Below are 288,358 nucleotides of genomic sequence, written 5' to 3'. Positions count from 1 at the left end.
GCTCAGTGGGGCCCCCCGAGCCGCACTCTCACCCAAAGCAACGGGCAGAATGGAACGGATTCCTTCCAACATATGTTTTTGCCAGATAAGTAAACAGTGTGTGTTGGAGAGAAGAAAAAAACGTAAAGGAAAGACGAAGAGGGGGAAAAAAGCATTTGCAATTTAATGACATTACAGCTCTCAGCTGAGGGGGCTGGCGTGCTGCGAGGCGAAAAGCAAAGGAAGAAGAACGGAGACAGGGCGGCAGGGACAGAGAAAAGAACAAAGTTCATCTTTCAGCCTTTCTGCATTTTTTATATTTTATCAGGGATATACGACCTTTCCCTTGTTTTCCTTTTTCTTTGGCTGGTTTTACGCTTTTCGTTGCCCACTTGTACCCCTATCTTATTTCGGGTTTACCTTTTCTTCGTTTTTTTGCAGTTTTTGTCTCCGTTGCACAGCACTCTTTTTGTTCTGACCTTTCCCTAAGCTAGTGGAATATTCTCAGAGAAAGCCTGACACGTGTGTCCAACTGTGAGGAGCATAAGAGGCATGAAAAACAAGCATTTACAAGTGGGGCCGGTACGTAACATGTAGGAAAATAAAAAACTTACCTCCGGGAGTTCTGCGTCCTCACAGTGAGAGCCGTCCGGCTGGTGTGACGAAGGATGCTGAAGAAAAAAGAAAAAAACCCGCCCACCGACGCATGACGTGGGCAAAAAGCAAAATATTCTATGGAACGCCCTCGAATCTGCTCGGGTAATGAGTGACGCATCTCTGTTCCAATGGCTAGCCTCCATTTATGGAGCTAGCCAATGGAACAGAGAGGCGGGACAAAGCCCCATACTGGTAAACCAAAGTTTTCGCCTGCGCGAACGCTGCTGCGCAGCGGATCGCCAGGCGAAACCTAAAAATGGTAAGCAATCATTATCACTTAAAGTAACCTCATATATATAAAGGATCAGTCTCTTGCGTAATAAGTATCCATCATGGTCCTACATTTCCCTCAATTCATCATACCAGTTTTTTAAAGTGGATAATATTTAAAAGTTCTGAGGGTACCAAAATCTGTGATATTTCAATACGTTGCATATGAAAGAGTTCATCACGTTTTGAAAATGTTGCGTGCACTATTTGGTTTTTATAATCCCCATCACTGCCAACAATGCTTAAGCGTATCGCATTGTAGTGCAGTCTCTGGCATCTGCAGGAGATGAAAAACATGCCTCTACCACACGCCCTTGTCAGCCTTTACCTTTACTTCCCTGGAAAATCCTCATTTGTCTTAGGAGGGCGAGTAATGCTCCCATAATTTAGATACACACACAGTTCTCTATCGAGCGTATGCATTTTCTTTGGATTTTGGGACACTCCATACCCGCACCGCTCTACGCCATCCTGTCAAGGTTGGAGGCTCCCTTTAAAGAGATCTGTGGGTGAAATGAGGGCTAGTGGATAAACTGTGGCTCTTAGATGTCCAATGCTGCACGAGGGCTGCAATGAATAAATTAATGTGTGCATACCCTTTGCCGACAGGCACGGGTAGCCCCCTGAAGCCTGTTTGTGATAGGTTGTGGAGATTTCAATTATTTCCCAGAATGAGTGAATACGGGTCATAAACTTGCTTTGTTTAAGTCCATTCCCTTTGTGCACACCGCCCAAGCAGATAGCTTTGCATTCATGATTGAATTTGCACCTTTGCTCAGGGATTGGTAACTGATCAATGTGTAGCAACAGCAATTGCTAAACTGATACATCCCACTGTGGCACGTACATTGGATGGGTGACCCTATCATGCCATCTCCTATTTGTGCTTTGGAAAGGGTGACAAACCCAAACCCTTTAATTAAATTCAAAATAAGTTTTTACTTTGCCATTGCAAAGCTTTCTGTTTTGTGATTCACAGACTTTGCGAGACCAAAACTGTTTTGTGTATGAGACAGTAAGTTATTTATCTCTTAACTCCCTTTCATACTCAATCATCTTGTGGTCCATCGAGCTTAGTCCACCTACCAAACGTAGAGTCCCTCTGTACTTTATAGAGCACATGGTCCATCACTGATTTTGGCCAGATGGATTTGGGGGGACTCAGCTAGAGTTGTAGTAAGCCTCACATTTTACTCTACGTCATTCGTGTAGGCAACATCTTCAAAATTACACAAAACTATGTCCAGAAAATGAGGGCAGAATTACTTTGTAAAAAGACCAAAGAATATAATTATTTTCCCCACTCCAAACTAATTATTTTGTCAAAACGTTTACCAATAAGGGGGCAGGATAGAAAACAGAGACAACGTAACAATTTACTTATTAAAAGGCGATACAAAATTCAAACAATTTCATCAAATTCATTATAATATGGGTATTCACTTGTCTGAATTAGGTTATGTAATCAATAATATGGATGAAGCAGAGAACTACTCAATAAAAAATAAGGCTGGGCAACAGGCTACAATAACAACATAAAACATAAAACTGGCAAAAACAAGCAAATAACGAAAGCAACATCACATATGAAGTGATGGTGACAACAATGGTGACAGCATTTTGGTTGTTGGTGTCACCCAATTTGTCTCCCACATACATTCTGTATATGTTTCAGTCCTTGGGAGAACCTCCGCCTGGGCCTTCATATCATCGATACATTATACAAATATTGTGATATCACTTTCTTGATGCCAATACTGTTCATCGTCACATCAACATCATCTAGTTGATACTAAGATAAACCCATGGGTCACAACCTGTAAGTCTGGCAATGAGTGGCTTAATTCCTGCTTCACATAAATAATTTACAGGTGCAGCCACCGCCCTTATTGTCTCTCTAAGAGTCCATAGCCATTGGAATTTATAAAATAATAAATTTCCTTCTTTTGGCACAACCTTACTTCTGTTGAAATTGAAGTCTTTCAGCAACATAGGTCCACATTTGGTGCCAGGGTGGTGGGACCATGATTAGATCATTTTGTGCCCAAAGAGTCAATACACCTTTGACGCCATCTAATCATTCAAAAAAAAAAAGAGGGATGGACACAGAGCTTCCACAGATTTTAGCTACTTATAAGTTGGCCTATCTGTTTCAATGATACTCTTAATACAACAGGGACCTCCTTTTTGTAGAAGCACATTGGTTCTTCAATTCATCCACTTTGCCAAACCCCAAATCTAACGCTATGCCATTATATTGGTGGTGCTTGCATCTGTGGTTATAATATGAGATCTGTTGGCGTGTCATTCATGGCTAAGCATTGCCCTTACCTTCAATTGCAGTGGAATAATATGTGATTGCCATAGTATAATATGTGGCTTGGCAGTTACGGGTGGAGATTAGCCTAATAGGGTAGGATTACTTTGTAGTGACCTCGGGTTCCAAGGAAAACTAGTATTGGCTAAGCCAATGGGCATTGCCTATTGGCTTTGCCCATTTGCCACCCCCCCCCCCCCCAAATCTAAAGCTATGCCATTATATTGTGGTGTTTTCATCTGTGGGTATAATATGAGATCTTTTGGCGTTTCATGCATGGCTAAGCATCGCCCTTACCCCCAATTGTAGTGGACTAGTGTGTGATTGAAAGGCTTATTGGCTTTGACAATGCTTGTTTGCATTGCTACTCCTGTGCATTTTATCTTTCATTCTCACTTTACTGTTCTAAAATGATTGTGAGCCATGTTGGAACTGAAAAGTAAAAAAAAACAAAATTGCCACCAGTGCTTGACTAAGAATGAATGCACATGAGTTATGATGCATGCGCACTCATACAGTTGCAGAGCGGCCATAGGATAATGGTATAAGCATTCCAAGATGGCCACCGTGTAAGAAAGTTGTCATTTATTGCACATTGGTGTACTACCTTGGCATAATGTCCACCATTATCTAATGGCAGTAATTTCTTGTAGATTGTGGGCATTTATGGCACAATAATAGTTTGTGACAGTATGGTGGTGATTATTGTGGGCATTCATTTCACAATGGTTGTAATTCTTGACCTATTGTCAACATGCATGTAATGGTGGTGAAGCACTGTGGGAAGACATGGTATGATGGTCCAATTCCCTGCTTCATTTCTTTGGAGCCATGCAAGTAAACATCTGTATATTGTCAATGATTACCAAACCTTCATTCCAAAACCATGGACAGACACATCTTTGCTTCTTCTAGATTTATTTTATCCAGAGCTTCCTGCATCTTTCTTTTGACAAGAATCTTATTGCCATCACTGCCCTAATTTCATCAAGGCTGTGTCATGGAAATACAATTATTGAAGTGTGGCAAATCATTCTATCTGTGCAATGTGATAAAAGTTAATCTGCTTATCTACCGAGTATACATTGCACCTAAACAAAACCATGTATAGTTAATCCGTAGCATGCAAAAAATCTCTCCTAAACTGCAGTGTTCTGTCATCAAACATAATGTGTGCACAATTAGCAGGGGCAGATCTGCTCTGACCTCGGAAGTACATTGAGCACACTGTTGAGGCAAATTACTAGCACTTGTTTGAATTGTCATTAACACAGATTGAGGCCTTTTCAGTAATTGACCTTATTCAGCTCCCATCAAAGGACAAGTCGTCAGTTTCAGCATTTTCGATTTAATACAGTCCATTAATTTTAATCAACTCCCTACTGCTGCTGTCATGATTGGTATTTGAAGAGCACCATGATTTTGAAAATGCTATTTATTTTTGATGTAATGTGTCATTTAGCCAATACCTCGCTCCCTTTAGCATATAGTGCTGCCCACAACATTGCTGATGGGTTGCTCGGTATTGATATCATGTCTTACACATCCACACGTCACACACCCTCTACCGCTTGCAACCACGAAGCTGTTTCATTCGCCAGTCTACCTGAAGAAGGACAGGTAAAGAAAAACAGCCAATGAGCGCTCTTCATACTGCCCAAAACACAACTGATAAATTAGCTTCTTCACAACCAAAAACATTTTGGAAAACATTGTGCCACCCAACACATTTTACAACACCATTGTCTAAATCTTTTGGCAGAAAAGTCACAGGGTCATGGGAATTTTTGAGAGAGAATTAATGAAATAAAATGGTTCAAAGTTCTGCACGGTCACCAGAAAGTAATATTTCTCTTAGCAGGAAATCGTGAATGTCCTTAGCAGGAAGTCATGTATGTCCTTATATGAATTGTGTGCCTGAGATAAAACGATGGCTGGACAGCAGGTACAAATATTTCTGCCTACCAGAAGCTGCACCTGTCCTCGTCTGTGTGTCCCACTGCAGGAAAAGCACAATGAACATTCCACTGTAGGGATACATGACACCAGTTTCCAGTGCAGTGCTAGGACCTAATGCACTTACAGTTCCAGTAGCAGGCACTGAGGATGTCACATGCATTCGGGCTTCTCCCACGTTGTCAGTGGTGCGGTTTCAAGTTATCATCTTTGTTGTCATAGACCGATTGTTGACCATAAAGTGAGCAGAGTTGGTTTTGGGTCAGCCCTTTTCCCATGATTGGATGATTTTGGTGTCTATCTTATTTCCCCGCTCCATGTTTAATGGCTTTCCCCCATAATCTTGTGTTAGCCCCATTCTTCTAGCACAGTTTCTTTACCACCAGTTTGATAGGCTAATTTACATCCTTTCACTGATGATCTGAGGAAACTTCTTTTTTTTTTTTTTTCAAGACTCTTCCTCCCCCTTCCCCTCCCCCCTGCCTTCAGCTCCCTACCTGCTACCCCACTTTGCCTCAACCTCTTGGCTTTGCTATTGTTTATTTTCCACAGATGGCTGTTGCACTTGTACTTACATTCATTGTAGCGCTCTGAGTGAGGCCGGAAAGGTCAATGTTGTGGATATATTTATATGCAAGACTTAGACGAGTAAGATATTGATGGAAGTGTGTAGTTTTCATTGTGTGCCTCCAGTCTTGGAGTATGCATCGGGATGCATCTATGGACCTGGGTACTCTGAACAGAGTTTGTAAGCCTGGTAGTATTATGGCAGGGTTGGAAGGAGAGTATTGCCGTACTCAAGCCGGCTGCGTACATGGCTCTGGATACGTTTCTTGGCCAAGTAGAAAGCCATATGTGCACGGAAGCAGCGGAAGGGAAACACAGTCACCAGCGCCACTGAAGGTTGAGTAGGTGGAGAGGAACACAGCTTATGCAGTATTTCCAAAATGGTCTAAACATCTCCTCTTTTACCTTTGACTTTTGTCCTTCTCAGTCTAAGCATGTAGCTCATATCTCCTGATTTGAGTAAACTACACTGTTTCTGTCTCGCACTCTTTCCTTCCTCTCTGCCTTCTGCTCACTACCACCTCCCTCTCTGCACTTTTTAGTTTTGCAATTGTTTAATTTGAATTTTCCTTGTACTTGAACTCACAATCTATGATGTGCACTGAGTGGGGCAGGGAGGGTGAAGGTGGTAGATATATTTAAAACCAAGAGAAAGAGGTGTGAGCTTTGTGCCATCAGGCTTGGTGTGTGCACCAGGGTGTAACTATTGGTCTGGGTGGTTGAGACAGATTTGGAGGGCATACACTCTGACGTGGGTGGGCTACACCGTTCAGTCCAGGCATTGTCAGCCACAGTCACGTCAGCCCTCCAACAGGCACATGCTCCCATTGCAGCTCAGGTGCCTGTGATGACCAGCCATTCAGTGGCCACATCAGATGACAGTGGCCACTTGGCACCTACATCACCAAAAAAAGATACAACACTAGGAGCACACGTCAGACCTAAACAAAACAATGCCGTCCACAGACTCCATCCCCAAAGAAGAGCAGGGCCCCCCGATATGCACAGACAAGGGAAAGTCACAGAAGAGCAATGTCAGAAGATCATTGTGGCAGACATCAGGCTCATATGCTGCAGAGGCATCACCAGAAATTGACTCTCCTATGCCCACAGAGGATGTGTGGCATGTCATGGGTACACCTGGGGGGAGCACAGGGACACAACCACCCACCACATCAACCCCAAAACAAAGTACATCGAGGAAGGTGGAGGAGAGCCCTTTTGTGACCAGCCCAGTCATTGAGGCAGAGGAGAGCCCTGTTGTGACCAGCCCAGTCATTGAGGCAGAGGAGAGCCCTATTGTGACCAGCTCAGTGATTAAGGCGAAGGAGGGCAGTGTTGTGTCCAGCACAGTGATTAAGGGAAAGGAGGGCAGTGTTGTGTCCAGCCCAGTGATTAAGGGAAAGGAGGCCAGTGTTGTGTCCAGGCCAATGATCAAGGGAAAGGAGGCCAGTGTTGTGTCCAGGCCAGTGATTAAGGCAAAGGAGGGCAGTGTTGTGACCAGGCCAGTGATTCAGGATAAGGAAGGCAGTGTTCTGACCAGCCCTGGCAAGAAGGGACAGGAGGGCACTGTAGACAACACCCCTGGGGGGAGTGGGAAGGTGGGCACTGTAGGGGGTACACCTTACAGGGAGGGTAAGGTGGTCCGGAGGCATAGCCAGGCCAAGCGTTCTGCAGGATCAAGCACATCACCAGAGGGAGTGCCAGTGTCTGCCCCTGATGTGGGACGGTTGGTGTGTGTGCCTATTATGTCACCACCACTTCCCATCAACCCCAACACCGGGAAGCCATTGCATGTTCCCAAAAAGTGGAAGGGCACCCCTCCAAACTTCCCCACCCACACTATGTCAGGGGTGTGCATGACTCCACCTCCTCGTGCCACTGTGCCCACTGGTCCACACAGCCCTACACCTTGCAGGCCCTCTGTGATTACCACTTCACATGGGCCTCTGTCACCCCAGCCAAGTGGGCCTGCTGTCCACAAAACACAGCCAGGTCCCAGTCCGCATGACAGCCAGGAGTGAGTTGTCAACACACTCATGCGCCCGTGCCCCACACAAGTGTGCTAGTGAAGACCATTGTTTGCAACCTGTGTGTGTTGCTGGCCCTGTTGGTCTGCTGTGCTGTACTCTCCCCTGTGCAGCCTCTCATGTACTTGCTGTGTCACCTGCCATGGACTCTGGGCCTGTTGCTCTGCTGTGCTGTACTCTCCCCTGCCATGGACTCTGGACCTGTTGCTCTGCTGTGCTGTACTCTCCCCTGTGCAGCCACTCATGTACTTGCTGTGTCACCTGCCATGGACTCTGGCCCTGTTGCTCTACTGTGCTGAACTCTCCCCTGTGCAGCCTCTCATGTACTTGCTGTGTGACCTGTCATGGACTCTGGCCCTGTTGGTCTGCTGTGCTGTACTCTCCCCTGTGCAACCTCTTATGTACTTGCTGTGTCACCTACCATGAACTCTGGGCCTGTTGCTCTGCTGTGCTGTACTCTCCCCTGCCATGGACTCCGGCCTTCCGGTTTGTGTTTCACCTGTGCATAGTCTCTATCATTTATACATGATTTTGTGGAATGCTGTTGTCTATTAATGTTGTATTGCTACATATGTGCAATATGTGAATAAATACAGTTACTTTTGGTGTGTGTTTTATCAGTCTCCTTGCTGATTATAGTCCTTTTCTTGTTTGCATTTGCTTGACTGTGTACCATGCTCTATTTTCAGTTCAACATTGCAAGGCTCTTTGCAGCCATCTGATTTGTAGACAGGGGTGACAGGGTCTTCAGTCCATTCTGGCCCTACTGATGTTGTACTCTGTGATGGATATCTTACAGGCCATGCAGTTATCTTGTTGGTGATTTGCTATTGTTGCATACACTGTTCACAGGTCATGTTGGGGGACACTGGCAGCACAGGGTTTGCTGCTGTTCAGAGGTTTTGTAGCTGGCTGTGATGTCATGAGGTATGTATGTGTTTTCCTTTCTGTATGCCCAGGCGTGTATGTGTATGGTCATCTTGTGTTGGCCCTTAGTCCTGGTGGCATGGCTTACATGACATGTGTGGTGTTGGGTGTAGCAGAGGTGTGCAGTGTGAAGGATGTAAGTTTGTAGTGTATGTATGTGTGCCCCTGTATAGTGTGAGACACACATGTGTTAACCAGGAGTTGTATGCCTGTTGTTTGTTTTGTCTTGCCCTGTGTGGATGATTGTATGCAATTGTGTGGTAGTGGGGAGTGCACTGGTGCTGTGTGTTCCTTGTCAGCCAATCCTGCAGTGCCTGTGTCCCTGGTTGTGTGTTGTGTGTTGCAGTGTGTGTGTATTGTGCTTGTTGTTACAGTGCTTGTTGATGTGCGTGGGGGTGCACGGGATAAGCACCTGGCCTGTGACTAGCTCGGGTGGGGTGCAGTGTGGTTAGGGGTGGTGTGTCCCTGTGATGTTTGTGCCCTGCCCATGCCTTGGTGTGACCCTGCCTTCTACATGGTGCGCATGTGTTGACCGCGGCGGTGACGTGACCGTGACGTTGCTGCTGGTTGGCGGACGTTGTGTGTTCCGGATGCTGTGGGGTGCCTTGTTGTGAGGTGGGTGATGTGTGGGTGCCGATGTGGATGTGTTGTGCCCCCCAGCAGGATGCCTGCGTGGTGCTTGGGCCCTGTGTCAGCATGTGTGTTGTGTGGTGCATATGTGTAGTGGCGTACCTGCGGCGAAGTCCGCGGCAGCCCGTCTGGCGATAGTGTTGCAGCAGGTACATGACCGGATGCATGTGGAGGGCTGGGTCCATGGGATTCATGTCGGGTCTCGGCGTTCGTGCTCTGCTGTCGACTTTCCGCCTGCTTCAGCTGTGCGGTGTCTCCGCTGTGGTGCGTCTGCTTGTTTGGGCCATCCTAATTTGTCGAGCGGGGCGGACGTCATCGGGCGCGGCGGAGGGTCTCGATTGGCTCCCGCTGCCGCGGTGGCGGGCGCACTTTGATGGCGGTGCGCGGCGCTCCGCGGCAGATGGGAAATGACCTGTGTTTACCTATCCTAATGTTCCGGACGTGAGTTCCGCTGCTCGTGGGCGGTAAATGCTGTGTTTCCGCCCCACCACCACTGCGGTGGTGCCACCGCCTGTCATCCTAATGGACCCCTAAAAGTTCTCTCTCAATAACAGCATACTTCCTTTCAGTTTCAGAGAGAGTTCAGGAAGCAAACGCTGCACACCACTCCGCTTTAGCACACCTTTGACTCAACACAGCACCAAGCTATATAAACTTGCATCAACAGTAATCACGCACAATTGGTAAGACAAAAAGATTTAAGAGTAGGAGCCTCTACAATCTCCCTCTTAATCAGTTGGAAAGCAGACTCTTGTCTTTCAGACCAGCTAAAATCAGAAGTTTTCCTCGACAACTCCCTGAGGGGTTCCATCTTAGTAGCAAAATTAGGTATAAACTTGCTGTAGTATTCGCAAATACCTGCAAAAGACAACAGTTTTTCTTTATTGCCAGGTGATGGAGCCTTGACAATAAAGTCAACCAGGGATTTGTTAGGCGTAACACCATTACCTGACTGAGAATGGCCAAGATAATCAACAGATTCACATAAAAATGTGCATTTTCCAGCCTTGAGTGTTAATCCAACATTTTGTAGCCTATCACATACAACCTTGTTATGACTTAAATGATCTTCATTGTTCTTGGAGAAATTTAGAATGTTTTCTTAAAAGCATTTGACAAAATACTCAGATCTTTGAATATATGGTACATAGCTCCCTGAAACACTAAGGCTGCATTGGCCAAACCAACAGGCATCTGATTGAACTGGAATAAACCATGTGGTGTTAACAAGGCAGTGAATCTTCTAGAATCTTCCGTAAACTCAATCTGATGATACGCCAAATGGAGATCCAGAATGGAAAAAATCTGAGCCCCATCTATCATGCATAACATCTCATTGATGTTTGGAAGAGCATGATAACCAATATTCAAGTTAGAATTGAGCACTCTTAAGTCCACACAGAATCTCAATCTTTTGTCAGGTTTACAGGTAAAATAATGGGGGAAACCCATTCTGATGACTCAACTTCTTCAATGATACCTACTTGAACCATCTCAGCTAACATGTTCTTCAACTCTTCTCTTACAATAATGGGCACACCTCTGAGAATTTTGTGCTGACGTAGACAGCACAAAATTTAACACAAAAACCGCTCTTTGAAGCTATTAGTAGATGATTCTCTGTAAGAATGTGAACGAACGTTTATGACAACTGATCGAAAAAACTGACCTTCCTTGCCGATATGCATTGCATATAACACGTGTTGAACTAGGGATTAGTATTCGATATTCGAACCTTTTTTGTTTTGTGTTAAATTTTGTGCTGTCTACGTCGTGTACGTTTAAGACACATAAAGTTTCTAGTTACAAATAGGAAAGCCGATCGACAAAGCAGCTCGTCTTAAGTCCTTTGTCTCTGTTTACTCTTGACAACTAGACAGCTGAAATCGATGTAGGACTCGCGCATTCACTATAGTTTCCGACCGGTGAGCTAGGTGACGGTTAACCTCTCAGAAAGAGAACATCAAAATGTCGAACGGTAAGCTGACCCAAGGAATTCCTAGATAATATATAGTGACCGGTCAGGGTGAGAAAGGCAGCGGTAACAGCCTTCATTTCTCTGTTCCAATAGCATCGTGAACGGAAACAGCAGCGAGATCGAATCTCCTATATCTAGACTCGCAGATAAAGGACATTGTTTTCCTTTTTAAACCGCTTCATTAACAAAATACAATAGACAGCGTATTGATGGAAGTTATCTGTTCCATTTAGGTCTCCTTCACGTATGCGAGACTTTTACGATATGCAGGTGAGCCCTGAAATTCTAATTCCAAAAACGCATATGTGCCACTTGTTGTTTTCAGGCTATATGAGTTCCTAAAAAATTCATTTTTCCTCCATCCATAGATTCAATACTGATTAACCGACAGGTAACACATTCTTTCATTTTCTCAGAAACACACTGTAGGACAGGTATCTTGTAGATAAACTTTACATGACCGTTTATATTTGGTTTTTCAGAAATCTGTCAAAAAGGTAAAACAAACTTTACACAGGCTTCGTATTAGTCCACATTATTTAGGTAAGCACCAGTCGAAAATACTCTACAGGGTTAAATGTTAAGTATTTTGAGAAACAGATGAGTAATATTCTCCTTGTTTGTATCTTCCTTTTTTTTCAGACCCCCGACGAAGGGGCATAAAGCCCCGAAATGCATTGGGTTTTTTTCTTTTGTATACCTGTGTTTTGAAAAATTGTTGTTTTTGTTGCTATGTAATGCTATTTGTTATGAACCTTGTTACTGATCTTGCAAATGACATTCAGGATGAATAATATGCGAATGTAATATATTTGCGGTCTTGAGATATTGATTAAAATAAACAGAATGGTATAAAGGATAAATATAGCATTTGTTGTTGTGCGTACCAGAGTCCTAGTGATTCACAGCACTAGGCCATATACATTGTTACTATACCAGTGGGCAGGCACTAATCTGGTACAGCACACGTATCGCCAGAAGAAATTTAAACACACGTATAAACCACGAGTGCAGCACCCTTCTTTATTCATTGTAAAACAATAGGCAAAACATTAGCAACAGGCTATACAGTGTAAAAAAAACCACAGTTGTGCCTATCACCATAATGACAGGCAAAGAACCAATAGAAGAAACACAGCAATGCCCAAATATGTGATATTAAATACAGGGTAAAGTACCTGAGGTGTCCGTGTCACCATTGTAACAAGCAAAATGAAGGGTGTGCGTGTCACCATCGTAGTACACTACACTGTAGGAATGATAATGACAAGGCTGAAGGTGTGGGTATCACGGTCATGATATAACTGATGAAACACGCTGCAATCCGAGGTGTGCGTGTCACCGTTGTAACACACAACATTAGGGGTGAGCGTGTCACCGTCTTGATACTCTTCAAATCAAAAGTGATCAAATCAGCGCTGGAGGTGTGCGTGTCACCGTTACGAGACACACTAATGCCAAATGAAAGTCGCGCCAAGCGAACAGCAAACTGAATCGCCAAGCAGTAAACAATTACATGACACAGCAGCAGTAAATATAAAGTTATGGTGCACCGTTTCTATGGAGAGGAACACCAAACAATTGGCCACCGTACGTAGCTTGCGCACGGATCTTTAAGGAAAGTTGGGCAGACATAGAACCGAGCAGAGAAAATCAGATATGACGCATGACCACATACGTCACATTACAGGCGGAGGCTCGGAGGAGTGAAGATCAGCAGTCAGAACATAGACCAGTGCAGAAACAAGTCAATGAAGACCAAGAATAGTCCAAAAATGTCTAAAAACGGGTCAGAATCTTGCAGAAAGGTGTGATTTTCAGGAACCCTCAGAAAACAGCACCACCATGGAAACCAGACCACAGGATCTTCTTAAACTGCCCAAATCTCTTGTCACTGAGGGTGCAGAAGACAGCACTGCACCTGTGCTGTGAAAGGAACGTAGCAGGGTGTCTTCTCCACAAATCGTCGCCACTTGTAAAGACAAGGAGGACCGGCAGGTAAGTGGTTTTAAAGTATTTATTTAGCAGCAGTACAGTACATCTGAACAAATCAGCAGGTAGTGGATAACTGCCACAAACAAAACAAAGAACATGGAAGAGGAGGGAGAGCAGGCACGCTCTATACGTTCTGTGTATAACACGTGAAAGCGGCACCCTGATGAATCCAGGATGTAACAAGGTGTAAGAATGAGAGAGAGCAAATTTGAATGGGAGGTGGAAACTGGAAGATATTAATTTAATGGAGCTGCAGGTAAGAGGGAAAACTAAGAGGGCCAGATATTTTGGTGAGAGAGTGAGAGGTACAAATAGTGAAAGTATGCCTGCTGATATGCTATGGTAGAGACACAAATGAGAGGCAGAGTATATATCAGAGATACTCAAAGTACGTCCTCGGGCCGCATGCGGCCCTCTTGACCTTTACATGTGGCCCCCTGGGCAGCAACAGCACTGGGCTGCTGTTTACTTGACTCAGCACTAATATAAAAAAAATGTTAACTATACAGCAAGCACTCATTTAGAGGTTAATTGCAGTTAATTGCCGTTAGGGAAAGTTAGTAACTAGACCCTTAACTTTAGTAACACCATCATTTTAAAGACAGCAAATGTGTACGAATTCAATAGTCTTTTCAAAATTCAAAAAGTGTATTTAATTGACTTGTAAAACTATCAAATCAAATTATAGTAGTGCATTCAGAAGTATTTTTCTTAAAGTGATGTTTTTCAAACATGAATTTAGAAACATTCATGCTTAACCCTCCACCCTGACAACAATTTGATTAGTGATTAAATCCAAGCACAGGAGATGGTTTTGCATCCTGAAGTCATGTATTTCGAGTTTCTCTTATATGTGATAATGAAGAAAAAGGAGGAAAATTGAAACAAAACATTAGCCCAGGGTCACACAATATGGTCAAGTGGAGAAGTTGCGATTCATCTCTGGTTTTCTGGTTTCACATTGCGCATTTGAGTTCAGCCACTAAATTTACATTCTTTGGTTCCCCTCCACTGACTTTACAACCCCACTGGCATCAGTGGGGCCTTTAGTCACACCAAAGACCAAACTTTGCAGCCCCCAGGAAAATGTTTTTGAGTACCCATGGTCTATACGTCACTGGTAGAGTCTGAAGCGAGAAATGAAAGAAAGATACAAAGTGCATTTAAAATATACTTTGGAAATGGGAAACACTTTTAAGAGCAAAAATCACATTTCCGAAGAAACAAATGCTACCTCTACAATCACTTTTCGTACGACTTCAGCATGAATGTGGAAACACATCTAAGAGCACAAATCACATTAAGGAGGAAAACACATCTAGGTGTAAAATCACATTTTGGTAAGCAACCAGCATTGGTGCAGCATCAACAGAAGCGTGGAAACACTTTTAAAAGATTTAAACCTCCTCCATTTCAGTGAATGTATGTTTCATTTCACTGCCCATGCAATGCAATGGGAAGCAATCTAATTACCAATACCTAATGGTGAAGCTGAAATACCCCGCTGACCTGATCTGAAAACGTGCATAACACTTTCTTCAAGCAATGACTCAAGGGGTTGACACAAATCAACCAGTAGCTGATGAGACATCTTTTCTATTCTTAATGAATTAACCAACCTTGACAATGTTCGGCCCAGTTTGCCCCCGACCCAGGTTCTCTGCAATTCACTGAACGTTTTTTTTACAGAGAAAATCACGGCCATCAGAGCCAGTATTCCACAAATCTCAAGTCCTCTCCTTTCTGTTCCAAGCCCCAACACTATCGACTTACTCAGCAGTTTCCCCCCCATCACCCCAGAATTATTCCAGGAATTACTGGTAAGAGTAAAATCTGACGTCCCATCTGACAGATGTCCTCCTTATATCTTGAAAGACTGCCTATCAGTTATTCTGGCTCCCGCCTGTACCCTTCTAAACAACTCTTTGGCCACTGGACTTGTCCCCCTTGCATTCAAAGAAGCTATTGTAATACCCCTCCTGAAGAAATCGGGTGCAGACCGACCTGCAATGCAAATTATCGTCCAATCTCCCTTCTTCCCTTCCTTGCAAAGGTGTTGGAGGCTCATATCGCCAACTGCCTGTCCAGCTTCATAGAGACATCAAACTGCCTTGATCCACATCAGGCGGGCTTTCGTCCAGTCCATTCAACAGAGGCGGTGGTAGTGGCAGTAATGGACACCCTTAGGGACTGCGCAGACAATCGCATTCCACAGGCTCTAGAGCTCCTGGATTTGTCAGCCGCATTTGACACGGTCGACCACACCATTTTGATCGACCGTGTCTCTCAGGCTGGCATCCGGGGCACGGCAGCCGGCTGGCTGAAGTCCTTTCTAGCAGACCGTTCCCAGGCAGTGCACCTGGGTAACTTAGCGGGCACCAAGCAAGCCATCACATGTGGTGTACCCCAGGGCTCGTCCCTGTCACCCCACCTGTTTAACCTCTATATCTTCCCTTTAATCCAAGCTCTTATAGACAAACAGGTAACAGTGCTGAACTACGCGGACAACTTACAGCTCCTATTCACAATTGACAACTCAGACACGTCCATCTCCTTCTTCCAATCAACAATGAGGTTCATCCAAGCTTGGATGAACCAAAATCATTTGAAATTGAACCAAGGAAAAACCTAGCTGGTCCTGACTGGGGACAGCGCTAAATACTGGGGCCCACATTATTGGCCAACAGAAATGGGTCAAGCTCCGATCCCTTCATCTTCGGCAAAGACGCTTGGCATCACCCTAAACAGCGACCTCTCTCTTAAAACGCAAGTAGGCCAGGTGGTCTCCAAGTGCCTCTTTCAAATGAGAAAAATCCTGAAGGTTTGCCGCCTTTTGACTCACGAAGCCCTGATACAGGTGGTGATCGCAACTGTGAACTCTCACATAGACTATGCTAACTCGATATATCTGGGCCTCCCCCAGTTCCTTCTGAAACAACTTCAGATGGTGCAGAATCAGGCAGCAAGACTGATTTTGAACCAGCCTAGATGGCATTCTGCCACCCCCCTTCTGAAAACACTTCACTGGCTCCCGGTCGCCCAACGTTGTACCTTCAAAGTCAGTTGCATGATCTTTAAAGCGCTCCATTGCAAAAGCCCTACTTTCATTACAAAACACATTATAAAGTATGCCCCGTCCCGCAGCCTTCGCTCGGCCCAACAATGTCTTTTACAAACTCCTTCCTTTAAACGTAAACACTCGGGCGGCTGCAGATTTGGCACTTTGGCACCTCGTCTGTGGAATGCCCTCCCCCTTGAGATCCGGCTATGCCCCAACCTCATATCATTCTGGAAATCCCTAAAGACCTGGCTTTACCAACAAGCATACTACTAATTCCGCAGGCTTCCAACTCTGACTGTTCTCTGTCTCTATAGCGCCAGGAAACCAACCGGTGTGAGTGCGCTATACAAACCATTGTTAACATAACATAACATGGGAGCTGACCCAAACAATCGAAGGCTGAAAGGGTCTGATCTAAACCCGTTCACTCTGAATGTTTTTTTTTTTTTTTAGTTCAAAATGATTTTATTGAGTTTTAGCAGAGAAAAAACACAGAGATACATACAGAAAAAATACAAGTTATATCAAGCGAGTAAGAACAATCATAAATAAGTAGTCACAAATAAATTACAACGCAAAGTACAATCGTCAATCAAAGGATAACTAAAAACAGGAGTGAAAGGAAGGAAGGGGAGGGAAGAAGGGAAAGGGGAAATATACATTTCATAGCATAATAAATTAGATAAATAGAGTTACCAATAAAAATGTAAAAAAATTGTATAATAATTAATAAATAAAATAGTAACAGTGGAAGAACATGAATCATAACTTTACATATGAATCAATAGGAGACCAAAAAGATTGAAAATGCATAGAATTATGATGAACATCTTGTAATGATAATTGAGCACCTCTTCTTGTAAAGATAATCCAAGACCACCAAGCATGAACTGAGAGAGAAGTGGCATCCTTCCAACAAAAAGTAATTGATTTTAACGCAGCCGAAACCAAAAAATTAAATAAATTTGCTTCAGCATCTTCAAGAGGATTAATCAAAACAAATGATTTACATATTAACAATTAATAAGAAAGCAAATCAGAAATAGGCAAAATTTTCAATATTACATTCCAAACTTCAGACCAAAATTTCATAATAATAGGACAATCAAATAACATGTGACGTAAAGATCCAGGATGTAAATTACAATGCCAACATAGGTTTGATGGTAATATTTTTAGCTTGGAATAAACGTAGTGGTGTCCAGAAAGAATTAAACATAATGTAAGCATTGGTTTGATAAAGTGAAACTGGTAACCATCCAGAAATACTATTAGTCCAAATTAATGACCATGAGTCAGTTGGTAGGGAAATGGAAAGTTCAGTATTCCAAAAAGTGGAAATTATATCAACGTTGGAGCCTAATGAAAAGGTACGTTTCTTATAAAATACATTAACTTCTTTAGAAGATACAGAAACATTATTGATGTAAATTAAAAAATCAGCTGAGGATATGGATGGAATACCAGTTGGAAAGGAATCTAAAATGGAATTACACAAAAATTGATATTTCAACAAATCGGATTTTGGTAGATTGAATTTTAATTGGAGTTGAGCAAATGAAATAAATGCACCATCTGAGAAAATATCCTTAAGATAGAAAATGCCCTTGTCAATACATGAAGAACAAAAAGAGACATTTCTATTTAATTTTATTAAAGCGCTATGCCATAATGACAAATGCACCGTAGAAAGTAAAGGAGAGGCAAAATTAGAGTCCAAATCAGTAAAAATTAATCTTGATGATTTGATTATGGACAAGGAATGTACAACCTTAGAGGTATGAGACATAGTTAACAAGGAGGGCAATGGAAAAGGCTTTGCAAGGGAGTTTTCAATATGAAACCAGATAGGAGGATTAACAATAGGCGAAATATTAAACCATAATGAGCTCTGTTTTAAGATGAAAGCCTTATGGTATAGATAAAAATCCGGTAGGGCAAAACCAACTTGGCATTTAGGAATCTTCAATTTTTTATAAGCAATATGAGGAGGTTTATTATTCCAAAGAAATTTAGATAATAGTTTATCAGTATCTTTATAAAATTTGAGTGGGAATTGAGTGGGTATCATTGCAAGAGAATAAAATATTTTCGGGGCAATATTCATTTTAATAGATTCCATTCTCCCCCACCAGGAAAGATGAAGGGAAGACCATTTGGAAGTTTTTTGTTTAATATAATCAAGTATAAAATCACAATTTAATTTCAAGGTAGCATGCAAGGATGATGAAAATAATATACCAAGGTATTTCAACTTGCTTTCTTGCCAAACAATATCAGGTGAAGGTAACATATCGGGAGTACAAAGCATATTTAAAGGAAAAAAAATCAGTTTTAGTAACATTTAATTTATATCCTTATACAGCTGAATATTTGGAAATAATATCAAGCAATAATGGTACAGACGAAGTAGGATTGCTAATAAATAATAACACATCATCAGCATATGCTAAAGTTTTAACAGTAACATCTTTGATGGTGATACCCTGAATATCTTCGCACGTCATTAAGAGAAACAATTGTAATATTATGAATGTTAGCCATTAAGATATAGAAAGAAGGAAAGAAAGGAATCAGAACAAGAAGAGTGAATAAATAGCCAAGTTAAAGGAGTAACTCTATATAGAAATATGAAAGGGAAAAACGAAAAAGAGAGAAGAATGAACAAACAAGAAACATGAATAGAAAGAAGGAAAAGCACACCCGTTCCTCAAGCATGGCCAGTAACCGTTGAAGCCCATGAATAAATATTATGCAAAGATGTGACAAGTGAAGTCAGATGAGACCAAGTCAAGTATTAGGATCTTGAGTATCCATGGATGGAGGAGCTTTCTGGTCAAGAAAAAGCCGAAGATCTTCAGGACGTTGAAAAGACTTGGAGACATTGTCTTTCCACACACTCATCGTAGATGGATCAAAAAGACCATCTTTGAAACCAAGGCTCCTCAGCTGTGGACGAAGGGAAGAAAACTCTCTACGAATAGCCACAGTTTCTTTAGCAAAATCCTGGTGAATAAAGATTTTGGTTCCATTCACTAACAGTGATGGAATTTCTCTCACAGCTTTTCGAATGAGAACCAAATGATGATGACGCAGTACCTTGAATATCATTTGCCTGGGCTTTGTATGTCGAGGATTCCGATGTGACGGGACTCTCTGGGTTTTGTCAATCTCAAATTTTTCTGAAAATGTAATATTCGAAAGACCAGGTAGAAGAGATTCTAGATATAGTCGGCAATTTTTCCCTTCAACATCTTCAGGCAAATTAAAAATACGAAGATTATATTGCCTATTGCGATTTTCCATGTCCAGCAGTTGAGTATGCATTGGAACAATTCTGGCCATTAAAGGTGTGAAAGCGTCCAGCTTATTTTTGTTATCCTGAATTTTAATGACATTATCTGAAACCTTCATTGAAATAGAAGCCATATCTTTATGGACATTTTTGACTTCTGAGGCAGTAGTGTCAGTATTCAGACGCAATGCTTTAAGTTCCTCCAAAATTAGCGTAAGAGAAGGTTCTGAGGATTCCACTACCTTAGATTTGGTTGGAGGAGGAGAAACCTGCTGCTTCCTTTTATTAGTAGTTGAATTTTTGGAATCCACTCTGAGGTGAAAAAATATTAACTAATACGTAGGAATAATAAAGTGAAGAAAAACCACCTCAAAATGTGAGAAAAATGACGTAAATAGTGACAAAAAACACCAAAAATCTCTTCAAAACTACAGGTGCAGCACCTAAATTGGACTGTAGGCGTGGCTAGGCCCAAGCCAGGCTCTGTCATAAATATTACTCCACCCCCAGGTACTCAAAGCCGGCAGTACCTGCAAGTGAAGCTGGGAGCAGGAACCATGGAGCCAGAAAAAGCACTTCTGCCGAAGGAATTCATTCAAAAACCGCTCCAGAGGTAAGGAATAGCATGTGGAGGCAAGCGCCGCTATTTTCGCCGACTTTTTGACACGAAAATCGTCGTCAAAGGAAATTTCGGGCCGTAGTATTCACGAAGCTCCGGTGGCAGCGGCCATCTTGGTTGACGCGCTCGCGCGTCTCCCCACTCTGAATGTTTTTGATGCTGATGGGAGAAGCTCTGCAGACAGCGGATGCAGTCTCAAGATAGACCTAAAAACTGTGTGCTTCTGAGCAGATTGATAATCCATGTTCTCCTATCAATAAAGTATGATAAGAGACTTCATTTCAGAGTGGAGAATAGTGTTCATCTGACCTCAGATGTCTTACTGACAATAACAGGATGGATTTAATGACACTCCAATTGGGTACTGCTGGGGAAAAACAAGCAACACATAGAGAACTGGAATATTCCCTCTTAGAGCCTCATTATAAGCGCTCCATTAGTAACTGCCTTAATACTGTCTCGACAAAAGCCAGTATTACTAGGTGTAGTATTTAGTAGGGGCGGCATTGCCCCACATTCCAGTTTCAGCATCTTGGAATCGGGGATAATGTAGTAATATAGCATAATTATTCACAAACCTGTAAAAAGCTCGCTTTCCAGCTTGTAAATGCGATTAAACTAAATCTGATAAAGAGAAAAGGCTGGAATGACTGGCTTTTCAAAGTGGAAAGGAATTATGTTCAGAGCCAACTATTTTTCCTGTGCACAAAAAGAGACATGGCTCGCAGCTGCTTCTGTGTGCTTTTGCTTGCCGAGATTTTCCTCGTCCTCTCACTGCCTGCTGCCTGTTGCTCCGAGAAGCCAAGGAGACAGGCTCTTTAATTTCTACACGTCGGAGGCTGCTTGATAGGGGCTGGGACTGCGAGACCCAGGGTTCAGCGCGTGGAGACCTGAGCGCACCTGGAGTCTCTTCCCGCCCCTGCTCCGCCTCAGCTGGACGCCTGCTCTACTCTGATTGGCTAAACAGCACTACTACCGCTCGCGGCCCCCGCTTCGCGGGTGCCGCTCGCAGCTGCTTCTGTGTGCTTTTGCTTGCCGAAATTTTCCTCGTCCTCTCACTGCCTGCTGCCTGTTGCTCCGAGAAGCCAAGGAGACAGGCTCTTTAATTTCTACACGTCGGAGGCTGCTTGACAGGGGCTGGGACTGCGAGACCCAGGGTTCAGCGCGTGTAGACCTGAGCGCACCTGGAGTCTCTTCCCGCCCCTGCTCCGCCTCAGCTGGACGCCTGCTCTACTCTGATTGGCTAAACAGCACTACTACAGCTCGCGGCCCCCGCTTCGCGGGTGCCGCTCGCAGCTGCTTCTGTGTGCTTTTGCTTGCCGAGATTTTCCTCGTCCTCTCACTGCCTGCTGCCTGTTGCTCCGAGAAGCCAAGGAGACAGGCTCTTTAATTTCTACACGTCGGAGGCTGCTTGACAGGGGCTGGGACTGCGAGACCCAGGGTTCAGCGCGTGGAGACCTGAGCGCACCTGGAGTCTCTTCCCGCCCCTGCTCCGCCTCAGCTGGACGCCTGCTCTACTCTGATTGGCTAAACAGCACTACTACAGCTCGCGGCCCCCGCTTCGCGGGAGCCGCTCGCAGCTGCTTCTGTGTGCTTTTGCTTGCCGAGATTTTCCTCGTCCTCTCACTGCCTGCTGCCTGTTGCTCCGAGAAGCCAAGGAGACAGGCTCTTTAATTTCTACACGTCGGAGGCTGCTTGACAGGGGCTGGGACTGCGAGACCCAGGGTTCAGCGCGTGGAGACCTGAGCGCACCTGGAGTCTCTTCCCGCCCCCTGCTCCTCCTATTTACGACACACCCTCCACGCTAAGCGGGACGCGTGCGGAACGCCGGGCGAAGCCCGGGCAAAGGGCGGGCCGTCTGTGGCCGTCCGGGGACGACCGAGGACGGGACGGACCAACCTATTAACATCTACGCCCTAAAAAACTTATAGTGATCATCGCAGAGTCATTTCATCGAAGAAAGGCAACAATCTTCCCTCTCTCCTTCTCTTGCGATATAAGTGGCACGGTCTCCTTACAAATGGGTCTAAAGAAATTACGCTCGCGAACAATCTTTATGAAACGTATGGGAACAGAGGAAGCTGTTAGAAAATCCACTGATAAAGGAATAAAAGCTGGCCGCAACAGCCTGACCCCAGCAATCAGTGAATACTTCTCGTCTTTACCAGCAAAAAAGAAACCGGAAAAAACAATGTCTGCCACTAAAAATAAAACACCAGGGAGTCTGGACGATCGATCTTGTTTATCGGCATCCCCCCACCTGTCTCATAATGTTAGCGATATTGTGTTTAATAACAAGTCTACCTATACAACAAGAGAACAACAACTTGAAAACTCCAATTCTAGTGCAGTGAAATCATCAACGCCTATAAAAAACCACGAGGGTGTACACAAAACAGAAGACCTGAGTATTCTTAATTTTACAGCAGAACAAAAAAGTCTGAACTCCGATATACTCTTGATAAAGGGCAATGGGAGCCCTCAAACACTAAAAGACTTATGTATATCCAACCAAAAAGTAGGAGAAAACAGTCCAGAGCTAAAGTCAGCAAATACAGACACAAAAAAACCTTCCATACATGAACAAGATTCCTTTTTGGATCCCTTTTTAATAGAAGACAATAATCTTGAAAAATCCTCTATTCCCTTATCCAAGGCTTTCTTTACACTACAAGAAATTCTCGAATCAGTTCTCTCCTTTTTAGGTAACATCCTTGAAAACTCTGACCAAACTCTGGATGTCCAGATTGGTATTCTGAAGTTTTTAGTAGAAGAGAAAAGAAAAAAGGAGTCCTCCAAAAACATAGAAGGAAAACTAGAGGATACCAACCGACGACAAGAAAATGATAACAAGCAAAGCAATTGTCACTCTTCTACTCAGACATCAGATGATGATTTTAAATCAATTGACAATAGGAAAAAAAAGGAATATTTTAATGAATCCACTTTATACTCCTTGAAACGTCTGTTTAGAGAAAACCCCCCTAAAAAGCAAAAACAATTCCCGATTTTCAACAAAAAAATGGGAACGGAAAGATTCGACAAAGACTCTGTAAAAGAAGTCGAGGAATCAAATGTAGAAATTAAATCTGAAACATCTTCAGGAGAAACGACACCAAACCCAACTAAGGATGTTACGCTGAAGGGAAAAAATAAAAGGAAACCTATGAGAAGGATTCATAAAAAGCAAGCACGTAAATTGAAATTTCAAAAAATTATAATACCACAAAAAGAACTACAGGAGAAAAACGACGAGAAAAGTACGCCATGTAGGAGTAAAAAAGAGGAATCCCCCAAAGGAACGAGTATTGATAGAAAGAAATCCTTGAACCCAAAGGCGGATGTATATCTCCCATTAAACACAGCTATTACGACAACATATGAAAAGGCTGATAAAACTCTTTCTGAAAAGGAAAATGACTGCAGGAATGACACACAATCTAAGGTACTTCAATTTGAAGAACTATTTCCCACTGACAATATCCCTCTTAATAGAAGCAGGATCCTTCACCTTTTACAGAATATAATGACTCTTCAATCTATGACAAGCAGTGACATCGACCTAGTATCATTCCCAAAGCGAGGTCAAAGTAAAATCGCAATAGTCTCGTTTTGGTCTCCAGTTATACCAAGTATTATCTTGAAGGAAAAAGAGACAATATACCGATTCGGTTATGATGTCTTAGTGAAAGCTGAGCTTAAAGGAAACAAAAAATACCCAACTTTCAATAACAATACGCAATTCTCTTCTACACTGCACTCGAACGAGGGACAAAGATCCTCGGGGACTTCAAGATATCCAGAGGGTATACAAAATAGAGACATAGAACAGGGAGAAGAGATACTGAAAATTCGAGTAAAAAAAGGGGAAAGGGAAGTGTGGCATATGGAACCAAAGGAAAATTTGGCTGAAAATAAAATGGAGAACTCATGGACCTGGCTCCCAGGGATTTTAAACTATAACAAAGGTTCTAACCAACTAAAGTACCCTGTTTAACCAAGGTCTAAAGGTCACAACGTGGAATATCGCTGGTAGAACAATGAAAAAAATGAAGGAAGTCCTTAGTAACCAGCCCGACATACTGACCCTACAAGAAACCTGGGCAACAGAGCCCTTTTCACAAAAAGGTTATTATGTGTATAGCATATGTGCAAAAGCCTCAAACCGGGGCCACGCCAAAGGGGGATTGGCTATTTTATTGAGAGAGGATCATCTGTGGGCACAAGAGATAGTGGAAACTAATAGTGAGAACGTGCAATGTATGAAACTGTCTCTGAAAGCCTACAACTTGACCACAACTAAAATAATGTTGCTTTTCAATGTATACGCCCCTCCAGGAAAAAAGCACGACACCTTATATGACGAGACCTTGCAAATTATTATACAAATAATTGAAGCCCATACGTTTTCACCCTATATAATTACGGGAGATTTCAATGGGAAAATTTCCAATGCAGAAATAAAAAAATGGGGAAAAATTCTGGAAGAAGAAAGCCTGGAACCTTTAATCCCTCAATTCCCCAACGACATTCGATCTAATAAAAGAGGGAAAACACTGTTAACAACACTACTCTCCATAAATGGAACAATCCTCAACGGGAATGTGGAAGGCGATATCCCGGCATCGTATACAAGACAGGGAAACGGGAGACCATCTCTAATAGATTATATCATTTGTGGCAAAGACCAGCTTGAAACTATGTCCTATCTATGCTCCAATTTTTCTACAGAGAGCGATCATGCCGTCATGCAACTTAGAACCAGTTGGTCGGTTCCGTCCGCAGAAGAAGGTCTAATGACCCTCGATAGAAAGTAAACTCTGGTAAACAGCGATCAGAGACGTATCTTTTGGAATCCTACCTCTTTGAGTAAAATGACAAATCTGGTCGATCACCAACAGTTCTTAAGGAATCTATACTCCGAAGATCCTATAGAAAATTTCGAGACCATGCTCATCGAACTTAAGAAGGTATTAATTGAAATGAATCTTCAAAGAACTAATACTATCCCAAAAAGAAAAAATAATAACAAAACAGGGAATTCATTAATAAAGAAAACCCTAAACAAATTGATACGTGCGCAATACTTACACCCCTCTCCTACTAAAAAGAAAGAAATAAACAAATTGAAAAACCAACTCAGAAGAGAAAAAACAAGTGAGAGAAAAACCTTTCAAGATCGTAACTGGGTCGAATTACAAATCGCTGCCAAAGAACCAAACCAAAGAACTTATTGGTCCATAATAGCAAAAATATCAGGGACAAAAAAGAAATTACAAGCAGTACCTGTTCCTCCGAAAGAGTGGGAAATTTACTTGGCAGAACTTTACAAAAAAAACGTGGACAAACTACAAGCAAATAGTCCAGATAAAGCAAAGGAAAAAGCTATGGGAAAAATAATCCCGAAAACAACAACCATAATGGTTGAAACACACATTCGGAGGGCAAGAAGCTCAGGAGCATTTGGTCCCGACCAAATTCCTATAAAGGCCCTGCAGACAAATTCTAGGGAATGGAGCCTTCTACTAACCCCACTTTTCAACTATATTTTCTCCACTGGACAAGTTCCCAAGTCATGGCAAGGGAGCACAATTATCCCTATTTACAAAAAAGGTTGCAAAACGGTAGCAGGAAACTACCGCCAAATAGCCCTGATGGACGCTACCGGGAAAATCTTCGCAGCAGAGGTACTACTGCAATTAAAAAACTGGGCCTTCTCGATGGGTCTGATACCCATGTTCCAGGCAGGCTTCAGACCCAAACATTCTGTTACGGACAACATAGCAATTATCCAATTTTTTCTGGACAAATACGTCACACGAAGAAAACAGACGGTCTACATGGCTTTCATAGATTACTCGACCGCATTCGATCGAGTGGATCGCCCCACACTGTGGAAAAAATTGAGGAGTTTGGGAATCAACGATTACTTGCTACAGGCAATAATAAGTCTCCATACAACTACATGGTGTCGAGTCCAAATGGGGGGCGAAAAAGGATTAACGAAAATAATATACACCGAAAACGGCCTTAAACAGGGTTGTCTACTTGCTCCCATGTTGTTTTCGTTATATCTCAACGATCTGCCAAATCAATTACAAAAGGGCTCTAGCCTGCCCCCAAAAATCAACCAACAAAAAGTTCATTTGTTGCTTTATGCGGACGATATAGTCCTATTCGATCTTACACCATTTGGCCTGCAAAACTCTTTGGATATCTTGTTCAAATATTCAAATGATAACTTTTTAATCCCGAACGTAAGAAAAACCAAAGTTGTAGCCTTTTCTGGGAGGAAGAAAAGTGTCAAATATAATTGGAGGCTAGGTGAAGAAAAGGTCGATGAAGAAAAAGAATATATTTACCTTGGCAGGGTTCTTTCTAAGAATCTAACAAATACAAAGCACATCGAAAAGTTAACGAAAAAATCTGATTTACACGCAGGAGCACTATCAAGACTATACAACGCCACGGGGAGCAGGCATTTTTCCTCATTAATAAAAATATATAAAGTTAAAATACCAACGGTCTTGTCTTATGCCACAGAATATATTCCCATTCAACAATGGGGCTTCATGGACCGTCAGGAGGGAAAAATCTTGAAAAAGATAATGAAGGTCCCAACTGCTACTCCAGTTCAGGTCCTACGGCTGGAATTCGGAATTACTAGCGCTTTTGCCACTGCTGTGGCAAACATAATTAGATGGGCCTACCATCTCCTTCATGCTACGGAGGGAACTATTAGATTCCTGTTACAAAAAGAGACTTTTGGCATAGATGTAGTTAAACAAACTTTCTTAGTGAACATGTCTGCGGCGTTCCAAATGGCTGAAATCTCTACAGAAATCTTGCAGACTTGGTCCGTGTCACAACTAAAACTTTTTCTCAAATGCTTTACACCTAGGTTGAGTTATGATTTGGACTATGCTCACAGCTATAGGCTAAAAATATTCAAGCCATTCACTACACTTATAGAGTATAAACATATACAGCCATACATCTCTTTTTGTCTTTCTCATAGTGCAAGGAGGGTAATTTTCATGTATCGAGCTGGGATTTTACCTGTACAAACTTATAAAGCAAAATGGTTACCTGGAGATCTCTCCCACTTATGTTTGTTATGTCAAGGGGGTGAGCAGACTGTGGAGCACCTACTGTTCATTTGCCCCAACTCTAAAGTGGTAGCAGCTCGCGCTCATTATATTTCACCGATATACAGATCCTGTAGGCTAACAAAGGAAAAAGAAATATTAGCAGCGGTCAGAAATCCCCCGAACAAATTTGTATGTTACAATCTGTACAAATTTTTTAAATCTATGTTAGTTTTATATTAAATTGCGATGTACCTAACTTATGTAAAGTTCACCTTTTATCTTATGTTATATTTGTGGTCCTCGGTTGAGTACCTACACAAATAAAATCTTTTTGACTTTTTTTTTGAGACATGGCAAATGCAAATGCACATTTCTGCAAGACTGAGGCACGCAACCATACACCTACTAAAGAAAAACTCGGGGTCCATTTTTTCAGGGTGCTTATTACTTCTTTCAGTGTTGCACACGCAGTACAATCAAATCGTCTAGCGACACCAAAGAAGTATAAACTATTTACTGTGGTGTATATAAGGCACACTGTGTATCCGATCAAACTAGATGTGAAGTCACTAACAAAGATCTTGCTGCAATGATGCAAATGTTATGGGACACCTTGAGACATGGGGTGATGCATAAAAGTATATGTAAACAAGAGAGAGAGCATGGGAATCTATTCACACAAAGAGTGCGAATGGAGAATACTCCTGGTCCCCTGGACTAAGTATCAATAAACAAGAGAGGAGTAACACCTAGAAAAGAAACAATCAAAAGGTGGTCTGGATGGATAGATGATGAAGCAAAAGAAGAAAGACAGGAGTCCTTGTTAGGTTATAATAAACCCCTCACTCACAACCTAGTGGTGACATGCTTCATCATCGGGGCCACCCCGAAGGCCGAGTGCCAACAGGGTGTGCTACAACACCTGGAATGCAGTGGAGAAGGTTCTTGTGAGTGGTGCAGGAAAAAATGCTAAAAAATGTCCTGGTATGTCTGTGAAAAATGAAATTTATTTTAAGACTACTGGACATTAATAAAATGTGTGGTGATACAATTACAGTAAGTTATGGCTGTGTGTATCAATGTGCAAGGTCTACATGTTTCAACCCGTATTAAGGAAATTACCGGGTTTTCTTCAGGACCGTAGGAAAATGGGTGGTCAAGGTTCACTAACACCCTGCCAGTCCAAGATTCCTATTGTTGGAACCTACATACAAAAAATCTGTAGCAGGATCTAGTTTCACTCCCACAATGGGTGAGAAAAAAGGGATAAAAACTCCTGTTGAGGGGTCTTATGGCTTCACGGGGTTGAGGGAGGTAGGGACTCTGGTGGGTACATGTTAGTAATCCAGAAATCGTCAAGCCATTAGCCTAAAAACCTCTCCCGGGCGCTTCCCATTGTGGGAGTGAAACTAGATCCTACTACAGAAAACCCGTTAATTTCCTTAATACGGGTTGAAACATGTATGTCCAGACAAACCAGGACATTTTTTAACATTTTTTCCTGCACCACTCACAAGAACCTGCTCCACTGCATTTCAGGTGTTGTAGCACACCCTGTTGGCACTCGCCTTCGGGGTGGCCCCGATGATGAAGCATGTCACAACTAGGTGGTGAGTGAGGGGTTTATTACAACCTAACAAGGACTCCTGTCTTTCTTCTTTTGCTTCATCATCTATCCATCCAGACCACCTTTTGATTGTTTATTTTCTAGGTGTTACTCCTCTCTTGTTTATTGGTGATGCATAAAAGCCCTTTGGGAACCACTGCTAGTGGTGGGCGCCAAGGAAGATTCTAGGAGGCAGATTGACTTGTTTGGCGCAACACAGCAAGTCAACTGGAGAGTGCAAGAATGCTCCACAGGTACTGATATGGTGTATTACTGACATCCCTCTGCTCTGGTGTACTTGTGGCTGGCAAGCACCAATGCAGGACCCTTGCACCTTGAGATACAGACAGGATTTTTTTTGTGAAGGAAGGTGTCACTTCCCAACACCCTCGCTCCACCTTCTCAGGGAAGAGTAATGCATGGCAGCAACTTTCGCTGACTTGCGCTTCCCCTACCACGGTTGGTACTTCCCCACAGTTACGCCAGAGTGTACCATAGGATGTTGGAACCTTGTTATGTGAAAAGGAGCCTGCAGTAGAACGTTGGGAGCACAGGCGGTGAGAGGACAGGAACGGAGATTGTAGAGTGGACAGAGGAGACTAATAAATGCTGGAACTTAGGGGCCCAATAGCATGTCGAGCGGATCTCCACCGCCCGCATGGCGGTGGCGATCTGCCCAACATTTGTGCCCGCCCGCATGCCAATTCCCCCTGCCAAATTACTATGGCGGGGGGACCCCGACGGACGGAAAGACCGTCTGCCAGTTTTCCGATGGTAGGCAATCTGCCCGATTGCCTACCGGGTGGAAAAGCTGTTAATATGGTGGCAGTTATGCAGGCAGTTATGCAGGCAGGGACATGCCTTTCCATGGTGGCAACGCCGCCAAGGATAGGCATGCGGTCTTCGACATTGGGGGTCCATAGCGGGCCCCCTGGGATTCTGGGGGGTGCACATGGTACCCCCCTGCATTTCAATGTACAACGTGGCAGGCATCGCGCGGTGCCCGTCATGTTGTGCATTGAAAGGCACAACTTGCTTTTGTGGCATTGCGGCGGGCGGTGCTTTCAGCCCGCCGCAAAGTTACAAATGCGGGATGCACCCGCCAGTGTGGTGGGCACATCCTAATTGTAGGTGCAGAACCACCACAAGCATTGCGGGCGGTCCCATTTCCCTGGGGTATGGCGGGCGGACAAAGTCCGCCCGCCATACTAATGACCCCCTTAGTTGTTTGGAGTTTCTCCTTTTTAACAAAGCGTTTGAGAGTTTCGTCGATGGTGGTATAGCTTGAGTCGTCCTGATACAAAAAGTTAAAGGTTCTTGTCAGCTAATGTTGGAGAAAAATAAACCTCATTTTAAATGTGTGTCTGTCATGTTTGCTACTCACAAGAGACAAAGGCGAGGAGAGCGGGCTTTAACATTCCGTAAAGTGCATGACGGATGGTGAATTACAAAAACTGGGGCAGGTTTATCAAACTTTCATGCAGTGCAACGCAGCAAGCCACCTTGCTGTGCTGTGCTGTGCTGTGCTGTGCTGCGTGAAAGGGCAGCAATATGCCATATTTAACATTATACGGTGCATTCCTGTCCTGTCCTAGCACTGGTGCATTTGGTGCCAATGGAGCAGGGCAGGGGCGCAGAGTTTGCCCAATCCTAAGTGCGCAATGACTGATTGGTCGGCCCTTTCAGGCTGCCCAAACCAGTCATGTGCACTTTCAGTGTTCTCCATGTGGAAAATGTCCACACCTCCAGCCCATGGCTGAGCACCGTGTCACGGCATCCAGACCTATCACAATGCAGCGTTGTGATTGGTCTAGGGGAGGAAGCCTGGCTGCCTGTGTCCTGTCGGAGGCAGGTGAGCAGGAACAGAGAAGACATGGGACCCGGCCTCAAGGTAAGTTATTTTTAAATTTTTTATTATGCTCCCTCCCATGCGACCCCCCCACAACTGCCCCCGCCCCCACATGCGAGCCTTGCGGGCCGCAACTGTCTGTAATACGCCTCGTTCTTGGCATCAGAAGTTAGTTTGGGCTGCACAGTAAAACACAGACTTGTCCCACACTGCTGATGCCCACAAATGACTGTTGCGCGCCATTACTTTAAATCTAGTACATCATTGAAACAGAAGACAGGCTACATATCTCTGCAGCAGGAGCACACCACTCACAGTACATTGATTACAAATTAGTTAATTCCAAAAGGAAATTATGCACAATGAATTGTGGCATAAATCTACAAATTCTGCATGCATTACTGCCACTGAACTAAAAGATATATTCATAATTTTCTGGCTCATGACTTTGGTAGGCTGATTTAGCTGCTGATCAATGCGGATGCATCTGAAAAAAGCAGGAAAATATACTGCGGAGTAAATCTGCCAAGAGCAACTTCAACGCAATCAGATTGCTTCGCTGCTGTGATACATTCATTTGATTTGAATACGCCCTTCTTCTGCATCAGTTTTAAACGACTTTGAGTTATTTTCCTAATTTATGCATTTTATTTTGATGGACTGGACGTCAGCTTTTTAGACAAGCATTGGCAAAGCCAATACGTCTGCCTTGCATTTGAGTCCTGGTTAAAACATTTGAAAAGTTCTACAGTGAAAACAACAAAACAAAGACAAGCTTTAGAAAATACGTTTGGTCGAGCATTTGCCGGCAAACTTTTAGCAACTCTTATTTGGCATTGGTTAAAGGCAAAAATGTTGTTTTGGTCTAAAAAAAACACAAATAGAACTCTGTGGCACTGAATGGAACTACATTGTGGGTAAATGTGCTGCTTTTGAAAGGGGGACTGCTAGGCTTGGTACTCTTTGAAGGGTCACACCAAACTGTGTGCCTTCACCCACCTGTTTTGATGTAAATGATCGATTCGTGTGGGAATGTTAGGTGCAGTGCGACTTAAAATTGACCGCTGAGAGAAAACATTTTTTATTAATATCTCTCAGAGGTCAAACCTAAAAACAGTGCAAAATGACAGTTTTCAACAAAAAACTGTTTAAATGTGAAGGGTCAACATGTTTCAACATAAGCAGACACATTTTAGACTATGCCTTCTTCAGGACCACAGAAATGTTGCTACTGCACAAAGTTATAAATATAAATGAATAAATACACGAATGAAAGGTCGGAACCAATACAATCATATCACCTGTAAACAGGGCTGTTTTACAATTCCTTTGTAAATAGCGGACTTTTGATCGTTTCTGCAAAAGAGTAAAGTACAACATTCTACAAAGTAAAGGTTGGTACAATATCAAAAAGGACTCAAGGTTTCAAAAACTTAAAGTGCCATATATGCTGAAAAATTAGATCATTGTCTCTAATTATGTCATTTCTTCAATGCATAAAATGCACACTTACCCATATTACATGAGGATAAGACCTTACCTGGCCACGGCCTAGGAAAAAGGAGGCACCGCTCTGCGAAAAAACGTGGGGAAAGAACAACATGTTCACTTTATGTTTTTGAATATATCCCATCAGTGCCACTGTTTCACCTACTGTGGGCACCCTCTTGGTACGATTGGCCTTGAAATGGCAGGAATTATCACCAGTATGCCACGGATGACCTTAAAGTGTGAGGAATTACCACCAATATGCCAGGGCCAGCATGTACCTTAAGGAGTGCACCCTCCTGCTATGAATGGCTCCAAAACATCAAGAACCACTACCAATAAATATGGCATGGGACTCCCCACACCCTTATAAATTAATACCCATATGGCGGGCTGGAACGAAACCTAAGGCGTGCTATGAATGGATCCAAAACAAAAGTCAATATTTCATCAGAGGTGTCACTATCATTACATGGATGTCTCTAAAAAACTAGGAATGACCACCAGTATTCCCCATTGGCCCCAAAATGCTAGGACTAACCACCCTTAAGCCAGTGTTAGTGCTGCATGCAGAGAAGGGATGTCTCACCCCCTGCACCCTGCCCCCAGGCGTACTTCCGCTACCTTGTGGTGGTTGGTAGCACTTTACAAAAATCATAAATAAAGTAAATAAAATAAACTGCTCTTCCAGTTCCTATCTATGTCTGTAGTGATGATGGTGTAGATCAGCATGGTGAGTCTACCTTTATCACCAGATAGACAAACCTTGTCTGAAGGTTTGGACCTAAGAGCGGAGACACGCTGTATCAATCAATCAATGAGTCAATCAATTAGGGGTTTGTAAAGCACGCGACTCACCCATGAGGGTCCCAAGGCGCTGGGGGGCAGGGGGTGCAGCTCCGGATCAGTCAAAGAGCCAGGTCTTGAGGCCCTTCCTGAAGGTGTGCAGAGTCTAATGTTGACTGGGAGCTCGTTCCAGGTTTTTGCTGCCACGTAGGAGAAGGCTATTCTGCCTGTCCTGGTTCTGGGGATGTGTCGGGTCTCTGCCAGGGCGAGGTCGGCGGAGCGGAGGTTCCTTGCGGGTACGTGGAAGGAGACTCTTTCATTGAGGTATTTGGGTCTGATGTTGTGGAGGGATTTGTTGGCATGGGTGAGTAGCTTGAAAGTCACTTTCTTCTCGATGGGGAGTCAGTGGAGGTCTCGTAGGTGCCGGGTCATGTGCTTGTGTTGTGGGGTTCCAAGTACGAGTTTGGCTACAGTGTTCTGTATGGTATGGAGCTTGCGTAGCAGGGTTTTGTTGATTCCCGCATAGAGCGCGTTGCCGTAGTCCAATCTGCTGGTTATGAATGTGTGGGTGACGGTCTATCAGTGTTCGGGGGATCCACTTGAAAGTCTTATGGAGGATGCGGACGGATTTGAAACAGGTGGAGGCAACGGCGTTGATCTGATGGGTCAAGATGAGGGAGAAGTCTAGAATGATGCCAAGGTACCTGGCATTGTCCGTCGGGGTGGGTGGGTTTCCAACGGCAGGGGCCCACCAGGAGCTGTCCCATGCAGTGGGGGAGGGTCCCCGAGGACAAGGACCTCAGTCTTCTCCGGGCCCGATTCACAGAACTAACTTAAGACAAAATCCTAAACTTACTACCATTTTGGTATTCACAGAAGGCACTTACTCATTTTGGTATTCACAGAAGGCACTGACTCATCAATGAGTGAGTGCCTTCTGCGAATACCAAAATGAGTAAGTGCCTTCTGTGAATGTCAAAATGGTAGTAAGTTTAGGATTTTGTCATATGTTAGTTCTGTGAATCGGGGCCACTGTGTTCAGTTTTAGGCAGCTGTTGCTCATCCAGGCTGTGACATCTTTCATTCCTTCTTGGAAGCTGAGTCTGGTGTCTTCGGGGTCCTTGGTTAGGTAGAGGATGAGCTGGGTGTCGTCGGCGTAAGATTTTATGCTGAGCCCATGCTGTCTGACGATGGTGGCGAGGGGGGCCATGTAGATGTTGAAGAGCGTGGGGCTGAGTGAGGATCCCTGGGGTACTCTGCAGTTGATCTCAGTAGGTTCGGAGAGGAAGGGGGGAGTCTTCTCCTTTGGGTTCTGCATGAGAGAAAGGAGCAGATCTAGTCAAGTGCGGTTCCCTGTATACTGGAGTCATGGAGTCTGGCTTCAGGGGCCAATAGGATCCTTGCAGTGTTGAAGGCAGCGAAGAGGTCTAGTAGGATGAGGGCCGCAGTGTGGCCCTGGTCGAGTAGCATGCGGATGTCATGGGTGGCAGCAAGGAGGGTGGTCTCGGTGCGGTGGTTGCTACAAAATCTGGACTGGGAAGGGTTGAGGATGGGGTTCTCCTCGATAAAGGTAGTCAGTTGGGTGTTGATGAATCTCTTGTTGACTTTGGTGCGAAGGGGAGGAGAGAGATGGGCCAGTAGTTTTTCAGGTCTGTCAGGTCGGCCGAGGGTTTCTTGAGGAAAGGCTTGACTTCTGTCCGCTTCCAGTTGTCAGGGAAGATGCCGGAAGCGAGGAAGACCTTGATGGTCCGGCCTAGTTCGGGTGCTATGGTGGCAGCGGCTCTGTGGTAGATGTGCGGTGGGCAGGGGTCCGTGGGGGCTCCTGAGTGAGTGTTCTTCATGGGTGTGGTGGTGTCTTCAGAAGTGGCGGGTTTTCATTTGGTGATGGTTGGCTCGTTGGTGGTGGTGGAGAGGGGGCGGTGTACGAAGTCTGTTAGCTGAAGTTGTCGTAGAGAGCCTTGATTTTCAGGTGTAAGTATGAGCTTGTTGCAGATGTCCTGAGAAGGAGTGATAGAAGGAGTGATGTCCGTGGCTTCGCTGGGGGGTTTGGTGAACTGCTGTATGACGTTAAAGAGTTCTTTTGAGTTGTTTGCTTTGGAATGGATTTTGTTCTTGAAAAAGGTTGGCTTAGTGACTCTTATGCGCTGGTGGTATTCCTTCATGGCGTTTCTGTAGTTCTTCTGGTCTTCAGTGGTTTTCCTGCTCCACCAGAGTTTCTTGAGGCACCTGCAAGCTCGTCTGGCTTCTTGGAGGTCGGTGGTGAACCAGGCGGCCTTCAGGGGACGTTGTTTTACGGGGTGGCGGAGGGGGTAAGCTTGTCAGCCCAGCTGGCGATCCAGAGGTGTAGCTCTCTGGCTGCAGAGTTGGCGTGGGACATGGCGAGGGAGGGTCATGGAGGAGGGTGGTGTTGAAGTTTTCCTCTGTGATATTGCATCAGTTACTCCAGGCTGGTTTGGGTGCAGTGGTGTTGGTGAAAGTGAAGTGTACGCAGTGGTGGTCTGTCCAGAAGGGCTGCAAGGTGTGGCTGAAGTGGATGTTAGTTCCTCCTGTGAAGATGGGCTCAAGGGTGTGTCGGCTCTGTGGGTGGGGGTGGTGACAAGCTATTCAGTCCGAGGTTGGCGAGGTTGTCAAGGAGGGTGGTGGAGTCGGGGTCGCTGTGGTTATCGAGGTGGACATTCAAGTCTGTGATGATAATGTAGTCCGTGTAGGCGATGGTGTGGGGTGCGGCGTGGTCAGCAATGGTGGTTGCGGAAGAGGCTCAGGGTCCGGTTAGTCTGTAAACGAGGGTCCCGTGCAGCATGGTCCTGGGGCTGGTTTGGATCTGAAAGTGGAGGTGTTCTGTGTTGGAGAGGGGGTCGCTTATGCTGGAGGTGAAGAGTCAAAGGGAGCTCTTGTGTATGATGGCGAGTCCTCCTCCTGGGCGGAAGGGGCGGTCCTTTCTTTGGATCTTGTATGCATCGGGGATGGCGGTAGCGATGTCAGGGGCGGAGGTGGCGTTGGTCCAGGTTTCCACGAAGAACGCGACGTCAGGCAAGAGGCTGTCGAGCAGGTCCCAGATATCCGTGGCGTGTCTGTGGAGGGAGCGTACGTTGAGGAGGATGCATGTCAGGGCTTCGGTAGTGCGGGCATCCGGCGGCGGTTTTGCGGTCGGGGGAGGCTGTTGATGGTGAAGGATATTCAGCAGTGTTGGCAGGAGAACTGGATGTGTGTGGTGGTCAGTGCTGATATCTGGCAGTGGTTGTTTCTCCCGGGGTTGAGTGCGAGGAGGGTGGTGGCTGTGTAGCGGTGAGAGGTTGTCAGCCAATAAAACTAATTTTGCAGCGCGCCCTGCATCACATTTTGTGATGCAGGGCGCGCTACGAAATTTGTTTTATTAATTAAATTGTTTACTTACCTTCAATTATCCATACTCCGGTTTTTAGCACCCCCCACCCTGCGCCTCCCCCACCCCGCCTCTCCGCCCCACCGAAACTCCCTCCACGGGCCGTGGCTGGTGGTTGTAGATCCAGGGTCCTGGGGACTGGTCGTGGTCGGGTCACGGACGGGCGCAGATGGACTTGCCTTTGTGCGCTAGCGGCGCGACCATGCAGCAGCCGCCATTAAGTAAAGGATGAGGGCAGGACGAGAGGAAGGGAGGCGAGAGTGGGGACTGAGCAAGGGACGGGCCGCATGGGCAGCAGCGGCGGGAAGCCGGAGGAGCAGAGGAGCGAAACAAACTATTAAGATTTAGATTAAATAAATGAGGGCAAGAAGGGTGAAGCTGTAAAAATGAAAATGAAAATAATGAGGGCAAAAAGGGTGCAGCTGTAAGAATTAAAATGAAAAGAATGAGGGCAAGAAGGGTGCACCTAGGGTTGAAATAAGATAAATGAGGGTGAGAGGGTGCAGCTCCTGGCAGGAGTCTGGACGGTCTGCTGGCGCGAACCCTCACCAGGAGGAGAGCTCGGCGCTTAGGCGACAGAGAAACGGGGCTTCCGGGCATCAAGATGACACAGACAGGCTGTAGAGAATAGTAGGTGGTTAGAGGTGTAGGGCTTTTTATAGGCAGTGAAATCACTTCACTATTGGTGTCTCTGGTTTTTATTGTAGTGTGCAGCAGGGCCCGCTCCTCCCTTTAAGCAGAGGAGCATCGCCCCACACGCCCCAGAGATGAAAAATAAAACGGTAATAAACTTTATTTATTACTGTTTTCTTTTTCAGCAACCTATCCCGAACTAAGTGTAAAGATGGGGCAGGGCTAGCGCTGCCAAGGGGCAGAAGCAGGGAGCTGTGCCCTTTGAAATGCGCAGTGTCTTTGGCCATCTGTCTTGGGACAGCCAGTTAGACATGCACATTTTAAAGTTCTCTAACCTAGCGGGCCTTCAGTGCTCTTAGGAGTGCTGGGAGAGCCTGCTCTATCCAATCCTGGTGCTGCTTTTATGCTATGAAAGCAGTGCCAGGATTGGGTAGTGCAGTTTCCTAGATCAAGAGCTTCCTGGAAGACACCAACAGGAGGAGGACTTCAAGCTGTTGAGGTAAGTGAATTTATGTTATACTTTTTTTGTGTGCAACCCCGTCAATTTACAGTTTTACAGGGTGATGACAGAAGTGCTGTTTCTTTATCGGTGTAGTTGGGTGTAGTGATTCAGTCAGTGATTCAAACCCAAAACACGTATTCCTGACACTATCATTAGCCTTGACAACTCATGTTCCACTAGTTATTCATATTCACTCTCACAGCATTACCACAGACCTTATCGATAACAAAAGGTTTGGAGAACTTGGCACTACCCTTGGTGGTGTGCACAGATAGCTTAATACGAATCCTGTCACCAACAAGAAACTGTTGAGTAACAACCTTTTTCCTGGAGTCGAAATCAAGTTTCTGTTTGGACTGGGCACACGTATCATTAGCCCTAACTACCTCATCCACATTACTCAAGGAATTTAACTTCACCCACCGTGACATCCCAACCAGGACAAACTTTAGAACAAGGTTTTCTCCCACGTAACAATTCATAAGGAGACACCTTGGTTGAGGTATGGGGTGTGGTACGATAGAACCACAACATGGATCTGACCGCATTTGGGACATGGCAACGTTGAGCAATAGCCCATTGAACACAATTATTTAGGACCCTGTTCATGCGCTCCACTAAACCGTTCGTTTGAGGGAGATAAAGGGAGCTCCTCAAATGATTGATCCCACTCTGGCACAAGAAAGAGTTAAACTTCTGGCTCATAAATTGAACGCCGTTATCGCTCACAATTGTGGAAGGAAAACCCTTCCGTAGAAAAATATCCTTTAAAAAGTCAATAACATTTTGGAATTAGGCTCACCAACAAAACAAACTTCCGGCCATTTAGAGTAGTAGTCAACGGCAACCATGGCAAACCTTGAAGAGGAAGGGAGCAAATAAAATGGGCCAACCAAATCAATACCTATCTTCTCCCAGGGTCTGTCAGGAAGGAGAATAGGTTGCAAAGGAGGAGAACGTACCTTCAAACACTTCTCAGCACTTGAACAAACAACACACTCTTCAACAACAGTATCAATGTCCCGATCCATTTGGGGCCACCAGAAATGCTCCCTGACCCTCCTCTTAGTTAAAGTTTTCCCAAGATGACCCACGTACGCACCTTTAACAATTTTGTTTCTGAGGTCGCAAGGAGGGATCAACCTATCACCACGCATCAGTAACCCTCCTTCAATAGAGAGTTCGTTGGAGACTTTCACAAAGGTTTGCAAAGAGACATGTGCATTTTTCTCTCTAGGCCAACTCTCTTTCACACATCTCACAACCTCATTAAGAAGAACGTCTTTTGACAGATGTTCCCTCCATTCAGCTTCACTAACAGAAAACATGTCATCCAAACCAACTGAAGCAACAAAACAATCCTCCTCATCGTAATCCTCCTCAAAATCATCCTCACAATCAGCTTCGATGGGATTTCTCAAAAAATAATCAGCTCTTGTGAACTTGCTACCAGGGATATAGGTTACCTCAAAGTCGTACTGGAGAAGTTTGGTTGAAAGTCTAGCTATTCTTGGTGAATGCTCTTTCACTCTAACACCAGAAAGAATGGAAACCAAAGGACTGTGATCAGTCCTTAACCGGAAATGCTTTCCCGAGATATAAGGGTTGAACTTCCTTATCACCCACCAGCATGCCAAAAGTTCCTTCTCAATAACAGCAAAGTTGGACTCTGAACCACGAAGAACTCTAGAAGCATAACCCAGGGTTTGTTCCACACCACCTACCTCCTGAGTCAGAACAGCACCCAAACCTAACCCACTTGCATCCACAGTAATCGTACACACGGCATTGGGATTGAAAGCCTTCAAAACTTTGGAACCCACCAATTGTTGTTTAATCCAGGTAAAAACTGCCTCACAGCAAACATCCCAAGCAAAAGGAACATCTCTTTTGAGCATATTCGACAAGGGCTGTACCTTAGTGGCATAGTCCGGTATAAAACGAGAATAAAATTTGCATAAGCCAATAAACAATTTCAACCCACTTTTATCCTTAGGAGGTGAACTGTCAACTATAGCTTTCACTAACCCAGGCCTTGGCTCCACTCCATTTTCTGACAACACATGGCCAAGATATTCCACCTTTCGTGCCCTGAACACACACTTTTCTTTCTTCAAAACCACACCAGCATTACACAACGCTTCCAACACCCTCCTCAAAATCTCATCATGCACATCACAAGTGACTCGGTGAATCAACACATCATCCTGGAAGATGACAACTCCAATGATCCCTTTCAATATATTGGACATGATTCTCTGGAAGACCGCTGCCGCAGAGGCCAACCCAAATGGCATGCGGCAGTACTGGAAAGAGCCAACAGGGGACACAAAGGCAGTGAAATGTCGTGAAGCGGGATCTAAAATAATCTGGTGGTACGCAGGTGCTAAATCCAGTTTGCTAAACCCATCAATGAGTGACAACATGTCAGGGATTTTTGGGAGAGGAAAAGAATCTATCCAAATGTTCTTATTCAGACTGCGTAAGTCCACACAGAAGCGAAGCTCGCCATTCTTCTTTTTAGCGACGACTAAAGGAGAAAGCCAAAGGGAGGATTCAATGGGTTCAATTATCCCTTTCCTACAAAGACCATTCAATTCCGTTTCCAGTTGTTCTCTCACACTGAACGGGACATTCCTCAATCTATGCTTAACAGGGATGGCTTTGTCTTTTACCCTAATGGTGTGTTTGAACCCCTTCACCTCCCCTAAGTTATTGCTTAAAACTGTGGGAAAATCCTCAACTAACCTGCTGCCAAAATCATCACCTTGCACTACAGAAATGGGGTCTTTTGTGCAGAAAAAATCATCAGCTTGGACAACAGAGAGGGGGTATTTTGTGCCAGGACGGAGAACCATTTTAAACAAACCCTGATGGAACCATCCGAGAATGTTTAGCCCTTTGATGGAAACATACATTTTACCAAAAATCTTCCTCCCTCTAAACTCAAGAGAATCTTCAAAGTACCCCTTTAGTTCTATCCTCCTACCCTCATAATTTACAGGAGATCTGTCGGGTGGAAAAAGTTTACGGTCAACCCACACCTCCTCAAAAAGTTCCTGAGCCAACATAGTTATTCTTGCTCCTGAGTCTACTAACAAACAAACAACCTTATCACCAATGCCAATATCAGTGTAAGGGTCAACACACTCAACCTCCGAATCAGCCTCACCGTTCCCAACAATCGCAACCATATCTCTTAAATCATCTTGAATGCTAGAGGTGTCATCTTGGTTGTAGTCGGAAACATAGGCGACAGAAGAAGAATTACTCGAATTGCTCCACTGTTTGTTAAACTGTACTTGAGACACATTTCGCTTAACATTGTGGCAAACCTTAGCGAAATGGCCCAATCTTCCACACAACCTGCAGGTGACATTCCTAGCCGGACACAGGCGTCCAGACCTGTAATGCGGAAAATTCCCACATTTAAAACAAATGTTGCTTTGTTTGAAAAACTTATTATCTGTACGACCCCCTGAATTTACTTTTGCCTCTTGCACTTTCACAACATTAACAGTATCTTCTTTAGTGATGGAAGAAGAACACTTTCCATCAAGCTCCTTAACAGAAAGTTTGGAAAACTCAATACTTTTAGCCACACGTACAGTTTCTTCAAGTGAGGGATTACCCAAAGAGAGTAATTTCTGTTGGATACCTTTGTCTGCACACTTACAAATGTATTGATCTCTGATCATCTGATCTCTAAAATTGTCGAATTCACACTCTGCACTGAGTATTCTCAGTGCAGAAATGAAATCTTCAACCTTTTCTCCTTGTCTCTGTTCACGTTTATAGAATTTGTGTCTGACTACAACCAAACTAGGTTGAATGTCAAAACGTAATTGTAACAATTTGACTGTTTCTGAATAATCATCTAAATCCTCTTCTTCAGGAGGACGAACCAAAGGAGGTAAATGTTTGAAGATTGAACGACCTTCGAACCCAAGACTATTTAATAAAAGGTACTTTTTCCTCTCTGCTCTGTACCTAGAAGCCCCTATAGCTCCCAGATACGTAGTAAATGCATCAAACCACTTTTTCCAAACAATAGGTGGTTCACCTGGAAGATCAAGGAAAGGGGGTGGAGGTGAAACTGCTTGTAAACTCATATTTCAAAGAAGAGTAACAAGCAATAAGTTACTATGAGTTAAAGATACAATATCTAACATTAACACACTGTGAAAATAAACATTCACTATCACAAAGTTTTCAATGCCAAAAATAAATAGTTAATAATAAAAATAAATAAATGAATAAACCCTTTGTGTATCCTTGACACACTTGATGTACCGTAGCTGTCACTGTGAAGACAAAGTCAGAGTTTTTTAAAAAGAGCAAGATTAGTTACAGGGTGTGCGTGTCACCGCGAAGAGACAAGAAAAAGAAAAAAAAATTTCAGGAGACACGCTTGTTGAAACGGCAATATGTTCCGGTACCGTAATCTTTAAAGCAGCAACATGTTCCGATTTCGTAATCCCTTTGAAGACTGTCCCTCGATAATATGTTCTCTCAACACTGTCTCTCTCACCCGATGATGCGTTATTGATGTGGAGTTCTTGCTCAAAATGGATACACACGTAACGTTGCGTTGCAAGGGGACTGGTGCGTTTCAGAAGCACAAAATGGCATCCATGTATTAAATTGTGCGTGGCGTTGCAAGAGAAGACGTTGCGTTCCATTCGCAGTAATTACGTCAAAGCGTCAAAGCGATGGCCCACTTGAATTTGACTAGTGCGTTAACTGCGTACATAAACCGTACGTCACACCAACTGGGATCGTAACAACGAAAGCTAACTGCCGCCGTAATTTTAAGAAAGAAAAATACCTTTAAAGTTCATATTCGCCGTAATCGCTGAAATGTTCCTGCACGTTTAGAGGAAACAGCTGGGAATTACGAGGTACTTCTTCACGTTCAGTTGCAGCCACGTTAATTCTTCTCAGAGCGCATACACAAAAGCGTGGGTAGCAAACAACTGTTGATCGTCGCCACGTTTTTCTGTAGTGATTCAGTCGTACTCGGTTAAGAGGTTTAGAGTAGGTTTAATCACATCGGGTGCTGCGCAGCAGCTTAGCTCACAACCACAGGAAAAGCCAGTCACATCTATTTGAACAGCATTCGAAATGGAACATAGAATGGAAACACATAGAGAGGATTCCAAAAAGACTGGAGCAAAACATTACATTGGGCTCCTTCTGGAAGGCTACAAATTCCAGAGGTTTCCACGAGCACGCCTGGTATTCTGTGCCAATTCCATACATGTATAGATCGTCTACCCAAGGTAGGAGTAAACCCAAGGGAGTAAATTGTTGGCATTTCTTATCCAGGCTTTGCGAATCTATCCGTTTGTGCCAACTCACAAGTGATATAATTTCTGTCCCTGTGTGGCTATTCTTCTCTGTTGTCATTCACCAGGAGAGCCTTTATTAGCATGTGAACATTCTGTATCACGTCATGCATCACCAGCGATTCTAAAATGGAAGAAGCGATCGCTTCCTGATAAGAAGCTGAACAACCTCTACAAATCTGTAACACGCCTTGTGGTTGGCATCAGAGGTTAGTTTGGGCTGCACAGTAAAACACAGACTTGTCCCACACTGCTGATGCTCACAAATGACTGTTGCGCGCCATTACTTCAAATCTAGTGCATCATTGAAACAGAAGACAGGCTACATATCTCGGCAGCAGGAGCACACCACTCACAGTACATTGATTACAAATTAGTTAATTCAGAAAGGAAATTATGCACAATGAATTGTGGCATAAATCTACAAATCCGCATGCATTACTGACACTGAACTTAAAGATATATTCATTATTTTCTGCCTCATGACTTTGGTGGGCTGATTTAGCTGCTGATCAATGCATCTGAAAAAAACACAGGAAAATATACTGCAGAGTAAATCTGCCAACAGCAACTTCAACGTAATCAGATGGCTCCGCTGCTTTGCTGTTCTCATTTGATTTGAATACGTCCTTCTTCTGCATCGGTTTCAAACGACTTTGAGTTATTTTCCTAATTAGTTAATTTTATGTTAACAGAAAGGATGGAAAGTCTGCTTATTTTTACAAGCATTGGCAACGCCAACACGCCTGACTTCCATTTTAGTCCTGGCTAAAATATAAACAAAAAAAAAACATGCATTAAAAAGCCAATAGGTCAAACATTGGCCTCCAGCTTTTTAGACACTCTTGTTTGGCACTGGCTAAAGGCAAACATTTTGTTTTAGTCTCAAAAAAGTAGAAAATGCCATAGAACTCGCTAGCACTGAAGGGAACTAATTTGTGTGTGAATGTGCTCCTTTTGAAAGGGTGATTGTTGGACTTGGCCCTCTCTGCAGGGTCACCCTGAAACGTTTTGCCTTCCCCTACCTGTTGTTTTCTGAACCTGTTTTTTTGCGTTTTAGGACTTTGTACATTATACCACTGCTAACCAGTGCTAAAGTGATTGTGCCCTCTCCAACAGCCAATTGGCACATTTAATTTACTTGTAAGTCCCTTTTAAAGTGGTATTACATGCTCCCATGGCCTGTGAATCAATGCTACTAGTCGCTAGTGGGCCTGCACCACTTAGTGTGCCACCCACTTAAGCAGCCCTTTTAAACATCCCTCAGGCCTGCATTGCAGCCTGCCATTGCAACATGTGTGTGCAGTTATAAACTGCTATTTCATACTGCCAAAATTACCCTAAACCTCCATTTTATATACCTATAGATCACCCCTAGTGTAGGCCCTAGGCAGGCCAAAGGGCAAGGTGCAGTGTATTAAAAAAGTTGGACATACAATTTTAAGTTTTACGTGCTCTGATAGTGAAACAATTCCTAAATTCTTTTGTCACTACGGTGAGGCCTCCCGTACCTATAGGATAACATTGGGTTACCTCATTACATTTAATTAGTAATAAATTTTAATTGGGAGTGGGTAAGAAAATTGAGTTTGGTCTCTAAAGATTTGCAATTTGAAACCGAGGATGTGGCCTAATGGCTAGGGCGGTCAACCTCAGATCTGGGGAACTGGGTTCGAGTCTCAGCAATGACGCTCAACGTCTTGTGATTCTGGGCAAATCACTTAATCTCATTGTGCTAACATAAAAAGGAATATGTCCTTATGTAACACAAACATTGCTCTTATAAAGCGTTCTGATACAGAATGCTGGACAATGCAAACATTCATCCCCAGTCACAAGGATCCCCAGTTTGGTCCCAGCTATATGCAATTCAGTCTTGAACCTGTTCCTTATGGGAACAGTTCAGCCCGAGCTGCCAAGCCAGGTCCTCCCTGGACTGTAAACAAGCATCCTGGGACCGGTTACAGGACATCATCCTTCATCAGCCAGGCTAGCTTGAATCCAGTGGTGTAGTGAGCACGGGACCTACGTCTGGGCATACCTTTCCCACTTAGGGTGACACATGGAAAAAGAACCAATTTATGGACGGAATGCTGGATAATGCAAACATTCACCCCCAGTCACAATGTTCTGGGTTAATCCATCATTCTTTTGCTCACCACACCACCCCAGTTGGGACCCAGCCATACACAAATCAGCCTTGACCCTGTTCCTTGTGGGAACAGTCCAGCCTGAACTGCCAAGCCAGGTCCTCCCTGGACAGGAAACAAGCATCCTGGGATTGGTTTCAGGACATCACCTTCATCAGCCAGGCTAGTTTGAATCCAGTGCTGTAGTGAGCACTGGACCCACGTCTGGGCATACCCTTCCCACTTAGGGTGACATATGCAAAAGAAACAATTGATGGACGGAAAGCTGGCATTTTCTTGTCCTAACCATCGGGTGCCGACAGTCTGTACCGTGGTTCGCATGACTATGTGGCAGTCAGTCTTTGTGTATTACTCCCAAACTATAAGACAAAGAGGGAATAGGTGTTGACAGAATGGGAATCTCTGGCTTGATTAGGGGGCAGAGCTGTCACCTACCGCATTTGCGCATCACAAAGAATCTGCCTCAGCAGACTTACAAAGGGTCTCACACTAGTCTTTTGTGCCCCAGACAAGTTGGGGCCAGAGCAGGGAGGCAAGAAATTCCAGTCACCCCTGTAGGGAGAGTAATCAACGAGCTTCTCCTACTTCAAAGTGGACAATAAGTATAAATCGTGGACCCTCAGAACCATCTCTTCAGTACACATCAGAACCTGTGGATGACTCAGAAAAATAACTGCTCTGCTGCAAGAAATAATGCTACTGAGCTGCCCTGCTACTCTGCGCCTGAGTGAGAAGGACTGGACATTCATCTTGAATTCAGGACCACCGGAGTAACTTCAAGAGATAGTTGGCTGGCCTCCTGATCAAAGCCTCAGGGACAGAACAGCTCCAACCACCGTGCACCCTGCACCTGGAGTCTGCCTGCTGTTTGGTCCTGCCCCAAGTGGTTTCACCCAGGTCCTGGACCTTTGAAAGTGGGACTCAAGGTGAACTACCAGCCCAGCATTGGTCCTAGCAAATCCAATGCAGTGTGATGCATTGCCCTGCAGCTCATCGGAACCGACGCTGTGTGATGCATCTCGACAAAGGATCATGCATGTCAGTCCCACAGCTCCTCAAAACCACTGCTGCGTGACACCTCTCAACACAAGACCTTGCATCGCAACCCAATGGTACCTCAGACCGGTTGCTGCGTGATGTATGCTCAAAGAAGAACCTCGCAACGCTCTGCAACCAGGATTTAAGGTACTTTTTTCAGCAGGTCTAACTTGGTACCTCTATCCGGCCAACGTTTCATTGCGGTCGGCCTGAACTTGCAACTTTGTCTACGGCGCGACCAAATGACCACAGTTGGCCTTATCTTTACCTAAAACTTTAAATTGTTGTATGTCCGATTCTACTGTTTGTATGTTTGTAATTTTTGTGTCAAATAATCTATTACATTTTACTCTATTTTTCTAAATTGGCATGGGAATTTTATTGTGTTGTGTATTCACTTAATCACTGTTTGAAGTGCTGCATAAATACTTTCCACATTACCTCTAAGTTAATCCTGACTGCTTTTGTGCCAAGCTACCAGAGGTTTAAGCAAAGGTTACTTTTGAGTTTGCTTGTGTTTCATCCTTACAAGAATTATAGTTGATGCTTTCATCCCCTCAACCACTGCTTCAATTTCCTACAGATGCAAAAACCACAGGTGATTGACAGAATGCAGAACTATGTCATACATTCACCTCAGTACAGAGATCTGGGCCTAAATCCATCGTTTTTTTGCACTCCACACCACCCCAGTTCAGACACGGTCATATGCAAATCAGTCTGACCCTGTGCCTCATGGGAACAGTCCAGCCCGAACTGCCAAGCCATGCCTTCCCTGGACCGGAAACAAGCTTCCGATGACCAGTTTCTGGCATTCCAGCCTTCTTCAGCCCGGCTTTCTTGAATCCAGTGGTGTGGGGTGCATGGGACTCACGTCTGAGCATACCCATCCCACTCGGGGTGACAAATGCAAAAACCACAGGTAATGGACAGAATGCAGAACAATGTCATACATTCACCCCAGTACAGAGATCTGGCCCTTGGGGCACAGGGTCAAGACTGATTTGCATATGGCTGGGGTCATACTGGAATGGCATAGTGAGCAAAAAAACGATGGATTTAGGCCCAGATCTCTGTACAGATCTCAATGTATGACATTGTTATGCATTCTGTCCATCACCTGTATCTTTTGCATTTGTCACCCCGAGCGAGACGGGTATGCTCAGACGTGAGTCCCGTGCTCTCCATGCCACTGGAATCAAGCTATCCAGGATGATGTGGGCTGAAAGGACGAAACCGGTCCTTGGATGCTCGTTTCCAGTCCAGGGAGGTCCTGGCTTGGCAGTTCGGGCTGGACTGTTCCCATGGGGCACAGGGTCAAGACTGATTTGCATATGGCTGGGTTCATACTGGATTGGCATGGTGAGCAAAAAAACTATGGATTTAGGCCCAGATCTCTGTACTGGGGTGAATGGATGACATTGTTCTGCATTCTGTCCATCACCTGTTGTTTTTTGCATTTGTCACCCCGAGTGAGACGGGTATGCTCAGACGTGAGTCCCGTGCTCTCCATGCCACTGGAATCAAGCTATCCAGGCTGATGAGGGCTGAAAGCCCAAAACCGGTCCTTGGATGCTTGTTTCCAGTCCAGGGAGGACCTGGCTTGGCAGTTCGGGCTGGACTGTTCCCATGGGGCACAGGGTCAAGACTGATTTGCATATGGCTGGGTTCATACTGGAATGGCATGGTGAGCAAAAAAACTATGGATTTAGGCCCAGATCTCTGTACTGGGGTGAATGTATGACATTGTTCTGCATTCTGTCCATCACCTGTTGTTTTTTGCATTTGTCACCCCGAGTGAGATGGGTATGCTCAGACGTGAGTACCGTGCTCTCCATGCCACTGGAATCAAGCTATCCAGGCTGATGAGGGCTGAAAGCCCAAAACTAGGTATGGGCGGAAAATCCGTTTCGCTCGCGGATTTTGCGGATTTTCGGGAAATCCGCAATCCGCGAGATTCGCGAATCTCCCGCAAAATCCGCAAATCCGCGAGCAGCGGATTTTGCTCGCACTGCTCGCACTGTTCGCGTGAGTTCGCGGCTTCCCAGTACAACTTCGCGCCCCGCGAATAAGTGCTAAATTGCAGAAATACGATCTTAGCAAAACTGAAACTACTTGCCAGGTTCAAAAGTTCAGGCTCATCATTAGTAGCCATTTCCTGTAGTGCTTCCTGAGGGGCCCCTCCAGAGTTCAGTTGCCAGTTGCAACTATTATGTGACCCTGCTCTGAACCTCAGAATAGTTACACATATGCCACAAAGGTCCTGAATTACAGCTAAGGGAGACAAGCAGGAGCCAGGCTGGAAGTTAAAATCCATTAATGAGCCCCTAATTCATTATTGTCAGTTGGGGCAGGGCAGGTGTTGTAACTAATTTTGCAACAATGAAAGCACTTAGCAAGTGCAAAAGATCACTAATCAGGGAGCACTAAGGAAGCAGGTGCCAGCTAAAAAAATATTCTGTGACACATTAATCAGCCCCAAATTAATTCAGGTCACTTGAGGCAGGGAAGGTGTGCTTTGCTTTGCCGAAAATAATGTACACTGGACAACCAGAGGGTGTGGTGATGAAACAGAGGGTGGCATGGGTGGGCCAGAGGGTGGCATGAGTAGTCAGAGAGTGGCAGTGGTGACAGAGAGTGGCAGTGATGAAGAAGAGTGTCCCAAACAGGCTGGACACGTAGAAACAACAAGTTCGCAAAACTTGCGACCCGACAGGTAAGTTCGCAAATTGCGAAATTGTAAAAACCCTCGCGAACTGGCAGAAACACGGGCGAACACAAAAAAAAAAAAATCCGCAAATTCGCGGGAATTCGCGGATTTTGCGGATTGCGAATTCGCAAATCCGCAAAATTCGCGAACGCGAGATCCGCAAAATTCGCCCATGCTTACCCAAAACCGGTCCTTGCATGCTTGTTTCCAGTCCAGGGAGGACCTGGCTTGGCAGTTCGGGCTGGACTGTTCCCGTGGGGCACAGGGTCAAGACGGATTTGCATATGGCTGGATTCATACTGGAATGGCATGGTGGGCAAAAAAACGATGGAATTAGGCCCAGATCTCTGTACTGGGGTGAATGTATGACATTGTTCTGCATTCTGTCCATCACCTATTGTTTTTTGCATTTGTCACCCCGAGTGCGATGGGTATGCTCAGACGTGAGTCCCGTGCTCTCCATGCCACTGGAATCAAGCTATCCAGGCTGATGAGGGCTGGAAGCCCGAAACCGGTCCTTGGATGCTTGTTTCCAGTCCAGGGAGGACCTGGCTTGGTAAATCGGGCTGGACTGTTCCCATGGGGCACAGGGTCAAGACTGATTTGCATATGGCTGGGTTCATACTGGAATGGCATGGTGAGCAAAAATACGATGGATTTAGGCCCGGATCTCTGTACTGGGGTGAATGTATGACATTGTTCTGCCTTCTGCCCATCTCATGTTGTTTTTTTCAATTTCCTACAGCGACAAGCTAAAGTAAGCAAAAAAGTGTTGATGGAATGCATGAATTAATCTGAGCCACTGATAATTACTTGGGTCACATCCTAATTGATTATTATTTTGAGCACCATGCAACCTTAGTTTGGACCCAGCCATGTGCAAATCAGTCTATTCTATCTCCAGTGGGAAGATTCCAGCCTGACTTACCAGGCAAAGTCCTCCCTGAAGAAACAACAAGGGGAGTGAAGAGGTTATGCTCCCAGGATCAATGGAGGTGGATATTCCCTCCCGTAGACAATATCTCGAAAACATAAAGATCGACCCTCAGATAGATGTTGGGCCGTGTCCTCCCAGACCCTGTGCCTCATGGGAACAGTCCAGCCCGAACTGCCAAGCCATGCCTTCCCTGGACTGGAAACAAGCTTCTGAGGACCGGTTTCTGGCATTCCAGCCTTCTTCAGCCCGGCTTTCTTGAATCCAGTGGTGTGGGGTGCATGGGACTCACGTCTGAGCATACCCATCCCACTCGGGGTGACAAATGCAAAAACCACAGGTGATGGACAGAATGCAGAACAATGTCATACATTCACCCCAGTACAGAGATCTGGCCCTTGGGGCACAGGGTCAAGACTGATTTGCATATGGCTGGGTTCATACTGGAATGGCATAGTGAGCAAAAAAACGATGGATTTAGGCCCAGATCTCTGTACAGAATTTGCAGAATTTCACAGTTTGCGATCGCAAAATCGTAGTGTGCAATGTAGGTAAGAAAAATCTTACTTGCAAAATAAGGAATCACAAAATGTGTGATTCCCTATTTTGCGCATGCATTTAGAGAATTGCAATTTGCGAATCCCTAAAGGCTATTCTTGTAGCCATCGCAAATTGCCATTGCAACTTCAAGTTGGTGGTAATTTGCGATTTCCTAGAAAAATGCACTATTTCGCAATTTTCAAAGTGCCTTGTGGCTCACATACATGTCCTTAGGGCATGTGTGTGCACCACATGTGCACACATGCACATTGCACATTTCAGGGGTGCAACAGGGTGTCCCTTTGGTACCCTGCTATCCTAGAAATTGCATGCGCAATCTGCGAGTACCTATTGGGTACTCGCAAATTGTGCATGCAATTCCCAATTATTCCAATTTGTGAGTCGCAATTAAGGAATGGGTAGGAATCGCAAAAGATTAGCAGATTCCTACATACATTGCATTTTGCGAGTCTGTAATAGCGAATTGGTAAAATGTGTTATTATAGACTCGCAAAATCATACATCTGGCCCCATGTCACCCTAGTTAATGACACAGCCACATGCAAATCACTCTTAACCCTGCTCCAAAGGGAATAGTCCAGCCTGAACTGCTCGGCTATGTCCTCCCTGAACAGGAAAACAAGCAACCCATTTTGCCCTCTTACAAGGAATGTGCTGTCCCCTGGGCAGTCGTGAGCTCACGCAGCCACCAGGGCAGTGCATACAATGAAATATGAAGCAGCTGCTTTAAAGTCGCTCCATGTTTCTCCGTCTGCACTTTGTAGAGGGGAGAGATATCCATTTGCAGGTAGGTGGTGCAGTGAATGACTTCACCAACCTGCCATGGGAGGGATGTCTGGGGTGCTACATGGGACCCTCTTCTCCCTCTATTGGGCTGCCTTTAGGCGGCACACTGATAGTGCAGCACCTTCTAGTGGCGCACTGCGAATGAGCCTCCTTAGGGCCTGTTTGTGTCTGCACCTGTGTCTTTAATACGTCATGGGTGCACAGTCAAAGGGATTCTCTCATTTGCATGGGGCCATGTCCCCATGCAAATGAGGAACACATTCTCATGATAACAGTGGTGCTGCAAGTGCACCAGCACTATCGATATTGCACAATAGTTTGCGGCCCCTTCTGTAATAACATTGTGCCACAGATTCATGCTAAGTGAGTGGACACATCCTTTGCACCTCAGGAGCACAATACGGCCCCAGGTCTTTACGGAAAGAGAACACAAGCACTTTTAGACAGAGTTTGGCCTACTCTGACCTCATCTGTGAGGTATACCTTTAAATTTCTTTCATTTTATTAACATGTTTCTTCCAAGTAGTTTCTTGTTCCTGTGTTTTAACTGTGAACCTCCTTGAAAACCGGGTAGAAATACAATTAAAAAAACGCAGATCTAATAGCCTCAGGCAACATATAGCACAATGCTAATCAGACTTTACAGGCTCATACAGTGTATCGTCAGTGGTACTGATTACCTCACAACTCTTGGCTTTAGATATATGATTGGAAATGCAATATTATTCCCATTAATGATTTTTCAGTTTATAAAACACACATATTTTCTAACAAATTCACACTTTTTTATTTTGAACAATAAACTTGATTTCCCAAACAAAAGCTTATCAATTTCATGAAAAATATCATAGAGCAGGACAAAATGTAAATTACATTGCAAAGCTGATAATATTCCAGAATATTTACATTATGCAAAATTCACAAATGTCCATCTTATTGCAAGCGTCATAGGATAGAGGGCCACATGTACGAAAGTTTGAAATTGCAAGTTCCAAATTGCAATTTCATGCTAATCGCAATTTGGAAATTGCAATTTAAAAAGTTTGAAACTCTTATGAGTTTCTTGTGTGATTTCTAGTGGATTGCAAATATCAATAAATCAATTAGGGTTTGTAAAGGGTGGCTACTCACCCGTGAGGATCTCAAGGCACTGTGGGGTGGTGGGGGCGCAGCAGATCACACTAAGTTCATCCAAAGAGCTAGGCCTTGAGATAACCTCTCTCGCACAATTTGGATGTCAATTTGGCTGAGTGATTTTGAAAGTCCTCTTTAAATGTGCATTTCCAGCTCAACCGCAAGGATTGCGTTTCTAGACGTGGAAGTCTTCCCTTCTGAAGGGAAATTGGCTACGACCCTATACAGCAAGCCCACTGATAGAAACAAGTCGCTCATGTTTTCAAGTAACCATCCTAGGAACCTCAAAGAGAACCTCCCATATGGGCAGTTCCTGCGAGTCCGTAGGAACTGCACATTTAAAGAGGACTTTCAAAATCACTCAGCCAAATTGACATCCAAATTGTGCGAGAGAGGTTATCCTAAGAAACTCGTGAAGAGCTGTATGAGGAGAGCACAATGGACACCGCGTGAGACCACCCTAGAACGCAAGATTAAACCTGAATTAAAAAGACAGGTTTGTGTTACGACATATTGCCCCAATGCCAACCATCTGAAGAAAGTCATAAAACAGAACTGGCATTTAGTGAAAGATTTGGATAATAGCCTAGTAGACATCCCCTTATTTGCCTTCAAAAAGGAAAATAACATTGCGAACTATTTAGTTCGGGCTGCCATGCCAACATCTAAACCTGCTACGTTGCGCCAAATGATGGGGATGCCCCCCATCCTTGGACATCACAAATGTGGCACATGCCTCTGTTGTGAATCCTCGATTGAGGGCTCACTGTTTCAGCATAACGGAATTTTCTGGAAACATGAATCGTTCAGTAACTGCAAGAGCAAGTTTGTTGTCTACGGTATCATATGCCCTTGTCGCCTACTGTACATAGGCAAAACCAATCAAGAGATCCGGCAACGGATCTCTCAACATAAATCGAGAATCAAAAGGAGGGTTGAAAATGCCCCTTTGGTGCTCCACTGGACGCGGATGCAACACTCTGTAAGTGACCTGAAATGGACTGTAATTTCCAAAGTGGAAAAAAATCCACGAGGTGGCGATCAGAACCTTGCCTTGTCAAAACGAGAAGCTCTTTTAATAGTGAAATTCGACACTGCGGTGTCAGGCTTGAATGAATTAAGTGAGATATTCAAGTTATAAGCATTCTCATCCTGACCCTCAATGCTTGCTGAATCCGTGCATATTATAAACCTTTGCAAGTTACCATGGACCACCCACTCCGGCCCTGGTTTTCCTTTTCTCTTTTTCAAAACCGGCCAGGATACTTGGTGGGCGTGGACTCATCAATGACCTATATATAAGGGCGTTTGTATGGCAGCTCATTCTGCTAAGGCGCTCCTGCCTGAGTGTAACCGCTTTGTTTCGCTGTCGCCCAAGTTCCTTGATTGAAGCTTCTAAAGTGAGTATTCCTATAATGCTTGCCCCGCGTTAGCAGCCCGCTACAGTCTATGGTTGTATAACTAATTTCTATTCTCCTGCTTTTGTTGCAGTAACTAATTACCCACCCGCAGCGTGCATTGCAGCGTTGACGGTAAAAACCCCCTTCTTCTTTTTTTAAAAACCGCATTCTCTAAACCTGTTACAAACGGTCCGCTGACAATTTGTCATGTTATATCACTGCAGGACCTTCGAACTGTTTGAACGTTGCTAGCCGCGTTTGGCGGACTACGCCCTTCGTTACTAAATCACGGTAAGCCGCTGCGCGTTCTCTAACCTGCACGCAATTAACGGCCAGCAAGATTAAGAATCATACTGACAAGCGCCTTGTTAACTTTTTCATAGGTACTTCAAAGTCTAGTGTCGGTCAAATCATATTGCCACACTGCGCGTTCACCCTTTTTGGTAAGATATTCAAGCAGTCGTTTTCTATCACGCTAAAAGTTTGAGGCAACCGCATGCAACTGAAAACCGTGCTCACTCCTGTTTTGTAGGTCTCGGACTTAATTCTACTTCCACTCTAATGGCGACAGCGACCTAAAATATAGGCTCTAGAATATTAGGTAAGGCCATTTGCTGCCATTCCATTTCCTTCTTGTGCAGTAGCTGCAAGAAACCTGCCCTAATGTCTTGCATGTCCACAACCCTTTAGGTATCACCATTGTCCCTCCAAGCGATCACCGCCTCTGGTAAAGCATCGTCTGTGTGTATCTCAGCAGGTAATATTAAAAGTTCTTGTCCCAGCTCGCCATCTCATAGCCACCTTTATTAAAGTCCTGTATGTAATCTAGGTCTGCTTCGGTCATTTTCAGGTACAAAAAATCCCCCAGCCTTGATGCTGTGAAAAGTTATATTTGGATGTACTTTCACCTTTTCTTGGTAAGCTGTGTAGGAAGGGGTGTTAACGGAGTCTAGATTCTGATGTTGATCCTTTAAATGCACATTTGGTAAAACTTCTTTCCCAATACTTTTTTTCTCACAATTTTTCTTTTCTTTCTTTAGAATCAAAGGCCCTGATGAGAATCCTCTTAGACCAGCAGGATTCGAAACGCGTAGGCCCATCACCACCCTTAAGTCTGCTTGGGTGATAAGTTCATTTGAATTGCTTCGCTGCTTATCACCCGTTGTTGTATATTACCGTGTTCATTTTTTCGCTTTACCCCACCAAAAACTGTGATTATTTGAATTTTCATTAGGAATGTACTGTTTATGTAAATAATTTTTAGTCAAACTTTTCGAAATACTCTGCAGACTGTGGCCTGTTCCAGCATCTTTGTGTTCGTTTGTTCACTGTAAATATTGTTCACTGTAATATATTACCTCTTATTCTCCCCATTGTCCCTGAATGGTTGAATGTTGTGTGCTTGTGATATGTCTGATATAATGAAAGATTTTCTCTCCCCTTATTTTTGTACCTAGCATGTAATATTGTTTACTTTTGAACCAACTGTTTTTTGATAACATTGAGCAAATAATAAAAGCTACTAAGCAGCTCCAAGCCTTGAATCTTACTTCAGGTTTAGTGTTTTAATAATTGTTAATTATTCATTTGTATCAGTACTGGCATCCTCATTTTGTTGTTCTAGATACCGGCTCAGCCATACTGATTAGAGCCATCCCTTTGTAGTTTTCTGAAGGTGTTTCAAAGCAGGTGGAGTGTGTTGAAGCAGGCCGAGGACACGGTGTTAATCTGGCGGCCCATTGTGAGCGAGGAGTAGAATATGATGCTGAGGTTTCATGCGTGGTTCCTGGGGGTAGGATGACTTCCAAGAGCAAAGGGCCACAAGGAGTCATTCCAAGCAGAGGGAGAGGCTCTCAGGATGAGGACTTCTGTCTTGCCGAGTTGAGCTTCAGGCAGCTGTCCTTCAACCCGGCTGCAATGGCTTTTATTCTTTTGTGGAAGTTATTCCTGACGACATTGGATGATTTAGTGAGGGCGTGGATTAACTGGGTGTTGTTGGCGTAGGAGATGATGTTGAGCCCGTGGTTCATGAGGATGGATGTGAGACGTTGTAGTGGGTGGGGCTGAGGGAGGAGCCCTGGGGTGCTCCACAGTGCATCTCTGTTGGTTTTGAGAGGTATGGTGGGAGTATAACCTGTTGTGTTCTGCCTATGAGGAAGGAGCAGATCCAGTTGGGGGCCTTGTCTTGGATGCCAGCAGTGTGGAGTCTTGTGGATAGGTTGTGGTATGAGATGGTGTTGAAGGCTGCAGAGAGGTCAAGTGGGACGAGGGCCACAGTTTTACTTTGGTCGAGGAGGGAGAAGGGGTCGTCGGTGGTGGCAAGGAGGGTGGTCTTGTTGCTATGATTGCTTCAGGATCTGGATTGGGAGATGTCCAGGACGTGGTTGGTTTCGATAACGTCGGTGGGCTGGGTTTTGATGGCTTTTTCAATGACTGACTGGGAAGGGGAGCAGGGAGATGGGCCTGAAGTTCTTGAGGTCTGTGGGTCCGCAGAGGGTTTCTTCAGGAGGAGGTTGATCTCGGCGTGTTTTCAGTCATCGGGGAAGGTGGTGTTTCAAGAGAGTAGTTGATGGTTCGGCATAGATCAGGTGTGATGGATGAGCAGCTGTGTGGAAGATGTGGTGTGGGCAAGGTTTCAAAGGTGCTCCAGAGAGAATGCTTTTTATGGTATTTATGGTAAGTGGGGACCAGCTGTGCAGAGTCAGTCAGGGGGTTCGGTTGTGGTGGTTGCTGGGGTGGTGGAGTGGTCCTCGGTGTCGAAGTTGTCATAGATAGTCTTGATCTGTGGTAGAAGAAGGTGCTGAGTCTGTTGCAGAGGTCTTATGGGTAGGACGTCTGGTACCTCGCTGTGGGGCTTGGTGATCTCCTTGATGATGCTGAAGAGTTCTTTGCTATTGTGTGCGTTGTTGGTGATTTTGTCTTTGGGCCTTCTTCCTTGTGGTTTTGATGGGGCAGTGATGTGGGGTGGTGGATGCTTCGAAGGCGGCGTGGGCTTCCGGGGTTTTGTTGTTACTCCATGTCTTCTAGAGCCTTCTACAACTGCATCTGGACTCTTGTAGCGAGGGTGAACCAGGTTGCTTTCTCGACTTGTTGTTTGCCAGTGGCTTTCTTGAGTGTGCAAGGGTGTCGGCGCAGTTTGTGATATATTGGTGGAGGTTGCATGCTGTGGTGTTGATGTCTGAGGATGTCATTGGTGATGTGTTGTTGAGGAAGGTGGTGAGTTGATCTCATTTACTCTGTTTCAGCTTCTGCGGGGTAAAGGATGGGCATGCTAGTGTGCGGTTAGTTTTTTGAAAGAAAGTGGATGGAGTAGTGGTCGGTCCAGAGGAGTTTGGTAGTGTGGCTGTAGGAGATGCTGTTTCCTGTGGTGAAGACGGGGCCGAGTGTGTGTCTTGCTGTGTGCATGGGAGAAGTGACTAGCTATTTAAGTCCTTCTTTGGCAATGTTCTAAAGGATGGAGGAGGTGTTTGGATTGTTTTGCTTGTCCAGGTGGAAGTTGTGGTCTCTGAGTAGGATGTAGTCGGTGGATGCGAGGGAATGGGGTGCAATGAGGTCGACAATGGGGTCCGTGAAGAGGTGCAGGGACCGGGTGATTGGTAGACAAGGTTGCAGCTGAGGTTGGTTTTCGGATTGGGCTGGATCTGGAAGTAGAGGTGTTCTATGTGAGTAATTGGTTCATCTGAGTAGGTGGTCAGGCGGAGGGAGTTTTTGTGGACAATGGTGATGGCTCCCTCTGGCCGGATGGGATGGTCCTTGTAGATGATCTTGTAGCAGTCGGGGATGGCAGTGGCAATGTCCGGCGTTAAGCTGGAGTTCCTACAGGTTTCTGTCAGTAAGAGGATGTTGGGCAGGGAGGCATAGAGGAGGTCCCAGATTTATGTGGTGTGTTTGTGGAGGGCTTGTACGTTGAGGAGGATTCACTTGAGATGCTTGGGTGCAGTGTGGATCGGTAGGTTGAATGTGAGGTGGCAGTGAATGCAGGAAAGCGGGCCATGGGTGTTGGTTGGCATTAAGAGCTGCCAGTTGTTGTTGCGTCTGGGGTTGAGATCTTGGAGGATGCTGGAGCCTTAGTGGTGCTGGGTTGGAGGACCAGGGTCTCTGGTCCTTGGCACATTGGTTGCCAGTGATGCACCTGCTGTGCGCAGCAGATGAGGACGCCATTAGGTGATGTGAGGAGGGAGGGCTGGTCAACTGGGAGGTGGGATTCAGGGAGAGGGAAAAACAGGAAAAACTATGTGCTAGAGGGGGGGGAGGGGCTGCAGGGGCTGCAGGGGTCAGCCATGGTGGGAAACGGGAAAGCGCTGAAGGGCAGCAAGAGTAAAGAGGCAAAAGGGAAAAAAAGAGAAAAAGTCTGTATACACTGTTGGTTGTGAGGGTGCATGTGGAGCAATAGTGACAGTCTGTTGCTGATACCTTTTCAAAGGCACTCTGACTCCTTGGCTAGGAATCCTCCAAAGACAAAAGGTGAACCGGCGAAGAGTCTTCCTCAGATGCTACAGCACTTCCATCTGCCCAATGGTGGAGCAATTTCCAACATCTTTCTCTCACCAGGATTCCCCTCTCACAAGAGTCCCCTGATGTCCTCATTACCGGGCTTCCACGGGACTGTGGGGACAACGCCGTGTCGTTCCAACGCCATACTATAGGCCCATGGAGCAATCGCTATGAGTCCCACCTTCAAGTCACTCACTCTGTCTCATGGGTAGTTGTTTTCAGGTTGTTATCTTGACTCTGATGCACCGGCATTGACAGGACAGTCTTTAGGGTAACCAGACTCCAAACAAGATCTTCGTGCTTCCTGGTACCAGCTGGGGAGATGCTGCAGACGCATCTCTCGTGTTGGTATTCCTCTCTCATTGGTAATCCCTGAAGCCCTTGCCCCAGGTTTGCCACGTTCCGGTGTGCATTGCTCAGATCCTCTTTTAGGCCCCACAAAAGAGGTCACTCAGGACTTCCAAACAGAACCACAACCCAGTCTCATGTGCAACCCCAAAGGTGGATGTTTCAAATGGTCCAGCTTGCTCTCTTCTGCAGGCTTCAGGTTCACTTGAACTAGCCGAAAATTTCTGTGTGGCCAGCCTGTCAAAGTGCCAAAGATGTCTCACTGACCTCTGGGTGTTTCATAAGGTGCAGTGCTTCTAGATATTCACAGCTCCTGAGATGTCCTTGGGGATGCCCTTGATTGCAATGACACTGACAGTCATATTCTGTACTTCGCAGTGTGCCAGATGTCTACTATACACTCTTCTATTTTTTCAGACATTAGTGCTATGGCCTTGTGCCACACTTCTTCCTTTCACCTTCATCTTCTCCACAACACGGTCTGATGACATCTTGTCTTACTCTTCTTTCTTTTGACCAGGCCTCTCCATGTGACGTGCACTTCACATGGGCCTCTCTGGCCATGTCCTACCCCTAGGATTGAGCCTTCTCCTCGTCCTCTGACCAGACCTCTCGTTGTGACCTTCTTCTTTTCATGACCTCTTGCAACAGGTCTTCTTGAGCCTCTCACAGGCCTTACCTTCATCGACCTCTCACATGTCTCTTCTTCGACCTCTCACAGGTCTCTTCTTTAACCTCTCACAGGTCTTTCCGTCGACCTTTCAAGGTCCCCTCTTCACTTGAGAATGCACTTCTTGCACCTCAAGGCTACATCGTTGTGGCAATCTTCTACCTCCAATCAGGCAGACTGGGCACGGTCTGTCACACCATGTAACAACATGGGCCCTCTTCCTCGCAGGGTTATCACTCTCGGGCTCCAGCACGTATAGTAAGCTTCTCTGGTGTGGTCTTTGGAGCACCTCTGACTTTGCGCCCTCTGTTCGTCTCTTGAGGGGGCTCCTTCAGCTGACGCCTTGCACACCCTGTTCCTCCTCTTGTAGTGGCATACTTTGGCCATTGCGGGCACAGTCTGCGCTCTTCTCCTGAATGCGTTGGCAGTACACAACCACAGGGTGCGCTGATTGCCCAACTTTTCCTCCTGAAGGCTGTTCACTCGTCTGGGGCCTCTTTGCTCTGGCCAATACTCTTCCAGGCTTCTCCGGTGCAACCAGTCTGTGGCTGTGCTTACAAGGATTTATGTCACTTCCCTGTTCAAACTGCCTGGCAGTCCTCTTTGCCAGATACTGTTGGGGGGCCATTAGTCCATACACAGTCTCATCTCTGCCCATAACCGTCTCATCACTTGGGGTGGCATATGGAACACTCTTGCCCACTATATTTGTCAGTACATCTCCTCTTGATGCAGGACTTCCCTCACTAGATTTAAACTTTTTATTCCTTGCAGTGACCACCTATGGTCATTAGGAGACACTGCAATATCATTCAGTCCTCCACAGCCATTCATTGTCCCTGCAATACACTGTACCCCTTGCGTCCTCCAGGTAGCAATGTGACTACCTCTCTTTCTAGGCCAGAGACTCACTTCCTCCATATGCAGGCATCGTAGGACTGGAGATACCAGATGCTGCTCTATTCTCCTAGCAATGTCTTCTTCCACAGGCAGGGTCCTCGCGCTGCACCATGCTTTGCAGTGGCCCATCCGCTTACCTCCAGTACCTCAGCAGACGTGTAAGCCCGCAGCGTGGCGCTTCTCCACACTTCAGCCAGCATCCTCATTTTTCGAGCCTTTTCTTTGTCATTACTGTTCTTCAAGGCACCTCTCACCCACATCAGCGGTTCTGGACAGGCCGCACCACTCTCTCAGCCAGAGAGGAAAACCATCCTCCTCACACTTTCTCTTACTTCCCAGTGGTGTCCCTACACAGGAAGCAGAGTCACGCTCAGCGGGCTGGGGGGTACCGATCCGGGCCTCCTGCTTTGAGGAATTTCTGCTTGCTACCTCCGCTCGCCAGGCTACCGAAACTTGCATGTATCTTGCGGTGCCAATCGACCAGGTGAGTCTTCCTTCTCACCATGCACTGTCAGCAGTTAATATATGTGTGATGTGCCCCGTGGCTCTCTTCTCACCAGGGCTGGTCTTTTGCAGCACCGGCCTGTAACGGGCAGGTCCCTCCTACATGATGCATACAACGACGCTTCACTCCCCATTCTTCACCACCTCTTCCGGGCATAGGAACAGCCATGCCTTTCCTCCAGGCCGGCTGCATCATCATTACCGGCCGAGTGCTGAGCCACTCAACAGCAGCCACCGGTTTTTACTGGCCACATCGCTTTCTATTACCCATGTGGGGAAACGTCTTTTGGCAACACGCAGCATGAGATCTCCCGCAGGGCAGCGGCACCTCCTTCCCTTTTTGTGGGTTTCTCCATCCCAGGGGTACTCCAGTCCTTGTATGTGTGGCAAGGGTGGGGAGGGTACTACTCTCACATACAGCCATATTTCCCTTTGCCTCAACGCCATGCTCCCAGCACTTGCGGCCTCACCCCACCATGCTGATATCGGCTGGCAGGCTTGCTTGTAGGCGTCACTGCAGGAACTTTCCCTGGGTTCTCAACACTTTCTGGGTCTTGGGGGCACATTCGCCTGCACATGCTGCCTGTACTTTGTAGTGCTACACAAATAAATGATGGATGGAATGCTGAATGAATCATACATTCGCCCCCAGTCAAGAGATCTGGGTTAAATCCATCGTTCTTTTGCTCACCATGCCACCCCAGTTTAGACCCAGCCATATGCAAAACAGTCTTGACCCTGTGCCTTATTGGGAACACTCCAGACAGAACTGCCAAGCCCGGTCCTCCCTGGTTCGGAAACAAGTATCCTGGGACCGGTTCCAGGGTATGTCACCCTTTAGCAGCCAGGCTAGCTTAAATCCAGTGGCACATTGAGAAAGGACCCAACGCTGGGCATACCCATCCCACATAGAGCGAAAAGTGCTACGCAAAAAATGATGGACGGAATGCTGAAAGAATCATACATTCACCCCCAGTCAAGCGATCTGGGTAAATCCATTGTTCTTTTGCTCACCATGCCACCCCAGTTTAGACCCAGCCATATGCAAATCAGTCTTGACCCTGTGCCTCATGGGAACAGTCCAGACTGAACTGCCAAGCCAGGTCCTCCCTGGACCAGAAACAAGCATCCTAGGACTGGTTACATGGTAGGTAATCCTTCATCAGCCACGCTAGCTTGAATACAGTGGCACAGTGAGCAAGAGACCCACGTCTGGGCATACCCATCCCACATAGGGTGAAAAGTGCTACGCAAACAAATGATGGACAGAATGCTGAATGAATCATACATTCACCCCCAGTCAAGAGATCTGGGTTAAATCCATCGTTCTTTTGCTCACCATGTCACCCCAGTTTAGACCCAACCATATTCAAATCAGTCTTGACCATGTGCCTCATGGGAACAGACCAGAATGAACTGCCAAGCCAGGTCCTCCCTGGACCAGAAACAAGCATCCTGGTACCAGTTTCAGGTTATGTCACCCTTCATCAACCAGGATAGCTTGAATCCAGTGGCACAGTGAGCAAGAGACCCACGTCTGGGCATACCCATCCCACATAGGGCAAAAAGTGCTACGCAAACAAATGATGGAGGGATTGCTGAATGAATCATATATTCACCCAGAGTCAAGCGATCTGGGTAAATCCATTGTTCTTTTGCTCACTATGCTACCCCAGTTTAGACCTAGCCATATGCAAATCAGTCTTGACCCTGTGCCTCATGGGAACAGTCCAGACCGAACTGCCAAGCCAGGTCCTCCCTGGACCGGAAACAAGCATCTAAGGAACGGTTTCAGGGTATGTCACCCTTCAGCAGCCAGGCTAGCTTGAACCCAGTGGCACAGTGAGCAAGAGACCCACGTCTGAGCATACCAATCCAGCATAGGGCGAAAAGTGCTACACAAACAAATGATCGACGGAATGCTGAATGAATCATACAGTCACCCCCAGTCAAGAGATCTGGTTTAAATCCATTTTTCTTTTGCTCACCATGCCACCCCAGTTTAGACCCAGCCATATGCAAATCAGTCTTAACCCTGTGTCTCATGGGAACAATCCAGACCGAAATGCCAAGCCAGGTCCTCCCTGGACCGGAAACAAGCATCCTGGCACCGGTTTATGCAACCCTTCATCAAGCAGGCTAGCTTGAATCCAGTAGCACAGTGAGCAAGGGACCCACATCTGGGCATACCCATCCCACATAGGGCGTAAGTTGCTATGCAAAGAAATGATGGACGGAATGCTGAATGAATCATACATTCACCCCCAGTCAAGCGATCTGGGTTAAATCCATTGTTCTTTTGCTCACCATGCCACCCCAGTTTAGACACACCCATATGCAAATCAGTCTTGACCCTGTGCCTCATGGGAACAGTCCAGACTGAACTGCCAAGCCAGGTCCTCTCTGGACCGGAATCAAGCATCCTGGGACTGGTTTCAGGGTATGTCACCCTTCATCATCCAGGCTAGCTTGAATCCAGTGGCACAGTGAGCAAGGGACCCACGTCTGGGCATACCCATTCCACATAGGGCGAAAAGTGCTACGTAAACAAATGATGGACGGAATGCTGAATTTAGTTCCGGCTGGACTTTTCCCATTTGACTCAGGGTCAAGACTGATTTGCATATTGCCGGGTCCAACATGGAATGGCATGTTGAGCAAAAAATCAATGTATTTAGGCCCAAATGTCTAAGCTGGGGTGAATGCATACTGGGGAGATGGTGGAGCCTCACCAAGATGGTCGCTCGGAGCTGATGCTCCGAAGTGAACCATCTTACCAGCTTCCTGAGTGGCTTTCCGATGCACCGTTGTCCCATCCAGAACAGCTTTTCCGAAACCGGAATGCAGGCTGTTCACCTGAAACCTGAATTTGCCTATCTCCGTTCTTGCATCCCGGAGATCTGAGCCCCAATATCCCTGCCAGTCACCTTGCCTTGATGGCACCTGGAGAGCTGGGAGACCGAACCTTCAGCCTGTGGCCTCAGCTAGACGGGCCGGGCACCAGTAACACCAGGGGGCTGATTCCAGCATAACAGAAGGCCGTCATGGAGACTAGCTTGGCCTCTACTTGCCTACTTGCGGGGGTCTGGGCAACCATTGACGGGTCCACCACGCTCGTCTCGGCCGCACGGGAGCCCCTGACCGCCATAGTGAGACGGGGTCTCTCTCCACTTCAGTTCTGCGGTGCGGACGGCAGTGCTCAAGAGACCAGGAGCGCCAACACCCACTTCAAAGGAAAGCAAATCGAATCCAGCGGAGACCTCGCTGGCAACAGGAAAGGCGGTGAGCGCGGGGCGGGAGTACGGAGAGGAGAGACCCGGCAGGCCAGTTCAAAATCAAGCCCCCCGGCGTGAGCCTTGAGCGAGGCCTCACTGAGGAGTTAGCGCCCCTCCCCACCGCCCTCTCTACACGCCCTCGAGGGAAACAACAGGGCACAAATCAGGCATAAATAAGGCCGTACGGTCATAATAATAAGGGCACAATAATGCAGACACAGGAGGTCCGAAGACCTTTAGAGCGGAAGATTGACACCGGGTGACTCGGTGCTGGAACTTGCCTGACCCCAAGATGGCGGCCTCACCACATAGTAACTAAAATCGAAAGCTCTTTGCACATAGAGTGGGACCCATGTACAATCCTTCATTTTCTTCCTTGCCTAACCCAATCAAGCCCTTTCACCTCTCCAACCTCAGTCCTGCCTTCAGTTGCCTGTCCTTAATATGGCGGACTTACCTGCAATTGTCCACTACCAAATTGGCCTCCACCCACCCCTTACTCTCTACACAGGACTGCAGTAAAGAGAGAAGCCCCTCCAACCCACCCCTGCTGACGGGCATCATCGAAGTGGTGAGCCTTGGGGCACATGCGACATTCCATATTGGGGCCCGAACACGATCATTAGGAGCACACAGGGCCTGGTCCCTAGCTGGGGTTTAATCCACTGAGGGAAGAATAGCTTGTGCCACCCCCCCCCCCCGTCTTGCCGGAAGGGGGTTTCTAGGACACTGCCTGTACGACCAATCAGCCACCATGACCAAGACAGCTGCGTGGACGGATGGACAGAGGAGAGCTTGGAAGATGCTTGGCTGAAGAGGGGACCGCAGCATCCAAAAAAGGCTACCTATCCCCAAAGCCCAGAGTTGTTAAATGTCTCTCCCTCCCCCCTCTGCGTATTCTGCAGTTTCTGCCTTTTCCTTGTCTCCTTTCTTTCCATTTTTCTGACCGATGCCCGTTGGAGCTTCCTAGAAAGCTATAGAGGAGACTGACCTTGTATTATCTCCATGGCAGTCACCTACCCACACGGTCTTTGGGATGACCTTCCCTTTATCTCCTTTCTGTTTTCCCCCTCGTCCTCTCCCCTCTCACTCCACCTCTCCCCTTTCCCTTTCTATTTGTCTCTCCGGACTTTGGACACAGTTCTTCCTCGTCTCCCTGCTATGGCTCCTTCCTCCCCTCCTTTTCCTATAAATTCTCTCAACCTCATTGTTTGTTTACTGTAGCTTTCTTCGCCATTGTCACTGATGTAATTTGTAACACATTTTTCCTCTGATACCTACGGGTCTAGCCAGCGCTTTATAATCCTTTTGATCTATCTTATAATGCAACATCCCCCAGGTTATGTGATCCAATACCTCCGGGTCTAGATAGCACTATATAACCTTCGCAAATCAATTAAACTAAAAACAGTTTTTTCATGAACGCTGAGACCTGAGCAACATGGCTGATGACCAGTGGAGCTGCTTGGAAGCTAACGAGGAGTCTGGCCCTGGTTTTCCCCCTTGCCCGTCACCTACTCAGCAGGACATTGGGCATTGTTCCTCCTTATCTCCCCGCTATTACTCCTTCCTCCCATTGTTTGTTCACTGTAAATACTACGCTACTGTAACTGATTTGTAACACAATCTTCCTCTGCTATAGCGCTCTGATACATACGGGTCTAGCCAGCGCTTCATAATCCTTTTGATGTACCTATAATGCAACGTTCCCCTGGTTATGCGCTCTGATACCTCCGGGTCTAGATAGCGCTATATAACCTTCGCATATCAAATAAACGAAAAATTGGCTTTTCCTGAACGTTGAGACCTGAGCAACATGGCTGATGACCAGTGGAGCTGCTTGACAGCTAATGAGGAGTCTGGCCCTGGTTTTCCCCCTTGACCGTCACCTACACAGCCGGACATTGGACATTGTTCCTCCTCGTCTCCCCGATATTACTCCTTCCTCCCCTCCCTCCTTCGAATTACTGTAACATTGTTTATGTGTACTGTTCCTTACTATGCTTTTGTATCTGATGTAACTTGTAACGCAACAATCCTAAATGTAAAGCGCTCTGATTCCCTCTTGGGTCAAGTTCGCGCTATATAAAACTTTATAAATAAATATATAAATAATATAATGTATGACATTGTTCTGCATTCTGTCCATCAATTGTTCTTTTTGCATATGTCACCCCGAGTGGGACGGGTATGCCCAGACAAGGGTCCCGTCCTCTCTATGCCACTGGAGTTAAGCTATCCTGGCTGATGAGACCGATCAGCCAGGTCCTAGGATGCTTGTTTCCAGTCCAGGGAGGACCTGGCCTGGCAGTTCGGGCTGGACTGTTCCCATTGGGCGCAGGGTCAAGATTGATTTACATATTGCTGGGTCCAAACTGGAATGGCATGGTGAGCAAAAAAACGATGGATTTAGTCCCAGATCTCCGTACTGGGGTGAATGTATGACATTGTTCTGCATTCTGTCCATCAATTGTTCTTTTTGCATTTGTACTTTGTAGGACTGCCTTTTCTCTTGCAGCCGGTCCTTCATTCGCGGTGTCAGTGGGCAGCGTGCAGGCTCTTCTATCATGGTGCCTGCCACCACATTTATGTGGATTTCCTACCTTGCAAGAGGGCTCACTTCATACCCGGTAATCCACTACTGAGCTCCAGGGAAACTGCTGCCACTCAGCAGCCGCACATGGGGCTGATCACTGTTCCCCTTTCCCATGGTCGTAATGCTGGCAGCCGGTGTGGGGGTGCTTTAGGTTCCCAGGAACCACCTCTCCCCCACTAGTAACTGCTAGGCGCCTGTTGGCTCACACGCAGGCCCATCCCACTTTTCGCCAACCAATGTAAAGGTTGGAGGCCATGGGCCCCCATACACAGATAATGACCTGACAGACACAATGGTATCGTATCTAGAACTGGCCCATGGCACGTGCACCGGGCTCCTTTTTTTTGGCAAGTTCACATGTCCTGTGACACCTGTGATGGATGAGTGTGGGGTGAGTGTGGAAGCTAGCCCTCCAGGAGTGACTGGTGGAAACACATTACTGTTAAACACTAGAATGTGACCAGCTGGTCACTACAAAGGGGTCCCTTGGGTACACTTTCCCATTTGCGAATGGGCTACCATCAATTTGAAATTGGTGGTAAAATGCAAATGTTTTGCAATCGCATTTCGGTTGCAAAACATTCACAAATACTACTGTGATTCGGTATTTGGAAGGGACGCCCTCTACACACCTCTCTCTTATACCGAATTGTAAAACCCAAATTGGGATTGTGAAACAAGTTACCGGATAACAATTTGGGCTTTGTACATCCCAAAATGCATTCTGTGAATCTGGCCTTTGCTACAGGAAAATTGCTTTGTATATGTGGCCCGTAGTGTACTTATAATAAGTAGGATGGGATGGATATCCATCATGTTTGTGACAGGCTAACTCATCCACCAAACTTTATATCTGGCATAAGTTTGCTTCAAAGTTTGCATAACACACTTTTGTGAAATTGTTCCCCAAGAGAAATTGTTGGGTGCTGAAAATGTTTTGCTAGAATAATAAGTAGGATGGGATGGATATCCGTCATGTTTGTGACAGGGTAACCCATCCAACAAACTTTATATCAGGCATAAGTTTGCTGCAGAGTTTGCATAACACACTTTTGTGAAATTGTTCCTCAAGGGAGATTGGTTGGTGCTGAAAATATTTTGCTAGAAGATGACTTCTTCATGACCAGTCTCCTGCTGGTGCACTCACTGACACCAGAGACTGGACCACAATTTTAAGAAAGTACAAAAGTCATTTTATCTCATTTTGATTCAAGGATTTTCCAATATATAGTTTCATAAAAATACAAAATCAATCAGAGTCAACAAAGGATTACAATAAATCATTAAATGCCCACCCTACATACTCCTGCACTTCTTCAATCAAACGTACAACAAACGCACATATTTCATATCATCATACATCCTCAATAGTCAAACATACCCAAACATTCCTCAATCATCCAAGGTTCATCATATTTCCAAGGTCAGATTTCGCGGAAGAAGCCAGTCAGGAAAAAAGACATTATCAGGAGCAGTCAGGCACCTAACCATGGATGACCAACAATCATCACCCTCGACAAAATCACAACATCGCCACTAGGAGCGCCTGGATGACTCGTCCACCAAAGAATATGATGAATGCTACTTCATTTCATTCACCAGTGACCTAAAAAAGCGACGGAGGCCACAACCCAAGTGTCAAATTCAAATAGATGGATCACCAGTGACAGGAGTAATCGACACCGGTGCCACCATAAATGTAATGGGAATACAACACTACAAGGCCCTCAACCCTAAACCACAGCTGAGACCGTCCACAGTATGGATACTCACGTATGGAAGCCACAAACCGCTACCTCTGCGGGGCAAAATGCATCGACAAGGAGGCTGACCTACTAGTTGAAAGCCACACGGCAGAAGACCTCAATCTCATCGCATTCGCCAATGCCGTGAAGACCGTGCAGGTTGAAGACATCTTGCAATGGTTCCCCTCCCTATTCAAAGGCCTAGGAACAATCAAGAGAGCTCCTGTGAATCTTCACATAGATAAAGCTGTCCAACCAGTCGCCCTGCGACATAGGAGGATTCCCTTTCACCTGCAGGCAGCAGTGGAACAATAACTAACCCTGCTAGAACAACAAGGGGTAATTGAAAAGGTGACCGGTCCAACACCGTGGGTGTCCCCTATAGTAATAGCTGAAAAGCCTCGACAGCCCTGAAAGATACGAATCTGTATTGACATGCGCATGCCAAAAAAAGCAATAAAGAGGGAAAGACACATAACACCCACCGTGGATGACATCCTAGCTGACTTGAACGGAGCCGAATGGTTTTCTAAATTGGATTTAAACGCTGGGTATCACCAACTAAGACTGGCCAAAGAGAGTAGATACATCACTACCTTTTCAACTCACCTGGGCCTAAGGAGGTACAAGAGACTCAACTTTGGAATATCTTCGGCTGCCGAAATATTCCAAAACACCATCAAGGAAATATTATCTGGCCTGCAAGGTGTGCTAAATGTCAGTGATGACATACTGATACATGCCAAAACCAGCGAAGAACATCATCGCCGATTAAGGGCCACCCTCAAATCACTAGCCGAACATGGAGTTACCCTGCACAAAGACAAATGCAAGTTCTTCCAGAAATCAATAGAGTTTTTCGGATACGTATTTGACGCCGAAGGAGTCAAAGTGGATCCCCGGAAATCCCAGGCAATAAGACATGCGCCTGCGCCCACAACAGCTTCCGACGTAAGAAGCTTCCTTGGCATGACTCAATACTGCGCAAGATTCATCCCAAGTCCTACTACCATCGCTGAGCCACTGCGCAACTTAACAAAGAAGGACAATCCCTGGAAATGGACCCGAGAAGAAGAGGAAGCATTCAAGAAAGTGAAGGAAGCCCTGCCTGATGGAACTATGATGGCCTACTTTGACACAGCAAAACACACAGAAATCCTGGTAGACGCCAACCCGGTCGGGCTGAGGGCGCTACTGGCACAAGAAGCCGAACCTGAAGTGTGGGTCCCACTCGCGTTTGCCAGCAAAGCCCTCACACCAACAGAGGCATGATACTCCCAGATAGAAAGGGAAGCGTTAGCGGTCAAATGGGCGTGTAATCATTTCCATCTGTACATCACGGGATGCCCGATTCGGATGGTGACGGACCATTAACCACTAGTACCTCTGTTCAAGGACACTGCACCCCATCCACGACCGAGGATCGAGCTCTGGGCAATCGAAGTTCAGCCATATCAGATGGACCTTGTATACAGGCCCGGAGCCAAGAATCTCGCTGACTTTTTATCTCTCCACCCGCCAACGGGAGAGGTGACCGGAGAAGAACAGGACACGCGAACTGAAGATTTTGTGAATATGATTTCCCAATGGGCCTGCCCACAAGCAATGTCGGCGGCTACCATAACGGCCCAATATGCCAATGATGCAGTTATTCAGCATGGGAAGGATTCCTCCACAACACCCAGGACTGGAGCGAGGCAGAACGACTCCGCCTAGGAAAGTGTTGGAGAGTACACAATGAACTCAGCATCGCCGAGAACGGGCTAATACTGAGAGGGTCGATCAACAAAGGGAGAGACAGGGTTCAAGGGCACTCTTAGTCCCCAATCAATAGATACAAAAACAAAGGAAGAGTGTCCGTCAGTAAGGCGTGAGTGTGATCGAGATAGCACGTATTAATATGAGGCCAGCTGTAATTAGAAGGCTGGGCTAACATTCAAGAAAAAAACTCATTATTTCTTCAAGAAACCCTCACTCACCCTAGTGGTGACATGCTTCATCATCGGGTCCACTCGGGAGATCGAGTACCTCCCGAGTGTGCTATGACGCCAGGAGACTGCGGAGCAGGTTGTTGTGAGAGTGAATGTGAAAAAAAGGGTGTAGTTAAAAATGTCAGAGGTTGTCCCAAAAAATCATTTATTCGCTGGTCAACTTGACATATTAAAATTAAAAGCTATGTGCAGGGAAACTATCCACAACAAATACAGGTGTTTCCCTGTTAGGGGAAGGTCAACATGTTTCTGCCCTTTAAGTGTGTGAGTTTACAGGGCTTTCGTCAGGACCAGTAAGTGGGTGTTACCTCAACAGGTATAGGCGCGCTAAGGCCTACCCTGCTGTAGGTTGTGAAAGTTAAAAACAGTGGCACTATGTGTAAAAATAAGTGCGTGAAAATACAAACCAAAAGGCTTGGGGATTTTCCTCTATTGCGAGGAGCCCAGAAGTCTGCAGGTAGGTAAGAAACAAACAGACAAACAAAACACAAAACACAAAAAATGAGCAAATGGTCATTAATGATCACGGTTTGTTGCCATGCAAATATAGGTGTGGCGTGATACGTGCTAACAGACCTATCAATGGCCGTGGTCCGGGGGGGGCGGGGGGGGGGGGGGGGGGGATCACGTTGCAGAGTGGAAGTTGTGCCCAAAAACCATTGGTGATGGGCCTCAACTAGGGCCAGGGTAGTGTGACCTGGCGCAGTAAGAATAGTGAGGTAATGCAACGGGGGCTTGCAGTGCTAAGTCCGTCCGTGTGGGAAGCCAGGTAGGCTGCCCCTAATAGTAACATTACCTAAGGTCAGAGTACGGAGAAATATTCCCCGAAGAGTGATATAATAAAACAAAGCTACGTAATAGTAATGCGCAGCCCTGCTGGCCGTGAATTAGAGAGCTTAAGGTGGCACACTAATTAAGAATATCGGTGGCAGAGTCCTCACTTGTATTCAGTATGAACCACGCCCCATAGATTCAGAGGGGGGGTGGGAGCGACAATGGCACACCCTGTCAGGGTAAAAAACAAAAACACACACAAAGGAGAGTTCAAGGAGAGTAGGCAGAAGCTCACACACAAACACTTAGCTTGTTAAGATGTCAGGTCGCTTGTACATACGCCCGCAACGCTCAGCACCCTCTCGGCACCTAGCTGTCCCCGCTGGATCTCGTGGATCACGAGCGAGGAACAAGCCCGGCGCTAAGAGAGGGGGGCGTCGGGACGTCGTCCAATCACGAGCGTTGACTAGAGCGAGGCTTGAGAAGCAAGCCTCGCGTCGTCGCGTGCAGATCACTGTCGCACGCTGTATTAGAAACGAGGCTTGGAACGCACATGCGGTACGCATGCGCGCAAATGTACAGAGTTGGAACCAGATCGAGGCTTGGAACGCAAGCTGCCGATCGGGGTTCTGGCACGCAAGCAAAACGGACGGACCGACTGAATGGGTCATAAAGCAGAGGTCCGCTCTGATAAGATGTTAAAAATCACGCTAAGATAAATTGACACTGTGCGTGGGTATTGGTTCATTGACAGCTAGGAGAAATATCAAACAAGGTGTAAAGTACCCACCTTCAGAGATATGATTACAGGGTGAAGAAGTTATGCTCAGTCATATTTGTGTACTGTGGGTTATAACAAGGGGGTACACTTATTCAATATGAACGGCACACATAACGGTAGTGGTGAGTACCCACCATCATAGATGATATTTTCAAGGGTTACTCTTGTCATCTGATATTTTCAAGGGTTACTCTTGTCATCTATGGTATAATGAGAGCTGTCGCAAAAGGAGCGATATCCTCAGTAAAGAGCATATATCATGGGCATTGCCCTGAATTGGGGAGTAGGACAATATTAATGTTTGAGAACGCTGGCCCAGGGTATTTGGTCATTTAGACCTTGATTGTGTGTGTTGAGTCTGTAGACCCAGCGCTGCTCTTTTTCAAACAGGATATTCTCTCTGTTCCTGGGGTTGTTGACCTGTTCTATTACTGTCCAGGTCATACCATTGGGGGTATGATTTGCCTGCAGAAAATGCTCGCTGAGTTTGGTCGTTACTTTCTTGCAGCGAACATTGCTGCGATGTTCGCCAATGCGGGTCTTCACTTTCCGAGTTGTCATGCCCACATATCTTTTGGCACACGGGCAAGTAATCAGATAAATAACATGAGTGGAATTGCAGTTGGAATGGGACCTTTGCGTCCATACTTTCCCCGGTTCCAAATTTAACTGTTTGGTGTGGGTGGTTAAATGACAGACACTGCAGTCGGTGCATGGGAAGTGTCCGGTAACGGGGGTAAATTCCATGGTTCAGTAACAGATCTGATAAGTGATGATTGACATGCTAAGGGCCTTGTATGTACCAGGGCATCTTTAATACTCCTGCCCTTTAAAAGAGAACAATGGTTTTTCCCAATTGCCAATGCTACTGGTGATAATTCTCCAATTTTTGTTTATTGACTTTTTTACATTGTCTGATAGTGTGCTATATGTTGTAACACACGTCAAAGGGACCTCTGTGTCCAATTTTTCATTCTCTTCCAGAAGGGCTTCCCGGGGTTGGTTCCGGGCCCTAGTCTGTCCTTTGTTGAGGATGCCTTGTGGATAGCCTCTTTGTTTCAGTTTGACAGTTAGGTCCTCTGCCTGTGTCTTGTAGTCCGTAGTGCTACTGCAATTCCTTCTAAGGCGGAGATATTGCCCGTAGGGCAGGTTCTCACGTAGTGGTCTTGGGTGGAAGCTACTGAATTGTAGAAGGTTGTTCCTTGCTGTTGGTTTGTGATGGGTCACAGTAGTGAGAGCTGTCCCATTGATCCTTATCACCACGTCCAAGAAAACTATTGATTCTTTGCTGTAGTTGTTTGTGAATTTTAAATAGGGGTCAAGAGTGTTGACCCAGCTTAGGAATTCAATAAGACTGTTTTCAGTGCCCGTCCATAGTATGAGAATATCATCTATGTACCTCTTCCATAAGCCTATGGAGGAGGCAAAAGGGTTGGAAGGGGGCAGGATGTGTTTAGTCTCAAAATCGTACACGTACAGCCCTGCTACGCTTGGAGCGAAGGTGCTGCCCATAGAGGTCCCTGTGCATTGAAGGTACAGTTGTCCCTTGTACTCAAAATAATTTTCTTTTAGTGCTATCCTTGCACATTGTAAAATGAACGCCTTAGATGTGACATATTCCCAAGTCACTGTGTCCAGTGCTTGTGCCAGTACCCGTAATGTTTCTTCCTGCGGGATACTCGTGTACAGACTCTCTATGTCCATAGTGACTAAGATGACTGAGTCTGGTTCAAAAGAGATGTCATTCAGTAGCCTAAGAAGGCTTTTAGTATCCTTCAAATAGGTGCTGGAGTTTTGTACTATTGGCTTTAGGTAATGATCGCAGAATGTGGATAGCGATTCCAGTACTGAGCCAATGCCAGACACTATAGGGCGTCCTGGTGGCGGTAATCTATTTTTATGGGTTTTTGGCAGTGTATAGAAATAAGGGATTGTTGGTCCCCCTGCCGTGAGATATGCCGCCTCATGGGCTGAGATATGTTCATTCAACTCCGCCTCCTGTACAATTGTGGATATTCGTGCTTTCATATCAGCAGTTGGGTCTATATTGAGAAGGGTATAGTTGGTCCTGTCATTTAGGAGAGTTAAGCATACTTCGTCATAATCCTTGGTATCCTGGATGACAATTCCACCGCCCTTGTCGGCGGGTTTTATGACGATGTCTTTGTCATTTTTCAAATTCTCAAGGGCTTTGTGTTCCGCCGCCGAAAAGTTGTTGTACCGTTTGGGGTTTTCCAGGGCTTCCAGATCTTTCGTGACCGCCTGTTCAAAGGTCGTGATTGCGGCTGGTATAGTATGCGGGGGTGGCATGAAAGTTGATTTAGGTCTGAATGTTGTATCAAACTCCTGTTCGTGGGTTTCAGGCTGTTCTTTAGACTCAAAAAACGCCTTGAGTTTAAGTTTTCGGAAGAATTGTGCTAACTCGCAGTGGAGTCGAAATTTGTCCGGACGTGAAGTTGGGACAAAACCTAGGCCCCTCTCTAGGACTTTTGTTTCCTCTGGTGTGAGAATTTTCTTTGAGAGGTTTGTTACGAGACTTAGATTGCACTCGTGCTGGCTGTTGCTGTTCGACTGCGAGTGTGTTTCCCCACTGAGTCTTCGTCCTCCCAGGTCACTTGTGTGTTTCCTCTGTTCCGTCCCTGTCCCCGCCCGCCTCTCCCTAAAAAAGGCATAGGTGGGTGGTTCTGAGGGAAAAGGGGTTGCATGTAGGGGTTCCAGTTCATCATCGGGAACTGGGGTTGTTGGTAAAACATGGGTGGGGGACCATTGTTTGGTTGTCCATAGTTCTGCCACCTTGGTTGTTGTGTAGGGTAATTAAATCTGCCTCTACCCCCTCTTCGTCCTCTTTGTTTTGGGCTCTGGTTGCTCATGGAGCTCCCACTGGACGAATGGCTATCTGAGTCATCAGATTTGTTGGAATCCTTTTTTGGTATACTATAGTTAGGATCAGAGTACGGGTATACAGTTTCAAATTTAAATTTTTTTAGGTCCTTTTGAAACTTTGTTAATTTTGCTTGCATCAGGTTGTCTTTGTATTCCACAAGGTCTCTATTAATTTCATCCAACTTTTTTTTATATCCAGTTATTGTAGTTTTGAACTGGGCTTCTGTCTGTTGGATCTCGACTTGTAGGGTTTCTGATAGGCGTAGTGCTGTTTTAATGATCAGCACTAGCCAGTCTCTTGTGCAGTGCCATGCAATCATGGCCCAATCCCTTCTAAAGGTGGCATCATTTAAAAATATTCTTGGAGCGTTGGTGACCAATAGTCCTTTTGGGGCTGAGTTAGAGGTGAGGTATTGTTTTAGAATTGTACCATGTAAAATGGTTCTAATTCTATCACGTTTTATTTCTGTCAATTGTTCCCATTCTGCTGTGTGTGACACTGCTTGGGCTATTGCTGGATCTGCAAAGATGTTTGGGTCTCCCAGTAGTTCGTCTATCTCCTCCGTGGTGAAAGTTAAACCCAGGTTAGGTGTTGCCATTTTGGTTTCTATAGATACACGTTGTTGTATCTATGATTATTTTGATGGAATCAACGGAGAGGGAAGGGTAAAAACTCTCAGTGCTGTGTGCAGCTGAATATCGATCAACAAAGGGAGAGACAGGGTTCAAGGGCACTCTTAGTCCCCAATCAATAGATACAAAAACAAAGGAAGAGTGTCCGTCAGTAAGGCGTGAGTGTGATCGAGATAGCACGTATTAATATGAGGCCAGCTGTAATTAGTGAAAATATCATCTATGATGGTGGGTACTCACCACTACCGTTATGTGTGCCGTTCATATTGAATAAGTGTACCCCCTTGTTATAACCCACAGTACACAAATATGACTGAGCATAACTTCTTCACCCTGTAATCATATCTCTGAAGGTGGGTACTTTACACCTTGTTTGATATTTCTCCTAGCTGTCAATGAACCAATACCCACGCACAGTGTCAATTTATCTTAGCGTGATTTTTAACATCTTATCAGAGCGGACCTCTGCTTTATGACCCATTCAGTCGGTCCGTCCGTTTTGCTTGCGTGCCAGAACCCCGATCGGCAGCTTGCGTTCCAAGCCTCGATCTGGTTCCAACTCTGTACATTTGCGCGCATGCGTACCGCATGTGCGTTCCAAGCCTCGTTTCTAATACAGCGTGCGACAGTGATCTGCACGCGACGACGCGAGGCTTGCTTCTCAAGCCTCGCTCTAGTCAACGCTCGTGATTGGACGACGTCCCGACGCCCCCCTCTCTTAGCGCCGGGCTTGTTCCTCGCTCGTGATCCACGAGATCCAGCGGGGACAGCTAGGTGCCGAGAGGGTGCTGAGCGTTGCGGGCGTATGTACAAGCGACCTGACATCTTAACAAGCTAAGTGTTTGTGTGTGAGCTTCTGCCTACTCTCCTTGAACTCTCCTTTGTGTGTGTTTTTGTTTTTTACCCTGACAGGGTGTACCATTGTCGCTCCCACCCCCCCTCTGAATCTATGGGGCGTGGTTCATACTGAATACAAGTGAGGACTCTGCCACCGATATTCTTAATTAGTGTGCCACCTTAAGCTCTCTAATTCACGGCCAGCAGGGCTGCGCATTACTATTACGTAGCTTTGTTTTATTATATCACTCTTCGGGGAATATTTCTCCGTACTCTGACCTTAGGTAATGTTACTATTAGGGGCAGCCTACCTGGCTTCCCACACGGACGGACTTAGCACTGCAAGCCCCCGTTGCATTACCTCACTATTCTTACTGCGCCAGGTCACACTACCCTGGCCCTAGTTGAGGCCCATCACCAATGGTTTTTGGGCACAACTTCCACTCTACAACGTGATCCCCCCCCCCCCCCCGCCCCCCCGGACCACGGCCATTGATAGGTCTGTTAGCACGTATCACGCCACACCTATAGTTGCATGGCAACAAACCGTGATCATTAATGACCATTTGCTCATTTTTTGTGTTTTGTGTTTTGTTTGTCTGTTTGTTTCTTACCTACCTGCAGACTTCTGGGCTCCTCGCAATAGAGGAAAATCCCCAAGCCTTTTGGTTTGTATTTTCACGCACTTATTTTTACACATAGTGCCACTGTTTTTAACTTTCACAACCTACAGCAGGGTAGGCCTTAGCGCGCCTATACCTGTTGAGGTAACACCCACTTACTGGTCCTGACGAAAGCCCTGTAAACTCACACACTTAAAGGGCAGAAACATGTTGACCTTCCCCTAACAGGGAAACACCTGTATTTGTTGTGGATAGTTTCCCTGCACATAGCTTTTAATTTTAATATGTCAAGTTGACCAGCGAATAAATGATTTTTTGGGACAACCTCTGACATTTTTAACTACACCCTTTTTTTCACATTCACTCTCACAACAACCTGCTCCGCAGTCTCCTGGCGTCGTAGCACACTCGGGAGGTACTCGATCTCCCGAGTGGACCCGATGATGAAGCATGTCACCACTAGGGTGAGTGAGGGTTTCTTGAAGAAATAATGAGTTTTTTTCTTGAATATTAGCCCAGCCTTCTAATTACAGCTGGCCTCATATTAATACGTGCTATCTCGATCACACTCACGCCTTACTGACGGACACTCTTCCTTTGTTTTTGTATCTATTGATTGGGGACTAAGAGTGCCCTTGAACCCTGTCTCTCCCTTTGTTGATCGATATTCAGCTGCACACAGCAGTGAGAGTTTTTACCCTTCCCTCTCCGTTGATTCCATCAAAATAATCATAGATACAACAACGTGCATCTATAGAAACCAAAATGGCAACACCTAACCTGGGTATAACTTTCACCACGGAGGAGATAGACGAACTACTGGCAGACCCAAACATCTTTGCAGATCCAGCAATAGCCCAAGCAGTGTCACACACAGCAGAATGGGAACAATTGACAGAAATAAAACGTGATAGAATTAGAACCATTTTACATGGTACAATTCTAAAACAATACCTCACCTCTAACTCAGCCCCAAAAGGACTATTGGTCACCAACGCTCCAAGAATATTTTTAAATGATGCCACCTTTAGAAGGGATTGGGCCATGATTGCATGGCACTGCACAAGAGACTGGCTAGTGCTGATCATTAAAACAGCACTACGCCTATCAGAAACCCTACAAGTCGAGATCCAACAGACAGAAGCCCAGTTCAAAACTACAATAACTGGATATAAAAAAAAGTTGGATGAAATTAATAGAGACCTTGTGGAATACAAAGACAACCTGATGCAAGCAAAATTAACAAAGTTTCAAAAGGACCTAAAAAAATTTAAATTTGAAACTGTATACCCGTACTCTGATCCTAACTATAGTATACCAAAAAAGGATTCCAACAAATCTGATGACTCAGATAGCCATTCGTCCAGTGGGAGCTCCATGAGCAACCAGAGCCCAAAACAAAGAGGACGAAGAGGGGGTAGAGGCAGATTTAATTACCCTACACAACAACCAAGGTGGCAGAACTATGGACAACCAAACAATGGTCCCCCACCCATGTTTTACCAACAACCCCAGTTCCCGATGATGAACTGGAACCCCTACATGCAACCCCTTTTCCCTCAGAACCACCCACCTATGCCTTTGTTAGGGAGAGGCGGGCGGGGACGGGGACGGAACAGAGGAAACACACAAGTGACCTGGGAGGACGAAGACTCAGTGGGGAAACACACTCGCAGTCGAACAGCAACAGCCAGCACGAGTGCAATCTAAGTCTCGTAACAAACCTCTCAAAGAAAATTCTCACACCAGAGGAAACAAAAGTCCTAGAGAGGGGCCTAGGTTTTGTCCCAACTTCACGTCCGGACAAATTTCGACTCCACTGCGAGTTAGCACAATTCTTCCGAAAACTTAAACTCAAGGCGTTTTTTGAGTCTAAAGAACAGCCTGAAACCCACGAACAGGAGTTTGATACAACATTCAGACCTAAATCAACTTTCATGCCACCCCCGCATACTATACCAGCCGCAATCACGACCTTTGAACAGGCGGTCACGAAAGATCTGGAAGCCCTGGAAAACCCCAAACGGTACAACAACTTTTCGGCGGCGGAACACAAAGCCCTTGAGAATTTGAAAAATGACAAAGACATCGTCATAAAACCCGCCGACAAGGGCGGTGGAATTGTCATCCAGGATACCAAGGATTATGACGAAGTATGCTTAACTCTCCTAAATGACAGGACCAACTATACCCTTCTCAATATAGACCCAACTGCTGATATGAAAGCACGAATATCCACAATTGTACAGGAGGCGGAGTTGAATGAACATATCTCAGCCCATGAGGCGGCATATCTCACGGCAGGGGGACCAACAATCCCTTATTTCTATACACTGCCAAAAACCCATAAAAATAGATTACCGCCACCAGGACGCCCTATAGTGTCTGGCATTGGCTCAGTACTGGAACCGCTATCCACATTCTGCGATCATTACCTAAAGCCAATAGTACAAAACTCCAGCACCTATTTGAAGGATACTAAAAGCCTTCTTAGGCTACTGAATGACATCTCTTTTGAACCAGACTCAGTCATCTTAGTCACTATGGACATAGAGAGTCTGTACACGAGTATCCCGCAGGAAGAAACATTACGGGTACTGGCACAAGCACTGGACACAGTGACTTGGGAATATGTCACATCTAAGGCGTTCATTTTACAATGTGCAAGGATAGCACTAAAAGAAAATTATTTTGAGTACAAGGGACAACTGTACCTTCAATGCACAGGGACCTCTATGGGCAGCACCTTCGCTCCAAGCGTAGCGGGGCTGTACGTGTACGATTTTGAGACTAAACACATCCTGCCCCCTTCCAACCCTTTTGCCTCCTCCATAGGCTTATGGAAGAGGTACATAGATGATATTCTCATACTATGGACGGGCACTGAAAACAGTCTTATTGAATTCCTAAGCTGGGTCAACACTCTTGACCCCTATTTAAAATTCACAAACAACTACAGCAAAGAATCAATAGTTTTCTTCGACGTGGTGATAAGGATCAATGGGACAGCTCTCACTACTGTGACCCATCACAAACCAACAGCAAGGAACAACCTTCTACAATTCAGTAGCTTCCACCCAAGACCACTACGTGAGAACCTGCCCTACGGGCAATATCTCCGCCTTAGAAGGAATTGCAGTAGCACTACGGACTACAAGACACAGGCAGAGGACCTAACTGTCAAACTGAAACAAAGAGGCTATCCACAAGGCATCCTCAGCAAAGGACAGACTAGGGCCCGGAACCAACCCCGGGAAGCCCTTCTGGAAGAGAATGAAAAATTGGACACAGAGGTCCCTTTGACGTGTGTTACAACATATAGCACACTATCAGACAATGTAAAAAAGTCAATAAACAAAAATTGGAGAATTATCACCAGTAGCATTGGCAATTGGGAAAAACCATTGTTCTCTTTTAAAAAGGGCAGGAGTATTAAAGATGCCCTGGTACATACAAGGCCCTTAGCATGTCAATCATCACTTATCAGATCTGTTACTGAACCATGGAATTTACCCCCCGTTACCGGACCCTTCCCATGCACCGACTGCAGTGTCTGTCATTTAACCACCCACACCAAACAGTTAAATTTGGAACCGGGGAAAGTATGGACGCAAAGGTCCCATACCAACTGCAATTCCACTCATGTTATTTATCTGATTACTTGCCCGTGTGCCAAAAGATATGTGGGCATGACAACTCGGAAAGTGAAGACCCGCATTGGCGAACATCGCAGCAATGTTCGCTGCAAGAAAGTAACGACCAAACTCAGCGAGCATTTTCTGCAGGCAAATCATACCCCCAATGGTATGACCTGGACAGTAATAGAACAGGTCAACAACCCCAGGAACAGAGAGAATATCCTGTTTGAAAAAGAGCAGCGCTGACTCAACACACACAATCAAGGTCTAAATGACCAAATACCCTGGGCCAGCGTTCTCAAACATTAATATTGTCCTACTCCCCAATTCAGGGCAATGCCCATGATATATGCTCTTTACTGAGGATATCGCTCCTTTTGCGACAGCCCTCATTATACCATAGATGACAAGAGTAACCCTTGAAAATATCAGATGACAAGAGTAACCCTTGAAAATATCATCTATGATGGTGGGTACTCACCACTACCGTTATGTGTGCCGTTCATATTGAATAAGTGTACCCCCTTGTTATAACCCACAGTACACAAATATGACTGAGCATAACTTCTTCACCCTGTAATCATATCTCTGAAGGTGGGTACTTTACACCTTGTTTGATATTTCTCCTAGCTGTCAATGAACCAATACCCACGCACAGTGTCAATTTATCTTAGCGTGATTTTTAACATCTTATCAGAGCGGACCTCTGCTTTATGACCCATTCAGTCGGTCCGTCCGTTTTGCTTGCGTGCCAGAACCCCGATCGGCAGCTTGCGTTCCAAGCCTCGATCTGGTTCCAACTCTGTACATTTGCGCGCATGCGTACCGCATGTGCGTTCCAAGCCTCGTTTCTAATACAGCGTGCGACAGTGATCTGCACGCGACGACGCGAGGCTTGCTTCTCAAGCCTCGCTCTAGTCAACGCTCGTGATTGGACGACGTCCCGACGCCCCCCTCTCTTAGCGCCGGGCTTGTTCCTCGCTCGTGATCCACGAGATCCAGCGGGGACAGCTAGGTGCCGAGAGGGTGCTGAGCGTTGCGGGCGTATGTACAAGCGACCTGACATCTTAACAAGCTAAGTGTTTGTGTGTGAGCTTCTGCCTACTCTCCTTGAACTCTCCTTTGTATGTGTTTTTTTTTTTTTTGTTTTTTACCCTGACAGGGTGTGCCATTGTCGCTCCCACCCCCCCTCTGAATCTATGGGGCGTGGTTCATACTGAATACAAGTGAGGACTCTGCCACCGATATTCTTAATTAGTGTGCCACCTTAAGCTCTCTAATTCACGGCCAGCAGGGCTGCGCATTACTATTACGTAGCTTTGTTTTATTATATCACTCTTCGGGGAATATTTCTCCGTACTCTGACCTTAGGTAATGTTACTATTAGGGGCAGCCTACCTGGCTTCCCACACGGACGGACTTAGCACTGCAAGCCCCCGTTGCATTACCTCACTATTCTTACTGCGCCAGGTCACACTACCCTGGCCCTAGTTGAGGCCCATCACCAATGGTTTTTGGGCACAACTTCCACTCTACAACATGATCCCCCCCCCGCCCCCCCGCCCCCCCGGACCACGGCCATTGATAGGTCTGTTAGCACGTATCACGCCACACCTATAGTTGCATGGCAACAAACCGTGATCATTAATGACCATTTGCTCATTTTTTGTGTTTTGTGTTTTGTTTGTCTGTTTGTTTCTTACCTACCTGCAGACTTCTGGGCTCCTCGCAATAGAGGAAAATCCCCAAGCCTTTTGGTTTGTATTTTCACGCACTTATTTTTACACATAGTACCACTGTTTTTAACTTTCACAACCAACAGCAGGGTAGGCCTTAGCGCGCCTATACCTGTTGAGGTAACACCCACTTACTGGTCCTGACGAAAGCCCTGTAAACTCACACACTTAAAGGGCAGAAACATGTTGACCTTCCCCTAACAGGGAAACACCTGTATTTGTTGTGGATAGTTTCCCTGCACATAGCTTTTAATTTTAATATGTCAAGTTGACCAGCGAATAAATGATTTTTTGGGACAACCTCTGACATTTTTAACTACACCCTTTTTTTCACATTCACTCTCACAACAACCTGCTCCGCAGTCTCCTGGCGTCATAGCACACTCGGGAGGTACTCGATCTCCCGAGTGGACCCGATGATGAAGCATGTCACCACTAGGGTGAGTGAGGGTTTCTTGAAGAAATAATGAGTTTTTTTCTTGAATGTTAGCCCAGCCTTCTAATTACAGCTGGCCTCATATTAATACGTGCTATCTCGATCACACTCACGCCTTACTGACGGACACTCTTCCTTTGTTTTTGTGTTAATACTGAGAGGGTCCATAGTGGTAATACCGGTAGCCTTACAAGAGCACGCAACGACTCTCACACACGCCGGACACCAGAGGCACCGCAGTGACCGCGCTACGCAACAGGGAAGAAGTTACCCGTAATATCTCGTGGTTCAAGCGGATACCCTCAGACCCTCGACAGAATGAATGGACAGAAGAATTGCCGGTTGACGACCCTGCAGAAAGCGGACCTGAGCCAGCTTGTCCGGAGTCGTCAGCCGACCTATCTGGAACCTCTGAGCAACCACACAACAGAACTGCCACCGAGCAGACACCCTCAGAGGAAAGCATCGATACGATCTCCGGCCAAATCCAAGACCCAGCTGGAGGTTGGCAGACTTTGCCTGCTGAACTGGTGCCTACATCAGAGACTGCCAAAAGACTTGATGTAGCGCTCTAGTGTTTTCCCCCGGGGTCTCGGCTGAGGCTCGGAAGAACCTACACACTTTGTATCACCTTCTGGCCAGGTGTGGCCAGAAGGCAATAAATAAATGGTCGGAGGTCGCACAGGACTTACGGTCCGACCTGACACTGATGCCTGCGTGTACACTTTGTAGTGTAGTTCCTAGTTTCCCACAAGGCCCTGCGCATTGGAATAACATAAACAGTAGTATGGACGTGGAACTGCTTATATTCCAGGCCTCCACTGACTATGCTAAACTTAATTGGGTTGTGTTACCAACTAGCTCAGAGGTCACTGGAAACTTTCTTCTCTGCATGGGAAGTGATCAGCTTCCTTGGCACAGACAAGAAGGGATTCAGCTTTCCAACAACCGTGCAACATGACAACTTTGCTCCTCAGATCAAGAGTCGATCTCTAGGGTCGTGTGAAATAATAGACAGGTATTTCACTCAGTCAGTCTAGTGCAGTTTACTTTCACGAGATGTAGAGAATAGAGAGACGGGAGTTTGTCAATAAAGGTTAACATTTATTGAACAGTCTTTCTTCTCGTACAAGAGAAATGTATTGCCACAATTACAAGAATTGTTATTATAAAAAGTACGTACAGTAAGATAAGTATTGCGAAATAGAACTGTAAAAGCATTGATATGGTTTCTTAGCCATACAATGGTTTAAAAGTAATAAAACATATATACAGTCATATATACATTAGGCTAACATACTCAACTGGTGCTTCTAACTAAGCCTACCCCAGTGTGCCTGACCTAAGCCTAACACGTGGAAGGGGAGTAAGTAAGTAGCTTTAAGTTAAGTTGGTTTTGCCAAGGTTTGTTTCAAGAATTCTCGTCTAAGGGTTTAGTCAACTCCATACCTCTGAATAGAATGATGGAGGATTGGTATCTCCTTCAGGGGTCACTCTCGATATCCCAGTCACCCGTGAGGGCAGACCGGAAACGCCGGAGCTGGATTTCTCTGCACGAGAAAGGCAGCGGCTCTCTTCAGCGCGTCGAGGAAGGAGGGGGGACAGCGTCCGCGGGCAGCTGGAATCTGCTGGATGTCTTCGCAGAGGGACGGCTGTTCAGCTCCTAAGCGTACTGCACCATCGTTCGCGCTTTAGCAGCGATAATGGTATCAGCAGCTTCACCACCAAGGGACAGCAGGCTGCAGAGACAGGGTGCTAGAGTCACCAACACGGGGTCTTGCAGACAGCTTGCATCGGTAGCTCGTACAACAGCAATTGCTTAAGGCAACGTTGGTAATATTTATACCTGATAGTTGCCGGGTTTGACGCAAGTTTGCTGGACATAAGACGTCAATTAAAGATGTCACTAGGAAGTGATAGTTATCAGTTGCTCATTAGAGTTCCATTACTAATCAAAACATAGCAAGCGGGGATTTCCAGGTTTGCTGAGTTTTTATCTTGTTGAAGAACTCGGAGTATTATCTAGGAATATCAGATAGTGACTTCTGCTCTGTCATTGCACTAATTGGTCGCAAAGGAAGTGGCAGAGAGAACTATGCTGGAATGTGGCTCTGTTCGTGTGAGGCCAGAGATGACTTTTCAGAAAATCGTACTTGAACGGTTATGCCAATATAGGGAATAAATGGATTTATAGCCGAATAGGGGCATAAGGTCACAGTATCGATCAGGAACCTAGATAAACACGCAACACCCACTCCACGTTTTCATGTCCATCAAATTACTAAAACTAAAGCAATTAGATGCATGTGTAACATTGCCCACCCCAAAATACATAAATGCAATCGAAATAGGCGTACTTGAAATACATGAAATTTAGGTACTGTACGTTTTTTTTAAAGCATAGTAATCATTCAAAAATTATTGCATAAGAAATCAATGAACGATTATGCAAAAAGAATTACACATGAAGTATCTCTAACAGAAGAAAAGCGAGATAAATCATCACATAAAATGCATTGTAATAACATGTGTGCTAGAGGCTGGTGTAATATTGTTATGTCTCTAGATGTGATTAGAAATAGAAGTGTGAAGCTTCTGTTATCTAAGAATAGTTTTTACGTTAAGCAAAGAATTGTTCGTGCCAAAAAAATGGTCAATATTAAAAAAATGTCCAATTCAAAAAATTAATGCTTGAACGGGGAAATAGAGCTCCAAAGCTTTTTGCAGTTTTTGTTGATCAAAACTGAAGGCCGAATTCAGAGTTCATGGAACGCTGTGTGTCGGAAAGCTTCTTAAAAGTTATTGTTTCTCTACGGGTGAGAACATCGTATCAGACAGGCTCTCAAAAAATTGGTCTACAAATTCAGGTGACAGTTCAACCAAATTCGATAGTGCTGTAACTTGGCAGGTGTGAGAATGATTGCTGTCATCGTATTCAGGAGCAGCAATGCTCACAGATGGCTGTACCTGGGTGATGCTGCTTTTGTCGCTTGCTCCACTGTTACCACCTAGTCGTAGCACAGGAGTCTCCACAAATGCCGTCATCAGGATTGGTAGCCGCTGGGGACAACACAATGCGTGAGCCGTTATTGGACTGAGCAAAGTATCGACGTCCATTGGTACTGCTGATGGAAGTGAAAGACAGATGTCCAACACGCATTCATCTCCGCAAAGCATACATCTTAGTACCGGTAAGATACAGTTCTGCCATATAGGTCTGAATGAAAGGAACCAGGTCATGTTTAGATCTCTCAGCCTGGCCAATCCAAGGACGTTAGTTATCCTGTCCCGGTAGCGCATTGCTAGGATTGTCTCTTCCATTCCCATGGGAGCTATGTCTGAGTTTCGGCTTGCCATATCGAAGCAGGAGGGTCAAAAATAAAATCCCTGCTACCAGTCCCAAAAATAATGGTATTCCGCCAAAAACAGAGTGTACAAAATTAGGAACGATTCCCCAAATTGCCTGGAAGGGTGTTAGCAGTCCCGTAAAGACTGTCTTAAATATGCCTGGGATGCTTGTGGCACTAGACATGTTAAGGAGTTGGCTCAACATTTCTACGAAATGCACGGGGCAATTTGTTGATAAAAGGTCATGAACTTCAGTAGCTGTCCTTGCAACTAGAAGATCATACGTCTCTTTTGATGACGTTATAGGCACTGTTGTCTGTAAAAGTACAGATTTCATTTTGCTTAATGTATCAATTCGTATAGAATAGAGATTCAGACGAGGCCAGATGGGAGTCACTGTGTCTGCAGGCCCACTCGGAAACAATGCTTGCATACAGCATTTGACCATGGATGTTACTTCTACTAGATAACTTTTCCCTGGCACGAGGCTACAACATCTGTGATCCGTTCTAAGAATGTAACTCCCATTCGAAAGTTGCATAAAGAAGGGCTCTATCTGAGTTGCAGGTGTGACTAGCTGGTGGCATGAAAGGTTGTTTGAATTTCCATCACATGCTCCGTGTAAATTAATACCCTGACACAAAAGTATACCGCTTAGTGAATGTTTACAGTTGTCACCACTAAGAAATACATTTTTGTCGCTGTCACTATAGCAAGAATGAGTGTATGGTAATTTCCATATAGATTTTACATATCCTTTACCCAATTGTTCATATTGGCCAGCAGGTATGTATTCAAGGCACTTTTTAAATCGGAAAGTTGTTATCGGAATTGTGATAATTCCGTGCATTATCCATTCAATGACAGGACTCTCTGACATTGTCAATGGTAATCTCTCGAGTTTTTCGATGCTCAGGATTGTATAGTCTGCTCCTTTCTGTGCCAAACTGATCTGTTTATCAGTAGGGTTAAAAATGGAAAATAATGACATTGTGTTGATTAAACGCCAAGGCACATAGCCTGAACGATGATTTTGCAGCGTCCAGCCTAATTCTATAATAGAGCGTAATTGAGATTGGCCATGTTGTAACATTAGCAAGTCTCTGTCTATCACATCAAAGGCAGAGGATACAATATTGTCCAACGAATATATTCTGGAAGACAGAGTCATTAACCCATTGTCTACCACAGAAAGTGATTTCTCCAAATTAATACGATCAATTTCTCGTATTTTTCAGCAGTTTCAATTTGTTTGACTTTCCAAACCTCGTTGTAAGCAGCATAGATGCTGGTCGCTATGAAACGCTTTTGACGCTGTTTGCGTGGTCCAAGAATGAAATCGCGCAAATCAGCACCATCTTTTAGTAAAGACAAGTGTTGCTTAATTTCAGCCAGTGTGGATGTAGTTAGCCATTCAAGGCAGAGTTTCCCTACACTGTATGTTGTTATAATCCCTGGATGTTGTCTCTGGGAGTATCTTGAGTCTAATCTGGTCATTTTTAAACCCTGTGTTTTATTCAGGAATCTATCTTGACAGCTATTTGTGTCTGTAGGCCAGATTAACCACTTTTTCCAATCAGGATGTGTTCTGTTGAAATGTAAAATTTGTGACATGTCTAACTCAATATCTGTAGTTGCATTTTCAGGTATTGGCTTTGGTATAGACAGTGTTTTAAGGTCTTTGTTCTTAGCTAGGCCAAGACAAGATGTTTGGTGTATTGTGTCATTTAAAAACAACATTTGTTCTGGTATCATGCGGGTTCTAAACAGTGCTTCAATGCCTTGCACCTGCCAATCTTTTGTACCCCAAATTGTTTTCGTTTCAATATTATTTTTCCAATAATCAAAACCAAATGTCATCATTTTGTCATAAAATGCTTCTGAATATATCAATTTAGAATTTGTCAGCATTGTTTTCATTCCTGTTTTATCTAACAGTTTGTAATAAAACGTTTCTGCATCACTGGTGTTAAAACCTGAGAAGTATTTGAATTTCTCAAAAAATGCTTTAGAACTGCTTTTAGGTGGTGTAGAACAATGTTCCCATTGATTATACATAAAAACATTTCTAGGCTGTGCAGATTTATGCAAGTAATGATCCCCATAGTGGGTGTAACAGAATAACTGCTCATAACTAGATGAACCTTGTAAATAATCATGATCTGTGAATCTAGCTGACATTACTAAATCAGACATCATGTCATTAATACTGTTAAAGTCCCAATCATCAGAGAATGTACTAGGTGTTACAAAGTCACTTAAGGAAACCTTCAGTTGATGAGGATACTTCAGGATTTCGACCGGACCATATATTTCATAGTCTGTTTTCTCCCATACTACCCCACCAGGTATTGGAATTGCTGTGACGTTTACTGTTGACAGTTCTCTTTTCTTCACGTGGGATGATCTGTGTGGTTTCAGGACTAGGTTGATGTTCTGACTTGCTGTGTCCATTGTAATATATTTTCCTTCAATGAATTTTCCCAAACAAAGTACCATGATGAGCCAAAGCAGGAGGAAAAATACACCTAGACCAAACCAGAACTCTAGCCAAGGGGAAATAAGGTAGATTTCCTTCAGTTGATGAAAGAGTTACGTTGCTTTTTCTTTAAAAGACTTTTTTGTTTCTGGCATCACTTCGGGGTCGGTTTGATCTTCAGAGAAGTTGTCGAAGTTGATGAAATAACCAGAGGCAGTTCTGTCAATTGTTGGGATTGTTCTTTCAATCTGTCTCTCGGTAGCACTTTCTGATGCCACATCATTGTAGACTGGAGATGTTTCTTGACGAACTATTTCAATCTGTGTTTCAAGAGGCACGAGTTCCATGGCATTATTGCATAGTCCTTCATTGTGCACTGCAGGCTGATCGAATGTGATGAGTCTTTCAGTTTGAACCTCTTGGATTGTTGCAAGTTTGGGTATTCTGTTGTTTCTTGGGAGTCCACTGGGCCTACTGTTGATTATAGGCCACATGCTTGTGGTTTTACCAGGTCGATGGACACGACTCTGTTCTCCTTTTTACCAGCAAGGGGCGGTAGCACAACTGATCTTGTTCCGGTGACTGCTAAGACAGGTACTGCTTTTCTGTAAGAAGGCCCAAATTCCTTCTTCACCGCGATCTTTTCTCTGACTAGATCCCCAATCTTTGGAATCCAGACAGGCCTTGCTGGGGCTGTTGCTGGTGGTGCCTCGTCAGTGGTACTTGGCTGTTGCTTTAACTTTATGTTGCTTAAGGATTTTCTTGTTTCATTCAGTTCCTGTAAAACAGCCAAACGATCCTTTACATCAAAGTGCGTTGTTTCTTCTTGTACCACTGACATCTGACTATCGAGGTCCTGAACACGCATTCTAATTCCGAACAATAGTTCGTATGGGCTGAAACCTTTTAGAGAATTTCTTGGCATGTTGTTAAGACTAGTCTGGACACTTATTAAATGTTTGACCCACCCAGCGCCTGAACCTAATACCTTCGCTGTTATAGATTGCTTTATGTCACGGTTTTTTCTTTCTACCACACTATTCCCTTCCGGGGTATGACGGACAAGAATACCGCAACCCAATTCCCATGCTAGCCATGGCCTCCCTATAAGCTCGAGAGCTAAAAGCAGGACCCTGGTCAGAATGGAACGTGTTAATTGCGTATGTGCCGATAAAGACTTGCAAATCTTTTATAACCGTTCTAGCGTCAGCCGAGCGCTGGAGGCCTCATTTTTTTAAGTGCTTTTCGTCTTAATGGTGTACAATGGGACGCGCTTCTCTTCTTTGATTGCGCAGATAGACCGCCTTATGCTGTCTAGAAGGGATCCTGAAACTACACTGGCCTGTTCATTACTGCGATCTCTGTTGCAGTCTTCACAATTTTGAGCAAAACATTGAATATCTATACTCATTCCTGGCCACCAGTACTCTGATTGTAATTCTTTCAGAGAGGCTTTGATTGTTTGGTGTCTCAGACCCAACCCCATGTGTGCTTCCAGTAAGAGGAAGCCCCTCCTGCTCCTGTTTGGAATTACTCTGTCCCCCACTCCAGGGATTCGAGCAAAAGGAACGGAGTTTGCATCGATTATGTATGCATAATTGAGTGGATAGTTCACGGGTAGTGCTGCACAGTCGCCTTTTACGGTCGTTTTTACTGCCAGCATGGTTTCCCCGTCTATGTATTTATCTGTACGCTTTTTTGTGGCTACGGAAGCCGGTTTAGTTGCTTCCGCTGTGGCTGTATTAGCCAATGAATTCCCTGCAACGTGAACGCCATCACGTTGAAGACTCTGTGTATGTATCACGTGAGTCTTTTGTAGTTCTTTCTGTGAAAGAACTACCTGTTCCCAAAGCATTTTATGCTTTATTGTGCCACCTGTGTCATCTTTGTAGTCGTTTTCGATCCAACTCTGCAGTTTATTGTTGTAAGAGTTGACGCAAAAATGAGAATCGCACACAATAAGTGTCGGGAATTCACGTTCTGCATTTTCGAGCGCCATCTTTAAACATCTGATTTCAGTTCTCTGAACCGAACAGTTTCTTACAGATTCAGTTTTTGTTACTTTCGGTCTGAATTTACCGCACAGCCAACGACCTTTAATGATCGCACATGCTGCATTGTAGGATTTTTTCTCTACGTTGAAATGCTGTACAAAGCTATCTGTATATATTATACAGGCGTACAGTGGGAGAGGTAGAATTTCGATTGGCAGAGGATATTCTTCTTCATATTCTAAATCATTCAGTTCTTCAAATTGCGGGGCGAAATAGTATTTCACATCTTCCGCTCCTAGAGAATCTATACACTGTATCCATTTCGGATCCAGTGACACTGTAGGCAGGTTTACTGGGCTGAATAGCGCTTCGAAGGCGGATTCCGCTGTAAGGATATTAATCCGTTTGCCTTGTGCTAGTTCTCGTTCATTTGCTAATGCGATTTGCACTGCTATCACAGTTCTCTCTGTGTTACTAAATGCTTTTTCTGCTTGTGTGTACAAGTGAGATTTAATTGAAATAGGTACCTTTTCTCCCTCATTAGAGGTTAGGTATGTGAATCCGCATCTTCCTTGGATGACTCGGATTACAAGATCGATCGTGTTGTCACGTGTATCTAATTTTGTTTTTGCTAACATGTCTGTTTGCAGTGATCTCAAAATTTCTGTGTGTTTTTGAGTCCAATTGATTTGTTTAAAATCAGGTTTAATTAGTTCGTAGAGAGGTTTAACCCTCTCTGCGTAATTTAGGATGTAAGTTCTTCCGAAATTCAGAAAACCTAGAATGGATTGTAAATTCTTCAGCGTTTTTGGAGCTTGGAGTACAGCGCACTTCTCTAAGAAGTTGTCCGCTAGGCTTTTCCCTTCACTTGATAATTCGTACCCTAAGAATAGTACTGTCAGATGGGCAATTCGGGACTTTTTAAAGTTGAATTTGTAACCCTCTGCTGCGAACCCAAGTATAATGGTGTTCACTCTTTTCAAGTGAGTATCCAAGTCGTCGTCTGTGAGATAAATATCATCTACATAAGATAATGCTTCATCATCATAGATTTGTAGTAACTCTGTTACTCTAGCTGAGAATAGTCCTGGGCTGTTCTTGAACCCCTGTGGGAGTCGACAGAATTTTTTCTGCGACCCAAATGCAGAGAAAGCGGTCAAATATCTGCTTTCTGGTGCAATGTTTTGACAAAAGAAGCCATTAGATATGTCTAATGTCGTTTTATATTTTTTCCTAACTATGTTATTTATTAGGGCTGCACTATGCGAGTTTTGTACTGCAAAAGTTTTGCAACATGTATTAAGATGTCTGTAGTCCAAAACTAGACGATATGAATTGTCTGGCTTGGAGACAGGAAACAAAGGATTGTTCATTTGAGAGGTGCATGTTTCAATCACCCCCTGGTACTCAAGTTGATCTAAGATCTCCCTGACTTGTTTTTTAGCTTCTTGCTTTATGGGATACTGCCGTTGGGCAGTTGGTTCACTTTTTAGTTGGATTTTGTGAGGAGGTGAATCCTCATCCCATCCTTCATGATTTTTATATAATGCAGGTGCCTGGGCTACTGCCCATTTCCTTGCATAGGTATATTTTTTTGTGAATCGGAATGTGATTCGAGAAGGCAGGCATAATCACTTCTTCGCCACGAGGGCACTCCCTGACAAACTCTGGGGCCCAATCTTTTTCAGCTAACAGAATATCATAGCTTTTTGAGAGCTTATCCCAAAATAGACCCCTAATTTTCCTAGTCTTATCACCCTCCATACGCAATGTTATTTCATATATTTTATGGGGCTCGCTAAGTCTGGTGTCGGCAGTTTCAACCTGAATGTATTCATTCGTGTCCACTGTCTCCAGATGACTCATCAAGATCTTGCGCGCTATGCTGATTTCTGCTGCACTGTCCAACATTGTCAATGCCCACTCCCCGTTTTTCAACTGTGTCCTCAGTATTCTCGGCATGGTTGATTACTCTAATACTGGCTACCTTCTTTTTCTGAAATTGAGATTTCTTATTTTGAGCAGGTTCCTTGTCTTTGGACTTGGTGTGCTCTCCTGGGTCTGACCGTCCTCTTCTTTCCGAATTCTGTGGAAAAGATCGAGAGGGACGTGCATCAATACTTTGATATCTATCAGGTTTTTTCAGATTATCCCTATTTCTAAGGTTATATCTTTTCTCAGAGGGCTCCCTCTGGGGAGACTGGCGTTCTCGAGTCGGAGTTCTTTCCCTCCGTCGAGGAGACCTTCCTCTGGACTGGAAAACTTTTTCCTTGGGAGTGGATTGTTTATTTCCATCCCAGCTCTTTTTAGGAGTGTTTAAATTATTTTTAATAAATAATTTTTCAGGATTTTCGAGCAGTTGGGGCTTTACCGGTTTCCCACCCAAGCTGTCTCTACCTAATTCTTCATAGCATTTTTCTATGATTTTTGCAAGCTCAACAGGATCTTTTATATCTGTTTCCTTCAACTTCTGGCGGATCGCCACAGATGCTGCTTCTCCTCTTATATTGGCTAATAATATAGCCGAGACCTGCTTGAAGTCTTTCAGTAATTTCATACCTAGATTTAAAGCGGGCTCTGGACCAAATTCATTTTGAATCTGTTTTAGCACTTCTGGTATTACCGCCATAGACGGAACACCGTGTGTTTTTGTGTAAATGGAAGCAAAGACTGTACCCCAAGTGTCGCAGTCCTCCACGTGTGGTGCGATTCCCATAGGAAGGCAGATGGTCAAGATTCTGTGTTTTTCAATAGGGGTAGTATCAGGAAATACTGCCTCTATTTGAGTGATTTTCTGTGCTAACCAGAAAGGAATTTGTTCCCGTTTTACGGGTGTTTTACCAAGACATGACTGTATGTTCTGTGGTGTTATTTTATTAGTGTTCCCCTGATGAGGGGTCAGCTGTGGTGTATTAACAGCTGGTTGGACTGTTGCAGTCCGCAGTACATATTGGACTAATTGCCTATGTATTTTTATTAATGTTTTTAGCTGTACTAACAGCTCTTCCTTAGACATTTTTACAATGTCAGGATGTGGTGTGTAGCTGGCTATGTGGCTCCTGGTCTACCTAGTGGACCGAGCCTAGTTATGTGATCATTATGTTTTAGGGCGCCATTAAACCAGAGCAGGTGCTCTTGAAATTTAAGTGGAATTTCAATCTCCTCGAAAGGAGCGTACTCTTCCGGAGGTTTCTCTATTTTGTAATAGTGAAACTCTTTTGTTCTAGCGTTTACCGCTGGAAAGTTTATCCATGAATAGAATACCTCTGTCTGCCGATACTCGTGAGCCTCTATCACGAAGACGACCGTACCACCTTGAGGTGTCAGTCCGTTCTCTATAAGTTTTAAAGTTATAGATCTTCTTAAGTGGACCGGGATGATAATAGCATCCGGGTCTGTGTATTCGGGACCTTGCTGAGTCGCATCTGCTGCGGCCCCAGTTGTTCCGTTATTTTCTGGCATTGTTAAAATGCAAGGTTTGCAGAGTAGGTCTCCAAGGAGACAAAGATTAGGTGCACAATATTTTGGAACACTGTATCCTTCAACGTTGAATAAACCAGAGCTTTACATAGGAATCTCTTCCTACTGAGTTCGGGCGGATTTTAACCTTTCACCCACTCCAGACGTCTATTGGAGTATTTACGGGAGAAAGGGGTGTGAAATATGCACGACTGAGTTACTCTAAAAGTCTTGCGTTAGTTTATCGCCTTACCAAACGTTGGGCGCCATGTAGTGTAGTTCCTAGTTTCCCACTAGGCCCTGCGCATTGGAATAACATAAACAGTAGTATCGACGTGGAACTGCTTATATTCCAGGCCTCCACTGACTATGCTAAACTTAATTGGGTTGTGTTACCAACTAGCTCAGAGATCACTGGAAACTTTCTTCTCTGCATGGGAAGTGATCAGCTTCCTTGGCACAGACAAGAAGGGATTCAACTTTCCAACAAACGTGCAACATGACAACTTTGCTCCTCAGATCAAGAGTCGATCTCTAGGGTCGTGTGAAACAATAGACAGGTATTTCACTCAGTCGGTCTAGTGCAGTTTACTTTCACGAGATGTAGAGAATAGAGAGACGGGCGTTTGTCAATAAAGGTTAACATTTATTGAACAGTCTTTCTTCTCGTACAAGAGAAATGTATTGCCACAATTACAAGAATTGTTATTATAAAAAGTACGTACAGTAAGATAAGTATTGCGAAATAGAACTGTAAAAGCATTGATATGGTTTCTTAGCCATACAATGGTTTAAAAGTAATAAAACATATATACAGTCATATATACATTAGGCTAACATACTCAACTGGTGCTTCTAACTAAGCCTACCCCAGTGTGCCTGACCTAAGCCTAACACGTGGAAGGGGAGTAAGTAAGTAGCTTTAAGTTAAGTTGGTTTTGCCAAGGTTTGTTTCAAGAATTCTCGTCTAAGGGTTTAGTCAACACCATACCTCTGAATAGAATGATGGAGGATTGGTATCTCCTTCAGGGGTCACTCTCGATATCCCAGTCACCCGCGAGGGCAGACCGGAAACGCCGGAGCTGGATTTCTCTGCACGAGAAAGGCAGCGGCTCTCTTCAGCGCGTCGAGGAAGGAGGGGGGACAGCGTCCGCGGGCAGCTGGAATCTGCTGGATGTCTTCGCAGAGGGACGGCTGTTCAGCTCCTAAGCGTACTGCACCATAGTTCGCGCTTTAGCAGCGATAATGGTATCAGCAGCTTCACCACCAAGGGACAGCAGGCTGCAGAGACAGGGTGCTAGAGTCACCAACACGGGGTCTTGCAGACAGCTTGCATCAGTAGCTCGTACAACAGCAATTGCTTAAGGCAACGTTGGTAATATTTATACCTGATAGTTGCCGGGTTTGACGCAAGTTTGCTGGACATAAGACGTCAATTAAAGATGTCCCTAGGAAGTGATAGTTATCAGTTGCTCATTAGAGTTCCATTACTAATCAAAACATAGCAAGCGGGGATTTCCAGGTTTGCTGAGTTTTTATCTTGTTGAAGAACTCGGAGTGTTATCTAGGAATATCAGATAGTGACTTCTGCTCTGTCATTGCACTAATTGGTCGCAAAGGAAGTGGCAGAGAGAACTATGCTGGAATGTGGCTCTGTTCGTGTGAGGCCAGAGATGACTTTTCAGAAAATCGTACTTGAACGGTTATGCCAATATAGGGAATAAATGGATGTATAGCCGAATAGGGGCATAAGGTCACAGTATCGATCAGGAACCTAGATAAACACGCAACAACTTATTGTGTCTGCCTCCAGTGTTTGCATGCGACCCCCCCTTTGGCGTATGCCATATGTAATACACACAACAGGGATCAGACCCCCCCCGCAGATAGCACACTGTAATAGTGCTCTCAATGCCTGCATAAATAATCACTGGGGCCAGATTTATTCAATTGTACAACAGCAAGAGAGCGCCGGGCGTCCGGTGCTCTCCGAGTCTCTCTGCCGACCTCCCGCTCGCGCTGCGCATCCTAAAATGGCTGCCAGGCGCGCTACATCATGATGTAGCGCGCAACAACTACAGCGTGACCCTACTCACACCGTACTCCCTCCCCCCCCCAGACCCCTCCCCCCACCTCCCTCCAGCATACCGACTGCACATTCTGGCAGCGTGTACTAGCAAATGTCTCTGTGCAGAAACACAATGTGGTTTGTCAAAGGTCTCTGTGAATACACCAAGTAAGCGGGAACTAAATATTTTTTAATTGACATTGCTAATATGCCATGGGGATGTCTCTGGTGCTGCAGTTGATTGAATGTGGGGAGCAGACAATCAATAACGTAAACAGTACTGCATGGTTTTCACCTCCTTTTTTTTTAATTAAGTTGCCTGTGTTCTATTATTGAGCTGTAACCACAGGGAGCATGCTCTCCAGGGAGTGGCTCCAGCCCTACGCATCATGGTATGCAATGTGACAAGGCTGCTTTCATAACTGCACCTCTCTGACCCTTTGCACACAGCCACTGTAAGTCAGAAGCATCAATACATGATATTGTGCAAAGCGTAGTTTCTTGACAATATTTTCAAAATAATTGTTCCCTGTTGCTACTTTTAAAAGTTTTGCTTACAATTGTGTTTCTCCCTTCATACAATCCAGCCTTTTCAGGGTAAGTGCGTACGTTGTAAACAAGCATTGCTGCAGCTAATAGAGCTGATTATTTTTGACAGGTTTCTCCATTGGTAATGTTGCTGTGTCTGACCGAAGCCATGGACTCTTTCAGGGGCATAATACTATACCCTTCTTTGTATAGACGGACTCCATGTGCTTCACCTAATGATTTACTTCCTTATGCACATTACCTAACCCCTGAACATTTTCTCAATCTCTTCTTGGGGCACACCGGGTCCAACCACTTCATGATATTTAGTTGCCCTTTTTCCTTCCTAAGTGTGTTTCTGCCAATCTTTTGAAGTTTCCGCTTCCTTCTTTTTTTAAGTTTGAAGTTTATTGAAATATAAAGAAACAAAGACAGAAAATGAAGAAACAATCAAAAGTTATGAGAAAATGAGAGTAATCTTACATATGAACGAATTACATTTAGGAAACTGAAGCATAAAATATGAATAAATAAGCAATGAGAATGAGGAACATAGGAGGATGAGGAGACATCTTAAAATATGAAAATAGATTAAAAATATGATAAAACATTTGCTGTAAATAACAATATGATAATCGAATAAATTAAGGTTTCCGCTTCCTTCTTGCCCCGTCGTTTTTTCTGCCATGCACACCTGGTCTCCTCTTCTTTCCAGTTCACGTTCACACCATCCCTCTATGCTACACATCTGGGTATACCTTCCTTACTCTTGCACACCCTTCTTTCCTAATGCATCGATGCCCCACCCCTCATAGTAGGTGCCTTTTTTACATTATGCAGTGAGCGAGCACATAATCAGCCTACACGGAACTGCCATCGGTGACCAAGGTTCAAATGCGTGCACTCTGCAGTGGACCCAGCATTGGGCACATCTCTCGTTCTTGAAGGCTGTCTGCCTGTGCATAATCCTGGCACTTCATCAGCTCTCCATTGATGTGGTCAAATACCGAAGCACTTTGTATATTTCTCTCAGCAGGTGACTTCTTTTAGTAGCGGCTGATTGTCTCCTCAGTGCTGTTTCGTTATTCTTGCAGTCCATCCTCCATAATAACAAGCATTTGCAATGCAACACGTCTCGCATTTGCGAGAGTTTGAGCTATTGGCACTGTAAATAATAATGCCTTTTATTTATGTATTTTGAAAACCTGCAAGCAGTGCGTACACATGCACTTTGTACTTATAGCACTAACATATTTATTTATTTATTTATTTTATAGTCCTTGCTTAGGAGAAGGCTGTCAGTAAAAGAGGGGCAGTTACTACCAGCCATGCTTCGCGGAACCAACGACTATAAGTATAATCTTCTACCCTAGTCAATGCACTCAGGCTGTGGGGCTAAATTTGTCATCTGCTGGAAGAGATGCAAGTTGGGTCTGTTGTTTGCACTCTTTTTGGGTTGCTCCAGCAATGGTTTGTTATTGGCACAGTAAAGGGTTATTTATGAACACGTTAAACCTTTCTTCCTCTGCCAGAACAGTCCTTGTTATCAAACACATGTTTTGATGCATTTCTTAAACGGGTTTTCATATGTGTTATTCCATGTTCCCAATATTTTGCTGCTGTGGGACCTTAATTTGGTCTGGCCTTTTTTTTAGAAGTGTGCTCCCTAAACAACCTTCCACATCTGTACTCTAGCTCTGACAACTGCAATACTCATTGCATCACTACTGTCTCTTGTCAGGTCAACCTCTGTAAAGTTCCTCTTTTCATGACAAGATGGCACTTAGGATCCATTAATATTTCTCTAGAAAGTGGTGTCACCTTTTTACATGGTGCAGTCTATCACTCACACTGCTTTTTCTTCTCCACATCCATTTGAAGAAGGAGAGGATACAACTGGATGAATCCAGAGCATGCCTTAGTTTCTATTTATATAAGACTAATATGTTAATGACTAACTGTTTGATAGGTATGCAGGTACAAAGAAAGGCAAGGTCCAGAAATTGACTTTATCATTAGGGATTGTTCTCTGCATTTAACTGTATTACGTCTTGGTCAAGAAGAATTTTCCCGAAGGCCTTAGGGTTCTTTCCACTTAGGTGAAAGCTACCATAGGCCGTAGCTCAGGAATTTCTAGCTCGGACATTCACTTGGTAGCAACATGGGTGGATCACTGACAGAATATGGGAGCCAAAAGCATTGTGTGGTCAGAATATTGTGCCAAAAATATCGAGGACCAAAATTTCAGGAAGGTGAGTGCAAATAGATAAGTATAGATTTACTTGTCTTAACTCCACTTCTACTTACCTTGAAGATATCATAAATCAACAGAAGAGTGAATCAATACATAAAGAGCAACCTCGTAGTGAATGTCCGAGGTACAAAGGAAAGAAAATGGATATAGTTAAACATACATAGAGGGATGGGACAAAACACAGTGATTTTAAGAACCCTCACTCACCAACCTGGTGGTGACATGCTTCATCACTGGGTTCCCACTGGAAAGACCGAATGTCTTTCCAGTGTGCTTCAACGCCTGGTTACAGCGGAGCTGGATCTTGTGAGTGTTGAGGGTGTGATTAAAACCAAATTAAGCTAAGTGAGTGCAAAAAAGGAAAAATTAAACAGTGCAGATTCGTGACTTTCAACTATTTTATTAATAGTCCGATTTGCACTGGTTAAAAACAGATATAAATGGACACATAGGTGTGGTCTCAGTTATTAAAGACCCCTAGTCCATAGTGAAAAAATTGGTCGACTTGTTTCTGCTTAATAGGAGCCCAAGTCGCTCAGCTTTCGTCAGGACCATATAGTGTGATCCTCCGGTGGTGTACACGCCCTAAGGTGCACCCTGCCGTGAGGAGTTTATGTGAAAAAGAAAAAAGGTTTTCCCTTTCCGGTAAATATTACACTTACGGCTACAAAGCCGTTCAAGACCCACGCAGCAATTTTGCTGGAGTCGTGTACCTGTAGGGAAAGAATGTTTCAGTGATTAGAGCTATTCAGTCCCAACATTTTATTGCAGTACCAAATAATACTACTACGTCCCATCACCCGGGCAGAGAAAGGCACCCATCTGGTGACTTAATCAAAGTGGGTTTAATTTAAAAGAGGGTTCCCCTTTATCAAGACATGCATGATTTATCATAACAGTCTACTAGGAGTTTCATGGATCACAAAACTTTGTATTTCCTCACGTATCATGAGGGTTCAACAATGTGCCCGACCTGTTAATCATAGTGGCAGATTGGGAGTGATAAAAACAATAACAAAAAGCTGTTACATGCACTTGATTACTCATTCACAGAAGTTCGAGTCATTAAAAGCTCTATAAGTGGGAGGATTGAAAGAGCAAACAACGGAAACAAATGGAAGACAGAAAGGACCTTCCTTTAACTCACAAGAGGTGCATCAATGCGAGACCCCGTGGGCAAACGCGGTGTGGGGTGATTCTTCACGCAATTCTAACCAACCGGAGAGATCAAAGTATGGAAAAGGCTCCGATTACTACAAACCATTGGAATAGCGATTTCGTAACCGCCCCGAAAAACTAGCCGTACACGTGTTGTTAACTGGTACTCACATGCTTGCAGGCGACTCCCCACCAAGTACCTATCTTTCCACAACCACGGCCCGGACTGAACGCCGAGCTGGCGGCGGGATTGATAATGATACTTCCTGGTGTTACCACGTGACCGTGTGTATGATCACGTGAAGTATGACGAAAAACCTAAACATTAAAGGGGACATCAATGTTATTGTTCCGAAATAGTTGGATATCGGAATGCGAATTTGAATGTCAAATTGCACAATTTACTCGTTCGGTTTTCGAGTCGCTTTATTATGCATCATGTGCACGGAAGGCAGTTTAAATTAAATCATGGTTCATGGTCCTGATTATTTGAAAAAAAAATTTTATGAAAAGATTTTTGTTATCGCTTGTATAAAAGGTCTGCTTAAATCTTGGGTAAAAGTTGTATTAACCACCCACCGGCAACCCTCCTCACGGGCAGGGGTTCGGTTAGGTTTGTTCAAACCTCCCTTACAAGTGATGAAAGACATTGATGCGGCCTAAACCAGTTTCTCAGACAGCTGACCATAAGAACTGGTCACGTAAATGACAATTGCCATATTAATGGGATTATTGTACATGAAATAGATCTTAAAACCCACTCGGGGTAGAGTATATTATGAAAGAAGGTTTTTTGATGAAGCAATCTCAAAAGGACACGATGTATTCTAAATTAGTTGTGCTATGACCATGGAATCCTTAATAATGTTAAGCTCGTGGAAATATATGAGTAGGGATATAGTGGTGAGGTCTCTAAGGGGCATATTATCAAGCCTGTGCGCTAAAATTATCGCCGCTTTATCGGCCGAAAACGGCCGATAAAGTGGCGATAATGGGCTTGATAATATGCTCTATGGAATTCCAATCGAAGCACATGTTAGATGTGAAGACATCTAACATGGGCTTCGATTGGAATTCCACAGAGCATATTATCAAGCCCATTATCGCCGCTTTATCGGCCGTTTTCGGCCGATAAAGCGGCGATAATTTTAGCGCACAGGCTTGATAATATGCCCCTAAATTACATAATGATGTCACCTAAGGGCCCATGTATTAACTATTAGTGAGAAGGTAGTCAACGTCGTAGTACTTATCCCCAAGGGATATCGTCGTTGAGGCCTGAACGGTGACTAGACAGACGATGGATCCATTACTGTTCCTTCTCGAATAGGATCTTCTCATTCCCAGACACATGTTCCACGACAGTCCAACGCATGTCGTTTGGTGTATGGTTATTTTCAATGAAGTGGCTGGTCAACTTTGTAGTATTCCGTTTACATCGAATGTTGCTGCGATGCTCACAAATCCTGAGCTTAACACGTCTCGTGGTCATACCAACGTACTTGAGACCGCAGGTGCAGATGATTAAATACACAACATTGCTAGTATTACAGTTGGTATGGCTCCGTTGTTTCCATTGTTTTCCAGGTTCCAAGCTCAGGTATTTTGTATGGGTAGTTAAATGGCAGATGCTACAATCGCCACATGGAAAATGTCCCGTCACTGGGGGCAACCCCCATGTTGATAGTACAGTGGATTCCTGGGTATTCTGCTTTCTCATAGGACGGGTGTGGACTAGGGAGTCTCTCAAGCTGGTCGCTCTCTTATAAGAAAAGAGAGGTTTATCCCAGTTCAGTTGGTTGCTCGTCACAATCTTCCAGTTCTTTTGGATGCTGCGGCTCACCACGTTGGATAGACTGTTATAGGTGGTAACGCAAGTCAAAGGGACTTCCTCTTCGGTATTCTTCGGATATGTCTCCAAAAGGGCATCTCTATTCTGGTTGAGCGCTCTCTTCCGACTTTTCTGGAGTATTTTCTTTGGGTACCCACGTGTCAATAATTTCTCTGTCAGATCATCTGCTTGTTTTCTGAAAGTAGTCAGCTCGCTGCAGTTGCGCCTTAAGCGAAGATACTGTCCATAAGGCAGCTTCTACCTTAGCGGGCGAGGATGAAAACTACTGAACAGCATAAAATTATTTTTAGTTGTGGGTTTGTAGTAGGTTCGGGTCTGTAAAAAGTGTTCCTTTTTATCAATGGTGATGTCCAGGAAGGTGATACTTTCTCTGGCCACTTCATTCGTGAACCTCAGGTGTGAATGGCAGGAATTCAACCAGTTGAAAAAGGGTTGTAAGGACGCTTCATCTCCTTTCCATAGCATCAAAATATCGTCGATGTGGCGTTGCCACAAGACGATGTTAGTGGAGAATGGGTTAGTAGGGGTCAGAATGTGTTTTCTTTTAAAACTGTAAAAGTACAGTCCTGCTATCGAGGGGGCAAAAGTGCTGCCCATGGTAGTCCCGGTTGTTTGGAGGAAGATCTGGTTCTCATACTCAAAATAATTCCTCTTCAGGGCTAACGTTGCGCAGTCCACCATGAAACCCCTAGGTACTGTAAAATCCCAGGAAGGCTGGTCGAGAGCATCCGCTACTACCTTGATGATGTCATCCTGCGGTATGCAAGTATAGAGGCTCTCGATGTCCAGGGTGACTAGAAGAATGGGATCATCGGGCATCTCGATGGTCTTAAGCATGGCTAAAAGACTTTTCGTGTCCTTAATGTAGGTCTCAGTTGACTGAATCAGTGGTTTCAGAAAGAAGTCGCAGTATTGCGAAAGGGGTTCCAGGAAAGAACCGATCCCAGACACAATTGGGCGTCCAGGTGGCGGCACGACGTTCTTATGGGTTTTAGGCAGGGTGTAAAAATATGGTATTCTGCCAGGGGATAAGGTAAGAAAATCTGCTTCTCGTTTAGATATCTATCCATCAGATTCTGCCGTGGAGACCAGTTCCAGAATCTCATCACGAAGGCTTTCGGTGGGGTCTGTTCTAAGAATAGTGTAGTTGGTAATATTATTCAATAGCCGTCTGCATTCCGTGTCGTATGCTTGTTTGTCCTGCAGCACTATACCCCCGCCTTTGTCGGCACTTTTAATCACTATGTTTTGATTTTCCTTCAGTGATTGTATTGCTTGATATTCTGTTGATTTCAAATTTTTGAAAACAGTCGGGCTGGAGAGTGATTCAACCCTGTGTAGAACAGCCTGTTCAAAAGCTAGAACTTCGGGTGGTACAAGATGAGCTGGTGGTACAAAATTGGATTTGAGTCTGAACGGGGTATCGTTTTTGGTCACTTCAGTGAGTTCATTGTCCTTATTCTTTTCGAAGAAACTCTTGAGTCTCAATTTTCTAAAAAACTCATTGGGCTCACAAAGTAGTTTGAATTTATCAAAGCTGGGGTAGGTATAAACCCTAGGCCTTTCTCCAGGACTGCTTTTTCCGCGTCCTTCAGAGTGTATGAAGATAGGTTGGTGACCAGATTTACTTGTTGCTTTGGCCCGCTCTCTGTTCCCCCGTTTTGCTTCGGGTATTGTCCCCTACAGCTTCTGATTGGTCCCAATGTACCTGGTTCTGTCCCTTGCCTTTCCCCCTGCCTCGTCGGCCCTGATCTAAAAAAGGCTGACGGTATGAATTTTGTTGAAAAGGTGGCGGGGCAAAATGAGGATTCCACCCCATCATTGGTGGTGCGGGTGGTAGAAAAGGGGTATTGTGGTAGGGTACTAAACCCGGATGTTTCAGATCTTTCTGAAGTTTCTGGGCTTTAGATTGTGCTAGGTTTTCTTTATATAATGGGCGAAAGACGTAGAAAGACGTAGTGCTGTCTTAATGATCAGAATACCCCAATCTCTTGTGCAGTGCAAGGCTATCTGCGCCCATTCCTTTCGGAATACACTTTTCGGAATACACTACGGCACTACGTCTTTCTGAGACTCTCCTATTAGAAAATGCAAACGACTGAATCTCAGTTCTAGGCAACACTAACGGGTTACAAAAAGAAATTAGAAGAACTGAACAAAGAACAAAATGAATATAAAGAAAACCTAGCACAATCTAAAGCCCAGAAACTTCAGAAAGATCTGAAACGCTGGTCTTACACACGAGTCTATCCCTACTCAAGCCCGGACTATGTCCAACCTACAACTATGGACTATAGTTCAGACTCTTCAATAGATTCTAACACTAGCGGATCAAGCGGGGGAAACACAAGAAGAGGCAATAGAGAAAGGGTACGAGGTCGGGGGTCGAGGCAATCAGGCAACCCCCACATACCAAGGATGGCCACAATATTTCCAACATCCGGGTTTAGTACCCTATCACAATACCCCTTTTCCACCACCCACACCACCAATGATGGGGTGGAATCCTCATTTTGCCCCGCCACCTTTTCAACAAAATTCATACCATCAGCCTTTTTTAGATCAGGGCAGACGAGGCAAGGGGAAACACAAGGGACAGAACCAGGTACATTGGGACCAATCAGAAGCTGTAGGGGACAATACCCGAAGCATAACAGGGGAACAGAGAGCGGGCCCAAGCAACAAGTAAGTCTCGTCACCAACCTATCTTCATACACTCTGAAGAACGCGGAGAAAGCAGTCCTGGAGAAAGGCCTAGGGTTTATCCCTACCCCCAGCTTTGATAAATTCAAACTACTGTGTGAGCTCAATGAGTTTTTTAGAAAATTGAGACTCAAGAGTTTCTTCGAAAAGAATAAGGACAATGAACTCACTGAAGTGACCAAAAACGATACCCCGTTCAGACTCAAATCCAATTTTGTACCACCACCTCATCTTGTACCACCCGAAGTTCTAGCTTTTGAACAGGCTGTTCTACACGAGGTTGAATCACTCTCCAGCCCGACTGTTTTCAAAAATTTGAAATCAACAGAATATCAAGCAATACAATCACTGAAGGAAAATCAAAACATAGTGATTAAAAGTGCCGACAAAGGCGGGGGTATAGTGCTGCAGGACAAACAAGCATACGACACGGAATGCAGACGGCTATTGAATAATATTACCAACTACACTATTCTTAGAACAGACCCCACCGAAAGCCTTTGTGATGAGATTCTGGAACTGGTCTCCACGGCAGAATCTGATGGATGGATATCTAAACGAGAAGCATATTTTCTTACCTCATCCCCTGGCAGAATACCGTATTTTTACACCCTGCCTACAACCCATAAGAACGTCGTGCTGCCACCTGGACGCCCAATTGTGTCTGGGATCGGTTCTTTGCTGGAACCCCTTTCGCAATACTGCGACTTCTTTCTGAAACCACTGATTCAGTCAACTGAGACCTACATTAAGGACACGAAAAGTCTTTTAGCCATGCTTAAGACCATCGAGATGCCCAATGATCCCATTCTTCTAGTCACCCTGGACATCGAGAGCCTCTATACTTGCATACCGCAGGATGACACCATCAAGGTAGTAGCGGATGCTCTCAACCAGGCTTCCTGGGATTTTACAGTACCTAGGGGTTTCGTGGTGGACTGTGCAACGTTAGCCCTGAAGAGGAATTATTTTGAGTATGAGAACCAGATCTTCCTCCAAACAACCGGGACTTCCATGGGCAGCACTTTTGCCCCCTCGGTAGCAGGACTGTACGTTTACAGTTTTGAAAGAAAACACATTCTGACCCCTACTAACCCATTCTCCACTAACATCGTCTTGTGGCAACGCTACATCGACGATATTTTGATGCTATGGAAAGGAGATGAAGCGTCCTTACAACCCTTTTTCAACTGGTTGAATACCTGCGATTCACACCTGAGGTTCACGAATGAAGTCACCAGAGAAAGTATCACCTTCCTGGACATCACCATTGATAAAAAGGAACACTTTTTACAGACCTGAACCTACCACAAACCCACAACTAAAAATAATCTTTTGCTGTTCAGTAGTTTTCATCCTCGCCCGCTAAGGGAGAATCTGCATTACGGACAGTATCTTCGCTTAAGGCGCAACTGCAGCGAGCTGACTACTTTAAAAAAACAAGCAGATGATTTGACAGAGAAATTATTGACACGTGGGTACCCAAAGAAAATACTCCAGAAAAGTCGGAAGAGAGCGCTCAACCAGAATAGAGATGCCCTTTTGGAGACATATCCGAAGAATACCGAAGAGGAAGTCCCTTTGACTTGCGTTACCACCTATAACCAACGTGGTGAGCCGCAGCTTCCAAAAGAACTGGAAGATTGTGACGAGCAACCAACTGAACTGGGATAAACCTCTCTTTTCTTATAAGAGAGCGACCAGCTTGAGAGACTCCCTAGTCCACACCCGTCCCATGAGAAAGCAGAATACCCAAGCATCCACTGTACTATCAACATGGGGGTTGCCCCCAGTGACGGGGCATTTTCCATGTGGCGATTGTAGCATCTGCCATTTAACTACCCATACAAAATACCTGAGCTTGGAACCTGGAAAACAATGGGAACAATGGAGCCATACCAGCTCTAATACTAGCAATGTTGTGTATTTAATCATCTGCACCTGCGGTCTCAAGTACGTTGGTATGAACACGAGACGTGTTAAGCTCAGGATTTGTGAGCATCGCAGCAACATTCGATGTAAACGGAATACTACAAAGTTGACCAGCCACTTCATTGAAAATAACCATACACCAAACGACATGCATTGGACTGTCGTGGAACATGTGTCTGGGAATGAGAAGATCCTATTTGAGAAGGAACAGCAATGGATCCATCGTCTGTCTAGTCACCGTTCAGGCCTCAACGACGATATCCCTTGGGGATTAGTACTACGACGTTGACTACCTTCTCACTAATAGTTATTACATGGGCCCTTAGGTGACATCATTATGTAATTTAGAGACCTCACCACTATATGCCTACTCATGTATTTCCACGAGCTTAACATTATTAAGGATTCCATGGTCATAACACAACTAATTTAGAATACATCGTGTCCTTTTGAGATTGCTTCTTCAAAAAACCTTCTTTCATAATATACTCTACCCCGAGTGGGTTTTAAGATCTATTTCATGTACAATAATCCCATTTATATGGCAATTGTCATTTACGTGACCAGTTCTTATGGTCAGCTGTCTGAGAAACTGGTTTAGGCCGCATCAATGTCTTTAATCACTTGTAAGGGAGGTTTGAACAAACCTAACCGAACCCCTGCCCGTGAGGAGGGTTGCCGGTGGGTGGTTAATACAACTTTTACCCAAGATTTAAGCAGACCTTTTATACAAGCGATAACAAAAATCTTTAGAGGAATTTTTTTTTTCAAATATTCTGGACCATGAACCATGATTTAATTTAAACTGCCTTCCGTGCACATGATGCATAATAAAGCGACTCGAAAACCGAACGCGTAAATTGTGCGATTTGACATTCAAATTCGCATTCCGATATCCAACTATTTCGGAACAATAACATTGATGTCCCCTTTAATGTTTAGGTTTTTCATCATACATCACGTGATCATACACACGGTCACGTGGTAACACCAGGAAGTATCATTACCAATTCCGCCGCCAGCTCGGCGTTCAGTCTGGGCCGTGGTTGTGCAAAGATAGGTACTTGGTGGGGAGTCGCCTGCAAGCATGTGAGTACCAGTTAACAACACGTGTACGGCCAGTTTTTCGGGGCCGTTAGGAAATCGCTATTCCAATGGTTTGTAGTAATCGGAGCCTTTTCCATACTTTGATCTCTCCGGTTGGTTAGAATTGCGGCGTGAAGAATCACCCCACACCGCGTTTGCCCACGGGGTCTCGCATTGATGCCCCTCTTGTGAGTTAAAGGAAGGTCCTTTCTGTCTTCCATTTGTTTCCGTTGTTTGCTCTTTCAATCCTCTCACTTATAGAGCTTTTAATGACTCGAACTTCTGTGAATGAGTAATAAAGTGCATGTAACAGCTTTTTGTTATTGTTTTTATCACTCCCAATCTGCCACTATAATTAACAGGTCGGGCAGATTGTTGAACCCTCATGATAGGTGAGGAAATACAAAGTTTTATGATCCATGAAACTCCTAGTAGACTGTTATGATAAATCATGCATGTCTTGATAAAGGGGAACACTCTTTTAAATTAAACCCACTTTGATTAAGTCACCAGGTGGGTGCCTTTCTCTGCCCGGGTGATGGGACGTAGCAGTATTATTTGGTACTGCAATACAATGTTGGGACAGAATCGCTCTAATCACTGAAACATTCTTTCCCTACAGGTACACGACTCTAGCAAAATTGCTGCGTGGGTCTTGAACGGCTTTTTAGCCGTAAGTATAATACTTACCGGAAAGGGAAAAACTTTTTTCTTTTTCACATAAACTCCTCACGGCAGGGTGCACCTTAGGGCGTGTACACCACCGGAGGATCACACTATATGGTCCTGACGAAAGCTGAGCGACTTGGGCTCCTATTAAGCAGAAACATGTCGACCAATTTTTTCACTATGGACTAGGGGTCTTTAATAACTGAGACCACACCTATGTGTCCATTTATATCTGTTTTTAACCAGTGCAAATCGGACTATTAATAAAATAGTTGAAAGTCACGAATCTGCACTGTTTAATTTTTCCTTTTTTGCACTCACTTAGCTTAATTTGGCTTTAATCACACCCTCAACACTCACAAGATCCAGCTCCGCTGTAACCAGGCGTTGAAGCACACTGGAAAGACATTCGGTCTTTCCAGTGGGAACCCAGTGATGAAGCATGTCACCACCAGGTTGGCGTGTGAGGGTTCTTAAAATCACTGTGTTTTGTCCCATCCCTCTATGTATGTTTAACTATATCCATTTCTTTCCTTTGTACCGCGGACATTCACTACGAGGTTGCTCTTTATGTATTGATTCACTCTTCTGTTGATTTATGATACTAGGATTAGGGGTATAAGAGTGAACATTCATACCCTTTCTCTCTTGTTGTTTTTGGTTACCTTGAAGATATACATATATATCGCCAAGGTATATAAATGTGAAGATATATATAAAAAGGAAATCTTCACTTACCTATAAAAACTTACCTTCACAATATTTTTGCCCTCAATATACTTGACAGATATTTATTGCATAATATTTTTGGTGTCGATATTATGTGTATACGCCATATGGGCATCATCCCATTCTTTCACTTAGAACCACGGAATCAATCCTCAAATCTGTAGAGAGCCATTTTGTCCACTTGGTCCTGTAGGTCTTCCTGGTTTAGAAGATCACACCTTGACCCACCTCCTTGGAGGGGCATTGTATTGCTGTTAATTACATCTGTGGTTAGAAGGATCAACAGAAGCAGGAATGTACATCACCCCAGCCTCCCACTCTTGCTTAAATTCATTACAGTATGAAGCAGAACTGCACACCCCTAAATTTAGCATGAAAACAACTCTTTCCCACTACTCCTCCTGTTCAATGTAGGGGCCCGGTTAGACCATTTAGCCCACATTTATGAATGTTAATAGGTTTATTTGGTTATTTTTCAGGGTGGCTACTTAAAGCCCCTTTTTATTGGTGTTGTACAGCACACAGAGTGAATTTATTGGTTGCCTTCTGGCTCTTTAGCAACTATATATGTTATCTTTGGGGCTTACTTTTTTATTGATGTCTCACCATAGAGATGAAGAAACGAGAGAAGGCATTCTTTTTCTACCACATCATAGGATGAAGGCCAGCTTCCTGCATGGAGACCAAGATCTAGGTTGAGGAGGTGGTTTTAAGGGCCCTGTGTAGCAATGGGGAGAGAAAGTGCAAATCAAAGAAACTGAGCTCTCTTTCACCACAGTCTTCATCAGACGAAATTGATGTAGATGTCCCAACAAATTCTTCTGGAAAATATGTTTGAAGAGAAGAAATGGCTGAGACAGTGGTTCATGTGAGGGAGCACTTGAGATTTCATCCTTTTCTAGATAAGAGGGGTAGTGTGGATTTGTTCTCTCAATATGTTCAGCCACCCTCTCTTGCAATGCCTTTTCATGGCAAGATTAAGGACTTGGGGCCAGATGCATGAAGATGATATTTTGCATTGAGGTCATGCAAAATGATATGTACTATTGTTGCGATTTCCGAAAAGTGATTCTTACAAGGTATTAGTGAATCGCCAGTAGGAAGTGTCATTGCATCCCATCTATGGGTAAAATAGGAAATGGTTTGCATTTCTTAAATTGCAATTCCCTAAAAGGAAATTGCAATTTAGTAAACCAAAACCCAAAGCTGCCTCAGGCTGTAAGGCCCTCCTGGAGGCACCCCGAAATACGTTGTGAACATGTAAGTACACAACTCTTCATGTCACATTGAAAAATTCATTTTTAAATGCATTTTTTAATTTTGCACATAATTTACCATCGACTTCAAGGTGATAGTAATAGCATTTCCTAAATGCCAATTTGCATTTAGGAAATGCTATGTACATGTTTTTTAGGAATCACAAATAGGGAATCCCTATTTGAGATTCCTAAATCACTGTCACAAGTTGCGATTTCATTGCAACCATGAACAGACCTTTGCTCATATAATAAGGTCAGGTAGCATTTCCTACGGGCTGAAATTGCGATTTGGCCCGTTAAGAAATGCTAAATCACTTTGTACATTTGGCCCTTAGATTGGTCTGAGTGGAGGGATTTTGACAAGGTGTATTCTTTCATAAACTTTACATGATGGAACAATCAGTGGATTCCTTGCCCCAACGAATTTCATGTTGATGCCATTCTTGCAACACTTATTGGCAGAACATCTTTGAATCTAGAGCATTGCGACCTAATAGGTGCAATTGATAAGAGAGTGGATTCAGCCTTGCAGAAACCTTTTTCAGCTGATAATCTGACTTTAGAAGCAAGTACGAGTGCTGCTTATGTTGCATAATCATTGGTCAGAGACTAATAAGTTGTTGGAAGCCATCCAGAAAGGTAGGGACTTTTCTAACTTGTTAGTGGCTTTGAAGTTACAGTCGAAACTGTTGTTAGACATTTCCTTTGATGCTATCAAAACTACATCAATCAAAACAGGGGCAGTGCTTTCAGCGCAAAGATATTTGTGGAGGCATGAGTGGAAAATGGATGCTGCGAAGAGGATTGCCCTCTTAAAATTCCTTTGATGGCAAGATATTATTTGGTTCTGAATTAGATAGCATGATCACAAAAGCTTTTAAAGATCTTAAGCAAGTCCTTCCTTATAATAGAAAATGTTCTACTCCGCAGAAGAAGTCCTGGTCTTATTCAGCTAGATAATCTCCTAAAAGGGAGTACAAGTCCTGGTCTTGATAGGAAGAAAAGGTACCAGCCAAGGAAGTACTATGGGAAAGGAGAGGTTTCCAAGCAACAAGGGCCAAGGATAAGAAGTTTTTGTGACAACGATGGAGCCCCAGTAAGAGCTAGAATTCATCTGTTTCTTCTGGTGTGGTCAAAGACTATATTGGACGCATGGGTGCTGAATGTCATCAGACATGGCTATGCAATAGAGTTCACAGAATTTCCTCTTGACACGGTGTTGATTGTGACGCCTATGACAAAGGATGCGGTAAAGTGGCTTTCTCTTCTGGAAGGCATTCAAGCATTGCTAAGCAAGGTAGCTATAATCTCTGCACCCAAAGAGGAGGAGGGTCAGAGAGCTTATTCAATTCTTTTCCAGGTCAAAAAGGTCTCAGGGGCTTTCAGACCTGTTCTAGACCTCAGCGGGTAAATTCCTGGATAAAGACTATCCACTTCTGTCCATCAGTCCATCATTCGTATGGTAAACAAAAATGATTTTCTAACATCTATCGATTTGCAAGATGCTTATCCACACATTCCTATCATACACTCTCACCAACAGTTCCTCAGTTTTGCTGTAGAAAATCACCACTTTCAATTCAGGGTTCTACCATTTGGTTTAAAATCTTCACAGAGAGTATACTAGAAAGTGCTTGCTCCTTTTGTTGCAGTTGTACATCAGGATTAAGCATTCGTTCATCCTTATCCAGACGATTTGCTTGTTCAGGCAGCATCAAAGGATCAGGTGGCTTGTCAGACAGAAAAGGTGATCAGATTCTTGCGAGAGCGAGGTTTTTTGTGAATTGGGAGAAATCCAACTTATCCCTTCACAAAACATCTGTTTTATAGGAGGAAGATTTCAAACTGCAGCAGGCATTGTTTTACTTTCATAAGTGAGGACTCAAAACCTTCTTTCCCACATTCAGCATTTGGCACAATTAAAAGCTCCAAGGCGGGCATTGTGGACACAGATGCAGGGTGATTTAGTGACCACAGTATTTTTAGTCTCTTGGGCAAGTTCCACTTGAGCAGCTGATGAGGTTCATATTACTGCATTGCACCATTCCTCTGGATCTCAACGAACATATTCAAATGACATAGAATATGAGGTCAGAGCTGACTTGGTGGATAGTCAGTAGCAATCTGCTCAAGGGCATGCCTCTTTCTCCTCCTTCACCCACGATAATCACCAAGGATGCAAGCATGTCAGGTTGGTGGGCATAGTTAGGTCCTTGACAGATCAAAGGCTTCTGGTCTCTAGCCCAGAGTCAGCAGTCCTCGAATTGAAGGGATGTTGATACAATTAGATCATTAATGACTTTCAGTTCCTGGATTCAGAAACACCATGTCCTGATCAGATTGGACGATTTGACAGTCATAGCATTCATGAACAGACGGGGAAATGAGGTATTGGGCAATGGGCAGGATATTGGACAAAATATTCAAGTGGGCTCAAGTATCTGTCCTCTCCCTGTGAGCCATTCGCATTCAGGTAATGGGCAATGCACAGGCAGATTTATTGAGTCAAGAGATTTCCTCCTCACTCCATCATTTGCTTCACCCATCAATTTTCAGTCAGTTGGTGGACAAATGGGGGATGCTGAGTCTGGATCTGTTTGTATCATACAGCAAAGCAAAAGTTCACAGGTTTTGGTCCCGGAGGGCAAATCATGGTTGGTAGATGCTCTACCAAAGAGGTGGCCACTGGGTCTTTATACGCCTTTCCCACGTTTCCCCTGATCTTAGCATTTCTGGTGAGATAGAAGAGTGAGAGAGCCCAGGTTGGGATAATAGCACTTGTATGGCCCAATGTCAATTGGTTTCCTATGCTGTGGTGTCTGATGATGACGGAGGAAAGCAGAATCTTAATGAAGCGCTCCCCTCTGCAATTTCCAGTGTGGGTGTAAAATTCAATTGTAAATTGATACTTGTATAGCGCACTACTCACCCGCAAGGGCCTCAAGACGCTTGTACAAATACCGCTGTGGAACCCATCCTGGCTTTCCCTGTGAGGCGTCCTCTCCTGGGCACCCCCAAGGTGGAGGCCAGGCATCCTTAGCATTGTGGGGGCCGTTGTGGAGATTAATCAAGCTATTGCCCAGAGTTGCAGAGTGGTACTCCATAATTGGAATAGGCACCAAGACGAGAATTATCAGGTCCGTGGAATTTTGAGCCCAAGACCCGCCGAGGCGGGGAATTGAACCCTGGTCCCGGGCTAGACCTCTGCATCAGGGTCTGCCGCTCTAATCATTGAGCCACACTTCTCCACTTGAAAGGAGAGGGATGAGGAGAATGGGTCTTTCAGATGATCTTGCTATTACACTGCAGGCTTCTTGTGTGTGCAGCATCCGGTTGGGGGCCATGGGGGCTCCTATGGTGGCCCCTGATGATCCTGCATCCAGTGGCAGGCACATTGAGGGGGTATATGGCCGTAATGCATGCTCCGATAGAGAAATGTTGGAATCCGACCAAACAGAGTTCGGTCGCATCCTAATGATTTAGGTGGGACCGCTGACTGGGTGTTGGTCTGTCCTGTTTATGAGAAGGTGTGGAGCAGAAGCAATTCTGCCCGACATCGAAATCGGCACCTTAATGTTTTTAGTTGCCAGTTCTTCAGCAATAAGGTTGGGGGAATTAGAAACTTTGTCAGATATGACCCCTTCTTGTTCGATCTTTCAGATTAGGTTAGTGTTGAGTCTTCTGTCTTCTTTTATTCCCCTGTTTCCCATGATCTCAGCATTTCTGGTGAGACTGAGGAGTGAGAGAGCCAAGGTTGTGATGATAGCACTGGTATGGCCCCACTCCAAGTGGTTTCCTATGCTGTAGTGTCTGATGGTGATAGAGCAGAGCTTTTTTTTTTAAAGACCTTTATTGTACCATTAACATCACACAGCTTCTGGCCTACAACCCCTCGGGCCGGCCGCAACATTTCCTCATGTATGCAATAGTTTCTAGAGTACACAGCCCCTGTGCCGTCAACCCGGGGGTACGGCGGCGTTATAAATCAGTGTGTGTATGTGGTTCGCGTTCAGAAAGCGGATTAGTGTAGGTCCGATTTTATATTTTATAACTTTAAACAGTATTTTCCTTTTCTAAAATTCTTTTTCATTTTAATAGTAAAAAACAAACACGGTCATTAAGTTACATCACAATTGAGTCCGTTACGGCACCAATGATACATTAACAGTACAGCGTATTCCTCGCATACAAAGCCACTGAGAAGTCAATTTTATTCTATGTCTTCTGAGCTAGTCTGTGGGGTATGCAGAGGCTCGCAGATGTTTCCCCGAAAGTCATTCCAGCGTGTCCATATTTCTCCCCATTTCCGAGGGCACCCTCCTGTTGCGTACACAGTGTTTTCTTGCAGCATACACCAGTCCATGTCGCTTTGCCAGTCTATCAGTTTTGGTGGATTAGGGGTACCCCGCAATCTAGCAATGTTCCTTTTTGCCACCATCTGTATAAGTGTCACACACATTCTCCCTTTTGGAGACAGGTCTGTGGGCTCCCAGATGTTCAGGAGACACCTCTTAGCCTCTGGACGAACCTCCACCTCCCACACCTCCTGCATACATTGCACCATCCGTCTCCAGTACCTTTGCACCTTTGGGCAATCCCATAGTATATGGAAAAAGGTGCCTGTTCCACTACACACCCTCCTGCAGAGTCCTTCACCTCCCCTCCCCATCATTTGTAATCTCGTACATGAAATATATGTTCTGTGCAATATTTTCAGTTGGATTAGTCGCAGTCGGGTTGATATCGCCACCTCCCGTGGGGAGGCAAGAGAATATGCCCATTCTTCTTCATCTATCTCCAACCCGTCAGCGACCCATTTCTCTTTTAGGGGAAGGTGCATGTTCGGGGGGTTATTGATTAATTTTTTGTATGTGAGAGAGATGGCGTGGTCTGTCATGCGTCCATCGAGTAAGAGCAATGCAGAATTTTAATCAAGCACTCCCCTCTCCAATTTCCAGTGTGGGTTGAAAGGAGGGGGATAAGGAGAATGGGTCTTTCAGATGATCTGGCTTTTACACTGCAGGATTCTTGCAACTGATCTTCCCTTGGATCCTGTGCTAGGCATTGGAGATTCTTCAATATGTGGTAAAGAACCAAGGAGTTAAATCCCACTCTGGTAGTTCTAGGTCACCTTTGGCAGTTTCTCAGAGAGGAGGCTTGAATGAATGAAATGAGATTTCTAAAGTGTGCAGCTACTCCCAGGAGTGTCCAAGCGCTGCGGTTTAAGTTGACCACAAAATGCAACCACATCAACTATTCTTGATGAAAGAACCATGACTTCAGTGTTTTCTTGAACTGGATTCGAGATACCAACCCTAAAGGTTCAATAGGCAATTATGTCTGTATCTAGATGTTCTTGGGGGAAACTTCAAGATGACAAGTGCTGGTACTTCGTCTCTTTAAATGGTTTGGATAATACATTTCCAGCATCTCCACGGCTTTTTCCTGCATGAGATTTACAGCTTGTACTTGGAGCATTATCTGACACTCCGTTTGATCCTCTAGAACAAGTGGATTTTAAGTTACTGACACTGGGGCCTAATACGATGGTAGTCGAAAAGCCCTCGACCTTCGTTCAGAGGCTTTCTGACCGCCATCGTCGATTTGAAGTGCGACCGGCTGATTATGCCAGTGTGGGTTGAAAGGAGGGGGATAAGGAGAATGGGTCTTTCAGATGATCTGGCTACTACACTGCAGGCTTCTTGCAAATGATCTACCCTTGGGTCCTGTGTTAGGCATTGGAGATTCTTTAGCATGTGGTACAGAACTAAGAAGGTAAATCTCACTTTGGTAGTTCTAGGTCACATATGGCAGTTTCTCAGGAATATGTGACATTATTCCGCAAACTAAAATCCCGCATGTGTGGTGAAGTTATAAACTTAGTAAATGTACTTACCACACATATATATATATATATATATATATATATATATATATATATATATATATATATATATATATATATATATATATATATATATATATATATATATATATATATATTTATATATATATATATTACCTACTGGCGGTCGCCAGTAGGTATATATAGTTAGGATTTTTTTGAATAGGGATTTCTGAAAATTCTATGTTGAATAACTTTGGCGTTGATGGACGGAATTGGTTGACATTTTCAGGAAAATGGCACATTTTGTTTCGGAGCGTCCCCTGAAAGTTTGGAGGAGTTTCTTGAAGTGGGGGCCGAGAAAAAAGGGGGGTCCCAAAACGTGTTTTTAACATTTAGTTTTCCATAGGGCGGTTGGACTCACTTTTAGCTCGAACGGCAGAATGGATTTCTATGAAACTTGGCAAAATTGTAGGGACTGGTAGTCCGATGTGCCTTTGCTAGGTCTCAAGATATGTGCTCTAGTGGATTTTGAGTAATTTAGGTTAAAAAAAATATATATATCTGTAAGCGTGCCCCGGTACGCGCACCGGAGAGCGCTCCGGGCGCGCAACGCGACTTGCGCGCGGAAAGCTGATTGGCTCTCGGGTGTCTGTAAACATTCGAAACAGTCCGGAGCGGCCGCCATCTTGTGTCTCGGTAGGATCATGACACAAGAGGTGGCCAAAACAAAGGGGGAAATGACCATAAGGGGGCAGAGTAGATACTCCCCGACCCCCAATGTTTGATGTGGGGTTTTTAAAAGGGCCCCGCGGGGCAAAAAAATAATATTCTTTTTTTCGTTTTTTTTGGGGGGGAGCGCCCGGTACGCGCACCGGGAAGAGGTCCGGGGAGCGTACTACGGGGAAAAAAGAATGATAGACTTATCAAATATTGTATGTTTATTGATTGTTCTTTTTGTTGTTTTTTTTTATTTAAGTAGCAACATGTAGGTACCAATGCAGAGTCTAAAAATTAATATACACCGTCTCCTTTGTAGATATCTTGCATGTTGTTTCAGAAGTTATTGTGGTATATGGAATTCATACCATAGTCTATCAGGAAAGCAGAAACAATATGGAGGCAGGAGATGATAAAGAGATGTTAAATACCCATTGGAGATAATATAGCTGGAGAAAGGAAGTAACTATGAGCAAACTTACTATGTAACACAAAAAAGTTGCACAGTATATTTTAAGTCTCACTTTATATTATATCTTTTTGGGTACTATTTCATAATTTTCATATAAAAAAGAATAACGTCTCAAACAATTTTAACTTTTAAAATGTAAATTTATTGTTCAGATTTTTCAAAATCTAAAAGAATTTGTAACATTAATTCATCTGGTATGTCCTCCTTTTCATTCCATGATTCACATTCTTCAACACATTTAATTAATTCTTGGTCTACAGTGTCATCCAAAAAGTCTATTTCTTCTTTTTCTTCCTTAGGATTGTTTTCAATCTTAATTTGAAATGAAATATTATTTTCTATTTGTTGTGCTTCCATTTTCTTGCTGTAAATTGCATAAAAAATAAACATATCAGTAGAGATAGGGCACTGTTGGGTTTAGGTTCAGACAGGTACTTGTGAGTTTTTAACAGTGAAGTTATCTTTGGGCACTGTATGGTTTCAGGCAGGAAGTAGAACTATTAAAAAGTGCCTGTGATGAAGCCTAAGTAAATTCATAATTATATCACAGAAGCCTAACTCAATCAATAATTTAAATAATTAAGCCTTTATCAATGACTAACTCTTATAGAGGGACAGTATATAACTATCTGAAAACGTTTTCCTAAATTAAGTTAAAGTGCATAACATAGTTCTCCTTTCAAGTTTTTAAAATAACATCTTACCTTTCAAAAAGAAGTTTAAGTTGTCAGTGAAAATGCTCTTGAAATGTACTTCAGGAAGTAGTAGTCAAAATGGTTGTGTTTCTCTCTCTTTCTTTATATATATTCAGGTACATAACCAATCAAATGTCATGAAATAATAGTAGAAAATGAAAGTAACATTTTAATTGGTTGTCAATTCTAACACTTCATATGTGTTTTTGTCATGTAATTTACCTCAGGATATTTAGTCAGGCCTACAGCATAAATGTCTCAATGGAATTCCATCAAATTTGGGTAAATGGTAGGGACTGCTATGTAGTAGGGCTTATTCTATATTTGATGAAAGTGTCTCCAGTGGTTTTTCTGTAAATTACTTTCCCACCTTTTGTTAGCGAGCGCTTACCGGTGGGAGCCCCGGTACGCGTACCGGCAGCGTTACGGGAGTCCTCCATTTTGTGTTTCGGTAGAATTGAGACACAAGATGGATGGCAAACAATGTTTGGAATGGGTAGAAGGGGGCACGGTAGACACTTCCTGACCCTCTAGGTTTTCTGAGGGGGGCTTAGGACGCTCATATAGGCAAAAGAAAAAAAAAACATTTGCGTGGGGAGCGCCCGGTACGCGCACCAGTAAGCGTACCGGGCAGCGTACTTTGGTGAAAAATAGTGAAAAAAGTTAGAAAAAGATAAACGTTTTGAATGATCAGAGGTAGGGTAGCTCTGAAAAGAGCTATTGGGTTCTGTGGCTGATTTAGGTACCTACAAGTAGGTTCCAATGCACAGTCTTAAATTCAGAAGGAATATTCTATTCCCCTCATCTGAGAAGTGCACACCATCTCCTCTGTAGATGTCTTGCATGTTGTAACGCAAGTTATTGTTGTATATTGAACCCATTCTAAAGTATCTCATGTAAGCAGAAACAGATGTATTCACATGTTTCCTTGCTTTCTCAAATTGTGGACAAAATTGGTTGGAACAGTTCCATTTCTGTTTTTGGCATATATTGGAATATACCAAGGCAGTTTGGCGAAAAAGTGTCATCAATTGATGAAAGGTGTCCTTTAAAAGCATTTCCAGACCAACCCCAGTCATAGTGCCAAAATCATTTCCACCACAGTGCACTATTAAGAGGTCAGGGTTTGGCATATGCATAACAAAAATATATTAAAAACATATTAAATATATTTTTCCTTTAAAAGAAGAATACATTTTACAGCGTTTGATATTTGCTATTAAAAAACCATTGAAATTCACTGAAAAAAACATAGGTTATAGACCATATATAGTTAGGAATTAGCATTTACAAAACCTTGAAAATTCACTGAAAAAACCATAGGTTATAGAACATATATAGTTATGGATTAGCATTTACAAAACCTTATTTTACTCACACAAAACCATTGAAATTCGCATATATAGTTAGTTGCACTAACTATATATCGTGCACCCGCAACCCACTGCTGATGATGTCAGTGACATCACTGATGACATCACTGTTGACAACATCCAGTGACTGTATGTTTCTGTAAAGTTAAAATGTGTCTTACATATTGAAGAATGAGTGGATGTATATGTGTCTGGATGAAAGATTTAGTAGGTGCATGACTGACTGTATGAGTGAGTGATTAAATGTGTCTCACTGAGTGCATGGGTTAGTGACTAAACTGTCTTAATTTGTGCATCATTATGTCTGTTGTTCTGTAAACTGCTGCATGTGTTGATCAGTAGCTATATGAGTAACTATATGGGTTATTGATTGGTTGCCCAAGTATTTGTATGTGAGACTGAGTGTGTGTGTGGGTGGCTGGGAGGTGTATGACTCTGTGCATAGATGTGTGAGCAGTTGATTCACTAAATGTATGGGTTCAAAAGTGCATGTGGAAACAGCTGTATGGGCGGTTGACTGTGTGCATGAGTGTATTGGTGAGTGAATGGATATCTCAGTGCTACATGTCAAAGTAAGTACATATGTAAAACACAGTACATGTGAGAGTTGACATATATAAATAACTGTGCATAAGAGCCAGTGAATGTGTGAGTGGCTGTATGGATCATTGTGAACTTGTATCACGGATTGTATAAGAGAGTAAATATGTGTTAGTATATGTTTGAATAAGTAAGGTGTGTATAACTGTATAGTTGAGGAAATGGAGGTGTGATTGATTCTTTGCATGACTGACTAGGTGTGTGAGTAACTCCATGGATGAGTGACAGTCTGTGAGTGTCTGTTTACACTGAGTGTATCTAAGGTTATATTAGAGTCTGAAGAGGTTCATCGTATTATCACATGAATGATGTCATCAGTGATGTGATCAGTAATGTCAAATGAGATGTCATCAGTGATGTCATCAGTGATGTCATTTGAGATGTCATCAGTGATGTCATCAGTGATGTCATTTGAGATGTCATCAGTGATGTCATCAGTGATGTCACTGACCATGTCATGAATGATGTAATATGTGACATGATCAGCAGTGGATTGCGGGTGCGCGATATATAGTTAGTGCAACTAACTATATATGCGAATTTCAATGGTTTTGTGTGAGTAAAATAAGGTTTTGTAAATGCTAATTCCTAACTATATATGGTCTATAACCTATGGTTTTTTCAGTGAATTTTCAAGGTTTTGTAAATGCTAATTCCTAACTATATATGGTCTATAACCTATGGTTTTTTCAGTGAATATGTATATATATATACTAAATAATGCATATGTATATAAATATATATATATTTTACATTTATATTTTTTTACAAATATTTTTTATTTTCATATATATATATATATATATCTATATATCTATCTATATATATATATATATATATATATATATATATATATATATATATATATATATATATAGATATATATATATATCTATACTACTATAATAAAGTAAGAACTTTCAGGCTTTGAGGCGGGTAAACTCGGAAACCACGGCGCCAATCTACACACCCGATACCCCGTTGAAATCGTCAGGGTGTGTAGATGGTTATAGGTTATATAATTATAAAAAATAAACGTTATTTAAAAAATTTATATTAAAAAAAAGCAGTCCCTCCAAAGTAGCGCCGGCCGCGACGTGCGTGCTCATGTCAGGAGCACGGGGAGGAGCGGCGTCCTAGGAGCGGCGGACATGGCGCGGGGGAGGAGCGGTGACGTGAGGAGCTGCGGACAGGCCAGCGACGGTACGAGCATTGGAGAGGCGGACATGGCGCGGCGGAGGAGCGGCGGCGGACAGGCAGTGAGGAGCAGAGCGGCCAGGAGCGGTGAACTGAGGAGTGGCGGATGAGGTAAGGCTCCGGGGACAATGTCGGGACAGGCGGGTGTCGGGCCAGGCGGTGGATGGGGAGTTAATGTCGGAGCAGGCAGGTGTCGGGCCAGGCGGGGGACGGGGAGTTACAACACAGAGCAGCCAGGAGCGGTGAACTGAGGAGCGGCGGATGAGGTAAGGCTCCGGGGACAATGTCGGGGCAGGCAGGTGTCGGGCCAGGCGGGGGAGGGGAATTAATGTCGGGGCAGGCGGGTGTCGGCCCAGGCGGGGGACGGGTGTTATAACACAACAGACTACAATGCAGGCGGGGGTCTGGGCAGGCGGGGGACGGGGCGGGCGGGGGGCTGCTGGGCAATGTCGGGGTAGGGGAAGCCTAAATGCTCCCGGACAAGGTCGGGATGGGCTGCTAGTATATATATATATATATATATATATATATATATATATATATATATATATATATATATATATATATATGTATATATATGTCCACACGATCCAACCAATCCAGGTCAAAAAACGGCAAGCACTCCGATGGTAAGATGTTGTTTTTAAGATTTATTCATTTCCAATCCCCCTTCACCCCTGACAGACGCGTTTCGCCAGTTAGCTTCGTCAGAGAAACAAATATATATATATATATATATATAAAGATATATAGTATTTTTTAAATTACTCTTTTCACCCTAAAAACTAATTCCACACTGCTCCCTTAAAATACCCCAGCACCCCAAAATCCTAACCCACCCAAACTCCTTAAAATACCCCAGCACCCTTAAACATTAACCCATCCTGACCCTAGAAATACCCCTGTGCCCCAAAACCAAAACCTAGCCCTGAACCCTAAAAATACCCCGGTACCCCAAACCCCAAACCTACCCCTGAACGCTAAAAATACCCCTGTACTTCAAAACTCAAACCTAGCCCTGAACCCTAAAAATACCCCTGTACCCCAAAACTCTAAGGCACGCAGCTACTCCCAGAAGTGTCCTGGCGCAGCGCTTTAAGTTGACCACGAAATGCAACCACATCAACTATCCTTGATTAAAGAACCATGACTTCCGTGTTTTCTTGAATTGAATTCAAGATACCAACCCTAAAGGTTCAATGGGCAGTGATATCTGCATTTTGACCTTCTTGGGAACCCTACAAGATGACAAGTGCTTGTACTTCGTATCTCTAAAGGTTTGGCTAATACATTTCTAGCATCTCCAAGGCTTTTACCTGCATGGGATTTACAGCTTGTACTTGGAGCCTTATTTGACACTCCTTTTGAGCGGCTAGAACAAGTAAATCTGAAGTTACTGACACTGGGGCCTATTACGATGGTAGTCAGAAAGCCCCGACCTTCATTCAGAGGCTCTCCGACTGCCATCGTCGATTTCAAGTGCGACCGGCTGATTATGATGCAGCCAGAATTGAAGCTGGCTGGTCATTCTGGCCGGCTTCCGACAGGCTCATGGAGCCCGTCAGCCAGTCTGAAGCAGCTCATAATCCCAAAGGGCAGTCCTTTCCACTGTTAGGATTACGATGCAAGATTTCTGGAATTGGTTTCCATGCCGGCCTGTCTGATATGGAAACCAGGTTGGAAAGCATGTTTGGGGGACCCCAGCAGGGCCCCCATGTGTGTGTGGGATCCGTTTGGGGGCCAAGTGGGGACCTATGGTGCCCCCTGTTGATCCCACACCCCATGGCAGGCACCTTGTGGTGCTTGACATGGGGTGCAGCAATGAACCACACCTCCCATTTCCCTATGGGAGCATGTATTACATCTGGTTTATGCCTGTAATGCATGCTCCTATAGGGGAAATGTTGGATCTGACCGAACAGTGTTCAGTGTTCAGTCGCATCCTAATGATGAGGGCGGAATCGTCGACAGGGTGTTGGTCGGTTCTGTTATGAGAAGCAGAATCAATTTCCCCCGACATCAGAATTGGCCCTTAATGTTTTTAGTTGCCAATTCATCAGCAAGAAGGTTGGGGGATTTAGAAGCTTTGTCAGATATGACACCTTCTTGCACGATCTTTCAGGGTAGGTCTTCTGCCTTATATGAATCCCCCCACATTTCCCATGATCTCAGCATTTCTGGTGAGATTGAGGTGTGAGAGAGCCAAGATAGTGATGATAACACTGGTATGGCCCCACTCCAATTGTTCTCCTATGCTGTAGTGCCTAATGGTGATGGAGGAGTGCAGAATCTTAATCAAGCGCTTCAGTCTCCAATTTCCAATGTGGGTTGAAAGAAGGGGGATCAATCAGAGTACTTGTAAAGCACACTACTCACCCGTGAGGGTCTCAAGGTGCTGAGGGGAGGGGGGTGCCGCTACTGCTCTAAGAGCCAGGTCTTGAGGAGTCTTCTGAAGGCGAGTAGGTCCTGGGTCTTCTGTAGGTGGGCAGGGAGGGTGTTCCAGGTCTTGGCCGCGAGGTAGGAGAAGGCTCTGCCACCGGAGGTCGTTCGTTGGATGCGGGGGACAGCGGTGAGGGCGAGGATGGCGGAGCGGAGCTGGCGGGTGGGAGTGTAGAGCTGAGTCTGCTGTTGAGGTAGGGTGGTCCGGTGTTGTGGAGTGCTCTGTGTGCGTAGGTGAGGAGCGTGAAGGTGATCCTCTTGTTGATGGGGATCCAGTGTAGGCCTCTCAGGTGGGGGTGATGTGGCTGTGGCGGGGGACGTTGAGGATCAGTCGAGCGGATGCGTTTTGGATGCGTTGTAGTCGTCGTAGGTGTTTGGCTGGGATTCCTGCGTAGAGTGAGTTGCAGTAGTCCAGTCTGCTGCTGACGAGGACTTGTGTCACCATTCATCTTGTTTCGGTCAGGATCCATTTGTAGATCCTGCGCAGCATGCGGAGGGCGTTGTAGCAGGAGGAGGAGACAGCGTTGACCTGTCTGGACATGGAGAGGGAGGAGTCGAGGAAGAATCCTGGGTTGCATGCATGGTCGGTGGGTGTCGGGGCTGGTCCCAGTGTGGTCGGCCACCAGGAGTCGTCCCAGGCTGAGGGGGTGAGTCAGAGGATGAGGACCTCCGTCTTGTCCAAGTTCAGTTTCAGACGGCTGCTTCTCATAAGGAGAATGGGTCTTTCAGATGATCTGGCTATTACACTGCAGGCTTCTTGCAAACAATCTACCCTTGGATCCTGTGCTAGGCATTGAAAATTGTTTAGCAGTTGGTACAGTACTAAGGAGTTAAATCCCCCTCTGGTAGTTCTAGGTCACATTTTGCAGTTTCTCAGACATGGGGCTTGAATGAATGAAATGAGATTTCTAAAGCAGGCAGCTACTTCTAGAAGTGTCCCGGATGGTGTTGAGTCTTCTGCCTTCTTTTAATCCAATGCAATGACCAACTCTCCTTTTCATAGGGTTCAGGAGTCAGTCTTATCTGAATTTTTTCTGAATCCTACTTCGGATGAGGAGAGATGACTTTACTGTTTAGATGTTAATAGGGATCTATTAGTTTTGTTACTTAGAGTCGCTAATCTTAGACAGCCTGAATCTCTTTTTTTGAATTTTGGACTGTTGAAAGAGAAGGTAATACCCTTATGGTTACTCTTAACCATTGGATAAGAATAGCTTTGGTACATACATCAGTGGGACAAGTTCCTCTGATAAGGTTTCAGGGTGATCCACTCTGTGAGTTGCATTGAGCTTCTATCATTGAAATATGTTGTCCGGCAACCTGGGCTTTACCATTGACTTTTGCTAATCACTATTGTCTAGACCAAATGGGCCTTCTGGATGATGCGTTTTATTCAAAGGTGTTGTCATCTATGATTCAATAGAAGGCACATTTTTTCTGTATTTTGTTGTTCTATTTTGTTGAATAAACAATTGGGTGGTTTGCACAATCCTCAGTTGTCTGGCTGTTTTTATGGATTTCTAAATCTCATACTGTAATGAATTGGAAGGGAGGCTGGGCTAGTGCTACAACTGCTTACGTGGAAATTGCATTTCTCCGAGTCCTACGTCCTTGCATTCATTTATAGGTCCCTCCCGCACCAACTGAGGCTTTGCTTGCGTTGTGCTTAGTTACTAAACAGGAGGGATAGTGGGAGGGTGGGGCTTTTATTCAAAATTTGGGGGTGTGGTATCTATGCAGGCAATTCTGCCTCATAATGTGATGATTTGAAGCGAGGGAGTAGGGTTCAGAGTAATGCAATTCCCAGGTAAGTAATGCAAGTAAGCAATTGAAACAATATTGAGTGGATAGGCATTTACTCAATTAGAAGCTCTCTTGACATTCTGAGTTTAGACCCTTGCAGCAGGGGAATAACCCTGTTCTGCTTCGATTCCAAAAGATGCATTTTAACCAAGGCACATCTAGGTGAGTTTCAACATGCAGAAAAGGTGCAGTGGGGAAATAAAATCAACCTTATGCTTTAAACCCACAATTTGTTTTTCCAGTGCAGGCAGGAACACCTGCTTTCAACAGCATTGGATTTACAATAATGTCCCTAATGAGGGACTTTTTGTACATATAAGTCCTAAAATAACAAGATGTTCTGCTGGTTGTACAGACTGACTCAGTGAATGGTGAGTCAGCCTTATAAAAATGCAACGTGAAGGTTGGTGGAAACTATATCTCATCGTGTTGTTTCTTCGGAAAGTTGTGTGAATAAGCCCTTAAAAGACACAGTGAAACTAACATGCCTACCATAAGCCTGGCAAGGAGAATAAATCAATTTACATCATAAAAGCAATAACAAAGGACCTAGCACATTAGTATACGACAAATTCGAAATAAATGATTTTTTAAGTGCTACGTTTTAAGCAATAGATGTACCAAGGACAGCATATAATTAGGGTACTAAAAGTTCCCTGCCTCGCTAGAACATAGTGACCTTGAACTTCAGGGGAAATATTAAAAATACAAGTAAACTATAACTGAACAGATCAGAAAATTAATTTATATTACTTTACTTTAAACATATGATTTAAAAAGCCATTATATATTACATTAATATAACTATTAAACATATGAAGATCTAGTATTAGATAGAAATAAAAGATATAAAGTTGTGTGCCTAATCTGGACCGAGAGGAAAGTATGGAAATAACAATGATTGATCTTTAAGGTCCTTATTACGAGTGGACTCTTAATTGCAATAGGTATTTTACTTTAACACAGAAATATTGGCTGCTGAAAACAGCTAAAAGTTCTGTGTAGAAGTTGGTAGACAAATGAGGGAATAACAACTCTCTCCTCAGGCACACAACAACATATTCTGGACGACACTCTCCCAAAGTGAAACCTCAATGAAAGAAAATACCTACATGCACCAAACACTTGAGAAGGGAATTCATAGTTGTATTTAAAAAATGTCTTGAAAATAAATCTGAAGAAATAAAACAAGCTTACTACTATAGCTAGCACGAAATGTAATAGATATTGAAGTTCATCAAACTGCCCAGAAGTTTAAGAAGATTAATTTTGGGGCAGGGTAAGCTCCACCATGTTCACATGCCTCAACTTCTCAGTAGGAAGCTGTAGCTTTTAGTCCCCTTCCTCAGCACCCATGATGACTATGCATGTGATGGAGGACCCTTTCTTTACAAGGACATGTTGTAGGGCTCTGTGGTTGAATTGGCTCATCAAGTGCACCTTAATCTGGATGAGCATAACGACTGTCAGCAGTGGCATAGCTAGACCTATTGCCTCCCGGGGGAGTCCCTGAGTTTCCTCAGTCGCAGCCGACATGACTCGCGGGTGGAGGGGGTCAGGTGGGACTGTCGCACGGGGTATGCAGGGTGGGTTAGTTAAAAAAAAAGAAAATAAACGTACCTTCCCGGGTCCGCGCCGTCGCAGCTCCTGGACGAGTCCCTCGGTACGGAACAGGAAGCAAGCAGCCTCCCTCCCCTCCCCTAAGCCAATCACAATGATGCAATGGCAGCATTGTGATTGGTGGGGACAGCGCCCAGCCGGGCCCCTATGGAGAGGCCATTTGCTCTATGCAGGCTGTAGGCTATGTAGGCTACGTAGAGAAAAGGGAGTGTGCACATGACTGGTTTGGTCGGCCACAGCGGGCCGACCAAACAGTCAGGGCCCCCAGCATTGAAATGAAATGAAATGAATGAAACTTATATAGCGCACGACTTACCCTGGGGCATCTCAGCGCTTGCTTAGGGAACCCGTCCTGGTATTCCCCTGTGAGATAACCCTGGCAGGGTATCCACAAGGTGAAAGCCAGGCATCCCACCGCGAGGGGCCGTTGTGGAGATTAAGCAAGCTATTGCCCAGAGTCGCAGAGTGTGAACCCGTGAGTTGAGAAGGCACCGGAGCGAGAATTACGAGTCCGTGGAATTTTGAGCCCAAGACCCGCCGAGGCGGGGAATTGAACCCTGGTCCCGGGCTGAACTCAAGCTCCAGGTCTGCCGCCTCTAACCCCTGAGCCACACTTCTCCACTTCTCCACTTCTCCACTTCTAGCATTGGGCTAGCCACTCCTCCCCTGCTTCCCAGCACAACCGCCCACCCGCCCCCAACCAAATACTTCTGTTTTCTCGCAGTGCGAGAAGCAGAAACATAAAATGGTAGTTTTACCATTTTATGTTTCTGCTTCTCGCAATGGGGCAACGCTGAGCCGCCCCTGAGTTTGCTGTCCTGTGCAGGTAAGAGCAGGGGCCATGGTGGTCAAGAGACGACTTGCACACCTCCGCTGCCCTCAAAAAGAGTGCCACCTGGGGCGAGCAGCCCCTCCCCCCCAAGCCACGGCACTGACTGTCAGTTCACTAGGCTGTGCAACACTTACAGTGGTGGCTGCAATATCATTATATTTCCAGTGGCAGAATAGGCTATTTTACCAGTCATCTGCTATGAAGAGTGGACTACTGGTCTCTTCTGTGCTTTTAATTTGTTCTGCCACACCCACACAACTGGGTACTTCATCCTTTCATGTGGGACATTGGTGTTGCACATTTGTACTGTTTAGTGTGTGTAGAGAATGCATTCATAGCGTGTGTGGCCTCTGCACACTAGAAGCCATTTTGTATTTACTACATTTAGTGGGACCTAAGATGCACAGAGAGCCCTGAGAGCCGATGTGGATTGCAGGGTTCCCCTAGAATATTCTAAGGATCATTTGTAGTGGTGCAGATTGAAGAGTGTTAAGGAAATAAGACATAGGGTCCCTAGTTTGAAGCTAGGATGTTTCCCCTGCCCTTTTGTGGCATGCTGTTATCTGGAACCGCTATCCCTTACAAGTTAAAAGTCGCCCTGGCTGAAATTCTAATTCCGCTGGAGTAATCAGAATAATTTTGGGGAAACATCCTTTACAACAAAACTTTTACCACGCAGTGCTGTTACAACGCAAGTATTGCAACGAAAAGCTTTACAACGCATTACACGGGGGGCTCTCTAGAATAGGGAATAGTTTTAATTTACTATCCAACACCTTCCCTAGTGTCCACGGGGACTGGAGTTGTAATAGTAAATTAAACTATTCACTATCCAGCACCCCCAAGTGTAATGCGTTGTAAAGGTTTGCGTTGTAATACTTGCGTTGTAACAGCATGCGCAGTAAAAGCATGCGTTGTAACGTCATACATCCCTCCAGCGGAATTAGAATTTCAGAGCAGGGCTACTTTTAACTTGTAAGGGATAGCGGTTCCAGATAACAGCATGCCACACAAGGGCAGGGGAAACATCCTAGCTTCAAACATTTTGCATTTGTCTTTTGATTCTGACAAATTATGTTGTTAAGCCAGTTTGCATAATTACGCGTAATGTGACACACAAATCTTACCGCAGGAACAACAGACATTTTAACGCAAGAAACTGATGGCTGCTGCTGCTTGTATTCTAGTTCATTTAGTGATATTTTCATAGTGCAAAATGCATTCTCAGGTCCACGCTAAATGCTGGGAAGGCTCCTCACGTATTTCCTTGTAATCATAAGTTTGCTGTACGTTTGTGTGATTATGCTACAGCAAATTATGTGAGTTGCTCCCGACCCCCAGTTAAAATGTAGTTAAATGGGACAGTTTCCCTTACCTTTGTGTCCATGTTCTGGGTTTCTTGTGAGAATGGGCTTCCAGCTTCACATCACCATTCCATTAAAACCCTGTTACAAAGAATTTGCTAGAGCAATCTGAGTGGAATAAGCAAAAGGTCAGAACTGTCAAGAACAAGTTTCCGAGCAAACTGTTGGAATACACAACTACTGTCTGTAACATAATAAAAAAAATGGGCTGAAACTACTAGCCAGGGTGCCAATATTTCTTTACCAGAAGTCAGAGACTCCAGTGGTGGCACCCAAAACATTGGCAACTTTCTTTTGCCAGGTTCGGATCCTAAACTGGAGAAAGTTAAAAGAGTTCCAAGAAAAGCTGCCATGGAGCCTAATTGAAGGAAGGAGCTGATAAACTGATTAGGAGGGTAGTTGAGGTTCCCTTGCATGCAAACAACACTGTCTAGAAATGGAATGCATGTAGAGGAGCTGAGAAGCCAGCAAACTATGATGCTGCTTTACAGGTGAGGTACGGGTGACTCGAGTGTGCCTGCATCATTTCCTGCCCTGAGAAAGTGCCTCAGAGTGTGGTATTGGGTTCTCCAGGCCTACATACTCCGCAGAATACCCTCTACACCATAAAAGATGTTGGCACGGAAACTAGAAAATGCAAAAGACAAGTTTATTAAGACCCCATGGGGTGGTGGTACATTCCTACAGCACCCTTCGGTAATGCAAGAAGTATCACACCGAACATCGGTTCAAATCCTTCTTTTATACAGTTTTACAGTAATAAAAAGGTAGGCGGTACACAGTTACAGAGTTTTTGGTGCATATATGGTCATTTTTGGAACACAGCCAACTCATGGGAGGAGCTATAACACCACTGGTCAGTTTGGCGAAACATTCCTAAGTGATGACTGTTTAATCTTAACTGCGCATGTGTAAGCTTGACCAATACTAAAAATAGCCTGTTGCTGGGCAAACTCGAGTGGTCAGTGGTACAGAGGAAGGACAAAGGGCATGCTGACCACGAGGCAACGCATTCAACTAAAATGGCCGCTGATACATACAAAATGGCGTCCGACAACTATAGTCAAGATAAGGGGAAAATATATGTAGCAAAGCTTAACGCTAACCTGATCACCGTCAAATTGCGACAAGAGCACACTATTGCAATCTCGCTCCTAGAATCATGAGGCGCTAAACAGCCTGTGCCCACAATTGGCAGCTGCACTGGACTGAACTGTTACAAGAAGAATGTCTTTGGATACAGTCTGACTTGCCACTGCAACCAAGGTGGACTCCCAGCATTGTTTGGATAGGAGGTTCTATCTGGGCCTAAGGAAGAACCCAGGGAATATGACTCGCGTAACTGTCAGCCTCCTGCACAGCTACCTCCCTGCTGGCATATGCTCACCCAGTTGCGCGGACTGCTGCATGTCTGCCCTAGACCTCAACTGAGCCATCTAACCAAGGTAAAAAAGTAGACGAGTCCTGGTTGCTGGACCGTGTGTGCCGTAAAGAAGGACTGTTGACCAATGGCGAGCAACAGGGCCACTGTTCATGAACTGACAGCTAGATCAGAAATGTACAGTGACATTACATCCACAGATGGAATGGAGAATTGCTTCTACAGTCCCTGATAACTCCACTCTGACTGCCTCCGAATGGCCAAGGGCCAAAGTGCATTTCCACAAAGACTGACCACCAGGTTACTGTGTGTGCTGTTTCACATTAGTGTTGCTTCTGAATGCCCTCTGATTACATACAGTATTTTATGTTGTAGGTTATTAATACAATTATTTTCTTTTTTAAAACTAAGGTACTACCTCCTCGAATATTATTGGGCCGCCCACCTTCGATATGTCTCGGAATGGGTGTTGTGCAAGAGTGAGTAGCACTGGTTCCATATGGATCAGGCAGTGGCCTGTCGACCAATGTGGGACTTAGCCTGCTTGCCTAAACACGCCCATCCACCCAGCGCTTACATGGCTATACCCTCCAAAATGGTGCTTGAAATATGGGACAAGTTGGCGACCTGGAGAGGGCTCACTACCTTCCCCAACACGTCTATTTCACGTAACCCTGATTTTACCGCTGCACTTCTACCCTATTCCTTTTGCAGCTGGGAGAGTGTTGAACATTGTGAGAATTTTTTGAGGGTTGTTTATCCTCGTATACTACAATATATTGTGCCGCTGGCTACAGGTCAGATTATTTTTACTCTGCCCTTGCATCACTTATTTACTAGTCAGATGCGTGTGCACTTGTCGGTTTTAATATTTCACATTTTTTCTTTACAACATGTTCACTTTTGACGTTTTTCAAGTAATTTACTTATCATTTCCTCGATTGCCCACAAGCACATTTCACCGTTGCGGCCAGCATAGAAGTTCGTTTCACAAACGCCGAGTGCACTTTCTACCGCTACATATTGAAATACACATTGACTTTAACAGCATGAATTTGGTTGTTTTAGGCAGAAATCACCTGACTGCTTGTCTCTTCACCTTTTATAATGTGGTACTTTGGTATACTTTACGCTACGCTTGAGTTTTGTGCTTAAAAGTGTTACACTTTTCATGTTTTCAGAAATAAAGTCCCCTTAAGAAGGGCTCCAGCCCGAAATGCATTGGGAGGAAAAATGTAGAATTTGACATAAATATGATATACTAAGAAACCAATAGTATGAAAAACAATAAAGAATGAAATAGAGCATACTTGTTCTGCAGAAAGTTTATTGAAAGTGATTTAAGGAACATGAAATTACAGGAAGGAGTCCCTAATTGGAGACGTCACTCCTAAGGGATATAACGCGTATTGCAAGTTTGTCCCTCGCCTGTTGCACATGAAGCAATGGAACAACTTTCTCACAATCTCACTTACACCAAGGCTAGGTTTAAATGTATCTTGTGTTCATGATTCACTGCATGACATGCTTTGAGTTTTCATGTCTTAATCCACCTAGGCTGCAAGTGATAGCTCTTTGACTGACCCCATAAGAAGTTTACACTCAATGGCCAGCTCCTCCCCTTCCTCACTAACAAGTACAATGACCTCTGCATTACTGTGTGACATTTCCCAACTTCGACCAGGAATTGTTGAATTTTGCGGTGTCATTGTTTTTCTTCTTACCTTGAGACATGTTATGCCATTGTTGACCCCTTCAGCGCATTTGCCTGACGCTAGTGATACCCATTTCCACCTTGCATTTCATCACTGGTCATACGCTGAGGTATTGGCTTGTGTCAAATGGTCTCCTGTTCCATTGTGCTGCCTTTGGCGACCATGTCCTATTTTGTTGTATCATCTTGAAAATGTTCAATAAAAAGATTATAGGCTAAAACACTACTCTACTAAGCCGTTGGCTGGAGATTGATTAATACTACTGAAAATATATGGCAGGGAAGGGCCAAAATGTGTGACACCAAAAGGCAAATTATGGGATGCAATGTGCCACATGGTGTTGTAGCATTACTCTATGTACATTATTTCATCATTTTTAAACATGTTAACCCTGTCTGAGTAAAGGAATTCTCTTGTTAGTGTCTGTGTAGAAAATATATACTGCAATCAGCAACTTAAGAGTGACGACTTAACCTAAGCAAAGGATCTGCCACCGTGTTGCACATTAAGTGGCAGTTTTTGTTAGTGACTTTTGATCCACTTGAGCTAGAAACAAATGTATGTTGTTAAACTCTGCAAGTTACGCAGTAGATAATGTACTATGTGTCACGTGCTGCAAATTCAGAATTATGCAAATGTAAACAAACAAATATTATTTGTTAGATTGACTGCTCAACTTCACCCCTCTTATGGTCAAGTCCAAAAGGGGTGTACTTGGTGCTCTGCATTTTTGTCCAATAGTACCGTTACACCCCAGGATTCTGTGAATAAACAGCCAGGTTGACACAATCCCAACCCAGTAACCGTTTGCTCTTGGACTCCTGAAAAAGTTCCCACAATTTTTTCCATGATACAGAAAAAATTGTTTACAGGAAGCCCTCTTGCAGCACAGAACACATAATGAGCAAAAGAGCCTAACATAGATGTTTAGATAAGTATATTATTTGACAGAACCCAGATGATGGTCGAAATTTATATTGGGCAAAATTGTATGCCTGGAGAAAATTAAACAATGCTCATATCTTAACAACATTGGCAATTGTAATTTATAAAAAATGAACATTGATTGTCAGAAAGGAGATATTTATTGCAATATGTTTATTCTGGGCATGGTAAGGCCTTTAGAGGAAAGATGTAATCTATCTGTACGTTTCTACACATTCTCAGTTAGATCATTAATTTTATTTGACTTACATTACATTTATACTGATATTTGCTTTACGGTGTGTTAATTGTTGTTCAATGTTGTATTATAAATTCTGCTTTTAATCTTCAGATATCAAACCATCTCTTTCTTATGAACCAACAAGACACCAAGAATTTAGGCTCTTTGTCGGATTTAGGCTCTTTGCCAGAAGGGTGTAGGTGTGACCATATATTATAAGGAAAATACCCTTTGGTGTACTTTTTATTTTATTTGTAACCAATCATTTGACACAGCTATGCGCCTACAACCACTCTGTGGCCGGGAGCTCACAATCCGATACCCTTTGGTGTACATTAAGAGGATATTGCAAGTCACCTAGAAGTTGCAAGACCTTATAAAGGAACTCTACCTTCAGACTCATTCTCCAGTATGGTACAAGAACTCCTCAGTGACTTACAGAATCCTTATAATGTACAGCAAGTGGTTCTGTATCCCACATAAAAAGAATTCTCAAATTAAACTACAACTGAATATTGTAGACATTTCTAGTGGACTATTGATCTGACTACATGGTGTCTGATAGCTTAACATAAAGATAAATAAAATGGCATTATAGGTTTATAATACAAGGGATTCTGCAATCCCTGTATAAATGAACATCTCTAATTTCTCTAATTTCTTTATAATCGATGATTAGTGATGCTCTCAGTCATAGATTATAAAGAAAAGACATCAGAACCCGACTAGTTCTGATGTCACATTTCCTTCTAGTCACCCGTGAGGGTCTCAAGGCGCGGGGGCGTGCAGCTCCAATTCTGCCGGAGAACCAGATCTTGAGGCTCTTCCTGAAGGTGTGCAGAGTGGGGGAGCGTCTGATGTTGAGTGGGATATCGTTCGAGGTCTTTGCCGCGATGTAAGAGTAGGAGCTTCCGCTCGGTCTGGCTCTGAGAATGCCTAGGATTTCGTCGAGAATGAGGTCGCCGGAGCGGAGGTTTTTCTTGTGTACTTGGAAGGAGACTCTTTTGTTGAGGTATTGGGGTCTGGTGTTGTGGAGGGATTTGTAGGCATGAGTGAGTAGCTTGAAGGTTACTCTTTTGTGGACGGGGAGCAGGTGGAGGTCTCGCAGGTACTGGGTGATGTGTTCATGCCATAGGATGCAGAGGACGAGTCTGGCCGCCGTGTTCTGGATGGTATGGAGATAACAGAGCAGGGAATTGTTGAATCCGGCATAGAGGGCATTACCATAGTCCTGTCTGCTTGTTATGAGTGCGTGGGGGGCGGTCTATCTGGAGTTGGGTGGGTCTACTTGAAGGTCTTGCGAAGGATGCGGAGGGTGTTGAAGCACATGGAGGAGACGGCGTTGATCTGCCAGGTCATGGTGAGAGACGAGTTGAGTATGATGCCAAGGTTCTGGGCATGGTCCGTGGGAATGGGGGGTTGCCGAGGGTGGTGGGCCACAAGGAGTTGTCCCATGCTGAGGGGGTGGGTCCGACGATAAGGACTTCTGCCTTCTATGAGTTGAGCTTCAGACAGCTGCTGATCATCCAGGATGCCACATCCTTCATTCCTTCCTGGAAGCTGAGTCGGTGGTGTTTGGTTCCTTCATGAAGGAGAGGATGAGCTGGGTGTTGTCGGCGTAGTATACTATGCTGAGTCTCTTCTGTCTAATGATGGCAGCGAGGGGGCCAAACTAGATGTTGAAGAGTGTGGGGCTGAGTGATGATCCTTGGGGAACTCCGCAGTTGATCTCTGTGGGTTCGTAGAGCAAAGGTGGGAGTCTGATTATTTGGGTTCGGCCGGTGAGCAAAGAGTGGCTCCAGTCGAGGGCTGTTTCCTGTATGCCGGCGTCGTGGAGTTTGGCGGTGAGAGTGCGGTGGGAGACGGTATTGAAGGCTGCAGAGAGGTCTAGTAGGATCAGGGCCACGGTGTAGCCCTGGTCGAGGAGAGTGTAGATGTTGTTTGTGGCGGGGATGGTGGTAGTCACATTGCGGTGGTTGCTGCAGATTCTGGATTAGGATGAGTCGAGGATGGAGTAGGCTTCGATGAAGTTCATGAGCTGGATGTTTACGATCTTCTCAGTGACTTTAGCCGCAAAGGGGTATCTCTTTTCCCTTCGATATCCTCATTTTCATTATCCTGGTCACCTAATGGTTCAAGGCAAGCTTCAGGCAGTACAGCAGTCCATCTAGGTGCAGCAGAGCAGTCATCCGAAGTACACAGCAGACCACAGCAGCAAAGAGTCTTCCCGAAGTCCAGAAAATGAACTGAAGAATGGGTCTGAGGGTCCTATTTTTATACCTAGTGAGAACTTTATTGAGAATTCCATTTGAAGGTCCAAGAGGATGAGGGCGCTGTCTACTCTGTCCAGTCATGCAGATATCATCCGTGGTATTTAGGATGGCAGTTTCCATGCTGTGGTTGGTTCTGAAACCAGACTGAGTGGTGTTGAGTAGCTGGTGGGCATTGAGGAATTCAGTGAGGTGCCTTTGGATGATTTTATGAGGTTGGTATCAGGTTCGAAATCGGTGAGCGTTGAAGGATCTAAAGAGGGCTTCATTAACAATGGTAGGACAGTTGCATGTTTCCAAGTGTCTGGGAAGGTCACGGAAGAGGGGGAGGCATTCAGAATGGGTGTGAGAAAGGTGTTGATGGGTTCCAGTTCTCGGGAGAATGTGTGGTGGGGAAGTGGCCCAATGGGCCCCTGTTTGGATGGACTTCATGGTAGCTGCGGTTCCTTCAGGGATGATGGTGGGCCATGTGGTTAGCAGTAGTTCTTTGGATCAAATAGGGAGGTTTTTGGTGAGGTATCTTGGATCCGGTTGTGGGCTGAAGTTGTTGTAAATGGTGTTGATTTTGTTGCTAAAGACTTGAGAGAAATTGCTGCAGAGGTCCTGCGAGGGGACAATAGAGTTGTAGGTATTTGTTTTATCCACCAGAATGGCACATTTGGTGATCCGGACCATTTGGTAGCAGCATCTTAGGGCAGATTTAAACTTGCTCCTGTCTGCATTGTCCTGGCTCATTCTCCATTTGGGCTCCAGTTGCTTTCAGTGGTGTTCCATCAGGGTGGTTTCATTTGTGTGCCAATTGGTCTGAGGCCTGGATCTTGTTGTATTACTGTGTTTGAGGGTGCCAGGGAGTCGGCACAGGTGGTGATCCAATTATTGAACTTCTTGGTGACTTTTAAGATGCTGTTGATGTGTTCGGGTTGGTGGGTGTTAAGAATGGGGTTCCAGTCCTTGTCAGTGATGCTGTTTGAGTTTTGGCAGGCTTGTCTGGCAGTGGTGCATGTGCATTGGACCAGGAAAGGGAGCTTGAACTTCACAACAATGTGGTTTGTACAGAGCACTGATGTGGATTCGTTGACTCGGATGTTGCTGAAATGGTTGTAAATAGGTTCCAGGAGGTGTCCGGCAACATGGGTGAGTCCCATTACTCATTGGTTGAGGCTCAGGCTTATAAGGTTTTCAATGAATGGTATTGAGTTGAGGTCTGTGTGATCTTTCAAGTGGAAGTTCAGGTCTCTGAGTAGGATGCAATTGCTGACATCGAGGGGAATTGTGCAAGAACGTCTGTGATGGTGTTGGGGAAGTTGGTGAGAGGTCCTGGTGGTGTGTAGATGAGAGCTTGTTATGTCCCTGTTGCTCATAACAGGAGTCTCGTGAGCTAGCCCTTGAAGTCGCTCTGGTGGTTCTGGGTTTAAGCAACAGGTCCAGTCTTCCTTCCTCGGGCAGCAGGACAGTCCTCCATCAGTATGGCAGCAGAACAATCTTTCTTCTGAATCTTCCACAGGCCCAGGAGCAATCTAATGAGTGGTTCAAAAAGTTCAATAGTTATACCTGCTGCCAGCTTTTCAAGCTGGGGTAAACACCTATAACACCACCACATCTGGTTCTGGAAACTTCCTTCCTTCCGCTGTTTAGGCTCCAAGTGATCTGGGGTCACAATAGGTTTGTGTCAAGTCATTTTGCAATGCTTACTAAGGCAGCACTATGAAATGTAATATAGGCAGGGAACGACTCCACTCTCAACCATCATGGCAGAATCGCCCATCCTGCAAACATTTAGTCCTTCTTTGTCTCACTGTGTTGAAGGAATACACCAACTGCCAACTACGCCTAGTCATGTGTCCCAGGACACAAGCAGTAGGCATCAAATGGTTAGAAAAGAAACTGCAACTTTCTAAAAATGGAATTTCTCTAACTGTGACTCAAAATCTGACTTCAACATTAATGAGGGGTTTAAATCACAATTCATTTGAGTGCAAACATAATTTTCCTATCTGATCCCAAACTTAAGTTATCACTTATTAAGTTTAATAAGGTAACCCAATGTTATCCTATCAAAGAGATAGGCCTTGAAATAGTGAATAACTATTTAAGAGTTATTTATTACCTAGACATGTGAAACGTGACCCACATGTCCTACTTTTTAAATATAATGACCCTCCCCTTTAGAGCCTACTTTAAGGGCGACTTCTATATACTAAAAAGGACAGTTTAAGCCTGGAAAAAGGTTTATTTTGCCAGGTCGAAATGGCTGCAGTGGCCTGCCTGGGTCATGTTTTGGAAGGCAACTGAAGAGGGTGGCACAATAAGTGCTGCAGGCCCATTAGAGCATTTAACTTACAGCTCCTGGGTACATGGAGTACATGGAGTACCACTTTACTAGGGACATACAAGAAGATGATGTGCCAAGCAGGTATAAGCCAATAGTACTATGCTGTAGGGAAAGTGCAAACGCACTTTACCACTAGCTAGCAGTGGTAAAGTGCACAGAATCCTAAAGCCAACAAAATCGTATTCAACAAAACAGGACGGTTGAAAGAAAGAAGTTTGGAGGACTATCACCCAACGGTGTCAGGTCTAAAAATGTGCATGTACGATAAGACAAAATGCCACTGTTCACAGTACAGCAGAGCCAATGGCTGAAATGGTCTTTCCCAAATTGCATGCCGCATAGGGTAAACTTATGAATTACAGTTGAACTGACAAATGGATTAAAACAGCAAATCTAAACCCCTTGTGCATTTTTGTACATGCCTGTATTTTTTTCCTTTATGTTTTTTTTTTAATACACGAGCTGGCCTCTAGATCAGACCTTAAAATGAATATGAAGGATTGAATCAAGGTTACAAAAGGTGCAACATGTAAATTAAATAAATTCGGACTAATGGCTGAGTCCAGGAGAACATCACCATTAAGATGTGGAAAGGCAGACAGAAATGGGAATAAGGCTACTGCCTGAACTCTCCCCAAAATAAATGAAGCAAGCCATTTCAAAGCAGAATCTCTAATGTCATCATCTTCAAATCTAGTGGCCAAAACAAAATTGTAAGCAGTACTGTTCTTTTAAAGGCAAGGGTGTCTTTGGATTTTGCTACCTTTAGGAGCTGGTTCATTGTGAACTAATAATAAAGCTATATTTAGTAATGGGATTTATTCTCAAGTTTTGAAAAAAGATTGTTAACAAACCTTACAATGGCCAATCGTCGTCAAAAATCATGTGATCTTACTTTCTGTAAGGACCACAATCCAGAGATGACTGAATCATCCGTCCCTTTCCCACACTTCTTTTACCACTTCCTGAAATTCACATGTATTATTCCTTCCTGGTTAGGTTTGTGGCTCTCAAAGCACCAGACTTCCCTTAAAACATCAATTATGTGCAACTCAGGGACGTCTTTGTTGCAGTGTTGGCTGCCACCAAGGAGTGGAGCAGGAGTGGAGAGGGTAGAAAAATAAATAAAATGTGACTTACCTGGCCGCCGGCTGCAGCCTCACCTCCGTCCTCTTCTGTTCCAGCCAGAAGCACACACAAGCTCCCCTAAGCCAACCACAACGCTGCTTTCACCAGCATAACAGCAGCGTCTTGATTGGTCTGAGCGGAGTCGTTCGGCACTCAGACAGGAAGTGGGGATCCTGTGCATGTCATGGTCTCAACCCAGGCTGTGCAATACAGCTGGGTGGACAACATGCTAAGTGCGCATAACTGTTTGGCCGGCCCAAGACAGCCGTCCAAACTGCTCCCTCCTGCCTGTGAGGATAGCCCAGCTCTGCCCTGCCCCCTAAACCTGCTTCAGTACAGCAAAATAATATAATAATAACATTGTGTTATTATTATTATTCCATTATTTTTCACAGCTCAAAGAGCAGTGGGACGGTGCTCCACCACTGCCTTGTTGTATCCAAGGACTTTGGAAATCATAAAACCGTGCCCCCCCCAATCAACATCCCCCAACCCATTTATTATAGATCCTGGTTGGAGACAGCAATGTAATACTTTTGAGAATCAATATGTACGCTAATGACTGACGCCTATGAAACACAGTCTTTATTAAGTCTGTTTGATCAAAGCCCAACAAGAGGAAATATAAAAAACAAATTGAAATATTAACTCTTCAAAGGCCACCTCAGTCTCTGATCATCCTATTTGCCACTGCTTCTCCACTCCCAACCCACTGTCTTGTTGACTCTCTTACCTAAAATCTGCAGCTGGACCTGAGGCTGCTGGCTGCTTGTCTACAGATGTTTGTCCAAGTGATTAATTACCTTATTTGCAAGCTATATGAGGACGCAAGTGTAAGTAATAATTGCAAAAAGTATTAATTAGGAGTTGAATTCCCATTCGTACTCATAAATTCATTATTTGAGGTATGTTTCAACCCTAAATCCAACGTATGCAAGAGAGGCAGATTTTCCAGTATCACTCCTATGGGTTTAGAGAAGGAAATATTGGTTGTTGAGGTGAGGACGGGGGCTGGCGAAAAATCACAACTTTTTCTGTATTCATAATCAACCCTAATAGGTTTCATGTCCCACCTGCATAAATGACTTTGGACATAAAATACTGAAGGATGTGTGCAAATTGAATGTGAAACGCCTGAAAACATCCATTGTTTCTGAGCACATAAGATAAGGTGTTATTCTTTTCTCCACATGTTCTGTATGTTAAAAAATGCGCACTTTCTTTTACAGATTGGCAGCAATGCAACATAATCTTCGGCAGTATGCACGTGGGAGTAAGAACTTGTCTTTCAACCTACATGTTACATAGAATTAGAAGATGTAATTCATGTCAACCTGTGAATACTGAATGAGAGGATGTCTAAACAAATCGTAGGTGTAAATCTACAACCTTCAATTTACTCCTTCATGATAATTGTGGCCCTGTGAGATAATTTCTTGCCTATTCTCAAATACTTTTAGCAGATATTCTAGAAACAAACAAGACATATAAGAAGGTTCTGCTTGGCATACTTCTGTCGGTGAAACATGCTGGCTCTGCCAGAGCTCTGTGTAATTTAGGATCTCAGACAAGCCTGGTTCTTAACATTGATGTCAGAGCTTGGAGCTGTTTAACATGCACAGACGTGAAGGCTAAACGTCACGACGCATATTTAATGCCGTTCCACAATGAGCCCATCTTGTGCTCCAGATTACGTGAATAGGATGGCCTCTTCCTACCGCCGATTATGGGCAATTACTCGCAGCATCACAGAATAGCCCGAGCCATGGATAATTGTGAGTTTCACAGAATGCATCATCAGGAGGGTGATGAGATTAGTCTAGGGCCCAGGGTTATTACTGCGTGTCAGCGTGAAGCTGTTGCTGCCATGGTTCTGAGAGATGAAGGGGGGGGGGGGGGGGGGAGCTGTGCTGAGTCCCACTGCAGCTCTCTTCCCCCTGCACCAGGAGGATGCTGAGCAGAAGCTTTTTCTTCGTAAGATTGAATTATGTTTCTTAATGTGCAATAGTATTCTTAGGCAAGCACCAAAGCAGGTGTATATGCAAAATGTAGAGCACCCATAAGTGTGCACTTAGGGTAGCATATGTCGTAGGTAAACTTTTTAGTTAAGGTCTACAATTTCCGAAAGTCTGTGAGTTATTATTCGGAGCCTGCATGCTTCAGAACATTAGTAGAAGCTATCCAACACTACTCGCTTCTACTATGGCCCTCATTACCTGGTCCCTATGTTTGGCTGCAGGGCTGTCCGATTCCCCACCTAAATCCGGGGATTACTAGCTGTGCTACCCAGAACGGGTAATAACATGTGGACATGGGAACACCAGGGGCCCTGTTACGTATACGCCGCACTTTCCCTGTTTGCACCATGGTCCATCTTTAACCCGTTCCGTGCTCCCGTCGGCCAACGGCCGACGGGAGCACTACCTACCCAGTGCTGCCGTCGGTCAACGGCCGACAGAGCCTCGCCCAGCCTTTAGAACGCCCGCACCATGGTGGAAAAACCGCCGCGGTTAAGGCGTTAAATGTGAGCGCTGTGCACAAACAAGAAAAGTGTGTCCTTTTATGTTGAATGAGCTGCTTTCAGGGCAGCTGCAAGCGCACAATGCCCTAGGGACAACGCATTCAAGTGAAGTAGGGAGCGATTGCTTCAAAGCTGCTCCGTTTTTCACTGTGCAGGCGGCAACCCGCCTGCACATTCAAGAGAGGAGAGAGATCCCTTTGCAGGCGGGTGCAGTGAGTGACTGCACCTGCCTGCAAGGAATGTCTGGGTGACCTCCTGCGGAGGGCTGCCATCAGGGGGCGCACTGACAGTACACCACCTTTTTGTGGCGCATTATCGGTGCACCTCATGACAGCTTGTTATAATCTGTACTTGGTATGCCCCGCCACCCCTTCTTTACCTCTGCGTCTATAATACGGCATGGGCGCAAAGGTAAAGAGATTCCATCATTTGTATGGGGCCACGTCCCCATGCAAATGAGGGAACACCCTCTTGAGACCTCTGGTGCAACATGTGCGCCAGTAGAGCTATCTGTTAGAGAAGGGTCCGCACACCAAAGTGCCCCGGGGGCACAAAGCAGGTGCACATGCCTATTGCGCCTCCGGGGCACTTCTGTAATACGGGCCCAGGTCCACACTAAACACATTAAGAAGCAATTGGTAAATAGATGGAGGGGCTATATTTAAAGCTGAGGTAAAGGGAAAAGTGGTGGGTATGCAGCAGGAAAACTCATGGTCAGCATTCCTTGTGTTACCAATTTTACAGTAAACTTTATTAAAATTACATGAAAATTAAACAAATCTAATGTAGAGATATTCAAAAACACAAATCTGATTTTTGTTTGCATCCAAAATGGGTTTGATGTAAACATTTAAGCATAATAGTAACCTGGAGTTGAATATCAAAAACGACCATTCAATCTTAGCGATTTAACAGAGTAATGTCCCCTAATGCAAATGAAATGCAGTTCTTGCAAAAATGTTTCAGGTTAAAGCAGAATTCAGCTTTATGCACACGTCCACATTTAGAGGTTGAAGGCCCATACTTCCAGAAGATGTAGCCAAAGGTATGGTATTCATATAGTCCCCAAAGTTTCAGGTAAGTTTCAGATACTGGATTCCAGTGGTACACAGGCGTTTGTACCACTCTCATCGGTACCTAACACCTAGATGACTGTTTGGTTTTCCCAAGGATGTTACAGCTAACTCTGGTCCTTGGAACTTTCTTTTCTTTTAAGTAAAGGTGATCCAAAGCAGTTAACACTCCTGGGTAAGCCATCGATCAGTTTTCTCCTCTGGAGATCAAAAACAGCCCAGCAACTCTGGTCCACATGACAGAGTGGTCTGTCAAATCCTGAGGACTTACTCAACTGCTGCCCCCATGTGTGTGGAAGGGACATATCCTCTCACATATCAACGTATAGACAATCCAACCAATATGTCCTAAAAACTGCAGCAATACAGGGAGAACACTGGAGCTCAAAGAACTTTGCCCTAATGCGCCACCGGGGAGTGAAAGGGCAACACAACTACTAAGTTAGATTTAGCAAGCCAAGCAAGGCCACCTTGTGTGGCCCTGCGTGACTTGATTATTCTAGAGTAACGCAACACAGACCAAATCACTGCATTGCATTATTCTGCCCCAGAGAGGCATTCCATGGGTGGAGTATGGGTGTTCCCAAGCATCTACCCAGATTTAGCAATACTGGTAGACCTGCGAAAGCGTCGAAATGCTATACCTCCTCAGGTGAGATGTAGCAACGGGAAATATCTTTAGTTCACCTTTTTTCCCTCTTTCTATATGTTCTGCACTCTGCAGCATACGTAGACAAGCATTTGCAATGCAATCAGTCTCACCTTTGGGACCTTACATGTATTTAGTTATGCAGCACATTAGCCTAGTTGCTGAAACATCTACTGTTCTTTAACATGGAGGGAAAGTAAGCACCAAACTGCGTGACACACCAGGTATGTGAACACATGGAGAGAAATATTGCTTTTCAGTGGGAAATGGTATAGTCCAAAGCTCAGTTTTTAATATAAAATCAGGGCCTTCGTGGTCATATCACTGAAAATATAAGATATAAAAAAAATATCATTGTCTACGGGTACTTGAGGAAGTGATTCTGGTATTTTACTGACCTCTGCTCATTGTTTTCTATCAAGAAAGTTAAATAGAGGCAGTTGCCAGAAAAATAAAAATAGAAAGTCCTTCAGAAGAAAGCAATTCTGGTATTTTACCTGCCTCTACTGGTCGTTTTCTATCAAGACAGTTAAATAGAGGTAGAAAGCAATTCTGGTATTATACTGACCTCTACTTGTTGTTTTCTATAAAGACAGTTAAATAGAGGCAGTTGAACAGCAAAAAAAGTCCCTAAGCAGAAGCAGACAGGTCCTAGGGCTGATCTCTAGAGCCCACAAAGTACATATAAGTCTATACTAAAGTATATGACTGTTTTTTTTCTATGAAGGTGCAAGGGTGCCTGTGTTAGCGTTAGGCAGCACATTGTGCACCACTGCAAAGACAAGACAGGAATATGCTGTATAATGTTAAATACAGTTAATTCATTCCCTTTCCATATCATGCAGCACAACAAGGTGGCTTTCTGCGCTGCTTGGTTTTGTGATAAATGTGCCCCCAACTGCATGAATATGAAGTAGGTGCTACCTCTCTCAGGATACAAATGTGAAACACAGAACAGAGATTCTCTTGGAAAATAGAGCTTATTCTCGGAAATTGCTATTGCCATATCAAAGAATGCTGTGACAGTGAACTGCCTTTACAGAGAAACCCTTGAAACAAAAGCCCACAGCGAATTTTCTAAACTACAGCTTCTATGGTAATGCTCTGACAATAAAAATAGAGGACCTTATTTAGAATAAAGTAACGCAGAGTGGTGCCGCAAGCCCTTGGCTGTGCCCCACTGCATTACCTTGGAAGCAAAGGGATGCGTCATATCTACAAAGACATAACAGCTAACTTTGCTCTCCCCTTCGCTGGCGGACAACTGGCTGGTATGCGTCGATGCAGGCACTCTTGCACCAGGGTGCAAGGGTGTCTGCGTTTTAAGTGAGATTATTTTTGTGGAGTGAGAGACACCTTCCTGCACAAAATCAATCCTTAGAGGTGATTTCCTCTTTCTGCAGGATGCATTGAAAGAGGAAAAAACAAGGTGCCTCACTATGCCACCTCTGGAAAGGCGTAGCATTCTGACCCATTCCCACGTTTATGAAAGGTTGCAAATCTGGGAATGTAGCAGAAGCCATGGGTGTTGTGTGGGAATACCCACAGCAATGCCCATGGCACACCCCATTCATGCAAAGTGCTGCTTGAAAAGTTCCCGTATTTACAATGACATGAAAATCTACACTGGGTGGATTTGCGTATCCTTGTAAATATGGGTCAACAAACGCACCGCTGGCAGCGCAAGGGGCTTGTATGTAAGCCCTAGAGTTTTGAAACTATAACTCCAGCCAAACTCACAGCCACTATAACCATAATTCTGTCCTTCACCCTAATAATAATACATTATATTTAGACTTCATGTTAATGTAAGTAAATAAGTAAAGTAAGTAATTTTTATTGTATATAGTTAATTAAAACCTTTACAAATACACAAGCAATCTATACAATCATATTTAAAAAAATTGAAGTTGTCTTAGGTTCTAAACTATTATTTACACCTCAGTCCTTTAGTTTTAAGCATTTGATCTCATACACTATTTTTCGGTTTTCTGTATTAAGAAGCTCACTTTCTGCAAGAATCTGGGGTTCTGCATGCTACCTGTAACAGTTGGCTGTTCAATGCTAACATAACTGCTGGCCAACATGATCTAATTTGAAATGTGTGAAATGCGTGTAATAGTTAATGTAAAAATAATCCTCATTAGAATGCTAAAGCTAATTCTAACACTTGCTTCAACCGTAAACATAGTCGGAACCCTAACCCCAACTGGCACACTTAAATTTACCTTATTTACCTAAGCCTAACCTTAATTTTATTTTTAACCATAAATGGTTATAGCAGACAAGAAGTGGTGGAGACTCAGAACCCATTATTCTTTATGGACTATATTCTGAGGAAACCCCATTGCTGCCATGGACCAAATCACCATCTCACAAACCTCCAGAAGTTAATGTGACTGACAGTCATCTAGTCTGAGACATGCTTTCCTTCAGCACCTCAAGGAGACCACAACAACTCTAGGATGTTTCCACATGATCCTCTGTGGTCTTCTGGTTACAGTATACTTATTTCATCCATTCTCCTGGGACGTTTCTCAGGGTACAACCTAAGACCTGCACCTCAACAGCAAGTCCACTTATACAGTGGTGCCCCTTTACACTGCTGAACGTTCAGATTGTTTTGAAGTTCAACGTGTATGCTGGCTAATTAGAATCTATATTGTATTTTGGGAGGAATGTTGCACTCCTTTTTGTCAAAGACATTTAGATGACATTTAGAGGATCTGAGACACAGCACCTTTAAGGAAAGCCAGTAATCTGTCATTACATATAAAAGTTAGAGGACAGCAAGCATGTAAAAAATGTTTCAGTATCTTTATTAATAACAGAATCCAATGCAATTGATAATGCCTATTTAATTTAAAAAAGGATTTTCAGGGCATTGAATTGTAACATTTTAATCTAGCTAATATACTGTTACAGCACTGTACATATGCCACACATTAAAATAATATAACTTTATTAGGAAGAAATAAAATGTCCTTTCTTGTGTTCTAAACTTAAACAATTGTGTAGATACAAGAAAATACTAACAATGCTTTCTAACATCGACCTAAAATTATGATGGAATTTGTTAAGAGACAAAGAAAAAATAGTAAAACCCTTTATATTGTTGACATTGTAAATGCAAATTAAGTAAAGTAAAGATATTATATTTTGCCCCTAATCTTCCATGTCTTCATGAACATTATGCCAAAGCAAACTTGCAGCTCTTGCTTTTAGTAGTGTGCAGAACACCCTAAGCCTGATTTGTCCTCCTTACTCCAATAATCCAGTGAAATGCCTTCACTTAAGTACACAGACTTGACAAAGCAAGAACACATTTAGGAGAAATTCAGTGCATTAATTGTCAAATTTACAGCAGGCCTGGAAGGGGAGTTCCATTTGTTTAGGTGTGATGTCATCAAATTTCTTCTGCCTCTGGATCAGTAGGCATTGAAGTAGAGCATTATCTCTTTCAATGTGTGAGGGGACTGTTATATTTCATATAGGTACCCTATATAGGGGCAGGTAACATTGCTACAGATAAGGATACAGATGTGACTGCGAGTGATGCAGAACAAACGCTGCCACGACTGGCGTCCACTCAAACCCATTAGAACACGGGCAAAGCCCGGTTGGCTGACAATATTCCCTGACACGCAGCATTACCTATCAGATCTTTGCGGAAACATGCGTTTTTAATACTTTAGAGACATGGCATCAAGCCAACAACACATTTAGCAAAGGAGTCGTGTACTCCAAATGTATGACTACAACAGGTGGAGCGCTTGTTATTCAACAAGATTGTAGATGCAAACTCTGGTTCTGAATGCCTTTCTGTTCTCAATTTCCCCTCCATCTCCCATTTTTTCCTTTTCCTTCCTTTTTCTTTTCTGTTATAATCTTTCATTAGTTTTATTATTCAAAAAGAAGGTCACTCCACGGCATACTTACTTTGTAAACATTCTAAATACAATGTCATGTCAAATGTTGTACTGAGACTGGAAATTAAAGTTATACATGCTGACTAATGTATGCTGTTTAATAAACAAATTTAAACAAAAAAAAGAAAAATATTGGGGCAGGTAACATTGCAACCATTCACCTATATTGTTCCCTACATTACATACATAACAGTTCTTAGGGACTGACCTTTTACCTAGATACGACACTGCATTCAGAACACGGGTTATCCCTAGTTCGAATATCATACATTATGCATGAGGTCTCTTGGAAGCGCAGCAGGACTACCATCTCCTGTATAATATCTCTGTATAAAGTTCAGACCCATCGTCATCCTTTAGGCCAACATAGTAACACAGCAAGGTTGGACCCCGGGGGGAGACCTATAGGTACATATACATCACATCTTGCTTAGAAGGACAGAGGAGACAAGACTTCCCAGCTGACACACTGACCAGAGTCGCTGCGCTTCCTGCATGCAGACACTCCAGCTCGCAGTGGGCTAACATCCCTTGCTGGATGTCCGAGTCGAGAGCATGGTGGTGTTCCGTTTTCTCTCATTCTCAGGTAATAGGGTGGACTAGATCCTAGGGGGATTCTTGGCATAACACCTACACAGATGCTAGGTACAGTTAGGTACATCTAGTAAGGGAGGCATCGTAGGAGTACACACCTTTTATCATGTATTTTATGTACTTGTATATATTCATGATTACAGCTAAATGGTAGAACTGTACCATCCTTTTACTTTCATAGTACTTCTAATCATATATCTCTTCTACCGTCTAATGGTTGTTGCAGCTCATCTAATCTACACTAGAATAAAAACTGTTCAATAAATTCTTATTGACCAACACCTAGTCTGTTTATTCTGTGTATCTCTGAGGTAAACTAAGTGAGAACAAGTGACTAGGCAAAATGTACTATATTGTTTACAAGATTCTGAGGGATCGGGGTTGTCATGTTCTGAGGTCGCGGAAATCTATTCTCTCCTTGGTAAAAGGATATTATAGTGGCACTGTCTGCTAGCTGATACAGACAGGCTAACATATCCGGTGAGAGTGCACAGAATCAGTCTGTCACAAATCTCACAGTTTATGTTAGCCAAACGTGCAGATCCTGTATAGGATGTATAGGAACTACAGGACATGGCGCTGCAAACGTTGGTTGGGTACTTATTTAACAGTAGAAGCTTAGTAGTTCAGTCATGCTAATATCAGAGACCCCTACTCAAAAAACACCAGTGATATCTGGAGTGGGTGGGCACAAACTCCACCACAGCGAAGTAGGCGAAAAATTCATATTTATTGGCTGTTGGTTAATCAAGCTTTAAGGACACATTTTTCCTAGATTGTGCATAAACACCTTATCTTAGTTCCCTTGAAAAGCTCTTCTTTACAAAAATGACTGAGACCAGAGATAACGTAGTAGTAGAACTAAACCTTTTAGCCGGAGATGAAGATGTAGACGCAATACAAATTGCAGAAATATTGAGAATTAAAGTCACCCTAAAAACTGCTAGAACATGTTTTAACAGCTAGGGGTGGCATAGTAGCTTTCGTGATTGAGGCACACAAATCATTCAGAACAGAGGTATTTTAAGTGTGGGTTACATTCCCAGCAGAAAATGCCAGATCACAAACATTTCACTCCTACACAGAAGGAGATGCACCAGCGGAATATAGTCCATTTGAGGACATTGGGTTTCTGCTCACTTAACAGAAACACTTATACAGGGTTAAAGGCGCCCTACCCCACATAAGAAGAAAAGTGAGACTCGGCCTGCTCTGAAGAGAAGGGGCAACATGGCCAATATTAGCGACCTACACTCCACATCTTGACATTGAAACAATGCAAGTAAGAGACTTACTCACACAACACTAAGAAGCGATCAAAATATACAGAAACTTGACACAATTCGTCATGAGGACACTTACAGTCCAACCAGCAATAGTTGCAACAAATGGAACTCAAGCTCAGGGTACAGCAACTAAAATCACACCACAAACATACGCAGTGATGGGCAAAATGCACACAAAACGTGAACAAATGCCATTCTGGGGAGCTCAGAAAATAACACAGCTGGAGGCAGTACTCCTGATTACTACCCCATATGAAAAACGCAGAATGCTAACAATCTGCATGCCCACGGGGATAACACCACATGTAGAAGATTGTACCACTCGGGGTATAGTCTTACTGCCACAAACCGGGTCTGGTGGCTTAGTGGACTAATGCATCTACATCAGGGGCCTGTGTTCGACCTCATGGTCACAGGTTTATATCCCAGTGTGTCCACTCAGCCTTTCATCTATCTGAGGTTGATAAAATGAGAACCATTGACTTGCGTAACAATGAACATCTGTTATTCAGCACCAAGATACGTCTGGGTAAACGTGAGCTTTACAAATACACATGTTATGTTATTTATACCAGGACTCATGGTATCCTGCCATTAGCAGTAATATCAGACGTATAAAGACAAATACAGAACGACTACGGAGAAGAGCCTGCTCTGAACGTAGGGATGAAGTTACTAGGTAACTATGCCCAGGTCTCAGCCATAATATTAGCTAATATTAAAGGGGTACCAGCTTCAGTGGCTATCCACCAACGCCTAAGGTAGTTCAGTCCTTTAGAACAGGAACACAAACTACCAAAAATAATTGAAAGTGCATATGCAGAATTAGGAAGAGACAGTTTGGGCGGGAAAGTTTTAAAACCACAACTGATGGGCACTTCTAAAAAGAACACCTCCAAGCAGATACCTGCTTCAACTAAGAAGAAGTGGGACAATAAAAAACAATAACATTTTAAAGGCAATAGATCTCAATCCCGAGGCAGATCTCCTCCACAGGAGCCCTCCAAAAAGAGGTATAACCTCAGGAATAGGGATAATATTAGGAAATCTGACAGGTATTAGGATTAACGGGGAGTGGTATAAGCAACTAAGCGGTACCCCGATGGGATCCAGATTTGTGCCTTCTTTCGCCAACCTGTTCATAGGCTGGTTCGAGGCAGTGCATATCTGGAGACCTCGCAACTGAAAATGGACTGACGATATACATTATTGGGGTTGATTTATCGACAATTGTATAATGATTTGGACAGGCTCCTCTCTAGACCAATTATTGGAGTTTCTTAACAACAATGACAACACTATGAAGTTCCCTATGACTCAGAGCAAAATGGAACTAGTGTTTTTCGATGTAGAGCTTTACATTTCAGGTGATCAAATCCATAGCTGCATGGGTCGTAAGCCCACCTCATGCAACTCTGTGCTGCATGCTGATAGTGCTCATCCAAAAAGTCAAATTAATTCCATTCCTTATGGCGAGATGCTACGGGCACGTGGAAACTGTAGCCAGGAACACGCATTCGACTTGAATTTGAAAGACATCAGGGAACGTTTCCTCAAACGAGACTATAGAAAGGATAGGGTGATTTAGGCTGAGACTAGGGCACGGAATCTAAAACGTACAGATACTTTGAAAGATAGAGCTTACACTGGTATGGGAAATGAGGAGAATATTGTGAGATTGAATCACCAACTATCATCACTACTCTCATAAGTTGTATAACACACTAAAAAGACATTGGCCCTTGTTGAGAATGAACAGGGACCTACAGAGCCATGTGAGAGATCTCAGTATCACATATAAAAAAGGTAACTTAATACAAGGGATTATTAGTCCAAGCTACCCACCCACATTGAAACCGGAAACATGGTTACACACTATGACTATTGGTTTGTACAAATTAGGCCACTGCAGTATGTGTAAGTTGGCCGTGGATGGTATTCAGGATTTTAGTTTTAATGGTTTCCCCCATGTTTAAAATAAAGACCCACATTGACTGTTTGACAAAGTATGTAGTATACATACTGATTTGCAATTGCGAGATGATTTTTGTTTGCAGCACTATCCAACCTATGAGAGAGAGAATCATGGAACATTTTAGAGCAGTCAAGCAATGAGATATGAGATATCCGATAGCACAGCACATGTTTGACTGTACTGCTCAGAGCAAACATCTGCAATTTAGATTCCATGGTCTACAGTAACTGTAACCCTAGAGAGGGTAATGGGTAGTTGAGGTTGAGGCAGAACGAGTCACGCTGGATAATGACGATGAAATCTGTAGAACGTGGGCTCAACAAAGATCATGAAATGCAATACTTCCTGGGTACATGATATGGATGGTAGTGGGCTAATATTAATACATGGATTATGATGTTGATCATCAAAACGTGGAATTTTGAAATATGTAAAAGCTGAGGTTTTATAATGTAGTGGAACAATAATGTCATGTTGTGTTTTTTGTGTAATACACATTAATAAATACATTTGTATGTTTTCCAGCTGGGCATTAGGTTACTTAATTGTTTTTGATGATGTCCTACTCCTTGATATCGTAACTGTTTTTAGAATAGTAATTTAGTTGTTCCGTGAGAGTGGGCTCACCTCGACGAATATATGCAGAATAGTGGCCTCTGTAATTGAATAGGAGGCTCGAGGTCATCATAAATATGATAGAAAACTGCGAGAGAATTAGGTCACATTTTACCCATATGGTCTCCCATGATGGCCAGATATTGGCTTGTGTGATATGTTTTGAGATCTCTGGAGTTTGCGTGTTGTCAATATTAATTTCATAAGGTTTCCCTCATTCAATAATATACTAAATGCAATTAGGGCATTTCATAACTTTTAAGGTCTTCAACAGTAGCGAGTGAATCAGGGAATCTGGTTTAATTTGGATTGTGTGCGACATAACAAGTAGGAATACCACATATATATTCATTATCAAGATCTAATTTTGGGCAAGGCTAGCAAATTAATAATATTTGTTTTTGCTTATGATAATGGTAGTAATAAAGTTTTTTCGGATATACAAACATTGTGTGTGTGTTTAGAGCTACGTCTCGTTATCTGCATTGAACTCTATTATGACTTTGAAGGTATTGGCGGCCATGTTATGCATGGATAGTGTTGTGGCTTTTTAACTTCGAATACTATGATGTCAGATGATTATATGCAGGATATTTAAGTGGTAAGAGATGTGTTTAACACCATCGCTGCTGATGGTTTTCCCCTCCTGTGCTGCTTTGTAGGCTTTTCCATTGTTCATGACAAGCTCAGCTTGTCATAAGCACAGCTCAACCATGCCTCATGACGAGCTGAGCTCGTCATGAGCATCGAAGCGGTTAAAGACACTGGGTATTATTTTTTTACGGCATTTTAATGTAATGTTTAGTAGTATCGTGCTGGCAACTGTCTTTGGGCCCGTAATAAATAAGAGTAAGTAAGTAAGTATTACTTTTATTTGATTTCATTAAAAATCATACAAGCATGAAAAAAACATATATTACATAATAATTATCTAAGATAAAAATCTATAAAATGCAAACAAGTAAAAAACATTATCCTTTCATAAGCTTTGGTCGCAACGACAATTAAAACAAAAATATTATAATCTATACAAATTGTAAGAAGTTCATTGCAGTTCAATATGAAAAGAGCAATATTTGATGTCAGTGCAGACAGGGAGTGACCATACAGTCATATACCTTTGCCATGTGGACTATTATGTTTTTTGTCCAATTCTTTGGCTGCTATTTTCCAAAAGGTGATGGCTCGACATGACAGCTGAATTGACAGTCCACCAAGGCATTGTATCACTGCAGCTCTGCACGACCTCAATTGGTGTTTCCTAAAAATCTCACAGAGGACTATTTTTCGAGGTTCTAATAGCAAGGGGCGGATGCATAAAAGGTGTAATAACGACTCTTCTCCTTGTACACACAGGCGACATTCTTTAGTGGGCCATGTAGACTTCCATTTCGGGGTTAGATCCTTTTTTTGTAATGCGAGAAGTATTCCGACAAGTACGGTTGGGGTTTCAGAAACATATATCATTGAATCACTGCCCATGCATGATTTTTCCCAACAAATGCAGATTTGTCAATAAATAGCGAAGTTTGTTTTATTGCGCTGTTTACCATATTTTTGAATCCGGAATATGATGTTGTTGTATGCCATGCCTTGTCAAGATGTAGATAGGAGAGTTATTCTTTTAGGGCTGAAACAATAGAGTTTTTTGACCTAGCTTGCTTTTCGATTTCTTCCCAACAGCAGTGGGCTAAAGTGTTGTCTTCCGCCTGCCTCATCCGCCAGTAATATTTTGCCATCGCCCCTTGTCTGGCAGGTTTCTGATTTTTCAGCCCGTATTCCAGTTGAACTTGTGCCTGAGAGATGTGCCAAGGAATTAAAAACAGGCTCTTAAAAAAACTCGATTGGGCTAGGTTTAAGGTAGCTGCATCTTTTGTATTGATAATTTCCAACCCATATGATATTGAGGGTAAAAATTTTGCTGCAATTATCTTAAGAAACTGACCTGTTGGACAACCTTTTAGCTTCTTCTGTAAAATGTTGAAAGCATAAAGGAGTTGTTTTGCTTTAATATTCCCCTGGTCCAAGTGTTGCTTATATTTAAGTGTATGGTCAAGTTGGAACCTTAGGTATTTGTATGAGTCCACCTGGGAAATTGGTTTTTCCTCCAGGCTCCAGGTGAATTTCCCCTTTAACCCTCCTTAGTGATGACTACTAAAGCATAATACCTTAGTTTTCTTAAGGTTTAATATTAATTGAGCAGAAGTGTTAAAAGATCCTAGTTGGGTCATCGATCGCTGCAGGCCTATTGGTGTTTGTGCTAGGAGCACGATATCATCTGCGTATTGAAGGCTCCCGATTGATATTTTGCCTAATTTTGGGGGGTCAGTTTGCACTTGTTGGAGCTATTTCTCAAGATCGGCTGCATAGATGTTGAAGAAACAGGGGGCCAACACACACCCCTGCTTTAGCCCATTTATTGTTGGGATCTTGTTTGTTATGGTGCGGCCATCTCCTTTGCTTATCTGCACCCACATGTTTGAGCCACAACTTCTTTCTCGGAACCTTGTCGAACGCTGCTTTAAGGTCAATAAAGCAAGCGTACAAGGTTCGAGATTTTGCGTAAGCTTGATTGGCTAGAAGTGTTACAGCAGAAATATTGGTAAGGGTGCCCATTCCGACCCGAAATCCAGTTTGAGTGTTTGGTATCAGGTTTATGCGATTGACCCAATCCTCTAGATCTGCCAAAAGATTTAAATAAGAGAGATTCAAGATGGCGCCCCAGCGAGACGCCGACATGACAAGTGAGGAGTAGTCTCTGCCACTCGAGTGAGCACTGGTAATGATCTTCATGATAACAGGCATAATTTAGATAGCTAATCGGCAGAAGCAGGACACTAAGTAAGATTGTTTTTTTTAATACAGTTTATATGCCCTTGACAATATTAAGTAGGCTATGAGTTTAGTTTAGACACGATTCACACATTCTTAGAGATGCAGGGTTTTGTGATTGGGTATAATTTTGGTTCCGTAGTAATAGATAGTTGCCTGCAGGACACCGATTTACATTGGGTTGATATAGTAACCATTTAAAAAGGAAGAGAAGCCAAAACAAAAGCCACAGTTCAAAAAGAAGACGGTTGCAGGTCTAAAGATCAGACATGCCCAGAATTCTGAGGTCTCGACTACTGAAAGGGGAATAGACTCTGACGATGCTAGACAGTGCGGCAGAAGTAACAATAGCTCGCCAGAACCTGATGGAATTTCTGGTGATAGCGGACTTGAATGATTATATCATGTTAGAAACGCTTAATACCAGGGTAAGTGTCCCATATAGAGTATATGAAATAACGCTGCAGATGGAGGGGGACAAATGTAGAACAGTGAGTGGTCTCTTTTGGGAGAACCTGATGTTTGGCTATAACATTTTGGTAACTGAACGAGATTGGCCAGCAGCATTCATCATGGATTGCCCTGAAGGTGAAACAGTAATTCTACCGGCATTCTTAGATCATATTCCCAGGCACCTAAAACACACTTATTTGCAGGAGTGGGTGGTAGCCCAGGCTCCAGCATTATACAAAAACTATGTTAGATGGGATGACGATTCAACCCACCACATAATTCCTTTAAAAAAAACTCCAACTGCACAGAGGCAGTATCCAATACAGCAAGAAGCTAAATAAACAGGTCAGGGAGATCTTAGATCAACTTGAATACCAAAGGGTGATCGGAAATTGCACCTCATCAATGAATAATCTTTTGTTTCCGATCATGAAATCTGACAATTCATATCGTCTACTTTGAAATTACAGACATTTAAACACTTGCATTAAGACATTTGCAGTCCAAAATGCACACAGTGCTACAGTGGAGTGGTGTGGCTCACTGGTTAGAGGCGGCAGACCCAGAAGCAGAGAACGGCCTGGGACCAGGGTTCAATTACCGACGCGACAGGGTCATGGACCAGGGTCAGCGGACTCGATAATTCTCGCCTCGGTGCCTACTCTAACCAGGGATCACACTCGGCAACTCTGGGCATTAGCTTGCCTCATCTCCACAACGGCCCCCCACATTTGCCGGGGATGCCTGGTTTCAACTTGGAGATACCCAGTAGGGACCATCTCACAGGGATAGCCAGGACGGGCTCCCCAGCGGTCTACAGCGCCACGATGCCTCAGGGCAGCAGTGCGCTTTACAAGACCACATACATTCCATTACATTACATTATTGAATGATATTGTGCAGAAAAAATACAAAACAGCACTTTACATCTTAAATGGATTTTTCTGCCAAAATATAGCACCTGAAAGCAGACATCTAACAGCCTTCTCAGCGCTTGGGTCCCAGCAGCAATTTTGACGACTCCCTCAAAGGTGTATGAACAGCCCGGGGTTGCTTTTGGCCAGAGTAACTGAGTTACATCAAAATGTGGATGAAGAGTAAGCATGGGCGAATTTTGCGAATCTCGCGTTCGCGAATTTTGCGTATTTGCGAACTCTCAATCCGCGAATTCTCGCGAATTTTTTTTTTGTGTGTTTGCGCGGGTTTCTGCCAGTTCGCGAGGGTTTTGTACAATGTCGCAAATTGCGAACTTACCTGTCGGGTCGCAAGTTTCGCGAACTTGTTGTTTCTACGTGTCCAGCCTGTTTGGGACACTCTTCTTCATCACTGCCACTCTCTGTCACCACTGCCACTCTCTGACTACTCATGCCACCCTCTGGCCCACCCATGCCACCCTCTGTTTCATCACAGCACCCTCTGGTTGTCCAGTCAGTGTACATTATTGTGGCAACGCAAGCACACCTTCCCTGCCTCAAGTGACCTGAATTAATTTGGGGCTGATTAATGTGTCACAGAATATTTTTTTAGCTGGCACCTGCTTCCTTAGTGCTTCCTGATTAGTGATCTTTTGCACTTGCTAAGTGCTTTCATTGTTGCAAAATTAGTTACAACACCTGCCCTGCCCCAACTGACAATAATGAATTAGGGGCTGATTAATGGATTTGAACTTCCAGCCTGGCTCCTGCTTGTCTCCCTTAGCTGTAATTCAGGACCTTTGCGGCATATGTGTAACTATTCTGAGGTTCAGAGCAGGGTCACATAATAGTTTCAACTGGCAACTGAACTCTGGAGGGGCCCCTCAGGAAGCACTACAGGAAATGGCTACTAATGATGAGCCTGAACTTTTGAACCTGGTAAGTAGTTTCAGTTTTGCTAAGATCGTATTTCTGCAATTTTGCACTTATTCGCGGGGCGCGAACTCACGCGAACAGTGCGAACAGTGCGAGCAAATTCCGCTGCTCGCGGATTTGCAGATTTTGCGGGAGATTCGCAAATCTCGCGGATTGCGAATTTACCGAAAATCCGCAAAATCCGCGAGCGAAACGGATTTTCCGCCCATGCTTAATGAAGAGGCATTGTCCTATGTGGAGGATATTTATCTGACGTACGATGATGTAGAGGGACACTTGAACATAATGAATACTATAATTTTGGGATTTGCATCTGAGGGCTACAAATTCAACTTTAAAAAAATCAGAAATTGCCCACTTCAATGTCCTGTTTTTAGGATATGAGCTTTCAAGTGAAGGAAAAAGTCCGGCAGCCAATTCTTTTTGAAAAATTCACGCTGCTCCAACCTCCAAAATCGTTAATATATTTACAATCAATGCTGGGATTCTTACATTTTGGTAAAATACATATTTTTGAGTACGCAGAAAGATTAAAACCTTTCTACGACCTAATAAAACCAGATTTTTCAGTAAGACAATGGACATAGAAAAAACACAGATACACTTCGTTCCTTACAAGCTGACATGATAGCATCCAAACACTTTCTGACACGCGTAAACTGATGCAATCATGGTGATCCGTATAATTGCTGGTCAATCTGGGTACACCTATCTGACATATAATGAAGGTGAAACAGTAGCAATTCCTTACAAATCACATTTGTACAATACTGATGAGATTTGCTTTGCATCTACAGAAATGATCCTGACAGCAGTACAGACTGCTGTGCTGAGAGAAAGAGCACTGGCTCAGGGAAAATGAATAATAGTAGTGACCCTAGTTCCTGCCTTAGAGGCTCCAATAAAAGGGAGCGTTCCTAACGCTAAAGCCTTACATCTGAGATGGATACAATGGACTAATTCTCACACTGCAACAGATGTAGAAAACAGATACGACCCAAATTTAAAGACACAGGCATTTCTGCAATACGAACAAGAATATCCTCTCCCAAACTAAATAATGCCTCTAGATCAGTATGAATATATAATTTACACTGACCGATCTGCTCAACCGGCCATAGGAAGCAAGCAACAATATAGCGCAGCATGTGCAATAGTTAAAGGTCGAATGCAGGATGGAAAGTTCCACCCAAGTTGCACAAAAACGCAATCTCTCGGAGGCTGCACAGCACAGCTGGCAGAGTTAAAAGCCTTGATATCGGCGCTGGTAAATACGCATCGAGAATTTCCCACACTAATTGTGTGCGATTCATTTTACTCTGTTCAGTTATATAATAAATATTTAAATCACTGGGTTCAAAATGGGTTCAAAGATGGTAAAGGTGGCACCATTAAGCACAAAACGCTATCAGAACAGGTAGTGGAGTTGAAAACCGATCTACAGAGAGCTCATGTGATACATACGCTGAGTCATCAGCATGATGTCGTTCACGTTGAATGGAATTATTTGGCTGATGAAGCCGCAAAGTGTGCTGTACTCACGGCTTACATAGCTGCAAACACTCGTTCTAAAACAGGTATAGACAGTGAGATTATGGTGGATGTCATTGCTTCACACAAAAACAGCAGAGCAGTACCAAAAAGGTTTCCACTCAAGTACTCCTACAATTTAGATGCCAATAACGTTCCTTTTGATCAGATTCCTGGAGATTGGGGATAGAGTAACTCCAAACATCGATCGTAGGTTAGGTTTAATTCTAGCAGCACAGAAAGGGATAGGTTCTGCACATGCAGGAGTTATGGTGACTGTTTCTTTATTGAAACAACACTATTAATGTTCTGGTTTAACAAAGCAGACTAAAGACTATGTCTTAAAATGCGACATCTGCCAGCAGAGGAAAGTTTCCACCATAACACATCCAGTGCAGACACCATTATTAATATCTTACAAACCACTAGCGTGTGTTTACTTAGACCACTGCAGCCCCTTACAAAGAGATGGGGCTTACAGATACATCATGGTTGCAGTGAATTCCTGCTCAAGATTCCTATAGCTGACACTCTAACTGTTATACACGATTTTCGAGTCTTCATAGGGACATAAGCAATTGGCACAATACATACTGACCAGGGCCCTGCGTTTAGCTCTCGGGCTTACAAGGAGGCCATGCGAGGATTGTGTGTCGCATTGTGGTACTCCTCTCTGTACCATCCCAAGGTAAATTCAGCATTGGAGAAGAAAAACCTAGACTTAAAGCAGTCTTTAACAGCTCGAGTATTAGGCAACGGTGAGAGCTGTATATAACATCTGTATGGAGTGCAGCTGGCTTCAAACAATATGCCAAGAAGTTCTCTAGGGGGGTAACTCCATATGAGGTCCTATTTGGGACAAGAATGTGGGTACCTGAATAGCACAACTGAACTACTCAGATTCTACTGTTAATTAAGTACCCAACCAACGTTGGCGACGCCATGTCGTGTAGTTCCTATATCTCCATTACAGGATCTGGGCGTTTGGATAACATAAACTGTGGGATTGGTGACAGACTGATTCTGTGCACTCCAACTGGATATGTTAGCCTGTCTGTACTAGCTAGCCCACAGTGCCACTATAATCCCCTCTTACCAAGGAGAGAATAGATTCTGAAAACCTCAGAACATGACAACCCTTGTTAGATTTGGGGGTCTCTAGTTGGCTCAGGTAGGTACTTGTGACAAATAGGGACCCTTGCCTCTAGTCAGGGTAAGGGGGTATACTCCTAAAATAACCCCTGCTCACCCCTTTGGTATCTTGGCACGAGCAGACAGGCTTATCTCAGGGGCAGTGTACAAAGCATTTGTGACCACATAAAGTAACCCAGTGACAACACTACAGATGGACACCACAGCATGTTTATATTAAAAATAAGTACTAGTATATAGATTTACCACAAGACCACAAACAAGAAAAATACACAGTACTATACTTAAGATGGTAGTTTAAGCTTAGTTCAGTTCAGTTCTTAAGATGAAACACTTTGCGTCAATGTACCTTACAATGCGTTGCGCTTCCACAACAAGCAATGTTGCAGCCATGGAAATGCGGCAAAGTTCCGGTGCAAAGAAATGGAGACGTGAAGATCTTCCAGATGTGGCATGCTTCTCCGATGATGTGAGAAGTCTCGATTCGATGCGTCAACTGCAGTGGCGACACCCTTGTTCAGCGATGCTACGGCAACAGCTTCAGCTGCGACACTCTTCTCCAAAGTTTGTGGGAAGCTTCCGCACGATGCGACAACTACAGCCGCGACATCCAAGATGCGATGGCATCAGCTCCCATGGCGGCGCGTTTCCCTGGAGGATGCGAGGAGCTTTCCTCGATGCCGTGCAATACGACAGCTACAGTGCCGGCATTCAAGATGCGACGGCAGCAACAGCGACGGCAACACGCTTCTTCCTCGTTGTGAGACACTTCACTCGATGCAGTACAATACGACAGCTACAGCAGCGACACCCTCCCTTGGAGTTGCGACGGCAGCAGCAGCGACGGCGACACGCTTCCTTTTCATTGCGAGACGCTTCTCTCGATGTGGTGCAATACAACGGCTACAGCGGCGACACCGCCCTTCGGAGTTCTGACTGCAGCAGCAGCGACGGCGACACGCTTCTACCTCGTTGATTCGCGCTTCCAGCTCCTTGTGACACACAGTCCCTCAGAAGGCCCAAAACAGCAGCAGGCACTTTCTCCTCTCTTTGGCAGTCAGGCAATCACTGCAGGCCAATCCCCTAAGCAGCACTTCAGCTTAGGAATAGTCTCTCCTGAGTTTCTTCATGTTCCTCTGCCCGGCAGAGGTTTCTTCTTGTAGTCCAAAAGTGATCTAATTTCTTGGGATCAGGGTCCCAATATTTATATACCAAAATCCTTTGTCCTCTGAGGGCAGAGGGGCCTTTGCCCAGTCAAAACCAGTTCTGGAGCACTCTGTTTACATGACTCCTTCGTTCCCTTCACAGTGCAGGGCAGAAACATCAGACGCCCCACAGGAGGTGGGGCTAGCATTGTGAAGGGAAAGCACAACCTTGGAGCACTTTGTTGAAAAGATTCCTTCTCTTCATTCACTCTGCAGAGCAGAGACATCAGCTGCACCCCAGGAGGTGGAGCCAGCATTGTGGAGGGAAGGCACAGCCCTATTCAGGTCCCAGGTACAACTCCTCCCACCCATCTAGATGCAGAGCTCTCTATTCACCACTGTCTATTCATTCTGTCTCTTGGAATCCCCCAGCCCTGTGACTCAAAAACACCAGATAAAGAATACACAACCTAGCAGAGGCAGGCTTTGGATAGTTAGACAAGAAAACACCTGAGGTTCCGTGATTCTGAACCCGTGCAATAAAGGTCATCGTATCGTGACGATTTTGGTATCAGCGGACCGCAAACGACGAGTGCGGTATGTACGAGTGTTTTCGTCATAACCGATTGATGAAAACCCTATGTATTCAGGGATTTCGTTCAAACCTTCGGGTTCCATTTTGTGTACGGCAGCCATTTTGTGGTTGCCCTCACATAGGCCGATGACTGCGTCCGAAAGAGTCCTTGGGACACGTACACCTTCAGCTGACTTTTGTGTGACATGAACGAACTGACTCCCTTGCCCGAAGCTGACCTTGTTGAGCCAGTTCCTTGTTAGGCAGCTGGTCAGATAGAGATCAAAGAGCAGGACATTTCTGAGTTTATGGTACATGCACACACCCTTCTATCTTGCTTCTCATCTGTTTCTGTTCCTTCTTTTATGACCTATTTATGGTTTGGGTTGAGGTCCTTTCATTATGGGTCTGTCCGGCCTGTCCGAGTAAGAATGTTGGATTTTGCCTTGTCATTTCTGGTGGGCTGGACAACTGAAAGTGGGCTTGTCGGTATGCGATACTTTTGAAATGTCACTACGTGATTGGATAGTTTGTAAATAATTGATGCTAGTCAGGAATGTGATTTTTTGCATAAAAGACGATGTCTCGCTCTACTAAATTGTGCAGTCTCTGACGAACCACCTGTGTTGTGCTTCGTAGACCTCTGTTCCTCGTTGCAGCCAATAAACTTGGTCTTTGACGTCACCTAGAAGTGTCCCATGTCTCTGTTTGCCAAGACAGGAGAACTCGAAGACTTCGGGCGTTTCCCCTGGCGCCGCTGGGTTCTAAAACCCGGTTCTTCACACCTAATTTCTAAAAGTGGTATTTTCAAACACAGAATGTTAAAATCAACTTCACTAAAAGATGCATTTTATCATTCTGAGTCCAGGCATACTAAACTCAAATTTCTACCATGTTCTCTGAGCCAGTTAGGATTATAAGATATAATAATATTACTGCCCATTCTGGCCTATGGAGAACAGGTAGCCTTGCAATAGTGAAAAACTAAAATGTCTGTAATTCACTATTAGGACATGCCGCAGACATCAGGATTTGTCCTACCTTATACTTACAATGCACCCTGCCCATGGGCCTACCATAGGGGTGTCTGATATGAAGAAAAGGGGTGGTTTAGGGACTGGCAAGTGGGTGCATTTGCCCAGTCAGCATGACAGAACCAAACTGCACACACAGACTCTGCAATGGTAGACCTTAGACACATTTTACAAGGCTGCTTCTGTGGGTGGCACAACCAGTGCTGCAAGCTCACCTGCAGCATTTGGATTCACATGCCCTGGCCACACGTATTTCACTCTACTAGGGTCTGACATGTAAACTAAATCAGTCAATTATGGAATCACCAATTCATACATCAATTTACAATAGGGAGCACTTGCACTGTGGCACTGGACAGCAGTGGCACCGTGCCCAAATTGTCTAACACCAGCAAAAACACATGAGGGAACAGCAAAAATGGAAGAGAGACCCACGCCAATGGTGCCAGGTCTAACACGTGTCCCCTCCAGCTGAAATGTGGGGCAAACTACCCTAACTCCTGGGAGTTTTTATCACTAAGGCGGAAAAATCTGGACACACTATCAGCCTTGGCGTGTTCTGTACCAGGGTGGTGTTCCACCATAAAGTCCATTCCCTGTAGGGAAATGGACCACCTCAACAGCTTTGAATTCTCACCCTTCATCTGCATTAACCATCTGAGGGGCCTGTGGTCTGTCTGAACCTGGAAGTGAGTCCCAAACAGGTATGGTCTCAGCTTCTTCAGTGCCCAGACCACAGCAAATGCTTCACGTTCAATAGCACTCCACCTCTGTTCCTGTGGAAGTAACCTCCTACTGATGAAGGCTACAGGTTATCTAGGCCCTCCTCATTCATCTGTGACAAAACAGCCCCCACACCATGCTCTGAACCATCTGTCTGAATGACAAACTCTCTGGAGTTATTTGCCAGGAGCAAGGGCACCGTGCACAGGCCAGCTTTCAGGACCTAAAAAGCTTTCTGACAGGTGTCAGTCCAAATCACTTTCTTGGGCTGCTTCCTGGAAGTCAGCTCTGTCAAGGGTGCAACAATTTTGCCATATCCCTTGAAGAACCTCCTGTAATACCATGTGAGTCCTAAAAAGACTCTCACCTCTGTCTGGGTTTTGGGGCGCTCCAAACCCAGGATGGTTTCAATCTTGGGTTGTAAGGGCACCACCTGGCCGCTCCCAACTTGGTATCCCAAGTACATCACGGAACCCTGCCCGATCTGGCACTTACTCCCCTTGATCATGAGGCCTGCCTTCCGCAGTGCCAATACTCACTTCCCAGAGGTGGCACAGATGTTCTTCCCAACTGGCGCTGAACACTGCGATGTCATCCCGGTGGGCGGCACTGAAATCATCCAGTCCAACCAGCACCTGGTTGACCAACCTCTGAAAGGTGGCATGGGCATTCTTCATCCCAAAGGGCATAACCCGGGACTGGAAATGCCTATCTGGTGTGGAGAATGCTGACCTCTCCTTTGCCCCATCAGTCAAGGCGATCTGCCAGTACCCAGACGTCAAGTCAATCGTGCTGAGGTACCGTGCAGCCCCTAGTCGATCAATGAGCTCATCAGCTCTGGGGATGGGGTGCCCATCAGTCTTCGTGACTGAATAGAGCCATCGGTAGTCCACACAGAACCAGAGTTCGGGTGTGGCACCCGGCGCAGCAGCCTTCGGGACCAAGACCACTGGGCTGGCCCAAAGACTGCTAGAGGACTCAATCACCCCTAGCGCAAGCATCTTTGAGACCTCCTCTTTGATGCAAGCCCTCACCCTGACAGTTACCCTGTAAGATTTGTGCTTCACAGGTAAGCTGTCTTCTGTATCCACATTAGTCAATTATGGAATCACCAATTCATTCATCAGTTTACAATAGGGAGCACTTGCACTGTGGCACTGGACAGCAGTGGCACAGTGCCCAAAACATCTAACACCAGCAAAAGAACATGAGGCAACAGCAAAAATGGAAGGGAGACCCACGGCAATGGTGCCAGGTCTAACAACTCTGATCCCTCAGAATCGTGGAAAAAATACATGATCCCTCAGAATCTTGGAAACAATATACTACCTTTCGCTCAGTCACTCGTGCTCACTTAGGGGCCGATTAGGATTGCGGTTTTTCCGCATCCTCCGGGCCGGCGGAAGTGACGGGGGTGGGGGGTGCACATGGGGGGTACCTATGGTACCCCCCTGCATTTGCATGCACAAATTTGTGCATGCAAATGCGAAGCATGCATATTTAACCTTGCGGCTGGTGCTGCTTCAAGCAGCACCCGCCGCAATGTTAAATATTGGGGATGTGACCGCCAGGTTGGCGGTTACATCCTAATTGCAGGAAGGATTGCTGCAGCCCCTGCGGACGTTCCCTCCACCTCGGGGTCGCAATCCTAATCGGCCCCTTAGTTTGTTTCAGAGATACACAGAATAAACATACTGGGCGTTTGTCAACAAGAATTTATTGAACAGTTGTTATTCTAGTGTGGAATGGATGAGCTGCAACAACCATTAGACAGCAGCAGAGATATATGATAAGAAGTACTGTGAAAGTAAAGGGATGGTACAGTTCTACCATTTTGCAGTAATCGTGAACATATACAAGTACATAAAATACATGATAAAAAGTGCATACTCCTACGAAGCCTCCCTCACTAGATGTACCTAACTCTACCTAGCATCTGTGTAGGTGTTATGCCAAGAATCCCTCTAGGATCTAGTCAACCCCATTACCTGAGAATAAGAGAATATGGGACCCCGTCCTGGTATCGAGTTGGACACCCAGCGAGGGATGTTAGACCACTGCGAGCTGGAGTGTCTGCATGCAGGAACCTCAGCGTCTCTGGTCAGTGTGTCAGCCTGGAAATCTCGGTCTCCTCTGTCCTTCTAAGCAAGATGTGATGTATATATACCCATTGGTCTCACCAGGGGTTCTACCTTGCTGTGTTACTGTGTTGGCCTAAAGGATGACGTTGGGTCTGAACTTTATACAGAGATATGATACAGAAGATGATAGTCCTCCTGTGCTTCTTAGAAACCTCACGCATAATGTATGAGGGCCCGATTCACAGAACTAACTTAAGAAAAAATCCTAAACGTACTACTTTTGGTATTCACAGAAGTTAGGATGTTGTCTTAAGTTTGTCTTAAGACAAACTTAAGACAGACTTAAGACAGAATCTTAACTTAAGTCTGTCTGTCTTAAGACAAAATCCTAACTTCTGTGAATACCAAAAGTAGTAAGTTTAGGATTTTGTCTTAAGTTAGTTCTGTGAATCGGGCCCTGAGAGTCGAACTAGGGAAAACCTGCGTTCTGAGTGCAGTGTCGTATCTAGGTAAAAGGTCAGTCCCTAAGAACCGTTATGTATGTAATGTAGGGAAGAATATAGGTGAAAGGTTGCAATGTTACCTGCGCCTTATTAGGGTCCTCTTCCGACTGGACGACATATGTAACTTATTACCGTACTACTAGCCTAACGTAGATATAGGTAAGCTCAAAGTTCATAAAACATTTATTTTGCTAACATGTTTAAAAACTTCAAAAAAATATATAAAAAGCGTCCATAGTTATAGTCCGAACCACTATAAGCATTAGAAAGCCATGTATGACCAAAAAGTGAAAGGAATGTCAATTTTCTTTGATTAGAGCTCTACAAAAGATTCTCCCACTATTGCCAGTTTCTTCGAGAACACAAGTAGTGAGGAGCGTAATTCTGAGCAGGTTGGACTATTGTAACTCTTTGTATCTTGGAGCTCCAAATTCTTTGATACTGAAGTTGCAAAGAGTCTAAACAATAGCAGCAAGGTTAGCTTTAAACCGTCAGCGCAGGTCCTCTGCATCCCGGGCCCTAGGAGATCTCCATTGGCTGCCGATTCAGCAGAGGATATATTTTAAATCTCCCTGCGTGGTTTTTAAGACATTACATGGTCTGGCCCCTAGAACACTGCAGAGATAATTCACATGGTATACTCCCCCAAGAAACCCCCGTTCGTCAACAGCAAATTTGGTTAACACTACAAAATGTAAAAGATCTAGGACAGGAGGGAGAGCCTTTAGCTCCGTGGCCTCACGGCGGTGGACTGAACTTCCAACTGACATCCGGCAAAGTGAGAATTTAATGCAATTCAGGAAGAAGCCGAAGACTTGGCTGTTCCCGAGGGAGGGGTAATACACAGATGTAGTGTTACTGATCCATCTTGCAGTCTTATTTTGGTCCCCTCCCCGACCTTAATTTTGAATCTGTATGCCTCATTTTAGGGTGGCCGATCAACTATGCCAAATAACAACAAGGTACTCTCTCAACGCCAGGATACCCGTCGGGTGATAGTGCGCTATATAAATTTAGTTTACATTACATTACATTAATTTGTGCCAGTGTCTGCCGATATTTGGATCTGGCACAAAATTCTTGACACCAGTAGTTATTTATTGTAGTCTACTAAATTGTGGCACTGCTTGTTTATTTTATAACAGATCACATCAGCTTAACCATTATACAATTAAAAAAATAATTCTAGTGCAGCCAGACCATTGTTACAGCAGCAGTCGCTTTGAGGCAGTGTAACTAAATGTATGACAATAAGAACTTGATATGACATCAATACTACAAATGAATGCCAATGTGCACCTTTCACACGTTAAGTGAAATCAAAATGGTATCATTTAAAGACAAAATACAGGCACTGTAAAAGAGTGCTTAGTTTAGAAATAGAAATAATTCATATACTGCATGTTTAACATGTCTAATAATCATTTTTGCTGATGGTTTTACAATGTTGAAGTGAAAATTCATAAAAATATACACTGATAATATGCAAAGTAATGTAAGCTAAAATTGCTCAGTCATATACGCAAGCATTACCCAGTCTCGATGTAATTGTGCAACGTTTATAATTAATGTAAAAGCCATCGTTTAACGCATTCAGTGTAATGCACCATAGAGATCGAAAAGCTGATGAAAAAGCTTCACAATAATACCTACGTGTTTGAAATTTTCTGTGTCGATGCTTTGCATTTTTAAATTCAAGATTTACTGAATCAATAATGATGATATGTTTTTATAAAATGAATTTACATGTAGGTGCTTTGTGGTTCTTAGTAATAGGCCATAGTTAGCAAAGAACATTTCTCTGCAATATTTTATGACAGCTCTTAATACTTAATTATTTTGATATGAATACCTAATTGAAACTATTATGATTGGATCTAATTGCACATTTGGTTATTAATAAGAATTGCATTGCTTTTATATGCATTAGTTGATTATCTTTAGGATTTAATTTCACTTCATGGACGGAGGTGAAAGGACTCTGCTTGCTTATCCATGTATCTTTTCCTGTTCTTTCACATGACGCTCCTAATGCGCGAAGGATACTTTTTCAACAGTTCAACATGGTTCAATATGTGGAAACGTGAACTCTTTACACCAGCATATGGAAAGTAACATTCAGAATTTTTCTTTGTGGCCTAAACTGTGTGCCAGGAACAGAGGATCGACTCCCATGGTTCGCTTGAGAGGATTCTCTAAAGCATCTTCTTTTGCACCTTGTGAGCGGATGATGTGGGGTGACAGTTGATGACGCCTCCAGATGCATGCAGTAAGTAATGTTTTATTGGGAGGGGCAGAGGAAGCATTCATTCAGACATCAGAGAGAGCACCTGGATTCTCTTCCTTGCATGCTGTCAGACACGTGCTGATGCTCTCAGAGACATGCTTTCAGACTCTCGGACTGTGACATCCTTTCCTTGGCAGCCCTTGTTTTCCCGATGCTGAGGCTGCTGATGCTTACTTTCCTCTCACTTGCTACATTTGGAACTCATGTCAGTGAGACCTACTGACACAACTGGTTTCCCAGACTTTGCCTCCTATTCCTCATCCTAACTCTGACCGAACTTTATGCCAATGCTAAAGAACTTTCACGAACTGTCCTCTTGTTTTTATTGGTGGTAGGAACTCCTCTTGCTTGGCAACATTTTACAGACTCCAAAACTATATTATAGCCTTATAGCCCGCCGTAGCGTGCTAGACAGGCTATTAAAGGCCCTGCTGAATCCGAGTGACTTTCACAAGACAACGGGACTTTAATATAGCCTTATAGCCCGCCGTAGCCGGCTATAACGTCTATTAAAGGCCCTGCCTTTAACAAGGGAGAGGGACTTTAACAGCCAGTATAGCCCAGCTACGAAGGGCTATAAGGCTATTAGAACATTCTGCCACTTGAGGGCAGAATGTTCTAACAAATAAAACAAAGCTTTAGGGGAGCGCGAGGGGATTGGAATCCCCTCAGGTTCCCTGAAGCCTTTGTTCACAGCCAGAGCTGTGAACAAAGAAACATTGGAATGTTGGAGCTCCAGGCTTATACCAGCCATTAGAACATTGGAATGTTGGGAGCTCCATTGAAAACAATGGAGTCCTCTGGGCTTATAATGGCTGGTATAAGCCTGGAGCACCAACATTCCAATGTTTCTTTGTTCACAGCTCTGGCTGTGAACAAAGGCTTCAGGGAACCTGAGGGGATTCCAATCCCCTCACGCTCCCATAAGGCTCTGGTTTTTTTGTTAAAACATTTTGCCCTCTAGTGGTAGAAGGTTCTAATAGCCTTATAGCCCTTCGTAGATGGGCTAAACCGCTATTAAAGTCCCTCTCCCTTGTTAAAGGCCCTCGCCTTCGGCTCGGGGCCTTTAACGCTGGAGAGGGCCTTTAATAGCCGGTATAGCCCTCTACGGCGGGCTATAAGGCTATATTATAAGCCCTGAGCACTCCATTGTTTTCAATGGAGCTACCAACATTCCAATGTTCTAATAGCCGGTATAGCCCTGCTATGAAGGCCTATAAGGCTATTAGGACATTCTGCCACTAGAGGGCAGAATGGTCTAACAAATTAAACAAAGGGTTCTCGAAGCTCGTAGGGATATAAATCCCCTCGAGCTTTGAGAAGCCTTTGTAGAACATTGGAATGTTGCTCTGCGGGCCTTTACCGGCCCATAGAAGCAGGGAGCACTCCATTGTCTGCAATGGAGCTCCCAACATTCCAATGTTCTAATATAGGTTTCAGATTTCCTTGCGAGATTCCCTTTGATTTACCTCTGCTAAATGTGTGTTTTCAATCTACATTTGTAATTGCTTTTAGAGACTCATGACTCATAACTTATTGCCTAAAATGCTAATTATTGGTTTGAATTCTCAATTGTTTAACTAAATTCGACCCCAATTGTAGGAGTACCCTTCAAATCGCAGCGTTATAATGTCCTTTCCACAGACACAGTGCATACAATAGCTCAGATTCTAATGCGTAACAGAGAGTCATATATTTTTCTCAGAACACCAGATTATTTTGTTACTATTCTGCACTGCTTTGGCAGAACTATTAGTTTTGTATAATTCTGACCCGACTGAAGTTCTTTAGGAGGTTCAGGGTTCCCGTTGTCATTCTACACATTTAGAGGATGATCTTGAGAGCAATATATTCAAATTTGATTTCCAGTTTGTGAGTTGGTTACCAATTAGTTGGTCCTCATTGGGTAGCCAAAGGGAGACATCCTAGCAGTTGAATGCAGCTGAATGCGTTCACACTGAATAATGGCCTTCGGGTTTGTAATTGGAGAACCAAATTAAACAAGGAGGGCAGACATACATATCACCACCTCCAACGCTCCAGCCTAATCAACTACATTATTTTGGATATTAGGATGTGGCCAGCCTTGGTCAATATGGTGGTAGTCTCAAGGCAGGATAGCAATCATAATGCCTTAGGCTTAACCCTGGCAGCCTTGGGATATTCCCTTCACAAAGCCCCAACGAGGTTTTAGACCAAGGGTTTGTCCCCACCAACAATTACGTAGGCTTAAGTGAAGTGGGTGAGTCAAAGTAAACCCTAAAGAAGGTGGTAGAGGTTGTGACTGCATGGTTGGGAGCTGTGGTAGCTGAGAATGTTTCTAGTGATTGCATAGACTACCCAGTGAACTATGTAATACATGATTCTATGTTTACATCCCCAAGGAACCTATTTATGAAAGAGTCTAAAGGTACTGTGGAAAGAAGGAGGCCTCTAGGTACACTAAATCATGCAGAGAAGCCAGGCAAGCCCTGTTATGGTCCATAAGAGCAGGATTCAAAGATGGCTTTCAGGCAACTAGCGTGCTTTATAAAGCCAGCATCTCTAAAGTAAAACGAGCGTTCGAGCGCACGAGATGAGTTTTAATGCTGAACACCATTAATGGTAAAGACCACTGTACCTTTTGGCGTGTAGTTGCTGGGAGAGACTTAGGAATCCATGGTGCACTTGATAGAACATTACTGCGATCATTTAGGTTGAGCACTTCTCCCATTTGTATGCGGGAGACGACGCCCAAGAACACAATAGTTTGCAGTCGATAGATATTGCACAGTATTTGGCCCCATCAGAGGTATTAACCCAGACTAAAATCACTGGTGAGAAAGTCAAAAGGAATGGCGGTAAGCCTATTTATGTGGTCCCTGTTGAATCCCTCACTGAACGAGCACAACAACATGCATCTTATACATCAAGCAAAGAGATCTCCATATCCCTGGATACAATTACACCTAAAATGGTACCAGGGCTGGATAAAGTGCCTGGCGACTTGGTTAAGTCATTTAAGGATGTATGTGCCCTTATTATATTCTGTTTTTTAATACCCTATTGTCTGGTGCACCTGTGCCACCAACATGAGCTGGGCTGAGAGTATTCCAATTTTTAAAAAGGGTGTAAATCTTTACCCACCAACTATAGATTGAGACCACTACCAATTAGTCTCATTGACAGGGCACAGACATTGTTCAGTCATATTATTTTGAATAGGCTGAGCAAGTGGATGATAGATGTTTTGACCCCACTGCAAACTTGCTTCAGAGACGGTATAAGCACAATTGATCATGTTTTCAGCCGGCAGCTATTGTATTGGAAGTATGTGTCTCTAAGGGGAGACCAACTTTATGTCATTTTTGTGGATCTCTGATCTGCTTTTGACTTAGTACCTAGAGATACATTATTGAGGGTGTTGGCAGAGATGGTGGGGCCAATGTATCTCTTGAAAGTCATCATAATGCTACATTCCAAGAACTATGCTCAGGTTAGATGTGGACCCCAGGCGGAGTTAACTGACCCAATCCTCGAAACTCGGGGAGTGAGGCAGGGGTGCGTGTTGGCTCCAACCCTCCTTCTCCTCTATATTAACAATCTAATATCTCATCTGGAGCATTGTGAGGATGATGTTCCATGCCTTGCTGGGGTTAAGATTCCAAACCTACTGTTTGCTGATGATACCCTTTTCCCATCCAAATCCCTTAGGGGTATACAAAAACTCTTGGATTGCTTTAGGCCATTTTACAGGCAGCGGGATCAAGATCAATCTTGGCAAAAACAAATATATGGTATTCAACCCTGGCCCAACATATCGCTTAAATCCTACTCTTAACAGGGAACGTTTGTAACATGTTCAGGTATTTGACTACCTGGGAATTACTCTTACAGAGCATTGTGACGGTACATCTCATGTCCAGAAGCGCAGACTCAAGCCTGAGCAATACTATGATGGTATTCTGAGGGCCCAGCACACTTCTGCCTTTCCTCCACCTACCCCAGCTCTTGAGATTTGTAGGTGCCAGTCTTTGGGGACCTCCTTATATGGCAGAGAACTGTGGACCCATCTAGATGCTGGGGTTCTTGAGCTGGTAGAAAATCGGTTCACGAGGAGCTTAAGCAACCTTCTAGCAAGTAAGATTTCGGGATAGGGTCCATTAACCACATAGTGGGCTTGAAACTACAGCTGTATTGGAGGAGACGGTGGATAGCTCCTGAGCTCATACCCTTCTGTAAGGCTCTAGAAGAGGCAATGAGGCAGTATAGTGCCAGTAAGGGCTTATCTGAGGCAGATCAGGCTCGAGAATAACTGGTCTATACCAACTGATGTTGTATCAGTTCGAAACAGGTAATAAAAGGTGCCTTGTGGTACCACACATGCACCACATTTAATCTCCAGGGTGGGTTCCCTCACTGATTTCTTCCTGAAGTTCAAAATTGACTATTGTCTGGAACCATTTTTGAATGAGGTTGAGCCCCCCATGTGAGGACTTTGTACATTAAATTCCACTCAGGGTTTCTATCCATTCGTTCAATTACTGCTGCATGGAAGTTTTGTCAAACCTATCATGGGTATAGGAAAAAGTGGATTCTGCCAGTCTGTCGCGATATGGGTTTTAGGAATGATAAGACTGCGTTTAGGAAACTTAGAAGCGATACCAGGCAGTGTATCGTCTTTGCTGTCTCAAGGTACCTGATGTACATGTGGAGGTTAAGACAGAAGAAGGTGTCTACTTGATGAACTGCTCTCTTTGATGTGTATTTTAATTTTTATTCGTATTCTATTTTGGATCTTTTAATACCATGCATTGGGTTGGATTTGCACATGTTCTCTGTAATCATAATTGACATTTTATTGTGGCATTGTTGTTATGAATCATGCCATCCATGTTCTTTTATGGCCGCTGAGCCGAAATACAGATTCTGTGATTGATTGATAAATATACTATTTATCTTCGGCATCGACAGAATAACCTTAGGGTGAGATTCAGGCCTTAAAACAACATCAGTTTCACAACAGGAGAGCCCCATGAGGCAATCCACTCACCTTTCCGACTGTACTGCATGTTCTTTCGATTCAAATTCTACACAATGGTATTATAATTGCAGAACTCCATAAATTACATCAGAGTGCATAAGGGCCATGCATGTGAAGCATCCTAATTAGTCTGGGCGAGCAGAGGTAAACCCATAAAAGAGAAATAAACGGCATTCTTTATAAAAATGCTTTAATTATGGTTGTGATTAAACCTATTTATCTTCTATGTCTCTCTATCATGCTGAATCCAGCTGCACAATTACAAGTTAATTATTTAGAACCTATTAAGAGTACTTTAATTTTGTTTAATTAGAGCACGAGAAGGCTGCAGTAGGCATAGAATATAGTTGACAAAGGAGATAATGCTGTTCATTTCCCATCCGGGCCCAAAACAAATGTGTTCTGATGCTCTTGAATCATGTCCAATTTAACAACAACATTTCATTTGTAATGGTTTACATTGTTTTGGCAGATACCTTGAGGTAGGCAGAAGGTCATTTGAGGCAAATGAACAACATTAGAAGTTTGCCATCAACATCTCAATTGTTTTGTTGATCATAGATAAACTATTTACAACATTAATATGGCACGAATCAGCAACAGCAAGAGTTGTGTAACTTAATAAAAATAGGACGTTGTGGAAAAGACATCAATGAAGTAAAAAAAGTGCAATATTGATGCAAAAGCAAAACGATTAAGAGAGACACAAGGCTGAAATAGTTACCAGTTACAATCTAGCACAAGCATTTTACCACCAGACTCAGACATCACTTGGCCAGAGACCTAGGTAGAACCGTCATATGCCCAGACACAACCCTATTACAAACATCATACCCCCAGGCAAAGCCTCATTTCCTCTGGTGCAGCCATGATGTACATTGATGGGGTTCTGCCATAATGTACCATGGTATTTACAACAAGGGGTGGTGAGGGACAGAGTCTCTGAATTAAACAGAATACTCTCACCCAGTCAAGAGATCAGGGCTAGATCCAACACCGTTTTTTAGCTCACTGCACCATCCCAGTTTCAGAACCTGGCTGTATGCAAATTAGTCTGTTCCTGTCCCAGTGCATGATGGGAACAGGGCAAACCAAACTACAAAAGCCAATTCTTACACTGGGAAGGAAACAAGCTACCGGGGACCGGTTTCTGGCATTTCAGCCTCTTCGGCCCGGCTTGCTTGAATCCTGATGGTGCAATGAGCAAGGGACTCACATCTGAGTATACCCTTCCACGCTTAGGGTGGACAAAAATATTTACAACAAGGGGTGGTGAGGGACAGAGTCTCTGAATTAAACAGAATACTCTCACCCAGTCAAGAGATCAGGGCTAGATCCAACACCGTTTTTTAGCTCACTGCACCATCCCAGTTTCAGAACCTGGCTGTATGCAAATTAGTCTGTTCCTGTCCCAGTGCATGATGGGAACAGGGCAAACCAAACTACAAAAGCCAATTCTTACACTGGGAAGGAAACAAGCTACCGGGGACCGGTTTCTGGCATTTCAGCCTCTTCGGCCCGGCTTGCTTGAATCCTGATGGTGCAATGAGCAAGGGACTCACATCCGAGTATACCCTTCCACGCTTAGGGTGGACAAAAATATTTACAACAAGGGGTGGTGAGGGACAGAGTCTCTGAATTAAACAGAATACTCTCACCCAGTCAAGAGATCAGGGCTAGATCCAACACCGTTTTTTAGCTCACTGCACCATCCCAGTTTCAGAACCTGGCTGTATGCAAATTAGTCTGTTCCTGTCCCAGTGCATGATGGGAACAGGGCAAACCAAACTACAAAAGCCAATTCTTACACTGGGAAGGAAACAAGCTACCGGGGACCGGTTTCTGGCATTTCAGCCTCTTCGGCCCGGCTTGCTTGAATCCTGATGGTGCAATGAGCAAGGGACTCACATCTGAGTATACCCTTCCACGCTTAGGGTGGACAAAAATATTTACAACAAGGGGTGGTGAGGGACAGAGTCTCTGAATTAAACAGAATACTCTCACCCAGTCAAGAGATCAGGGCTAGATCCAACACCGTTTTTTAGCTCACTGCACCATCCCAGTTTCAGAACCTGGCTGTATGCAAATTAGTCTGTTCCTGTCCCAGTGCATGATGGGAACAGGGCAAACCAAACTACAAAAGCCAATTCTTACACTGGGAAGGAAACAAGCTACCGGGGACCGGTTTCTGGCATTTCAGCCTCTTCGGCCCGGCTTGCTTGAATCCTGATGGTGCAATGAGCAAGGGACTCACATCTGAGTATACCCTTCCACGCTTAGGGTGGACAAAAATATTTACAACAAGGGGTGGTGAGGGACAGAGTCTCTGAATTAAACAGAATACTCTCACCCAGTCAAGAGATCAGGGCTAGATCCAACACCGTTTTTTAGCTCACTGCACCATCCCAGTTTCAGAACCTGGCTGTATGCAAATTAGTCTGTTCCTGTCCCAGTGCATGATGGGAACAGGGCAAACCAAACTACAAAAGCCAATTCTTACACTGGGAAGGAAACAAGCTACCGGGGACCGGTTTCTGGCATTTCAGCCTCTTCGGCCCGGCTTGCTTGAATCCTGATGGTGCAATGAGCAAGGGACTCACATCTGAGTATACCCTTCCACGCTTAGGGTGGACAAAAATATTTACAACAAGGGGTGGTGAGGGACAGAGTCTCTGAATTAAACAGAATACTCTCACCCAGTCAAGAGATCAGGGCTAGATCCAACACCGTTTATTAGCTCACTGCACCATCCCAGTTTCAGAACCTGGCTGTATGCAAATTAGTCTGTTCCTGTCCCAGTGCATGATGGGAACAGGGCAAACCAAACTACAAAAGCCAATTCTTACACTGGGAAGGAAACAAGCTACCGGGGACCGGTTTCTGGCATTTCAGCCTCTTCGGCCCGGCTTGCTTGAATCCTGATGGTGCAATGAGCAAGGGACTCACATCTGAGTATACCCTTCCACGCTTAGGGTGGACAAAAATATTTACAACAAGGGGTGGTGAGGGACAGAGTCTCTGAATTAAACAGAATACTCTCACCCAGTCAAGAGATCAGGGCTAGATCCAACACCGTTTTTTAGCTCACTGCACCATCCCAGTTTCAGAACCTGGCTGTATGCAAATTAGTCTGTTCCTGTCCCAGTGCATGATGGGAACAGGGCAAACCAAACTACAAAAGCCAATTCTTACACTGGGAAGGAAACAAGCTACCGGGGACCGGTTTCTGGCATTTCAGCCTCTTCGGCCCGGCTTGCTTGAATCCTGATGGTGCAATGAGCAAGGGACTCACATCTGAGTATACACTTCCACGCTTAGGGTGGACAAAAATATTTACAACAAGGGGTGGTGAGGGACAGAGTCTCTGAATTAAACAGAATACTCTCACCCAGTCAAGAGATCAGGGCTAGATCCAACACCGTTTTTTAGCTCACTGCACCATCCCAGTTTCAGAACCTGGCTGTATGCAAATTAGTCTGTTCCTGTCCCAGTGCATGATGGGAACAGGGCAAACCAAACTACAAAAGCCAATTCTTACACTGGGAAGGAAACAAGCTACCGGGGACCGGTTTCTGGCATTTCAGCCTCTTCGGCCCGGCTTGCTTGAATCCTGATGGTGCAATGAGCAAGGGACTCACATCTGAGTATACCCTTCCACGCTTAGGGTGGACAAAAATATTTACAACAAGGGGTGGTGAGGGACAGAGTCTCTGAATTAAACAGAATACTCTCACCCAGTCAAGAGATCAGGGCTAGATCCAACACCGTTTTTTAGCTCACTGCACCATCCCAGTTTCAGAACCTGGCTGTATGCAAATTAGTCTGTTCCTGTCCCAGTGCATGATGGGAACAGGGCAAACCAAACTACAAAAGCCAATTCTTACACTGGGAAGGAAACAAGCTACCGGGGACCGGTTTCTGGCATTTCAGCCTCTTCGGCCCGGCTTGCTTGAATCCTGATGGTGCAATGAGCAAGGGACTCACATCTGAGTATACCCTTCCACGCTTAGGGTGGACAAAAATATTTACAACAAGGGGTGGTGAGGGACAGAGTCTCTGAATTAAACAGAATACTCTCACCCAGTCAAGAGATCAGGGCTAGATCCAACACCGTTTTTTAGCTCACTGCACCATCCCAGTTTCAGAACCTGGCTGTATGCAAATTAGTCTGTTCCTGTCCCAGTGCATGATGGGAACAGGGCAAACCAAACTACAAAAGCCAATTCTTACACTGGGAAGGAAACAAGCTACCGGGGACCGGTTTCTGGCATTTCAGCCTCTTCGGCCCGGCTTGCTTGAATCCTGATGGTGCAATGAGCAAGGGACTCACATCTGAGTATACCCTTCCACGCTTAGGGTGGACAAAAATATTTACAACAAGGGGTGGTGAGGGACAGAGTCTCTGAATTAAACAGAATACTCTCACCCAGTCAAGAGATCAGGGCTAGATCCAACACCGTTTTTTAGCTCACTGCACCATCCCAGTTTCAGAACCTGGCTGTATGCAAATTAGTCTGTTCCTGTCCCAGTGCATGATGGGAACAGGGCAAACCAAACTACAAAAGCCAATTCTTACACTGGGAAGGAAACAAGCTACCGGGGACCGGTTTCTGGCATTTCAGCCTCTTCGGCCCGGCTTGCTTGAATCCTGATGGTGCAATGAGCAAGGGACTCACATCTGAGTATACCCTTCCACGCTTAGGGTGGACAAAAATATTTACAACAAGGGGTGGTGAGGGACAGAGTCTCTGAATTAAACAGAATACTCTCACCCAGTCAAGAGATCAGGGCTAGATCCAACACCGTTTTTTAGCTCACTGCACCATCCCAGTTTCAGAACCTGGCTGTATGCAAATTAGTCTGTTCCTGTCCCAGTGCATGATGGGAACAGGGCAAACCAAACTACAAAAGCCAATTCTTACACTGGGAAGGAAACAAGCTACCGGGGACCGGTTTCTGGCATTTCAGCCTCTTCGGCCCGGCTTGCTTGAATCCTGATGGTGCAATGAGCAAGGGACTCACATCTGAGTATACCCTTCCACGCTTAGGGTGGACAAAAATATTTACAACAAGGGGTGGTGAGGGACAGAGTCTCTGAATTAAACAGAATACTCTCACCCAGTCAAGAGATCAGGGCTAGATCCAACACCGTTTTTTAGCTCACTGCACCATCCCAGTTTCAGAACCTGGCTGTATGCAAATTAGTCTGTTCCTGTCCCAGTGCATGATGGGAACAGGGCAAACCAAACTACAAAAGCCAATTCTTACACTGGGAAGGAAACAAGCTACCGGGGACCGGTTTCTGGCATTTCAGCCTCTTCGGCCCGGCTTGCTTGAATCCTGATGGTGCAATGAGCAAGGGACTCACATCTGAGTATACCCTTCCACGCTTAGGGTGGACAAAAATATTTACAACAAGGGGTGGTGAGGGACAGAGTCTCTGAATTAAACAGAATACTCTCACCCAGTCAAGAGATCAGGGCTAGATCCAACACCGTTTTTTAGCTCACTGCACCATCCCAGTTTCAGAACCTGGCTGTATGCAAATTAGTCTGTTCCTGTCCCAGTGCATGATGGGAACAGGGCAAACCAAACTACAAAAGCCAATTCTTACACTGGGAAGGAAACAAGCTACCGGGGACCGGTTTCTGGCATTTCAGCCTCTTCGGCCCGGCTTGCTTGAATCCTGATGGTGCAATGAGCAAGGGACTCACATCTGAGTATACCCTTCCACGCTTAGGGTGGACAAAAATATTTACAACAAGGGGTGGTGAGGGACAGAGTCTCTGAATTAAACAGAATACTCTCACCCAGTCAAGAGATCAGGGCTAGATCCAACACCGTTTTTTAGCTCACTGCACCATCCCAGTTTCAGAACCTGGCTGTATGCAAATTAGTCTGTTCCTGTCCCAGTGCATGATGGGAACAGGGCAAACCAAACTACAAAAGCCAATTCTTACACTGGGAAGGAAACAAGCTACCGGGGACCGGTTTCTGGCATTTCAGCCTCTTCGGCCCGGCTTGCTTGAATCCTGATGGTGCAATGAGCAAGGGACTCACATCTGAGTATACCCTTCCACGCTTAGGGTGGACAAAAATATTTACAACAAGGGGTGGTGAGGGACAGAGTCTCTGAATTAAACAGAATACTCTCACCCAGTCAAGAGATCAGGGCTAGATCCAACACCGTTTTTTAGCTCACTGCACCATCCCAGTTTCAGAACCTGGCTGTATGCAAATTAGTCTGTTCCTGTCCCAGTGCATGATGGGAACAGGGCAAACCAAACTACAAAAGCCAATTCTTACACTGGGAAGGAAACAAGCTACCGGGGACCGGTTTCTGGCATTTCAGCCTCTTCGGCCCGGCTTGCTTGAATCCTGATGGTGCAATGAGCAAGGGACTCACATCTGAGTATACCCTTCCACGCTTAGGGTGGACAAAAATATTTACAACAAGGGGTGGTGAGGGACAGAGTCTCTGAATTAAACAGAATACTCTCACCCAGTCAAGAGATCAGGGCTAGATCCAACACCGTTTTTTAGCTCACTGCACCATCCCAGTTTCAGAACCTGGCTGTATGCAAATTAGTCTGTTCCTGTCCCAGTGCATGATGGGAACAGGGCAAACCAAACTACAAAAGCCAATTCTTACACTGGGAAGGAAACAAGCTACCGGGGACCGGTTTCTGGCATTTCAGCCTCTTCGGCCCGGCTTGCTTGAATCCTGATGGTGCAATGAGCAAGGGACTCACATCTGAGTATACCCTTCCACGCTTAGGGTGGACAAAAATATTTACAACAAGGGGTGGTGAGGGACAGAGTCTCTGAATTAAACAGAATACTCTCACCCAGTCAAGAGATCAGGGCTAGATCCAACACCGTTTTTTAGCTCACTGCACCATCCCAGTTTCAGAACCTGGCTGTATGCAAATTAGTCTGTTCCTGTCCCAGTGCATGATGGGAACAGGGCAAACCAAACTACAAAAGCCAATTCTTACACTGGGAAGGAAACAAGCTACCGGGGACCGGTTTCTGGCATTTCAGCCTCTTCGGCCCGGCTTGCTTGAATCCTGATGGTGCAATGAGCAAGGGACTCACATCTGAGTATACCCTTCCACGCTTAGGGTGGACAAAAATATTTACAACAAGGGGTGGTGAGGGACAGAGTCTCTGAATTAAACAGAATACTCTCACCCAGTCAAGAGATCAGGGCTAGATCCAACACCGTTTTTTAGCTCACTGCACCATCCCAGTTTCAGAACCTGGCTGTATGCAAATTAGTCTGTTCCTGTCCCAGTGCATGATGGGAACAGGGCAAACCAAACTACAAAAGCCAATTCTTACACTGGGAAGGAAACAAGCTACCGGGGACCGGTTTCTGGCATTTCAGCCTCTTCGGCCCGGCTTGCTTGAATCCTGATGGTGCAATGAGCAAGGGACTCACATCTGAGTATACCCTTCCACGCTTAGGGTGGACAAAAATATTTACAACAAGGGGTGGTGAGGGACAGAGTCTCTGAATTAAACAGAATACTCTCACCCAGTCAAGAGATCAGGGCTAGATCCAACACCGTTTTTTAGCTCACTGCACCATCCCAGTTTCAGAACCTGGCTGTATGCAAATTAGTCTGTTCCTGTCCCAGTGCATGATGGGAACAGGGCAAACCAAACTACAAAAGCCAATTCTTACACTGGGAAGGAAACAAGCTACCGGGGACCGGTTTCTGGCATTTCAGCCTCTTCGGCCCGGCTTGCTTGAATCCTGATGGTGCAATGAGCAAGGGACTCACATCTGAGTATACCCTTCCACGCTTAGGGTGGACAAAAATATTTACAACAAGGGGTGGTGAGGGACAGAGTCTCTGAATTAAACAGAATACTCTCACCCAGTCAAGAGATCAGGGCTAGATCCAACACCGTTTTTTAGCTCACTGCACCATCCCAGTTTCAGAACCTGGCTGTATGCAAATTAGTCTGTTCCTGTCCCAGTGCATGATGGGAACAGGGCAAACCAAACTACAAAAGCCAATTCTTACACTGGGAAGGAAACAAGCTACCGGGGACCGGTTTCTGGCATTTCAGCCTCTTCGGCCCGGCTTGCTTGAATCCTGATGGTGCAATGAGCAAGGGACCATGGTGGCAGCCTAATGCTACAGGAGTGCAACCCAGATATGCAAATGGTGCAGTAATGCTGTGCCGATTGTGCTACTCAATATCGACGCCAGTAATATTGTGGAATACTAATCTGAATGACAGAATAGCTAGGCACAAATCATCTAAAGGTAAGCCTATATAGGGAAGCATAGATTTACAAGGACATATCTTGAATATCTATGTACTACATAGGTACATATATGTAGGTTTGGGTATAGAAAATCTGTTGATATTTTATTTTCTATATTCTGTCCTTTCGATATTGTTGATTCAATGTGCCTTGAGCACAGCTGTCTTGAGCCACTAGTTAGATATGGCCTTGTCCTGCATTTGATTTACAATCGAAATTTGCCTAGCTATAGTGATGGTAAGTTTCAATTCTATTAAGGACACGGAGGCGAGGATTATGCTTTTTCCTTCTTCACTTTAATATAATCAAAAAACACAGCAGCCAGAAAAAGCACAAAACAACTATTCTTTCCCAGATCCAGGGAAAAACAGTTCAAAATCGCAACATTCCAAGCATGAAACAACTACAAAGTCCATGACATCACAGGCGCAGATCAGCATGAGTCCTTCCACAGTGTCCCTGAAGGCCAGATAGGCGCTCCAACTCTACTGCTCCTCCTCTTTCTTCGACCTGCTACCCGACAATCTCATTGGTCTAGCTTCGCACCAGTATTCCTTGGAACAGGAAAAAAGGCATCAAAACCTAGAGAAAGCTCCACAACGGGAGCCCCAGACCGCTCTGCTGGTGTCGGACTCTATGACCAGGTCGGGAACTGAACCGAAAATCGCTCGGCCGTTCCAAGCCTCCATGTGAGTCAACCACCAATTCATCTCCTCCTTGGCCTCCACTGATAGAGGCACAGACGAAGGTGATAACCCTTCAGGCGCTGCATTGCCCTGTAATGCAGGGGACCCGGAAAGATCACCTGAATGGAGAATGAAAGAAGCCCTACCAGCCCGGCAATCTGCCTGAGAGAGGTTAGAGGGTTAGCAATGGTTTGACGCAACTCGTGACAAATCTTTGCCATCTTGCGAGCCAGCAGATTCAATGTGGCTTTCACTGAGTCTATGACTAAACCGAGAAATATGAGAGACTGGGTTGGACACAGGATGGATTTTTGGCCATTGACCACGAAACCCAGATCCTAGAGAAGAGAGACCGTCTGCTGCAGCTGAAGGTGTAAACTCGACGGGCACTGAGCCATCAATAACATGTCATCGAGATAGACTATGAGAAGGACGCCTTGACCCTGCAAAAACTCTATCACCGGGTGGAGAACCTTGGTGAATCACCATGGGGAGGAAGCCAGGCCGAACGGAAGAGTGACAAACTCGAAGATCTGGTCCCACCAACGGAACTGAAGGAACCTGCGATGCACGGGATGAGTGGAAACGACCAGATACGCATCTTTCAAATCCAGATGGACCAACCAGTCGCCTGTGAAGAACCGGGTTTTAGAACCCAGCGGCGCCAGGGAAAACGCCCGAAGTCTTCAAGTTCACCTGTCTTGGCATACAGAGACACGGGACACTTCTCGGTGACTTCAAATATCGAATTTATTGGCTGCAACCAGGAACAGAGGTCTACGAAGCACAACACGGGTGGTTTTCTAGAGACTGCACAATTTTGCATTGCGAGACATCGTCTTTTATGCCAAAAATCACATTCCTGGCTAGTATCAATTACTTACAAATGGACCAATCATACGGTGATATTTCAAAGGTATCGTATAACGACAAGCCCACTTTCAGTTGTCCAGCCCACCAGATATGACAAGGCAAAATCCAACATTCCTGCTCGGACAGGCCGGACAAACCCATAATAAAAGGACCTCAACCCAAACCATAAATAAGCCATAAAAGGAAGGAACAGAAACAGATGAGAAGCAAGATAGACGGGTGTGTGCATGTACCATAAACTCAGCAATGTCCTGCTCTTTGATCTCTATCTGACCAGCTGCCTAACAAGGAACTGGCTCAACAAGGTTAGCCTCGGGCAAGGGAGTCAGTTCGTTCAGGTCACTCAGAAGTCAGCTAAAGGTGTACGTGTCCCAAAGACTCGTTCGGCCGCAGTCATCGGCCTATGTGAGGGCAACCACAAAATGGCTGCCGTACAGAAAATGGAACCCGAAGGTTCCTACGAAATCCCTGAATACATAGTGTTTCCATAGATCGATTATGACGAAAACACTCGTACATGCCGCACTCGTCATTTGCGGGCCGCTGATACCAAAATCATCTTGATACGACGACCTTTATTGAACAGGTTCAGAATCACGGAACCTCAGACCCTCCTTTTGCCTTTACATAGGCAACAAACCCAAACTCATGTCAGTCTGAACCCAGGTCTATATTCATCAGATCATCAAGATGTTGCTGTAGCATCATCCTATTACTTAGCAACTATCTCTGGACAGGTCTCCTTGCACACAAAGTAGCACAAAGGCCGCACATAGCAGGAGAACACTGTACACAAAGACAGAACAGGAAAAGGATAGCTAAGATCATCCCAATAACCATCAGAATCTTCCATCCCCAAGTGGATAACAATCCCCAAAACCATCCCATCAACGACCAATCTCCTTCGTCCACATGAACAAACTCAGAGATCTTATGTAGCTTGGAAATGGCTTGGAAAACTGTAGGAGCGTTGACTGGAATGAAAATGCAGCAGCTCAATTGAATCAATTTACATAGCCCTCCTCTATCTGCAAGTAGGACATCTAACGCAACTCTGTTCTGAAGAGTCATAAGGCGATCCAACTGGAGCTCAGCTCAGCAGTCAAGTTACTGAGGGCACCGGTAGTTTCGACTATGGTGGACTCAACCACTCTCGTCAATTGCCGTATGTTCCTGCTGTTAGCCATAGGTCCCCAAAACGGCAGAAAACCCTTCAAGAAATCTCCTAATTCTTGTCCTGCAGTATCTTCCTTACTGAAGACACCTCTAACAACTCTCGTCTTGTGGTAATCTGCCTCAGCTGTATACGTAGGAGGCAACAGGAACGAGACAAAACATGTGCCAGAGAAATCAGGGGGCAACCATGTATACGCTCTATCGTAACAGATGAGATAGGTACCCTTGGCTGCTAGAAACGATGGGGAAGTCTGGGACGCAAAAACATACGTCTCAGTGCAGACACTCTTCCCTAACTGAGCTCTCGGATTCTTGCCATTACCTTGCAGACAATAATGACCCTGATGGGGCACTATCCAAATCGGAGAGGATCTTTTCGCTCGCTGGTTAACACTCAGACTAACTCCATACTCAGTCACATTCCAACCAATGTATGCTTGTGTCTCATCTATCGGGATAGTCTCATAGGAACTAATTCCTCTAATCATGTCGACTATACCTTTGACTAGAGCACTATTCTTTGGACTATCCTTCACAGAACGTAGGGGGTAAACTTCATGAGCATAGATGAACATCGTTCTGTATGCCCACACAGAACCATTGTAGCTAAAAGGCAAAACCAGATAAGGAATACCTTTATCAGTAGTATGAGGCATAAGGCCACACACCCAACAATTAGTCGTGTTCACTACTAGCTGGTGTTGGTGCAGAAGCTGAACAAAGGAATTATTAGCAAATTCCAGTTTTCTAACAGATTCATGTTCGGGCAGAGGGGGAAAAGAATGCGAAGAAACAGTAGGAGGAGGCATAGGTTTTGCAGTGGGTACGAACGTCACTTGAAAAGAGAATGTCACATATCCTATTAAAAACATCATTAAGCTAAACAGCATAAACAAACATAATATTAAAAAACGCTTTCTACTCATTACAGTACATATTTTGCTCTTGAAGCTCATTCTTTCAACAGGTCTCTCCATCTCGAAAAACTCCATCCTCTAATCGTGCTGTTCGCGGCAGTTGGGTGTTCCGTGCTAGGGAATGCGTCTGTCAGTCCAGGGAACGCCCTTAGACCAACCAGAACCATCGACCTAGTGTCTTCGGCTTGCACTCCAAAGACTTGACACCGTGACCTTACAGCTGAACCCGGATGGCGGTTCGAAAAACAAAAATCAAAACAGTTCCCCGGAGGAGAGTTTATCCTAAAAATATCAAAGAAAGAATGTATTTCTTTATTAGTCCAACGTCTCTTGGTCGCAAATTATAACGGCCTTTACCAGGCAATGTCTGATCTCGGAACAAAAGCTCAGGTTCAGAAGTATCCAAACGACTCGACGGAGGCACAGCTTCTTGCAGAAGATCATCGCTTTCTTGTTCAGTGTTCGTTCCAATCAAACGGGCATCGCTAAAAGGCAGAAAACGAGGCACGGTTTCAGTCTCAGAGTCTGGAATACATTTCTGGACCCACCGGTCGTACGGCAGAGGCAAAGGGGCCCTCTTACAGTGTACGCCGTGGATCTACACATGAGCGGATTTTGCGGATTGGCAATCCGCGAATTTGCGGATTTGCAAACTCGCAATCCGCAAAATCCGCGAATTCCCGCGAATTTGCGGATTTTTTTTTTTTTTGTGTTCGCCCGTGTTTCTGCCAGTTCGCGAGGGTTTTTACAATTTCGCAATTTGCGAACTTACCTGTCGGGTCGCAAGTTTTGCGAACTTGTTGTTTCTACGTGTCCAACCTGTTTGGGACACTCTTCTTCATCACTGCCACTCTCTGTCACCACTGCCACTCTCTGACTACTCATGCCACCCTCTGGCCCACCCATGCCACCCTCTGTTTCATCACCACACCCTCTGGTTGTCCAGTGTACATTATTTTTGGCAAAGCAAAGCACACCTTCCCTGCCTCAAGTGACCTGAATTAATTTGGGGCTGATTAATGTGTCACAGAATATTTTTTTAGCTGGCACCTGCTTCCTTAGTGCGCCCTGATTAGTGATCTTTTGCACTTGCTAAGTGCTTTCATTGTTGCAAAATTAGTTACAACACCTGCCCTGCCCCAACTGACAATAATGAATTAGGGGCTGATTAATGGATTTTAACTTCCAGCCTGGCTCCTGCTTGTCTCCCTTAGCTGTAATTCAGGACCTTTGTGGCATATGTGTAACTATTCTGAGGTTCAGAGCAGGGTCACATAATAGTTTCAACTGGCAACTGAACTCTGGAGGGGCCCCTCAGGAAGCACTACAGGAAATGGCTACTAATGATGAGCCTGAACTTTTGAACCTGGTAAGTAGTTACTTTCAGTTTTGCTAAAATCGTATTTCTGCAATTTCGCACTTATTCGCGGGGCGCGAACTCACGCGAACAGTGCGAGCAGTGCGAGCAAAATCCGCTGCTCGCGGATTTGCGGATTTTTCAGGAAATTCGCAAATCTCGCGGATTGCGGATTTCCCGAAAATCCGCAAAATCCGCGAGCGGAACGGATTTTCCGCCCATGCCTACGTGGATCCAGTTCTTTTTACCACGCACTCGCACTGCTGAACGCATGGACAGAAGCACCAAGTAGGGACGAATCCAGCGGGGCTGCTCGTTCTTAGTCCGCTGGAAGTTCTTTATTAGGATCCAGGAGCCAGGTTCGATAGCATGTCCTGGATCTTCAGATGCTTGTGGCAGTGTATCATGAACCTGTTGGTGCAAAACACGCCGTCAATTCGTAAAGGTAATCAAGCAATACAGGGTGTTCTATCTCGCTAAATTTTGTCGGCCGCGGCACTCCCCAAATATTTGCCGGGCGACCAAACACCACTTCATATGGACTAAGTCCCATTCGTGAATGCACAGTCATTCTTGTGGACAGAATGCTAACGGCAAGGCATCAGGCCATTGTAGACCGGAGCTCGCCTGAATCTTGGCTAGTTTTTGCTTAAGGGTGCCATTATAGCACTCAACTAGACCAGCTGATTGGGGATGATTTGCAGCATGAAATTTTTGGCGGATTCCTAAACCGTCACACACTCTCTTCATCACTTGACCCACAAATTCCCTCCCATTGTCACTCCAGACCATTCTCGGCAATCCATACCTAGGGAAAAATTCCTTAATCAGGGCTTTAGCTGTGGAGAAGGCAGTATTATCTTTCAAAGGGTATGCTTCCACCCATCTTGAAAAAGAGCAAACAACCACAAGCACATACTTTAAGTTGTTGCACCTCTCCATGTGGATGAAATCTAGCTGCAATGCCTCGAACGGATACGTTGGAGGAGCAAAATGACCAGCTGGAGTTGGAGTTCGCTTACCAGGATTGTACATCAGACAAACCATACAATTCTTAACCAAATTCTCTGCACACTTAGGAATTCCAACATTTCGCCATACTGGAGCTAACAACTTGCCAATCCCTTTCACACTGATATGAGCCATTCCATGAGCCATCGTAACCACTGGAAGCACATATGCATCGGGTAACAACCATCGCTGATGCTCTGACAACTCAATCCAACAACCATTGGAATCCAATTTACCCTTACTTTCTCTCCATTCATTCAACTCTTTCTCTGTAGCTTCAGCTTGAATGGACTTCACACTCTCAATCGTATCTTCACACATACTTCTATCCGGAACCCATCTCGCCGGACCCGCAACATACATTCGACTCATCACATTTCTCGCAGTTTCTTTTGCAACTTCGTCTGCAAAAGCATTACCACGACCAACATCATCAGTAATTTTCTTATGCGCACTGCATTTCACGATCGCAACTTGCAACGGCAAAGTAAGTGACTCAAGGAGTTCATTCACCAACTGACCATGCTGAATCTCAGTTCCATGCGAAGTCAGGAACCCAAGCTCTTTCCACAAACGTCCAAAACTATGAGCCACACCAAACGCATACTGGCTATCAGTGTAAACAGTCACTCTTTTCCCTTTCGACAACACACACGCTCTTGTCAATGCAATCAACTCTGTTGCTTGTGCTGAATTATGTGGGATACGTGCAGCTTCAACAATCGTATGCAAAGTCATAACAGCATATGCCGCGGTCTTATCACCATTCGGAAGCTTAAAGCACGAACCATCAACCCTTAAGGTACCATCACACTCTGCAAGAGGAGTATCCCTAAGGTCTATCCTCCCCTTTGTTTAAAAAATTTTCAGATGAGGATGTTAGATTCGGTTAGGAAACAAGCTGTATTAAAATCTTGTTAAGGTTAGCCGATCACACTTGTCGAAATGAATGTGCCTTAATGTTCCTGAATATTTTTGCATAAAAATTTGTATATGTTGTTTAACAAATTGTATTATTTTGTATCTTAATAAATACGGCCGGGGGGTCTTGCGACTCCCCGCCTTCCAAAGACAAATCATGTTCTGTGTCAATGTGTTCTGGGTTGATGTGGGTATACAGGGAGGGGGGCGGTAGCCGTCACCGACCATGTGAAAAGGGGGGGCTGTTGGCCCCCCCGCCTGCATGGCGGTGCGGCGATCCCCTCTCCCCTTGCCTCCCGGTGGTGTGGGGTGTGATCTCCCTGCGTCCAATTATTACGCGGGAGGTGTGCGCCACACCACCGGGTCGGCCGGCGCCCAATCCCTGACCCGGAAGGCGTGGTGCAGTCTTCCGGGTCAGAGGGGTGGGCGGCGATGGGCGGGAGGAGGGGGCGGCCCACCCTTTCCCCGGGTCCCCGGGAATAAAGGAGGGGGGAGCGCTCAGTTGGCCCTTCTTGTCGCCTGACGCTCCCCCACACTGGTGTTGCCCCGCGCTCGGGGCCTCCTAATTTTCCCCACCCACCATCCCTGGAACTAAGCTGTGTTGTGCATTATGTATACCTGTGTTGTTATTAATTAAGTTGTTTCTCTTTTAGGATGTATATTGAGGCATAAATGTCGGTTAGAATGTTTGTGTATACTGTAATTGTGCATATCTCTCGTGTACTAAGTATTGGCTTCCCGCTTGGGGAGTAGTGGTGACATGTAAATAATGTTTGCTATTTTGTTTAGGCTTTTTTTCCCATAGTAGCCTGATGATGTTATGTCATGACATGTTGATGTAGATAGTGTAGCTGTCCTTTAGTTCCTTTCTTCCATAGGTCGTCGTATTTATTAGGGTATTGGACATGCAGTAAGGTCATGACCGGTGAGCAGCTATTGTAAGGTCTGAGGGGGCGGCATCATCCTTTGGAGGTGTCCGCCCAGGGGGAGGAGGGGTCACTGGCCCCTCCTAGAACTTCAGGGGCAGCTGGTGACGCAAGTTAGGGCCCTCCTTCAGTGGTTAAATGGAGTTCACGGGGTGGACCGAGTAATTAACGTGCTCGGCTGCATGGGTGGACCGAGTAATTAACGGGCTCGGCTGCATGGGTGGACCGAGTAATTAACGGGCTCGGCTGCACGGGTGGACCGGGTAATTAACGGGCCCGGCTGCGCATGCGCATCTGCGGTAAGGGCGCAGCTTGTAAGACCTGACACCGGTTAGCGACCTTGCCACATGGCCATAAATGTCAGTATGCAAACATTTTCAGATGAGGATGTTAGATTCGGATAGGAAACAAGCTGTATTAGAATCTTGTTAAGGTTAGCCGATCACACTTGTCGATATGAATGTATCTTAATGTTCCTGAATATTTTTACATAAAAATTTGTATATTTTGTTTAACAAATTTTATTATTTTGTATCTTAATAAATACGGCCGGGGGGTCTTGCGACCCCCCGCCTTCAAAAGACAAATCATGTTCAGTGTCAATGTGTTCTGGGTTGATGTGGGTATACAGGGAGGGGGGCGGTAGCCGTCACCGACCATGATGCTGTTCAACAACATCTGCTTAACTGAAATCGGCAACAACGTAGCTGGATTCAACGTGTTACATCTCTTTATGTGCACATGACTTGCTAAGAGTGTCAATTCATAACCTGACAACTGAGAACTAGTTAAGTGCTGTGGTGCGATTCAACAAGGTATCCACTGCATGTGGAACCATCACAAGCAATGTATTATCCATCACCAAACCAGCAGACTGTCGAATCGAGACAGCCGCTGCTGCTGTAGCTCTCAAACAACTCGGCAACGCTCTAGCTACCGGATCCAAAGTCGATGAAAAATAAGCACATGGACGTTGCTTAACGCCGAACTGCTGTGTCAAAACTGACAATGCACATCCCTCTCTCTCATGGACATAGAGTGTAAAAGGCTTGCTGTAGTCGGGAGTACCCAACACAGGAGCTGAACACAACACATCGCGTAATTCTGAAAAGCTCTTCTGAAATTCGTCAGTCCAAGGAATAGGATTTGGCATATCCTTAACAGTAAGAGCTATCAAAGGTTCCGCAAGCAAAGAAAAATTTGGGATCCACTGTCTACAATACGATGTAATACCCAGGAAAGCACGCACTTCTCTCATTTTCGCAATAGCTTGAATTCTTTCTGGGGTCAATCTTCTTTCCTCCTTCAATAAGAGGTGACCTAAGTAGGTAACTTCTTGTCGACAATATTGCAACTTTGAAAGAGACACCTTTTGATGGAAATCAGACAAATGACGCAACAACGACAAAGTAGCCTCTTTACAAATCTCTTTGTTATCGGCAGCAACTAACAAATCGTCGACATACTGAATAAGGGCAGCACCATCAGGTAAGACATTCGAATCAAGCTGTGTTTTCAAAGCCTGACTATAGATCGACGGACTCTCACAATAGCCTTAAGGAGCGCGCTTAAACTGGAAACTTCGGCCTCCTAAAGAGAAGCCAAAAATATCCCTACTCTCCTCGGCAATCGGGATGCTGAAGAAAGCATTCTTCAAGTCAATCACCAAAAACCACGTGGCTGAAGCTGGAATCAAATTCAATAAAGCGGTGATATCTGGCACAACAGGAAATTGCGGAACAACAATCTTATTCATCTCGCGAAGATTGATCACAAACCTATACACAGGAGGTTGCGAAGAATCAGTTCTTTTCAGAACAGGCAAAACCGGACTATTGCACACATTACCTCTCGTTTCCTCAATCACACCTTTCTCAATCAGATCATAGATGATCGCTAAAAGTGCTCTTTCACCATCACTGGAAATTTGATATTGGGGAATGCGTGGCAATCTAGCATTCGCTTTCAACGTCACAACGTATGGCGGAATCTCCAAAAGAGCCACATCATTAGGACCAGTAGCCCAAAGAGAATCAGGGAGAGAAGACAATTCAGCTGGAAGTCGATCTTTAGACAAATACATGGGAGAGATCACTCTCTTACCTAATGTAAGCTGTACTCCCGAAGGAGAACAATGTAGCGTTGCATACAATCTTTTCAACAAGTCTAATCCCAACAAATTCTCACCACAACCTGTCGTCAGAATAAGGGGTGCTTCTAATTCACAAGGTCTAACAGAAATAGACAAAGGACTAGAAATCGGATTTCTAACCGGGGCGCCAGAAAACCCTACTGAAACATTCGTTAAGCCAGACAAAGGTGCGCCAGAGAGTTTAGAGTGCATAATAGAACTCTTCGCAGCACCAGTATCCAACAGAAAAGGTTCTGACACACCTGATGCATTCACTTCAACATAAGGTCCAGTCTGATCTACTGGAACTGTAACAACTCCCTCTCTTTGTCTATGGCTGTCCTAGCAATCATTACCATCCATATTCTCACCTTCGACGTAGTAATCGTCCCCATAGTACTGAGCCGTCCTACCAGACGCACCATTCTGCAGATTAAAGCTATTCATTGAATTCTGTGGAGGCAAGGGACGCGCCTTCTGACCACGACCTCTACCTCTAGGAGCTTGCTGAACACCTCGACCTCTCACACCAGAAGCACCATTCGTACCCTGTAACAGAACCGGACAACTACTCTTGAAATGACCCTTTTCCTTACAATACGCACACTGATTAGGGCCTACAGGAAAACGCTGTTGAGAAGACTCGAACCTTTGCGAGTTTCTCTGATATTGCTGAGGTTGCTGATAATCGCACTGATTATTATGAGGTGGATACGCTTGCTGTAAAAGAACCTTTGTCTTTAACTCTTTGGTCTTCTTGTCGGCTCTATCTTTCTCGTCCTTATCTCTATTCTCGTAGTACTGTGCAGTAGCCAAAATCTGTGCAGACGATGACACAGCCCAAGCACTCTCAGAATCCTTCAACTTATTGCACAACTCTGGAAGCAAATTATGCACAAACTTGTCAACGAACAACCGTTGACCACCTTCCGTACTCATGTCCTGACCACTATGGTCGATAAAAGTCTCTTCAAACCTAGTGAAAAAGTCAGACACACGCATAGCAGGCATCAGAGTCTTCATGTAATTAATAATCCTACCAGGGAGTTCTGCAACTAAAGGCTCAGGTTTAGCACCACCAACTTGTCGGCCATCTGAGGCACCAATATTAGCCCATGTATCACCTAACTCTTGTGCATGATCTGTATGACGAATCAGTCCCCATAAAGGCTGTGGAACTACATTTCCAAACAACATGTCTATGTCGGCTAAATTCATAGTGCATGAGTCTGCAGTTTGAGATCATTCCTTAGAGTACCCTGCAGGATTTTTAAGTGGATCAGGCAAAGTCTGCTTAAGGGCTAAACCTTCAGCTCGCTTCCATGGAATGTTGTGATTTAGAACTTTTTTTCCCTGGATCTGGGAAAGAAAAGTTGTTTGGTGCTTTTTCTGGCTGCTGTATTTTTTGATTATATTAAAGCGAAGAAGGAAAAAGCATAATCAGAGCCTCCGGTCCGGCCATAGAATTCCATCCTCTAGAGACACAACAATCACATGGCCAGACACTACCATTGTAATTATAGGCACAAGCATTACATGCCCAAGAATACCCTCACTTTCTCTAGTCCTGCCATATTGTTAAACACAAGATGATGGAAAGAGTGCTGAAACTTTTCAACCACTCACCCCAGTCACATATCTGGGTTTAATCCATTGTTCATTTGTTCACTATGTCACCCCAGTTCAGACCTAGCTATATGCAAATCAGTCTTGACCCTGTGCCTCATGGGAACAGTCGAGCCCGAACTGTCAAGCCAGGTATTCCCTTTACCGGAACCAAGCATCCTAGGACTGGTTTCGGGGTAGCACCCCTCATCAGCCAGGCTAGCTTGAATCCAGTTGCAAAGTGAGCAAGGCACCCATGTCTGGACATGCCCTGTCAACTTAGGGTGAACAAAGCAAACACAAGGAGATGATGGACGGAGCCCTGAAACTTTTCAGACACTAACCCCCAGTCATAGATCTTGGTTGAATCCATCATCGTTCTTTAGCTCACTTCGCCACCTCAGTTCAGACCCAGCTATATGCAAATTAGTCTTGACCCTGTGCCTCATGGGAACAGTCCAGCCCGAACTGCCAAGCCAGGTCTTCCCTGAACCAGAAACAAGCATCTTAGGACCGATTTCGGAGTAACACCCCTAATCAGCCAGGCTAGCTTGAATCCAATGGCAAAGTGAGCAAGGGACCCACGTCTGGGCATACCCTCCAACTTAGGGTGAACAAAGCAAACACAACGGGATGATGGACGGAGTGCTGAACATTTTCAAACACTCACCCCCAGTCACAGATCTGGGTTGAATCCTTAATCGTTCTTTAGCTCACTTCACCGCCTCATTTCAGACCCAGCTACATGCAAATCAGTCTTAACCCTGTGCCTCATGGGAACAGTCCAGTTGAACTGCCAAGCCAGGTCTTCCCTGAACCGTAAACAAGTATCCTAGGACCAGTTTTTTTTTTTGTGCCACCCACACAATCAGCCCTTCAAAGGTAACTCAGTGTCTGAGTGCAGTCTAGCACTGCCATGTTGACTTGGCAAGTGCACCCACTTGACAGGTCCTAACCTTCCCTTTTCTTACATGTGAGTCACCCAGTGAGTAGACCCAAGGTACCCCTGTGGGCAGGGTGCAGTGTATGTGAAAGGTAATACCTGCCCTGATGTGTGTGGCATGTCCTGATAGTGAAATACTGCCAATTTCATTTTTCACTATTGAAAGGCTTTCTGGCCCATAGGAAAGCATGGGAGTTAATTTATAACATCTTATAAATATAAATTCCCATTGGGACCAGATAAGGAAAATAAAGTTTAGTATGCCTGAACTCAAAATCTAAAAATGCATCTTTTAGTATAGATGATTTTAACATTCTGTGGTTCTAAATACCACTTTTAGAAAGGAGGTATTTTCTTGCTTAGCCATCCTGTGTGCCTCTGTTAGATGTGGGTTGACTGTCTGGCTTCAGAGTAACAGGGGCTAGGGATGTGCAGGGGCTTGAGGTAGAGCTTGCCCCTGTTAAAAAAGTCTCAGGAACAGCAAAGGCTTCAAGTTCTTCTGCCATCAGCACTGGGAACTGTGTGTTTTGTGATGCAACAGACGAAAAAGCAACTTGACGCCATCTACGACGCCGTTGCCGACTCCGTGTCCTGAAGGCAACGCAGAGGGCAACACGCACTCTGCACCTCACTCCGCACCGCCTCGCTTCATGCCATTGCCCTGGTTTACCTGACATCACCGTTCCATGCCGCTGCTTGCACCATAGTTCGAGGGCACCACTCGTAAGTTACAAGATACACCGTCCTCATCCAGCACCACAGCCTTGGCCCACTGACGCCGGTGCCACTGTCTCCAGTTTGTCAGCCATGACGTTGCGGCTGCTTGCACCATGACCTGCCAGCACTGCGATGAGCACTACATCACTTCGCTCCGCAGCCCTGGTCTCACCGATGCTGCTGGATGACCGTCACTGAGCCGCTGCTTGCACCGCGACCTGAGAGCACCTCACTGCTGCACTTCACACTACAGCCCGACGCGTGCTGATGCTCCTGACTTCAACCACAAGGAGTTCGATCTGCAACGCGTGTGACTTCAAGGGCCCGACAACTCCAGCACCGACCTCCGGAACCAAAGTCTGCAGAAACCGACCCTTCAGGGCTCATCAAGGGGTCGCTGACTCCCTACATTTCTAAAGGTACTGTTTTGCGGGTCTTCCCTACACTGTAGTGGGCCCACGGTCAGCCAGAACTGTTTGGATTCTGGCAGAGCCATCGACTTCAAGGAATTGCATTTCAAGTCTATTTTGATTACTGAAGATTTCTGAGAACTGTATGGCGAATTTTTATCCTTTTTGGATATATAAAAATATTGGATATTTTCTAAACTGGTGTGGTGTGCTTTTGTAGTGTCTTCACTGTATTACTGTTGGTTATGTGCAATTGCTTTACACACTGCCTCTAAGATAAGCCTGATCGCTCGTGCCAAGCTACCAAGGGGATGAGCAGGGCTTATTTTAGGAATGTAACTCCCTTAGTCTGACTAGAAGGAAGGTTCCCTACATGGACAAAGGTACCTACTTCTGTCAACAAGAGACCCCCATTTCTAACATTGGTTGTCAGCGGTGGGATAGGACTTGCGTTTGCACTTGACTTACAGTAATTGGTGTGCACTACTACCACATTACAGACCATTACGTCCCTGTTTCCCTTCGGAATTTGGTTGTGGGACTCTGGTTAGTTCTTGCACCTGTGAGGCCTCGGCAAAATGGAAATCAACTTTTGACACCTGAACATCTACAAGATGAGGGATCTTAAAGTATTTTGCAAAGAGAGGGGGCTACCTGTGAAAAGGAGATCCACAAGTCAGAATCTTGAGGCAGCCCTGCATAGCTATGAGGTGCTACGATGGAAGGCAACACTATCAGATGACTGAGGAGGAATCTTAGAGGGAGGATCCCCAGCCAGAATACCAAGAGGGTGTGGCCCTGAGGAGGAAACAATATTGGGAAAGATTGGCTCGTGAGGAGAGGAATTGGATTTGTGCTCGTGACCGGAGGCTGAGGCAGCTGGACCGGGAGTGCGAGAATTAGAGCGAGCCTTAGCTAAAAAGAAAAAGGGTGTAGTTCAGGAAGTGAGCTTAACTGGGCTGGGGGTGGAGTCCAGCTCAGATGGTGGCAGCAAAAGTGTTATGTCCAGTACAGACAAGGGAGATTTGCACACGCACACAGACTTGGTGCCCTGCTTCAAGGAGGAGGTTGACATACACCAGGAGGTTCAGGAATGTGAGGTACTCCAGTGGTGCGCAGCGTCCCTGAGGTGCTTTGGGGACCTGACACAGGGGATCCTATTCCTGGTGTTGAGAGGCAATCTCTACTGCCTCTAGATGAGAGGTGCAGGGAAAGGGATTCCCCCATGCTAGAAGCCCTGGTAAGTGAGTATGGAGACCAGCCAGAGGAGTATGGGTTGAGGGACAGCAACAGTCAGACTCTGTCTCACCAGTCTTGTGAGAATGATGTGGGGTACTTTTCTGAGGCACTGGATGGTTGGGTGAAGGGTAGTTTAGTTAACACCTGTGTAGGGCTGTGTGATTCAAGTATTGGAGAGCATATTTTAAGTCCCTGTTTACCAGACCTATGCCAACACCGGATGGAGTGTGAGTTCTCTGGCCCCAGGGAGCTTGCACTGCAGGCAGACCTTTTGGTGGATTTCAGAGGGTCTGGAGAAGCATCTGGGGGTGACCCTGAAACAAGTGGCTCAGGTATTTCGCAACCGAGGGTGGTGGGAAAGGTTTGTGGTAGCTCAGATAGGTGCCGGTGTCGTGGGAGAGTTGTAGGGGCTCACCAAGGGGCTTATCCTGACTAGAAGGAAGAGGTCCCTACTTGGACAAAGGTATCTACCTCTGCCAACAATAGACCCCCATTTCTGACAGAACAGATTTGTGGTATCATTATCAGTCCCCTCTTTATATCATATTGCATTAAGTTCAGTTCTGTCTGCCCAGGTATAGTCTGGTTAATTGGGTGGTCCCCTATTTTTGCATCTGTATCTACAAGGTATGGCGCATTCCTGTCTTTCTCCCCTGTGCAGGCGCACAAACAGCAGCCATGCGACTGTGCAGATACCCTTGCGTCAGTTTGCAAGCTCGCACTGAGGGGATGATTGTTTTTGTACAGGGAAGACACCTTCCTGCATAAAAACAATAATTAAAGGTATTTTCCTCTTTCTATGTGTGCTGCAAAATGCAGCACGCATAGAAAGAGGAAAAAATGAAGAGAAACAAAAGTATTTCTCCCTGTTGCGCTTCCTAACGCCTCCCTTGGGGAGACGTAAGATTCTGACACATTCCCAGGTTTACCAGATTTTGTAAATCTGAGAATGCATCAAGTTCCAAGAATTTCATGTGTGAACACACACAGAAACATCCATGGAATGCCCCTTTCAAACATTAAGTGTGGAAGGGATGTAGTGTAGTTCCTATAGTCCCAATAGGCTCTGCGCATTGGAATAATATAAACAGCAGTGTAGACGTAGGACTGAGGTCGACTAGGTCTCTACTGACTATATTAGACTTAATTAGTTTTGCCAGCTAGCTCAGAGGCCACTAGAAACTTTCTTGAATGTTCAGGAAAGAGTTAACTCTCCGGATTTAGACAAGAAGGGATTAGCTTCTGACAACTGTACAAACATGACAACTTTGCTCCCTCAGAAAAGAGTGTATCTCTAGAGTTGTGTGAAAACAATAGACAGCTATTTCACTCAGTCAACCGTGCATTCTTAGTTTCACCAGAGTGCAGAGAAATAGAGAGACGGGGGTTTTCAATAAAAGGTGTTATTTATTGAGCAGTCTTCTTTCTCATGCAAGAGAAATGAATTGCCACAATTGTAATACTTATCATAAAGTAAAGTGCGTACTGTAAAAGTAGTATTATGAAATAATACTGTAAAAGCATTGATATGGTTTCTTAGCCATATGGCACTTTAAAATGGATAAAATATATAAAATATATACATACATAAAAACATTGACTAACGTACTCAACTGGTGCTTCTAACTACGCCTACCCCGGTGGACCTGACCTAAGCCTAATACTTGGGAAGGAGTAAGTGAGTAGTAGTTTAAGTTAAGTGGGTTAAGATTGTTTTGCCAAGAATCTGCATCAAGAATTCTCCTAAGGTTTTAGTCAGCTCCGTACCTTGGTAATAGAATGTGGGAGGTAGGGTATCTCTTTCTTCAGGACTCGATACCCCAGCCACCCTCAAGGGTGGCTGGAAACACCGGAGCTGGATTTTCTCGGCTGGAGAAAAAGACAGCGTCTCTCTCAGTGCGTCAAACGGGAGGGGAGGCTTCCGTGGGCTCTCACATCAGCTGGGCTCTCGGGCAAGTAGATAGCCGCTCTGCTCCAAACCACCGTGTGTTTGCTTAAGGCAACTGTTGGTATATTTATACCTGAAAGGTGCAGAGTTTGACGTAAGGTTGGACATAAGACGTCACTAAGAACTAGCAGTTCTTTCTGGACTTCAGGAATTCTTGTTCAAATCAAAACAAAAGCAGGGGGGATTTCCCGGGCTGCTGGAGGCTTGGTTTGTTTAAAGAACGCGTTGTGCTTTCTAGGAGTCGATGGGAGTAGCCGTGCTGTGCTTTTGACTGCATGGGCTATGACTGATTATGGATATGATTCTTATGCCTTTATAAGGATAGTATTGATTATAACCACATAAGGGCTTGAATTGGGAATATCAAATTAGGGTTCTGGATAGAAACACAACACCCACTCCACGGATTAATGTCCATCATTACTAACAAACTAAGCAATAGTAAACATTTAACGATGCATGTGTGTTTTCCAACCCACCCCAAAATACTTTTTTCGCATTTGAAATGGTTTATGGTAAATACACAAAAATGAGTGTTAGTACTGTACGCTTTTCAAGCAGTGTCATCATTCAGTTAAATGCATATTTTATATCTGCTGAATGAATTGCGAAAATTACACATGAAATGGCTCTTAATACAGAAAAGAAGGTCGAGACCATTCCATCACATATTTATACAAAAATGCTTTATATGTGCTAGAGGCTGAGGTAAAATATTGTCTCTAGTATCTTAAAAATAGAAGCTCTTTTCTCTAAGTATAGTTGTACTTTAAACAGTGTACCATGTGCCAAAAAAAAGGTAAATATTTTTGGAAAATAGACAAAAATAATTTCGCTTTCATGGGAAAAAATAATTCCAAATATTTTTGGTAGATTTGTTTATCAAAACTGAAGGCCGAATTCAGAGTTCAGGGAACGCTGTGTACTTGTTAAAAATTTACATTCTCGTTGCTCAGGGGAGAACATCATTTCAGACAGACTCGCAAAAAATTGGTCTACCACATCAGGTGAAAGTTCGACCAAGTTCGAAAATGCTGCAACTGTGCAGTTCTCTGCGTGATTGCTATCATTGATGTTAGGATCAGCAATGCTCACAGAAGGTTGTACCTGTTTGGTGCTGCTTTCCTCTCGTACCTCACCGCCACCTACCCGTAGTGGTGAAGTCTCAACGAATGCCGTCATCAGAATCGGTAGCCGCTGGGAACAACACGATGCATGAGTCGTTACAGGACCTAGCAAAGTATCGATATCCATTGGTACTTTTGATGGTAGTGTAAGACAGACGTCCAACACACATTCTTCTCCGCATAGCAGACATCGAAGCACAGGTAAGATGCAATCTTGCCAGATCGGTCTGAATGAAAGAAACCAGGTTGTATTCAGATATCTTAGCCGGGCCAATCTGAGGACCTTAGTGATACGGTCTCGTTATCGTATTGCTAGGATCATTTCTTCCATCATTGCTGGAGTCTTGTCTGTGGATTGGCTTGCCATATCAGAGCAGAAGGAACAAAAATAAAATTCCTGCCACGAGTCCCAAGATTAAGGGTAGGCCGCCAAAGACAGAATGGACAAAATTCGGGAAGATGCCCAGAACTGTTTCAAAGGGTGCTAACAGTCCCGAAAAAACTGTCTTAAATGCATGAGCGATGCCACTGGTATCAGACATGTTTAAGATTTGTCTTAATATTTCTACGAAATGCACGGGGCAATTTCTCGATAAAAGGGAATGTATCTCTGTCGATGTCCTTGCCACTTGCAGATCATACATTTCTTTGGATGACGTTAAAGGCACAGTTGTCTGTAAAAGAATAGACTTCATTCTGCTTAAAGTATCAATTTGAATAGAAGAGATATTCAAGGAAGGCCGTAACGCAGCCCCCATATCTGGATTGCTGTGTGGATACAATACTTGCATACAGAAAACGGCCCTGGAAGTTACGTTGTCAGATAGGCTTTTCCTGGCAGCATGCCACAACAGCTGTGGTCACTTATTAAAACGTAACTGCCATTAGAAAATTGTTTAAAAAATGGCTCTATCTGTTTTGCAGGTGTGCCATGCAGGTGACATGAAAGGTTATTTGAAGCCCCTTCGCATGCTCCATGCAAATTAATACCTTGACACAGAAGTGTACCACTTAGTGATTTTTTACAATTGTTACCACTAAGGAATACCTCTTTTTTCCCTTCACTATAACATCTGTGTGTATAAGGTAAATTCCAGGTTGATTTGATGTATTCTTTACCCAAGCTTTCATACTGACCTGCAGGTATATACTCTTGGCAGTATTTAAACTGGAAAGTTGTTATCGGAATTGTAATTGTTCCGTGTATTATCCATTCAATGACAGGTCTCTCTGACATTGTTAATGGTAATCCCTCAAGTTTTGCAATGCTCAGAATCATATAGTCTGCTCGTTTTTGTGCCAAACTGATTTATTTATCAGTAAGGTTAAAGATACCGAATAATGACATTGTGTTTATTAAACGCCATGGTACATAGTCTGAACGCAGATTTTGCAACGTCCAACCAAGCTGTACAATAGAACGTAATTGAGACTGCCCATGTTGTAACATTAGTAAGTCTTGCTCTATTATATCAAAAGCAGATGATACAATGCTGTCAAGTAAATATATTCTGGAGGACGGAGTCGTTAACCCATTGTCGACTACAGAAAGTCATTTCTCCAAATTTATACAATCAATTTCTCATATTTTTTTCTGCTGTTTCAATTTGCATTACTTTCCAAGCTTTGTTGTACGCAGCGTATATACTTATACTATATTTAGCGCCGAGACGCCCTTGGGCATTTGTGCGCTTTATAAGTTTCATAAATAAATAAATAAATAAATATACCGGCCGCTATGAAACGTTTTTGACGCTGTTTGCGTGGTCCCATTATGAAATCACGCAAGTCAGCACCGTCTTTAAGTAAAGTAAAGTGTTGCTTAATTTCAGTCAGTGTGGATTTCTCTAGCCGCTCAAGGCATAGTTTCCCTACACTGTATGTTGTAACTATCCCTGGATGTTGTCTCTTGGAGTATCTTGGGTCTGGCCTTGTCATTTTGAACCCCTATGTTTTGTTCAGGAATCTATCTTGACAGTTATTAGTGTCTGTTGGCCAGATCATCCACTTTTTCCAATCAGGATGTGTTCTGTTTTGGTGTAAAATATGGGTTACGTCTATCTCCACATCTGTAGTGCTATCTATCAGTTATGGGTTTCCGAATAGACGGTGTATTTAAGTCTTTTATCTTAGCTAGGCCAAGACAAATAGTTTGTTGAATTGTGTCATTCAAGAATATAATTTGTTCTGGGATCATGCAGGCCCTAAATAATGCTTCTAGACCTTGTACTTGCCAATCTTTGGTACCCCAGATCGTTTTTGTTTCAATGGTGTTTTTCCACAATTCGAAACCAAATGTAGATATTTTGTCATAACATTTTTCAGAATAAATCAATTTAGTATTTGTCAACATTGTTTTCATTCCTGTCCTTAAAAACATTTTAAAAGAAAACGTTTCTGGATCACTGTTATTAAACCCTGAGAAGTACTGGAATTTCTCATAAAATGTTTTCGAGCTGCCTTTTGGCGGAGTTGGACAGTGTTTCCATTGGTTATAAGATAAAACATTTCTTGGCTGAGCAGTTTTATGCAAATAGTGATCACCATAATGATTATAACAGTATAACTCTTCATAATTCGATGAACCCTGTAAGCAATCATGTTCTGTAAATTTGGCTGACATTACTAAATCTGACATCATATTATTAATAATTTCAAAGTCCCAATCATCAGAGAAGGTACTTGGTGTCACAAAGTCACTTAATGAAACCTTGAACTGGTGTGGATATTTCAAGAGCTCAACCGGGCCAAAAATGTCTTAATCAGTTCTGTCCCATGCTACCCCACCGGGTATTGGATTGGCTGAGATGTTTACTGATGACAGTTCTCTTTTCTCGATGTGGGAGGATGTGTGAGGCTTTAGGACCAAGTTGATGTTCTGACTTGCTGTGTCCATTGTGCTATATTTTCCATCTATGAACTTTCCCAAACATAGAACCATGATGAGCCAAAGCAGGAGAGTAAGTACACCTAACACAATTCAAAATTCAATCGATGGTGAAATCAGATATGTTTCTTTTAGTTGGTGAAAAAGTTCAATTACTTTATCTTTGAAAGTTTTTGTTGGAGGTGTTTCTTCATGCTCGCTTGGATCTTCAGAGAAGTCGTCGAAGTTGATGAAGTAGCCAGATGCAGTTCTGTCAATTGTTAGAATTATTTCCAGATTTTCATTTGCTTTTGCATTTTTCTTTGTTTCATTAGCATAGTCAGAGGCTACATCATTGTAGACTGGTGTTTCTTGACGAACTGTTGCAATTTCGGTTTCAAGAGGCACAAGTTCCATAGCATTGTTGCATTGTTGCCTACAGCAGGGCATTCAACAGAATCAGCACTGCTCCACACCACAGACACCTTGAAATGGGCTCTAGATCAAGGCAAAGAGGCGGTGCTGATTCTGTTGGATCTCTCCGCGGCCTTTGATACGGTCTCCCACAACATCTTGATAAACAGACTGAAACAAATAGGAATAAACGATAAAGCCCATGAATGGTTAACCGCATTTCTTAGAAACAGGAACCAGGTCGTCACTCTGGGTAGGTACAAATCTACAGGGAAACAACTGTCCTCAGGGGTCCCACAGGGATCCTCTTTGAGTCCGACCCTTTTTAACTTATATATGTCCCCATTGCTTACTCTGATTGACTCTTTCAACATTGAAGCAATCAGCTACTCAGACGACACCCAACTGATTCTCACCCTGGATAAAAATTCTACCGCGGCAGAAGAAATATTTCACCACTGCCTCACCTCGGTCATGAAATGGATGGAGTCAAACCATCTTAGGTGCAACAGCTCCAAGACAGAGATTATGTTGTTTGGGAAAGCTAACAACTTTAACCCAACCCTGTGGTGGCCCAGTAATTCAGACCCTCCGCACGCCACAGTGGACACGGCCAAAAACTTAGGTTTTAAATGTGACCCCACGCTCTCCTTTCACAAACAGGCACTCGCAGTCGCAGGTACTTGTTTTCAAATCATAAGAATGTTGAGGAAATTCTTTGATCTGCTTCCGCTGCATCCTAGAAAAACTGTTGCAGTAGCCCTGATTTTATCTCCCCTTGATTATGGCAACGGTCTATATGCAGGACCAAATAAAATGGTGATAAAACGACTACAAGTGATCCAAAATGCCGCCGCTATGCTGGTACTGGGACTCCCCAAATGGTCATCTTTGACCGATGCCCTAAAAACCCTCCACTGGCTGCCCATTCATAAAAGGATCTTGTTTAAGATCCTAACCATCACCTATAAAGCCACTTTTTGGAAGTGGGCCACACTATCTGAGAAATCATCTTAGACCCTACAAGACAAAACAAACCTGCGGTCTTCCAATGAGAACTTGCTCACCAACCCCCACTTTAAAATGAAAACCCGAGGAGGGAAAACCCTGGCCACACTGGGAGCAAAAGCCTGGAATCACTTGCCCACCCAACTAAGACACACCAACAACGAACCTATGTTCAGAAAGCTACTAAAAACTTGGATCTTTAGCACCTCAGATCAGGAAATCTTAGCACTAATCTGATCCTTTTTTAGTCATCCTCTTTTCTGCACCTCTTTCCTCCCTGTCTTTCCTTCGGTCTCTGTCCACATAGCGCCAAGATGCTCCTTGGAGTGAACGCTGTGCTCTATAAAAAAAAACAGTTCATTCATTCATTCATTCATTCATTCATTCATTCATTCATTCATTCATTCATTCATTCATTCATAGTCCTTTGTTATTCACTGCAGATTTATCAAATGTGATTAGTCTCTCAGTATGAGCCTCTTGGATTGTAGCAAATTTCGGTATTCTGCTATTTCTAGGGAGTCCACTAGGCCTACTACTTATTATTGGCCACATGATTGTGGTTTTACCAGGTCGATGGATACAACTCTGTTCTCCTTTTTACCAGCAAGGGGCGGTAGTACAACTATTCTTGTTCCGCTGACAGCTAAGATAGGTACTGCTTTTCTGTAAGAAGGCCCAAATTCCTTCTTCACCGCGATGTTCTCTCTGACCAGATCCCCAATCTTTGGAATCCAGACAGGTCTTGCTGGGACAGGTGGTTTTTCTTCAGTGGCTGTCGGCTGTTGTTTCAACTTTATGTTACTCAGGTTTTTTTCTTGTTTCATTTAAATCCTGTAAAACAGCCAAACGGTCTTTGATATCAAAGGATTTTTCTTCTACCACTGAAGTGTGACAATCAAGATCCTGAATGTGCATTCTAGTGCCGAACAATAGTTCGTATGGAGTGAGACCTTTTAGAGAATTTCTTGGCAGATTATTAAAACTATGTTGGACACTTGTTAAATGTTTCACCCACCCAGCACCCGAACCTAATACCCTCGCCGTTATAGATTACTTTATGTCCCGTTTTTTTTTTCCACTACCGCATTTCCCTCAGGATGGAAGGGAGAAGAGCACCGCAATGCAATGCCCATGCTGTTCATGGCCTCTTTGCAAGCTCGAGAGCTAAACGCAGGACCCTGATCAGAATGTAGCATGCCAATTGCGTATGTGCTGATAAAGACTCGCAAATCTTTTATAACAGATCTGGCATCAGCCGAGCGCTGGGGTCTAAATTTTAAGTTAATTCAGTCTTAATGATTATGGGAGCGCATTTCTCAGACTGGATTTCTGCGCTATAGATAGCCTGATGCTCTCTAATAGTGGTATCTGGGCTGTTGTCTGGTCCGGTTCACAACTGCCATCTCTGTTGCAGTCCTCACAAATTCTTGCAAAACTGTAGATGTCTATGCTCATTCCCGGCCATCAGTACTCTGATTGTAATTTTAGCAGAGATTTTAGGATCTCTTGGTGCCTCAGACCCAATCCCATGTGTGCTTCTTGTAGCAAAAAGATTCTCCGGTTCGTGTTTGGAATTACTCTATCCCCCACTCCAGGGATTTGAGCAAAAAGAACGGAGTTTGCATCAATTATGTATGTATTACTGAGTGGATAGTTGAGAGGTAATTCTGCATAATCGCCTTTTAATGAAGCTTTTACCGCCAGCATGGTTTCCCCATCTATGTGTTTTTCTGAACGCTTTTCAGTGGCTATGGAAGCCAGTTGAACCGCTTCCGCTGTGGCTGTGTTAGCCAATGAATTTCTTGCAACGTCAACGCCATCACGTTGATGACTCAGTGCGTGTATCACGTGAGCCTTTTGTAGTTCTTTCTTTAAAAGAACTACTTGTTCCCAAAGCGTTTTATGCTTTATTTTGGCACCTGTGTCATCTTTGTAACCGTTTTTACTCCATGTCTGCATGTCACTGTTGTATGATTTGACGCAGAAATACGAATCACACACTATTAGTGAGGGGAATTTGCGATTCGCATTTTCAAGCGCCATCTCTAAAGATCTTATTTCAGCTCGCTGAGCTGAACACTTTCTGAGTGATTCAGTTTTGGTGATCATCGGTTTGAATTTACCAGAGCGCCAGCAACCTTTAACAATCGCGCACGCTGCATTGTAGGATTGTTTATCTACACCGTAGTGATGTGCGAATCTGTCCATATAGATTACGCAGGTGTATTGTTCCAGAGGCAGAATTTCGATTGGCAGAGGATATTCTCGTTCATATTCTAGATCATCTAGTTTTTTCAGTTTCGGGTCAAAATAGTATTTCACGTCTACTGTAGCAAGGGAATCCTCCCTTTGAATCTATTTTGGATCTAATGCCACTGTTTTCAGGTTCAGTGGACTTGTTAATGCCTCAAGGGCTGATTCTGCTGAAAAAACAGCTATTCTTTTGCCTTGGGCTAGTGCTCTTTCTCTTGCTACAACAGTTTGAACCGCAGTCAGAATTCTTTCAGTAGAACTGACTTTCATTTCAGCTTGAGTGTACAAATGTGATTTGTAAGCTATAGGTACCGTTTCTCCATCATTATAGGTCAGGTATGTGAATCCACATCTTCCTGGGATGACTCGGATTACTAGATTGCGTATGTTTTCGCAAGTTTGTAATTTTGTTTTAGCTAACATGTCTGTTTGCAATGATCTCAAAATCTCTGTGTATTTCTGAGTCCAATTGATTTGTTGAAATCTGGTCTTATCAATTTATAGAGAGGTTTAACCCTCTCTGCATAATTTAGAATGTATGTTCCTAGTATTGATTGTAAATTCTTCAGCGTTTTTGGTGTTTGGAGTACAGCAAATTTCTCTAAGAAATTGTCTGCCAGGCTTTTGCCTTCACTTGATAATTCATATCCTAAAACAGTTGGATGGGCAATTCGTGACTTTTTAAAGTTGAATTTGTAACCCTCTGATGCGAACCCAAGTATTATGGTGTTCACTCTTTTTAAGTGAGTCTCCAAGTCATCATCTGTGAGATAGATGTCATCGACATATGATAATGCCTCATCATCATATATTTGTAGTAACTCTGTTACCCTTGCTGAGAATAATCCTGGGCTATTCTTGAATCCCTGTGGGAGTCGGCAAAATTGTTTTTGCGCTCCCATTATTGAGAAAGCGGTCAAATACCTGCTTTCAGGTGCAATGTGAGATGTCTAATGTCGTTTTATATTTTTCGTGCACAATGTTATTCATTAGTGCTGCACCATGTGAGTTTTGTACTGCAAATGTTTTACACAGGAGTTAAGGTGTCTGTAGTCCAAAACTAGATGATATGAATCATCTGGCTTGGAGACAGGAAACAAAGGATTGTTCATTTGTGAGGTGCATGTTTCAATCACCCCTTGATATTCAAGTAGATCTAAGATCTCCCTGACTTGCTTTTTAGCTTCTTGTTTAAGTGGGTACTGTCTTTGTGCAGTGGGCTGATTTTTTAACTGGATTTTGTGGTGAGGAGAGTCCTCATCCCATCCTACATGATTTTTATATGAAGTAGGAGCTTGGGCCACTGCCCATTTTCTTGCCAATGTGTATTTTTTATGGATCCGAATATGATTTGAGAAGGCAGGTATAATCATTTCTTCGCCATGAGGGCACTCCCTGACAAACTCTGGTGGCCAGTCTTTTTCATGTCATAGCCTTTAGAAAGTTTCTCCCAAAAGAGACCTTTTATTTTCCTAGTTTTATCTCCCTCTATACGTAATGTTATTTCATATAATTTATGGGGCACACTAACTCGTGTGTCTGCAGTTTCCACCTGAATGTATTCATTCGTGTCCACTGTCTCCAGAAGATTCATCAGGATCTTGCGAGCTATGGTCACTTCTGCTGCGCTGTCTAGCATTGTCTGGGCCCACTCTCCGTTTTTCAGTTGTGTCCTCAGAATTCTCGGCATGTTTAATTTTAATACTTGCTACCTTCTTTCTCAGAAATTGTATTTTTTTACTTTGATGAGCAGGTTCCTTGTCTTTGGACTTGATGTGCTCTTCTCTGTGTTCTGACCGTCCTCTTCTTTCCGATTTTTGTGCAGAAGTCTGAAAGGATCGAGAGGGACGTGTATCAACATCTTGATATCTATCAGGTTTTTTCAAATTATCCCTATTTCTAAGGTTGTATCTTTTCTCAGAGGGCTCCCTTTGGGGAGACTTGTCTTCTCGGCTTGGAGATCTTTCTCTCCTCTGTGGAGACCTTCCTCTGGACTGGAAACGTTTTTCCCTGGGAGTGGATTGTTTATTACCATCCCAATTCTTTTTTGGAGTTTTTAAATTATTTTTAATAAATGTTTTTACTTTTTTCAGGATTTTCAGTTAGTTGGGGTTTTACCGGTTTCCCACCCAAACTATCTCTTCCTAGTTCTTCATAGGATTTTTCTATGATTCTGGCGAGTTCAAATGGTTGGTCTGCTATATCCGTTTCCTTCAATTTCTGGAGGTTCTTTATATCGTCCCTTGCCAATTGAACTAAGTCTCTATATGCCTTTGTTAATTCTTTTAGTTTAACTAGGAGTTCTTCGCGTGACATTGTTTCAATGTCTGGGTGTGTTGTGTAGCTGGCTAGAACTTGGCCCCGTGGCTCCTGGTCTACCTAGTGGACCGTGCCTGGTGATGTGATTTTGATGTTTTAGGGCGCCATTAAACCAGAGAAGGTGCTCTTGGTAATTTAGTGGGATTTTAACGTACTCGAAAGGAGTGTATTCATCCAGAGGTTCCTCTATTTTGTAATAGTGGAAATCTTTTGTCACAGTGTGTGCTGCTGGAAAATGTATCCATGAATAGAATACCTCTGTCTGCTGATATTCATGTGCCTCTACCACGAATATGACTGTACCACCTCGTGATGTCAGTCCATTTTCTATAAGTTTAAGAGTTATAGTTCTCCTTACGTTGACCGTAATGAGTATAGCATTCGGGTCATTTTCTTGGATTGTGTCATCCTCTATTAGTTGAGCTGCTATTCTAGCTCTTTCCCTTTCGTCGTCACTTTCTGACATTTTTATTGCCTGAAAGATTTTTTTTTTTTTGTAGATCGAGTTTCAAGGAAACAAAGATTAGGTGCACAATATTTTGGAACACTGTATCCTTCAACGTTGACTAAACCAAAAACTAATATATGGGATTCTCATCCTACTAAGTTCCGGCGGATATTAACCTTTCACCCACTCCAGACGTCTTTTGGAGTTTTTACGGGAAAAAGGGTTCTGTGTGAAAAAGCACGACTGAGTTACTCTAGTGTCTTGCGTTAGATTATCGCCTTACCAAACGTTGGCCGCCATGTAGTGTAGTTCCTATATTCCCAATAGGCTCTGCGCATTGGAATAATATAAACAGCAGTGTAGACGTAGGACTGAGGTCGACTAGGTCTCTACTGACTATATTAGACTTAATTAGTTCTGCCAGCTAGCTCAGAGGTCACTAGAAACTTTATCGAATGTTCAGGAAAGAGTTATCTCTCCGGATTTAGACAAGAAGGGATTACCTTCTGACAACCGTACAAACATGACATCTTTGCTCCCTCAGAAAAGAGTGTATCTCTTGAGTTGTGTGAAAACAATAGACAGCTATTTCACTCAGTCAACCGTACATACTTAGTTTCACCAGAGTGCTGAGAAATAGAGAGACGGGCGTTTTCAATAAAAGGTGTTATTTATTGAGCAGTCTTCTTTCTCATGCAAGAGAAATGAATTGCCACAATGGCAATACTTATCATAAAGTAAAGTGCGTACAGTAAAAGTAGTATTATGAAATAATACTGTAAAAGCATTGATATGGTTTCTTAGCCATATGGTACTTTAAAATGGATAAAATATATACATACATAAAACATTGACTAACATACTCAACTGGTGCTTCTAAATAGCGCCGAGACACCGGAAGGTATTTAGCGCCGAGACACCGGAAGGTATTTGTGCGCTTTAGAAATTTTATAAATAAATAAATAAACTACGCCTACCCCGGTGTACCTGACCTAAGCCTAATACTTGGGAAGGAGTAAGTAAGTAGCAGTTTAAGTTAGGTGGGTTAAGATTGTTTTGCCAAGAATCTGCATCAAGAATTCTCCTAAGGGTTTAGTCAGCTCCGTACCTTGGTAATAGAATGTGGGAGGTCTGGTATCTCTTTCTTCAGGACTCGATCCCCCAGCAACCCGCAAGGGTGGCTGGAAACACCGGAGCTGGATTTTCTCGGCTGGAGAAAAAGACAGCGTCTCTCTCAGTGCGTCAAACGGGAGGGGCGGCTTCCGTGGGCTCTCGCATCAGCTGGGCTCTCCGGCAAGTAGATAGCCGCTCTGCTCCAAACCACTGTGTGTTTGCTTAAGGCAACTGTTGGTATATTTATACCTGAAAGGTGCCGAGTGTGACGTAAAGTTAGACATAAGACGTCACTAAGAACTAACAGTTCTTTCTGGACTCCAGGAGTTCTTGTCGAAATCAAAACAAAAGCAGGGGGGATTTCCCGGGCTTGGTTTGTTTAAAGAACGCGTTGTGCTTTCTAGGAGTCGATGGGAGTAGCCGTGCTGTGCTTTGGACTGCATGGGCTATTACTGAATATGGATATGATTCTTATGCCTTTATAAGGATATTATTAATTATAACCACATAAGGGCTTGAAGCGGGAATATCGAATTAGGGTCCTAGATAGAAACACAACAGGGAAACATGTTTACATGGCTATGAAAAAGCAGGATGACTTTAGATGGCCTTGTAAATATGGGGAATCACATTGTGCTACTGATGCGTCAATGAAAGTGACACAACAATGGGCTTGTAAATAAGCCCCCAAGTCTGTTTCAAGAAGCTCCCCAAAGGGGGGCAGACCTGAGGAATTGGAAGTGTAGGAATTGGAGACAAAGTTTGCCCGAGGGAAATCATCACTGGTGGGGCTGCAGCCACCTTAGTCTCAGTGGATGGGGTGGACATTGAAGCCATGGCTGCCATACCTCCCAACCTGGTGAAGTACAGGCAATGGTCAATTATCATCTGCACCAAGGTAAAGACTCTGAGGGTGTTGAGACAGAAAAGTCTCCTGCATGGTAAGAGGCGTGTACCCCAGACCTGAGTGCCCAACTGTATGGTTGTCTGGATCCCTAATGCTGATTTATTGTTATAGGTGAACACATGTCATGCATGTGTGTCAAGGTAAACACCAATCTCACGAATTGTGGTCTTTTAGGACGGGGAGGGGTTCCCAAAGTGCTTCCCTCATAGTGGTGGAAGGCTACCGCCTTCCCCAGGAGTTAAGCAGCACAAAAAAACTGGTGGATGTTCTACGCCCATGCCTTTTATTTGCCTACAGGGAGGTAGAAAAATATGAGTGCGCTTCAGCCCTTTTGAACTTTTCTATGCTAACCGTGTCAAAGGTACCTTAAGTCTTGTCCGAGAAGGGTCTCGGAGAGGGAAACCTCTCAAGGATCCCCAACAGTGCATTGCTGATCATGTGCTTGGCCGGCTTTCCTGCATGGTTCAGTACATGAAGAAGGATAATAAAATCATTGAGGCCAGCCAGGTTCTTATTTAGCACTGGTACAACCAAAAAGCAACCTTGGTGGAATACCAGCAGGTCAGAAATTGTGGGTTGTGGAAGGTGTGATCCCAGGGCTCTCCAGGACAAATGGACTGCACCCTACACAGTACTGGAGAAGTGTGAGGTCACCTAATTTGTGGACCTTGGTACCTCAGATACTCCCACAGGGTGATGCATGTCAACTGTCTGAAGCCCCACTTTTACAGGGAAGACATGGCAATGCTCATGGTCACTGACGGAAGGGAGAAGGAGAAGAGTGAGCTTCTCACATACTTCCGATCCCATAATGCCAAGGATGGTTTACTGATGGGAGTAGTACTCTCCCTCTCAATGACAGAGTAACAGCAGAGAGATTGTCAGCAATTGTTGGGACGGTTTGCTGGACTGTTCTCACTGACATTGGGACTGACCCAGTGGTGTGTTCATGACATTGACACTGGTGGCAGCTTACCTTTCAGCAACAACAAATACAGGTTGTCAGACAAAGGAAGGGCCAGTATCAAGGAATACGTTCCCAAACTGTTTTCCTTGGTGGTGTTTGAGCACTCAGCTATTCCTTGGGCCAGGCCAGTGGTGTGGGTTCACAAGGCTAACCTGAAAGGGGGATCTAGTACTCAGTTCTGTGTGCACTACAGAGTACTGAATGCCATCACCAAGAGTGCCACACCCCCCATTTCCAAAGCTGATGTTTGCTTCATTCCGTTGGGGCTTCCAGGTATCTCAACACATTTGATCTGACTTCCGGGAATTGGCAGATTGGGATGACTGAGGGAGGAAAGGAAAGATCAGTATACTCAACTCCTGATGGCCACTTTTATTTCAAAGTAATGCTATTTGGATTGAAGAATTCCCCTGTCACCTTCCAGAGAGTGGTGAAGAGGGGCTGTCTGGGCAAGTGTCATGTCTGCCGTGAGCTGACTGGCGGATGCGGCAGGGGCAGAGCAAGCACACACAAAAGACAGGCAGAGATGGCAGGAAGTTGCTTGCCATTTTAGCACGTCTTCTCATGCTGTCTTGACGTTCTCTGTATTTTTCTCAGGCTTCTCTGGCATAGGCTGTCCTTTTCCTTTCTTGGTGGCTCCCGTCGCTCTCCCTAATTCCTTTATGGTGAAACCTTTGAAAAAGACAAAAGAAGGCATTTAAAGCATTGTGAATTTACTAGTTTTGGGTAACACGCTATGCTCTGCAAAACAGTTGTAAAGCCTGAGATACTTATATAATGATGTTACTCTCTGTGTGGATACAAGGACTGTTATGTGCGTAGTGAACATATCAGATTTTATAAAGGTAAACAAACGGAAGATTGGTTAATGAGTTGGGACTAAACAATTTAACACAGAATACATTCTCTTTTTACAAAAAGGTCCTGAATTTTTGTTTTCTTTTTTCAATTTTGATTTATAAGACAACATGAAAGAAATGAGTATCTTACTTTGAATCAACATTAGTTATCAGCATTTGGGACCTACTTGATTGCTTCACTAATAGGTTCTAGGTAAGGTGAGGCAATATAAGAGGAAATAGCAATTTACAACGTGTGCCTACATATATTTTCTTCTTTTTTGCCCAACTCATGCACATACCAATATGCCTGCTAACATATCTACCGTCAGGTGGGAGAATGGAGAATTAAGGTATATAATCACACTCTTTACTTGATACGTTTCTTTTTACACAAGGCACTAGCCTGCCACTCATTTTTCTTTTCTCTTTCATAGGAACAACCAGTCCAACCCCGAGTAGACAGTTGCACCATAGAGCAGTATGCGAGGGACACATGTTTTCTCTCTTCCCACCCCCTCTTCCTCATTGGGAAGGGTAGACTTTGACTTTGTTGGGGTTCCTAGCTCGAGGGTGAGGTTAGGAATTAGCTTTGTGGCTTCCTGTCACTCCTGCAGAAAGGTACACAGGTGAGAACCTTACAGCTGGAGACCTTTAGTGTAGTATACATAGATGATATTGGTGTATTTAGCTCCTCCTGGCAGAAGTAGCCAAACAATATCAGGGAAGTGCTCCAGATTAAGCATGGGCTGAAAATTCGTTCCGCTCGGGGAATTTGCGGATTTTTGGCAATTTCGGGGTCCACGAATTGCGCGAAATTGCCCCAAAATCCGCAATTCGTTATTTGGTGAATTTTTTTCGCTTGGTCAAGCTTCAAAAATACAATCTCGCGCGCGCGGTGTTGACTTACCGTGATTCTGAAGTCGCCGAGTTGTTTTCCTCCCGGTTTACGTGCGCTGCGCCATTTTGGATCTGGCTGCGTGATCTCGCTAGACTTTTCGACCGCGAGTACGTCATGGAGTCCTGCCATCTTGCACTGCGAGACTTTGAGAACGTGAATACATCATAATGGTCCGCGATCACGCATCGCGAGAGTAGACAATTGCGAATACGTAGATGCGACGCGCAGCTGACATCCGGCGGCAGATTTGAACAGCTCGCTTTCCCGAAGTCGCAAAAATTGCAATTCTGCACAAGAAATCTATCGCTGGCAGCACAAACCTTCTGAAAATGATGATTTGGATCAGAATAACACTTCAGATTGACATTTGGCTGCACTTTTTTGTGCAAGGAATCCATTTTTGGAGGGGTGGAAGGAAGGAAGTGCCCCTGAGTCTCCAACTTCCTGTTACTGTCCAGCAGGCTCCTCCCAGTGCTTTGTCCATGTCCTGGTCACTTTTCATTTGGATCTGGAGCTGGAAGGATTACTCTTTGTGGCTGCTGCTGGATATTTGTATTTGAGGACTTTTTTGTTTGGATCACTTTTGGATTTGAGATTTTACAAGTAAGTTGGTGTTGTTTGTTTGGAGCATCGCAGTTGCTGCAACTACAATTTATAAACTTTTTCAAAACTTAAAAAAATATATATTGTGGGTAGCCACAGTATCCAGTATAGTAGGCCCAGGGTTAGTCATGGGTGCATAATACAAGTGTGTCTGTGAGTTTTGTTGAACTTAAATATCATTTATGGCATGGATGGCATGGAATTGAATAGCTCACTGTTATATGTGGAAGTTTTTTTTATTTTGGGGTGCGTGTTAAGCCACACTAGCCAGTAGACCCAGGTGGTGCATGGACCAAGTCTTGCTGTGCGCTGTCTTGAACTTAAACATAATTTACGGCATGGATGGCATTGGGTTGGAGTGGTTTTTGTGTGTATTTCGATTTTTTGGGTGTTGGGGCCAAGTCCAGGGCCTTGCCATGTGGGTGGGGGCCATTTTGATGCCTGGTCCAGGGTCTGGCCATGTGGGTGGGGGTCTAGGGGCCATTTTGAAGCCAGGCAGTGTGCTTTGTGCCATAGGCCTGCACCCAGTCAGCCTTGTTTTCAATCCATTATGCCCAGGGGTACTCAGTGGTGCATGGACAAAGTCTTTCTGTAGGGTCTCTTGAATTTAAACATCGTTTAGGGCATGGATGGCATTGGACTGGGGTGATTTGTCTGTGTATTTAAATTTTTATGGGTGTTGTTGGGGCCTGGTCCAGGACCTGGCCATGTGGGCGGGGGCCATTTTGATGCCAGGTCCAGGGCCTGGCCCTGTGGGTGGGGGTCTAGGCGCCATTTTGAAGCCAGGCAGTGTGCTTTGTGCCACAGGCCTGCACCCAGTCAGCCTTGATTTAATTCATTATACCCAGGGGTACTCAGTGGTGCATGGACCAAGTCTTTCTGTGGGGTCTCTTGAATTTAAACATCATTTAGGGCATGGATGGCATTGGATGGGGGAATTTGTGTGTGTATTCCGATTTTTTGTGTGTTGTTGGGGCCTGGTCCAGGCCCTGGCCATGTAGGTGGGGGCCATTGAGGCCTGGACCACGGCCTGGCTATGTGGGTGTGGTCCTAGGGGCCATTTTGAAGCCAGGTAGTGTGCTTTGTCAAGTCAAGTCAAGTCAAAAACCACTTTATTCGATTTAGTTAAAAATCATAAAAGCATACTACAGTAATTAAAAACAATCCAATTACAGTAAAAAATATTTCATAAAGTGCATTGCAGTTAAAAACAATAAAACAATCAGATTAAATGGACTCATCATGTGCAAATAAGCTATCATCATGTGCAAAAAAGCAGTATGTACCACGTTCTTCTCTGACCCCGCTACTAAGTTTGTAATTTCCTCTTCCTAATCCGCACCGCGGCAACGAGGTAATTTGCAACACTAAACATTACCAAGGGTGACTCAAGCATTTGTAAAAACAGAAGAGCAGGTTTTGCTTGCGTAAATGCTTTCTCTTTTAACAACGGTAACAAATACTTTTGCCTAGGTACATGATAAAAAGGGCAAAATAACATAAGGTGCATATTATCTTCTGAGGTGAAATTATCGCACTTACATACAGGCGCATCCTCGGGCTTAAACCACCCCTGTCTGTCAGAAAGTACCAAATAAATCTGGTTGAATCTAAACTTAACCAGGAGCCACCTGTCGAACGGAATGTTGACTAAGACAAGATATGGTTGGATAGCTACACAGGTGATTGTCATATAATGTGCTCTGACCATGGGTTTTGTTAACTGGACTTGTTCTCTCTCCAGAAACTTAAGTTTATGAAAGTTTTCCTTGACCCAAGCTAGATCTACTTTTCTTAGGTCAAGCGGGGAGGAGAAAATCTCCGGCCGTCCAAGTTCTACAGAGCACTTGTGTGTGTACACCAGCCAAGGAATGTCTTTGAACTTGTCAAGTTTTAGACAATCCATCAAAATTTTGTGGTTAAGGCCTAAATTTTCGTTAATCCAGATTCCTATCCACAAAAGAATGGGTGCCATAGAGAGGATATCAGTAATGTATCCTACTCCAAGCTCCTGATGGACAGAGAAGGTGGGTGTTGAAAAGGGGAGTCCTAGTATTGAACAGAAGAACTTATTTACCTCTGTTTGGATGGATTCGGTTTTAACATATCCCCATATCCCAGCTCCGTACCTAGCTATAGCCAGTGATTTTGCCCTATACAAAGCTAGCAGTGCACCACTTGGTTTCCCCCCAAGTCTCTTTGTGAAGCTCAGAATAGCATTGACAGAGCTCCTTACTGCTTTGGTCTTTGCTGTTATCTGCGGGATCCAACTGCCCTTGGTATCAAAAATTACACCGAGGTAAGTGAAAACCTTTACGTTTGTTATCGCTTCCCCTTTACAGTAAAAAGATCTAGTGTTATTTTTTGCTGCCCCAAACACCATAACGTGAGATTTGGCGTTATTAACCACAAGGTCAAGGGAAGACATGAAATCACTGAATGCATCAAGAAGTCTCTGGAGGCCCAGATGTGTCCTAGCTATTAGAGCGGCGTCATCCGCGTACAGGAGCACTGGGATTTGAGAGTCTCCTGCACGTGGTGTGTCCACGGATGCAGCCAGCAAATTTTTTTCCAGAGAGTTTATGTATAAAGTGAACAGCATGGGGGCAAGGATGCAACCTTGCCGCACACCCCTGCCAGATTTAAACCATGCTGTACAATGTCCCTCCTGATCCATTCTGATGGAAGCCTTTAAATCCTTGTGGAGTTCAGCCAAGAAGTGAACCAAAGGGGGATCTAATCCCATTTTTAATAACATGCCCCACAGCTTAGCTCTATTCACCAAATCGAACGCTGTGGACAGGTCCATATAGGCAACAAAAATTGCCCCCTTTTTTGCCTTCGTATATTTGGAAATAATCATGTGCAGGTTCAGGCATTGGTCCTCAGTCCCTCTACCTGTCCGGAATCCTTACTGTGCATTGGACAAAATATCGTTCTCTAATGTCCACTTGTTAATTTTTGCCAACAGTACTTTTCCCAGGATCTTCATATAGGAATCCAGCAAGGATATGGGGCGGTAGCATTTAGGGTCACTTCTTACTCCTTTTTTAAAAATTGGCACAATGATTGAGCATGCCCAGGTGTTGGGAAATCCCCCTTTAAGTACATGGTTAAAAACATTTGTAAGTATGGTTGCCCACATCTCTGGATTTGATTTATATAAGTCCAGAGGGACACCGTCGGGTCCCGGAGCTTTATTCTTAGCGGCCCCAGTTAACGCGACCTTGACTTCATTTTCAGTAAAGACTACCATGGATTGCATTTCAAAATTGGGAGGTATACAAAAAGTTTCATAGACTTGATTGCTACCATAGATGACTGAAAAATGATTAAGCCACTCTTGTTCTGGTATATTTGCCTCCAGATCTGTATTGCATGTTTCGGCAAATATAGGGCTGTTTATTATGGACCAAAATTTTGAGCTATTTCTCAGGGTAGTTGAGTCCATTAATGCATCCCAGGCTTCTTCTTTTACCGCTTTTTTGCGTATCTTTAGCGCCTCAGCATATTTTTTCCTTAGCTGGGCTATCACAGACTTGTTTCTGGGAGAATGTTTTAGTGCTGCTATCAGTGCGGAGTGAGCTTTAGAACAGGAATGGTCGAACCATCCGGAGACTAGGGCAGGGCCCCTTTTAGGACTAAGTGTAAGCTCTTCTTTCACCCTTGAGCAAATAGCCTCAAAGGCAGCAATAGTCTCTTGATCTCCTCTGGCCGGGTCCCTGCAAGTTTGAATTTCCGCCATCATCTCCTGTTCAACAAGATGCGAGAAGTCTTCTGGGCAAACTTTGCTCCATTTTAATCGCTTCCCCTGGTCTTTGCTCTTTACATGCCTCACAGAAGTGGCCAACATTACCCCCTTGAGAAGTCCAAGCGACCCATCCAGAGATAGGCACACCGGGTTGTGATCACTGAATCCACTTTCAATAGCATTATAAAAATGCACATAGCGGAGTAGCCCTGGGGACACAAAAATAAAATCAATAATGGTCTCACTGCCCCTTGCATTATATGTGGCCACCCGGTCCTTTGGGTCAGAAAAGCCAGGTTCATACAAATCATTTGCCGATAACAAAAGTTCCATAGCTATGCCCTTCGGACTATGCTCAAAGTGGGGGGGGGGAGTCGTGAGATCAGGCCCATTAAAATCTTTAATCTGGCAATATAATTCGCACAAGTGAACATTAAAATCACCCATTAAAATAATTTGCACAAAAGTGGTTTGTTTTGACATGTAATCAGTTATAAATGAACTTAAACTCTCTAAAACAAAATTTTGGGGACCGCCGTGCATGGAGTTATAGCAATTAATAAGTACAGTCTTGTTTTTGTCTGGGAGACGGATCTCTAAGAACTGAAAATAGTGTGAGGAACATGGGATTTCCCTCACACTCCCAGCTATTTTAAGAGACACCAAAAACATCAGGCCACCTATGTCTCGACCCGCCAAGGTACACTGGGCTTTAACAAAGAATGAGGAGTAACCATCCAGCCAGAAGGAGTTCTCCCTTGCCCATGTCTCCTGCATAGCCACTATGTCGTATTCTTTTAGCTTACCCAGCCAGATTGGGTCATTCTGTTTGGCGCGTAAGCCCGCAATATTCCAGGATAAAAGCTTCGCTCTTCTAATGCCCCCCTCCGTTAACGCAACCCCTTCATGAGATACAACATTACAGGAAGTAGGGGTGTATGCAATATCGCAAGGAGTAGGGATGTTAATGGGGTCAACCTGACCACTCACTGGCAGTTTTATTTGCTTAGGCTCTAGTCAGTCCATATCTTCATGGTTAACAAGAGCAGCAAATCTTTTTGTCAGTGGCAGGTTTTCTGCATGTGTGTATATTGCAGAAGTGGCTACCCCCCCACCCCCTTATTTCTTGGTCACCCATTCATACCCTAGCGAAGGGAGATTTTGTTTGCCATAAAGCCTGTTGGTATAATTTGGCTGTGGCCAAACGTGCCCGCCGCCGATTGGCCTAGGTGGAGGTGGATAGAAAAAACCTAATGGCATGGCACGCACACCCTTGCCTAATGGGTCTAGAGGGGAAGCATCCCAGAAGAGGCGGCTTGTGACATCCCGTCATTTAAAATTAACTATAACACAGTCACCAGCCACACACTTTTTTGTTCTGCCAACCCAGTTGACCCTTCTGCACATCAAAATATTGGCAGCAATATCACTTTCACCCGTGCAGTTTGCATTGCACCATTTTTCCGTAAGGTTCCGCAGGGTTGCCTGATGTTCTACAACCCCCGCATCTAGTTTGGGAACATTAACCAATACGGCTACAAAAGGTGTTGCGTCGGGGGGAAGGTGGACAGGAGGTGTCCTGCCCAACAGCTCTCCAGATGGAGCTAATGGTTTTTCCAGTAGCACATGGTTAGGCACTGTTTGTGGCAGGGGCGTATATCTCCCATTAACAACTTTCCCTATAGCGGGCGCAGATATTTCTGCCGGTGTATTAATTACTGGGATACTCGGGGGATCAATTACTGTTGGTACTGAAACCGGTGCCTGGCTAAGCAAGAAATCATTTATACGTTCACATTTGTTTAACAAATTTTTAACACAGTCCTTTAGCGTCTCAGTAATATCCGTTGCGATCTGTATTAAGGCAGATTCTAGTCTATCAGAAAAAAGTTTTTCTAAAAGCAACGTGAGGCCCTCCTCAGTGATATATCGGGCTCCTTGTCCCCCAGAATGACAAATAGCCGTGTGTTCCTTCCCTCCCAACGCCTCGATGTTAGGTGAAATGACAGGTATGACGGTGATGGGGAGTTCGGGGGACGGCAAAACTGTAGGAGTCTGTGCCAAATTTGTCCGACATGGTTCAATTATGACCCTCGGCTCCAGTGGAACACAACTGATGGGCGAGGAAGTTATAGATGTAGAACTAATGCATCCAGATGTATTTTCCAAGCCCAGGGCACGTTCAGACACTGCGATCTGAGTGGAAAGCTCGTCCACTTTGGAAGTCAGGTAAGTAATTATGCTTGTCGTGTATTTTGGGACCTTAGCCTTGGCTTCTCCGGGCAGTGTAGTAACAAGTTTGCGCTTACCCATGATGTTTATGTTAAGGATATGGCCTGTCCCGTCCCTGATCGTCCTTGGACGGCCTTAGACGGCCCGCCCTTGTCCCGGGCTTCTCCCGGGCGGCTCCCGAGCGCGCGCCTCACGGGTGCGAGGGGCGTTCCGTTCTTTGAAGCGCCTCCGGCGCTCGTGCGGCGTCACTCCCGCCGCCGGGGCACCTGGGAGTTGTAGTTTGTCAAGTAGCGCTTAGCCGTTTCCCTCACGGCGGTGGCAGGGCGCTGGAGCGCTAGGGTGCTGAGCGCTGGCAACCTGTGCTCGCTGTGCTCGCTGGCCGTTTCCCTCACGGCTTGTGATGGTTTCCCGCCGGAGCTCTGGGCGCTCCGTTCTTTGAAGCGCCTCCGGCGCTCGTGTGGCGTCACTCCCGCCGCCGGGGCACCTGGGAGTTGTAGTTTGTCAAGTAGCGCTTAGCCGTTTCCCTCACGGCGGTGGCAGGGCGCTGGAGCGCTAGGGTGCTGAGCGCTGGCAACCTGTGCTCGCTGGCCGTTTCCCTCACGGCTTGTGATGGTTTCCCGCCAGAGCTCTGGGCGCTCCGTTCTTTGAAGCGCCTCCGGCGCTCGTGCGGCGTCACTCCCGCCGCCGGGGCACCTGGGAGTTGTAGTTTGTCAAGTAGCGCTTAGCCGTTTCCCTCACGGCGGTGGCAGGGGGCTGGAGCGCTAGGGTGCTGAGCGCTGGCAACCTGTGCTCTCTGTGCTCGCTGGCCGTTTCCCTCACGGCTTGTGATGGTTTCCCGCCGGAGCTCTGGGCGCTCCGTTCTTTGAAGCGCCTCCGGCGCTCGTGCGGCGTCACTCCCGCCGCCGGGGCACCTGGGAGTTGTAGTTTCTCAAGTAGCGCTTAGCCGTTTCCCTCACGGCTTGTGCTTTAGTGTGCTTTGTGCCATAGGCCTGCACCAAGTCTGCCTTGCTTTCATCCATTATGGCCTGGGGTACTCAGTGGTGCATGGACCAAGTCTTTCTGTGGGATCTCTTGAATTTAAACATCACTTAGGGGATGGATGGCATTTGGTTGGGGTGATTTTTGTGTGTATTTAGATTTTTTGGGTGTTGTTGGGGCCTGGTCCAAGGCCTGACTATGTGGGCGGGGGCCATTTTGATGCCTGGTCCAGGGCCGGGCCATGTGGGTGGGGGTCTAGGGGCCATTTTGAAGCCAGGCAGTGTGCTTTGTGCAATAGGCCTGCAGCCAGTCTGCCTTGCTTTCATCCATTATGCCCAGGGGTACTCAGTGGTGCATGGACAAAGTCTTTCTGTGGGGTTTCTTGAATTTAAACATCATTTAGGGCATGGATGGCATTGGATTGGGGTGATTTTTGTGTGTATTTTGATTTTTTGGGTGTTGTTGGGGCCTGGTCCAGGGTCTGGCCATGTGGGTGGGGGCCATTTTGTTGCCTGGTCCAGGGCCTGGCCATGTGGGTGGGGGTCTAGGGGCCATTTTGAAGCCAGGCAGTGTGCTTTGTGCCATAGGCCTGCACCCAGTCAGCCTTGCTTTAAATCATTATACCCAGGGGTACTCAGTGGAGCATGGACCAAGTCTTTCTGTGGGGTCTCTTGAATTTAAACATCATTTAGGGCATGGATGTCATTGGATTGGGGTAATTTTTGTGTGTATTTTGATTTTTTGGGTGTTGTTGGGGCCTAGTCAAGGCCTGGCTATGTGGGCGGGGGCCATTTTGATGCCTTGTCCAGGGCCTGGCCATGTGGGTGGGGTCTAGGGGCCTGTGGGGTCTCTTGAATTTAAACATCATTTAGGGCATGGATGGCATTGGATTGGGGTGAGTTTTGTATGTATTTTGATTTTTTGGGGGGTTGTTGGGTCCTGGTCCAGGGCCTGGCCATGGGGGTGGGGGCCATTTTGATGCCTGGTCCAGGGCCTGGCCATGTGGTGGGGGTCTAGAGACCATTTTGAAGCCAGGCAGTGTGCTTTGTGCCATAGGCCTGCACCCAGTCAGCCTTGCTTTAATTCATTATACCCCGGGGTACTCAGTGGTGCATGGACCAAGTCTTTCTGTGGGTTCTCTTGAATTTAAACATCATTTAGGGCATGGATGGCATTGGATTGGGGTGATTTTTGTGTGTATTTTGATTTTTTGGGTGTTGTTGGGGCCTGGTCCAGGGCCTGGCCATGTGGGTGGGGGCCAATGAGGCCTGGCCCACGGCCTGGCCATGTGGGTGGGGGTCTACGGGCCATTTTGAAGCCAGGCAGTGTGCTTTGTGACATAGGCCTGCACCCAGTCTGCCTTGCTTTCATCCATTATGCCCAGGGGTACTCAGTGGTGCATGGACCAAGTTTTTCTGTGGGGTCTCTTGAATTTAAACATCATTTAGGGCATGGATGGCATTGGATTGGGGTTATTTTTGTGTGTATTTCGATATTTTGGGTGTTGTTGTGGCCTGGTCCAGGGCCTGGCCATGTGGGTGGGGGCCATTTTGAGGCCTGGTCCAGGGCCTGGCCATGTGGGTGTGAGTCTAGGGTCAATTTTGAAGCCAGGCAGTGTGCGTTGTGCCATAGGCCTGCAACCAGTCTGCCTTGCTTTTATCCATTATGCCCAGGTGTACTCAGTGGTGCATGGACCAAGTTTCTGTGGGGTCACTTGAATTTAAACATCATTTAGGGCATGGATGGCTTTGGATTGGGGTGATTTATGGGTGTATTTCGGGTTTTTGGGTGTTGTTGGGGCCTGGTCCAGGGCCTGGCCATGAGGGTGGGGGACATTGAGTCCTGGTCCAGGGCCTGGCCATGTGGGAGTGAGTCTTGGATCCATTTTGAAGCCAGGCAGTGTGCGTTGTGCCATAGGCCTGCACCCAGTCTGCCTTGCTTTCATCCATTATGCCCAGAGGTACTCAGTGGTGCATGGACCAAGTCTTTCTGTGGGGTCTCTTGAATTTAAACATCATTTAGGACATGTATGGCATAGGATTGGGGTGATTTTTGTGTGTTTTTCGATTTTTTGGGTGTTGTTGGGGCCTGGTCCAGGGCCTGGCCATGTGGGTGGGGGGGCATATTGAGACAGACAGTTTTTGCCATAGGCCGGCAAGCTTGCGGTTGCGGGCCAGTAGGCCTAGGGTTATATGATGAATGGTTGCATGAAACAACTCTCTCTGTGTGGTTTAAACATCCATTTTTGATTAGAATTGCAATTTTTATTTTGGGTATTTCCGTCTTTGGGTGTGTTGTGTTAATAATAATAAATGCCTAATTGCAATAGTTTGCCGCCCAACACTTTTTTGGGGAAAAAAAACCTACGCCTGCAGCAGCGGTGTCCACCGGGGACCAAGCTGGGAGCAGCACCTCCGCTTCATTGGTCTCAGTACCACCACGCCAAGTTAGGCCCAAGCCCATGAGTGCTGCAGATGCAACCACTTTAATTGCTCTTTCACCATCGACCAGTGATGTTGGCGTTGACTCATCGCAAAGTAGCATCCAATCAACGCAGGGTTTAACTCATCTGACGAGTGTTCAACCACAGCTGCATCGACAACCACAGGTGCAACAAGGAGAGGTGCAAGGAGAGGCGCAAGGAGAGGCGCAAGTAGAGGAGCAAATAGAGGCGCAAGGAGAGGCACATGGAGAGGTGCAAGGAGAGGCACAAGGAGAGGCACAACTGCCCACAATGCTTGTTCCTCCAAAAGTAGCGGCACCTGAGGAAATCGAGATTCATGCGGAGGTATGAGCCGAGCAAGCCACTCCTGATGATCCATTGTCTTCCAGATCCCCAGTAAGGAAAAGGAGGGCTACTAGCACAACTTCTTCTTCAAGCCCCCTTCCTTCTGGTGATCTAGATCTTGATTGGCACCCTCCAATTCATTCTGAGAGGGAGGCACGCCATGAGCCGACAAAGCTAGGTAAAAGTAAGGTTCCCGCAAGGCTTTCAGTTATGGGTGATGACGAAGAAGAAGTAGAAGTGGTGTATTCTGCTGCTGATGAAGAGTCTGACGATGACGACCAAGTCATCACAGTCGTCTCTCAAGCCCCAGCGGGCATGCAGCAGACAGACATTTTTACCCTATCCTGCAATGCTGTGCGGGATGTGGGCGGCGTGGCACTGGTACCACCACCAACACAGGTAACTACTACACCAACACGACCTACAGCTTACATATTTTCTCTTCAGAAGGGCCGGCAGTATCCTCCATCAAGCTCGACCTTCATTTCCTCAAGTAATGGTGCTCTAAGTGCACAACAGAGACAAATTCCACCACGCCCATCCTCCACTTCATCTGGCATTGAAAGTGGCACCTCCACCACCACCACCAGAAATATCACCTCCCCAGTTTGGGACTTATTTAGTTTTAGCAAAAAGGCAGAAAACTACATTATTTGTTCGATTTGTAAACAAGTAGTTAGTCGGGGTAACCTTGGTACCAACTATGGTACCGGAGGCCAGAGAGGTCATCTCAAAAAACACCACAGCATCCAGTGGGAGGCGCACCTAAGTAACATACGGAAAGCCAAAAGTACAAATCCAAATGTAGCCATTGATATTGCATCTGATGACGAGGAGCTGACGGGGGGGAGGTTAAGAATTGAGAGACATTTTTTCTGGTACACACAGTACCCCTGGCAGCAGCACTGCAGTGGTAGCACCCACACCCTCTATCCCAGCAACATCTAGGAGGCACAGTAAGAGTCTGGTAGAGACACCAATGCGAAAAAGTTCATCAATGAGCCTAACTGGGTTGAAGAAGTCCGGATCATCATCACATATGAAAACCATCCAAACCACCATTAAAAGCATGTTTTGGTTGGAGGAGCAATTTGAACACAACGTCTGTATAATGCAATGCTGGCTAAAAGTTTAGCGCTGGACCTTCTCCCTTTTTCTTTCATGGAAGGGGTGGGTTTTCTAGAATTTGTGGCGACAGTCTGCCCTAAATGGAAGGTTCCTATCCGGTCCTATATTGCCAGAGTTGCGGTTCCAGCACTACATCAAGATGTGCTGGATGTGATTGGGGCAGCTTTGCAGAAGAGTGCTGTTCACACTATCCAGCTGACAACAGACATGTAGACCAGTTGCCAAGCCGTTGATTACATGTGCATAACTGCACACTGGGTGTCTTTTGCAGGGGTTCGAGAGAAGATAGCTACAGGTGTTGACAGTGTTACCATTTGTCAAGCTACTCGGAAACATGCAACAGTAGCCATGTTTGCCATGGAAAAATCTCATACTGCAGTAAACATTTTGGAGGAGTTTAACAGTAAGGTCTTTGAATGGTAGTATCCAAGAAAGCGCATGATTGGTTATGTTTCCACGGATAATGGCAGTAATATAGTTAAAGGCCATGGCTGATGGTGGCTATTTCAGAGTGCCGTGTTTGGCGCACAGCATTAACATTATTGTTCAAGATTTCTTGAAAAAAGAAAACACAGTCAGCAAGTTACTGCCCACCTGCCGAAGAATCTGCACACATTTCAGCCATTCTTTTAAGGCCCGGAAGCAGCTGAGGATCATTCAACGTGACCGTAGAGGGCCAGTCTGAGGACTCATCCAGGAGGTGGCAACACGTTGGAATTCAACCTTCTACATGCTTGAGCGTCTGTTTGAGCAGTACTTGGTAATCATTGAGTATGTCTTTTACGCACGGGCTGCTTCTATGAAAGACATGAGGCTAGAGGTGGAGGAATGGGAGCTAGTTAAAAGCCTAACAGACCTGCTTCGTCCTTTTGAGTCTTCACCCGTGAAGTCAGCAGGGAGGACTGTACTTTGGGCAAAGCTAACCCATTGTTGCGCATGCTAGAGCACCAACTGAAGGCGGTGTCTTCAACGTTTTGAGTTGATGCTGAAAAACAAGACGCATATCGGTTGGCAGATAGCTTATTAAGCCGCCTATTTGACAATGCAAGGCTTAAAGCAATACATTCAGAACAACATTACATTTGTGCCACTATTCAGGATCCACGGTACAAAAAGGCACTGGCCAGCAATACATTCATTCCTTTTTCTGAACCAGATGTTTCCAAGAACAAACATTGGCTAGCTCTGTCAGCTACTCAGTTAGAAAAAGAGTGGCAGAAAATTCAAGGGACCACCACAAGTACTACTGAAACAGCAGGCCATCCGGCGTCAAGGTCCACTTCTGTGGCCGAAGGCAGTCACTTTCCCTCAGAGCCGTTAACAACACCAGCAACCGTATCATAACCTGCACCATGCCCAGCCATAATATTGTCGGAAGCGTATTGGATAACTTATCAAGGGTTTGCTTGTTCCAGTGTTGATGCAAAGGCAACAGATGGTACGTAAAGTGGAGTACCCCTTGAGGACCTTGATTGGATGATGCAGGCCTATCTGGATGACCCAACAGAGGTCTTCTTTGATCAGAACCCATTGGTGTATTGGTATGGGAAAAGGCCTCAATGGCCACTGATCACCAAGCTGGCTATAAATTATTTGTCTTGCCCACTCACAAGCGTTTCTTCTGAACGTGTTTTCAGTGCTGCTGGCGCCATTGTAACTTCAAAAAGGTCCCGCCTCTCGCCCAAGAATGTGGAGAGGTTAACAATGATCAAGATGAATCAGCACTTCATACCACCAGATTACAAAATATGTGAATCCACGCAGGAAGAAGTGGACACCGACTTAGGTAATGAAAGTTCTTCTCTGTTAGCTGACCTAGTCCCGGTTCAATTCACAGAGTTTGAGGACGAGCTCTACTTTCCTGACACCTAGGCTTGAAATATTTACTTTTTTCCCCATCCTTTTCACTTTTATTTCTGTGTGTCTTTCTTTGTTTTGCAACTTTTAGCACAACAAATCCATCAGCAGCACTGTCTTATTTCCATATTGAAAGTGCCGCTGTCTGCATTCCTGAAGTTCACAACTCAGTCATGCTCCTCTATCCTCCTCCTCCAGACTTCCCCTATCCATTGCCCTCAAGGAGATGGCGGGATTACCCAGAATTAAGAAACTGTGGCTTCGTAGAAGAGTCCCCTCAAAAGAAGTGGGACTGGAATGACTGACTATGCTGACTGTTACTTCTGAAATTGACACAAGAGGCTGCCCTATGGCCCTTCACCTAAGAATAAGATGCTGACAAAAAGTGGAACAGGTAATGAATGATGAGATGGCATGCAGTGGACAACACTGGCTGTCTGGCTCAGATTAAAGCAATTGCTGTTTGTTGTGCATGAAATTAATCCCATGTGTTCTGTTATTATTTAATGTTTTACACACTAAATGTAACTCAAGTCTATTCTGTTTAATGCAAATTGTACTTCTACTGCAGGGGCCACTACATTGGATTTTTTAATATGGAAAATGTCCTTGGACTCACTGTGTGTAGACTGTGACTGCATGAACAACATTGAGTTTGCCTACACCATGATGATGATGAGTCATGATGACCAAAGTTACATAATATCTTCACAGTCATTCACTGGGATGGATGGATCATCATCGTCGATTTACGGAACAACTATGGCCATTTCGTGAGTCACAAACAGGTAAACAAGTCAACAACAACCACAGCAGAACTACATGTCTGTCTAGTCGTGGTATGGAGTGGTCGATCCAGTGTACTGTTATGCCAGAGTCCAGACAGCGGTTCATGTAAAATTGCGGCTATGTGGCTTGCTATATAAAATTAGATCTGCTTTGTCTGTCTGTGTCAAAGAGGTAATCTACATGGAGGTTGGTTCACTCAGTGGTGCCTGCCTTGACCGTCTGCATGGCCCTGGCCTGTTGTGTTCTAATTATTATCCTGTAAGCTGAGACTCAGAGTAGGCACTTTAGAAATGATGCATGTATGTAATACTGTCGCCTCTGAAAGTGACAGTGTTATTTTTGCACTACACACCGTACCTTATATTTTTCCTCCGGTAATATCCCTTTCTGTTTTTCCATCGACAATTATAGGCCGTCACTTACCCTGTGCAAAGGGAAAAACATTAACTCAGGCTTACCATAGCAATCCGCAATTTCGCATCCGCCAGGCAGGCAGTGGACAGTGTGGTCACCAAGATTGATCGACGGAGCGCCCGATGGAATGGAGGAGTACCGCGAATAAGACTGGAAAGGCTGGATGCATGCAAATTCCCAATTTGACCAGGACAACTACAACATACAGTTACAGTATCCACTTCACTTGGCCTTATATTTTAAATAATGTTATTGTTCTGAACTTCTATGAGTGCAACTCTGTGTGTTTGCTCTCTGCTTCAAATTCATCACTACAGCTATTTGATAAGTTTCTTTGCTATTTTTAAAACTAATGTAATGTACTACTAAGTGTTTATTCTCTCTAAGGGCAGATAGGCAAGTGAAATTGCATAATTACTGCAGCCCTGTACTGTCTAATTGTTTAGTACTAGTTAGTAAATTGTAGTATAAGTACTACTTTTCAGTAACCTAACCATCCATTTAGCAAACAACTTCATGCATGCACTTCCTTTATGTCCCTTAAAAGATTTATGGACATGTCCTTATCCAAAGATTTGTTTTTCTTCTTTTGTTGTTTGTCCATGCTGTGTTTTTTTTTTCTCTCTCCAAACAACTTTCCCAAAAAACCCCATTCCCATCCATTTTTCAAATCCTAACCCTCTTCCCCCAAGCTGTATGTTTTTCATTGACGTGTGACTAAATGACACCAATAATTCCACACGCTTGCTGGGGAGGATAAGTTCAAAAGCAACAGAAAATCTATTTCACGGCATGTCAAGGAATTAGAGGATATATTCATATTCTGCTTGACACACACCCATGAGTATTTTCAAATCGATTCAGAATTTCATGTCCGCCATTGAGTGGATTCATCAACCACAACATCCTCCTACACGTGACGAAAGCTTACGCTGCTGTGTCGTTCAGTACTAGTTCTTGTAGTAGCCATAATCCAAGAAACTAGTAGTTAACTTTTGATTGAATACTTTAGCATTGCTTAGGCTACAATTTATGGCACTGTTCTTGTGTACTGTACTATGTACTATCATACTGTTCTAATGCTCCTCCGGCCACTTAATGTCTCATTTCCTTTTTTTTCATATGCTGCTACTGTCAGTGTGTACCACTACTACTACCACCACAACAATGCTATTTCATCCGTACCGGATTCCATAGCCAACCTTAATCGCCATTTGCCATGCAGCCAGCCCTATTCTCAAACACGAATCACAAGTAAGATAAGCATTTTGGGGGAGGAAGAATAATGGAGTAGGAGGAGAGGAGAGACTGATGGTAGTACTAGTAAAGTAGTAGGACAATTGAATTCACTAACTCTGTCAGTGGCACTTTTGTACAAATTTTGGTGATTACTTAGAAAATTTGAATCAACCAGCCGGTTAAGTTTCAGGAAAACAAACATACAGTTACCCCCCCCCTGCCTCCCCCTCAAAACAGTAAAAACGCGTATGCTATGTTTAAGTGGAAAATAAGTAATGATTTCAACCCTAACAAAAATAAACTATCCCACAAGACCCGACCCACCCCCCTCCCTAACCCCAACCAATGTCCATGAAATGTTCCCAAAAGTTCAAAAACCCCAACGCCCAATTCCCATCCCCAAAATACTTAAAAAAAGGGGAAGGGGACAGCCTCTCTCTACTTTGGTCAGCGGTTTCCTGTGGCCAGGTGGTCACGCAGCTCTCTCCCGAGGGACTTGAGCAGCGCTTTCTACCTCTCCACCTCCTGCTCAAGGTAGGACACTCGCAGGGTTAGTCGGTGCACACGAGCCTTGCAGGTACTGTGGGGGGCAGCTGTTGGTTTCGCTGCTCGGCGGTGGCGGGTGGCTGCCGGACCACGGCGCCGCACTGCTGGAGGATTGCGCTGGATGTACGGCCCAGGGGCAGCAGAGGAGGATGCAGCTGTTGTTGTTGATGTTGACTGAGAGTCATCCTCCTCCTCCTGAGCCACCAGCCGCGGATATTCGGTGACAATTGCCTCCAGCTTCCGTTGCCTGGCCTGGAAAGCCAGCTCCTTCCTTGATAGTTTAGAAGGAGTATCTATATGAAGTAAGAAAAAAATACTGTAACCAATACCCTTTGAAATTAACACAAAATAATTCAACAGAAAGTTGTGTCACAGTAGCACTAGCAACTTGCAGGGACAGTACATAACATTTGCGGCATGTATCTATCTAATCTCCCACTTTGTCGGCCTCTGCTCTAACATTATTGGGAGTTTTAGGAATTCTATTAGCACTTTACACCAGTCTTCTTCTTCTCTCTTGTTTAGCAAAATTAGTACGTAAACTTGTGGAAGCCGGCATAATGGCAGCGCAGTCAGCTTGCACCCAAGAAAAACAGACGCAAGCCATGTTGACGCAGACTCGCGTTACTATTACCAGTCCAGTACATGCAGGTGGGGAAGCTCTTACTTATCTATTACGGGTGGGACTGGCCATACTCTGTGACAAGGGCTACTGCTCAATTAATTTAACTTTCACCCTGCCCTGCCCCTGACTACTACAAAAGGAAAATGAAATCATCTATCCCTTCACAGGATATTTGCTTATATAAGGGATGACTTTAGGTGCTTTGTTTTTATTGATTAAGTGAACACTAATAGGCCACACATGAATGACACTGGTGAAAAAAAATTAATAACATAGGTAGTGAGTGGTCCGCCGGAGGAAGGCACTTGTGACTTGACTTGATAATGTGAACTATACAATATAGATACACAGTATATGCTGTGCTTGCAAACTACTGTTAGTCAAGGGAGTATTCTGAAAAATGACAACTTCTACTTTCCTCGGCTTTGCTACTCTGGCACGGACGTGCGGTGTTACATGCTCTTCAAAGTAACTCTTCATCCAGTGACCGTCTACTCTGTCTAGTCTACATACACCTATGCTATCTATGAGGAAGATACCATCCAGGCATGCATCCATTCAAAGTAAATGTCAATCATTCTTCTTAATGTCTCAACCAGACAAACTTTACTTTTTCTCACCGAAAAACACCCTTTTTATTTTATTTTGTAAACCGCCACCCATGCATCCGTGCTTGACTTGCATTTGAATTTGACCCAAAGGATATATTGCGCACACATACAGTTTCTGTTTCACCCATCCAGGCAGTCCTCTTTTCTTTCTCCTTCCACCCATCCTTGCTTCAGCCTTCATCCGGCCATACATCAGATTCCAAGCCACATGTGCCTGCATTCAAAAACACGTATCATTCTTTGCCAGTCATTAATTTAACTCGCTCGTCCTTCACAGCTGGGTTGAAGTCAAATTTAGAGGAGGCCATTGGTTACTCGTCAACTCCCGCTGCTAAAGCTATTCCTAATGCGAAGTCAAGGGTGACTGTCTTCTACCTGGTTGACAAAAAGTTAGCTCTAAATTTGTAAGTTTTCTTAACAGTAAAGTGTACTTGTACTGTATAACATATACACCCCTGCAGCGAGCCTACAATAAGCTAGGAATATAATAGCTTACTACTGCCCGCCACTACCGAGGCATCCCCCACAGCAGTTTCTGATGGCACCGCATCTGCCCCTGGAGTGACCACCTCGGCGCTGGCCCCGGCACTGGTTGTGGGCTGTGCCGATGGTGTTCCGCCAAGAAAATACATTTCATATTTTTAGATGTCATTTACACCACTCCCTATTTTGTCTAGGAATGATAACATTTTTTACTACATAAACAAATTTAATTATTTGTGACTCTCTAGTCTAAACCAAAAATTCCCTTTCGGAAGGGGAGGGTGTTTTTATTTATGCTTAGCCATAACATGCTCCACTTTTTGGCACAACTGATGAATGCTTGCTTTTTTAACACGCACCATTTTTCTCATAACAGACAGAAGCTTCCCTTCTACGAACAAGAGCAATATGTTACTCATCGTCATCACCCCCAGGACATTAAGTCCCAACCAGGTGAGGGGTCTCCCACAATTAATGTGTAAAAAAACAGACACTGTTCAGTTTTCATGAGTTCACCGTTTCTCTTCTGTGGATTTTATTAAATGTTTTTATATAATGCACAATTGAAAATTAATATACACACAGAGCTGGTTGTTTTACTTTCAATAACGCTTTAAAACTTACATAGACTCTGTGGTTTTTGGTCATGAGTGAGTGAGCGAAATGGTTTGCAATTTGCAAGCATGATTCCATGACTCTGAGAGGTCGGGACTCTGACTCCGTAGTCTTATATTCTGGGTTGTATAATCATTGGGATCATCGCTGTTTTCGGGAGCTAAATAATGACTCTGACACACTAGCTAGTCAGTAAGGAGATTGGGGGTTCAACTTCTGTTATGACTGTGGTATGTGAAAAGTCTAACTGCGCCTATTATCACCAATGCCCTATTTCTTGTCCATAGTTCTGTATGTGCAGAATAGTAAATGCAACAGCAGTAGTATGTCCTCCTATTCAATCAAAAAGTAAACCTGTATCTTATTTAAGTATGGGCGAATTTTGCGGATCTGTGGTCCGCGAATTCGCGAGAAATTGCAAAAGAATCCACGATTTTGTGCAAATCCGTTTTTTGCGATTTGCACTATACTCAACTGGAGTAATTTCTACTGGCTAATCAGTAAATGCTACCTCGTTGGGTAAATGTATAGTGCTTTTCCTACACTGCAGCTGCGTAAAGGGCCAGAAGATTTGTCTCCAGTGACCATGTGTGCCTGTAACTTTCACACCGTGCCAAAAGGCGCCGAGGTCCCTTGAGTGAACTGTCCATCATAGTTGGGAAAGGGCGGGAAAAATGTTTGATACTGCTGGTGTGTGGTACGGGCTTCTATGCGTTTGCACATGCCTCTTGTGTAAAGGGTCATAGAGCGAGCAGGGCAGCAGGTGAGGAGAAAGCAGCCTCCTGGCCACAGGAACTACAAGGGGATAGTGCTCGAGAAACTCATGGATGCAAAGACCTCCCTCGAGTATTATAGGTAATTTTCGACGGCAGAGACGGGGTTAAAGCACACTTGCCCAGCCTCGACCGTTCTCACTAATGTTTTGGGCTGATTAAAACGTTACTGAATTTGAGCTTCAACTCGGGAACCTGCTTTATTTATCTGTAAGTGCTTGCTGTTGAGGTTTAATTTTTGTGACAGGAGCCTAATGCCAGAATGAATCCTGCCCTGCAAAGTTATCCACGAAGATGCCACTATGATGGACGAAGCTGTCCATCATAGTGGGGAAAAGGCGGGAAGACGCTTGATACCGCTGGTGTGTGGTGCGGGGCTTCTATGCGTGTGCATATGCCTCTTGTGGGATATATGATGTTACAACGCGGACTTTTACAACGCATACCGTTACAATGCGGATTTTACAACGCGGATACTGTAACAACGCATGTATTTACAACGCATTTTTTTACAACGCAGGTACCTTTACAACGCAGACCATTACAACGTAAGTATTGGTAAGTATATATTAATATTAACATTATAATGGTAAATTAATTATTAAAAATATAATATAATGTAATTGTATTAAATTTAAATACAATTAATAATGTAATTTTAAATTAATATTACTTTATTTTTACCCTGTACCCCTGCACCCCAGAAACTCAAAACTGACCCTCAACCCCAAAAATAAATTAAACTGATTTAATGTAATTTAATACCAATTAATTAATTTAATTTAAAATAAAATTTAATTTATTTTTACCCTGTACCCCAATACCTGAAAACTGACCCTGAACCCTAAAAATACCCCTTTACCCAAAAACTGAAAACTGACCCTGAACCCTAAAAATACCCCTTTACCCAAAAACTGAAAACTGACCCTGAACCCTAAAAATACCCCTTTACCCAAAAACTGAAAACTGACCCTGAACCCTAAAATTACCCCTTTACCCAAAAACTGAAAACTGACCCTGAACCCTAAAAATACCCCTTTACCCAAAAACTGAAAACTGACCCTGAACCCTAAAAATACCCCTTTACCCAAAAACTGAAAACTGACCCTAAACCCTAAAAATACCCCTTTACCCAAAAACTAAAAACTGACCCTGAACCCTAAAAATACCCCTTTACCCAAAAACTGAAAACTGACCCTGAACCCTAAAAATACCCCTTTACCCAAAAACTGAAAACTGACCCTGAACCCTAAAAATACCCCTTTACCCAAAAACTGAAAACTGACCCTGAACCCTAAAAATACCCCTTTACCCAAAAACTGAAAACTGACCCTGAACCCTAAAAATACCCCTTTACCCAAAAACCCAAAACTGTCCCTAAACCCTAAAAATACCCCTTTACCCAAAAACCCAAAACTGTCCCTAAACCCTAAAAATACCCCTTTACCCCAAACATATAACATTTAAAATATAACCATATACTTACCAATACTTACGTTGTAATGGTATGCGTTGTAAAGGTACCTGCGTTGTAAAAAAATGCGTCGTAAAAACATGAGTTGTAACAGTATCTGCGTTGTAATGGATGCGTTGTAACAGTAGTGCGTTGTAAAAAATGCGTTGTAACAGGTGAACACCCCTCTTGTGTAAAGGGTCAGAGAGCGAGCAGGGCAGCAGGTGAGGAGAAAGCTGCCTCCTGGTCACAGGAACTACAAGGGGATTGCGCTCGAGAAACTCATGGATGCAAAGACCTCCCTCGAGTATTACAGCTAATTTTCAACGGCAGAGATGGAGTTAAAGCACACTTGCCCAGCCTCGACTGTGCTCACTAATGTTTTGGGCTGATTAAAACGTTACTGAATTTGAGCTTCAACTCTGGCATCTGCTTTATTTATCTGTAAGTGCTTCCTGTTGAGGTTTAATTTTTGTGACAGGAGCCTCGTGCCATACTTGTAACTATTCTCTGACCCTGCTTCAAGGGTCAGAGCAAGGTCAGAGAATAGTTGCAAGTAGGCAATGTACTCTGGAGGCGCCGCTCAGGAAGCACTTACAGGGTTACGGCAGGTGCCCAAGTTGAAGTTAATTTCTTTGTAACCATTTTGTAAATGGTTACAAAAAAATTAGCTTCAACTTGGGCACCTGCTGTAACCCTGTAAGTGCTTCATGGAAAATTCGGCCCGCTCGCAGATTCGCGGATTTTTCTGCAGTTTCGTGAGATTCGCGGATCGTGAAATTGCCGAAAATCCGCAAATTCCACGAGCGGAACAAATTTTCAGCTCACACTTAATCTTATTCTTGGTGGCCATTGACATTTTATTGTTGGGAATTGTCAAAGCATAAACATTAAGAAGACTTCAATAGACATTATGGACAACTCAGAGTACTGCACTCAGTGCCTAAAAATTGTAAATTGATACTTGTACAGCGCACTACTCACCTCAAGGGTCTCAAGGCGCTTTTACGAATACCACTGTGGAACCCATCCTGGCTTTCCCTGTGAGGCGTCCACTCCTGGGCACCCCCAAGGTGGAGGCCAGGCATTCTTAGCATCGTAGGGGCCGTTGTGGAGATTAAGCAAGCTGTTGCCCAGAGTTGCAGAGTGGGACTCCATGATTGGAATAGGCACTGAGGCAAGAATGATCAGGTCCGTGGAACTTTGAGCCCAAGACCCACCGAGGCGGGGAATGGAACCCTGGTCCCGGGCTAGACCTCTGAATCAGGGTCTGCCGCTCTAATCATTGAGCCACACTTCTCCACTGTGCCTAGAGCTATTGCTGAATAGTAGTTTTGTTTAACACCTTTTGCCAACTGTGCAAGCTAAGCTAGCTACACAGACAGACTAATATTAATAAATAGTACTAGCACAGAGAGTCATAGTAGAGGCAGGATAAGAATTTAGAAACAGTCTACAAGAAGATCAAAGACGATTTAGGAAAAAATAGAATTATGATGAACTTTTGGAATAAATAGGTGCTGTAAAAGTTAGGGAAGTATAATTAATAATATTAACAGGAAAACTTACCGGGGCCAGCAGAAAAGCCCTCGGTGGACCGATCCTGGCCTTCCTGCTCCGCCGGCGCCGCTACCGCCACCACTGTCCTCTTGCCCCTGGGAAGAGCTGATGTACATGAAAGAAAGACACAAACATGGATGATTGTTGTCAACAAAATCAAACATTTCAAAAAAACAATAACAAATTATTTTGGGGAAATAAACAACAATTGCATTAAATGTATTGACCTATCTGATGTGGTCTACTAGGATATTAGTATTGCTGGATTCGCGAACTGTCTACTTGGAAAGTTATGTAACTCATTAAACCAACAACAAAAAGGTTCTACTAGGACTGGCAGCACTTAGCAGCACGCGAAGTGACAGACACAGTCGTTATAATTGCAGACCACTAAAAAATGTCCTACTAAATAACAAGTCATACTATACTCAACCTATCAATCCACCAACTCCATCTCTTCTTAGTGGCAGGAGTACAAAGGAAGGACTGGACTTGAGTCTCTAGTCTCTGGAGCATTACGCAGTTCTGTAAAGTACACTCATACATAATCACTCAGGCCAAATGAGCACAAAATTGAAAACAAGTAAGCATAGTAGCACCGCCACTGACTGAGCAAGCGAGCACCTGCAATCACAGAAGCTTTTGAAATATAATTTACCTGCAATGTAATCAGCAGCATTCTTGCTCTTCGGAAAAAACATATATTTGCAATATAACACAGAGCAGAAGAAAACAAAGTAGTTATTAAATAGCTACTAGTACTCACCAAGCCCAGGGATTTCGACGCAAGCAGGTCGAGCAGGTCTTGTTCCCGGTCCAGTATGTCGGACCACCGGTGTGTCACCTGGTTGTAGGTGCGCCGGACCCCTGACTCCCGATACATGGCCCGGCACACCTTACCCCACAGTTGGCGACGCTCCCAGAGGCCGTACCCAGTACCGGGCCTGCCGCCTGCTGCGATGGTCTAGGGGAGGTGGCGCTGCACAAAGAAGACCAGTGTGGCCACCTACACCGCGCTGAAGATCTCCCTGGGACTTACAGACTCCCCCTTAAGCACCCGCAAGGGAGCTGGCTACGGTGTGCGGGAACGGGACTCTTCCCCTTGGACTTGCCGGCTCCCTTTGCCATGGTCATGGGTTGAAGAAAGGAAAAAGAGGAAAGAATAGGGAAAAAAAGTAAAGAAAAGAAAAGAGGGAGTTACAAGAAAAAGTAGTTATTAAAGTAACGAAAAGTAGAAAAAATCACAAAATATAGATGTACAAAAATAAAGAGATAGATAATGAGTAAAAAAGATAAAAAAAGTTCCAAAAAACAAAGGATTACAAAGATTGAAGCTGCATAGAAAAGGCATGCCCAGACCCATAGCAATGAATGAAAAACAAGATGGCCGTGCCCATTGCAACCACGTGGGTAAGTTTGCGCAATATTTGCCTCGCGAGCACGCAAAAACGGACACAAACACGCAACTGCGGCCCGAACAGGAAAAGCGCAATGCGAGTATGCAACTACCGACCGGAAAAAGAAATATGCAACGCGAACAGTGAAAACAAGATGGCCGTGCCCATATACGACCGCATGGGTACGTTCGCGGTAGCCGCGGTGAAAAAAATCCCGCGAGCACGCAAAAATATAAAAATCCGCAATCTCGTGAAAGTTCGCGGATTTTGCGAACCGCGAGTACGCTTTCTCACAAATTCATGTACCGCAAATTTGCAAAATTCACCCATACTTACACCAGATCCTTCTACAGGCAGGACTGACTATCCAGACCAGTAAGTGCCTGATGGGGCATAGGTCTTTAATATACCTGGGTGGTCAAATTGACAGGGGACATGTGCAGTCTCTCCAACCCAAGATCCAGTCAATTATGGCTTTGAAACCTCCACAGCTTTATGACAGTCTACTATAGAGTATTTGTCTAGGAGTATGGCACCATTGTAGTCCCTTAACAGAGCTGACTTCAAGGAAGCAGACAAAGAAGATCATATGGACTGAGGAGTATCCAAAGTCTTTAGACACTTTGAATGAGACACAGTGTATGGTACCTGTACTCAAGGCACCTGATTTTAGCAAGGAGTGTGTAGTATAAACAGAAGTATCAGAAGCATAGGTTCAGGGCAGTGATATTAAAGTTAAATGATGAGGGTCAAGATCAACCAGTTGCCCTTATAAGTAGGTAACTACTCCTCTGAGAGCAGCATTGAATTGCCATAGATAGGGGTGGGTGGAACTCACAGGGTTCCACTCTACTAAATTCTGCAGTTACACAAAAACTCTGCAAGATTCTGCTGGGTTCTGCGTGTGGTGGAATTCATCATATCACGTTGCTCGCACTGATTTGTAGTGCTTGGAGTTTGTTCTGTGCTTTACAGCATGAACAGAACCATGCGGCGCACCAGAGGGTGCTGCTTCTTTCTGGCACTCGTGCAGATTCTCTACTAGAGCAGCAGCTTTCTCAGCTCGAACGATTGTGACCTGCCGTGACCACCTACATTGAGAAATCTCATCAGTTGGCCTACTAGCACCCGAAAATCATGCTGAGAGCGCAAATTCTCACTCTCCAACTTATCATTGATGAGCCGCGTGTGAGAAAAAAAATATACCACTCCACGGTTGGTGGAGTTTTGCTGGAACTCTGTGTTCCAAGCGGAATACGGCGGAGTATGCAAAACTACAGATTTTGCTGGTGGAGCTGAGTTTATCGCCCACCCCTAATCACAGAGTGGCAAAACCTATGTTGTGGCTTGGTCATTGAAAAAGCTGAGTTCCTCCTTGTTTGGGACTAACTTAAGAGTTCAAACTGACCACATGCATCTCAGGTGGCTCATACAGATAAGAGGGGGAAACCACAAACTGTTAAGGCGGTCCCTCTCCCTACAGCGTAAGGACTTTACTGTGGAGCACAGACCTGGGACTGATCATGCCAATGCAGGTGGTCTTTCCAGGGTCTTCCATGATGATGAGAACTGCCAAGAGGTTGGCTGAGGTACTTGTCACCGTTTTTCTGGGGGCAGGGGGGGGGGGCATGTAGCCATGTAGGAAAATGCCTCTTTATTGTAGGATCACCCCATATAGGTTAGACAGATGCTGCTGTTCTATTGACTCAGTGTACAGGGACTCTCCTAACCAGGCTCTAGTGCATGTGTTCCGACCAATAAAGACATGTTGAAATTCGTTATACTCTAAATTGGCATATTTATCTTACCTGTAAGTTCCTACCATGTGGTAGAAAGTGCAATCAGGGCTTGTAAATGTAATGCCTCTAGTGGACTGCTGCACTTATTGTGCCACCACTAGAAGCTAAAACACGTCCTTACAGTGACAAGGCCCCAAAAGCGATTTTCACTGTACAGAATTAGCTGTACAGTAGGAAAGCATTGGTATACAATATTCAAATCAAATAATATTATCTGAGCTTAGGAAACAGCTACAAAGTTCATTCCTGGAGTTGTCTAAGTATTGAATATAAGCCCAATTTACTAGTAAATTCAGATTTATACTAAATATTTGATAAAAGGTACATTTACAAAGTAATCTTTTTCCCTTCTAAAGTTTCAAGAAAATCATTTACATGAGCTGAACAACCCCTTTGATGAGATATGAACTTGCTCCGAGAACAGAGACAAAGGCCTTGGGTGTGGAGAGGTGTTCTGTTTGTCTGACAGGATGACCATTCTGGGCTATGGCCAGGTACCTAATTAACTTCGAAGAGGCCTACCCTGTCACAGATGTAGCTAACACCTGGGCCTGGTCCTCCATAGTCCCTCTAGTCAGCCAGGCACCAATTCCACTGGGAGAGGACTCAGAGGAGCTGCCACCAGAAATAGGTTTGAATGACCACATAGGATGGGTTGCTCGATTCTGTTGCTGCTCCTCTGTGCACAGGAGCTCTGCACAACAGAAGAAAAATTAGGTCATGTTGTATTTGGGTAGTGACAGGCACTGTGAGATTGTGTGCAGTAGGTCACACAGGAACTGATGCAAGGTATGGAGGTGAAACCCTCTTGGAACTTTTTCCCTATTGGTTAGGGAGGGGCCAGGAGTAATCCCCAGCCACAGGCTAGAGCTGAGCATAAATGTGCCCCCCCTAGATACCCTATTTAGAACACTGGCAAATCTGTGGAAGAGAGAAAAATTATCATACCTGGTGCTGAAATATGTGAGGAGACCTATGAGGCTGGACCTGCTCCAATGTACCCAGGACAAAGATGTGGACTCCAAGGGTCAGTTGTCTGACCTCCTGTTTAGCTATCAGGGCACAACAAGGTACAAGAAGCCTCTTTTCCCAAAAAGATCAGCAGACCTTTTCCAACTGGACCTTGTCTGGACCCTGTTGGTGGCTTCCGTGGACCCCAAAATGCTGTTCCTGAGGTCCGGGGACCCTTGGCTGAATCAAATTGTAATCTTCATAACATCCTTAGAAACATAGGACTTAGAAACATTTTGGCTCCAAAGACCTTGGAGCACTGGGACAAACCTGACAAGTTAATGTTACGAAGGTCTTGCTGCTGGAGCAAGGATTCAGGTTGCCTCCTCTCAGAGCTTTCCCTCAGCAACCTTTGCATTTTATCTGGACATTGAGGCAGTAGCGTAGGAAGGGGGTGCGGTGGGTGCTGGCCACCTCGGGTGTCATCACTGAGGGTGGTGACAAAACGGCAAAAATATGTTTTTTAAACAAATATTTTTGCCATTTTGTCTAGCCAGGGGTGATAAGTGTCATCACTGAGGGGGTGACAAAATGGCAAAAATATGTGTTTTAAACACATAGTTTTGCCTTTTGTCAAGTCGGGGGGGGGAGTGGGGGGACAAGAAATTTTCCGCACCGGGTTCCACCTGACCTTGCTACGCCACTGCATTGAGGAAAGGCTAGCCAGCCATTATTGATTGATTTAGATCTTATATAGCGCATACTCTCACCCTACGGGTATCCTGGCGCTTCAGACCAAAAAACTATGACCAGAGTGGAGTGGGTCGCGACAGAGAGAGATAAAGTTCCCATGAAACTCTAACAGAGAGTTGACTTGTCTAAGGTTCTGAGGAAGTTCAGTCCATAAGCGTGCACCAGCCACGCTAAAGGCCCTTCCTCCTAACCTCAACCGTTTAACCGGGTAATCGTCAGCAGGCAAGCACTGGAAGAGCGAAGCTGCCTTGTAGGGGGATACCATGTAAACCTTTCCTGAAGGGGAATGGGACCTAGCTCATGCACCGCTCTGAAAACCATACACAGAGTTATGAAGTGGACCCTCTCCCTAATGGGCAGCCAGTGTAGCTCTCTCAGAGCCAAGGAAGTGGAGGAACTCCGTGTCCTACCATGGGCCAATTTGGCTGCTGCAGACGCTGGAGAATATATGAAGGGGCCCCCAAATATAGGGAGTTGCAATAATCCAGCCTGCTTCCCACAATGTTGCTTACCACCAGGGAACAAGCCTCTTTAGGTAGTAGGGGGAGTATTTTCCCTAGCATGCGAATTAGGTCAAAGCAGACACTGGCGGTCTTACTTGCCTGTGATTCCATCTGGAGTTCATCATCAAACATCACCCCCAGATTACGAACCTTCCTAACCGGGGTTAGAGGTGCCTCCTCTGGTGTAAGTCTAAAATCAGATGGAAATTGTCTTGACATCCTACCTGCAGAGCAGTACACTACCTCAGTCTTTCCGCTGTTAAATTGCAATGAGTTCCTTCTGAGCCAGTCAGTCGTCTATCGCATGTATTGCTGGAACGTGTCCAGAGATAGTGCATGGTCCCTTTCCAAGGAGAAGGCTAGTTGCGTGTTGTCGGCATAGTTGACTAGGCAGACCCCGGATGACTTTATGATGGGAAGCAGGGGTTGTAGATAGACATTAAATAGGATAGGGCTGATCGCAGAACCCTGTGGCACCCCATGGGTGACTAAGGATTTACCAGAGGAGAATGGTGCTAAGGTTACCATCTGCTGTCGACTCTCTAGATAGGATTGAAGCCATTGCAATGCCTGGCCTTTCACTCCTATCCTCTTCAGTTTTTCCACTAGTATGGGATGGTTCACTGTGTCAAATGCTGCCAAAATATCGAGAAGCATTAGAACAGTAGCATTCCCGTTGTCGGCTCTCATACGCAAATTATCCAACATAGTGGTCAGAGCCGTCTCGGTCCCGTGCCCAGGGCGGAAGCCACATTGGTCTTTATCTAGTAAATTATTCTCGTCCAGGAAGCACGACAGAGACCTACTGACTTCTTTCTCTGGTAACTTCACCGGATAAGGGAGGATAGAGATGGGTCTGAAGTTTGCCGGTATTGATGGGTTCAGAGAAGGTTTTTTAATCAGTGGGGACACCACTGCCAATTTCCAGCACTCCGGGACCATTCCTTCTTCCAGAGACTGATTGCATATCTACCTCAGCCATGGAAAGGTACTTCGCCCAAGAGATTTCCATATTTTATGAGGGAGAGGATCAAGGGGGGAGTCTGAGGATATATTATCTCCCAAGCTGTCAAAAGCTGCTTCTGTTAGAGCCTGAAAATTATCCAGATATAAAGGCTGTTGTAGATCTGTCTCAATCCATTGTTCAGGATTAAGTTGTTCACCCTTATCATTGACATGCAGGGTATTCACGATGTTTGCAATCTTATTCTGAAAATGTATATCTATTTCATCACATCATTTTTGGGAGGTTACCACTTTATTTTCCATGCATGTAGGGGAGGAAAGGTCCTTGATAATTTTAAAAAGTGCTTTTGTTCCATTAGACGCATGTATAATTGAGCTGGCATAGAAATCTGCCTTAGCCCTGAGGATTTCCTTTTTATATTGCAGTTGTATCCATCTTAGATCTTTCTTGCCATCCTCACCATAACATTTTCTCCATTTTCTTTCCGCCTTCTTACGAAGCACGCAGAGCTGTTTCAGCTCTTCGTTAAACCATGGAGCCGAGATTTTACTTCAGTTTTTTATATCCTTTATAGGGATTACTTGATCCAGAATGTCAGCTATGTGTTTAGTAAACACTTTATAGTTTTCTTCTACGGACAGCGTAGGTTCAAAATAAGTAGCGTCTAGGTCAGATATTGGAATTCCAGACTTAACTAATTTTGCCCATTCCCTGACCCTCCTATAAGACCTTTGCTAACCAACTCTGTCCCCGGAGTGTAGCATCCTAATGCTAAAATGGATAAGATAGTGGTCAGACCAGGTCTGAGGTGCTATATTTAGTATCCTAGTAGTGGACTGGTTGGAAAATAACAAGTCAAGGATATGTCCCCCCTGATGTTTTGAACCTTCCATCAGCTTGGAGAGATTCAGGTTTGTGCAGGTTTGCCTCGGGTCACGCAGTAGGCTGTTGACATTCCCATCTTCCCAGAGATTAAAGTCTCCTAAAATGATCATATTAGAATGTGCCATTGCCAGGTTGGTGATAGTGTCAAAAAAAATTTGATAGTGTGCGGTCCCACCTGGAGGTCTATAGCACAGCAGTCCTGTAAGGAGGTTCCCCCTAGGAGAGTGTAGAGAGAACCCCAACATTTCTATCCCCTCTACTTCGTCTACCTGCAGGAGTCTAAAATCCAGCTCCTCTTTGAAAATCACCCCCACACCTCCTCCTCTACCCATAGTTCTAGGCTTGTGAAGAATTTTATAGCCAATAGGACAAGCACATCCTAGATCTACAGCTGACTCTACATTAGTCCAGGTCTCCGTTAGGAACAGAGCGTCTAGTCCCATATCCTCTATCAGGCCTGATACCTCAATGGAATGTTTAACAAGGGACCGGCTATTAATCAGTCCCCCGAAAAGATCTTTCCAGCCTTTCCCACACAGGTCAGGGCAGTGGTTGCTTTGCATTCTGCCTTACCTAACTTCAGCAGTTGTTCTCTGCCATAGATTAGACGCCCTCGAGTGCTGGCCGAATGGGCAGCATTACCGGCGCCGAGCGCCTCCGGAGCGGGACGGGCTCAGACGGGCTTGCCTCTGTGCTGCGCGCTTGCATCCCCCCACTTAAATATGGTGGCCTGTAGGAGCTGCCTAACAACTAGAGCGCCTCTCAGAATGGCGCACACGGATGTCAGCAAGCCCGACCCTCCCTCACACAAGATGGCACAGCAACCACACGGGAGTTCTATCCACGCCAAAGCGGCGGGTGAAGAAGTAAGTTTCCTTTTTTTAAAGTGCGGGTATGTGGGAGAGTTATGCTGTTGTGCTCTAGCAATCAATCAAAAGCCTTTAAAATAGTAGATTATCAACAGTAAAAAGTCAACAACGATTGCGGCGATTGAAAAGGGTAAAAGCCCCTGTATTATGCTCTGTGCGTCCTACGATGCAATGCAGTTCTGTAGTCTGGAACTGCGTGCATGCATCCCCCCCCCTTAAATATGGTGGCCTGTAGGAGCTGCCAAACAACTAGAGCGCCTCTCAAAATGGCGCCCGCAGATGTCAGCAAGCCCGACCCTCCCTCACACAAGATGTCACAGCAACCACACAGGTGTTCTATCCACGCTAAAGCGGCGGGTGAAGAAGTGAGTTTCCTTTTTTTAAAGTGCGGGTATGTGGTAGAGTTATGCTGTTGTGCTATAGCAATCAATCAAAAGCCTTTAAAATAGTAGATTATCAACAGTAAAAAGTCAACAACGATCGCGGCGATTAAAAAGGGTAAAAGCCCCTGTATTGTGCTCTGTGCGTCCTACGATGCAATGCAGTTCTGTAGTCTGAAACTGCGCGCCTGCATCCCCCCCCTTAAATATGGTGGCCTGTAGGAGCTGCCCAACAACTAGAGCGCCTCTCAAAATGGCGCCCGCGGATGTCAGCAAGCCTGACCCTCCCTCACACAAGATGGCACAGCAACCACACAGGAGTTCTATCTACGCCAAAGCGGCGGGTGAAGAAGTGAGTTTCCTTTTTTTAAAGTGCGGGTATGCGGTAGAGCTATGCTGTTATGCTATAGCAATCAATCAAAAGCCTTTAAAATAGTAGATTATCAACAGTAAAAAGTCAACAACGATTGCGGCGATTAAAAAGGGTAAAAGCCCCTGTATTATGCTCTGTGCGTCCTACGATGCAATGCAGTTCTGTAGTCTGGCCATGTGTAGCCCTGTTCAACTACAACTTTCAGCCTTGCCGCTCAGGAGGAATCTAAATTTTAAAAAAGTGACTAAGTGCAGAGGGAGAAAACTTCAATGTGCAAAGATGCCAAAAGTATCTGCCCAACATGGGACCTTTTTTGTGCACATTTTTTTATTTTTCCAACTCTGAGCTTTCCTGCCAAAAGTCAGCAGCTTCACTGGTCCTCGTCCGATCGCTATCCAGCTTTGTGGAGCCGTTACCAGCCACAGCCTGCTGCCTTGCCCCGTTGAGAATTTTTGACTTCCATTTCAGAGACTATGACCTGGATGAATCTGGTTTCTGTATCTGACCTACGCATTATCACAGTCAGCCTACTTCTCCACAAAGTGCAACCAGATGGCTGTGGTTAGGGCTTAATGATTTTTGGGACTATTTTTATTTACATCTTTAAATAGTTGTAGTCATGGTTCCACTTATTGTATCTTTGTCATTTTTAAAAAATTATTTTTATTAAACATATGGTAAATTTGCAGTAATACCGTTACATCAATAAAATCCTGATTTAAAGGATACTTCACATTTCCTTGATCTTCCATTAAAACTGTTCAGCGACAATAGTGATCCTGTGAGACAACTTTTGACACAGCCCCACCCCCGTGGGGATGTGATGTATTATCTTTAATTGTACTAAGCGTAATTTTGAGGATATCGCCACTTCATGTGGCGAGGTGAGTGCGTCTTGCCAGTCAGCATCATCCAGGTCCCCTACATCAGTCTGCCATTTCTCCCGTAATGATTTTGTAGGATCTGGTTGATTGTTTACGATTTTGTGATATGTGAGGGAAATAGCCTTTTTGTCCATATATTCTGTTAGTAGCCTATCTTCTAATGGAGAGGACTCAGGAAGAACAGTGCCTTCTGGGATAACTGTTGTCAGTGCATGTCTTATCTGAGCATATCTAAATATTTCGGAGGGTGCCATCTCATATTGCTCTTGGAGATGGCGAGGGTAACAACCTTTCCCTTACTCCATAGATCTCCTACCGTTGATATTCCAATGGAGACCCAGCGTTTGAAACCCTTGGTTGCACTGAGTCTGCCTAGCTTTTGTGTTTTCCAAAGCAGGGTCATCTGTGTTATGACACTCTCCCAGCCTAGCTTTTTAAGGGCTATGTGCCAAATTTGGATTGTGTGTGCTGAAGGCCCAATAGTGATGATTTGCGGATTTTAGTGTAAAGTGGTCTCAATACTCCTCCCTCTCCCAAACTGTGTCTGTCTGATCTAAACGCTGGGTCCATTTGTGGGACATTGTAACCACTGATTGAGTATTATGAGTCGGGAAGCCCAATAGTATAGTTGTATATTCTGGAGAGCGATTCTGCCATCGTACCAGCTTTTTACCAATTTGTTCAATGCTATGCAGGCGGTTTTGTGTCCCATAGCAGCTTGGTGACTTCTGCCTCTTGCCTTGAAATAGGTTAGGGGGACTGGAAACGGGGTGTTTTGGAGGGCATATAGGAATCTGGGGAATGCCATCGTCTTAAAAAGTGAGGCTCTACCAATCAGTGTCAGTGGGAGAGACTTCCAGTGTTTCACATCTTGGTGGAGAATTTTCAAAGGTGGCAGGAGATTCTTTGCCACAAATTCCCCAGGCAGTGGTGTGATATAGTTTCCCAAGTATTTAAAGCCTCCACCTGCGATCTGTAGTCTACATCCTTTTGGGAGATGTGGTTGGGGGGTCGTGGAGGACATAAAGAACCGATTTTGTCCAATTGATTGTATAGCCTGAGAAGCTTCCATATATTTCACAAATACCCATGAGCCTGTTGATGGATCGCCCAGGGGACGCCACATATATCAGGTATCTTTGTCATTTTGGTGTCCTTTGGTGGGAGAGGGATTTTTATTGTTTCATGTTTTCGACTTATTAACTCTACTTGTACTTCTAAAGCTTTAAATATTTTCTTAGGTTAGGCCTGTCTGCTCTGTGCCATAGCTAGCATGGGTTTAGCTCAGATTTGAATTATTGGTACCTTTATTGGACCTAACAAGAACAGTGAGGTTTGAATTATTGAAACCTTTATTGGACCTAACAAGAACAGTGAGGTTTGAATTATTGAAACCTTTATTGGACCTAACAAGAACAGTGAGGTTTGAATTATTGAAACATTTATTGGACCTAACAAGAACAGTGAGGTTTGAATTATTGAAACCTTTATTGGACCTAACAAGAACAGTGAGGTTTGAATTATTGAAACCTTTATTGGACCTAACAAGAACAGTGAGGTTTGAATTATTGAAACCTTTATTGGACCTAACAAGAACAGTGAGGTTTGAATTATTGAAACCTTTATTGGACCTAACAAGAACAGTGAGGTGTGAATTATTGAAACCTTTATTGGACCTAACAAGAACAGTGAGGTTTGAATTATTGAAACCTTTATTGGACCTAACAAGAACAGTGAGGTTTGAATTATTGAAACCTTTATTGGACCTAACAAGAATAGTGACATTATTACTTGTGGTGGACAACAATCCACCCCAACTAATACTCCACTTTCTCACAACATGCATACTCAAACAGGTTCACATCCACCCATTAAGGGGCCCAGACACGCAGATACTTCACTTCCACACATTCACAAGCACTTACATGCAAATACACACACATTCATTCATATCTACACGTAAGCACTGAAATATGCAAACTATCAAATGAATGACTTACCTGGTGGGTCTCAGCAGTGACAAAGGCTCTGCAAAGAAGATAGGAGTACCCGGTGGCAGCAAGGTAGGACTGACTACGAGGCGTTTTGGAATGCTGCCAAGCTGGGGGCTGATTTCACTGCGGTGGGGGCTGATTTCGTTGATGGAGACCTGTGTGTGCTTTGAAATAAACAAAGCAAAACGAATTTCGTTCAGCACACGCAGGTCCCCATCAACGAAATCAGCCCCCAGCTCAGCAGCATTCCAAAACGCCCGGTAGCCAGTCCGCCCTGGGTGGCAGGATGTTGGCATGACTGCCCAGGAGGGTGCAGGAGACTTCTGACAGCCTCAGGTAGCAGAAACAGAAAGTTTTGATGATAACACTCATCTCTAAGACGATGAAACTGTGGTGTGAGGCTTCAATGAGTGCCAGTCAGCCCTGTGCACTGTAGCTCTGACACCTGCAATAATGTGCCGCAACTGCACTTGTGTGTGGAAAAAGCCTTAGAGCCTGATTCTGTGAATAGGATATGCCATGTTTGACTATCAATGAATTATGTTGCACCACTTCCCCTAATGGTATGCATGCATGGGGTGAGCACAAAATATGTGACTGAACGAAGTGGCTCCACAAATGTCGGTGGTCCCTTCTGAAAAATGAAAACTACCTGTGAATGCTAATATTGGGATTAAACGCCACGTGTAATCCCTAAGCATTTTGACTAATATTGCTCCTGCACTTGCCAATAGAGAGTGAAGGCCTTAAAGCAACATGATATAAGAGGTGACTAAACTTGTGCTGAGATGTCCAGGATGGACCGTATAAATTTAGGTGACAAGTAGACCATAACAAAATGCAATGGAATTGTCCATTTAAAATTTGTTGACAGATGAAATTGGAAAATTAGAAATTACTTTGCCTAACGCTACTATTGAAATTTCCCAGCAAATAGATATTGTGGACAAATCTCCACCTATGAAAACCACATTTTTTTCCTGCACATCATTAAAACACACACCTTTGAGATGTAGGTGTCAGTGTCAGATATTTCATATCGTGACATATGGCAGGGTGCATTTTCTGGGGATAACATTACTTCCACAAGCTATTTTTCAGAATTTGCATTTGGAAATTTTTGTTTTGAGCCAAATGTTTGACATGTACTGTGGGCCTGATTCACAGAACTAACTTAAGACAAAATCCTAAACTTACTACTTTTGGTATTCACTGAAGTTAGGATTTAGACTTAAGTTAGGATTTTGTCTTAAGTCTGTCTTAAGTCTGTCTTAAGACAAACTTAAGACAAAATCCTAACTTCTGTGAATACCAAAAGTAAAAAGTTTAGGATTTTGCCTTAAGTCAGTTCTGTGAATCGGGCCCAGTGTGCTTTGGTGTACATGCATCCTTGAATTAGCATGCATTAATTCAAACAGGGGACTTATCGCAGAAAGGGAGCAATGATCGTGCAAATTCAAGACAGATCTCTCCAACAGTTTGAGACTGACTGTTGTCTTAAATAGTTGACACGTTTGACTGTGTATTTTTACACCTTACACAGTGTTAAATGATTGTTACTCACTTGAATTTTAAAGGAATGTCCTATTTTTGAATGAGGAATCGTTTAGTTTTATTTAAGGAGTTTTATATAGCGCTGGCCAGACCCGAGGGTATCGGAGCGTTTTACAACAGTTATAATGCAGGAGTCTCAAAATAAGGCATAGGTATACATATTGGTTCCCGGCGTGTGGTGCAACAAATGAGGCATGGCAGTCCAGAGAGTCTCGCACCCTTTTTTGAGCGGAACCATTTTCAGGGAGAGGGGTGCGGGAGGGGTGTAGGGGTGCTTGGAGGAGGTAGATAAAGGTGACAAAGTGGCATGGAGCTGCAGAAAGTCTGCAAGTGCCCTACAGCGAAGGCTAACTGTTCGAGAAGGCACAGCTGAGGAAGAGGTCTTTTAGGAGTTTTTTTTTTATTTGACAAAGGAAGGGATAGTCCTAATGTGTGCTGGGGTGGAGTTCCAGATTTTGGGTGAGTTTCCAGCAAAGGATTGTGCAGCATTTTTTTTGTTTGCGTGTTTTCATAGGGATGAGCAGTAGGGAGTTAGAGCTCCTGAGGTTCCATGTCTGGCCGGCCTTTTTGAGTTTGGAAGCCAGGTATTCCAGTTTCCCTGTGTGGAGGGCTTTGTGAGTGAGACAGGCAGTTCTGAAGCTGGCACGCATCTCTACTGGGAGCCATTTTAGTTCTTTGAGTGCGGGTGCAATGTGCTCAAATTTCCTGACTCCGGTGACTATTCTGGCTGCTGCATTTAGAGTTGTTTTGAGGGGGGCTAGGTGGGATTTCGCTGTACTGGTGAGGATAGTATTTTCATAGTCTAGATATCACTAGAGATTGGGTGGCTTGTTTGAGGTCTTTGGGTGGGATGAAGGGTTTTATTTCTTTGAGAAGCTTCAAATTGAGGAAGGCACTCTTCGCAGAGTTATTGATGTGTCTGAGAGAGCGCAATTTGAATATAAAATATATAGTAGCCATATTTAGACGTATATGTTATAAATGTAGGAATGAAACGCATATCGTAATGTAAAGTTGACGATAATAGCATAAAGATCAACTAACGTGATAACATGGTATAGGAAATGTAAATGTATTCACATGTTAAACATGCATTAGATTTAGAAGGCCCGTATATATGATGGGTAGACATAGAAATGTGTAGAAATGCTTATGAAATGTAGAACGTGCACAGTAGAATACATGTACGTGTATAACTTTAAAATGGAGTAACATGAGAGAAAAACGTAGGGAAATGTAACGTGGAGAAATGTGAAGAGAATTTACATAACGATGTAATCAGTAAGAATGAATGTTATACTCTACGTAGTTTATATTCTAGGTAAAATGTGTTCAAGCATAACTAAGACTTTGCTAAAAATACGAATATATAAATGTATGCTAAAGGTTACACTGTGTAGAGGGGTTTTTGTAGGAATGCTAGAAGAGTTTAGGTCATTTGTGATTATAACCTGACTGACCAAGAGTTCGCAGGAGCTTAGTCAAATGTATGTAATTTAATGGGCTTGTAAAAGTCGTAAATAGCTTGATGTGGACGTGAGAGCCAAGAAGTCTAGCACTTGTTAGATTTAAGGTGACAATGCCGGACGGAGCTTATTGCTCGTACGTGAGGAGAGACACTTAGAATCTTGAACTGTGTTTTGACAAGACCATTCACAGGACCTAGAAGGGTCAAGTTAAGCGACATGGAGTTAAAGTTTTGTCTAAGGTCGTTTGACTTTTTGCGCTAAAAGTGTCAATGAAGGTAGCCAGCGAGATGATGAAGATGACATCTAAGGAGAAGGGTCAACTTAACGAACGACGCAAGGAGTGGACCAATGGAAGAAGCAAGAAGTTGACATCATCGGGGAAAGTCCGCGGTGGGCGTCAAGGGGCGTTTCACCCACACGATGATTGTGTATTTTAGGGACAGCACCCCGGGGATAAGATAGCAATTGGAGATTAGGAACAGAAAGGGAATTGCTCAAGAGAGGAGGCAAGGGTAGATGCCTTGAGCAGATGCGCTGAGAGATCAGAGCGCAAGGGAGCAGTAGGCCGAGGACCCTTAGAGAGCGAATGGGTAGGCAGAGAGGGTACTGCTTCTAAAATTTAAGAATTCCTTTAGAGGCTAAGAGAGTTTGAACTTCTTTGGGAGTCAAACTGCTGACACCTTTTTAGGGAAGAAACTTTCGAAGTAGGGATGTCACATAGCATAGAGTAGGGACAGTTTTAACTTGATTATTTTATCTTACTGCAGATGACGCAGAAGGAACCACTTCACGCTGAAGCTTTGATTGCGGATCTAGAGATTGATTTTGTATTTTGTATACTTTGAGATTTATTCTGTAAGGAGTGTATTACATTCAAATTAACTTTATATAAAACTTTTAAACTTTATCAGTTGTAAGTGGTTCTTCAGAGTGGCGTCAGTTAATGGGGTTTGTCTAATCTATGCGGGGGTGGTCCTTTCCTCAATGACAGATACGAGCGGTCCAAACAGATGAATGAGAAAATTTATTAAATTGATCATAATCATAATTTGATATTAAAATCTCATTCCCCGCAGTTGGTAGCAGAGTATGATGGTTATCTTCTTGAGGAAGACGACCTAGGCCAGGTTAGTTTACCCCAAGGTCCCTAGTCATCGTCGACCAGAAGAAGAATTGCAGCCGAAGACGGTGCTGACGGTGCGTCGAGAGAAAAGCGGCAGAGTCGGTCGAGAGTGAGTATAAGGGTCATGCGTTGTAAGATTGCGGTGTTTTATGTTGTTCCTGTGTTGTAATGTCAAGCGGAGTTGAATGCCTGTAGTGTGATTGAGGGAAGGTTGTGAGCGCGCGCAACCGGATGAAATCTTATGTCCAGAGGACTTAAGTGGTTCGGGTGTATCGAACACCCAGAGTAATTTGTCCACCATTGAAAGGGGGTCATGAGGTACCATTGATTTCCCGACAGACCGATGATAGGGGGAGCGTATGAGTGAGTGAATGAGTAGCGGACGCTGGTCGTACGTTTACTGTGTGTAAGCAACCTATCAGTTGAGGCGATCGTCGGACCGTAAGAGGGAAGACGTTTCGTCAATTGAGGTGACAATTACAGTTAGACTGTGGCCGTACAGTCAGAGAAAAGTGATCGCTTGGACGGAAGTAGTCATTTTTCAGTGTATGAATGAAAACGCATGTGAAATCGTGAGACGAGTTGAGAGAGAAGGAGAATTGCTGCAAGAGGGAACGAGTGACGTCAGCATAGAGTCGCGCTGAGATTGGTCGGTCAGCGTAGAGTCGCGCTGAAATAGGCCGATTAGCGGGAGCCGCATAGAGATTGGTTGGTTGGTTGTCATCGGACGTAAACAAGGAAGAGTAAGAGGAAAATTGTAGATTATCGAAAATGAAATGTTTTAAGAGTTTAAGAGCACTCTTTAGGAGAAATAGAAGAAACTTATATGCCGGAGAGGAAGCTCCACCAGAAGGCACACCAGCTTATTATATGGCAGTAAATGTAGGCTTACATTCGATACTGTGGATTTCCGAGTGGCACAGGCTAACTGAAGGGCATAAAGAACTGGCGTTTCGAAGATTCGGAACATTTAAACTAGATGCGTTGAACCAGCTGAAAGCGACAATGCTTTCAACAAGACCTCTACCGAGGCCAACACAGTTTGAAGCACTTGGTGTGTGGTTTAGGACCGCACACGAAAAGAGCGTAAAAAGGCGCCAAGAAAGAGTGAGAAGATCGGTAAAGGCAGTGCAGGATGCTAAATGGGACGAGGAAGCTAAGAAATGGAGGGTTCAGAAGATAGAAGCAGAGAAACTGTACCCGATGCTAGAAGTTACGGGAGAAAGGAAACCTATAGAACAGGAAGATGAGGAAAGCGAGTCGGAGGAGGATCTGATAGAGAGGCTATTAACAGATAAACCACCTCCATACAGCGGTGAACTTGCGAGTCCCATATTACCACAAGCGGATGGAGCTAGGTGGGGGGAATATAAATCGATCCCAGTAACGGAGTGGGACGCTAACAAGACTGAGGAAATACCCCAAACTAGTTCTGAACAGAGAGTAGTGGGAAGATTTGTGGTCCAAAAGGTTCCTGAGACGCAATGCGCAAGGTCGTACCAAATGCCAGACGCTTTACAAGTTCCTGTTACCATAGGCCCTATTGTGTCAATCTACAACCCAGATGGGGTCCAGCAGGAGGAACAGGCACGATGGGACAGTGAAAGAGCAGAAGTGGAGAATAGGAATGCCACAATGAATCCCCAAAGGCAAATACTAGCACCGATGAGTCGGAGTACCCCATTAGATTCTGCAACGGGTCCCAGGATAGAACAGGGAGGTCAAAGAGGGCCAATGGATTTGAGGGGTCCTAAACCGAAGTCTTTTAAGAAGTTAAGAGAATATTTGAAAGAATGGGAAACTGCCGAAGAGGCTCGGGGTAGGAGTTTAGAAACGGGACCTGAGTGGAGAGAAGAGGACAACAGGATTCTCTCTCATTGTGGAGCTGGCGAAAGCAGCCCCGAGTGGGAGAGAGGAAGTCAAGAAAGCAGAAGAGATACTTGTCCCACCATTAGCGGCAATAGACAAATGTGCGATGACAGGAGTGCAGGGTGTGGCGAAGTGCCTCGCGTCACCTTCAGTGAAGGGGAACGTAGGACACAGGAGTACCGGAATACCTTTAGGTGCACACACCATGCCCCAGGTGAGGATGTGAGACACTGGAATCACGGAAACATGGAGAGTCGCGAAGCGTCTCGACATGCATCCGGCGATAGTGGACGAAGTCAGGAGAACATAGGGAGTCGCGAAACGTCTCGCCATTCCTCCGGTGATCACGAAAGAGATCACGGGAACATGGAGGGCCGTGAAGGACCTTATCGGTTATTAAGCGACACCAGACAACAAGCGTGTTACAGTGGGTTAGAACAGAACGGTGGATCCTATCTCGTATCTGGAGAAACCGAGCCGAAAAGACGGAATGTAGGGTTGGGGGACGGAGCATTATTCCACCATACCCCACGCGAAGATGGAAAGGCTTGGGATCTAGAGAGGTGGGAACAGAGAAATGGAAGCAAGACTCCTCATAACTCACCTGTGCTCAGGCGTAGGGCGCATAGTGGAGGTGAGAGGGATATGAGAGAACAACACAGAACAGAAATGCTGAAAGCTGAAATAAAAGCAAAACGGCTTGACGTAATGAGTTTGAAGTCAGACTTGGATGAAATGATTGATGGCACAGTGGCACTAGAGAGATTAGACTTGTATACACCAGACGAAATATTGTTCTTATCCAAGGATATTACTCGGAGGGCGAGGTCAGCTCATGAGAACCTATCTAATTTGGCAAACAGGTATATGGTAGACCTGTCGCGAACTAAGGCTTTACAGAGCAACCATAGGCTAACTTGCACAGATCGGGATCTGGATGAGCGTAGAACGATGGCGCTGAAGGTACACATAAGGGAATTGATCTTAAGTATCAGAATATGGAAAGATCTGGATAGATGGGAGGAAAGATGGTCCAAGAAGGGCTCTGTTAGACGGAGTACACTTGGGAAGTCCCAGGACACAGATTTGATGCGAATGGAAGCTTTCCCTTTGCGAGAAATCGCGAATAGAAGCTACGTTCACGTGCCCTGGAGTAGGGGGGATTTGGCGGCATTTACCAATTCCTTCCCAAAGCTTAGAGACAATCCCGTCGAGTGGTACAAACAGGTAGAAAGATTCGTGAAGATCTCGAAGGTACTGTGGATCGATTTGAACACACTGTTCGATATCGTAGTACCCGGAGATTTGTGGACGGCGTGCAAGCTTAGTGTTGAATGGCCTAATTGTGAGCCTCCGAGAGATACCCGGACGAATGGTCCATCAGTTAGAGTCATCGAAAAATACGAGAGAGTAATAACATGGCTAAAAGAGAAAGTGCCGGTGCAAGACATAGACTGGGTTAAGATAGATCGAACTACTCAGGAACCGAAAGAGACAGTTCATGAGTTCTATGAGAGATTACTGAAAGCATTCAAGCAGTACAGCAGGTTAGATGTAATGGATCCTAAGGACATTGGACAGTTTGTTTCAAAGTTTGTCCTCGTATTGAGACCAGAAATATGCCTAATGATCCAACAGCATCTGATCTGTTGGCAGAACAAACCTTTAGATGAAATTCTGAGATATGCAAGGTACTGTAGTGACGAAATAGACTCTAAAGCAAAGAAGCTTAAAGAAAAGTTAATGCTAGTGCAAATGCAAGCTGCTGGAAAGGATAAACCGCGGCAGCAGGGAACAGGAACGCAGGCGAAGAAACAGAATAATCAGAGCAGAGATGAGGAAGAGAGACCGAGACCGAGAATGGATATCGTGACACTGAAAAAGACGACGAGATGCCATCAGTGTAATGAGGTGGGACACTGGCGACGCGAGTGTCCTTACAATTTTGAGTCAGGGGAATTAGAGCAGGAGGAGGAAGAGGTTCAGAACAACGTGGTTAAGGGAGCCACAGTCCCGAAGGGCAAGTTTGTCAAAGGGGGGACTCAGACTCCTCGAGCCCCGTTTCCTCAACCACCTCGCATCTCAAACGGAGGGAAAACCTACAGACAGATGCCATTGTTTGTAGGAGGAGAGGAATGCTACTACGTTGATCCACTTACAGGGCAGCGGGCGAATAGGGAGGAAGATTGTACTCTAGGAGCCGCCTTGGAAGTAGATCAGAGAGGACCATACGTAGAGGCTGAAATAGCGGGATGTCCTACAACCTTTTTGGTGGATACGGGGGCCACTCGATCCACGTTGAGATCCGCGGTAGTCCCAGGTCTGCCAATATCAGGAGAAATGGTTCAGGTGGTAGGAGTCGCGAACAAAAGGATGACGAATCCCCTGACCGAACCAGTGTCAGTAAGGATAGGGAATTACAGTGACGAACATCAGTTTGTGATCTGCGATTCTAGTCCTGTGTGCTTACTAGGGAGAGATTTGCTGTGTAAACTGAATTGCACGATACATTGCACACCAGAAGGAGTAGAAGTGCAGACCAATGACGAGGATGCAGATTTCAAAGTCGTAAATTCACAAGAGTGTGTGGAACTATATCCTACCTTAACAGTGGAGGAGCTTCCACAGGACTTGAGGGAGAAAGTCTCAACTGAGGTATGGGATTTTACTGGGGAAGAAATAGGATTGATCAAAGGAGTAGAACCGGTAAAGATCTTGGTAAGACCCCACGCTGAGTACCCAAGAACACCACAGTATAAGCTAACGCCAGAAACGATTGCAGGAATAAAACCTGTGATCGAATCCATGATCAAACAAGGAATACTGAAGGAGATCGTGGGTAGTCCATGTAACTCCCCGATTATGGGTTTGCAGAAGCCTAGTGGAAAATACAGAATAGTGCAGGATCTTCGGAAGATTAATAACATTGTTGTCTCATGTTGTCCAGTGGTACCGAATCCATCAGTGATATTATTTCAGATACCGTTCCAAGCTGAATGGTTTACAGTGATAGATTTGTGCCAGGCTTTCTTTTCGATACCTTTAGACGAAGAGAGTCAGTATCTTTTCGCTTTTAAGCTGGAAGATCGCGTCTTAACATGGTGTCGTATCCCTCAGGGGTATGCAGAAAGCCCATCGATCTTTAACCAGCTATTGAAGAAAAATCTTGAGAGTCTAGTACTGCCCAAGAATTTGGTTCTAGTCCAGTACATAGACGACCTCCTAGTTGCGTCAGAAACTGAGGAAGCTTGCAGAGAAGACACCATAACCTTGTTAAATCACTTGGCCGAGAATGGGCACAAGGTGTCTCCAAGTAAATTGCAATATTGTAAGACTGAAGTGCAATACTTGGGCCATAGGATTGAAAAGGGAAAGCGGAAGGTATCTCCAGACAGAATAGAGGCGATTATGAAAATGAACGCGCCTACAACACAAAGAGAAGTCAGGATGTTTCTGGGCATGGTTGGTTATTGTCGACAGTGGATAGTAAACTTTTCACTGAAGGCTAAACCGTTATTACAACTGACGCACAAAGGAGTAAGTGATCCGGTACCATGGGACAAAGATTGTTTGATGGCATTTTTGCAACTGAGGGAGGACTTATGTCGCGCCCCGGCTTTGGGAATGCCAGATTACACTAAACCTTTTTTGCTTTACTGCTGCGAGAGAGAGGGATGCGCTTTAGCGGTTCTAGCTCAGATCCACGGAGATGCGCGCAGGCCAGTGGCGTATTTTTCGGCTACATTAGATCCAGTAGCCGCAGCGTTGCCCGGATGTCTCAAATCCGTAGCTGCAACGGGTGTCAGCATCGAGAGATCAGAGAGCGTGGTGATGGGACACCAGTTAGTGGTGTATGTGCCGCATTCTGTGGAACTGTTAATGACCAGAACGAAGACTCAGCATCTGACGAATAGCAGGCTCACACGCTACGAGCAAGTCATACTGGCTGCCGAGAATGTGACCCTAAAAAGATGCTCTGTCTTGAATCCTGCCACCTTGATGCCACTTCCGAATGAAGTGGATGATGAAAATTGTACAGATCATGACTGCCTCGATGTGACTGAACTATGTACCAAACCGAGACCTGATATCGTAGATGAGCCATTGACAGACCCAGACGAAATTTTCTTCGTTGATGGTTCATGCGTAAGAAACGATGTCGGTCAGCTGAGAGCAGCTTATGCAGTATGCACGATTACCAGAGTTATAGAAGCCGCTTGCCTGGAAGGAGTACACTCCGCACAGGTAGCTGAAATTGTTGCTTTGACTCGTGCTTGCTTAGCAGGCGACAAACTTCGAGTCACCATATACACCGATAGCCAGTATGGTTTCGGGGTAGTTCACGATTACGGGCAGTTATGGTCTCAAAGAGGTTACATGACCTCCTCGGGTTCTCCCATTAGGAACGGAGAATTCGTGAGACTTCTGTTAGAGGCTTTGCAAAAACCTATGGCCATAGCAGTGGTCAAATGTGTGGCACATACAAAGAACCTTGATTTTGTGTCACAAGGAAACCGCTATGCGGATGAAGTAGCGCGCTATTGCGCGGAGCAGGGATATTCTCACACTGATTTCAAGGTGGGGGGAGTCCAGGAAAGAACTGAATTGACAATGTTACTAGATACTGTAGATACATGGGATGAATTAAGAGCCGTACAGGAAAATGCACCAGATGATGAGAAAAGGAGCTGGGAAACAGCAGGTTGTGTAAAAAGCGAGATGAATTTTTGGGTTTCTGCCGATGGAAGGGCAGTTTTACCAAATGAACTTGTTAGTCCAATGGCAAGGAAATTGCATGGATCTGCACACATAGGGAGAGATGCTATGGTGAGAGTATTCAGACAAACGTGGTTCAATCCTAAGTTTAGAGTAGCGGCAGAAGCAGTATGTCAGCGATGTGCGATCTGTCAACAACTAAACGTGGGTAAGAGAACACCAGTTACATTGAGTCACATTGGGAGGTCTGGGGGGCCTTTCAATAGGATGCAGCTTGATTTTATAGAAATGCCTCCATGCAACAGACTTAGATACGTTTTAGTGATTGTCTGCATATTTTCTAGATGGGTTGAGGCTTACCCTACACGTAGGTGCGATACACTTACAGTAGCAAAATTGTTGCTTAGAGAGTTGATACCGAGGTTTGGGGTGCCATCCTCTTTGGAATCGGACAGAGGAACTCATTTTAATAGCGAAGTGGTGAAGATGCTATGTTCAGCTTTGAATATTGATCAGAAGTTACACTGCAGCTATCGACCAGAAGCTTCAGGGATTGTAGAACAAATTAACAGTACCATCAAGTCCAGACTGGCTAAAGTTTGTTCATCGACATCCCTGAGTTGGCCAGACGCACTTCCAGTGGTTCTTATGAGCATACGTAGCACACCTGATAGAAGAACAGGCCTCTCTCCACACGAAGTGCTAATGGGGAGAGCTATGAGATTGCCATCGGTTCCAACTGCAGCGCTAGTGAACATCACAGACGATTTGATCTTGGACTACTGCAAGGGACTATCTGATGCCGTTAATTCTGTGTCCCTCCAGGTCCAGGCTGCAGAGGTTCCATCAGCACAAGACTTGTGCTATGACCTGAGTCCGGGAGACTGGGTCCTGGTGAAGAAGCATGTCAGGAAGAACTGCTTAGACGTGCGTTGGCGAGGACCGTTTCAAGTCATACTTGTAACGAACACTGCGGTGAAGTGTGGAGGTCTGCCAAACTGGATACATGCCTCACACACCCGAAGAGTGCCAACACCTCCAGAAGAAACAGCTCCTCTCTCGGATGAAAATCCGACGGGAAGCGGAGAAGCCATAGAGGGGGAAAGCCAAGCTGTGGAGGTGATCGAAGAAACTGAAACTGTGTTGGAACAGGACGACGAAGGTCAGGACACTAGTGGGACCGAAGTCGCCTCAGGAGAAGAAAGTAATTGGGAGTCCGACACAGATATCGAGCAGACTGAGAGTGACCAAGAGATAGGTCCTAGAACAAGGAGCGGAAAGACAAGGAGTGACGAAGTCAGTTGGCCGGAGAGAAGGAAAAGGTCAAGTTCGGAGGAAAAGAAAGAAAGAACACTTGTCCCGATCGTTGAAGAATCGGATCAGGAGGAAGAAACGACAGACTCAGGAACTGAGAGTCCACGAAGATCGAGAAGGGTACGTGTGCCCTGCAGAAGGTACGCCACCCCAGAGTGGACTTATCTAGCAGATGTCTTGGGGACAGAAATCTGGGAGAGTGAAGAGCGTGAAAGTAATCGATCTCGATCCATTAGTGGCAGTGGAGATATGGATGTTGACGCCTGGACTCGAGACTGAGGGGTTACTGACTTTCACACTTCCCATACCCCCATACTTGAGTCGGATTACAGATTTAGTGTTGAACAGATTACAATTTCCAACATTTGGTCATCAAATATCAGAGGAAGAAGATAAAGTCATTCGGTTTGAGTTGTTGGAACTTGTTGCAAGAGCTGCAGGTACGAGAATAATTGTTGATACTTTTAATTGTTGATACTTAAAGACTTTGTATATAAGTTGTAAAGAAGAAGATAACCTAGCGCCGAGTAGAAAGAAGAATAAAATTAGGGATTACATTTAGAGGACGGAGAAGGGCTAGGGTTGTCTGCTGCTAAAAAGAGAAATGACATTTTTGTGAAAGAAGAGACTTTGTTGATAAAAAGCACTTTTAAGACTGAGAAAGCAAACAAGCAACCAAAAGGACTGGAAAGGAGAACTTTCGCTAGAGAACGAGGTACGCTGTTTGATAACATGGAGAACGGCAACCCAAACAGAAAAGCTAGATGTATAGTAGGTACACTTATAGCAGTAGTGATATTTCTCATAATTACAGTAGTGACAATATCTTACATAATAGGACATGAGAACGATGAAGAAATAGTAAATGTAAAAACTGTAACGACTTTGAAACCTGCTCTTGTGGGAAAGAACGAAGAGAGCAATGTTATACGTGAAAAGGCGTTACTTGCAGATGAAGCTCGTAGATTGCACGTAGACGAGTCACAGGGAAATTTTAGGTCAAACGCATACGCTAAACTGTTATATGAATATATCGATGCCATGGAGGCCAAGGATTGCTACGTTTGTATGCAATTGCCGGCTTCTGTAGACGAAGGCATTAGATATCATCATCTCCCATTGACTTATGGGATAACATGTAGTTTACTGCTTAGCATATTTTATGGTAGAGAAGGCTTTGAGTACTACTTTTCAAATTATGATTCGGTACTGCCTGAAGTTCCGAATTATAAGCAAATGAATAAGTGGGACTATTACAAAAAGGAGGATAGACTGGCTAAATTCTTTCTTCCTTGGGATACATTAGATACATCATATGCACGTAGAAATAATCTGACTTGCAAAGTGTCAGAGGTAGAGAAAAGGTTTATTGCACAAGTAGATGACCGATACAGAAGGCAGAAGATTCTAAAAATGTCAGGACAATGGAAAACAGATTGGACAGAAGAAGAGAAGGCACATAAAAAGAAAGGTAGCAATGGTCCAATAGCATTGGATAGAACGCAGAAGGGAAAGTTATGTTTAACTCGAAGCAAGACATATTATGAGAGTGAATTTGTAGGTGAAGTTAGTTGCGAGCACTCTTTTAAACTGGAGTACTACACGAAAGATTTTATGAAAGGGATGCAAGCTATTCCGAATGTGTATTTTGTATGTGGGAGAAATGCCTATGTAAAACTACCTGACAATTGGTATGGTTCGTATTACTTGGCAATTGTCTTCCCCAAAATATATCATGCAAAGGATTTAGCGATCATAGAAGGAAAGGCTTTGACGAGAATGAAAAGGGAAGTAGGAGATGCAGAGGTAGTAGGAGATGTATTTGGAGCGATGTTTCCATTGTTAGGTTTGATCCTCAACGATGTTAAGATTAGGAGGTTAGCGACAGTCGTAGATAGATTGTCTGCCAGTACTGCAAGGTCATTAATGCTAGTAGAAGGTGAGATGCAGTCGATCAGAGCAATGGTTCTTCAGAACAGACTTGCTCTAGATGTAATACTAGCAAAAGAAGGCGGAGTTTGTAAAGCTTTGAAGGTTCAGGAATGTTGTACTTATATTCCTGATAATTCAAAACCACTTGAGAAAGTCATACGGAACATTACACAGATTCATCAAGAAATCGAAGATTTATCAAAAATAAATGTTTGGGAAAAAGTTGGAAATGGAGTGGGAAAGGTTGGAAGTTGGTTTGCTAATCTTGGCAAAAGTATAATATGGTACATATTAAAGCCTGTATTAATAGTATTAATTTGCATAATTACATTATTAGGATTAGTAAAATTATATAAATGGTATAGGTCGAACCAGTTACAAAGATCGATGAGAGATCAAGAAAGGAGATTAGCTATGTTACAAGATCAACAGTATAAAAGTCTGAGAGCACTCGAATCGATAAAAAGAGGAAATGAGGTAACTAGTTCTGTATAAAAGGTTGCATTCAAATTGCTTTTAGTGATGACTCCTAAAAGTCATCAAAGGGGGGAACTGAGAGAGCGCAATTTGAATATAAAATATATAGTAGCCATATTTAGACGTATATGTTATAAATGTAGGAATGAAACGCATATCGTAATGTAAAGTTGACGATAATAGCATAAAGATCAACTAACGTGATAACATGGTATAGGAAATGTAAATGTATTTACATGTTAAACATGCATTAGATTTAGAAGGCCCGTATATATGATGGGTAGACATAGAAATGTGTAGAAATGCTTATGAAATGTAGAACGTGCACAGTAGAATACATGTACGTGTATAACTTTAAAATGGAGTAACATGAGAGAAAAACGTAGGGAAATGTAACGTGGAGAAATGTGAAGAGAATTTACATAACGATGTAATCAGTAAGAATGAATGTTATACTCTACGTAGTTTATATTCTAGGTAAAATGTGTTCAAGCATAACTAAGACTTTGCTAAAAATACGAATATATAAATGTATGCTAAAGGTTACACTGTGTAGAGGGGTTTTTGTAGGAATGCTAGAAGAGTTTAGGTCATTTGTGATTATAACCTGACTGACCAAGAGTTCGCAGGAGCTTAGTCAAATGTATGTAATTTAATGGGCTTGTAAAAGTCGTAAATAGCTTGATGTGGACGTGAGAGCCAAGAAGTCTAGCACTTGTTAGATTTAAGGTGACAATGCCGGACGGAGCTTATTGCTCGTACGTGAGGAGAGACACTTAGAATCTTGAACTGTGTTTTGACAAGACCATTCACAGGTCCTAGAAGGGTCAAGTTAAGCGACATGGAGTTAAAGTTTTGTCTAAGGTCGTTTGACTTTTTGCGCTAAAAGTGTCAATGAAGGTAGCCAGCGAGATGATGAAGATGACATCTAAGGAGAAGGGTCAACTTAACGAACGACGCAAGGAGTGGACCAATGGAAGAAGCAAGAAGTTGACATCATCGGGGAAAGTCCGCGGTGGGCGTCAAGGGGCGTTTCACCCACATGATGATTGTGTATTTTAGGGACAGCACCCCGGGGATAAGATAGCAATTGGAGATTAGGAACAGAAAGGGAATTGCTCAAGAGAGGAGGCAAGGGTAGATGCCTTGAGCAGATGCGCTGAGAGATCAGAGCGCAAGGGAGCAGTAGGCCGAGGACCCTTAGAGAGCGGATGGGTAGGCAGAGAGGGTACTGCTTCTAAAATTTAAGAATTCCTTTAGAGGCTAAGAGAGTTTGAACTTCTTTGGGAGTCAAACTGCTGACACCTTTTTAGGGAAGAAACTTTCGAAGTAGGGATGTCACATAGCATAGAGTAGGGACAGTTTTAACTTGATTATTTTATCTTACTGCAGATGACGCAGAAGGAACCACTTCACGCTGAAGCTTTGATTGCGGATCTAGAGATTGATTTTGTATTTTGTATACTTTGAGATTTATTCTGTAAGGAGTGTATTACATTCAAATTAACTTTATATAAAACTTTTAAACTTTATCAGTTGTAAGTGGTTCTTCAGAGTGGCGTCAGTTAATGGGGTTTGTCTAATCTATGCGGGGGTGGTCCTTTCCTCAATGACAGATACGAGCGGTCCAAACAGATGAATGAGAAAATTTATTAAATTGATCATAATCATAATTTGATATTAAAATCTCATTCCCCGCATGTCTGTCCATGTCAAGTTTTCGGCCTAGGGTGATTCCTAATGATTTTATGGAGTTTGCCGGCATGAGATAGCCATTGAAAGCATCGATTGCTTTGAGCCATTCCATGGTTCGGGGGTTTTCTGCTTTGTTGGAGATGAGGAGGATTTCGGGTTTGTCTTGGTTGAGTTTGAGGTGGTTTATGAATAGCCAATGTTGGACTTCTTTGAGAGTGTTGTTTAGTCTCTGAATATCTTCAAAAGAGGAGGTTTCCAGCTAGATCTGGGTGTCGTCTGCATAGAGGTGGAAGGTGATGTTGGCTTTTTTAAGTATGGAGGTGAGGGCTTCCATATAAATGTTGAACAGTTGAGTGGAGAGCACTGATCCTTGGGGGACACCTCTCTTGACTGGGTGTGAGTCGGATGTGAAGGTTTTAATTTTTATCTTTTGGGAGCGGTTTTGTAAGAAGGAGGAGAACCATTGTAGGACCACCTCGTCAGCATCTACACTGTCTTAAAATCTCTGTTAGTTACCATCTCTAAATTAATTACAGGTCTTAACAGAAGACGACGTAATAAAAAAACACAAAGCAAAATAAAGACAGAAAAATATAACAAGGCACATCACAACAAAATAGTCAACATACAATCCAACACAGCTACCACAATACAAAACACCAATAAAACAATGAGATAAAACAGCACAAAAATACAACAGCAGAAAAACAACACACCATGTCATCATCACAACAAAATGTAACACAAACAATATGCATGCATATTCTCATCACCTTCATAAATTTGAGTTCATAACATGGTGGTGAAATGTGATTACACCAGGCACTGCCTTTCTTATCATCGGTATCAACAGCTCCAAATGTGTGTGCCCCAGGAGTAAATTTGGGCATTTTTTATACTTTAGAAACTTGCAAGTAAAGTGTTCACCCTCATAAATTAGCCCAGAAATGTCCAGGGTCAAGTGCTGCAGAAAGTGGTAGGAAGCAGCACGAATGATAGAAGAAGTTTTCTTGTTACGGAATGGTGATAAGATGAAGTAACATAAGAAGAAGTATCAAAATAGGTATACATATTTTTAAATGGGAGAAAAGAGTTCTCAACTTAAATTAACCATGTCTCATGGCTTGCTTTATGTAATCCATATGATAAGCATCTTTAGAGCCAGGTGAACAGGCTTAAGTGCATTTTTTTCATGCATATCAGAACTTGAGATACATCTTATCTTCCTGCAAAGCATACATACTGCTTACATACAGAGCTCCAAAACTCAAAAACCTGCCTCCAAATCACAGTGTAGCTCAAGGAGTCGTGTAGTGATTGACAAGATACATGAGTTTTTTGCTCCCTCTATTGCATGATTGGCATTAAGGTGTTAGGAGCTAGGTAGCTCCCAGCCAGGATGAGACTCGAACAACCCGGAGTGATGATGGGCCTTAACGTAAGTCATTTGTGTAGGGCACCGATAAAATGACAGTAGCACGCTCTGTAGGTTGCTGTTCTGAATGCAAGACGCACAACTTGCAAGTGCCACTGGGCCCAGGTCGAACTCAGCAGGTTTCACTGAGGCAGGCAAGGATCCCACATCTGGCTCGATCACAGCTGCTTGATATGGGCAGCGGGTGGATCCCCCTCACCCCCAACTATTTCTAATCCTGGACAGGAATCCACTATTTCTTGTCGCTCCTGCGAAGGGGATTGACGTGGTCTTTTGCCCCTCAAGGAAACAGAAAAATAAGAATTTGGCTTATTTTGTGTTTCTGCGAAATATTTATTTTTATAATGCGGATCGTAAGTCACGAATGTCTTCGTTAAAGGAGCCCGACGTGTTCAGTAAAATAAAAAACAATATATGGATGGTCATTACCTCTCTGTGACCATAGATGGCGCCAGAATACACTAGATCTATTTGATCTCGTAAATAAAATATTTGCACCGATATGCTTATTGCCATATTCAAATCAATAGAGGCTCTGCAGTGAAGTTCTTTTGGACAAAAAAAGTGGGGCTACAATCCCGGGAAAATGTCTCTTTTAAATGTTGTCTTTGTTATTTTGGAATAGGGGGTGATAAAAACAAGGCAAGTAATGTTCGCGCGCTCATCCAAAAGAACCATTGATAATGTGCTCCTCTCAGAGTGGATGCCCTATGCAGATCAAATGCATAGGCATGCATTTATTTGGCACGCGGCGTGGCGCGCGGGCCACAGTGCACCTCACATCCTCTGCACGCACGTCACGTGCCAGCAGCTACATTCCTGAATTCCTCCTTCATTTTCCCGCCAGCTCCCAGTGGCAACGGGCGACAGACCCCGTCAATTAGAGAAACAGCTCTGTGGTTAACAATGCTACGGCATAATTCAGAAAACACATTCTCCGGGGACAGCCCGGCGCGAGTTATTAATCATAACTTCAGACGACTATAGATTCCTAATACAAATGTTTGCTCTTTTGTCAGAACAACTTGCCTGCTCGGTGCCAAAGACTTGACAGGCTTTAAGAGCAAACACATTAAGTATTAATCAGGCGGAATAAACCAGTTAAGAAACAGCATACTAATAAGAGACAACATTTCTGCCTAAAAGCACTGGGACGCCAGTGATATAGCGCATTGAAAACACCGCTAGGAGCGCTGCCCTGTAATCTGGTTTTTTATTAGTGTGACTAGAACACACCAGCAGATTAGCACACATGAAATTGATCCCACTTCAGTATTTCCCAAATCAACATAAGAGGTACCTGCAACAAAGCAGAAAATATGTTACTGAACAGGCTGAAAAGCACCTTTGGCTAGCCTGCTCCAGGTCAGTTTAATTGTGTCACTTCAATAGCAAAGCTCTGTTCATAGTATTTGGCCCAGGATGACTTTGTGGTCTAAAGTCTTACAAGACAAGGTCCAATATATATTGCGCTTTCCCACACCTCCCACCTTCTTTCTCTGTATATATGCAAATTAGAAATAGGGATCTCTGGGTAGGTGCTACCTAAAATTTAGGAACTACCTGGCATTCCCTATTTCTCATTTACATTACGTATTTAGCATTCTAATGATGAAAGTGCATTGCTTAGCTATTCATATGTATACATATATATTTTTATATATCAAAGCTCCAAGGTTCCCACCTGTTGGAGACACACTCTGACATCCACTGCAGCAACCTTCACGAGATAAAAGCCGGACCGGCGGGCAGATCCAGTTCACATCATGCCTGTAGATTCACGCCTGACACGTTTCGTGCTCATTGCACTCTTCAGAGGCGAGACAGTCATTTTGGCATAGAGGCCACACCTCCCACTTAAAAATTTGAGCCCTCCAATGGGCGACTCGAATGAGTCCGCGTTGGTTTGTGGGTCTTGTAGTGTGTGCCTCAGTTATGTGCCGCTGCCTGAGACGTTTGCAGCCCACCAATGGGCCTCCACTCGCACATCAGGCTTGTCAATCCTTCATGGATGCCTCCACATTGAGACTCCGTGATTCAGAGCTCCGTGGCCCAAAATTTCCGGGTGGTGCATCTCCCGCGGCTGGGAGGCCGCGTATAAATCAAAGCTCCAAAGTTACCACCTGTTGGAGACGGATCCAGTTCACAGCATGCCTGTCGATTCACGCCTGACGCGTTTCGACAGACATGCTGTAAAGTGGATCCGCCCGCCGATCCAGCTTTTACCTCATGAAGGTTGCTGCAGTGAATATCAGAGTGAGTCTCCAACAGGGGGTAACCTTGAAGCTTTCATGATTTATATATATATATATATATATATATATATATATATATATATATATATATTTTCAAACAAAAGAGGAGGCACAATCAGGATATTTTTCTTAAGCCTTATTTATTCAAGACTTCACCCCACCAACGCGTTTCGGCCACACCTGGCCTTGCTCACGGTTGGTTAGTCCCTCTACTGTGTTTCTATTTATACTGGCCCATAGTTAGCCATTTATGAGGCATTATGGGATATGTAGACTATTGATGTAGTCTCACTCTACACTTCAATCCGTCATGAGATCGGAATGCAAGCTTGTGAGTATTATCTCAAACAACGTAACATCATATACTTGGACCACTCGAAAATGCTAATGAAAATGATTGATCTATGCCTAAAGAACAATGTCTTTCTTTTTAACAAACAATTATTCAAACAAATTTGTGGCACCGCCATGGGCATTTCTCTATCACCTAACTACGCTAACATCACAATGGGGTGGTGGGAAAAAACCATAGCGTGGAACGAAGAAAACCAACACGATCTGGAACGGATAATGTTATGGGTCATTAGTAAATATATATACATATATATATATATATATATATATTTTTTATATATATATGTATATATATATATATATATATATTTTTTTTTTTTTTTCAAGGATGCGGCACACAGGTATGGTAATTTTTTCACAAAAGGTCTTTATTCCCTCCTCGCCCGGACCAATGCGTTTCAGCCTAGCATAGGCTTTGTTCACGTGAACAAAGCCTATGCTAGGCTGAAACGTGTTGGTCCGAGCGAGGAGTGAATAAAGACCTTTTGTGAAAAAAATTACCATACCTGTGTGCCGCATTCTTGCAAACATTTGTTTGAATGGGTCAGGATCCGGGCCCTTTGCAGAGCACCCGCAGCTGAGCGCATTGTGGTGAAGGATCCCTTTGGAAAATATATATATATATATATGCAATACAATAACCACTCCTTCTGCCGAACTCTTCCTGATGGGTGCCTCCTTCGTGCAAGTGGTGTGCACGTGATTTAAGTTATACAAGTCTTTGGAGCACACAGTGGGTATTTGAAATCCTTCTGATACACCCAGCATGACGCGTTTCGTCTTCACTGACTTCCTCAGATGCTGTATGGTGAGCAAGGAAACCAAGGTTTTTGAGGTTCATTTTAAAAGCAAATTTGGGCTCCGCCTTGATGATATTCAGCGAAGAAGGACTACACTGGAAAGGCAGTCCCTCAGTGTTTTTAGCCGCCATCTTTGAGTGTATGCCTGTATGTAACTCATTGCCATGATTGTTTTTGTGGCTGGTTTCAATGAGTGCGCTTTCACGCGTTTGTTGAAAAGCATCCCACTCCAATCGCGTGGTGTCGCTGGAAAGTTGGTTTTGGAGCCCTGCTTTTAGTACCCATACATCTGCCGCTTCGTAATACTCCGAATCCGAGAATGTTGATATAAGTAAGCAACATTCTGACATGTCGTCATGTCCAACTCCTCGTTAGCAGATACTTCATATGTTAGACAGCGGCGGTTCCAGCAGAATTGTCTTTCACGATGCAATACAATAACCACTCCTTCTGCCGAACTCTTCCTGATGGGTGCCTCCTTCGTGCAAGTGGTGTGCACGTGATTTAAGTTATACAAGTCTTTGGAGCACACAGTGGGTATTTGAAATCCTTCTGATACACCCAGCATGACGCGTTTCGTCTTCACTGACTTCCTCAGATGCTGTATGGTGAGCAAGGAAACCAAGGTTTTTGAGGTTCATTTTAAAAGCAAATTTGGGCTCCGCCTTGATGATATTCAGCGAAGAAGGACTACACTGGAAAGGCAGTCCCTCAGTGTTTTTAGCCGCCATCTTTGAGTGTATGCCTGTATGTAACTCATTGCCATGATTGTTTTTGTGGCTGGTTTCAATGAGTGCGCTTTCACGCGATTGTTGAAAAGCATCCCACTCCAATCGCGTGGTGTCGCTGGAAAGTTGGTTTTGGAGCCCTGCTTTTAGTACCCATACATCTGCCGCTTCGTAATACTCCGAATCCGAGAATGTTGATATAAGTAAGCAACATTCTGACATGTCGTCATGTCCAACTCCTCGTTAGCAGATACTTCATATGTTAGACAGCGGCGGTTCCAGCAGAATTGTCTTTCACGATGCAATACAATAACCACTCCTTCTGCCGAACTCTTCCTGATGGGTGCCTCCTTCGTGCAAGTGGTGTGCACGTGATTTAAGTTATACAAGTCTTTGGAGCACACAGTGGGTATTTGAAATCCTTCTGATACACCCAGCATGACGCGTTTCGTCTTCACTGACTTCCTCAGATGCTGTATGGTGAGCAAGGAAACCAAGGTTTTTGAGGTTCATTTTAAAAGCAAATTTGGGCTCCGCCTTGATGATATTCAGCGAAGAAGGACTACACTGGAAAGGCAGTCCCTCAGTGTTTTTAGCCGCCATCTTTGAGTGTATGCCTGTATGCCTGTACGTAGCCACAAAAACAATCATGGCAATGAGTTACATACAGGCATACACTCAAAGATGGCGGCTAAAAACACTGAGGGACTGCCTTTCCAGTGTAGTCCTTCTTCGCTGAATATCATCAAGGCGGAGCCCAAATTTGCTTTTAAAATGAACCTCAAAAACCTTGGTTTCCTTGCTCACCATACAGCATCTGAGGAAGTCAGTGAAGACGAAACGCATCATGCTGGGTGTATCAGAAGGATTTCAAATACCCACTGTGTGCACCAAAGACTTGTATAACTTAAATCACGTGCACACCACTTGCACGAAGGAGGCACCCATCAGGAAGAGTTCGGCAGAAGGAGTGGTTATTGTATTGCATCGTGAAAGACAATTCTGCTGGAACCGCCGCTGTCTAACATATGAAGTATCTGCTAACGAGGAGTTGGACATGACGACATGTCAGAATGTTGCTTACTTATATCAACATTCTCGGATTCGGAGTATTACGAAGCGGCAGATGTATGGGTACTAAAAGCAGGGCTCCAAAACCAACTTTCCAGCGACACCACGCGATTGGAGTGGGATGCTTTTCAACAAATGCGTGAAAGCGCACTCATTGAAACGAGCCACAAAAACAATCATGGCAATGAGTTACATACAGGCATACACTCAAAGATGGCGGCTAAAAACACTGAGGGACTGCCTTTCCAGTGTAGTCCTTCTTCGCTGAATATCATCAAGGCGGAGCCCAAATTTGCTTTTAAAATGAACCTCAAAAACCTTGGTTTCCTTGCTCACCATACAGCATCTGAGGAAGTCAGTGAAGACGAAACGCGTCATGCTGGGTGTATCAGAAGGATTTCAAATACCCACTGTGTGCTCCAAAGACTTGTATAACATATATATATATATATATATATGTAGATATTTATTTTACTGAAGGGTACAGAGTTACCACAGGAAATTGATCTTCTGATTTTCTAATAACTTTGGCACCTTTCAACGGACCTTCATGAAACTTTATTAAAAAAATCTTCATCCACCTTCCTTCTTTAAAAGTTGTTGGGTGACTCGTCAGGTGGGGGCTAATGAAACATGGGGGTTCCAAAACGTAATTTCTCCATTACTTTTTCTATAGGAACATTTAACAGTGAAACCTTGAAAAAGGCTGAACTGTATTGCATCAAATTTGACAGACATCTAGATCTTTGTAAAGGAAGCGTGCCTTTTCTGATTTGGTGTAAATCTGTTCAGTAGTTTTTGAGAAATTAAGGTTAAAAAATATTGTGTATCTGGATGGTTGGGTTCCCAAGAGGCTCATGAGAGTTCCACAGCAGCGTGAAATAAGAAAATAAAGCAATCTGATTGACTGAGTAGGCTGTGGTTGGCTGGCTGCAACATGAAGAGAAATATTGCAGCCGCCATTTGAGGACACTAAGATTTGTTCCCCATATCCTGAAAAGCAAAAAGTATAAGGGGGCAAGGTAGGGGTACCGTGACTCAATGGATCATGTAGGGGGGGCCAGAGGGCCCAAATAAAAACATTTTTTGGAGGGGGTTTGCAGGAGCAAGTGAGATTACTTAGACTCTTCCAGATGTCCCACTGGAGGGAGGGACCGCACTGGCTCCTAGGGGACACTCGCGGAATTAAAATTGTATTTTTTTAAATGGGCTGGGCCACTTTAACCTTTGTTTTTTTCAGGGAATTTGTACGTTTTTTAGCATAAAAAAATATTTTATTACCGTACATAAAGCCTCTGAAGTGCGCGGCCAGGCCTGCTGCCAATCCCCCTGCCACGCACGGCCTTTGGCTATGTGCGGACTTGGGTTGGCCGGAAGGATTGGTCACAGTCTAGCAAACCCGATCCCCTGGAGCAGATTTGTCAAAAAACGGGAGTGGGGCATGCAGCCACCTCTCTGAGCGTTCGCAGGCTCCAGGGACCCCATTCGCCTTTTAGCTGTATATTTTTATTAAGGGAAGGGAGCATGCAAACTCACCTACGCAAGCCTTTGCAGACTCAGGTGACTACATCTCTGGGGGCTTTTTATATTAATTAAGGGGAGAGGGCATGCAGCACCCCTGCTGAACTACTATGGGGACCCCATGCCCCAGGGGATGCAGGGGGATGGGGTCCCCACCTTGGGCACCCACCTATCCATATGTTGAGGGTCACAGGGGAGCCTCAGGGCCTCCGAGGTCCCATCGGCTCGCTGCATGCACCCATCCTGGGTGTGCAGGAGCTGGCATTGTTCCTGCCTGGCCAGAGCAGCTGTTTGTGCTTGCTCCTGCTGGGCAAGAGCAACCTGAGTAATCCTGCTTGTAAGAGCACGGCCAGGGAAACAAAAGTCTGCTCCCACCCAGGTGGAGCATTTTCAAATTTACCATCACGTGGAAGCACCCTTGCTTTCCCTTGCCGCACTTTTGTGGGCAGTGAAACTACTGTGTTCCAGAGGTGGGCTCCTCGGGGCACAGTGCATGAGCTGGCCCCAAGGAATAGGGTCCATGGGGCCTTTTTAAGGCTCAGTGAGGGGGCACATGACCCCTCCCCTATATTTACATGGCGGCCCGGGGGGATAGTTTCAAGTTGTGTCCCCATCCCCTATTTTAAAAATTCGGTCCCAGGGAATGGGGTCCTGGGGCCTTGATGAGGCTCGGGGAGGCAGACAGTGCATTCTCTCCCCTTTTGATTTTCACTGTGGTCCCCTGGCAGCCATTTCATTATAAAAAAATATTTTGGCCTCATGCGGGCCTTACATTTTGTTTTTCAGTTATACTCAGAACACAGGACTAAGTCCCCAATTCTGCCTGTAACATTTTTGCTCATGATGCCGGCAGCCAATCAAAGTGCCCGCTCCCATGAGAATGTGACTTCTGTTAGAGTGATATGGCCCAAGAGAAAAAAAGCCAACCTGGGCCAGTCAGACCACTACATTTTTTTTAAGTGGGTTTGAGGGATTCTCGCGGGGGTCATCCGTACCCAACAACCCAGATATAAAATTACTTCTCACCCGTTGTATCTAAAAAACTACTGAACAGATTAACACAAAATCTTCTAGAACAAGATCTAGCTTTCTGCCAAATTTGATGTAAAGCCGTTCAGCCGTTTGGGCTGTACCTCTGCCTAAAGTTCATATAGAAAAAAGAAGGGTAAAACACATTTTGGGAGCACCCTCCTTATTCATGCCCCCGCTTGACACATCGCCCCAAAAAGTTCCTGGAAGGAGCTGAGGTGGAATAATGTTTTTATGGAAACATTTTGTGAAGATTCATTAAACGGCGCCAAGGATATAAGCAAATCAAAAAATGCTTTTCCTATGGAAACACAATCCAAAATATAACGACCCAGCACTGGGTAATATATATTGCTAATCCCTCTCAATGGAGGAATTCAACTGATTCCGGATTTTAGGTTACCACCCATGTCCAAATCAAGCTGTGAGTGTGTCACACCTTCTGTTATAACATTTACTTTTTTACGCAAGCATCATTACCATGAATGGCTAGGAGATACCTTATTGTCAATTGTCATTTTAATGGCCCTGGGCGGTGCTCCCCGCCATTTTAGGGAGAACAGAGCATTAATAGTGAACCATCCGGTCCAGGAAATTCTTTTAGGCTTTGTAAGGGAAAGTGTGGAAGTTTACAATGCAAACACAGCAAAATTAGCCTCAAATAGGTCACAGCAACGTGAGCGCCAGGCAATGCACATCAGACTGCGCTGCAATAAATGTTGCTTTGAAGAGAAAAGGAAGCAGATTGAATCCTAAGGTAATGCGCACATGCCTTTGATAGCAAAATTATGAAAGCTTTTGTAAATTAGATATTGTCTCTAGCAGTGTTCTTCCTCGTTTTACACTGCTCCCATCAAAACCGAGTGGGATTCATTTGCTGCAGACACATTAAACCACCATACATAATTTCTAAACAGGATTCATTATGGGGATTGCCACGAGCAGGCATGCATGGGAGATTAAATAGTAATTTTTCAAACCCTGTACATCAAAGGATGTCAGATACAATTACTGTTCCCCCACGCATTCTGCACAGCCGGGCGGATCATTATCAGAGCGGCTGAGATATATGCATGCAACTAGGTTATTGTATTTTGTGGTTTGGAGGACTAGGACGTGGAGGTCGAAGAGAGGGTGATGTTTTCAGTAGACTGGACTCTCTTAAAAAACATTCTTTTCTTGGAAATTCATATACAACATTCATTGGCAATAGGTCTGCCTTTAACTCCTTAGCTCCTGAGGTTTTTCCATTCCCACTGCCGAGGCCTGTTTTTGATGTTGGGGATACCTCGTGCTTAAGCCTCCATAACTTGTTTTCCACAAAATCTATCCACACCGAAATTGCATCCTATTTGGCCCACCTTCTGGGGATTCTGATGGTACCCAGGGTGTGTGGATTCCCCTGGAGGGAACAGACAAAAAAGCCAAAGTATTGGTAAATGTTGTTTTTGCTTTAAAAAAAAAAAAAAGGAAACTGCTATTCAAGAAACCTTTTTTCCCTTAAAATGGCATTGTTGGACTTGGCCTTTTTTGCAGGGTCACCCCTGAACTTTTTTCCTTCCTCCTGTATTGTTTCTGACCTGTTTTTGTTGGTTTTAGGACTCTGGGCACTTTACTACTGCTGATTAGTGCTAAAGTGCATATTATATCTGTGTAAAGTGTTATGGTAGTTAGTTGTCCATAATTGGTATGGTTGTCTTACTAGTAAAGTCCCTAGTAAAGTGCACTATGTGTGCCAGGGCTGGTAATGCAAATGCTACTAGTGGGCCTGCAGCACTAATTGTGCCACGCACACAAGTAGCCCTAAAAAGAGATCTCAGGGGGAGGAGCAAAGATGGCGTCCAGGTCGGACGCGTAGTCCCTCGGCTCCGAGGACCGTCACCCTATTCATACCTATCCTGCCGGTGATCCTGACCCGAAATGGCACACCGTGGACGCAGGCGGGCTCCGACGGCTTGTGCCGAAATCCCGAGGCTCGCACTGCACTGCAAGTGGGCGTACCGTCCGACGGCAGTTTGCGGCCTGTTACAGCTCTGAGACCGGGACCTCGAGTGGATACCGAGACCGGCTGCCAGGTGAACAACATCGGCCTTCAGCGACTGATGTGGTCCGGTCGGAACTTTTTCTTGCGGAGTGGCAGAGTCTTCATTCATTGCCCCGCTGGACTGCAGGTACAGAGATGAGTGTGCCTGCCGGCTCGATCGTTTAAGCCGTTTGTCTGTGCGAGCCCGGTCTTTCGACTGCCCAGTGACTGCTTGTGTATTTTCCCGCTGATTGCGGGCGGCTCCCGGTCTCTTTGCTCCCTTATCATCCGATGGGGCGGCATCTCTACGGGACACCGTCTGTGGCCCACCTCGATTCTGCCTGCCGCCCCCAACCTCCTGGGGAACTGATGATTACTGTGAGTAGCCTGGCCTAATTTGTAACGTCTCTACTGAAGACTATGGAGGGCGTACTCGAGTGCGGCATTGAAATGTTTGTGCCGCAGTGTGATCGCAGATGTATGGAGCAGCGGGCCATGTTTGTAAGGGAAAATGGGGATGCTCTGTGCTACAGTGACTTATTGGCGGCTGTTATTTCCCTTCACCGTGATGTGGTGTATTCTGCTCGAGCCCTGGCCAGTAAGGTGGACGGCATAGTGTGTGCACTGGGATGCTCCAAAATGGCGGACTCGCAGGTCCGCAGTGACTCTCCTCTCTTCATGCCCGCCGGCGACAAGATGGCTGCCTCATGCGCCCCAAGCCTTGGGATGCCTCACGCTGTGGCTGATGTTCGCCCGAGACAGCGTGCAATCAGCGACTCGCGACTGCGACAGGATTACTCTCCCCATCTCATGCCCCCTGTTTCCTGGGGCTCGCTTCGGAAGGGACCGAACTTTAAGACTTTCTTCCCAGGCCTGGCCACGCCTTATAACAAGAGGACTGTGTATCTTGTGCCCTTCATTGGATCGCTTGCTTTGCCTGTACCTGGACCTATTCCGTGCTTGTCCCAAACTGGCTCCTTTGCTTTGTTGTCCACGTCCCTTTGGGTTTCCATGGTTCGCAGTGGTGGAAAAGAGAGAATGGGCCAGGGGTGAACACTTATTCTTATGGTTTGGTGGTTTCCTGTTGCTGACCTGGGCATGTGGGTGGTGTGTTGCTGCCTTTGACTGCGCTGTGTGTCGATTCTGTGCCTCCAACTTACTCTGATTGTAATGCTTAACATCACCGGACTTTCTACTTTGTGCTGTTACTGAACTTGCGGGATGGTGTAGCCGGGGGACGGGTGGTGGGCTCCTCCCCGCCTTTCTTTATTTACTGAGAGTTATAGATTAGGACTCTTTTCTTACTCTCTATATTTCGGGACTCCTTTTACTGGGCGACAGGCACACTGCTAGGGGTGGGTAGGCCGTAGCCAGCTGCAGGGGTGCAGGGTGGGGGGTGGACGGTTTTTTTTTTTGTTTTATTCTTTTTGGTTCTATGGGCCTTCTATTCTTTTTCTTTTTCTTTCTTTTCTGGGTTTAGACGTTTCTACATGTGTGGTAAGCAGCGATTCTGGCATTTTATTACGTTGTGTATTTGTTTATTCTGCTCCTACGAGGCCGGAACCAAATCGTTGTTCTGCGATATCCTGCTCCTGTCTATCCTTCAGAAAAAACTTTAAAAAATTAGACCTCAGTATCTCTGTACCATATCCTTTGCGCCTTTCTATGTTGAAATGTACTGTATCTGCGAGCCCTCTGGCTCTTTGTTGGACTGTATGTGCGATTTCTATCAATAAAGGTCTTCCAAAAAAAAAAAAAAAAAAAAGAGATCTCAGGCCTGCCACTGCAATGCCTGTGGAAGTTTGTTAACTGCCTTGTTCTCCTGACAAGTTCACCCACTTGCCAGGCCTTACCTGCCCTTTCTATGCACATCTGACACCCCTATAGTAGGCCCAATGTACCCCCCTGGGCAGGGGGCAGTGTATGTGAAAGGTAAGACATGTACTGAGTTGTGTACCATGTCCTGACAGCGAAATATTTCCAAATTCGTTCTTCACTATTGCAAGGCCATCCTGTCCATAGGACAGAATAGGGAATGCTGTGTCACATGTTTCCAGCATATCTTTCCATAGGCATAAGATGGAGCGATGGAGTTTAGTGTGCCTGAACTCAGAATTTAATAACACATCTTTTTGTGAAGATGGTTTTTAAAATTGTGTGCTTAGAAACCACGTTTTTAGAAGTGGCTGGTTTCTTGTCTTAATCCATCCTGTGTGCCTCTGCCTGTTTGTGTATTGACCATCTGGGTTTGGGTGTGGCAGGGTCTGGGGAGTGTCCTGACACCAGAGAAGGGTAGGTGAGACAGCAACAGGCTGGTCTGCATTTGATGTGGGGGGAGGAGTAGCCCCCTGAATGTGAAGAGGACTGTGTTGCTGCCACAAAAGGATGGCTCCACCTCCTGCTGAGCGTCTGGGTCCCAGAGCTGCACTATCAAAGGATGAAAGTGTGCACTATCAGGAAGACACCCAGGTCTGGTTTGGACTGGGGTCAGAGCCCTCTGAACACAAAGACTTGAAAGGCATATAGGAGTATAGGAGTGAGAGCTGAAACCCCTGAACTCAAGACTGAAATCCAGATTGAAAAAACATTGAACCTGCTGCGTGATCAAGAGGAACCTCTGCCAAAGAAGAACAGCGGAAGAGACTGAAGAGAAGGACTGCCCTTGCTGTGTGTTCTGGGGCTGGTCTGCAGTTTGCTGATTTGACTAAGGAGAGGATAAGGGACTTTCCTGTGTGCTGTGTACCCCTGCTTGTGAGGACTTTGCTGTGTGCTGTGTCCTGACGTAGCGTGTCTCCAAGGGCCCGAGGAGAGTTGGTTCCCTGTTGTGTCTCAGCTACGCTTGGTGCGTGGTGCTTTTGAACGCCTGAGACTGCCGTGTGGGCTGTGGTACTGTTTACCAGGTACCCCGTGATTGCATTGCCCCCGCAGCGTGAAACATCATCCACGCTGCTGTATTGCTGTTTGTGACCCGAGCCGTCATAGTAACTGAAGCTGTGAGTGAGGATCACCGCCGCCGGCCCGAGCCGCAACATGCTACAGGATTTCTGGAAGACTGCCGTGTGGTCTGTGGTACTGTTTACGATGTGCCCTGTAATGGCATTGCCCCCGCAGCGTGAAACATCGTCCACGCTGCTGTGTTGCTGTTTTTGGCCTGAGCCGTCATCGTAACTGAGGCTGTGAGTAAGGATCACCGCCGCCGGCCCGAGCCGCAACGTGCTAAAGGGTTTCTTGTAGCTAAGAACGCTACATAGTGAAAGGGATCGTGAATGTTGTTCACCGAGAGGGTTCTGCCCAAGATCTTCAACGAAGGAGAGGGCAGCGCCGTAACAAGTCCGGCCACAGTGTCGCCTAACAACGCAGTTGAACGTCATCGGGGCTGCCCAGCAGGATGTCCAACGAGCTGGGAGAGAGAGAGCGAGGCAGCTCACCCCCCAGGTAAGGCTTGGACTCCGGTCGGGAGCCGCAAGGGGGTGCGGCCTGGGGAGTCATGCAGGAGGAGTGCAGGAGTGCTCCGAGCTCTCACCCGCTGCACCGCATTAGAGACGCTGAGTCCCCGAGCGGCCTGTACCTACCCAGCAGTACTGGGGATGTCTTTTAAGCTGATTCCTGTTGTCTCTGGTGTTGGGGCCCTAGTGGGGGCCCGAGTTGACCGCGCAGATTGAAAGCGCATTATTTTTTGCATTACGAACTGCCTGGTTCTTGCATTATGAATCGCATTATTCTTGCATTACTCCCTAATTCTTGCATTACGAATCGTATTATTCTTGCATTATGACCTGCCTTATTCGTGCATTATGAACTGCATTATTCTTGCATTACGAATCACATTATTCTTGCAACGACCTGCATCATTCCTGCGTTATGAAGTGCATTAATACGTGCATTAAGGACTGTGTTATTACTACATTACAAACTGCATTACGAACTGCATAGCATTGCATTAGGACTGCATTAGATCATTGTGAACTGCTCATTAAGACTGCAATAACCTATAAGTGATTGCTTGTCTAATAACCGGTAAAGTGAAAGATTATGAATACGCATATGTTGGATTTCTATTGTTTGGTCTCATCGCATTCCTTTTGATAAAGATACCGCTATTTTTATAAAAACCAGTGGGGTGTCCATTTGTGGTGTTATCACTGTGTTACTGGGAGTGTGGATGAAAATACTTTACACATTGCCTTGGAGATAAGCCAGGCTGCTTGTGCCAAGCTACCAGGGGGTGAGCAGGGGTTATCTAAGAGTGTGTCCCTCCTTTCCCTGACTAGAAGCATAGGTCCCTATTTGGACTAAGGTACCTACTGCAGCCAACTAGAGACCCCCAGTTCTAACAAGCATCAATGAAAAGTTTTGCTGAGATCACTAGTTAACTAGACAACGCACAGTTCAAATGTTTTAAAACATTTTTGCCACAGTGGTAGTCCTTTTTTCCTTATTTGCCCAGTTTCAACCTACTTACAGTTTGTGTTGCAAAAGTGTGAAGGCCGTTTCCATCTGTAATGTTTGGCTCCTGTAGCTGATTTATGAAAGCAATACACTGCTACATCTATTAGATTTTTCTGGTGTCAGGGATGTATGGTGTTAGTAGGTTATGTATAGAGTTGTTTGTTTTGATGATTCCCAAAGCCAAGAACTGACCTTCAACTTATATTGAAATTGTATTGTGTACCAACAGTGCATCATTCCATATGGTAATGAATGACACAATGGGTATGAAGGAAAAGAAATTGAAATATATCCTGCATACTGATTTTAGGAATAGGGGTTATTTGTACAGATTTGAATTTGTGGTTATCCATAATATCATGCAATTAAGAGGGTTATTTCCAAAATGTCATATTTCTTGCACACTGTCTTACATTTTGAAGCCATATGTACGGTAATAAAAATTTAAATTCATGATAAAACATGTTATACTTTTCTATGTTCCTACACCTCTCCTGATAAAAGTGGTACCTCATTTGTGGGGCTCCCGTGACACAAAAGGTACCAAAATGCAAAGGGGAATGTAAACATTTCCTGTAAAAAAACAACCTATTTTGGTGATAGGCATAGCTGCAGTATTTTGACCGTGGCTCGACTGCTACCAAGAGGCACCAAGGAAATCAATACATTTCTGAAAACATCCAGTGGAGTCCAGGGTGGGCTGACTAACGTGGACAACACAAGGTTTATTTTGCCCTGAAAGCCTCGAACGTTTGCTAAAATCATACACTGTCCTCACATTTCAATGATGAAAATGTTTGCAACCTGTGTAAATCTTCAACATACCCAGTTTTCGTACACTTCTCCTGATAAAAATACTAAACCTACTCATTGAGCCCAACTCAGACAGCATTTCACATCCTTACAATGAACTTAGGTGAAAAAATAAATATTTTTTACCATTAATTCCCGAACTTGAATTGACTGAATTATATGCATGCAAATTGTCCTTGTGAATGTGAAAAGTCTGTACATTTTCCCTAGTCTTACGTTTAGTTTGGGGGGGTATAGATATTTCTGGTTGGGTCTTCTTCAAAGAATGTGTGAAAAGCAGAATCTCAGTAGATTGCTGTAACTACTGAAAGTAGTTTCACCTCTGCTGCACGGAATCTAAAGCAAAGATACAGGCAACAAATGACAGGAGGGAGGACATGTGGAAAGTGTTGCTTTCCTAGAGCACAGAGTGGATATAACCAGGAAATGCTTGTGGATTTGAGATTTATCCATATGGATTTGAACACATTGGCCCGATTCACAAAGGTACATTTACATGTGTAGGCCTGCTCATGGATAGATCTACTCCTGCATTAAGGTGTAACTCTTCATTTTTTGCACTATACACCATTTCCAAGTGGAGATTTACACCTTGGTGTAGACTTACATGCCTCCACCTCCTCAAATGAAGGGGTACAACCTTCTCTGAATGAATATTAAAGTAACGTTACTACAAGTAACATTTCACCTTTTGATTGGAGAATTCTTTATTGGATAGTATAGAAAAAGTTAATAACGTTTATTTTTTTAAAGGAAAGTTTAAATATGTTTTAATGTAAAATATACATTAAAAATAAGTTAAAGTAAATAGCATTAAACTGGAGCTAATAAAACAAAAAGTGACAGCACTGTAATTGCTTGAACCAACAGGTCATGAAAATTAAAAATATTTGACATATGTCAATTTCATAAAAAATATTAGTTGTTAAAAATAATTCAAAATAAAAACTATCAGCTCTCACAAACATATATATTTTTAGTCAATTTGTTGTAAACATTGTTCAGAATTATGAGTTAATTATTCTAAAATATTTTTTAAAATAATGTAAAATCCCAAATTTATATATTTGCTAAAGTTAGGTGTCTTATGAAATATAAAACACAAATAAAATTATGAATAATTGTACTTAATTTCGATCACTAACTATATATTTATTTATTTTATTTTTAACACTTGTAAAGTGCAACTGCCACATAACAGGTATCCAGGCGCTGTTATATTACTGAGGGGAGAGGAAAATGAAAAGCTCCCTGCAGTATGACAGTCCTCAGAAATGTTGCAAAGTATTACATGGTTTTAGGGAAAAGCCATGTTTTGAGACTCTTTCTAAAATGCATTAAGTTGGAGGAAAGTTTCAAGGTTTCTGGAAGGTGATTCCCAAGCTGACATGCTTCAATCATGGAGGCCTGTTCCCCTTGTCTGATTTTTCTAAATTTGGCCACACGGCCCAGATTAGCTGAAGAGGAGCGTAAGCTCCTGCTGTGGACATTCCATTTCATCATCCTTTGCAGGGGATTAGACCAAATCCATGTAGAGATTTTAAAACAATACAAAGGTACTTAAAAATGATTTTTTTGTCCTAATGATAGCAAAACACACAAGATGATGGATGGAATGTTGCACAATGGCAAAACATTCACCCCCAGTCACAGATCTGGGTTTAATCCATCGTTATTTTGCTCACCAAGCCACCCCAGTTCAGACATGGCCATATGCAAATCAGCCTTGACCCTGTGCCTCATGGGAACAGTCAAGTGCCCACTGCCAAGCCATGTCTTCCCTGGACCGGAATCAAGCGTCCTAAGCCCAGTTTCTGGCTATCAGCCGTCTTCAGCCAGGATACCTTGACTCCAGTGGCGTAGTGAGCACGGGACCCACGTCTGGGCATACCCTTCCCACATAGGGTGAACAGCAAAACACACAAGATGATGGACGGAATGTTGCACAATGGGAAAACATTCACCCCCAGTCACAGATCTGGGTTTAATCCATCGTTATTTTGCTCACCAAGCCACCCCAGTTCAGACATGGCCATAGGCAAATCAGTCTTGACCCTGTGCCTCATGGGAACAGTCCAGCCCGAACTGCCAAGCCATGTCTTCCCTGGACCGGAATCAAGCATCCTAGGACTGGGTCCTGGCTATCAGCCGTGTTCAGCCAGGATAGCTTGACTCCAGTGGCGTAGTGAGCACGGGACCCAGTGGCTGGATCCAAACTGGAATGACATGGTGAGCAAAAAACGATAGTTTTTGGCCCAGATCTCTGTACTGGGGTGAATGTAAGACATTGTTCTGCATTCTGTCCATCAATAGTTCTTTTTGCATTTGTCACCCCGAGTGGGACGGGTATGCTCAGACGTGAGTCCCGTGCTCTCCATGCCACTGGAATCAAGCTATCCTGGCTGAAGCGGGGTGAAACCCCGAAACCGGTCCTAGGATGCTTGTTTCCAGGCCAGGGAGGACCTGGCCTGGCAGTTTGGGCTGGACTGTTCCCATTGGGTGTAGGGTCAAGACTGATTTGCATATGGGTAGGTCCAAACTGGAATGGCATGGTGAGCAAAAAAAACATGAATTTAGGCCCAGATCTCTGTACTGGGGTGAATGTATGACATTGTTCTGCATTCTGTCCATCAATAGTTCTTTTTGCATTTGTCACCCCGAGTGGGACGGGTATGCTCAGACGTGAGTCCCGTCCTCTCCATGCCACTGGAATCAAGCTATCCTGGCTGAAGAGGGGTGAAACCCCGAAACCTGTCCTAAGATGCTTGTTTCCAGGCCAGAGAAGGATCTGGCCTGGCAGTTCAGGGTGGACTGTTCCCATTGGGCGTAGGGGCAAGACTGATTTGCATATGGCTGGGTCCAAACTGGAATGGCATGGTGAGCAAAAAAACGATGAATTATGGCCCAGATCTCTGTACTGGGGTGAATTTATGACATTGTTCTACATTCTGTCCATCAATAGTTTTTGCATTTGTCCTAATGATAGCCAGTACGAAGATCTTCTGGGTCTGTTCAGAGCAAATTTGTCAGCTGCTGCTTGAACTCTCTGAAAACAATTGAGCAGGTATTCCAGAGCTCCTAATAGCAGGGCGTTACAAGAATCTAGCCTGTTTAGGATCGCACTACGAACTACCAATGCTCTGGATGAGAGAGGTAGTAGCGGGAGAATCTTCAAAGTGCTTTGATTAAAGAAAAGCACGTCCCTGCTGTTTTATTTACATAAGATTCCAAGCTAAGCTTCCTGTAAAAAATTACCCCTAGATTTCTGACAGCCTGCAATTGTTCGAAGACCTTTTCGGAGAGAACTGGCCAGAAGTTTAATGGAAGTAAAGCTGGGGCCTTAGCCGCTGGGCAGCAGAGAAACTCTGTCTTATCTCCCCATAAACTTAGAAGAGTTTGAAGTAAGCCAGCTTATAATATTATTCATTCATTCATGGAAGGAATCAATTATCATCATTTGATTTCCTTCCCATGATAGAATTAATTGAGTGTCATCGGTGTAGTCCACCAAGCTGACTTTATGCGACTTAATAAGTGAAATCAAATGACTAACATAAATATTGAAAAGTATTGGGCTAATTGATTACCCCTGTGGGACTCCATGTTTAATGGGCAGAAAGGAGGAAGGGAGACTGTCTACTGTCTATATGACAATTAGGAAGACAGCCACTTTGTAACTGTGCACCTGACTACAATAGATGACAGCCTAGTCAAAAGGTTGTTATGGATGACTGTATAGAAAGCGGCAGATAGATCCAGTAAAATCAGTACCAGTACCAGTGATTGACCACTCGCATTCTATGCTCATCCATAGCTGTCAGCAATACTGTTACGGTCCCATGGACTGGATTGAACCCAAATTGCTCCTCTTTCAGGATTTGGTTACCTTCCAGATAGTTAGATCACGTTTTTCTAACAAAGCGTTTCAGGATTTTTGCAAGTTGTGGTAAGAAGGATATAGGCCTGTAGTTGCTTACGGTCGTAGGCTCCACTGATGGCTTTTTTTTGATAATGGTATGACAATTGCCCTTTTCCAGCCTGCTGGGAACACACTGCTATGCAAAGATTGGCAACAAATATGTTAAAGCAATGGAAAAAGTTCTTGCACCTGTTCCTTCCAAACCGTGTGAGTTAGAGGGTTCAAAGGTGAGCCTGAGACATGGCCAATGTAAATGTAATTTAAATGAACTAATTCAAATAAATATTAGCATCACAAAACTGCATTTTGTAGTATGCAAAGAAGTACTCAAGAGGTACAGCTTACTACAGAAAGCAATTCATAAACCTAAGGATTGAGCTCTACATGTCTGCCTCGCTTATGTTTCCATATGGACATCTCCACACAAGTGACAGAGATTTCCACACAACGAACAATTGCATTTTGTAGCAAATGAAAAAGAGACTAGACGAAGTGGTGGTAAATGGGGAGTAACAACTCAAAATTGGTGGGATTTTAGGGAAAACTAAAAATAGATTTTGAAGAGACATTCTAGTGTCATTTAATTGTATTTATTTAGTGTGAACTATCACCCAAGTGGGATTGTAGGGGCTGACCTATAGATACTATAGAGTGAGGGCAGCATAAAGCAAAAGCAACTGCTACAAACAAGGATACAGCAATGTCTCTAGTAGTTTTGGAAAACACCCACATATATGTTTCTTTTCTCAAGTTGACATGTGTACTGTTCCATAAACTGGCTGCTTCTATGGAGAACAGTCTTCCTCCCGAAGTTGTATATTTCCATCTAGGGATCTGAAGCTAAGACAGGTACTGGTTGAGGTGGGTGAAACAATACTCAAGCGGGAGCAACAATCTCTTTCAGGTAGAAACACAAGCAACCCCAAATTAACCTGTGCTTAACCCTCTGTTAGCTTAGCCCAAAGGCAGTTAGACTTAACTTAGAAGTAATGTGTAAAGTATGTATGCAGCACTTCAAACAGTAATAAAGTGAAAACACAACACATAAAATACCATTCCAATTTAGAAATAAACCAGAGCAAAATGTAATAAAATATTTGAGATCAAAACAACAAAAATCAGATCAGTAGAACTGGACATATGCCAATTTAAAGAGTTAAGTGAGAATAGTGCCTGAAAGCACAAAGCACCAACTGTGGGTATATGATCGCACAGGACAGGAAGAAAGTCACAAGTACAGGCCGACCGCGATGGAGCACAGGGACCAAGTTAAGACCACTGTAGAAGAGTACCTTAAATCCGGATTGCAGAGTGTTACGAAGTCCGTGTAGACAATGAATTACAAAGCAGAGGTGATGTGAGGTCCCGCATCATCGCCGAGGATGCAGTTGATGAGTGGTTGTGATATGAAGTCCTGAGTCAAACATGAGTTGCGCACCATCTGGTTCCAAAGAAGTTGCAGTGCCTGCGATTCAGCGTCCTACGTTGCCATCGAGGATTCCATCGGCGACGGGTTTATGATGCACAGATCTGCATCTAGGATGTGTCTTGCTGCAGCAGTTTTGAGGGGGCTGCGGTCTGTGATGGGCAGTCTTGCGTATCAGGTGCATTTTGCAGTATTTCCAATGAGGAGTTTTGGGAAGCAATGTGTTGTGCTGCTGTTCTGATGAATTGTTTTTGTAGGCGATGGATTGCACCTCATCGGTTCAGCTGGGGCCATAGCTGGCATGGCAGAGCACCTACAGGTTCTTCTCCAAGGGTCCAGAACAGGGTTGGCACCCCTTGGGGGACAAGTCTCACAGCAGACTGAGTCCAGGTGCTGAGTTCAAGAAGGTTGAAGCCTGTTCTGGCCTTGAGGCTTCCGATCAGGAGGCCAGGCAACTGGCCTTTGAAGTCACTCTGATGGTCCTGGGTTGAAGATGCAAGTCCAATCCTTCACTCAGGCAGAAGGGCAGCTGGGCAGCAGGCAAACAGGGCAGCAGGGCAGAAGGGCAACAGAGTACCAGTTCTTCTTGCTGCGAAGCACTTTTTCCAAAGGACCAGGAGTGTATTGAAGAGTTGGGGGCTGAGTGTCCAATATTGACATCTGGTGCCCACTGTGAAGTAGGAAAGGATTCTAGAGGTTTGCACCCCCATTCCCGGGAGGTGTCAGGCATCCCCTTCCTCGGTACCCTGGCCCCATCTTGTCTGGAGACACAAAAGACTAGTGACAAACCTTTTGTGAGTGGGTTCAGGCAGAGCCCTTGTGATATAGGTGACAGCCCCTTGCCCTCGTTAAGTCAGAGATGCCCAACACTTAGCCCCCCTTTCCTTACTGTATGGGAGCAATACACAAAGACTAGCTGCCAGCTACACCCTGTCATGTGACCCAGGAACAGGCAGAAGACACTAATTGGTTAGGACAAAGAAAAGGCCAACTTTTTAAAAGGGCAAGAACAAGTGTTACCGTTGCTTTTAACTATTTAGTCAACACTATTTTTGCATAATGATCAAATTTGTCCTTGCACATAAAAGTGATAAAACCTAGCTGATAAAATGGGCCCAACCTCTTTATTTCTAAAAGTGGGATTTTCATAATTGTAACATAGGGCCTGATTACGAGTTTGGCAGTGATTACAAGCTACCACGCCTGCTCCCCACTGCAACACAGCCAAACCCGTAGTCAGCCCGCCTGCCGTATTCTGACTAGAATATCAAAATCAAAAGGCTATCCCTGGACTTGGTCAAGAACAATAACACTCACTGGACTCTATTCTAATCACATCCCATTCACTCAGGGCATATCATTAGCGTATTCCTTGAATTACTGGTCAACTAAAATGTAACGTTCACAGTCTTTTATTTAAAATTCAAATAAGATTCTCCTTCCAGTGGGAGACACAAGAATTATATTAAAATTTCAGAGAAAATGTTTCCCTGAAAACAATTCACATTGAGACATGTCATGCAGTACAATAAAATATAATAAAACTGTCAATAGTGCATCAAGTTAATAAAACATGTATCCATATAAAAAGAAAAACACAAGTACTATAACCTAATTGTCAAGTGTAATCATACCATATATATTCACATAAACAAGAATAAAAATAAAAGAAAACCCCTTTACTCAATGAAACAGACAATATTGCTACAAGGTAATCAGATCCAATTGGCTTAACATCAATCACATGTGGCTTCCAGTTTCCAAGATTGTGGTATAGCTGGAGCCCCTTAGACCTTACTTGGATTCTATATTATATGGTGCGTCGACGCGTTTCGGTGTTTGAGGCCGTGGATATGGTCACACCTTCTTCAGGACAAATTTATTTCAATATGGGGTCATCATGTTCTTGTAACCGGTATCCTTCTGTGTATTAGAAAGATATCAGTCAATACATGCTCATACCATTACAGTGCAATGGACAATTTTTAGTTATTGGGAGGGATTCTCCCCTCGCACCCTTAGTGCTTCATGGGGCCGGAGTGCACTCGAGTAATATACACAAGTACCCTTTATGTCTATCTTTACATTGTACGCTACTTTATGCATTATACAGTTAACATCAGTCTTATAGCTCATATACGCCCTCCGTTACATTTTGGTTGGTCAACCGGGAAGGGTGTATCACACATACCAATATATATTTCTAAACAAACCTTTATAATTGGCATGGGATGTTCTAGAATACAGGTTGGGTGGTCCTGCAGCTCTGGTCCTATGGCGGTGCTTTTCTATCGGCACCGCTGTGCGAGCGCCGCAGCCCACTCTTGCACGTACTGAAATGCACCATGTTGTGCATTTCGTTCTGTACAGGAACAGAGGGTGAATACAGACAGAGGGCACACCATTTGCCCCCCTGCATGCAGCCCCATTGGCAGAGGCAACAGGGGCCCCTGTTGGGCCCCATTAGTTTCCTCACCGACACTTTTTTCACAGCGGGCGCACCACCATGAAAAGGGTTACAGTAAGGAAACACGTAATATGCTTGGTGGAGCCGAAGCAGCGCTACAAGCATACTACAGTCTCACACTGCTGCGCCACTGCTGCGGGATCAGGGATCCCCAGTGGTTGCGGCACTCCTGTGGCTGTCCCACTGCTGTAGTTGTAATACGCCGGGTGGACCGCCAGTCTAGTGGTCCATGGACCACCACCAAAGTTACAGCTATCCCACGGACCGCCAAACTCGTAATTAGGCCCTTAAAATCCACCTTTCATATTAAAGAGGGCTTTAAATTAAAATTCTAAAACTCTGAAACACAAAAACACTTGAAAACACCAAACTCAATATTCCTAGCTGCTCCCAATCAAAAGTTATCACTTAGTAAATCAAATAAGTTAACCCAATGGTATTCTAGGGGGAGGTAGGCCTCACAGTAGTGAAAAATGAATTTAGGAGCTTTTCACTACCAGGACATGCAAAACTTAAAAATACATGTCCAACTTTTTAAATACACTGCACTCTGTGGATTGTTTAGGGCC

This window comes from Lissotriton vulgaris, chromosome 9, assembly GCF_964263255.1.
Source record: "Lissotriton vulgaris chromosome 9, aLisVul1.2, whole genome shotgun sequence".
NCBI lineage: Eukaryota > Metazoa > Chordata > Amphibia > Caudata > Salamandridae > Lissotriton > Lissotriton vulgaris.
Note: the sequence above shows the minus strand (reverse complement) of the source record.